Here is a 288358-nt window from a genome sequence, read left to right on the forward strand (position 1 = left end):
GAAAGATGTCTTATCATGACAATGATGAGCCAAAGAGGCACAACACAGTTGTCTGGTGTTCTGTCTTAGAGTAGTCGCGCTGTGACTATGCTGCGTAACGTTACAGCACAGCCATGCACAATTACATAGAAAAAACCGAAACGTCCCTTGAGTGCCACGGATGTTGAATACAATTATATTTGAACTTACTCAGCCAATTGTGCGTGGGGTTGGTCATTCAGTTGATCAAAATTAGTAAACCAACTTCAAAACGCAGGTCTCTGTGTGTGGCAATCAATATTCGTTTGCTCGAGACCAAAGGAATATGCGCAAGACAGAAGTACAAGCACGAGATGAATGAATACTAACCGAAGTCTTGCAGGTGTTTACATGGATTTGCGAATGTGCCAGGTGATAGAAATTGCAACGGCAGGTAAACGTTGGGTAAATAATACTTTCCTGTGGACGTTCTGAAAGACCAACCTCACAACAGGTAGAGTAAGTTCAAAAGTAATTTTATTGAAGATTCTGGCTTGTAAGGAAACTTTGTTTCAGACTGTATACAAATAATTCATATCAGTCTGATTTATTAGGCAAGCCTTAGTGTTGAGTTCTGTCAATGTTATCCTCGTTCTGGATACCAGGGGAGGATGAATCATAAAAGCATTTTGTTGATTATTCATAGAAAACTCATATCTTCCCATCCTGCTCTCCTTTCTTCCTTCTGATGCTTTGAGGAGCTGTCAAGGAGAACAGACACAAGGAATCAAGTAAAGACTTTTGAGATACTATATCACTTCTATCTTCTATCTGGTTTCCAATTCCACATTTCCTCAAATGTTTCTCTATACATTTATTCACTAGCATGAAGAAAATTAGGATGAGGGAGACATTTGAATACATTTCTCCTGCAGAGAATGTCTTCCATTTTGATGAGCCATTTTTTTGTTGTTGCTGCCATTGACGCCCAGAGGTCAATCCCGACAAAGTCAGAGATCACTGAGGTAAATCCGCAACATTTTTTTCATACTAGTGGGTGTCACCATTACCTCATCGAGTCCGACTCATGTCCGCTACATGGGCATTTTAAAAGTATTTGGTTTTAATCTTGTTTGATATTTTTGGTCTTTTCAGGCAATAAAAAAAGCACCACTTCATACGTTCCCTCTGGCATACAACATAATGTATGCCGTGAGACACTCTGAAGGAGCCTCCTCTCAAGACCCCGAGGTGTGCTGTGTCATATGGTCCCTTGCTGAGCACCCCCCAACCTCCGTCTCTACCGCACTACTGTGTTAGCTTACTGTAGAGCATAGAGCTGTACATGTTATTTGAATAAAAGTTAGGTTTGACTAAAGTTTGTCTATCGTGTGTTATATTTTTTAATGCGTTACCCTGGATTATACAGTTTGATGACGAACACCAGCTCTGAAATCTAGATACATAAACTCAGCAAAAAAAGAAACGTCCCTTTTTCAGGACCCTGTCTTTCAAAGATAATTCGTAAAAATCAAAATAACTTCACAGATCTTCATTGTAAAGGTTTTAAACACCGTTTCCCATGCTTGTTCAATAAACCATAAACAATTAATGAACATGCACCTGTGGAACGGTCATTAAGACACTAACAGCTTACAGACGGTAGGCAATTAAGGTCACAGTTATGAAAACTTAGGACATTAAAGAGGCCTTTCTACTGACTCTGAAAAACACCAAAAGAAAGATGCCCAGGGTCCCTGCTCATCTGCGTGAACTTGCCTTAGGCATGCTGCAAGGAGGCATGAGGACTGCAGATGTGGCCAGGGCACTTCTTACGTACCCCTATGGTCAAGCTGCTCCCACAACAGCTCAATAGGGTTGAGATCCGGTGACTGTGCTGGCCACTCCATTATAGACAGAATACCAGCTGACTGCTCTTCCCTAAATAGTTATTGCATAGTTTGGAGCTGTGCTTTGGGTCATTGTCCTGTTCTATGAGGAAATTTGCTCCAATTAAGCACCGTCCACAGGGTATGGCGTTGCAAAATGGAGTGATAGCCTTCCTTCTTCAAGATCTCTTTTACCCTGTACAAATCTCCCACTTTACCACCACCAAAGCACCCCCAGACCATCACATTGCCTTCACCATGCTTGACAGATGATGTCAAGCACTCCTCCAGCATATTTTCATTTTTTCTGCATCTCACAAATTTTCTTTGTGATCCGAACACCTCAAACTTAGATTTGTCTCTTCATAACACTTTTTTCCAATATTTAGAGGCTGAGCCCAGTGAGAGGGAGAGAACTTACTGTGAGCACCTGCACCCGGGTGAGGTAGAGCAGTGCCAGCGGTGGCAAACTCACCCACACTGCGGCTGGATGAGAGGGACGTGAACGCTGGCAGCCAAAACAGGATGGGGGCGGGGGGGTGAGTACCAGAGAGACAGGGTGAAATAAATAAGAGAAAGAAATATAAACCAAAAAGGGGGAAAAGTGTGAAAGTCACCCAAAAGCAAAACCAAAATCATAACAGAGCGAATGGAGTCTGTGTGAAAGCAGAAGCCAGGCAGTGTGGTGGTCAGTGTGGATGAGAGAAGGAGGAGAGAGAAAGGGGTGCATCTCCATAGTCTAAAGTGGTTTCCTCTCCTTGTCTCCTCTGCACAGATCTGAAAACATATAGGATAGGTGAAAGATCAGTGCGGATGATGGAAAGGAGACAAGGAGAGGACGCCACTGTAGAGTGCTGCGATGCACCCAGAGAGCAGTGCTTTCCCATCCACCACTGCGTAGTCAAGAAGCCATCTGCAGACAATGTCCAGCAGAGGGCGGTGTGGTACATTCAAAGCTAATTCCCTTGGGGGAAACTAGCCAGTGAGTGAGTGTGTGTGCCTTGAACAACCAGCTTGCAAATACAGTTCCAATATTTATCTGTCCAGTGTCTGTGTTCTTCTGCCCATCTTATTCTTTTATTTTTATTGCCCAGTCTGAGATATGGCTTTTTCTTTGCAACTCTACCTAGAAGGCCAGCATCCCGGAGTCAACAGGTGTCTGTTTCTCAAACTAGACACTCTAATGTACTTGTCCTCTTCCTCAGTTGTGCACCGGGGCCTCCCACTCCTCTTTCTATTCTGGTTAGAGCCAGTTTGCTCTGTTCTGTGAAGGGAGCAGTACACAGCGTTGTACGAGATCTTCAGTTTCTTGGCAATTTTTCGCATGGAATAGCCTGACGAATTTCAGAAGAAAGTTCTTTGTTTCTGGCCATTTTGAGCCTGTAATCCAATCCACAAATGCTGATGCTCCAGATACTCCACTAGTCTAAAGAAGGACAGTTTTATTGCTTTTTTAATCTGGACAACAGTTGTCAGCTGTGCTAACATAATTGCAAAAGGGTTTTCTAATGATCAATTTGCCTTTTAAAATTATAAACTTTGAATGGCTAATATTGGAACACAGGAATGATGGTTGCTGATAATGTGCCTCTGTACGCCTATGTAGATATTCCATAAAAATCAGCCGTTTCCAGCTACAATAGTCATTTACAACATTAACAGTGTCTACACTGCATTTCTGATCAATTTGATGTGATTTTAATGGACAAAAAAAGTTGCTTTTCTTTCAAAAACAAGGACATTTTTAAGTGACCCCAAACTTTTGAACAGTGTACATTTATAATAATAATAGAAGAAGAAATTAGTAACGCGAGGAGAAAATACACAATGAGCAATGATAGCTTGGCTAAATACATGGGATACCAGTACTGAGTCGATGTGCAGGGATACAAGGAAATGTAGGTACATATGTACATATAGGTAGGGGTAAAATGACTAGGTAACAGGATAGATAATAGACAGTAGCAGCAGTGTATGTGGTGAATGTGTAAGTGTGTGTGATGAATGTGTGCCTGTGTGTTATGTGTGAATGAGTGTGTGTTGGAGTGTCAGTGTAAGTACAGTACCAGTCAAAAGTTTGGACACACCTACTCATTCAAGGGTTTTTCTTTATTTTTACTATTTTCTAAATTGTAGAATATTAGAGAAGAAATCAAAACTATGAAATAACACATGAAATCATCTAGTAACCAAAAAAGTGTTAAACAAATCAAAATATATTTTAGATTCTTCAAAGTAGCCACCCTTGATGACAGCTTTGCACACTCTTGGCATTCTCTCAACCAGCTTCATGAGCTAGTCACCTGGAATGCATTTAAATTAAAAGGTGTGCCTAAAAGTTAATTTGTGGAATTTCTTTCCTTCATAATGAGTTTGCATGTGTGGGTAGAATCCAGTGTGTGTACATAGATTCAAAATGAGTTAGTATAAAAAGGGTAAATGCAGATAGTCCGGTTAACTATTTAGCAGTCTTATGGCTTGGGGGTAGAAGCTGTTCAGGAGCCTTTTGGTCCCAGACTTAGCGCTCCGGTACCTCTTGCCATGCGGTAGCAGAGAGAACCGTCTATGACTTGGGTGGCTGGAGTCTTTGACCATTTTTAGGGCCTTCCCTATGACCCATCATTGTATAGATGTCCTGGATAGCAGGGAGTTCGGCCCCAGTGATGTTCAGGTCCGTAGGCACTACTCTCTGTGTTCAAGCAGTTGTCATGCCAAGCGTGATGCAGCCAGTCAAGATGCTCTCAATGGTGCAGCTGTAGAACTTTTCTGAGGATCTGAGGGCCCATGCCAAATCTTTTCAGCCTCCTGAGGGGGAAGAGGCTTTGTCGTGCCCTCTTTACGACTGTGTTGGGGTGTTTGGACCATGATAGGTCCATATTGATGTGGACACAGAGGAACTTGAAGCTCTCGACCAGCTCCACTACAACCCGTCAATGTTAATGGGAAGTGTTCGGCCTTCCGTTTGATGTTGTTCCCGATAAGCTCCTTTGTCTTTCCCACATTGAGGGAAGAGGTTGTTGTCCTGGCACCACAATGACAGGTCTCTGACCTCCTCCTTTTGAGCATGGTGAAGTTATTAATTACACTTTGGATGGTGTATCAATACACCCAGTCACTACAAATATACAGGTGTTCTTCCTAACTCAGTTGCCAGAGAGGAAGGAAACCACTCAGGGATTTCACCATGAGGCCAATGGGGATTTTAAAACAGTTACAAAGTTACATGGTTGTGATAAGAGAAAACTGAAGATGGATCAACAACATTGTACTTGCTCCACAAAACTAGCATAAATTACAGAGTGAAAAGAAGGAAGCCTGTACAGAATAAAAAATATTCCAAAACATGCATCGTGTTTGCAATAAGGCACTAAAGTAAATTATCTTTTTGTCCAGATTACAAAGCTTTATGTTTGGGGCAAATCCAACACAACACATCACTCAGTACCACTCTTCATATTTCAAGCATGGTGGTGGCTGCATCACGTTATGTACATGCTTTTTAAAAATAAAAATAAACAATAGAGCTAAGCACAAGCTAAATCCTGGGGGAAAACTTGGTTAATTCTGTTTTCCAACAGACACTGGGTGGCAAATTCACCTTTCAGCAAGACAAATATACACTGGAGTTGCTTATCAAGACGACATTGAATTTTCCTGAGTGGCCTAGATACAGTTTTTACTTAAATCGGCATGAAAATGTTTGGCAACACTTGAAAATGGCTGTCTACCAATGATCAACAACTAACTTGGCAGAGCTTGAAGAATGTTTTTAATAATAATGGGCGAATATTGTACAATCCAGGTGTGCAAAGCTCTTAGAGACTTACCCAGCTGTAATTGCTGCTAAAGGTGATTCTAGCATGTATTGACTCAGGGGGTTGAATACTTCTAATAGACACTCATATATCGAATAAAGATATATGAGTGTTTTATTTCTGGTCCCATGTTTCATGAGCTGAAATAAAAGATCACAGAAAGGAATATTTCTGTCTCTAATAAAGGCCTTTTGTGCGGAAAAACTAATTCTGATTGGCTGGGCTCCCCAGTGGCTTCGCCCCTGCCCAGTCATGTGAAATCGGGCCTAATGATTAGGTCCTATTGAAGTTATTTCAATTGACTGATTTCCTTATATGAACTGTAACTCAGCAAAATCTTTGAAATTGTTGCATGTTGCGTTTATATTTGTGTTCAGTATACATACATACATGTTTATATTGAACCAATAAGGCCGAGGTGGTGTGGTATATGGCCAGTATATACCAAGGCTAAGGGCTGTACTTACGCACGACGCAATGCGGAGTGCCTGGACACAGCCCTTAGCCGTGGTATATTGGCCATATATCACAAACCCCGAGGTGCTTTATTGCTATTATAAACTGGTTACCAACGTAATTAGAGCAGTAAAAATGTTTGTCAAACCCATGGTATACGGTCTGATATACCATGGCTGTCAGCCAATCAGCATTCATGGCTCGAACCACCCAATTTATAAACATCAACAACAACATCATCGGAAGTGTAGGCCAATATGGGTAAAGGTCAACCTATTCAGTCCTATATCCCTGGTTCATCAGCTTTGATATTGAGTGCAGAAGTTTTTCACACCCCTATAGCCATAATAACCAAAGAATGATGTTATACAAAAATTCTACATTTCGTAATACCAGTATGCCATATGGGCAGAAATTACATGTCCAAAATAAATTCACAAGTTATAATTTTGTGATCCTAGATACAACTGTTCATAAAAAAAGTTTAAAAAGTTATTTGGCACACTGCGCTTCCCGTAGCCAGACGTTTTGGCCAAATATTTTTTATAATTATACCAAATAAGACCACAGAACAAGAAAGGAAGTGGGCAGAGGCAAGCATTCTAGTATACATCTGCATATTTCCGTTAGGGAACAACTACTCTGTGTGTGCGTGTGCAATAACTCAATTTACCTTTGCACTCCTTCTAAAAAGTATTTGTTTACAACTTTTGCAAAGGATAAAGTTTACAAAACATAGTACATACTGTTCATAGCATATTCTAGTTTTGGGAACAGAAAACTGTATTGAGATCCAATGTTTAATTGATGAGAAAATGTGCAAAATGTGGGCCAAAATCCATCTCTTCACATCTTCTCCCACTGCCCACCAGTAGGCTTCCTCTCACTACCATATTTGGTAGTGAGTAAAAACGCAAACCGGATGCTTCACATTTATACATCCAGTGAAATATCTGTCTCATTCTTTTATCTGTGTTTTGGGGGGGTGGGAAAGAACGCAAAGAGGTCAGGAGGAGGAGAAACCACGTGTGATTGCCATGTTCAGCGTTGACTGTCCTTCCTCTGTAGACTTGTTTTTGTAAGATCGTACCCTCTGCATGTAGCTGGCTAGCCCGTTAGCTAAATAAGGAGCATTTAACAGATTCACATAGCAATTTTGAACAACGGATTTTTGTTGCCACCTTTGACTAACTAGCTGCCAAATAATGGTGAGCAAAACTGATGACATCCCGGCGTCAGTACCCAACTGTAATGTTAACACAGTTGATGTTGTAGGAGAGACGCCAGACCGCAAAGAGAGTTCCAAGTCACCACACAAGGACCCTTGTGGTAAGCAACTAGCTAACGTTACGTATTTATCAAGTTTGATAGACTATCCTGCGAAATGTTAAAGCGGTATCGGAATGCTGGGTAACTAACGTTAACTAGCCTAGCAACGGCATCGGTTGTAAGTTATGAAAGTGTGCACATAGTAATGTTAGCAAGCTAACTGCACAGATGCAGAGTTCATTCAAAGTAACTTAGTCATCTCATCTGTCACTGAGTTGATTAGTCTGCTAACTGGCTGGAAATGCAGCAATGGGCCTCAGCATTCAAAACAGTTTTCTATAACCAAGATGAGTAAATTCTCAATTAAACGATGACAGCTAGCTACACCAGCCATTTTAGGCTTGTTTGAGCTGTTGAACTAGCTACCTTTAGTTGTTGTGTTGGCTAAACTAACGTTAGCATGTCGCAAAGTGGTTAGCTCTGGCTATATCACGAGGGTTTGGCTAACAAATCAAATAACTTAAGTATTTAGATAATGAGAACATTGTTGACAGGTGAGCTGTTCGGCTAGCAAGTTAGCTCATTAGCTGTATGTCAAACAAAGACACAACCCTTGTTGTGTGGCTGACTTGATGTAGCTAGTTAAAGTTAGCTAGCTTAGAAATAGTTAACTAGCCAGGCTTGGCTAGCTAGTAGCAACGCAGCCAGCGGCGATGCTGGCTTGTTGTAGAAAAATGGTTGATATAAATGTGATTCTAGAAATAGTCGTAAGTGTATCCAGTATCTTAACAGTGTCGTGCGAGCACCTGACGCACATGGGACCACAGCTGTTATGTACCTGCCTGAAAGAAAGAATGGACTGAAGGTCACCTTCAGTGGAACTGCACATTAAGAGAACAGAGGGGTTCTAATCGATGTGAAGTAATTTCACACGCCGTTTTCTATTAATAGAAACGTATTTGTTTCACATTGTCCATCAAATGCATGCTATTGTTGTGACCTAGTAATATCGAAGTGACCAGATCACCAATGTCTCCGTTAGTTGGCGTGATACCTCCCCGGCCTCCCTCCCGTTCAGAACCAGAGGTTAGCTGTTCCTCGACCGGGAAGCGGAAGCTGGCCCTTTGAGAATAGTAATGGTGCATGCACCGTGAGAGAAGGTTGTACTTGAGACATTCTGAGTCATATAGCCGGTAAGTGTCGTTTAAACAAACCGATAATCATTGTTCGCCACCGATCGCATCATTTAAAGTATTGATGGTCGAGACTATAGAGGTCGACCGATTATGATTTTTCAACGCCGATACCGATTATTGGAGGACCAAAAAATGCCGATACATGTATTTGTAATAATGACAATTACAACAATACTGAATTAACACTTATTTTAACTTAATATAATACATCAATAAAATCAATTTAGCCTCAAATAAATAATGAAACATGTTCAATTTGGTTTAAATATTGCAAAAACAAAGTGTTGGAGAAGAATATGAAAGTGCAATATTTGCCATGTAAGAAAGCTAACGTTTAAGTAAGAAAGCTAACGTTTAAGTTCCTTGCTCAGAACATGATAACATATGAAAGCTGGTGGTTCCTTTTAACATGAGTCTTCAATATTCCCAGGTAAGAAGTTTTTGTAGTTATTATAGGACTATTTCTCTCTATACCATTTGTATTTCATTAACCTTTGACTATTGGATGTTCTTATAGGCACTTTAGTATTGCCAGTATAGCTTCTGTCCCTCTCCTCGCTCCTCCCTGGGCTCGAACCAGGAACACAACAACAGCCTCCCTCGAAGGAGCGTTACCCATGCAGAGCAAGGGGAACAACTACTCCAAGTCTCAGAGCAAGTGACGTTTGAAACACTATTAGCGCGCGCCCCGCTAACTAGCTAGCCATTTCACATCGGTTACACAAGCCTAATCTTGGGAGTTGATAGGCTTGAAGTCATAAACAGCGCAATGCTTGACGCACAACGAAGAGCTGCTGGCAAAACGCACGAAAGTGCTGTTTGAATGAATGCTTACGAGCCTGCTGCTGCCTACCACCGCTCAGACTGCTCTATCAAATCATAGACTTAGTTATAACATAATAACACAGAAATTTGAACCTTTGGTCATTAATATGGTCGAATCCGGAAACTATCATCTCGAAAACAAGACGTTTATTCTTTCAGTGAAATACGCAACCGTTCCATATTTTATCTAAGGGGTGTAACAGTCTAAATATTCCTGTTACATTGCACAATCTTCAATGTTATGTCATAATTACGTACAATTCTGGCACATTAGGCGGCCCAAACTGTTGCATATACACTGACTCTGCTTGCAATGAACGCAAGAGAAGTGACACAATTTCACCTGGTTAATATTGCCTGCTAACCTGGATTTCTTTTAGCTAAATATTTTTAGCTAAATATAGTTTAAAAAATATATACTTCTGTGTATTGATTTTAAGAAAGGCATTGATGTTTATGGTAAGGTACACATTGCAGCAACTATACGCACCGCATCAATTATATGCAATTATATGCAACGCAGGACACGCGTTAACTAGTGATTATGATTGATTGTTTTTTTTTATAAGATAAGTTTAATGCTAGCTAGCAACTTACCTTGGCTTCTACTGCATTCGTGTAACAGGCAGTCTGTCTCCTCGTGGAGTGCAATGAGAGGCAGGTGGTTAGAGCGTTGGACTAGTTTTTTTTTATTGAACCTTTATTATTTATTATTTAACCAGGCAAGAACAAATTCTTATTTTCAATGACGGCTTAGGAACAGTGTGTTAACTGCCTGTTCAGGGGCAGAACGACAGAATTGTACCTTGTCAGCTTGGGGGTTTGAACTTGCAACTTTCCGGTTACTAGTCCAACGCTCTAACCACTAGGCTACCCTGCCGCCCCCAACTGTAAGGTTGCAAGTTTGAATCCCACGAGCTGACAAGGTGAAAATCTGTTGTTCTGCCCCTGAACGAGGCAGTTAACCCACCGTTAACCCACCTAGGCTGTCATTGAAAATAAGAATGTGTTCTTAACTGACTTGCCTAGTTAAATAAAGGTGTTAAAAATACCTATTTTCGATTGTTATGAAAACTTGAAATCGGCCCTAATTAATCGGCCATTCAGATGAATTGGTCGACCTCTAGTCGAGACAGTCACATGACGTACTACTGGTATAGGTTTGGTGAATGTATGGCCACTGTTGAAATTACACAACCTTAGGCAGCTTTCACGACAATGCCACAGCTTTCAGTGTCACATTTGACAGGACCTTGAGTTGCATGCATGTGTTGGCACGACTATAACTTTACACACACTAGGGTTAGTTCAGTTGTCAAACTTAGATAGGTCTAACTTGGATAGGTCTCATCATTGTCACGATTATTGAGCGACCACTGTACTTGCGTCTGTAGAGATTTTCATTGATAGTAGGGACTCATTTTGTCACAGCCAATGACTGACATGTGTATTAACATATAATTTGTATCAGAATACAACTCTTTATTCCAGCTATTTGTAGGTATGTTATGTTTAATCAATTATTTGCATTTGTTAATGCAGATAATTATTTTGAGACCTAAACAACACTTATGTACCAATCAGTATTTGTTGGACGATGAAGCATCTTTTTAATTGGCTAGCCTACACCTAGACTAGGCTAGCCTACACCTAGACTAGAGCCTTGTATGTGCAGCACATCGGCTATCATGCTTTCTTCAAGTGAATATAAGTTCATGTTGATGGACAAAGTGTTTGTTCATCATAGAGCTTTTGTCTGTTGGCAACGTTTGTCAGCTATTGACAAGATTCATTCACAACTCCATAGGTAAAAAATTATCATTACCAACAAAATCATCATTTACCCCTAAACCACTTCCTATTCTTATCAACACTTCAAGATACTATCACCTCCCTGATCAGCTTTCTAATGCAACTCACCTCTCATTTAATAGAAGCCTGCTGGACTGGATAAATGCATCAGGCCTAATTTAGAGCCTGTTGGCTAACTACCAAGACACTGAGCTGTGTATCCTGCAGTACTTACAGTATTGTGACAGACAGCACATGGCAGACTGATGGGGGTTGAGGGGGTATGTTAGTGATTGTAACCAAAGAGGTGGTCTTTATAGTCTTCTTGTCACTGCCCAGACTCTCCACACCCTCCCTTCTAGCCCCATGTCATCTCTTGTAAAGTTTTACTAACCTCAGGCCTTCGTAATCACAACACAGAGAGGTATACTACAAAGCAGGATCAAATGAGTTAGCCAGCTAACTTTGATAAGCAACCCAAAATGACTGATTGGCTTTTTCATGAAATATTTTTGTTGTTGTTGACCATGCCCGTTTCAAGATGATCTTTCTCAAAAATATAGTTATATCAGAATATTTAGGAAGGTTAGCTGGCTAAATCTTTGATCCTGCTTTGTAGTACACCCCTCAGGTCTGAGGTCATATAAAACAACCCATTCTAAAACACATCAACATGCTTCAGACAGAGGAGCCATTTGACTGGTTATGAGAACTCCCTGCTAAGATGTATGCATGACTCTTCAGGAAAGCTTTCCCTCCCTGATCTCTATCAATGTATCAAAATAAGGTTTGCCATCTTGTGGTGTAATAAATCTATCTATGTTGGGCTTTGTAAAAAATAAATACAAATAAAGCCTTGCTCTGTGTTCCCCCCCAATGTTCTCTGTTCGATTTCTTGTTGCCCTGAGCCCATGGTCTGTAGGCCCGCCATGTCAAGTGGATGGTGAATTAATTCATCTTTAGTCGAAGCAAGAAACACGGTCAGTCTGTGGTAAACCTTGATCAGAGATATAACAGCAGACGGGGCAGTTTGGAGACTAGTGGTTTGCTCTCTGGATTAGTTGGCCTAGTGGTGGTCTTTCGCAATTTTAATTGAACAAGAACGTTAGTAGTGATCAAGACATTCACACCTCGAGGAAATTATTAAATGATTGTTGATCTCTTGTAGCTCCTTTCTATTATATGTTGATATCTTGTAGCTCCTTTCTATTATATGTTGGTCTCTTGTAGCTCCTTTCTATTATGTTGATCTCTTGTAGCTCCTTTCTATTATATGTTGATCTCTTGTAGCTCCTTTCTATTATATGTTGATCTCTTGGAGCTCCTTTCTATTATATGTTGATCTCTTGGAGCTCCTTTCTATTATATGTTGATCTCTTGGAGCTCCTTTCTATTATTTGCCTGATTCATCTCCTTCGTCTTCCTTCCCATGCTATCAGGGACCTAACTCTGTGTTTTTGTCCAACTGGTTTAACTGAATGCTGGTCAGACTGGAGGTCTTCTGCAGAATAATGCCAGTATGGCAGTTTGCAGATTTTGATTTCCCTTCCTTCCATATCTTCATGCCCTAATAGACTGCAGCTCTGAAGGGTTTGGCTCTTTGGCAAAAGGTTGTAGTGATAATGGTAATTTGTTGCTGCCCTCTTCATATGTGAATTGTGACCAACAACATGAATCTCTCCTGTCTACACTACACACAGTGACATGAAGGCTCAACCTCAACAAGTTTAGTTTGGCTAAAAGTTGAGTTATGCAGAAGGTTGTGTAATATTGGACCCTATTCCCTATCACCTCACCCCCTCGTGCTCTGTTCTGCTGCTGTAGGGCCAAGTGGGTCTGTTTTGAAATTATTAGGCTACATGATTGCTTCAGCTTTCATAATGCTGTGTAGCACTTCGTACTCTTGGTACTGGCTCTTTTGTACTCTTGCCTTCTCAGTGCAGATTGGATATCATTGGCAGCCAGCATTCATATACACTATTATTTGCAGGCATTTCCACTACCTTCTCAATTTTAATTGAGAAACTAAAACGGTTTACATTTTCATTAAATTACAAGTTACAAAAACAGTCAAGCTGAGCTAAAAACTGAATCTTGAATAAAGCGGAGGGCCGTGTATGACCGAAAGGATTCCCACTGTGTGTTTGTGACCACTCTAAGAAAATGCAATAGCTGGGCCATTGATGGAAGAATGAATGGAGTGATGAAGAGTGACTTGGATCAGGCCCGAAGTAGGACACCCAAGGGGAGAGACGGAGTAACTGATGTAACCTTATCAAATCTGTCTGCTTCTACAACAAGGCAGGAGGAGCAGTCACTGGAGACACAGGTCACTGAACCTGTTCCTAAAAAACAGTTGATCCCTTCCTTCACCTCCCTTCTGACCTACAGAAACATTATCCCTTGGCTCCTATTGTATGTTCAAGTCTTTTCTCCTTGCTCTTTTTTAGAAGTCTGTCTTCTCTCGTAGCGTTGACCAGTTATTGGCCAAGGCTGTTGTGTTTGGTTTTCAGAGCATGACAAGTCTCTTTCTTTCTCGCTCCCTCATTCCCTCCCCCCTCTATTTCTATCCCCCTCTCTATTTTTTTTTCAAAATTTATCTTGCCTGCTCTCTCTTTTACTGTAGATTTCCCCCTACCGCCATGCCAGCTGTTTACCCTCCCCCCAACTACCCCCTCTACGTGTTATCCCTGACACTGCGTTACCCTTGACGTTGAACAAGGGCGTGCTGGTTGCAGTTGTCTGGGAGAGAGAACAGCCCTTCCACAGGCCCCACTAGCTGATATTTATGTATGTAGCCTTTCCTCTTGGCAACCCAACCCACACCATTCAAATGAGTTTGACAATATTATTTTGGCTACTTTTTTATGATAGAAAAAAATGTTTAACAGCACCTTCTTGCCCTTTGCTGTTGTCTGTGCCCAATAATGTTTGTACCATGTTGTCCTGCTGCCATGTGGTGTTGCTACCATGTTGTGTTGCTGCCTTGCTATGTTGTTGTCTTAGGTCACTCTTTATGTAGTGTTGCGTTCTCTCTTGTCGTGATGTGTTTTTTGTCCTATATTTTAACTTTTTATTTTTAATCCCAGCCCCCGTCCCCGCAGGAGGTCTTTTGGTAGGCCGTCGTTGTAAATAAGAATTTGTTATTAACTGACTTGCCTAGTTAAATATAAAAATAAAGCTGTGGTAAATAGGAAACACCACTGCTACAGCTAGAGGCGTTTTCCACAGTTACAAGGCCTTGTGCCAGTGAGGCCCCTAAGGAGGTTGAGATGGAGAGTAGATGGATACATACACAAGGATGAGGGGAGGAGTTGTGTGGTTGGCTCTATTTTCCTTTCACACTTTATAGTAAAGTTCCTTGTTGTGGACCTTGGTAGTCTGGTGCCCTATGTGGAGAAGGCCAAAGGCACCAGGCAAACCACTAGCTTTTGTGTTCTGTACAATAATCTGAGTGATGGTTGAGAGAAGCAGACCATGGTAACCTGTATACCTCTGCCCCACAAAGCTGGAGATCTTGTTTTCTGTGCTAATTGGATCCTATTGTTCTCCTTGGATCCTATAAGTCGCCAACTTGGCACTGTAGACAATGCCCTTCCGGAGTAATCTAATCTGGCAACATGCACTACTTTGTTTGCTAACTGTAGTCTTATTATCCTTATTAATTTAGATATGTGTCACTCTGCCATGGCAACGCCTTCTCTACCCATCTGTCCAATCAGATAACAAGCTATGTTGAACGTCTCTCCTTCTGTTCAATCACAGGGCACAGTGTAGACACAGTGGTGATGAATGGGGGTGGGGCCCACAATCCTTCGGAGGAGGAGTCCAAGCAGGATGGGGCTGGTGACACAGACGGTGGGGAGGATTCTAATGAACAGGAAGTGATTGTGATTCAGGATACAGGTTTCACTGTGAAGATCCAGGCACCCGGGACGGAGCCTTTTGACCTCCAGGTACAGTACATACTTAGACAGCCCAACTGCCGGTCCCAATTTGCTCACTACCCCTTGACCCGCCTAATCCTTTGACGTCTACAGATCTGTAAGGTGTAAGCAATATAGTGGAAGCTCCACCAGCACACTGTTTATACCTATCCAGAGGCTTCAGATCTGCAAACATTGAAGGGTTAGGGACAAGGTGTACAAGTAGGGACCAAATTGTGACCAGCTGTACAACCATACACTGTCAGTCTCTATTGCTATAAGATGTTAATTCCGCCCGCTCCCGCAGGTTTCACCCCAGGAGATGGTGCAGGAGATTCACCAGGTGTTGATGGACCGTGAGGACACCTGCCATCGTACCTGTTTCTCCCTGCAGCTGGACAGCAACGTGCTGGATAACTTTGCTGAGCTGAAATCCATCGAGGGCCTGCAGGAGGGCTCCCTGCTCAAAGTAGTGGAAGGTAGGACTTGGTGTTTTGGGTATGTTCTAAAGTCAACCCCTAGTCCTAGACTTTATTGATCTTAAAGCCTAAGGATTGTTTAGGTGTAAGATCTACTCCTAGTTCCCTTCCTAGAGTGTTTCCTCGACTGTAGACCAGGCGTGGGCAACTCCAGTCCTCGGGGGCCTGGTTGGTGTCACACTTCCCCCCATCCCTAGCAAACACACCTGATTTAAACTAATTGCATTTTTAACTGAAGATCATGATTAGTTGATAATTGGAGTCAGGTGTGTTAGCTGAGGCATAACTGTGACACCAATCAGGCCCCCGAGGACTGAAGTTGACCAGGCCTGCTGAAGACTGTCCCTAGATTGCCTCAATAATAATGAAATGGCTATCCTCTCGGTCTCTCCAGAGCCCTACACAGTGCGCGAGGCCCGTATCCACGTGCGTCACATCAGAGACCTGCTGAAAGGCCTGGACCCGTCTGATGCCTACAACGGCGTGGACTGCAACTCCCTCTCCTTCCTCAGCGTCTTCACTGACGGGGACCTGGGAGGTGTGTGTGTTTGCGTACCCATTTGTTTATTTGCGTGTGTGTTTGGGTGGGTCTGTCAGTGAGAATTGGGGTGAGTGATATTTCAGTCAGTATTCTGAGGTATCCAGCCACCTTTGTACTACATATTAATGTGTATGTACAGTGGGGCAAAACAAGTATTTAGTCAGCCACCAATTGTGCAAGTTCTCCCACTTAAAAAGAAGAGGCCTGTAATTTTCATCATAGGTACACTTCAACTATGACAGACAAAATGAGAAAAGAAAATCCAGAAAATCACATTGTAGGATTTTTAATGAATTTATTTGCAAATTATGGTGGAAAATAAGTATTTGCTCACCTACAAACAAGCAAGATCTCTGGCTCTCACAGACCTGTAACTTCTTCTTTAAGAGGCTCCTCTGTCCTCCACTCGTTACCTGTATTAATGGCACCTGTTTGAACTTATCAGTATAAAAGACACCTGTCCACAACCTCAAACAGTCACACTCCAAACTCCACTATGGCCAAGACCAAAGAAGTGTCAAAGGACACCAGAAACAAAATTGTAGACCTGCACCAGGCTGGGAAGACTGCATCTGCAATAGGTAAGCAGCTTGGTTTGAAGAAATCAACTGTGGGAGCAATTATTAGGAAATGGAAGACATACAAGACCACTGATAATCTTCCTCGATCTGGGGCTCCACGCAAGACCTCACCCCGTGGGGTCAAAATGATCACAAGAACGGTGAGCAAAAATCCCAGAACCACACGGGGGGACCTAGTGAATGACCTGCAGAGAGCTGGGACCAAAGTAACAAAGCCTACCATCAGTAACACACTACGCCGCCAGGGACTCAAATCCTGCAGTGCCAGACGTGTCCCCCTGCTTAAGCCAGTACATGTCCAGGCTTGTTTGAAGTTTGCTAGAGAGCATTTGGATGATCCAGAAGAAGATTGGGAGAATGCCATATGGTCAGATGAAACCAAAATATAACTTTTTGGTAAAAACTCAACTTGTTGTGTTTGGAGGACAAAGAATGCTGAGTTGCATCCAAAGAACACCATACCTACTGTGAAGCATGGGGGTGGAAACATCATGCTTTGGGGCTGTTTTTCTGCAAAGGGACCAGGACGACTGATCCGTGTAAAGGAAAGAATGAATGGGGCCATGTATCGTGAGATTTTGAGTGAAAACGTCCTTCCATCAGCAAGGGCATTGAAGATGAAACGTGGCTGGGTCTTTCAGCACGACAATGATCCCAAACACACCGCCCGGGCAACGAAGGAGTGGCTTCGTAAGAAACATTTCAAGGTCCTGGAGTGGCCTAGCCAGTCTCCAGATCTCAACCCCATAGAAAATCTTTGGAGGGAGTTGAAAGTCCGTGTTGCCCAGCAACAGCCCCAAAACCTCACTGCTCTAGAGGAGATCTGCATGGAGGAATGGGCCAAAATACCAGCAACAGTGTGTGAACCTTGTGAAGACTTGCAAATAAATTCATTAAAAATCCTACAATGTGATTTTCTTTCTCATTTTGTCTGTCATAGTTGAAGTGTACCTATGGTGAAAATTACAGGCCTCATCTTTTTAAGTGGGAGAACTTGCACAATTGATGACTGACTAAATACTTTTTTCCCCCACTGTATGTGTCCTCGGCAGCAGGCTATAAAACATATTTGGTCAAGATGCGTTAGTCTGACCTGTGACCTTATCGTCTCCTCTGTAGACAGTGGTAAGCGGAAGAAGAAGGGCAGTCAGCTGGAACAGATAGACTGTACCCCTCCAGAACACATCCTGCCTGGCAGTAAAGAACGCCCCCTGCTGCCTCTCCAGCCACAGAACAAGGACTGGAAGGTAATAATGACGGTAATTATGGTGATTTTAGCAAACACTTTTATCCAAAGCGACATACAGTTTGTAGTGACACATATTTCATATTTGTGGCCCATGCAGGAATCAAAACCCACACACCTGGTGTTGTCAGCAAGCTAATCATGATCATTCTAATGCCTTTTCATTTACATAGATTCATGTTTATCTCTGACATTGTCTGACAGTTAAAAAAATGTCACATTCTTCAAGGAGTTTGTCCATTTGTAGTTACTGGTTTGCACTCCAACCTTTGATCTGCTTGTAGGAGCCATTTTTTAAAATGTTTATAGCTGACAGTGATTTGCCAGACTTACTCAAGCCTGGCACTAGTACACTATTTCTAGAATTAGTAAACATGGTTGAAAAATCAAGGGTAAGATTAGTTAAGTGACTGAAACCAGCATACATCAGCTGGCTGGGTCGTATTATATCCTTACCACCATAAAGTGCAGATGAAGTAATCAGTCTATGGCCCTTTTCCAGTATCCACAAGTCATAAGTCACATTCCAATGTCCATATCTGATTCTGCCTCTCTCTGTAGCCCATGCAGTGCCTGAAGGTCCTGACTATGAGTGGCTGGAACCCCCCTCCTGGCAACAGGAAGATGCATGGTGATCTCATGTACCTGTATATGGTGACTGTTGAGGAGAGACACATCAGTATCACCGCCTCTACACGTGGCTTCTACCTCAACCAGTGAGTCTGGCTTTCCCTGTCTCTCATTAGAATTACCGCATACTGTTTTCATGCTACTGAACCAAGCCAAGCTGTATGTATTGTGTTGGGATGATTACGCATCCACCAGCTGCTGGAACTGTACTGGAAAGTTTGAAAGGAAACTATCAGAGCCAGCATGGTTAGGTTTGGCTAGATGGTGTGAAAAAGTTTACTATCTAAGGGCGAAAGTTGACCATAATGAGCGATGACCATGGTGTTGTGTTCCAGGTCGACCACCTACACCTTCAACCCCAAGCCAGCTAACCCCAGCTTCCTCAGCCACTCGTTGGTTGAGCTGCTGAGCCAGATAAGCCCTGCCTTCAAGAAGAACTTCACTGCCCTGCAGAAGAAAAGGTAAGTAGTCTACACTATCTACAATGCACTGTGCTTTTTATTAGTTCTGTGTAATGGGGGGGAAAACATCATTACTAATAATTGTATGCTTATCAGAATTTTACACTACCGTTCAAAGGTTTGGGGTCACTTAGAAATGTCCTTGTTTTTGAAAGAAAAGCAAAAAAATGTAATAACATAAAATTGATCAGAAATACAGTGTAGACATCGTTAATGTTGTAAATTACTATTGTAGCTGGGAATGGCAGATTTTTAATGGAATATCTACATTATCAGCAACCATCTCCTGTGTACCAATGGCACATTGTGTTAGCTAATCCAAGTTTATAATGTTAAAAGGCTAATTGATCATTAGAAAACCCTTTTGCGATTATGTTAACACAGCTGAAAACTGTAGTGCTAATTAAAGAAGCAATAAAACTGACCTTTAGACTAGTTGAGTATCTGGGGCATCAGCATTTGTGGGTTCGATTACAGGCTCAAAAGGGCCAGAAACAAATAACTTTCTTCTGAAACTTGTCAGTCTATTCTTGTTCTGAGAAATGAAGGCTATTCCATCTGAGAAATTTCCAAGAAACTGAAGGTCTCGTATTACTCCCTTCACAGAACAGGGCAAACTGGCGCTAACCAGAATAGAAAGAGGAGTGGGAGGCCCCGGTGCACAACTGCAAGAGGAGAGTACATTAGTGTCTAGTTTGAGAAACAGACGCCTCACAAGTCCTCAACTGGCAGCTTCAATAAATAGTACCTGCAAAACACCAGTCTCAACAGTGAAGAGTGAATAGGTGACTCCAGGATGCTGGCCTTCAAGGCAGAGTTGCAAAGAAAAAGCCATCTGACTGGTCAACAAAAATAAAATAGTAAGATGGGCAAAAGAACAGACACTGGACAGAGGAAGATTGGGGGAAAAAGTGTTATGGACAGACAAATCTAAGTTTGAGGTGCTCAGATCACAAAGAAGAACATTTGTGAGACGCAGAAAAAATGAAAAGATGCTGGAGGAGTGCTTGACTCCATCTGTCATGGTGGAGGCAATGTGATGGCCTGGGGGGGCTTTGGTGGACGGTGCTTTATTGGAGCAAATTTCCTCCTACAACACGACAATGACACAAAGCACAGCTCCAAACTATGCAATAACTATTTAGGGAAGAGGCAGTCAGCTGGTATTCTCTCTCTATAATGGAGTGGCCAGCACAGTCACCAGATCTCAACCCTATTGAGCTGTTGTGGGAGCAGCTTGACCGTAGGGGTACGTAAGAAGTGCCCATCTAGCCAATCCAACTTGTGGGAGGTGCTTCAGGAAGCATGGGGTGAAATCTCTTCAGATTACCTCAACAAATTAACAACTAGAAGGACAAAGGTGTGCAAGGCTGTAATTGCTGCAAATTGAAGAACACAGCTATTATTTCAATTAAAAATCATTATTTATAACCTTGTCAACGTCTTGACTATACTTCCTATTCATTTTGCAACTCATTTCATGTATGTTTTCATGGAAAACAAAGACATTTCTATTTGACCCAAAACTTTTAAACGGTAGTGTATATATATTTTTTCAGAGCTAACAATATTAGACAGCCATGGTTGTTTTTCTTGATAATTCTGGTAATTACTTCTGAGGAATACTCCCACTGGCTAATTTGGTTTCTGATTGGCTGCAGGGTTCAGCGGCATCCGTTTGAGAGGATAGCCACACCCTTCCAGGTGTACAGTTGGACTGCCCCCCAGGTGGACCACACCATGGACTGTGTCAGAGCTGAGGATGCTTACACTTCCCGTCTGGGCTACGAGGAACACATACCTGGACAGGTACACACACCTCCCGTCTGGGCTACAAGGAACACATAAATGGACGGGTACACACACTTCCCGTCTGGGCTACGAGGAACACATACCTGGACAGGTACACACACTTCCCGTCTGGGCTACGAGGAACACATATCTGGACAGGTACACACACACACCTATAATACTCTGTTTTGGTTTCGCGTAACATTGCGTCTCTGTTATTTATTCAGACACGAGACTGGAATGAGGAGCTGCAGACGACCAGAGAGCTGGCCCGGAAGAACCTGCCTGATCGCCTGCTGAGAGAGAGGGCCATCTTCAAGGTGAGCCAGCCTACAGCAGTAGTTGAAGCTAAACTTCTTTCCCGTCTTCTGTCTCCTGCACTCTGGCCCTCTTATTTGCTTTTGCTAGTGAGCTTTGCTCCTCCTTGAAACACCCTCCTTTCAGCTCCGTTTCTCTGTTTCCGTCTATATCTTGTAGTGTGCAAACTATTACGCTGCTTTCCATCCTCTACATCCTTACACGTTCACTCTCTAACCCTCCTCTCTCCAGGTCCACAGTGACTTTGCGGCTGCTGCCACTCGCGGTTCCATGGCGGTGATTGACGGCAACGTGATGGCCATCAATCCTGGCGAGGAGACGCGTATGCAGATGTTCATCTGGAACAACATCTTCTTCTCCCTGGGCTTTGACGTCCGTGACCACTACCGCGAGCTGGGCGGGGACGCTGCCGCGCACGCTGCTCCCACCAACGACCTCAACGGTGTCCGGGCTTACGGGGCCGTAGACGTGGAGGGGCTGTACACCTTGGGGACAGTGGTGGTGGATTATCGTGGTTACCGTGTCACGGCCCAGTCGATCATCCCTGGTATTCTGGAGAGAGAGCAGGAGCAGAGCGTTATCTACGGGTCTATCGACTTTGGGAAGACAGTGGTGTCTCACGGGAAGTACCTGGAGCTTCTGGAGAGGACCAGTCGACCACTCAAGGTGAGGATGATATGAGGATAATGCCAGTTTCATGCTTTATTTTTAAGTCTGCTAATTGTTTGGGATTTACTTTATTTGTCACTACAAAGTATGCAAACTTCAATATCTTTTGTTGAACTGTTTTTCTGTCACTGCACCGGCCTACAGACATTCAACGTTTATCACTGCCATGCCACAAACCTGCCATACTGTGGTTATCACATTCTCTCTGTCATAATGACTGACTCTCCCACCCCCAGGTCCAGAGACACAATGTACTGAATGAGAAGGATGAGTCCATGGAGCTGTGTTCCTCTGTTGAGTGTAAGGGCATAATCGGCAACGATGGACGCCACTACATTTTGGACCTTCTGAGGACCTTCCCCCCCGACCTGAACTTCCTGCCTGTGGAAGGGGAGGAGCTTTCCCCTGAGAGTGTGAGAGAGGGTTTCCCACGCCAGCACCGCCACCGTCTGGCCTGCCTCCGTCAGGAGCTCATCGAGGCCTTTGTTGAGCACAGGTACCGTAGAGCGCTTTAGGGAGGTGTTTTAATTGTGTGTGTGGGCTGTGGGAATAGCATGGAGACTCTACCTTTCACATTTACATACCTGTGTTGTAGTGATTAGCTATGGGCTTCCTTGGTGGTTTGTGTGCTTTAGATAGGGTACTGGTTACATCCCTCAAGATGGTCATCAGATGATATTTTTAGTGTATGATTGGGTCTGTGCAGATTTGAATGCTCACGTAACTGACTATGTCCTACCCCTTCAGGGATAATAAAGATTCTGTACTCTACTCCTCAGATACCTCCTCTTCATGAAGATGGCAGCGCTTCAGCTTATGCAGCAGAAAGCCAACAAGGAAAGCAAGCTAGCCACCCTGACAGAGAATAGCAGCCCCGGGGCAGCCGTTCCAGCCCTGCCCTCCACAGAGACCCCCGATGCCTCGGCCGAGTCCTCAGAAACTTCCACAGAAACCCTCACTGACGCCAACTCAGACGCAGTCCAGACGGAGACCACCTCCACCTCTGATGCCCCTCAGCCAGCAGCAACAGAAGCCACCACCACAGAAGCAGCCCCCAAGACAGAGCCAATGACAGAAACAGACAGTTCAGCTACAACAACCACTAATGCCTCCCAGGCAACCCCTATAGAGGATAATGTGGTTCCCACGGTGACCACCAATGGGTCGTTGGTGCCCTTTGCCACAGCAATTCAGAACGGGGAGTGCGAGAGCCCTCTGGAGGGTAAGGCTGAGGATATTATCCCTGGCTTAGCCCAGGCCAAAGAGCTGGCTGAGTCTTTAGCCGAGGAAGACGGATCCGGCATCGGTACGTCCAAACCGTTGCAGGGTAGAGAGAGGCTGGGGAAACCCAGTCGGTGGGAAAATGCATTTAAAGAAGAGGGCTCTTTTAATTTCACTAAGACATGCATTTAGAAGTGTGTGTGTGTGGTTCATCTGTATGTTGCCATCTTCATGAAGAGGTGTCTAAAAGGGCTTAATGCTGGTGTCTTAGTTGCATCTCTCCACCTGGATATTTGTCCCTGTCTAGTTCTTAGCCTCCTAAGTGACCCCAGTAAAATCACTTGCAGTGTGGGATATAGCAATCCAATAACCACAGATCTTTCCGTTTTGATTTCTCATTGGCTAGTGTGACAATTAATCAAAGGGTTTGTGACTCAGAGTCAATTTGAGGAAAGATGAAAGTGATTTTTGGGGAGCTTACACCATATAATTTTGATTTGTTGCCCAGGTAACTTGTTATATTGATATTCATTCAACTTCTCTCTCTTCCTCCCCTGATCTCTCCAACCCCACCCTGACCTGTTTCCATCAAGACCCTAAAAGCAGAGAGGTGGTCCTCAACGCCTGCAAGGCCGTGGGTTCCATCAGCAACACCTCCTTCGACATCCGCTTCAACCCAGACATCTTCTCTCCAGGTAGGAACTGTCACTTTATGGTGGTGGATGATGGGAAATGTAGCGCTTTTAGGAGAAGTTTGCTGTGGCAGCTGGCTCTGTTGAACAGTACCAATTGTTGATAATTTTTTGGTATCAATTGCTGTTACCTCCAAAGCACTTCACAGGAATGACCTTATTTTCACATTCATGAAACTAGAGCGTAATAAAAGACTATTGCACCCCCTCCCCCCAAAGAATTCTGATGTCTCTCCCACAGGAGTGCGTTTCCCTGAGGACAGTGCGGATGACATTCAGAAACAGAAGCAGCTGTTGAAGGATGCTGGAGCCTTCATGGTGTCCTGTCAGATTCCGTCTCTGGTAAGTTTCAGGGCAGCAACATCATACCAAGCACAAGCAGTCATTACCTTCACTATATTACAACATAGTCAGCCATACAATTGGGTTTAATTATTTATTTACTAAATACCTAACTAATCACACAGAATTACACATTTAAATCATAACTTAATTACGTCATAAAGGAAAACGTCCCTAGCGTGCGGAACAGATATGACAGCTGGTTACACAAAAGAAAAGGGGCTGGGTTTGAGTGAAAGAGCGAGAAGACTGAGGAACAAAGGGCGAAGCTGTGCTATCGTAAATACAGTATCTTATTCATTCTAAATTACCGCCCATTTGAAAAAGGAAAATGCAATAAATATTTACTCTGAGCTGCGCTTCAGTAGGTTGGTGGTAGATGGAAGGCCGTGTTGACCAACCGAGTCCTTTGAAGGTTGTCGATTGGATACGTTGTAGTAACGTCGTTGTGCGATAGACGGGATACTCTGTCTGTTCCTTCCTAACCCTCGTTTGCAGCGGCTGTTGCTAACTCAACGGCTAGGAGGTATCACTTCTGTAGTGAATAAGAGTTCAAAGTTCATACCATTCGCAACCAAAGCTCACACTGATGTTGGCTTCGTTCTGTAGTTATTATCTGAACCATTCTGACATCGGACCGTCGTCCTCACGTCCTCGGAACAGGAGGTTATATTGTCGTCAAGGGCTTATATAGGAAGGGAGAGGAGGGCGTATTTGAAAAGTTTTATAGCCCATGTCCCTTCACAGGGGCAGGCCACTGATAGGGCTTTGCTCAATCTTATGAAAACCCAATTCTCACATTTTAGAAGCTCAAATCACATTTCATCCCATCACGAATAATTTCATATTCAAACATTTTAAATTGAACAACAATTCCATGTGAATCCGATAACTCTGATGTGTAGACTTCCACTGTAGAGTTTGTCATCTTATCATTGATGAGAATGTCTCCGGTGACAACCGAACTGACATCATATTCATTAAGTACCACCACATTATGTTCAATTGGTCGGTTTACCAGAATATAGTTAATTTTCCCCCACCTTCTGATGTTCCCGGAATCTCTATGTTAACCAAGGGGTTTGCAAATGTAACATCATGCATGTTCATTAATTGTTCATGGTTCATTGAACAAGCATGGGAAACGGTGTTTAAACCCTTTACAATGATGATCTGTGAAATTGAAATTATTTGGATTTATCTTTGAAAGACCGAGTCCTGAAAAAGGGACGTTTCTTTTTTTTGCTGAGTTTATTTGCTTACATCACTATCACTAGCCTTTGTTTGTCTAGCTATTTGTGGGTGAGTGGGTTGGTGTGTTTGTTTTGGTTATTTGTATTTTGTTGTGAGGGTGTGGTAATTTTTAATTTCTTACATTGTATGTGGAAATTTATTGTTATTTTACTTTTAACTTTTTTCACTCCAGGTAAAAGACTGTCTGGACCACAGTGCTCTGCCCATGGATGGAGCCACGCTGACTGAGGCGCTGCACCAGAGGGGCATCAACGTGCGTTACCTAGGCAACGTACTGGCGTTCGTGGACCAGACCCCAGCCAAGGCACAGCTGGAGCACTTCTATGTAATCATGACCTCCATTCGATCTTGAAGACTGACTGAGGAGAATTATAATGAAGGGCAATGATATCATTATGCTAATCATGCTAACCTTCTATACTGTTCTGTTGTTTCTACTGCAGACATTGCAGAACAGAGTGCAGGACAATAATCTGCATTCAGCTTGTTTCCTTTTTATTAAATTGTTTTGTATGTGTTCTGTAGAGAATAGGTATCAGCGAGTTAATCACCAGATGTGCGAAACATATCTTCAAGACATACCTCCAGGTGAGCGCTATTTTTCGAGCAATGATTGTTGTAGAATTATGATCACACAGATCTTTGCTATTTTGCACCACGGAATTGTCACCCCTACTTGCTTATCATAGAATGTAATTGTCTCCCTTTGAAATTGATTAAATATGAGAACAATAGACTATGTACTCCGTCTCCCAGGGTGTTGAGTTGTCGGCCCTCTCCGCCGCTGTCAGCCACTTCCTCAACTGCTTCCTGTCCTCTTTCGATGCCGTGGCACACTTGCCTGCCGACGAGCTCGTGTCGCGCCGCAAGAACCGTAAGCGCCGTAACCGCGTCCCGGGGGGAGGGGACAACACTGCGTGGGCCAGCCTGACACCCAGCGAGCTGTGGAAGAACATTGTCTCTGAGGCCCAGAGCTACTACCACTTCACCCTGCACTGGTGGGTGAGAATTAGGATTGATTTTGGCACAATAGTAGGCTTGACGTTAGCACATTATGCTAACAAGCTACCTCTTCAGCCTGCACTGGGTGAGTGTGCTTGGGTTAAAGTTGGTGTATGTTTTCCTAAAAACATGCATCTTTCTACAGCGAGAATGCCGACCAGGTAGTGGAGAAATACGGTCTTCAGAAGATCACCCTGCTCAGAGAAATCTCTATCAAAGCTGGCATCCAGGTAACTGCCATCAAAACTTATTTAGACTAGGTGCAATGTTCAACATATTGTATACATCTGTCCAATACCTTCAGATCTACAGAAATGCCTAGGAAGTAGGGGCCAGGGTTCAAATTGTAATTCAAAATGTATTTTAAGGATGTCACGTTTTTAACCCTCTCCCTTCTAACACTCTTCCTGTGTCTTCTACCTCCCTGCGTTTCTAGATCCTGATAAAGGAGTATAACTTTGACAGTCGCCACAAGCCTGCTTTCACAGAGGAGGACATCCTTAACATCTTTCCTGTGGTGAAGCACGTCAACCCCAAGGCCTCCGATGCCTTCCACTTCTTCCAGAGTGGACAGGCCAAGGTCCAGCAAGGTGAGGCTAGCATGAGGCTACTAGACCTCAATCAGCATACAGCACTACTTACACTTATAATGCAACTCACATGCATGCGCACACACCTGCTACAGGTCCAGCGTGGTGAGGTGGGTGCCAGTCCTGCTAGGCGGGGTCAGCATGGTTCCTCCTAGGGCTAGAGACAGATGTAAATTAAACTCTACTCACACATGCAACACACACACACACACAGGAAAGTTGAGGAGAAATGTTTCCTTCCTCCCCATACAAACCATGCAGATACATTCAGTGTCATGCAACTTACATTCAGTGTCCTCTCTGAACCCATTCACATTACTTTCTGTTGCGCTGTACAACAATTGTGGAAGCCTGACTTGTCAACAAGGTCTCTGTGTGCAGGTTACCTGAAGGAGGGCTGTGAGTTGATCAACGAGGCTCTGAACCTGTTCAACAACGTGTACGGGGCCATGCACGTAGAGATCTGTGCCTGCCTGCGTCTGCTGGCTCGCCTCAACTACATCATGGGAGACCACCATGAGGTGTGCTGCTCTCGACATTATAAACACATTTTGATATTCCTCTCACGCATGACAACAAATGGCCACAGCAATTCCAATGACGCAGTCCTGACTGTGGTCTTCTCTGTCCACAGGCTCTCAGTAACCAACAGAAGGCTGTCTTGATGAGTGAGAGGGTACTGGGCGTCGAGCACCCCAACACTATCCAGGAATATGTACGTATCCAGGAAAATTTCTTTTTTTTTTAAGACAGGTTGTGTTTACTGTTTCTAAATGCCTCTGGTTGCTTTCTCTCCCCAGATGCACTTGGCTCTGTACTGCTTTGCCAACGGTCAGCTGTCCACTGCTCTGAAGCTGCTGTACCGTGCTCGCTACCTCATGCTTATGGTGTGTGGGGAGGACCACCCCGAAATGGCGCTTCTAGATGTGAGTGGGCCACAGTATTTCATTTATTTTCTTTTGATTGAAACCATCCTGTGGGTGTTTGTCACAATGTTAACTCTGAAGTTATCTACCATTTTTGTGTAACCCTTTGAGGTGTGTTTGTGACCTTTATTAAATCAGTTCTCCTTACACCTGTTCTCCCTGTTGTCCCGGGTCTCCTCCTGTAGAGTAACATTGGCCTGGTGCTGCATGGAGTAATGGAGTACGACCTGTCTCTGAGGTTCCTGGAGAACGCCTTGGCCATCAACACCAAATACCATGGACCCCGCTCCCTCAAAGTAGCCCTCAGGTAACTAACTACAAGGAAGAGTCATTTCTTGAGTGACTGAACATCAATTTTGGTATTATAACTGATTTGCTGTTCTATACTCCAATTTGTATTATCTTCAGTTGATTTAATACAAATCCAATGCTCTTCTGCAGTCATCATCTGGTTGCGAGGGTTTACGAGAGCAAGGCAGAGTTCCGCTCTGCGCTCCAGCAGGAAAAGGAGGGCTACACCATCTACAAAAACCAGGTTACAGCTACAGTACACAACTCTACACATCTTCTACACATCCTCTCATCGGAAGTGGCTTAAGAACATTTGCTGAAATAAGAATATGTGCTAGATTACCAACAACTGATAATAGTTTAAGGTCTCTTTCTCACTTTCTTCCCCTCTATCCCCTCTCAGGTGGGAGAGGCCCACGAGAAGACTAAAGAGAGCTCCGAGTATCTGAAGTACCTCACACAGCAGGCTGTGGCTCTGCAGAGAACCATGAACGAGATCTACAAGAACGGCTCCAACGCCAGCATCATGCCACTCAAGGTACGTGGCTTAGGGCCTAGCTATATTTTCATATGGGTTTTTATCTGTAAGACAAAATGAAAGGGCCTTGTATTGTCCCAGATGATAGCATACCTGCGTCTGTAGATTATGCTTTCAAATGTATTGTGGGTGTTAGAATCATAGTACAGTGTGTAATTTTGTTGGGTTCCACCACTTTTTCCAGTTCACAGCTCCCAGTATGGCCAGTGTTCTAGAGCAGCTCAATATCATCAACGGCATCATCTTTATACCCCTCAGGTAAAGTGAAGTAGCACCTTATTTTTTACAGTTTGCTTTGAAAATAGAAACCTGTCAGGACCCAGTACTGACCCCTGTGGAATTCCATCTCTTAAAAATATAAATGTGTCAGCGCTCAACATTAACCCTTGTGCTATCCTAACCCATTCACTCTGCAGCCAAAAGGACTTGGAGAACCTGAAGGCGGAGGTTCAGCGGCGGCAGCAGCTTCAGGAGTCAGGGAAGAGCGTGGAGGATCTCACTGTGGACGGTCCACTAGAGCTGGAGGACAAAATACCCATGGACGTTAACGTTGATTAACGTCAAACCCTCCACACCACATTACTTTCTGCAAGGGAGAGGACGTGATACAACTGCCATCTTCTTGAATGAGCATGTGGACCCGAGAACTGAGCTGTCTAAAAATCGACAATGAAAACAAAAGGGGTGAGGGGCAGACAAAGAGAAATATCTATGTATACAGTAGGTATAGAGTTTATAAGAGGAACTTCAAGGAGTAACAGAGCAGGAGTTAGTATATACAGGCGTAGGAGAATACAGAATCCATGTTAACATGTTCAGTCTGAAAGCCTACAGCCTCAAGAGCTTTGGTAAAGAAGCAGAACGAATGTAAACTTGATATCTGCTGCTGTGTGTGTGTGAGAGAGAAGGCGACCAAGGACGACCATGACATTGTATTACCAGAGCCTTATCCACTGTTCATCCCACTCCACATCAACCAACTGTTCTGCCTACCCAAGGACCACTTTTTACCCAACACCTCCAAAACTCCTGAAAAAGCCACTGAGGCAACTACGGCTTCCAACTACGGCTTTCATCATGGCCCCATGTTGCCTCAAATAACATCTGACACCCTGTCCCAGAACTCAGGGGATTCTTTTTTTAAATTTTTTTTTTACTGTGTGCTAGGTGAGATTAAAGTCACTAAAATTGAGAGATTTCTCTTTTTTGGGCCACAAAATGTAAACTCCCTTCTCTTGCGTTTAGTCTTGTTAAACCTCCCCACCAATCACCCATTTGCTCTTGAGTGTACCCTATGGTCAGTCAAAATTGTATTTGTATTTCATGGTTTTATCATGAGTTGCTGCTGTGTCTGTTGGTTCTATCACAGAAAAACAGACGGTGACGCATGTATGCTCTCCAATCAATCTTTTGATTGTTACACCTTTTTTTTTGTAAAAATGTATCTTTTTGTAAAAGCAAAATGGAAACGAGGGAGACGCCATTTTTAGCTCTGTCAATTATCCATTAATTTAAAGGTAAAGTCAGCGATATGATGTAGGTGCACAAAGTAAACGGCGTAGTGGATCAATTTCCGCAACAACCTAGAGTGAAGCACAAGGCTAAACTCACCCAATGTTTTAGTCCCGTACCTACCACACTCGAACAGTTTGAAGCGAACCCATGCACATGCGCTGATACTGTGGGAGCAAAGTCAAGCGCCTCGCTCATTGAATTATCTGTGGTGTTGCCCGTGGCAACATCATTTCGCTGTTTACCTTTAAGCCATGTCCTGTTTTTATAGAAAATATGAGTGGAAAAGATGTATAAATAAATCTGTCTATGGGGTTTAGACAGGTATTTGATCAATGTTGATGGAAATACAGATATGAAACGTACAACTATGGCTTGAGCAGTAGACCTATATAGATGTGTCCAGTCTTCTATTTTTCCACTTTGAAAGAATATGTGCATGTATGTTTTTGTTTCTTTGTGTTTGTGTAGTCCGAGAGAAGGAATCGGATATGGCCATGAGGAATTTGACACTTGCAGCTTCGTAGTATAATGACTTGGTTGGGTAAGCCACAACTTTCCAAATGTTTTATTTTTTATATGCAATGGCTGTGTTTACACAGGAAGACAAATTTAGACATTTTGTCCAATTATTGGCAAAAGGCCTGATTTTGGTCTAAAGACCAATTAGTGGCAAAAAGATCAGAATTGGGCTGCCCGTGTAAACAAAGCCATAGTAAAACCATGGGATGGCTAATGCGAACTTCCATTCTCATGTAACATTCTTGGCCAGCAATGTTGTAAATCTGCTCATATGAAGTGAGTATATGAGAAACGTATAGTGAGTATATGAGAAACTCCTTGTTTCAAAATAGTAAACTGTTGTTTCCATTGTTTGGTAAACCCATTCAACAAGTTGACAGTAATTCGGCAACAGCAGGCGATGTATGAACAAAGTTTCCTCGTCAGTATTGAGTGCACTTTCCAGTGCTGTCTGTCTGAATGCATACACACATACAGCACCACCAAAAGTGGGTTGAGAAGGGCTTCTTCAATATACCAAAGAAGACTGATCGAGGTGTGTGTTTTGTGGGCGCTTGTGTACGACCCTCCCTTGCAAATGTCTTTCTAAAAATTGTTGCGGTGTCTAAATGTATGTGATTAAAGCAATAGAAACTATGCTGGAACTGATCCTTTGAAGTGCTGCACTTGTGTGGCTGCACAAACTGCTGTCATTGTAAGTAAAAGGCTGTCACCAAGAGAGGGGACAGAGCAGTTACAGTAATGAATCTCTTGATTATTATGCTCCTAAAAAGCTGGAACAATATAATTTTGTAGGATTTGTGCCTATTTATGCTTTTCAAAACGTTTTAAAATGTTTTTCTGGTTTCTTTAAATGTTTGCTCATGTTTTTCAAAGGAATATCATTGGTTTCCTTTTTGAAATATGTGTATCTGCATTTCCTTCTCAGGTTCAACTTCCTCTGTCAGTCCTGTCTTGCATTACACTTAGTAGCCATGGGGTGGTGCTCTAGAGTACTTCAGAAACAAATGAGAAGGTTTTATTCGTGTGAAATAATTTTGTCCCATACGATGTTAACAAGCATATCTCAATGCTAGTGTGTAACTAACTGTTCCATATGCTTCTCATTCACTGGACGTTGAGGAAAGGAAAAAAAGTATTTGATGGAATTGTGACGATATGAACCTGAAAGTTTTCAGACTATTGCTTGATGAACATTTAAATTGTTGACACCTTTACAAAAGACTATAAGATTCTGGCCATTTCTGATAGAAGAAACTTATTTAGAGTGATCAAAAATACTTTTGTCTGCCTCAACATCACTTTTTTTTCATGGATCATAATCATGCTACTTCAATTTAATCACAAAGGCACTAATTATTGTTGGAGTTCAGCTGCAATTCTGTTCTAATTGCGTCATAATATACCTCTTGATACATTCAAGTAATTGCATGAGAAACTGATTTGACTGTTCTTTAGATGTTCAACATTTGGAGACATTCAGAATATAAAGGATATCCATCCATACAAACCAAGGGGTTTACATAACATGAAGAAATATGTAATTTTCAATGCTCTGGAAATGAAAAATTGTAATATTGACAAAATTATACATTGTCTTCAGCTTTGATAAAATAAACTGGAGGTCTGTCACTCCCTACAGAATTAATCTAATTTTAAACCTCTTCAAATGTCTCCCAGCACTTAACTGATGTTGCACATATGATAATGCTATTCTGTACATTTACACATCCATTTCATGTTTTCTCCAATTTGATACAAAAACTTGTATTTTCCAGAGATAGCACATCGAATCACCTAAGTAGCACACAAGAAACCACCAATCGAGCCATCTCTTTACTATGTAGAAAAATAAATAGAAGGCTCTGACCATCAACATTTCATAGATGCACTGACACTGAGCGGGGTTTTCTCTGCCCTCTTCTAGTGGGGAGAAAAATAGGTCCTATGGGGCAAAGACAGTGCAAATATGGTCTCTATCACCTCAGTGTAGCTGGCTGTCTAACTCAACGAGGGTTTGTCAGTTTGATGTTTCATTCTTCTATTTTCTCTCTTACCTTGAACTGATGAAATTTCTTCTGCACATTTCTAGTGTTAAAGTCTACTTCCCTGGCTGTGTGGTACCTGTCTGTTGCTCTTTACAAAATAACAATCTAATTATTTTTGGTCGTGAGTATGCTTTTGTATTAAAATGAATAAAGAAAACTAGCAAATAACAATTGGCTTGGATTTTTAATAACTACTCATGTACATTGAGATCTAATCAAACTTTTCTGAAATGATTCCAAGCTATCTGACTTATATTAACCTTTATTAAACTAGGCAAGTCGGTTAAGAACAAAATCTTATTTACAATGATGACCTACCACAGCCAACCCCTAATCTGGACAACGCTGGGCCAATTGTGCGCTGTCCTATGGGACTCCCAATCACGGCTGGTTGTGATACAGTCTGGAATCGAACTTGGGTCTGTAGTGACGCATCTAACACTGAGATGTAGTGCCATTCTTGGACATGCAATTAGATGCAGTCCTGTCATTATCATGTATTTCAATGGTAAAGACTGGTTGCTTGTCTCTGCTAGCGGACAGGGGACCTGTCACACAAATGTTACAGTACGTAATTCATAGACCTATGGGACGTCATCAAGAGAGATCAAATTCTGATAACATTCTGGAATCTGAATATCCACTATAAACAGACGTAAATGACACCATTGACAGAGGCTGACTAATGATGTGTTGTCAAAAATAGTGAGTGTTTACAGCTAATAAGTAAAATTATAGTAGTTTATCAGTGGGTGTTTGCAAGTGTATATTTAAGTGGGGCTGTGATCGAAGGCGTACGCGCGCGTCGCTGTCAGTTTGCGAACGCAAGCGCGTCACCGACTCCGAAGGCAACTGCGGTAAGTAAAACAAGGATTGGTCGAGAGACAATTCGGCATACTTTAAACTCGAGATCAGAAGTCCCTTATTTTGGATCAAAAAACATCCGCTTGGCTTTCATAACTGGCCGAACTTGTTAAAGTTTTTCAGGAGAAACTATAGGGTAAGTGTAAATTATTTTGCATCAGATATTGAGTATCGAAGAAATGCTAGGTGGGGAAAATGACGATGTGGCTGTAGTTTTTGCGCCTCCTTTTTATGTCTCAAAATGGCGGACAGGCCGCTTGGAGCAGCAGGTAGCTAGCTAGCTGGTCATCAGAGTTGTAAATGACTGTGTTAACCAACTAGTGGCACTGGTCGATTTGCATGTAAGTAACTTATTAACCTGCTTTAAGTTACCATTTGAATCTAACTTGCACCTATTTTTCCAAGTAAATGATCAAAATGATTCGATAATTTTATATCAACTTTACTGCTCACAAGGCAGCTAACTAATGTTGTTCAGACAGTGGAAATAATCATAAATTATGTGTGTAGGTAGCTAACCTAATAAACTAGTTTATTTACTGACATGTTGCAATATCTTTTATCGATGTAGCTAGTTAACTTTAACTAATATTTTGCTGAGTATATTGGTGAAGTTCAATTCATTACTTCACCTCGCATTCGAATTGTTAGGCTAGCTAGCGTGCGCGCTCTAGTCTACCCTGCGTTCGCTTTGCGATCATATGTAGGTCATGATTTGAGACCGTTATTAAACATACACGCTACAAATACTTACCAACTAATGTGTGGTGTTGTCGAGTGTAAAACTATATCTAGCTATCTGCTTGAACACTTTGTGACAAGCTAGATAACTTTAGCTAGGTAACGTTACCTACGATTTTAGAATGTTCAATAATGGGAAAGGGCGTATGCAATCGGTTGTATTTAATTTATTTTGACATCTATTTAGTAAGTAACTAGCTAAGTCTAAATATGTTATTTTTCTAGTTTTGACCGAATGTCATGTGAAACAATAGCTGTGGTCTGACATTTTGATACCTTTTTTAGCTCCGCTAGCTACCAAGCTAGTTGTATTTTTCCTGTGTAGCCACTGGCTACCCTACTCCATCCATAACGTTACATCCAGTCAACTGGACAACTTTGATCAACATTTTGTGAAATGTCATCAGCAAGGCTCTACATTAGCCCGGTACCGTTTTTACAGAAATCTTTCACTGCATGTTGGCTCTGTTTCACGAATCACCTAAGTCTGAATTTATGCATTCAGTTTATAAAAATAAGGGTGGAGCACATTGGTGAAAAAAAAGGAGTTGTAGGAAAACTACCATTTGTATTGACCAATAACTTCAGCTTGAAGCCTATGTTTTCTAAAATACTTTTTTCTTTTATTTGGTGATTGATATCGATTAAGGATCGAGTATAGTCTGATCACATGTGGGTTGAAAGGCAGTGATACCCTCTATTCGGTTAGAAAAGACACCACCCCTCTGCTACTGCAGAATGGATCCTTCAGCCAGCATCGCTTTGAAACTGACAAGTCATTCTCCTCTTCGCCCGCCTTGTGGATGGTACCCCTGTCTTGTTTGTAGCCTGGATCCTTTGCTTTACAGCACCTCCCCTTAATGTACCACTTCATCCTGGACAGACCAGAGCTTGGCTACGCCTGTAAGGATTGCTGCAGCAGCTGATGCAACGGAAATTATGATGGGATTGTTTTAGGAGTGGCGCTTCAATTAATAACTCGGTAGCTATAATTCCTCCTCCAGTTGTCGCTAATGTGGTTCTTGGTTGAATAGGTACAGTCATTTATGTAAGCAATCAGAGATGTTGAAGTTCTAAGATCTGTTAATAGGCTACTTGTTTGTGGTTGCAGGCTTGACAACTTTCCAGACTCATTTAGAAAATAAAGCACATTATTATCGTGAGAATATAAACACGTGTGCCCTCAAAAGTATCTATTGTGCAAAATGGCTAATCAGTAATCATTGTATTTGTGTTTCTCATAATGGCCTCAATACACACATGCTGTGATATTTGGCTGTTATCAGAGGTGGGACTATGTCAACTGGACTGAGTGTTCAGCCTGCCTTTCAGTTTTTTGAGTAGTACCTGACCAATAGCGACATCAAAAATGTGTTTTTTCAGATTGCTCTGGGGAGGGTGTTTGATTACCCTCTCTGTGGAGGAGGCGGCAGGGTAAGGGAGATGGAGAGGATGAGACGGGGTGTGTCATTCTTGTGAATGCCGAGTGCCTCACTGACAGTCAGCACCAGATGCCCACGTTACCCTGATTTGAGCTTCAGCCCAGAGGTCACAGTAGGACAGTGGCTGACCTTCAGCACAGGAGGACTGGTCTAACACACACACACACGCACACTGCTAGTAATGACCTGCCAGGCCAGCAGCTCCCCTCCTTTCTCCGGATCTGGGACAGCCAGGTTGGGTTCACCTTCACATGACTGCTTGGTGCCACTGCTCATTCAATGGGTTTTGATTGGAAATCAGTCTTTCCAGGATTCTGTAATCCCACATTTTTGAATCAATAATTTCCTGCATATTATGCGAGGACTTGGAAATCACTGCACTATTTCCGCATAAGTCAAACCATCACAATATTGTTGCATAAAACTGACCCATCACTGCAGTACAAAAAGGCCTGCTATTTCAACTAATCACTGCACATTTACTGCATAATAGGGGTCAATCAAGCCACCTCTCACCCAAGAACATTCCCCCAATTTGTCAATTGATGCATATGTCAGAATTGCCTTAGCAAAATCTGGCATTTTTGCCTGAAATTCCCCCCGACATCCTGGAAAGACTGGGAAATATGGTGACTGTATGTGTATCTTCTGTTAGCTTATGCCATTGTTCTATATAGCAGCTTGATTCCCAAATCCTGTAATGCATAACTAAAAATGGATAATGTCTTGATCCCTGATTTGCACAGTGCACTGCGTAGCCTATACTGAAAACCCTTAATTTTATATGTTCTCATCAGTTTAATGTTGGCCTATGTGCAGTCAACTTGGATTTGCTAAGTAGCCTTATCCTATGTAATTTTGGTGCATTTTAAAGCACTTTGAGATTAATTATGTAATGGAATAGCATTATAAAAGTTTGTCTTGTGTCAGTGGTTTAGCTCACTGATGTGTTGCCCTGGCCTGTTGCAGCACCTCTTCTCAGACTCTCCCAGAGTCCTGTTTGTAGCACAGACCAGTGTTGCTGCTGAGCACAGCACTCCCTCAGAGGATGTTTACTTTGATCTGCTAATCATGGCTTTTCTATCAGGGGACTCTAAAAGCATTGATGGCTAGACCATGCTTTATTGGACTCACTTAGCTTCTCGGCAGCAGCAGTGCACATTCAGTCACTGCACTCGATCATGATTCCTCCCTCCTGCAATCTGTTTCAATTGGACTGCTTAAATATGCATGGAAGGAAGAGTAGCCAAGATTGACTTCTCCCACAACTCTCACTGGGATGTGGCTAGTCAACAACGCTAAGATATGTTCAGTTTGATATGTGTTAAGTTTAAGAATGAATGCTATGTGAATGAATAGTAGCAGCAGCCTTTCATTTTATCCCTGGATACTTTAGCAGCCAGCCCAGTTGATATCCCCTGGAAGACTGCAGTGTGTGCCAGATGTTCAATCCCATCATTATCAATTAGTGATAAAGCTCTTCAAATAATTTCTGCAGGAGTGCCCTGCTTGCCTAGAAGGGAAATACTGTGCAAAGCTGGTAATTATTTACAGAATAACTAGCTCTGAAAATCCCATCTGAATGTAGCCTAGGCTATGTTGGAGGTTCTGGCTGTTCCAGCTGTTATTTTAGGAGAACCCCCCCCCCCCCCTGATTGGCCATGTAGTCATGGGTGAACAGGGTGAACAGGAGGGGGCTGAGCACGCACCCTTGTGGGGCCCCAGAGTTGTGGTGATGTTTCCTACCTTCACCACCTGGGGGCGGCTCGTCAGGAAGACAAGGACCCAGTTGCACAGGGCGGGGTCGAGACCAATGGTCTCGAGCTTAATGACGAGTTTGGAGGGTACTGTGGTAAATGCTGAGCTGTAATCGATGAACAGCATTCTTACATAGGTATTCCTTTTATCCAGGTGGGTTAGGGCAGTGCAGTGTGATTGCGTAGTCTGTGGACCTATTAGGGTGGTAAGCAAATTGGAGTGGGTCTAGGATGTCAGGTATGGTGGAGGTGATATGATCTCTCAAAGCACTTCATGATGACGGAAGTGAGTGCTACAGAGTGATAGTCATTTTGCTCAATGGTGACCCTCCTTGAAGCATGCGGGAACAGCAGACTGGGATAGGGATTGATTGAATATGTCTGTAAACACACCAGCCAGCTGGTCTGTGCATGCTCTGAGGACGTGGCTAGGGATGCTGTCTGTGCCGGCAACCTTGCGAGGGTTAACACGTTTATGTTTTACTCACGATGGCTGTGGTGAAGGAGAGTCTGCAGGTTTTGGTAGCGGGCAGTGGCACTGTCCTCAAAGCGAGCAAAGAAGTTGTTTAGTTTGTCTGGGAGCAAGACGTCAGTGTCCGCGACGGGGATGGTTTTCTTTTTGTAATCCGTGATTGACTGTAGACCCTGCCAATAACAGTGGGGAGAACTAGTATTTGATAGACTGCCGATTTTGCAGGTTTTCCTACTTACAAAGCATGTAGAGGTCTGTATTTTTTTTTTTTTATCATAGGTACACTTGTGAGAGACGGAATCTAAAAATCCAGAAAATCACTCATTTTTAAGTAATTCATGTGCATTTTATTGCATGACAAAAGTATGATACATCAGAAAAGCAGAAAAAAGCATTTTAATATTTGGTATAGAAACCTTTGTTTGCAATTACAGAGATCATATGTTTCCTGTAGTTCTTGACCAGGTTTGCACACACTGCAGCAGGGGTTTTTGCCCACTCCTCCATTACAGACCTTCTCCAGATCCTTCAGGTTTCGGGGCTGTCGCTGGGCAATACGGACTTTCAGCTCCCTCCAAAGAATTTCTATTGGGTTCAGGTCTGGAGACTGGCTAGGCCACTCCAGGACCTTGATGCTTCTTACGGAGCCACTCCTTAGTTGCCCTGGCTGTGTGTTTTGGGTCGTTGTCATGCTGGAAGACCCAGCCACGATCCATCTTCAATGCTCTTACTGAGGGAAGGAGGTTGTTGGCCAAGATCTCGCGATACATGGCCCCAAAGAATGATGTTTCCACCTCCATGCTTCACGGTTGGGATGGTGTTCTTTGGGTTGTACTCATCCTTCTTCTTCCTCCAAACACAGCAAGTGGAGTTTAGACGAAAAAGCTCTATTTTCGTCTCAAGACCGCATGACCTTCTCCCATTCCTCCTCTGGATCATCCAGATGGTCATTGGCAAACTTGCGTGCGCTGCAGGATTTTAATCCATGGCAGCGTAGTGTGTTACTACTGGTTTTCTTTGAGACTGTGGTCCCAGCTCTCTTCAGGTCATTGACCAGGTCCTGCCATGTAGTTCTGGGCTGATCCCTCACCTTCCTCGTGATCATTGATGCCCCACGAGGTGAGATCTTGCATGGAGCCCCAGACCGAGGGTGATTGGCGGTCATCTTGAACTTCTTCCATTTTTCGAATAATTGAGCCAACAGTTGTTGCCTTCTCACCAAGCTGCTTGCCTATTGACCTGTAGCCCATTCCAGCCTTGTGCAGGTCTACAAATGTATCCCTGATGTCCTTACATATCTCTCTGGTCTTGGCCATTGTGGAGAGGTTGGAGTCTGTTTGATTGAGTGTGTACGACAGGTGTCTTTTATACAGGTAACGAGTTCAAACAGGTGCAGTTAATACAGGTAATGAGTGGAGAACAGAAGGGCGGCTTAAAGAAAAACGAACAGGTCTGTGAGAGCTGGAATTCTTACTGCTTGGTAGGTGATCAAATACATATGTCATGCAATAAAATGCAAATTAATAAAACAATCATACAATGTGATTTTCCGTTTTTTTTTTTATTCTGTCTCTCACAGTTGAAGTGTCTCTATGATACAAATTACAGACCTCTACGTACGTGCTTTGTAAGTTGGAAACCCTGCCGATTTTGCAGGTTATCAAATACTTGTTCTCCCCACTGTACATCTTGAATTGTGACTCTATTTTGTCTCCATACTGACGCTTAGCTTGTTTGATTGCCTTGCAGAGGGAATAGCTACACTGTTGGTATTCGGTCCAAGGGAATAGCTACACTGTTGGTATTCGGTCAGGTTTCCAGTCGCCTTGCCATGATTAAAAGCGGTGGTTCGTGCTTTCTGTTTTGCGCGTATGCTGCCATTGATCCACAGTTTCTGGTTGGGGAAGGTTTTAATAGTCACCGTGAGTACAACATCACCGATGCACTTGCTAATAAACTCGCCCACCGAATCGGCGTATACGTCCAATATTGTTGTCTGAGGCTACCCGGAACATAATCCAGTCCACGTGATCGAAGCAATCATGGAGAGTGGAATCAGATTTGTCGGACCAGCATTGAACAGACCTGAGCACGGGCGTTTCCTGTTTTAGTTTCTGTCTATAGGCTGGGAGCAACAAAATGGAGTCGTGGTCAGATTTGCCAAAAGGAGGGTGAGGGAGGGCTTAGTTTGTGTCTCGGAAGTTAGAGTAGCAATGATCTAGAATGCTGCCAGCCCGGGTCGCGTATTCTATATGCTGATAACATTTAGGGAGCCTTGTTTTCAGATTAGCTTCGTTAAAGTCACCAGCTACAATAAATAAAGCCTCAGGATTAGAGGTCGACCGACTATGAATTTTCAACGCCGATACCGATTATTGGAGGACCAAAAAAAATCTGATACCGATTTAAATCGGCCAATTTTTTTTATTTCCAATAATGACAATGCTGAATGAACACTTATTTTAACTTAATATAATACATCAATAAAAATCAATTTAGCCTCAAATAATGAAACATGTTTAAATGATGCAAAAACAAAGTGTTGGAGAAGAAAGTAAAAGTGCAATATTTGCCATGTGAAAAAAGCAGCGCAGGACAGGCTAGATAACTACACATGGTTGATGATATTACTAGTTTAACTAGTGATTATGGTTGATTGTTTTTTATAAGATAAGTTTAATGCTAGCTAGCAACTTACCTTGGCTTCTACTGCATTTGCGTAACAGGCAGACTCCTCGTGGAGTGCAATGAGAGGCAGGTGGTTAGAGCATTGGACGAGTTAACCATAAGGTTGCAAGATTGAATCCTGGAGCTGACAAGGTAAAAATCTGTCGTTCTGCCCCTGAATAAGGCATTTAACCCACCGTTCCTAGCCTGTCATTGAAAATAAGAATGTGTTAACTGACTTGCCTAGTTAAATAAAGGTGTAAAAAAAAAAAAATGCCAAATCGGTGTTCAAAAATACCGATTTCCGATTATGAAAACTTGAAATCGGCCCTGATTAAATCGGTCGACCTTTAGTAATAATACATCAAGATAACAAAATGCTGCTTAGTTTCTTTAGAACATGAAGCGACCATTTCTGTTGGCGCCATGATGAAGACATTCATTATTTAATGTGACCACATGAGTTGAAAGCATCCAGTCAGACTATGGTGTCCTGAAATGTATCGTGGAAACCAGTCATTTGATTTAAACTCCACGTATAACCAGTTATACTTTTAATCCTTGTTTTGACTTCATTACTTGCTTTTGTCAGGTCCCTTCGGTAGTTATCAGGGACATGTTTCATGTTTTACATTATTGACTGTAGCAGGGCTCTACGCTGACCTTGCTTACAAGGAGAATTTGTGGGCCTAAGTTGAAGAATGTAAGTGCACAGAAGACCTATTCGCACGGGACTAGTATTACTAGAGAAAATTTATTATGTAATTATTAACCCTGAATGGTTGTTAATCCAGAGGCCAATTCAGATGGGATTATTTTTTCTTTGCCAAACTCCCCCCTGTAATTGTTTCTTTGTTTCATTAAATTGACTTTTTTTCCCAATGCGTGAAGATATTTCAATAAGTCCAGGGATACACCGATAACTTGAGCTTTTGTTCCCAAGTTTGTAAACCATACCAAACCATTTTTGGTATAGATTCGCCATAATATTCGAATTGAGGAAGTGTCATCATAATCCTTAGGATAATTTAGCCAACTGCAGTATGTCCTAAATGCTTCCTAGCCTTGAGATGCATTTTAAGACTATGGATGCGAAAGTGAACGTATCATTTCCAAAAGTTTAGGTCAGTTTTATTGTTCTTTGCCATCTATTAACAGCAAGGGTTACATTAAATGATCACAATTTTTTTACTGGTCATTTAGCAATGTTAAATTAATATGCACAAAACATTTACAGTACCAGTCAAAAGTTTGGACACCTTTTTTAAAACTATTTTCTACATTGTACAATAGTAGTGACTGCATCAAAACGATGTAATAGCACATATGGAATCATGTACAGTTGAAGTCAAAGTTTACATACACCTTAGCCAAATATATTTAAATCCAGTTTTTCACAATTCCAGACATTTAATCCTAGTGAAAGTTCCCTGTTTTAGGTCAGTTAGGATCACCACTTTATTTTTAAGATTGTGAAATGTCAGATTAATAGTAGTGATTTATTTAAGCTTTTGTTTCTTTCATCACATTCCCAGTGGGTCAGAAGTTCACATACACTCAATTAGTATTTGGTAGCATTGCCTTTAAATTGTTTAACTTGGGTCAAACATTTCGGGTAGCCTTCCACAATGTTCCCATAATAAATTGGGTGAATTTTGGCCCATTCCTCCTGACAGAGCTGGTGTAACTGAGTCATGTTTGTAGGCCTCCTTGTGCGCACAAGCTTTTTCAGTTCTGCCCACACATTTAAGGGATTGAGGTCAGGGCTTTGTGATGGACACTCCAATACCTTGACTTTGTTGTCCTTAAGCCAGTTTGCCACAACTTTAAGTATGCTTGGGGTCGTTGTCAATTTGGAAGACTTGAATGTCCACATGGACCATGACCCCAAGCATACTTCCAAAGTTGTGGCCTACCAAGCTTAAACTGAGTTCTTGATGTTGCTTCAATATATCCACACAAATTGTCTCCCTCATGATACCATCTATTTTGTGAAGTGCACCAGCCCCTCCTGCAGCAAAACACCCCACAACATGATGCTTCCACCCCTGCGCTTCACGGTTGGGATGGTGTTCTTCGGCTTGCAAGCCTCCCCCTTTTTCCTCCAAACATAACGATGGTCGTTTTGGCCAAACAGTTCTGTTTTTGTTTGATCAGACCAGAGGACATGGCTTCTTCCTTGCTGAGCGGCCTTTCATGTTATGTCGATATTGGTCTCGTTTTTACTGTGGATGTAGATACTTTTGTACCTGTTTCCTCCAGCATCTTCTCAAGGTCCTTTGCTGTTCTCGGATTGATTTGCACTTTTCTCACCACATTACGTTCATCTCTAGGAGACAGAACGCGTCTCCTTCCTGAGCGGTATGACGGCTGCATGGTCCCATGGTGTTTATACTTGCGTTTTATTTTGTACAGATGAACATGGTACCTTCATGCATTTGGAAATTGCTCCCAAGGATGAACCAGACTTGTGGAGGTCTACAATTTTTTTTCTGCGGTATTGGCTGATTTCTTGTGATTTTCCCATAATGTCAAGCAAAGAGGCACTGAGTTTGAAGGTAGGTTGTGAAATACATCCACAGGTACACCTCCAATTGACTCAAATTATGTCAATTAGCCTATCAGAAGCTTCTAAAGCCATGGCACAATTTTCTAAGCTGTTTAAAGGCACAGTCAACTTAGTGTACAGTCGTGGCCAAAAGTTGAGAATGACACATTAATTTTCAGTCTCTCAGTTTGTATGATGGCCATTTGCATATACTCCAGAATGTTATGAAGAGTGATCAGATTAATTGCAAAGTCCCTCTTTGCCATGCAAATGAACTGAATCCCCCCAAAACCTTTCCACTGCATTTCAGCTCTGCCACAAAAGGGCCAGCTTACATCATGTCAGTGACTCTCTCATTAACACAGGTGTGAGTGTTGACGAGGACAAGGCTGGCGATCACTCTGTCATGCTGATTGAGTTCGAATAACCTAAATCAACCATTTATCGGATCATCAAGAACTTCAAGGAGAGGTGTTCAAATGTTGTTTAGAAGGTTTAGGGTGCCCAAGAAAGTCCAGCAAGCTCCAAGACCATCTCCTAAAATTGATTCAGCTGTGGGATCGGGGCACCACCAGTACAGATCTTGCTCAGGAATGGCAGCAGGCAGGTGAGAGTGCATCTGCGTGCACAGTGAGGCAAAGACTTTTGGAGGATGGCCTGGTGTCAAGAAGGGCTGAAAAGAAGTCACTTCTCTCCAGGAAAAACATCAGGGACAGACTGATATTCTGCAAAAGGTTCAGGGATCTGACTACTGAGGACTGGGGTAAAGTCATTTTCTCTGAATCCCATTTTCTGATTGTTTGGGGCTTCAGGAAAAAAAGCTTGTCCGGAGAAGACAAGGTGAGCGCTTCCATCAGTCCTGTGTCATGCCAACAGTAAAGCATCCTGAGACCATTCATGTGTGGGGTTGCTTCTCAGCCAAGGGAGTGGGCTCTCTCACAATATTGCCTAAGAACACAGCCATGAATAAAGAATGGTACCAACACATCCTCCGAGAGCAACTTCTCCCAACCAACCAGGAACAGTTTGGTGACGCACAATGCCTTTTCCAGCATGATGGAGCACCTTGCCATAAGGCAAATGTGATAAATAAGTGGCTCGGGGAACAAAATATTGATATTTTGGGTCCATGGCCAGGAAACTCCCCAGACCTTAATCCCATTGAGAATTTGTGGTCAGAAGTTAATTGACAGCATGCCAGGGCAGATTGCAGAGGGTTTGAAAAAGAAGGGTCAACACTGCAAATATTGACTCTATGCATCAACATGGAATTGTCAATTAAAGCCTTTGACACTTATGAAATGCTTGTAATTATACTTCAGTATTCCATAGTAACATATGACAAAAATATCTATAGACACTGAAGCAACATACTGTGGAAATTTAAAATTTGTGTCATTCTCAAAACGGTTGGCCACGACTGTGAACTTCTGACCCACTGGAATTGTGACAAGGCATTATAAGTGAAATAATCTCTCTAAACAATTGTTGGAAAAATTACTTGTCATGCACGAAGTAGATGTCCTAACCGACTTGCCAAAACTATAGATTGTTAACTTCTTGGTGACGGCAGTATTTTCTCGTCCGGATGAAATGCATTTCTAAATTCAACCCCATGCTACTCATCCCCAGAAGATTAGATATGCATATTATTAGTAGATTTGGATAGAAACCACTCTGAAGTTTCTAAAACTGTTTGAATCATGTCTGTGAGTATAGCAGAACTTATTTAGCAGGCGAAACCCCGAGGACAAACCATTCAGATTTTTTTATTTTGAGGTCACTCTCTTTTCAATGGGTGTATATTGGGAATCCAGATTTCTAAGGGACCTTCTTGCCGTTCCGATCGCTTCCACTGGATGTCAACAGTCTTTGGAAATTTGTTGAGGTTTTTTCCTTTGTGTAATGAAGTACGGCCTTCTTGAACGAGGGTCACCTGAAGTGTACTGTTAGAGACGCTTGACCAGAAAGCGTGCTTCAGTTTGTTTTCTTCCTGTATTGAATACAGATCATCCCGTCTTCAGTTTTATCGATTATTTATTTACGGTTACAAAAGTAGTTTGAAATGTTTTGGCAAAGTTTACAGCTAACTTGAGATATTTTGTAGTCACGTTGCACAAGTTGGAACCAGTGTTTTTCTGGATCAAACGCGCCAAATAAATGGACATTTTGGATATATATCGACGGTATTAATCGACCAAAAGGACCATTTGTGATGTCTATGGGACATATTGGAGTGCCAACAAAAGCAGCTCATCAAAGGTAAGGCATGAATTATATTTTTTATTTCTGCGTTTTGTGTTGCACCTGCAGGGTTGAAATGGTTTCTCTCTTTGTTTACGGCGGTGCTATCCTCAGATAATAGCATCGTTTGCTTTCGCCGAAAAGCCTTTTTGAAATCTGATATGTTGGCTGGATTCACAAGTGTAGCTTTAATTTGCTATCTTGCATTTGTGATTTAATGAAAGTTTGATTTTTATAGTAATTTATTTGAATTTGGCGCTCTGCATTTTCCCTGGCTTTTGCCCACGCTAGCGTCCCACATATCCCAGAGAGGTTAACAAGAAATTGAGTGGTTGAAAAGCGTGTTAATTGCTCCGACCTAAGTGTATGTAAACTTCCGACTTCTACTGGAGTAACCAAGTGTTATACAAATCAAAAAAAAAATTGAGCTTCTTCAGTGTAGCCACCCTTTGCCTTTGACAGCTTTGCGTGCTTTTGTCATTCTCTCAACCAACTTCAACTGGAATGCTTTTCCAACAGTCTTGAAGGAGTTCCCACATATACTGAGCACTTGTTGGCTGCTTTTCCTTTATGCAGTCTAACTCATCCCAAACCATCTCAATTGGGTTGAGGTTGGGTGATTGTGGGGCCAGCACTAAAATAGCCCTGACACTGCCTGGAGGTGTGTTGAATCATTGTCATGTTGAAAAACAAATTATAGTCCCAGTAAGCACAAATCAGATGGGATTGTGTATCGCTGCAGAATGCTATGGTAGCCATGCTGGTTAAGTGTGCCGCCTCCATGCATCACGGTGGGAACCACACATGCGTAGATCTGTTCACCTACTCTGCGTCTCACAAAGACACAGCGGTTTGAACCAAAAATCTCATTTGGACTCATCAGACCAAAGGACAAATTTCCACCAACTAATGTCCAACTAATGTCAGTTTCTTGGCCCAAGCAAGTTTCTTCTTCTCATTGGTGTCCTTTAGTAGTGGTTTCTTTGCAGCAATTCAACCATGAAGGCCTGATTTCATGCAGTCTCCTCTGAACAGTTGATGTGTGTTACTTGAACTCTGTAGCATTTATTTGGGCTGCAATTTGAGGCTGGTAACTAATGAACTTGTCCCCTGCAGCAGAGGTAACTCTGGGTCTTCCTTTCCTGTGGTGGTCCTCGTGAGCCAGTTTCATCATAGCACTTGATGGTTTTTGTGACTGCACTTGAAGAAACTTTCAAAGTTCTTTGTTTCGTTTTTACTGACCTTCATGTCTTAAAATAATGGACTGTTGTTTCTTTGCTTATTTAACTTATGGCTAGAGGTTCCGCTAGCGCTACCCCTTGACAACAACATTCTGCTGAAAAGGCAGTGCGCGAAATTCAAAAATATCTTTTAGAAATATGTAACTTTCACATTAACGTGCAATACACCAAATGAAAGACACTTCTTGTTAATCTACCCATCGTGTCTGATTTCAAAAGGGCTTTACAGCGAAAGAACAACATATGAAGTCAGAGCCAAGTCAAACACACAGCCATTTTTCCAGCCAAAGAGTGAAGTCACAAAAACAGAAACATAGATAAAATGAATCACAAACCTTTGATCTTCATCAGATGACACTCATATGACATGTTACACAATACATGTATGTTTTGTTCGATAAAGTTCATATTTATATCCAAAAATCTGTTTACATTGGCGCGTTACATTCAGTGATGTTTTGCTTCCTGTGATTTTGCAGAGAGCCACATGAATTTACAGAAATACTCATAATTAATAAACATTGATAAAAGATACAAGCGTTATTCACATAATTAAAGATGCACTTCTCCTTAACCTCTCAACCACCCATACCGGATCCGGGATAATTGTCATCAGCAACGCTGAATAGCATAGCGCCACAGTCAATATTACTAGAAAATATTCATATTCATGAAATCACAAGTGCAATATTGCAAAACACAGCTTAGCCTTTTGTTAATCCACCTGTCGTGTCAGATTGTGAAATTATGCTTTACAGCGAAAGCAATGCAAGCGTTTAAGTTTATCGATCACTCGACAAAACAATAAGTACACTTAGCATCAGGTAACTTGGTCACAAATCAGAAAAGCAATCAAATTAATCGTTTACCCTTTGATCTTCGGATGTTTTCACTCACGAGACTTCCATAAAGATACTTTTTATATCCATATACCTCCGTTAGTTTGGTGCGTTATGCCCAGGAATCCACCGAAAAGAGCGGCCACGACATCGCAGACAAATTCCAAATTATGTCCACAGAAACATGTCAGATGTTTTTTATAATCAATCCTCAGGGTGTTTTTCAAATATCTATTAGATAATATCAACCGGGACAGTTGGCTTTTCACTAGGGCCGGGAGTAACAATGGCCACCTTTCTCTTTTGCGCGCACAATTCACTCCAGGAGCCCCCACCTATCCACTTACGCAATGTGGTTGTTCATGCTCATTCTTCAAAATAAAAGCCTGAAACTGTCTGAAGACTGACACCTTGAGGAAGCAATAGGAAAAGGAATCTGGTTGATATCCCTTTTAAATGGAGCTATGGAACATGGACTTTTCAAAATAGAAGCCACTTCCTGGTTTGATTTTTTTCAGGGTTTTGCCTGCAATATCAGTTCTGTTATACTCCGACAATATTTTGACAGTTTTGGAAACTTAAGTGTTTTCTATCCTAATCTGCCGTTTCAGTGAAGCTGTTTATAAAGGCAATAGGGTGGCTACTTTGAATCTCAAATATTCTGTTTTGTTTAACACTTTGTTGGTTACTGCGTGATTCCATGTGTTATTTCATAATTGATATCCTGGAATGAGTAGGTGTCAACTTGACTGGTACTGTAAATAATAGCATTCACTGTGAAAGTTGATACATGTAGGCCCTTCATATATAGGCTATGCATAGCATTTTGTTCAATTTATCCAATATTTTTTTGTTTCTCAAACCGTGAGCAACACCTGTGAAACTCCGAAATTTCTCTAATGTTGATTCACACGGGACTAGCATTATCAGAGGACCTCGGAGTTTGCCCAAAAACTGTTATTCTGGTTCGAATTATTACGCTCCTGCCATGTAAAAATTAATGACATGGCAGATTCGGATGGGACTAAAATGACGTGGTGTTTTGTGCACGTAATTACATTACCCGACCACTCCCAGTAAGACTTATCCCTTATGACTAGGGCTAAAGAATTGTTGAAGCCCATTTGAAAAAAGAGGTGACACATTGTTTTCTTTCTAGTAGTGATGCAAGGATGAGTGTCAATCTGTGGTCACTGTATTTTCCATGGCATAGGGAAGTAATCATTGCAACTATTATGATCTGATTTATTTTCACTTTTCCACGTGCACTGGTGCTCCTAAATAAAAATTCCAGGTCCCACAGCAAAATATTTTGGCGCATATGCAAGTAAAATGGTCGCACTGTAGAGCCCTGGCCTTGACCGATTATTCATCCAATAACCACAGCAGTCAGGTGACAGACGAGAGGTAGTTAGGGCCCTGCATTCATAAAGCTAGTGCTGATCTAGGATCAGTTTAGCTTTTCAAATAGACAGGAGACCTGATCCTAGATCATTTTCCTAAACCGAGAGGCTTTGAGTACAGGCCCAGGGCTTCAACATTTAATGTACTCTATATTCAAAGCCAATTTGGATTGTTGTGGGGGTGGCGACAGCAAAGGAATCATGCTATTGTGATTGGTACTTGGATGTGGGAATCTGGGAAAGGGAATGCAGTGATATTGGACTTGCCCCCGGGCAGGGATTCTTCTAAATCCCTATTGCTGTATTCTTTGTTTGGCACAGTATGGTAGAGCTGCTAAATACTACATGCTGCTAAATAGCACGTGTGCGCCACCCATTGTTTCCATCATTCCATAGAAGTGTACCCCTGAAGCATTTGCCATTCCTTTGTTCATGGCTTTGTTGGACTTCAGAAAGGCATTGACTAAATGCAATATCAGTGTACATGACTATTGTAAGGATTAATATGTTGAAGAAATTCAACGGTTATTTGCTGGGTTCTGTTAGCCTGTTGACTCATGCTTACAGCTCTCTAGATTTTGATCAATATGCTATTGTAGGCCTACAGTTAATCTGCTTGCTGCTTTCATTATTCTTACATTTTTATAATCAGATGTCAACTAGCCTACTAGTCTTAGTTGATTGTAAATCAAGATATTGTAAATTCACCTACACCTCACTGTTTGAAGGCTGTGAGAACTTGCATCACCGTTACGAATCCCTTTTGGCCCGACAGTCTAGGGGAGATGGTAACGAGACCCATAACATAACTCATGCAAATTATAATAGTGAAAAAGTAAAAGTGAGAAGGGGGGGGGGCTGAGCTGGACCCAAGGAAAGGAACAATAAGCATCCAAAACACCCCTAAGCTAACTAACCAAAAATACAGTGGGTGGTCCACCCAGTTTTAACTAGTGTTAACAAAGTTTGCCTACGGGTAGTGTACACAAACACCATAACCAAAAACAATACTCACAGGTGAGGACAAAGTGATATGGAGGTGCTCAAACAGATCCCAATACATATCGAGCGATAGAGAGACATAGTAGGAGAGGGTGAAACAGAGCGATCTACAGACATATGGCATTTACAGAGAGATTGAGCTCTAGAGCAAACCAACTGACAGGGTTTTTAAACCAAGGGAAAGGAACTGTGATTGGGTAGGAAACAGGAGGAGGTGTGTCTTCTGATTGATGATTTGATTGGTGACTGATTGGGGAGTGATGATTTTCACCTGTGAGGGGAGAAGGAGAGAAAAGAACACAGGACACACACACAGGATACCTGTATCCGTAACAATCACAAACACTGCTTTTTTTTATAACAGTTATTGACATTACTTAGATGTTTTCAAACATTGTTTTCCTGTTTTTAGTGTCAGTGGAGTGTTGACCAAGAACGTTTCCCTGTGAATTGAGGCATTCTTAGAATATTGATTCCTTACTGGAGGTTGACCGATTAATCGGAATGGCTGAATAATTAGGGCCGATTTTCAAGTTTTCATAACAATCGGAAATCAGTACTTTTGGACACAAATTTGGTGTATTTATTTATTTTTATTATTATTATTATTATTTTACACCTTTATTCAACTAGGCAAGTCACTTAACCTCTTATGGCTGCATCCCTTGTTCTCAATTTCCGCCTGAAGACATACCCTAATCTAACTGCCTGTAGCTCAGCCCCAGAGGCAAGGATATGCATATTCTTGTTATCATTTGAATGGAAACATTCTGAAGTTTGTGGAAATGTTCATTGAATGTAGGAGAATATAACACAGTAGATCTGATGGAAGAAAAGAGAGAGCATACGTTTTCTGTTTTTTATTGCTGTAGTATCTTTCACATGTACTAGAATAGGATGCTGGAGATAATTTTGATGGATAACACAAGAGGGCAACTGTAGGGGTGCAAAGTATCAGACTGATAACTTCAGGAATGGTTGAGCTACATGACATTTAGCATGAAGTCACCCAGGTGTCCCACACAAGTTGACCAAATGTACCCAAGTGGCTGAATTGGTGAAGTTATACATTTTGAAGCAAATAACTATATACAAAATACCAAAATGGTATTCTAACACACCCCTACAAAAAACACAAAATACATTTAAAAAAATAAAATAAATAGCAAAATAACAAGGGTAACTATTTATACACTTTCAATATTTGGAAGACCCTCAGTCCTCTACACTATTGTGCTTCTGATGCCATGTGCCATAGCAGTCACTTTCTGCTGTAAAGCAGAGGGTCACCAAGCATGTGGTGCAGGTGATTGGCGACTCCATTTTGCAAAGAATACAACGACGCCTCCATGCTGTGTCCTTTTGGCCCTGAGGCACATCCATGCCTGCAGAAATACATTTGGGCATATGAACACCACTTGTGGTAGGAGCTGGAGGAACCAGCTTCAGTGGGGGATGGACACCTTGGCGCTGGGGGCTCCCATTCGGAGTCAGTGTCACTGTGAAAGAAAATGTTCAGTTAGAATAGTTTCACATATGAGCCCTGTATCAACAGGTATAAAAACAGATATATATGAGTACGGGGAACACAAGGTTGAATATATTATTATAGACCTGCTAGATCTGTCTCATTTATATTATGACAGACCAGCTAGATCTACTGTATTTTATATTATGACATTTCAGCTAGATCTACTGTCTCCATGTCACTTTGGCCATTGTTGTGGGCCTGCCCTCCCCTCAACAGCCTCAAATAGGCTATTTCATGTTGGAGTGGGGTTTGGCGGCAGACACGTGCATCTCACATTTCATTACATTACATTTTTATATATTGCTACTAAAATTGTAAAGAATCTCAAATAATATTTTATATTATTAATTTCAAACAACTGCATTAGCATGAGAAGAACTTACCAGTCCAAAACAATGTCCTCTCCGTTCAAAAAATATTCCTCTATTTGGGAATCGCTAAATGAATCATCCTCCAACAATCTGTCTCACTTCTGTCTCCCGATCAATTTCTTCTAAAATTGTGTGTACATCTGTATATCTAGACTTAGATTTAGCTTTCCCTGACTTAGTCGCCATACTGATTTGATATACACTGCTCAAAAAAATAAAGGGAATACTAAAATAACACATCCTAGATCTGAATGAAATATTCTTATTAAATACTTTTTTCTTTACATACTTGAATGTGCTGACAACAAAAGCACACAAATTATCAATGGAAATCAAATTTATCAACCCATGGAGGTCTGGATTTGGAGTCACACTCAAAATTTAAGTGGAAAACCACACTACAGGCTGATCCAACTTTGATGTAATGTCCTTAAAACAAGTCAAAATGAGGCTCAGTAGTGTGTGTGTGGCCTCCACGTGCCTGTATGACCTCCCTACAACGCCTGGGCATGCTCCTGATGAGGTGGCGGATGGTCTCCTGAGGGATCTCCTCCCAGACCTGGACTAAAGCATCCGCCAACTCCTGGACAGTCTGTGGTGCAACGTGGCGTTGGTGGATGGAGCGAGACATGATGTCCCAGATGTGCTCAATTGGATTCAGGTCTGGGGAACGGGCGGGCCAGTCCATAGCATCAATGCCTTCCTCTTGCAGGAACTGCTGACACACTCCAGCCACATGAGGTCTAGCATTGTGTTGCATTAGGAGGAACCCAGGGCCAACCGCACCAGAATATGGTCTCACAAGGGGTCTGAGGATCTCATCTCGGTACCTAATGGCTGTCAGGCTACCTCTGGCGAGCACATGGAGGGCTGTGCGGCCCCCCCAAAGAAATTCCACCCCACACCTTGACTGACCCACCGCCAAACCGGTCATGCTGGAGGATGTTGCAGGCAGCAGAACGTTCTCCACGGTGTCTCCAGACTCTGTCACGTGCTCAGTGTGAACCTGCTTTCATCTGTGAAGAGCACAGGGCGCCAGTGGCGAATTTGCCAATCTTGGTGTTCTCTGGCAAATGCTAAACGTCCTGCACGGTGTTGGGCTGTAAGCACAACCCCCACCTGTGGACGTCGGGCCCTCCTACCACCCTCATGGAGTCTGTTTCTGACCGTTTGAGCAGACACATGCACATTTGTGGCCTGCTGGAGGTCATTTTGCAGGGCTCTGGCAGTGCTCCTCCTGCTCCTCCTTGCACAAAGGCGGAGGTAGCGGTCCCGCTGCTGGGTTGTTGCCCTCCTACGGCCTCCTCCACGTCTCCTGATGCACTGGCCTGTCTCCTGGTAGCGCCTCCATGCTCTGGACACTACGCTGACAGACACATGTCTCCTGGTAGCGCCTCCATGCTCTGGACACTACGCTGACAGACACAGCAAACCTTGCCACAGCTCGCATTGATGTGCCATCCTGGATGAGCTGCACTACCTAAGCCACTTGTGTGGGTTGTAGACTCCGTCTCATGCTACCACTAGAGTGAAAGCACCGCCAGCACTCAAAAGTGACCAAAACATCAGCCAGTCTTGCTAATTGCCTATAATTTCCACCTGTTGTCTATTCCATTTGCACAACAGCATGTGACATTTATTGTCAATCAGTGTTGCTTCCTAGGTGGACAGTTTGATTTCACAGAAGTGTGATTGACTTGGAGTTGCATTGTGTTGTTTAAGTGTTCCCTTTATTTTTTTGAGCAGTGTAGTTTTTTTTTTTTTTATGGGGCTTTGTTCTTGGATAATCGCATCGTATTCTTTCGCAGTAAATCCTTTTTTGAACCTGACAATGCAGTTGGATCAGCAAGATTCTAGGCTTTCGACCCATGTGAGACACTTGTATTTTCATGTTCATGTTTAATGACTATTTATGTAGCGATCACCGTATGTTGTCGAATTGAATCCCGCTAACGGGTTCGGTGCGCAGAGAGGTTAACAAATATTGGCAAATCAGCCATTTTAGGCGGTTTCCTATTATACACTGAACAATATGAAGTGAAATTCAATGTGTTGTATTGCGTGTGAATTTCAGTGACAAGTTTTTGCGTAGCACGTGCGCAGAACGTTTAGAAAACGGTAACAAGCGTCTGGGGGACGTGGCGAACAGAATGCTAGAACAGATTTATTTTTTTTCCTCTGGTATCGCTATACTACTTGGTATTGTGATACTTGGCCTGGTATTGTACTGTTGGAGCTAGTGTTGTCGCAATACCAACAGTGTACTTACTACTGACAACACTGTAATTAGAATGGTAAAGTGCAATGTTGAACACAATACACAAATTACACACAGAAGCTAGCTATTAATAGTAAAAAAACATATAGTTTGGGAAATCAACATGTTAGATTGCACTACAGTCATTTAGCAGGTTCTTATCCAGAGCAAGCCTACTGCTTTCATGTTGCCAGCCATGTAGCCTGGAGTGTATGACACATGGGAGCAACCAATGCAGTGTTCTATCTGTAAAGTTGTGAACGATTCACCTCACTGAATAAACTCCTGAGACGACTTTCCCCCTGCAGTCAGTGTATGACAGGGTGGTTACCGCTGGCATGGTGATGACATCAGTGTTCATAGGTCAGGTGGTGCCCAGGGCACATCACATTCACAGCAGAGTTCAAAGCCAAAGCCCCATGTATCTTTCCTCTAGCTCTCTGCTGCTGACAGCCAGTTCTGACTGCCCTGCTACACCAGTGTCAAGTCCACAAACCGCTGATAAAGAACCACTGTTTCCGTGTTTTATTGATTCCGGTATTCCTCATTGCTGGTTTTGTGTAGAATCTATTGCAGGGCTGACCCCATTTAGTTGACTTGTAAAAAAAAACATTTAAATATTTTTGGGGGGTTGATTGGCTGTTTGTCAACTTTATTTTTAGGTGAGCTGTGGCAAATATCATTATTTTGTTTGGAGCGCTCCTGTTAATCTTGTGTAAGGACATGCACCTGATTACGCCTAGGCTACCTTGCCCGCTCGCAAATGTAGGCTTATACATGTACCCATTTGGGGATCTGATACTATTTCTGATAGAGATGCTTCATACTGATGGTGAGTTAAGACAAAGTAATTTTTCTTTGCCTCAAAAAGAAGGTAAAGGAAGTCAGTTTTTAAATCATTGAAAAAAGGCTACTTTGAGGAACTATTGCCAATTTGAGCAATCTTTCCAGCTTTCTCTTTCTATAACCACTCAGCATGAAACGTGACAAAATGTCAAGCTCAGATCCGGTGGAAATGTCATAAAGGCCTACCTTATTATTTACTTATGCAAATAGCCTACTGCTGTGTCTGTCAGGAGCTCACTGGTGCAGTAAACTGAGGGCCCAGAATATTTTATAAAATTGTTCCAGTTTGCTAGAGCAAGCGTAAGGCCAGACCTAAGTTAATAGTTGATACAATGTTTAAAGTTCCTTGCAGACAGGCCATGCATAGCAAATGTGATTTATAGGATATATATTTTTGTCATATTTTCTAACTGTAGGCTGCAATGTTTGTATTTATTGGAAATGGTAATAGAAGTTACTTTTAGATCGATTTGGTTAACCACATGACACTGATTTTGAGATATGAAGGCATCATTATACATTAAATGAAAATAACAGGCACGCAGATAAGTAGAAATGGTATGATAACTTGGCAACGCTGTTGTAGCATATTACCGTCAACTAGAAGTTGCCTAATGGCAGAATCTGGGAATGCCACCAGCAGGAAGAGGGGGCAGGTGGAAATTGACTGTTGACTAATATAAGGAATGTAATTGAATGATCTTCCAGTAGGTTACAACTAGAGGTCGACCGATTAATCGGAATGGCCGATTTTAATTAGGGCCGATTCATAATCAGTTTTTTTTTATACCATTATTAATGACCTAAGGCTCGTATTTCTGTGTGTTTTATAATTAAATCTTGATATTTGATAGCGCGGTCTGACTGAGCGGTGGAAGGCAGCAGCAGGCTCGTAAGCATTCATTCAAACAGCACTTTCTTCCGTTTGCCAGCAGCTTTTCGTAATGCTTGAACCACAGTGCTGTTTATGACATCAAGCCTATCAACTCCTGAGATTAGGCTGGAAATACCTTTAGTGCCTATAAGAACATCCAATAGTCAAAGGCCTATGAAATACAAATGGTATAGAGAGGAATAGTCCGATAATAACTACAGCCTAAAACTGGGAATATTGAAGACTCAAGTTAAAAGGAACTATTCATATGTAATGCGCAAGGAACTTAGACATTTAATTTTTTACATGGCACATATTGCACTTTTACTTCTAACTTTTTTTTGCATTATTTAAACCAAATTGAACATGTTTCATTATTTATTGTATTATATTAAAATAAGTGTTCGTTGTTCATTCATTGCCTGCGTCCGTAATGGGTCCGCGGTCAAACGACCACCCCTCATCACTGTCAAACGCTCCCTAAAACACTTCAGCGAGCAGGCCTTTTTAGTCGACCTGGCCCGGGTATCCTGGAAGGATATTGACCTCATTCCGTCAGTAGAGGATGCCTGGTTATTCTTTAAAAGTGCTTTCTTCACCATCTTAAATAATCATGTAGAACCAGGAACAGATATAGCCCTTGATTCACTCCAGACCTGACTGCCCTTGACCAGCACAAAAACATCCTGTGGCGTTCTGCATTAGCATCAAATAGCCCCTGTGATATGGAACTTTTCAGGGAAGTCGGGAACAAATATACACAGGCAGTTAGGAAAGCTAAGGCTAGCTTTTTCAAGCAGAAATGTGCATCCTGTAGCACAAACTCAAAAGTTCTGGGACACTAAAGTCCATGGAGAATAAGAGCAGCACCTCCTAGCTGCACACTGCACTGAGGCTAGGAAACACTGTCACCACCGATAAATCCACTATAATTGAGAATTTCAGTAAGTATTTTTCTACGGCTGGCAATGCTTTCCTCCTGGCTACCCCTACCCCGGTCAACAGCCCTGCACTCCCCACAGCAACTCACCCAAGCATTTCTCCTTCACCCAAATCCAGATAGCTGATGTTCTTAAAGAACTGCAAAACCTGGACCCCTACAAATCAGCCGGGCTAAACAATCTGGACCCTCTCTTTTTAAAATTATCTGCCGAAATTGTTCCTACCCCTATTACTGGCCTGTTCAACCTCTCATATCGTCTGAGATTCCCAAAGATTGGAAAGCTGCCACACTCTAGACCCAAGTTGCTACAGACCTAAATCTATTCTACCCTGCCTTTCTAAGGTCTTCGAAAGCAAGGTCAACAGGTTAGGACCATTTTGAATCCCACCGTACCTTCTCCGCTATGCAATCTGCTTTCAGAGCTGGTCATTGTTGCACCTCACCTCAGCCATGCTCAAGGTCCTAAACGATATCATAACCGCCATCGATAAGAGACATTACTCTGCAGCCGTATTCATCGACCTGGCCAAGGCTTTTGACTCTGTCAATCACCGCATTCTCATCTGCAGACTCAACCGCCTTGGTTTCTCAAATGACTGCCTGGTTCACCAACTACTTCTCAGAGTTCAGTGTGTCAAGTCGGAGGGCCTGTTGTCCGGATCGCTGGCAGTCTCTATGGGGGTGCCACAGGGTTCAATTCTCGGGCAGACTCTTCTCTGTATACATCAATGATGTCGCTCTTGCTGCTGGTGGTTCTCTGATCCACCTCTACGCAGACGACACCATTTTGTACACTTCTGGCCCTTCTTTGGATACTGTTAATTAACTAAGCTCCAGATTAATGCCATACAACACTGCTTCCGTGCTAAATTGTAATTATTTCGGCGCTATGGCCTATTTATTGCCTTACCTCCCTAATCTTCATTTTGCACACACTATATTGACTTTTCTATTGTGTTATTGACTGTATGCTTGTTTATTCCATGTGGAACTCTGTTGTTTGTCGCACTGTCGCTTCACCTTGGCCAGGTCATAGTTGTAAATGAGAACTTGTTCTCAGCTGGCCTACCTGGTTAAATAAAGGTTAAATAAAAAATCATAATCGGCCGACCTAGTTACGCCTCTCCCCTATTTGCCAAAATAGTTTGAATGCATTGATATGTAGGCTACGTGTGCCTTTAAAATAAAAAATAAAAATGTACGTAGTTCTGTCCTTGAGCAGTTCTTGTCTATTTGTTCTGTATTATGTCATTCTGTATTATGTTTTGTGTGGGCCCCAGGAAGAGTAGCTGCTGCTTTTGCAACAGCTAATGGGGATCCTAATAAAACACAAATATTAGTCAACGCAGGGCCCTGTGCCTTTGGGTCACCTTGTCCTGGGTGCTATGTTGAAGCAAATGCTGGAATTGATCTTCTCTTCCAATGCTCTCGTTATTTACCTCTGTCGTTGTTGAGAAGGAAATGAGGAGTAGGGACACGAGGAATGCATTGAAGGAGAAGAAGCCCAGGAATCAAGAAAAATACTTTGAGATTCCTCCTTAGCATTTAACAGCTGTGTTTTGTTTACTGGGTGAGACGACGTGATCCTGCTCCCAGTAGACTAAGAGGCTTACCGTGGCGGATGGCCGTGGTTGTAAACTCAGGTTAACCCCAAGTATCAATTGGTTCCTGAGTGTAGTATGTTTTCCTGTATGCTTGGAAGCACTCATGTCCTTGTTACTTTGAGTTTGTATAAAATTAAGTAATAGTTAAGATGTTTAGTAACTAGAGGTCGACCGATTTATTACAAACTAATTTGTAATAATGACAATTAACACAATACTGAATGAACACTTATTTTAATATAATACATCAGTAAAATCAATTTAGCCTAAAATAAATAATGAAACATGTTCAATTTGGTTTAAATAATGCAAAAACAAAGTGTTGAAGAAAGTAAAAGTGCAATATGTGCCATGTAAGAAGCAACATGAGTCTTCAATATTCCCAGGTAAGAAGTTTTAGGTTGTTATTATATGACTATTTCTCTCTATACCACTTGTATTTTATTAACCTTTGACTATTGGATGTTCTTATAGGCACTTTAGTATTGCCAGTGTAACAGTATAGCTTCCGTCCCTCTCCTCGCTCCTCCCTGGACTCGAACCAGGAACACATCGACAACAGCCACCCTTGAAGCAGTGTTACCCATGCAGAGCAAGGGGAACAACCACTCCAAGTCTCAGAGCGAGTGACGTTTGAAACGCTATTAGCGCGCACCCCGCTAACTAGCTAGCCATTTCACATCGGTTACACTAGCCTAATCTCGGGAGTTGATGGGCTTGAAGTCATAAACAGTGCTGTGCTTGCAAAGAGTTGCTGGCAAAACGCACAAAAGTGCTGTTGGAATGAATGCTTACGAGCTTGCTGCTGCCTACCATCGCTCAGTCAGACTGCTCTATCAAATATCAAATCATAGACTTAATTTTAACATAATAACACACAGAAATATGAGCCTTCGGTCATTAACATGGTCAAATCCGGAAACTATCATCTCGAAAACAAGACGTTTATTCTTTCAGTGAAATATGGAACCGTTCCATATTTTATCTAACAGGTGGCATCCCTAAGTCTAAATATTCTTGTTACATTGTACAACCTTCAATGTTATGTCATTATTATTCTAAAATTCTTTGCAATGAGCCAGGCGCCCCAAACTGTTGCATATACCCTGACTCTGCGTGCAATGAACGCAAGAGAAGTGACACAATTTCACCTGGTTAATATTGCCTGCTAACCTGGATTTCTTTTAGCTAAATATACAGGTTTAAAAATATATACTTCTGTGTATTGATTTTAAGAAAGGCATTGATGTTTATAGTTAGGTACACATTGGAGGAACGACAGTCCTTTTTCACAAATACGCACCGCATCCATTATATGCAACGCAGGACACGCTAGATAAACTAGTAATATCATCAACAATGTGTAGTTAACTGGTGATTATGATTGATTTTTTTATAAGATAAGTTTAACCTTTCTAGCTCAGGGGTTCCGCTAGCGGAACACCTCGACAACGTTCTGCTGAAAAGGCAGCGCGCAAAATTCTAAAATATTCTTTAGAAATATGTAACTTTCACACATTAACCTCCTCTAGGGTATGTGGGATGCTAGTGTCCCATCTCGCCAACATCCAGTGAGATTGCAGAGTGCCAAATTCAAATACAGAAATGCTCATTATAAAAATTCAGAAAACAAAACATATTTTACATAGGTTTAAAGATTAACTTCTTGTTAATCCAACCACGGTGTCAGATTTATAAAATGCTTTTCGGCGAAAGCATACCTAGCCCAGAACACAGCCCAGTTGACAAATTATTACAAACAGTAACCAGCCAAGCAGACTCAGTTCTACTCAGACAGTATTTTAACAGTTTTGGAAACTTTAGTGTTTCCTTTCCAAATCTACCAGTTATATGCATATCATATCTTCTGGGCCCGAGTAGCAGGCCGTTTTAATTTGGGCATGCTTTTCATCAAAAATTCCGAATGCTGCCCCCTACCATAGAGAGGTTAACAAGTCCAATACAGCAAATGAAAGCTAAACATCTTGTTAATCTGCCCATCGTGTCCAAAAATGCTTTACAGCTAAAGCACAACATATGATTGTTAGATCACCGCCAAGTCGAAAAACACACACAGCCATTTTTCCAGCCAAAGATAGGAGTCACAAAAAGCAGAAATATAGATAAAATTAATCACTAACCTTTGATCATCAGATGACACTCAGGACATCATGTTACACAATACATGTATGTTTTGTTCGATAATGTGCATATTTATATCCAAAAATCTGTTTACATTGGCGCCTTACGTGCAGTAATGTTTTGATTCCAAAATATCTGGTGATTTTGCAGAAACACTCATAATAAACATTGATAAAAGATCCTAGTGTTATTCGCAGAATTAAAGATATGCTTCTCCTTAATGCAACCGCTGTGCCGGATTTTTTAAAAACTTTACGGAAAAAGCATAATCTGAGAACTGCGCTCAGAACCCAAAACAGCCAGAGGAATAGCCGCCATTTTGGAATCAACAAAGTTAGAAATAACACCATAAATATTCACTTACCTTTGATCTTCATCAGAAGGCACTCCCAGGAATCCCAGTTTGACAATAAATGACTGATTTTGTTCCATTTATGTCCAAATAGCCACTTGTTGTTAGCGTGTTCAGCGCAGTAATCCATCTTCATGAGGTGCAGATACTTCGTCCAGACAAAACTCGAAAAGTTCTGTTACAGTCCTTTAGAAACATGTCAAACGATATATGGAATCAATCGTTAGGATGTTTTTAACATATAACATCAATAATGTTCCAACCGGAGAATTCCTTTGTCTTCAGAAAAGGCACTGGAACCAGAGGTAACTCTGTCGGGAGCGCGCGTCATGAGGCCGAGGCTCTCTGCCAGACCACTGACTCAAACAGGTCTCATGAGCCCCTCCTTAAATGTAGCATCCTCATTCAAGTTTCAAAACACAGTTGACATCTCGTGGAAGCCCTAGGAAGTGCAACCTCATCCATATCTCAATGTGTACTCGGTAGGCCAAGCTTCGGAAAAACTACAAACCTCAGATGTCCCACTTCCTGGTTGGATTTTTCTCAGGTTTGCCTGCCATATGAGTTCTGTTATACTCAGACATCATTCAAACAGTTTTAGAAATGCCAGTGTTTTCTATCCAATAATAATATTATATTATATAATTATATAATAATATATTAGCATCTGTGACAGAGTAGGAGGCGGTTCACTCTGGGCACGTTATTCATCCAAATGTGAAAATGCTGCCCCCTATCCCAAAAAGGTTAATGCTTGCTAGCAACTTACCTTGGCTTACTGCATTCGTGTAACAGGCAGGCTCTTCGTGGAGTGCAATGTAATCAGGTGGTTAGAGCGTTGGACTAGTTAACTGTAAGGTTGCGAGATTGAATCCCCGAGCTGACAAGGTAAAAATCGGTCTTTCTGCCCCTGAACAAGGCAGTTAACCCACCGTTCCTAGGCCGTCATTGAAGATAATGTGTTCTTAACTGACTTGCCTAGTTAAATAAAGGTGTAAAAGGTTTTTTTAAATCTGTGTAAAAAAAAAATACTGATTTCCGATTATGAAAACTTGAAATTGGCCCTAATTAATCGGTCGACCTCTATTAGAAACCATGAGACTAAAAAGGCGATTGATTGAATTATTAAAATAATTATTTGAGCCCTGTTGTTTTGAAGCCCTTGTCAGTTGATTTAATTTGTATTGTTATCAGCTGATTCAGACCCAAAATTAGTTTGGGTCTGCCTGGAGATTTGGCTGTACAGTCAGCCATTAGTCTGTCCTGCTTTCTACTGTTCTATTGGACAGCCATTGGGATGGGAACGGAAGTGGGCTGCCTTCAGCTGGATGAATCTGGGTCATCTCTCTATCCTGCATGTGTCAGGGTCTCCCTACAGGGTGAACCAAGGGCTCCAGACTGAACTGCCACCGTGACATGACCAGGCTACCTCGTAGGGCTGGAGTAGTGTGTTGTTGGTGGGGGAAGTTAGAAGAAGAGGGGTTATTGGGAGAGTTGTACAGGTGATTCACCTGATGAAAATGAGGATGTTTTGAATTCTTGCTGGGTGTCACATTGTGTTGACCAAGCCTTAAGTATATTACAGTCTATTGAGTCAGGAGGTCAGCTGCAATATTGTGACCTCTCCATATCTTTCTGGTTCTCAGTATTGTGACGAGATGGCTTTAGACCAAGGGGGCCCACAAAATTGGGGAGTAAAAAGGGGCACACATTGTAGTTTCTTTTTTTTTGTCTCGTGGGCTGGAGGAAGTACCCCTTTTTTCTCCCCAATTTCGTGGTATCCAATTGTCCCATCGCTGCCTCTCCTGCGTCCGTACGGGAGTTGTGACTGTCGAGAGCCGTGAGTTCTCCAAAACACGACCCAGCCAAGCTGCACTGCTTCTTGACACAATGCTCGTTTAACCCGGAAGCCAGCCGCACCAATGTGTCGGAGGAAACACCGTACACCTGGCGACTGTGTCAGCTTGCATGCGCCCGGCCCACCACAGGAGTCTAGATTGCGATGGGACAAGGAAATCTCAGCCTGCCAAACCCTCTCTTAACTCGGGCAACGCTGGGCCAATTGTGCGCAGCCTCATGGATCTCCCAGTCACGGCCAGCTGTGACACAGCCTGGGATCGAACCCGGGTCTGTAGTGACGCCTCAAGCACAGTGCCTTAGACCGCTGGGCCACTCGGGATGCCCCACAAATTGATTTTAACAAACATTTGGTCCCCCCAAAAATGTGTCCCTCCGTTTAATTTCTTTTTTTTTTGTTTTAAAAATTTTTTTTTACCCCCTTTTCTCCCCAATTTCGTGGTATCCAATTGGCTACTATCTTGTCTCATCGCTACAACTCCCGTACGGGCTCGGGAGAGACGAAGGTTGAAAGTCATGCGTCCTCCGATACACAACCAACCAAGCCGCTGCTTCTTTAACACAGCGCACATCCAACCCGGAAGCCAGCCGCACCAATGCGCCGGAGGAAACACCGTGCACCTGGCCACCTTGGCTAGCGTACACTGCGCCCAGCCCGCCACAGGAGTCGCTGGTGCGCGATGAGACAAGGACACCCCTACCGACCAAGCCCTCCCTAACCCGGGTGACGCTAGGCCAATTGTGCGTCGCCCCGCGACCGGGAGGTCGACAGAGCCTGGGCGCGAACCCAGGACTCTGATGGCACAGCTGGCGCTGCAGTACAGCGCCCTTAACCACTGCGCCACCCGGGAGGCCCCCCTCCGTTTAATTTCTAAATCACGACGCAATCCTTGTGCCCAAAAATGTGCCCACCTCTGCTTTAGACACACGATCTTTACTGTCATATGAATGTTCTCGTCCCCAGTTCTATGTGGTGTCTGTCATGCATAATACTGACCGCTCTCGCTCCTTTTCTCTCTCCCTCGACTTTCTCTCTCATGCTCATATTCTTCCTGCTCTTTCTCTTTCCAGATGCGGTTTAGAACTGACTGGTAACCCTACTGCAGGCGTTATCCTCGTCTCGTTCCTGGAGCCAGAGCTTTTGGGGGGCAGAGTCCTGCGTTAGTGGCAGAGCCTCCATCCCCCAGTTAGCCGGCGTCGTTGTTGTGCATCGGAACGCCATCACTGTCAGTGTGTCTGGTGTTCATTAGATTGAACTGATCTGATCTTCTGACTGGGGAAACTGCAGCAGCTGCAAGCCACGCCTTGTGCTCGACCATCCCTGGCCCCGCCCACATATCCCTGCTGCCACCATGGTGCTGTCACAACGGCAACGAGACGAACTGTGAGTAACACATACACGACCAACCATGTTAAAACACACAACCCACAATTTTGTTGCAATAACTTGCTGAGCTGCCCTGTCTTTGATATCCACCACCATCTGTTCCCTAGAGCCACCCTGAATAACACAGCCATGTGACATCAGCAGTAACTCTATCAGGGACTGTGGCTGGTTAATGTCTTTATTAGGTGGGCTAGAAGCCCCAAGAGCTCAATACATGCATCTGTATTCAGCAAAGTGGGGAAAGCAAGTGAACACTGAAAATTGCATTTCCTTCCTAGCCCCACTGCAAAGTGCAAACCTTCTATGCCTTGTTAACCATTCGATCCATTCCAGAGACACAAAGCAACATATCTCTAGCTAGTAGTTACCATTGTTCTCATCAGACAGACATGGATGTAGTGAAGGAAAATGCCAACTCACTCACAGCACAAGATGTGCATTGATTTTTGAAACTGACCAACTGAGGTGAACAATAACTAAAACTATCAGGCCCACCCAGGAAGAATCAATGATCTGTAGTTAGGTGGGGTGCTTGGGTCCCAGACACCCCTGAGGTCCCCAGCCCAAATATATTGATCTCCTCCTTCCTGTCTCAAATGTTATTGATCACTATTCAGTTTGGCCTCTGTAACCCAAAAGATGGCATGAGGCAGAATATAACAAAGGATGTGGATGATGACACAGCCTAATATTCCTAGTGCAGAGGAGATCTCTTTAGCTTGTGGCCAAGGAAATGGGGTATACAATGGCTTTTGTACTTTGTGGAAGTCCAGACAGTCCCATGTGTGTTGTCCCGCGAATCGTTACCCAGAGGCATTGATTTGCGGAGTTCTACACACACACAGATGTGTTAATCTGTGCAGTAAGTCAGGGTCGATGTTGAAGCCAATAGCAGGGACACTGTTGTAGCCAGAAATAACAGGGTAGGTGTGTAACCATCCCTGCGGTGTCCGTTGCCCTGTGGTGTCTTATGAACCTGGTAATTAACTCCTGAGGTGGGGGATAGGGTTAACACAGCCCTGTGTCAGATCAGATGCATGATGAGAGTTGTGTAAGAGAAGGTGAAGATATGTGGGGAGGGGGTGTGTGTGTATCTGAGCTCGGCCTGGGGTAAGGGGATTTCAGATCTATAGAAGGGGAGAGATGTCAAAGGTTATGCGTTTAATTAACACACTAATTTCTGGGGTCACATTAATGCAGGAATGAAAAATATTTGTTTTTATATCTTGATGCGTTTTTAACGATGTGTTTTGTAAACTGAGATCAAAAATGCTTGTTGTAATAATAAGCTCTCGTTATCAATGAAATATCTACATTCACGAACCGGCATTCTATCAGCAGACAGAGCTCTGACTGTTGTGGAGCCACTTCTCACAGTACTTGTTTTTTTTCATTTTTTTTCTTCAGAATGTTAGATTAACTTGAAGAAAACATTAGGAAATGTAGCTGGCTACATTTTTCTGATAAACATTAGACATATTATGATCATGCATTTGTTTTTGCAAAAAAAATACCTAGCCTTTTCATTATAAGCTAATTTACTTAGCTAGCTATGTGTGGCTGCTGGCCAAATAGCATTGCCTTTCTGTTGTCATCTGAAGCTATTTTCTGCCGAATGTGTTGCACTAAATGTACTTTGTGTGAAGGAAAACGAGTTGCATGCCCCTGATCACTCTATTGAAGCAGAAAAATAACCGGTTGAAATGGTTTAATGATCTGCGTTTTGAAAATTTGTCTGTAATATTGTGTTAGGAAGAGTTAGCCTAACAATGCGTCTTTTATTTGCATTGATGAACTAAGTTGGTGCTGTTACCTTATCTGTAATGAGATCGGTTGACAATGAATGTGTCGGTCATTCACATGACGTAACAGAACACTCGTCATTCTCTTGAAACGGTTTTAGTTTAGCCTTCGAAGACATGGGGCCGAATGAACTCTCAGTATCGCTATTGAGTGTTCCGTTGGGATTCTAATCCTCCATGCTCTAATCAGAACACTGAGCAGGCTCCTCAGCATTCTTCTCCTTCTACTCCGTTATGTAATGCCCGGACACGCACTACAGGAAACCAGTATGGGACCATTGCTCCATGCGAGCCGCCAGGCCGATGAGGACCAGCATCTGTTGCATTCCATCTATTGTGGAGTCTGAAGGCTCTTGACAGTAAAACACCCACTCCGATCTGTGTGACAGACCAACCGCCGGTCCTGCTCTATCTGTGTTCTGTGAACCCTGGTGGGAAACCGGGTAGACATCTTGAGTCATTACATCTAAATCAATGGACTGACTGGAGGGAAATGGTGACTGTTACCAGCTGACTGCCCGCATGCCCCGGCCTCCTCAATACTCTATGACCCCTGTTCCCCTCCCTCACCCTCTTCATGGTTTGTTATCAAGCCGCACACAAATGGATCTTGTTCCCGTTCTATTTAAAACTTCCCTCTGCCATTGCTTTTGTCTCAACTCAACTGTCAGATTGAGCTGGAGAGAGAGATGGTTCTTCAGGGCATGTGTGAAAGCTTCTATAAATTGCTGATGCTTTTTGAAAGAGAAAGTCTAGTAGAAGAGGAATGCATTTTGCTCACTGATATATAAGACATGTCACCATAGAGATTGTTAGTTCAGGGAGAAAGAATGGGGAAGACATTTGTGTGCTGGTTTTGTAAGACTAGACTTTTTTTGAGAAACGTTGTGGTTCTTGGAGGTCTTCCTCACTGATGTAAATGTTATTTATATATGTATACATATTAAGTGAGAAGCCTTATTCTGAAAACAAAAATATTTGTCTTAGGTGTCAGGCCTATTTTATCAGCTGTTAAGATTACGATTTTTTTTTTGTTGCAACCTGTCCTTTTTTATTCTTATTTCCAGAACCAATGAAAAGCACGTATTTTGTTTTTCCATGGTCAGTGGATTCAAGCCCAGAGGCCACGACAGAGCGCCCCCCCCCCTTATTATGAGGAAGACGTTAAAGCGTCTTTATTTTTTCTTGCTTCACAAAGAACTTATTAGTATTTTCTAGGTCTTTAGTCAAATGTTTCATGTGACTGTGTTCTTTCTCAGCAGCCCCCACTGGCTGTGACTGCTCTGGCGTAGCTGCATCATGAATGTTACAGATTATTAATAAACAGTGAAAGTACATGTACAGGCTGAGGCTAAATGAATGTACAGGCTGAGGCTAATGGTACAGAATAGCAGTGAAGGGAACCTGAAGACAGTACAGTACACACTCACACAGACCTTTTGATCTGCATCTATGTGACTGATTGGAAAATGGAGGCCTGTTATTTTTTTATCGATGCCGATTTTCACTCTTGATTGTTACTTAACTTTTCCATGCCGTTTCTTTTTGGGATAGCTAAGCTTCTCGTCTCTCCCTGTGGAATTGTCAGCTGACGTTCCTGAATATGCTAAACATGGAGACGTCATCAAATGAACACCTTTTGTCGGCAGCTATATTGCTGTAGTGGTACAACAAGCTCAATCACTCCCTGTGCTCTGTATTGGGTGTGGCAGCTGGCTCCTATGGGAAATGGCTCACACCTGTCCATCTTGTCTACACACTCACCCCTACATACACTCACCCCTGTGGCGTGCTCTTGGTGGGCTGGGTATCGAGTTTGGCTGGGTGGGCTGGCAAGGGGTCCATCATTAAAATGTTCTAATATCCAGCCTGTCAGATACGCACAGACCTGATTGTGTGGGACACAACTGTTCTAACTACACTGAAAAATGCTGGTGCTCAGACCATGATAACATACATTTCTCAGAGCATATTTCTTGAAACCTGTTCCTGTTAGAGGATGTTTTTGCTTGTTGAACCTAGTGCATTAAACGTTGGACAAATGTGCTTTGTATACATTACACAAGCATGAAGTGTACTTCAGCAGGCTAATCTAACAACCTGACTTGTGGGTCTTGCTGCTAGTCCTCTCTGCTGCTGAAAGCTGAATACATGAGTTGGTAATCTAAAGCCTGTACTCCCCCACACTCCCTCGTTGGTCTCGCGCCTTCTCTTGATTTCTCCCTCTTGCGCTCTCCTCTACCCCGTTTCTCTTTTTTTTTCCTTTTTTTTTTTTAACACTCAAGCTGAACAATGTAACACCTGGAAGGTTTAGTCTGCCCTTGACTGCTGAGAGGCGCAGCCTTTGCAGAGCCCACCAAATCCCATTATGCCTGCTACTAGTGGAAGAGGCCATTAGTTGTATGACGAATCTACGGCAGATTGTGTTAACCATGCATATTTTGTGTGTGGTGTGCATTTGCAGCTGACTCAACAGTTCCAAGCTAGACACACAAACACACACCTCACCTCCATGTGTTGTAGAGCTCACTGACCCTCCAACCAGCAGATCAGTACCATGTCATTGCCTCTGTATGGAGTGGGGAAACTGACTTGGTTGGTACTGGTAAATACTACAGTCAGAATTACCTTCATTTCACTCCCTTTCCCTGTGCAGATTCACAGCTGTTTAGATAGTGTAGGAGAGCAGTATGGAGTGCTAAGTGCTGAACTGTGCTGGGCTCCTCTAATCTAATCCCAAACCAGTCAATTCCATTTTAACTGGTGCCTCCACCAGGATGCATTAGCTGGCTGAGTATTGACTGTGACATACCCACCTATCTCACAGACCGATAATAAGTGAACTAAGCCTACTTTATGGTATTATTATTAACCTTTTTAACGTGTGAGTTCCAAATAGCTCTAACGGTCATCCTAGTGTGAGCTATTTTGTTTACAATATAAAAAAAATGTCATGCATGTGATGTCACTGTTATAAAATATGATTATTACGCAACGGGACAGTTAACCCGTGCGGCCTGCTAATCATGTATAGGCTATGTTTCCACTTGTCAATTTCCAATTATTTTCTAAGAAGTTTCATTTTCTGACAACCGTTTGAATTGAGGTGTGTTCCGCTTCTTTATTAATTCACACAAAGTAGCCCATTTCACTGTTGCGGACCATTTATGTTTGAGGCTTTGACCGGCTCTGTAATCTTCTCTCTTCGTGGAGATCCCAAGCATTTCCGCAGATGAATTATGCAGACATTTGCACAGTCTTGCACAAACCTTTTTCCCCTGGCACATTTTCTGGCTGGTGCTCGCATTCCGTGAATTGTTGTTTTTCCTTACAAATAGTACCTTTGGACGTGTGCGTTCCTATTAAATTAAGTGCCTTATTTTCTATATATCGTGTTGTAATTTCTACTGTATACATACATTCTGTATGCTAATTTATTTCGTTTTATTCACGTTTTCAAGAACTGGTGCAAATCATGCATTCCGATTGAGTAGATTGTGATGGAAACTATATGATGTGGTTGAAATACATTTTTGAAGGTTGAACTGATTTATGATGAGCCTAATGTTAAGCTATGTGTGGCGCCATGTTTGACAATATACAATGCATTTGGAGGTCACGTAAACATCTGTCAGACCAAAAAGGTAATGACAAAATGAGGTGAAGGAATGGTTCATTAATCTTTTGAGTAAACTTCCGGAAGAGAATGATCGTAGACTACATACCCCCTTCAAAATGAGTACTGAAAACTGACCACATTCATATCGTCTCTTGTCTTTGGTTGATGTGAGAAAACTAATGGTGGCGAGTACAAACTACCCATCGGATTACTAACGATTTAGAGTAAAAAAAGGTTTATTTCAATCAATGGTGAGCTCAACTGTGACGTGATAAATTGTCAATAGTAATTGCTATTAGCTAATTCATATTGTGGTTTCTGTAGGCTGTGAGTTAGCTAAATATGACTGCTTGTGTTATGGCAATCTTTCTTCGGTTAGTGCCGGTTTGGATAATTGTGTTATGCTGTCGCAACTTTTGAATGTCTAAACATTGTAAACCACGTCACATTCAGGACAATTTGGTAAGGACTGTTTGTGCAAAATGCGAAAAGAAAAGGGTGGCTAGCTCAAACGTTAACTGTTGCGTCAATTGAAACTGGTCGTTTCTAATCACACCGGGTTGAGAGTACGCTACAGGGACCACTGTAGAATGATCGGACCCGTTTGTTGGTACGTGTCAATAGGGCTGGGCGGTATATCATATTTTATGATATACTGGTATTGATGCAGGGACCAGTTTGTTTTTACTTTACCTTCTATAATGGTATTTGAATGATTGTTAACTTCTCAGGGTTAGGCGCCCCGACGGTCGCAGATTTTAGAGAAACAACAAATGTTCGTACATATAAGTGTCTTATATCGGCTGAAAGCTTAAATTCTCGTTAATATAACTGCACTATCCAATTTACAGTAGCTATTACTGCGAAAAAATAGGTCTGATATATTCCACTCTGATGGTGAAATGTGTACTTACATTCTGAAATCCTGCTCTGATTTATCAACCCAAGGGTCCCAGAGATGAAATGAAGTGTTGTTTTGTTAGAGAAAATCCTTTTTCATATCCTAAAAAGGTCCATACAGCATACACGATCGATTTTGTATTTTCACTCGTTCAATTTGCAAAGAAAGGAATCTGTGAAAATCTAACCCTAAACGTTCTTTCAACCAGTCAAATGTTCGTATGTATTCTTCAGAGATCCTAGAACGTAACCAGACTTCACTATATCATTAGGAGTGTAGTATATCCTATAGGACACCAAATTTGGTCAGTGACACCTTCATTGCAGTGATGGCTGGAAGTGGGGCCTTTGTTGCATTTCAAAAATGGTGGTAGAAAAAAACAACGGTTGTTTTGTCTTTGTATTTTCTTCTATTGATCTATTGTGTTGTTCTCCCGCAATAAATTCACTTTTCCACAAACTTCAGTGATTCCTAACAAATGGTATCAAGAATATGCATATCCTTCCTTGAGGGCCTGAGCTACAGGCAGTTAGATTTGGGTATGTCATTTTAGGTGAAAATTTAAAGGAAACATAGGGATAGCCCCCCCCCATTTTTCTAAGACTTGGATTAGCTAACACAACGTGCCATTGGAACACAGGAGTGATGGTTGCTGATAACGGGCCTCTGTACGTATGTCAATTCCATAAAATAAAAATGAGCCATTTCCACCTACAATAGTAATTTATAACATCTACACTATTAATGATCCATTTTACGTTAATTTAAAAATGGACAAAAGTGCTCTATCAGGACATTTCTAAGTGACCCCAAACGCATGCACGGTAGTGTATATATTGTACACTACACTATTCTATGATATCTATTGCATCTTAGTCACTCTGTCACTGCTCATCCATATATTCTTATCCCATTCCTTTACTAGATTGTGTGTATTAGGTTTTGCTGTGGAGTTGTTAGATATTACCTGTTCGATACTGCTGCACTGTCGGATCTAGAAGCATAAGCATTTCGCTACACTCTAACATCTACTAACCATGTGTATGTGACCAATATGATTTGAGGAGTGGTTAATTCCAGTCCACAAGGGCCTGATTGGAGTCACACAAAAAAATCCCCCCAGCCCCAGCTGAAACACCTGACTCTAATAATCACCTAATCATGATCTTCAGTTTAGAATGCAATTTGATTAAACAGCTGTGTTTGCCAGGGATGGAAAAAAGTGTGACATCAGTAAGGCCCTTGGGGAAAGGAATTACCCACCTCTGCGCTAGAGGGTAAACCTTTTTCTAATGGCTAAAATAGTTTCCCCACCCCCTCAATCTACAAACAATACCCCATAAAATACAAAGCCCCCCCCAAAAAACGATTTACCATTTTTTTTTGGGGTGGGGGGGGTTATATTTACATAAGTGTTCAGACCCTTTACTCAGTACTTTGTTGAAGCACCCTTGGCACACCTGTATTTGTGTAATTTCTCCCATCAAGCGCTGTCAGGTTGGATGGGAGCGTTGCGGCACAGCTATTTTCAGCTCTCCAGAAATATTCGATCAGGTTCAAGTCCAGGCTCTGGCTGGGCCTCAAGGACATTGAGACTTGTCTTGAAGCCACTCCCTCGTTGTCTTGGCTGTGTGCTTAGGGTCGTTGTCCTGTTGGAAGGTGAACCGTCGCTCCAGTCTGATGTCCTGACAAGGCTATCTGTACTTTGCTCAGTTCATCTTTCGCTCCATCCTGACTAGTCGCCCAGTCCTGGCCGCTGAAAAACATTCCCACAGCATGATGCTGCCACCACCATGCTTCACCGTAGGGATGGTGCCAGGTTACTCCAGACATGACATTTGGCATTCAGGGCAAAGATTTCAATCTTGGTTTCATCAGACCAAAGAATCTTGTTTCTCATGGTCTGAGAGTCTTTAGGTGCCTTTTGGCAAACTCCAAGCGGGCTATCATGACTTTTACTGAGTGGCTTCTGTCTGGCCACTCTACCATAAAGGCCTGATAGGTGGAGTGCTGCAGGTATGGTTGTCCTTCTGGAAGATTCTCCCATCTCCACAGAGGAACTCTGGAGTGGCCATCGGGTTCTTGGTCACCTCCCTGACCTAGGCCCTTCACCCCTGACTGCTCAGTTTGGCCAGGCAGCCAGCTCTAGGATGTCTTGGTAGTTGCAAACTTAATCCAAGAATGTTGGAATCCACTGTTCTTGGACCTTCCATGCTGCAGAACTGTTTTGGTACTCCTCCCCAAATGTGACCCTCGACAAAATCCTGTCTCGGAGCTCTACGGAAAATTCATTCGACCTCATGGCTTGGTTTTTGCTCTGACATGCACTGTCAATGGTGGGACCTTTTTTATATAGACAGGTGTGTGCCTTTCCAAATTATATCTCGTCAATTGGATTTACCACAGGTGGACTCCAATCAAGTAGAAGAAACAGCAAGGATGATCAATGAAAACAGGACGCACCAGAGCTCAATTTCGAGTCTCATAGCAAAGGGTAGGAATACTTGTTGTTTTTTATTTTAGCTTTATTTAACTAGGCAAGTCTGTTAAGAACATTCTTAATTACAATGACAGCCTAGGAACAGTGGGTTAACTGCCTTGTACAGGGGCAGAATGACAGATTTTTACCTTGTCAGCTCGGTGATTCGCTCTAGCAATATTTTGTTTACTGGCCCAACGCTCTAACCACTAGGCTACCTGCCCTCCTGAATAAGATATCAGTTTATGTTAAAGACATTTGCAAAAATTACACACACACAAAAATATCACTTATTCATTGAGGTATTGTGTGTAGGTTGCTGAGTTATTTAAAAAAATATATATTTTAGAATAAGACAAAACGCAACAAAATTTGGAAAGTCAAGGGGTCTGAATACTTTGAATGCACTGTATGTACGCATACAGTACCAGTCAAAAGTTGACACCTAGTCCAGGGTTTTTATTTACTTTACATTTGTCGAATTTCTTTCCTTCCATTTGAGCCAATCAGTTGTGCTGTCTCAAGATACAGAAGATTGCCCCATTTGTGTAAAAGACAAAGTCAATTTTATTTTAAATATAACTGGGCAAGTCGGTTAAGAACAAATTCAAATTTACAATGATGGCCTACCTAGGAACAGTGGGTTAACTGCCTTGAGGGCAGAACGACAGATTTACCTTGTCAGCTAGGGGATTCGATCCAGAAACCTTTCAGTTACTAGCCCAACGCTCTAACCATTAGGCTACCTGCCGCCTCATTATGGCTAGAACAGCTCAAATAAGCAAAGGGTGGCTACTTTGAAGCATCAAAACTATGAAATAACACAAATGGAATCATGTAGGAACCACAAGTTGAAAAAGTTAACAAATCAAAGTAGCCACCCTTTGCCTTGATGACAGCTTTGCACACTCTTGGCATTCTCTCAACCAGCTTCACCTGGAATACTTTTCCAACAGTCTTGAAGGAGTTCCCACATATGCTGAGCACATGTTCGCTGCTTTTCCTTCAGTCTGTGGTCCAACTCATCCCAAACCATCTCAAATTGTGTGGCCAGGTCATCTGATGCAGCACTCATCACTCTCCTTCCTGGTAAAATAGCCCCTTACACAGCCTGGAGGTGTGTTGGGTCATTGCCCTGGTGAAAAACAAAATGAGTGGGACTATGTGCAAACCAGATGGGATGGCGTATCACTGCAGAATGCAGTGAAAGCCATGCTGGTTAAGTGTGCTGCGAATTCTAAATAAAATCACTTGTCACCAGCAAAGCACCATCACACCTCCATGCTTCACGGTGGGAACCACACATGCAGAGATTATCCGTTCACCTACTGTGTCTCTCAAAGACACGGCGGTTGGGAACCAAAAATCTCACATTTGGACTCGGACCAAAGGACCGATTTCCACCAGTTTAAATGTCCATTACTCATGTTTCTTGGCCAAAGCAAGTCTCTTCTTATTGGTGTCCTTTTTAGTAGTGGTTTCTTTGCAGCAATTCAACCATGATGGCCTAATTCACGCAGTCTCTTCTGAACAGTTGATGTTGAGATGTCTTAGTTGGACTCCGTGAAGCATTTATTTTGGCTGCAGTTTCTGAAGCTGGTAACTCTAATGAACTTACTCTCCTCAGCATAGGTAACTCTGGATCTTCCATTCCTGTGGCAGTCCTCGTGAGAGCCAGATTCAATATTGCGCTTGAAAAAACTTTCAAAGGACTTGAATTTTTCTGTATTGACTGACCTTCATGTCTTTAACCTGTTATGGCTGTATCCCTGTTCTCAATTTCCGCCTGAAGACATACCCTAATCTAACTGCCTGTAGCTCAGCCCCAGAGGCAAGGATATGCATATTCTTGTTATCATTTGAATGGAAACATTCTGAAGTTTGTGGAAATGTTCATTGAATGTAGGAGAATATAACACAGTAGATCTGATGGAAGAAAAGAGAGAGCATACGTTTTCTGTTTTTTATTGCTGTAGTATCTTTCACATGTACTAGAATAGGATGCTGGAGATAATTTTGATGGATAACACAAGAGGGCAACTGTAGGGGTGCAAAGTATCAGACTGATAACTTCAGGAATGGTTGAGCTACATGACATTTAGTCACCCAGGTGTCCCACACAAGTTGCCCAAATGTACCCAAGTGGCCAAATTAGTGAAATTACCTATAACTATATACAACAGTGCAAATTACTATATACAACATATCAAAAGCTATTCTAACACACACACACCAACAACAAAAAAAGTTAAAAATAAAAAAATAAAAAAAACAGTACACCCTTTGGAAGTCCTCAACACAATATTCTGCTGCTGTGCCATGTCCCATAGCAGTCTCTGATGTAAAGCAGAGGCAAACTGAACAAGTGGTGCAGTTCATGTGACACAGAACACAACGACGCCTCCATGCTGTGCCCTTTTGGAGCTGAGGCACAGTCATGCCTGCAGTAATGAACTGTGGCATATGAACACCACTGGGGGCAGAGGTAGAGCGGGCAGCTTGGCACTGAACAAGTGGTGCAGTTCATGTGACACAGAACATAACGACGCCTCCATGCTGTGCCCTTTTGGAGCTGAGGCACAGTCATGCCTACAGTAATGAACTGTGGCATATGAACACCACTGGGGGCAGAGGTAGAGCGACTCCCAGTCGGAGTCGCTATCACTGTGAAAGAAACAATACAAATATTTGTTTAATGTTATGAGCCTTTCATCATCACATAAAATAAACATATTTATTGTATAGAGCAGGGGAAACCGTCACTAAGGTGAAGTGCTGTTCCATTCAACTCTGGCCATTGTTGAGGGCCTGCCCTCCCCTGAACAGCACCCAATGGCTATTTCATATGGAAATGATGAGTAGCATGCTAATGAGTAGCAGGCGCAGTGGCCATGTGTGTGTTTGCTGTTCTACTCCATGCCATTTGAATAAAAAAATGGAAGAAAAAAAATATATATATACACACACACCCAAACAAACCCACACACACACAAACCACACACTTCATTACAAATTTAAAAATATATATATTTCATAAAACGGCATTAGCACTTACCCGTCCAGAAGTACGTCCTGTCCTTGCAGAAACAGCTCCTCCGTTCCTGTTTGAATCATAACACTCAAAGATTCCTCAAACAAAAAATCTCTCACTTTCACTTTTTCACTTTCACTTTAGACTTTGACTTCGCTTTTCCTGATTTATTCGCCATGATGTCTTCAATGAAATCGTTGAAAATACAACTTTCCGAAATACAGCTGCGTGTAACAAGCCTCACAGCAACTCCTCTGATCGTCAAGGCGAGAATGCGATATCAAACAAGGAATGGTGCTCCAACCCAAAACCATTACATACTGGCGTTTACCTCAGCTCATTGGCTATCTACCCAGCTAGATTTCAAGAAGATCATTGGGCAGAAATACAGTCCATCAATGAAGCTTCGCTAAAATGATTGGTGCGTAAGTTAGTCATTGCTCGTTGTCTTCAAATCAGTTCACTTCGGTCAATTCTCACCGCAAAAAAAACAATGACGTTAGGCTGAGTTGCAAACATCCAGAGGAATATACTGAAACCAACCATGACTAGATAAACAATGGTTTACCGTGTGTAATTACGTCGAATGCTCCGTAAAAAATTGATTGAGATGGAAATCACGGCACAAACAGGTTACAAAATGTTTCGATTTAAGCTATAAAAATTGATTTTATCAAAGAAAACGGCACTTCATTTGATCACTGGGACCCTCAGGAAGAGAAATAAGAGCAAGATATCAGAATGTAAGTCATAATTTTACGTTCAGATGTGAATGTGTAAACTGTCATGGCGGAAAATGTTTCAGTTGTTGATTGCTCTTAAACAAAAGCATGGTATTTGTTCTCTGTAATAGCTATTTTAAATTGGAAAACGTAGTTTGATTACCAAGATTCAAATATTTTGAAGGGTGTAAGAAACTTACATTTTCAAGAATGTTTAATGTTACGACGTATTTTTAGTTGTCACTCTGAAATTTCCCCTGATGTTGATTCCTGTACAGGGATCGCAGCCATAACAGGTTTTAAGGAGAAGTGTATCTAAAGTTCCAGTATAGTTCAAAGTTCAAGTATACCACTTGTATTTTCATCAACTTTTTTGAGTATTTCTGTAAATTGATGTGGCTCTCTGCAAAATCACCAGATGTTTTTGGACTACTTTACATAACGCCCCAATGTATACTGAGATTTTCTTATATAAATATGCACTTTATCGAACAAAACATATGTACTGTGTAACATGAAGTCCTATGAGTGTCATCTGAAGATCATCAAAGGTTAGTGATTAATTCTATTTCAGATTTTTGTGACTCTTTGCCTGGAAAAATGGCTGTTTTTCTGTGACTTGGCTCTGACCTAACATAATCGTTTGTGGTGCTTTTGCCGTAAAGCCTTTTTGAAATCGGACACTGGTGGGATTAACAAGAAGTGTATCTTTAAAATGGTGTGAAATACTTATGTTTGAGGAATTTTAATTATGGGATTTCTGTTGAATTTGGCGCCCTGCACTTTCACTGGCTGTTGTCCTATCGATCCTGTTAGCGGGATCTCAGCCCTAAGAAGTTTTTAAATAGTACCTGCAAAACACCAGTCTCAACGTCAACAGTGAAGAGGCGACTCAGGGATGCTGGCCTTTTTGGCAGAGTTCCTGTGTCAGGTGTCTGTTATTTTGCCCATATTCATCTTTTATTTTTATTGGCCAGTCTGAGATGTCGCTTTTACTTTGCAACTCTGCCTAGAAGGCCTGCATCCCGGAGTTGCCTCTTCACTGTTGACGTTGATACTGGCAAATTGAAGAGGTTCTAGGGTGGGCAGGTAAGGTGGTGATATGATCCTTGACTAGTCTCTGAAAGCGCTTCATGATGACAGAATGAGTGCTACGGGATGATAGTTATTTAGTTCAGATACCTTTTGCTTTCTTGGGAACAAGAATAATGGTGGCCATCTTGAAGCATGTGGGGACAGCAGACTGAGATGGGGATTGACTGAATAAGTCCGTAAACACACCAGCTAGATGGTTTGCGCATGCTCCGAGTACTCGGCTAGGGATGCCGTCTGGGCCGGCATCCTTGCGAGGGTTAACACGTTTTAAATGTTTTAATCACATCGTCCACGGAGAAGGAGAGCCCACAGTCTTTGGTAGCGGTACGTGTCTGTGGCACTGTATTGTCTTCAAAGCGCGCAAAGACATTGTTTAATTTGTCTGGCAGCAAGACTTCGATGTCTGCGACAGGGCTGGTATTCTTTTTGTAGTCCTTGATTGTCTGTAGGCCCTGCCACATACGTCTGGTGTTTGAGCCGTTGAATTGCGACGCCACTTTGTCTCTATACCGCTAGGCAGGTAGCCTAGTGGTTAGTGTTGGGCCACTAACTGAAAGGTTGCTAGATCTAATCCCCAAGCTGCCCCTGAACAAGACAGTTAGCCTACCGGGGAACAGTGGGTTATCATTGTAAGTAAGAATTTGTACTTAACCTTTCTAGCGCAGGGCTTCCGCTAGCGGAACACCTCGACAACATTCCGCTGAAAAGGCAGTGTGTGAAATTCAAAAATATTTTTTACAAATATGTAACTTTCACAAATTAACAAGTCCAATACAGCAAATTAAATAAACATCTTTTTAATCTACCCATCGTGTCCGATTTCAAAAATGCTTTACAGCGAAAGCACAACATGTGATTGTTAGGTCATAGCCAAGTCAAAAGAACAGCCACTTTTCCAGTGAAAGATTGGAGTAAAAGCAGAAATATAGATAAAATTAATCACTAACCTTTGATCTTCATCATATGACACTCATAGGACATCATGTTACACAAAACATGTATGTTTTGTTCGATAATGTGCATATTTATATCCAAAAATCTGTTTACATTGGCACCTTACGTGCAGTAATGTTTTGATTCCAAAACATCCAGTGATTTTGCAGAAATACTAAAAATAAACATTGATAGAAGATACTAGTGTTATTCACAGAATTAAAGATATGCTTCTCCTTAATGCAACCACTGTCAGATTTAAAAAAAATTTACGGAAAAAGCATAATCTGAGAACTGCGCTCAGAACCCAAAACAGCCAGAGGAATAGCCGCCATTTTGGAATCAACAAAGTTAGAAATAACACCATAAATATTCACTTATCTTTGATCTTCATCAGAAGGCACTCCCAGGAATCCCAGTTTGACAATAAATGACTGATTTTGTTCCATTTATGTCCAAATAGCCACTTGTTAGCGTGTTCAGCCCAGTAATCCATCTTCATGAGGCGCAGGCACTTCGTCCAGACAAAACTCAAAGTTCCGTTACAGTCCATTAGTCCTTTAGAAACATGTCAAACCATGTATGGAATCAATCGTTAGGATGTTTTTAACATATAACATCAATAATGTTCCAACCGGAGAATTCCTTTTGTCTTCAGAAAAGGCACTGGAACCAGAGGTAACTCTGTCGGGAGCGCGCGTCATGAGACCGAGGCTCTCTGCCAGACCACTGACTCAAACAGGTCTCATGAGCCCCTCCTTAAATGTAGAATCCTCATTCAAATTTCAAAAGACAGTTGACATCTCGTGGAAGCCCTAGGAAGTGCAACCTCATCCATATCCTACTGTGTATTCGGTAGGCCAAGCTTTGAAAAACTACAAACCTCAGATGTCTCACTTCCTGGTTGGATTTTTCTCAGGTTTGCCTGCCATGAGTTCACAGACATCATTCAAACAGTTTTAGAAATGTCAGTGTTTTCTATCCAATACTAATAATAATATGCATATATTAGCATCTGGGACAGAGTAGAAGGCAGTTCACTATGGCACGCTATTCATCCAAAAGTGAAAATGCTGCCCCCTATCCCAAAAAGGTTAATTGACTTGCCTGGTGCATTTTTTATATATATATATATATATATATATATATATAGATATATATATATATATATATATATATATAGATATATATAGATATATATATATAGATATATATATATATATATATATATATATATATATATATATATAGATATAAACACTAAAATATATAATTTTTCTATACTGACGCTTGTTTGATTGCCATTGCGGAGGGAATAACTACAATGTTTGTATTGGGCCATATTCCCAGTTGCCCTGCCATGATTAAATGCGGTGGTACGTGCTTTCAGTTCTGAGCGAATGTTGCCGTCATTACACGGTTTCTGGTTAGGGAAGGTTTAAATAGTCACATTGTGTACAACATCACATATACACTTCATTATAAACTCGCTCACTGAGTCAGCATATGTCACTGTTATCTGAGGATACTTGGAACTAATCCCAGTCCACGTGATCGACGCAATCTTGAAGCGTGGAATCCGATTGGTCTTACCAGTGTTGGATAGACCGAAGCATGGGTGCTTCCTGTTCTAAACTCAGCAAAAAAAGAAACATCCACTTTTCAGGATCCTGTCTTTCAAAGATAATTAATAAAAATCAAAATAACTACATCTTCATTGTAAAGGGTTAAACACTGTTTCCCAATCTTGTTTAATTAACCATAAGCAATTAATGAACATTCACCTGTGGAATGGTCATTTAAGACACTAACAGCTTACAGATGGTAGGCAATTAAGGTCACAGTTATGAAAACTAGGACACTAAAGAGGCCTTTCTACAGACTCTGTAAAAACACCAAAAGAAAGATGCCCAGGGTCCCTGCTCATCTGCGTGAACATGCCTTAGGCATGCTGCAAGGAGGCATGAGGACTGCAGATGTGACCAGGGCAATACATTGCAATGTCTGTACTGAGACGCCTAGGCAGCGCTACAGGGAGACTGGACGGACAGGTGATCGTCCTCGCAGTGGCAGACCACGTCTCGGACCTGTTGGATCGGAGGGTGAGGGACATTCCCCCCAGAGATGTTTGGGAACTTGCAGGTACCTTGGTGGAAGAGTGGGGTAACATCTCACTGTAAGAACTGGCAAATCTGGTGCAGTCCTTGAGGAGGATATGCACTGCAGTACTTAACCTGTTGGTGTTAGGGGGCAGTATTTTCATTTTTGGAGAAAAAAAAATCCCGTTTTAAACGGGATATTTTGTCAGACCAAGATACTAGAATATGCATATAATTGACAGCTTAGGATAGAAAACACTCTAACGTTTCCAAAACTGTAAAGATATTGTCTGTGAGTATAACAGAACTGATGTTGCAGGCGAAAGCCTGAGAAAAATCCAATCCGGAAGTGCCCCAGGTTTTGAAAGCGCTGCATTCCAATTACTCCCTATATGGCTGTGAATGTACCATCAATGAGCTTACGCTTTCTACGTTTTCCCCAAGGTGTCTACAGCATTGTGACGTAGTGGTCACATGGTGGCTCCGAGAGAGATTCTCGCGTAAAGTGCAGAGGTAGCCATTACTCCAATCGGTCCTAGAGAAAAAAGGAATTGTCCCGACGGATATATTATCGAATAGATATTAGAAAAACACCTTGAGGATGGATTCTAAACAACGTTTGCCATGTTTCTGTCGATTATTATGGAGCTAATTTGGAAAAAAAATTGGCGTTGTGGTGACTGCAATTTCCGGGTGATTTCTCAGCCAAACGTGAAGAACAAACGGAGCTGTTTCGCCTTCAAAAATGAACTTTGGCTATCTACCTGGGAGTCTCGTGATTGATAACATCCGAAGCTCATCAAAGGTAAACGATTTAATTTGATTGCTTTTCTGATTTCCGTGACAAGGTTGTTTGCTGCTAGCAAGGCATAATGCTATGCTAGGCTATTATAAACTTACACAAATGCTTGTCTAGCGTTGGCTGTAAAGCATATTTTGAAAATCTGAGATGACAGGGTGATTAACGAAAGGCTAAGCTGTGTTCCAATATATTTCACTTGTGATTTTCATGAATAGGAATATTTTCTAGGAAGATTTGTCTGTTGCGTTATGCTAATTAGTGTAAGATGATGAAAAACGGTCCTGTTCACTGGATGGGGTGTCACTAGAGGTTAATGCAGCTGGTGGCCACACCAGATACTGACTTACTTTTGATCCCCCCCCTTTTATTCAGGGACACATTATTCCATGTCTGTGGAACTTGTTCAGTTTGTCTCAGTTGTTGACTCTCTTATGTTTATACAAATATTTACACATGTTAAGTTTGCTGAAAATAAGCGCAGTTGACAGTGTCAGGACGTTTCTTTTTTTGCTGAGTTTGGTTTCTGCAACAAGAAGGAGCAACAAGATGGAGTCGTGGTCGGATTTTCCAAAAGGAGGCCGGGTGAGGGCCTTGTATGCGTCGTGAAATTTAGAGGAGCAGTGGTCGAGCATGTTACTCGCTCGTGTACTGCAATTGAAATGCTGATAGATTTTAAGTAGAGTTCTCAAATGAGCTTTTGTTAAAATTACCAGCTACAATAAATGCAGCCTCAGGATATATGGTTCCAGTTTACATACGGCCCAGTGACGTTCCTTGATGGCCGTCTTGGTTTCCGCTTGCGGGGGGATATACACGGCTGTGACCAATAACGAAGGAGAGTTCTCTTGGGAGATAATGCAGTCGTCATTTGACTGAGGATTTCTAGGTCAGGTGAACAAAACAACTTGTTCTTATATGATTTTACAATTACACCATGAGTCGTTAATCATGTAACATACCATACACTGTCCTTCTTTCCGGAGTGATGTTTATTCCTGTCAGCAGCATGCACTGAATATCCCGTTGGCTGTAATGACTCTGACACCATGTGTCAAGCTAGCCGTGTTTCGGTGAAACAGAGTATGTTTACAATCCCAGATATCTCTTTGGAAATCAACTCTTGCCCTTATTTCGTCGACTTTAACTAGGGACTGGACGTTAGCGAGTAATTTACTCTGAAGCGCTACGTGGTGTGCGTGCATCCGAAGCCTCACTAGGAGACCGCTCCGGCCCCTCTCCTCCGGCAGCGTTGTTTTGAGTCGGCCTCTGGAATAATTTCAAACGCTAGACGTTTTCATGAGAAGACCGATTTTCGGGATGTCTCATGGTCTGACAAACACCGCTCAGCATCTGCGGTGAAAGGTGTCAGAGCTAGAAGAGCAATATCGGTGGATTGAGAAACATATCTCTAGCTGAAATAAACAAATTTGTATTTTTTTATGTTAATTAGATTTCCACAGTGACGCTACCGTTGTAGGCCAAGGGTTAATTGCTGGATGTCTGCAGGTAAGAAGACTTAATTGCTGCTGTCTAATGACATAGACATGGGGTCAGTCTCATGGTACGCTATTCCCTACATAGTGCACTGCATTAGGCCAGAGCTCCCTATTCCCCATACCAGAGACACTGGTCAAAAGTAGTACGCTAATAGGGAATAGGGAGCTATTTTGGATGCAAGTCTGCAGTAGCCCAACCCCACCTATCAGATGCATTGAACTGGACAGAATTCATATGACTGACTTGTCTTCTTCATGGACATTTATGGTTGCCCAGGGATACAACTGTAATGACCCTATCCTTTTATATAATTGGTTCAAACTCCTGAATGTTAGAGGCAACAAGGCCTTTCCTACACACTCAGAGGACTGTTGAGTACAGTACATACAAGGATCATGGTTAGAGAGGGGGAGAGAGAATATGGGCACATGCTCCACACAATCCTTTGTTATAGAAATGTCTTAAAAGCTTCCCGCTCCCTTGGTTTTCTCTTTCCCTCCCCCTCTGTGGGCAGAGTAACTCCTGTGCCTTACAATAGTGCTGCTCTTCCATGGCTTCCACATGGTTGATCATGGCTTTGTGATCTTAACCGCTCTACTAAGCCATGTATCCCTCCAACTCAGAGCAGGCAAGCACCGGACACTATGGGCTGTAAAGAGTCCCATTCTTTGCCCAAGAACAGCGATGGGAAAGTAATAAAGAAACCCACCACTTCTTCTTGCGAGCGCTCTCACATTGCTTTTATTCTATTGTCTATTTATTGAATGTTTATCTCTTTCTGTAATGTCTTTCTCTGCCTGCCAGTCAGTGGCCTTGTCTTTTTTATAACTGTACTGAGCCTGGTCCTCCACCCTGTTTGTTTCTACTGAGGTTATCATTTCACAGGCCAGAGAGAGAAGCACTGTAACCCTGAGCCAGAACAAGCCCAAGTTGTGATATCATGCTCTATATACAGCAGCAGGCAGGCAGCGCAGAGCAACTCATAAAACATTGAGCCTATTCAGAGTTAAGGTCTACCACATAGAAGCCTTAATACGCCAATACCACACTTGGGTTCAAATAATACCATGTTATCTTTCAAATACTTTAGCTGCACGTCATTGAGCTTGCCTGGTGCAATGGAATAGTCCTAAAAGTGCAAATTCCACACAATTGGTAATCCAGGCAGTCAAGAAAACGAATACTAGCTACCTTTTTTAAAACCAGGTCTGCAGGGTATACTTACACACACAACCAGCATATATGATCAAAGACTTGACCTACATACAAATGGATATAAAATTCTAAAGGGAATAGAATTCTATATGTGACACAGTTCCTCAGAGTTCAGACATTGCTTAAAACATTTAATGATACAGGCTAGTGTTGAAATATTCAGCAGGTCTATACATCTTGTGATGTCAAGTGTACTTGAGAAACCTTGTTAGAGATGGTGTCCTGGCTGGCGAAGCAGAAAAGCTGGTTTTATAGCCTGGATTGATTGACCAGTTAGAAGATGGCTAAGTAGCCCATGGCTTGGTAATTATTGGCACAATCAAGACTGAGTGAGTGTATACTGAAATGTGTGCATGTCTTTGACTCTATGGGCTGTTGTAGGGTGTAAGACTAGGTAGTATGTAACAAGTTTCTCTGAGTTGGAAGGCTAATTTAGGATCCGGTCCCCCCCTGTCCATGTAATATTATTCATAAATGATCTAAAAGACCAAACTGATTCTATATCAGCAATCCTACTCTGAGATGCTTGAAACATGCAGTACCAGGTCTGTCGTGCTTTGCCTTGCTTCTAAATTAATTTCATAGTGAATTTAGGGGCGGCAGGTAGCCTAGTGGGTAGAGCATTGGGCCATAACTGAAAGGTTGCTAGATCGAATCGCCGAGCTGACAAGGTAAAAATCTGTTGTTCTGCCCTGAACAAGGCAGTTAATCCACTGTACCTAGGCAGTCATTGTAAATAAGAATTTGTTCTTAACTGACTTGTCTAGTTAATTCAAGGTTAAATCAAATAAATAGTGCAGTGTGAAAGCTGTGCAGCAGCGTGCCTGCTCTGGGGCGGGGCTCTTGAAGCAGGTGTGTGTGGTGCGGAGCTAGCTCAACCGGACGTGATGTGATCAACAAGCTGGCTGGCTGGCAACAGGCTTGCGCTGTATGAGCTAATGCAGCATCTCCTTGCTCTGTTTGTTGTATATTCTTCATGGAACCGCTCTCACTGTCCTGTCTCTGCCATTTGAATCGCAGCATTTCACCCTCTGCTGCATTCAGCCTATGTTTAGGGTTGTTATACGTTTTGTATAATTTGTCTACGCTCCCATTGGTGCAATAGCTGGTGAAATCCTTGTTAGAGGAGTTTCTCATGATCATGTCATTTTTTATAATTTTTTTTATAAAAGGGTGGGGTTGGGTATTGGCTGTCTAAGTAAGCAGTAATCTATTTGCCAACCACTGTTTTTAGATGGATAGTTGATATATGTGACATCAGTGTGTGTGTGTGTGTGTGTTGTTGAATTGGTAAACAACAGTTTGTAGATACAGCATGTACTCTGAGCGAGGATGTCTTTTGTTACCTCTGGCCATGGCGGCCCACTCACTGATACCAACCAACCACACACTGTTTCTTCTCACTGTGGGCTGGTAGCCATGGAGACCAGCGTGCTTGCGCTCTGTTAGTCCTCTTCCCATTTCTCTCTCCCACCCTCTCCCTTTTCTTTTTCCCTCTGTTTTCTCTTCTTCCTTTTTCTCTCCCTCTTTTGCCCCTTCTCTCTCTTGTCTGTTCTTGCCGCATAGTGAATTTGGTATATGTTTTTTAATATAATCCCCCCCCAGAGGTCGAGCCAGGGTGAGAAGGGAAAAGCTTGGATCTCAACAGTCCGACACTGCAGTACTTCAGCATCTTGATTTTTGACTGATGCCAATACAAGAATGCTTTTGTCCTTCCAGTCTCTGTTGCTCTTATTGATACATCTTGTTCCTAGCTGAGGTAGAATAATTAATTGGCCCCCATCTTCCCTTGTATGGAGGATGGGGGTCAGATATTTCACAGGATGTAAAAATGTGAAGCATCCGCTTGGCGTTTCCACTCACTACCAAATATGGTAGTGAGAGGAAGCCCATTGGCCAGGAGAAGATGTAACGAGATGCATTTTGGCTGATCATCTGTAAATGTTCTTACGGATGAAACATTTTGATCTCAATACAGTTTTCTGTTCCCAAAACTAGAATCCAGCGTGGACTTAAAAAAATAAATAAAAATAAGGCTTGTTTAAAGGAGTGCCATGACGAATTATTGCACATGGGCACTTCAGAGTAGGCGTTCCATAATGGAAATATGCAAATTAATGTTAGACCGTGCCAATAGCATTTCGCTAGCTCGTGCTTGGCTCTGCTCACCTTGCTTGCTCTGCCCACTATCACTAATTTGTTCCCATTTGAACTGACAGGCTGTGATCAATCGTGGCTTAGTTTTACCAATCCTTGGTGGTACTGTAAGGGTTTAATGAATCTGAAATGAGAAATGGGGTGATGTCTATCTCTCGCTTGGCTCTGGAAACCCTTGTGCAGGGTTTTGTGCTTTTCTGGAGGACAGAACAGGCTGTAGCTGGTTTGGGTTGTTCTTTTAATATATCTGTGTACATGACACCAAGGATCTTTTTGTTTTGCCCGTCTCAGCTGAGAGGCCCACAGTGTACCATTGTCTGCTGCGGCAAGCAGAACCAGAGTAAGACTGACTGTTCTGTTGCAGCCCAGGATAACACTAGTACATACGCACAACCAATATGCTTCAGGGGTTTCTGTCTCTGTCTGCTGGGCCTGGGTGGAGCTAGGGAAACACGGTACACACAGTCACAACACACACCCTTTTAACTCTTTTACACAACACACTAACCTCCTCACCAGACCTGCAGCAGGCTGTCACATGAGCGATAACCTCCTGCTGACCTTCAGTTGTAATCACACTGCTATTGTCATCTGGGAGTAGGCAGGGATACAGGAGGGGTGGAAGGGGAATAGGGGGAGGGCAGGGTGGTACATGGGGCACTGGGTGCAGTCAGGCTGAAAGGCCAGCTACATGCTGTCCTGACAGACTGTCAAACACACACACACACACACACACACAGACACCACTTTAAAGCCAGCCAGCCTCCGTGTGTCTGCCAAGCCCAACATCTTTTAAAAAAATTATTTATTGGTCAATTTTCTCACTCAGGTGAATAGCCTTGCCCAATGCCCCCACACACATCCAGACCATACAAAGCTGTGAGAGTAAGCCCTCCTTGAACTTTGACACCTATTATCGATCTATTGAACTTTACTACTTAAACTCACATTCTGTTCTCACTGTAAATTCATTCCGTTCAGACCAGGGTTTCCGTTAGCCAGTAATAGCTGGCGTTTGTCGGTTAATTGTCAGAGAATAAGAAAAGAAAAAACAACATTGCAAAATAATGCTTTTTTTTAGGCAATTAATTCATTAGGCTATTCACCAGTTGCGGTAAATACATTTGACTGGCCATGCTTATGTCTAAGTTACTTTGTATAATTTAATGGAATTAAATTGCTGTGTGTACTGTATATTTGTTTTAATCACATGCGTAGAGCGTACAGATACAGAGCCTTTGAATGGACAATCTGTCAGACAGACTGCAGTATCTTTCGCTGCTTTCGAGACAGCTGGGGACTCCGGAAAAATGAGGTCAAATCATGATGTCTGTGATCTTCAGGTCGGAAAGTCGGCGCTCTAGAAAGAAGCCGGAGTTCCCGAGTTGGATGACTGTTGAAAACAATTTTTCCCAGTCGGAGCTATGTTTAAACAAATTAATAATAATCATGTCTCGACTGCACAGAAGTCGGAAGTCTGATATTCTTGTGGTCCCAGTTGTTTTGTAAGAGATCAAAAGGCAATGGAAGGCAGGCTTCATCAGTGCATCACAACATTTTGCAATGAACTGGAGGCAGTATGCATTTAAAAAAAATACTTGTGTACAGTGTGTGGACACCCCTTCAAATGAGTAGATTCAGCTATTTCAGCCACACCCGTTGCTGACAGGTGTATAAAATCAAGCACACAGCAATGCACTCTCCGTAGACAAACATTGGCAGTAGAATGTCCTTATTGAAGAGCTCAGTGACTTTCAACGTGGCACCGTTATAGGATTCCGACAAGTCAGTTTGTTCATCTTCTGCCATGCGAAAGCTTCCCTTGTCAACTGAAAAAAAGGTGTTATTGTGAAGTGGAAACATCTAGGAGCAACAACGGCTTAGCCACGAAGTGGTAGGCCACACAAGCTCACAAAACGGGACTGCCGATTGCTGAGGTGAGTAGCACTTAAAAATCGTCTGTCCTCTGCAACACTCACTACTGAGTTCCAAACTGCCTCTGGAAGCAACGTCAGCACAAGAACTGTTCGTCGGTAGCTTCATGAAATGGGTTTCCGTGGCCCAGAAGCCTCACAGAAGCCTTAGATCACCATGTGCAATGCAAAGCGTCAGCAGGTGTGGTGTAAAGCTCGTTGACATTGGAGTAGTGGAAACCCGTTCTCTGGAGTGATTAATGGCACTTGACTATCTGGTAGTCCGACAGACGAATCTGGGTTTGGGGGGTGCCAGGAGAACGCTACCTGCCCTAATGCATAGTGGAGCTGTTTTTAATGGTTCGGGCTACGCCCCTTAGTCCCAGTGAAGGGAATTCTTAACACTACAACCTAGTGACATTCTAGACGATTCTGTGCTTCAAACTTTGTGACATGGGAAAAGCCCATTCCTGTTTCAGCATGACAATGCCCTGTCTACAGTGAGGTCCCTACATAAATGGTTTGTCGAGATCAATGTGGAAGAGCTTGACTGATCTGCACAGACCCCAACCTCATTGAACACCTTTGGGATGAATTAGAATGCTGACTGCAAGATAGGCCTAATCGCCCAACATCAGTGCCTGACCTCACTAGTGCTCTTGTGGCTGAATGGAAGCAAGTCCCCGCAGCAATGTTCCAACATCTAGTGGAAAGCCTGCCCGCAGGGGAGGCTGTTATAGCAGCAAACGGGGGACCAACTCCATATTAATGCCCATGATTTTGAATGAGGTGTTCGACTAGCAGGTGTCCAAATACCTTTGGTAATGTAGTGTATATGTAATTATTTGAAACCTGAATGTTTTAATACATATTGAGGCATGTCTTACCTTGCTTCAAAGCAGCCTATTAGCGCTCCCTTTTTACTTCTTCAATGGATATTTTCATATCGGTCACATGAAACCGCTTGCATGTGCCGTGCACTTTGACAACTGTTTTCCCACTAATTGCATTATGAAACAAACCATTTGTGTGTGGCCTTCAGCCTTGTGCACGTCGCACCCAATGCATGTCAATAAATTGAAAATGTTGCCGGTCTAATGTCCTGCTCCACATTTCCTTAACGGAAACCCTGGTTCAGACAACCGTTTCAGCTGAACGACTTTTAGCACTGAAATAACCTAGCCCTGGGTGGGTAAATTTAGCCTCAGCCGTGGCTTTAGTTCCAGGTTGCACCCACAGGTCAGTTACGTGTGTGTATTGGCCCAACCCTGAACAGAGGGAAATGACTGCCTGACTCCTCTCTGTCTGATTTATCTCCTGGTTTATCTCATACCGCTAGCTCACCTTTCATTTGTCTCGTCTAATATAAATAATTTTTATAGAATAGCTGGGTCTGAACTATGCAGCTGTTTCTGTGGTGTACAGTAGGCTACTTTTAATTTTCTCTCTACTCTGTGGGGAGTGATTCCTCCATTATTTGCCCAGAGCAACAAGATCTCATTATCGACAGCAGACATGTGCTATCTGTGCCAAATTGGTCTGTGCGTGTGATTTTTCTATAATGCATGTCAAACAAAAGACCAATGCAATTTACATGTTACTCAGACATGCTTATTTAATTTATTTTTACCTGTAGTCACATCCCTGACTCTAAATGAAGTCTGTCTCGTCTTCTAATCTCTACTGCTTTTAACAAGTTAACTAATTGCTGTTTTGTCCTATTGCAGAAATCGAGCGATAGCTGATTATCTTCGTTCCAATGGATATGAAGAGGCTTATTCAACTTTCAAGAAGGAGGCAGAATTAGACATGGTGAGTAATGATGGAACACATTACACACACACACACACACACTATCAATCAAGCCTATTTACCCAAACAATACGGCTTTGACTTCCACTTTATTCCCCCTTTTAATTGACGCAGACGTGTGACTGAATCCATATGAGCCCGATTAAGGTGCTTTAGAGCCATGATTATAGGTAGTCTCGCGCGCGCACACACGCGACACTGCAGTCAGGGTTGTGGAACAGAAGCTGAAGATAACCTCTCTCCCTGTCTTCCCAGCTGTGCTCTATCAGAGCTAATGTAACTGCAGGTAGTTAGCAGCTAAAGCCCCGAATGAAAGAGCCCTTTGAATTTATGCAATGAACAATCTCTCCTCAAACAAGACAAAACAAGGAGCAAAGATGACGTGTGGCAGGTTAACATGTAAATGCTCCCTCTGCCTCTTTCTCCCAGTCTTTGTCATTACCTCTCTATTTGTATAGCACAGATGGGAGAGGTGTTCACTCCTTCCTTCTCCCTTGTTAGTGGAAACAGCCTGAATAATATATGATTACTATGGACAGAGAAGCTCTCTGATGCGTCTGACACCACACGCACGCACTTTGGAAGGATTGTGTTAAAAGCCTGCCCTAATGATGCTGGCAATTCCATTAACAGCCTTCCATTGCCTTAATCTAGTCTATTCATTATCTGTTAAATGAGGAGGCTATGCCAATGGAGAATGAAGGCATTTCCCCTAATGCTACATTTACACAGCCTTTGTCTCGAGTTTCTTTTAAGACCTAAAATAATGTAATGCGGTATCTAGGTGAGCAGAGTGGTGTTGAAGATGGCATACTAAACAGCATGCCACACCTTGCGTCTGGCACGGCCCGCACGCACGTGCGCACACATACACCCTGCTGATAGACTGGCAGACCACAGTGATAAGTGTGTGTGTGTGTGTGTGTGTGTGTGTGTGGCACTGACTGACTTTGTGTTAAGCCATCGGCAGATGGCAGATCACATTTCTCTCTCCTCCCTCTCTTCACAGGCACAGTGCCACGACTCCTTTCATCCCTCCATCCCCATCACCTCTCCTCCTCCCCCCTTATCACTCCAAGCGCTGAGCGAGGCAGCAACTGTTCTCTTGTACACCTCTGCTATTTCTTCCAAGGAGCAGCAGCAGCTCAGCTTCAGTACACACACCTGTCCTCTGTGCCTGCAGCACTACTTCACACATTCACATTTTCTCTCTTCTCCTAAGAGGGGAAAGAAATGGGTTAAATCTACCACAAAGCAACAAAATAATTCCCTCACTGAAACTGGCTAGCCTGTCAATCAGATTTTTGTATGGTTTGTTTGATAGCTGAGCTGAAGCTGGTGACCTGGTATAGTACTTTACTGAATCACCAGAGAAGAGGGTTTGTACAACCCCTATCCCAAAGCACCTATCTCCCTCTTGGCTCTTTCATCGTCTCCCATTCGTAACACCACGTGAAGAGACAATGGAAATATGTACCAACTCTACTCAAACACCAGCCCTTACCCCTTTGAGTTTTTAGAGTGTAATAGCCACAGATGTAATTACAGGGTACAGTGAAATATGACCCTGATCACAATAGTCTTGATCACTGTGACTGCATCTATTTAGCATGCTATGGAGGCAGAGGCAAGTGTGGGGCTCAGCTGCAGGTGACTTAACTCGACCTCACCCTGGCCCGTTGGCACCCCCAACTTAAACAAGAGCTGGGGGGCTCTATGTCTCACGTCTCCACACATACCAACCACTTCTTTGTCCTTTTCTGCCATCCCTGAATAAAACATGTAGGCTAGTTTTTAGGCAACATGATAGTCTTGATCTTGGCTAGTACCCATAACAGGTTTCACTTAAGTTCGCCTTACTCCATACCCTAGCCATTCTGTAAACACGTACCAGAAGTCCCTCCTTTGCCCTTTAGAAAAATGGCCTCCACACCCCTGTTGCTAGTTTTTTTTTCTACAGGTGGAAGCTGCTCTCTGCCAGGCTCCCTGAAGTTAATTTTCCTCCCCAGTGTACGGTTTGTGAGGGCATAAACCCTTGTCTGCAGGAGATTAGCTTGTGTGAGGGGGATTAAGAATGTGTTTGTCTCTAAGTATGTCTCCGTGTGTATGTGTTTACAATTAGCCTCAAGGCTGACTATGTTTGGCTGTAGGGATGTAAATCCCATTCCTTATTACTGCGCTCTCGCTCGCGCACACTACTGTTCCCGAAGACTCTGTCTGCAATCTCAGCTGCCCCCCCCCCCCCATGCAGACCCATAGGCCCCACTGATTAGGCCTAAGCTAAGTTCTGTGCTAGATTGTGTGTTTCTGTGTGCGTGCAGTGTCCTTTTCCAAAAAATTATTATTATTTTTTTTCCCAACCAGAATGAAGAATTGGATAAGAAGTACGCTGGCCTTTTGGAAAAGAAATGGACCTCAGTCATCAGATTACAAAAGAAGGTTTGTTTTGTTTCAGGTGATGCTTTTGTAGCTGGGGATTGTGTCTCCTAGTCTTGGCCCATGACTGCGGCGGACTGTCATCTGAGCCGATACTCACTATACACAGCGTATTAAAAAGGTTACACAACAAAGAATTTAATGTGTTAACCTAATGCCCTTAAGATATGAGATTGTTTGATATGGGTGGCTTTGATGTGCTTACTTAGCAGTACACGGAAGAAGCCAGCAGAGATTTCCATGTATCATCAGCATTAGCAAGCTTATATTAGACGTTTTTGCTTGCTTTTACAGATTATACACGTACTGTATTCCAAAATGGAGGTTTTCCAAGCGTCTCAAAGTGCTTTACGTTGTAAGGGCTAAACTCACCTCATCCACCACCAATATGTATTTCCCACCAGATGAAGCGCGGCAGCTATTTTGTGCCAGAAATGTCTAATTTCCTTCTTTGTTACCGCATATCCTATTGTGACGGTATTACAATGTTGTCTACATATGCCCCCTAACCCCCAAGGTGATGGAGCTGGAGTCAAAGCTGAATGAGGCCAAGGAGGAGATAACCTTGGGTGGGCCCATAGCCCAGAAGCGTGACCCCAAAGAGTGGATACCTCGCCCGCCGGAGAAGTACGCGCTGAGCGGCCATCGTTCCCCCGTCACACGTGTCATCTTCCACCCAGTCTTCAGTGTCATGGTGTCTGCCTCCGAGGACGCCACAATAAAGGTCAGTAGAATATAAGAACCATCATAAACAACAAGTATTTACTCTGTCTGTTATTCTCCAGGGAAACAATTAAACAATGTACAAACAACGTGATGCACTTAAATGGGATGCAAGCAAACCGCCCCAAACAACTTCCCCAACACTGTGCTGGCAAGTTATTTTATCCACTTGTATGGGAGTTGACTGTATATGTATAACTGCAACCAATAAGGCCTGGGTTTGAGTACCTTTTCAGTGAAGGTCAACTGCAGAGCTGTGTACCAACCATTGAACTGCATCATCTTTAACCAATTCACGTCCTTGTACAATATAAAAACGTGCCACTGAACCAATTATATTTGGTGTAAAAGCATGAAATTGGGTGTCAACATATGTTGAGCAAAAATATAAACGGAACAGGTAAAGTGCTGGTCCCATGTTTCATGAGCTGAAATAAAAGATCTTGGAATTGTTCCATGCTCACAAAAAGCTTTTTCTCTCATTCTGTGCACAAATTTGTTAACATCTCTGTTAGTGAGCATTTTCCTTTGCCAAGGTAATCCATACACCTGATAGGTGTGGCATATGAAGAAGCTGATTAAACAGCATGATCATTACACAGATGCACCTTGTGCTGGGGACAATAAAAGGCCACTCTAAAATGTGCAATGTCACAGGTCGCAATTGCCAGGTCGCAATTGTAAATGAGAACTTGTTCTCAACTTGCCTACCTGGTTAAATAAAGGTGAAATAAATAAAAAAATAAAGATGTTTTAAGGGAGTGTGCAATTGGCATGCTGACTGCAACCATGTCTACCAGAGTTTGCCAGATAATGTAATGTTCATTTATCTACCATAAGCTGCCTCCAACATCGATTTTGAGAATTTGGCAGTACGTCCAAACGGCCTCGCGACCGCAAACCACGTTTAACTACTCCAGCACTTCCACATCCTTCTTCTTTATCTGTGGAATAGCCTTAAACCAGCCAACCAGACAGCTGATGAAGCTGTGGGTTTGCACAACCCAAGAATTTCTGCACAAACTCCCAGAAACCGTCTCGGGAAGCTCATCTGCATGCTTGTCAGGGTTTTGACCTTGACTGCAATTTGGCGTTGTAACTGACTTCAGTGGGTTAATGCTCACGTTCGATGGCCACTGGCACGCTGGAGAAGTGTGCTTTTTAGGGATGAATCCCAGTATCAACTGTTGCGGGCAGATGGTGGTGTGTGGGCAAGCGATTTGCCAATGTCAACATTGTGAATAGAGTGCCCCATGCATGTGGGGTCATTGGATGGGCAGGCATAAGCTATGGACAACGAACACAATTGCATTTACCGATGGCAATTTGAATGCACAGAGATACCATGACGAAATCCTGAAGCCCATTCTCATGCTGTTAATATGCCGCCATCCCCTCATGTTTCAGCATGATAATGCACAGTCCCATGTCACAAGGATCTGTACACAATTCCTGCAAGCTGAAAATGTCACCAGACGTGTCATGCATTGAGCATGTTTGCGATTCTCTGGATTGACGTGTATGACGGCGTGTTCCAGTTCCCGGCAATATCCAGCAACTTCACACAGCCATTGAGGAGTGGAACAACATTCCACGGGCCACAATCAACAGCCTGATAAACGCTATCCAAAGGGGATGTGTCACGTTGCATTAGGCAAATGGTAGTCCCACCAAATACTGACTGGTTTTCAGATCCACAAAAAAAAAAAAGATATGTGACCAACAGATTCATATCTGTATTACTGGTCATGTGAAACCCATAGATTATAGCCTACTGAATTTATTTAAATTGACAGATTTTCATTCTGAACTGTAACTTAGTAAATTGTTACATTTATATTTTTGTTCAGTGTAGTTGGTGCAAGTTTGGGTTTATTTTATTTTTACAGGGGCAGTGCACATTAATCAACGTTTCAGTAAAAGTGTCGGTTTTAGCCAGCCGGCTAATTTTCAACCGCAGTCCCTGGGCAGGTTATTAAAAACAATTACAATATAGACAATCATTGAGCACATGCAGAGCAACAGGACAAGCAAGACATAGGACAAGCAAGACGTAGCATACAGACAGAGCAACATAGGACAAGCAAGACGTAGAACAAAAAGCAGCAAGACAAAATTCATAAAAGCAACTGTTTCCACACCTCACAAGCTACAGACAACATGGAAAGTGGCAATACACAGCTAGGGATCATGATCAGAAATCTGATTGACCTTTAGCCATGTATTCATACATTTTGTGAAAGTGTGATAGGTGGTGCAGTTGTGTGTCTGATGGCAGTGTATTCCAGATATGGGAAGCTCTCACAGAGAAAGCGGATTTACTAAAGGTGTTTATCCTTAAGGGAACTAACTATACAGTCACCTCTCATGGCAGACCTTGTGGATCTGCTGCCATACGTTTGGGTTTTCTGTTTAACAAAAATACTGAGTGGACGGGGAGCCAGGCCATTTAGGATCTTGAATCTTGAGCATTGCACAAGATTTTCCCAACTCAGGAGTAGAGGTCGACCGATTATGATTTTTCAACAACGATACCGATTATTGGAGGACCATAAAAGCCGATACCGATTAATCAGCCTTTTATTTTAATTTTATATTTTTAATTTATTTTTAAATGTATTTATTTGTAATAATGACAATTACAACAATACTGAATGAACACTTATTTTAACTTAATATAATACATCAATAAAATCAATTTAGCCTCAAGTAAATAATGAAACATGTTCAATTTGGTTTAAATAATGCAAAAACAAAGTGTTGGAGATTAAAGTAAAAGTGCAATATGTTCCATGTAAAATATGTGCCATGTAAGAAAGCTAATGGTTCAGTTCCTTGCTCAGAACATGAGAACATATGAAAGCTTGTGGTTCCTTTTTAACATGAGTCTTCAATATTCCCAGGTAAGAAGTTTTAGGTTGTGGTTATTCTAGGAATTATAGGACTATTTCCCTCTATACCATTTGTATTTCATTAACCTTTGACTATTGGATGTTCTTATAGGCACTTTAGTATTGCCAGTGTAACAGTATAGCTTCCGTCCCTCTCCTCGCTCTTCTCTGGGCTCGAACCAGCAACACAATGACAATTAGCGTGCGCTAACTAGCTAGCCATTTCACTTCGGTTCCACAAGCCTAGTCTCGGGAGTTGATAGACTTGAAGTCATAAACAGCGCAATGCTTGACGCACAACGAAGAGCTGCTGGTTAAAATGCACGAAAGTGCTGTTTGAATGAATGTTTGAGCGGTGGTAGGCAGAAGCAGGCGCATAATCAGATACTTGTATGCTCAATCATCTAGTAATATCATCAACCATGTGTAGTTAACTAGTGATTATGATTGTTTTTTATAAGATAAGTTTAATGCTAGCTAGCAACTTACCATGGCTTACTGCATTCGTAACAGGCAGCCTCCTTGTGGAGTGCAACGAGAGAGGGGCAGGTCGTTATTGTGTTGAACTAGTTAGGGTTGCAAGATTGGATCCCCCGAGCTGACAAATTTGTCGTTCTGCCCCTGAACAAGGCAGTTAACCCACTGTTCCTAGACCATCATTGAAAATAAGAATGTGTTCTTAACTGACTTGCCAAGTTAAATAAAGGTGAATTTTTTTATTTTTTTATTAATCGGCCAATCCGATTAATCGGTCGACCTCTACTCAGGAGCTCATGCTTTCTGAGGATGTAACAGTGATGATGGCTATTGGCTTCCTATCAAGCACTTTGAGAGCCTGTTTGTAGACAGACTGAATAGGTTTTAATGTTGTACAGCCAGCTTGGGGCCCAACTAGTAAAGCCGTATGTTAAGTGGGGGAGTATCATAGATTTGAAGAACAGTTTTGCTACCTCTGTAGTACAACAATTTCGTGTAAATCGGAAATTAGCTAGGTTGAATTAGGTCTTTTTTTTGTTGCCTTTTTCACATGCTTTTTAAAAGAGGTTGGAATCAAGTATGATGCCAAGGTACTTAAAATCAGATACCACCTGGAGCTTCTCACTTGACACACAGACATATGGCTCAGTAGCATCTGTTGCCCTCTTTGTGAAGAACATGCAAACAGTTCTTTTCACATTGAGATGCAAACACGAGTCACTGAGCCACTTTGTAACCTGGACCATTACAGTAGTGAGTTATTGTGCAGCTTGTTGTTTGCTCTTTGCATGCACATATCACTATCATCTGCATACATTTGAACTTCAGACCCAGTACAGACAGAAGGCAGATCATTAATGTACAGGCTGAACAGGAGGGGCCCCAGTATTGACCCTTGGGGTACGCCCACATCCATAGCTAAGAGTGTACTTAGGCCACATAGATAATGACAATATTACAATATCGATCATTGTCAATCTAATTTGGGGTTTTGAGAATGTTGAGACACTAAATTACTATTTTGAGTTACATTTCAGAATTAAATAGTTTAAAAGCATATAGTATTACTTGACCTGTTCTTAACCCAAATATGCCAAATACAGTGCATTCAGGAAAGTATAAGTAACAACCTTAAAAAAAATTAAAATGTAAATTACATTTGTCATAAATCTACACACAATACCCCATAGTGACAAAGCAAAAACAGTTTTTAGAAATGTTTGCGAATTAAACATTTAAAAATAACACATGTATTCAGACCCTTTACTCAACTTTCTTGAAGCACCTTTGGCAGCAATTACAGCCATGAGTCGTCTTGGGGATGACGCTACAAGCTTGGCACACCTGTATTCGGGGAGTTTCTCACATTCTTCTCTGCAGATCCTCTCAAGCTCTGTCAGGTTGGATGGGGAGCGTTGCTGCTCAGATATTTTCAGGTCTCCAGAGATGTTTGATCAAATTCAAGTATGGGCTTTGGCTGGGCCACTCAAGGACATTCAGAGACTTGTACTGAAGCCACTCCTGCATTGCATTGGCTGTGTGCTTAGGGTCTTTGTCTTGTTGCGAGGTGCACCTTTACCCCAGTCTGAGGTCCTGAGCACTCTGGAGCAGGTTTTAATGAAGGATATCTCTGTACCTTGCTCTGTTCATCTTTCACTTGATCCTGGTCTACCAGTCCTTGCCACTGAAAAACATCCCCACAGCATGATGCTTTACCGTTGGGATGGTGCCAGGTTTCCTCCAGATGTGACGCTTGGCATTCATGCCAGAGGTTCAATCTTGCTTTCATCAAACCAGATAATCTTGTTTCTCATGGTCAGTCCTTTAAGTGCCTTTTGGCAAACTCCAAGTTGGCTGTCATGCCTTTTTACTGAGGAGTGGCTTCCATCTTGCCACTCTACCATAAAGGCCTGCTTTTGGTAGAGTGCTGCAGAGACTGTTGTTCTCCCATCTCTGCAGAGGAACTCTGGAGTGACCATTGGGTTCTTGATCACCTCCCTGACCAAGGCCTTCCTCCCCTGATTGCTCAGTTTGGCCGGGCGGCCAGCTCTAGGAAGTCTTGGTGGTTCCAAACTTCTTCCATTAAGAATGATGACCACTGTTCTTGGGGACCTTCAATGCTGCTGAAATATTTTGAAAGATGGAGTACGCTGTAGCAGGCCTCATTCTCTATTGACTTGCATTGGATTTGCTTAGCTGTATAATATGCTCTAGGCATGTGTGGATTTCTTTTAGATATTTTTTTACGAAACGCAGAGGAGAGATGCTCATAAAACAATAGTGTTTTGCTTTTAGCTGCGTTCCCAAAGCGATGAGCTCTGCTTCCTTGTTGTTCATTCAGCCTGTGTGCCAGCCTGGCACCGCATCAGCACTACCTAATACCTACCACACTTGCCCGCGCGCTTTCTCTCGCTTGCGCTCTCCTTTTATCAGGACACGCCCTACAGCAACCCCCCTATCGATTTGACATCCATAAATTGCTATTTTTAAGTGCATTAGTACAGGCAGTATAATAATGACCCTGGTTCGTCTGCCATGCTGTTTTTACAGCGTCTGGTCTGCTGCGCTACCTCTGTGCCCAAATGAGTATAAATATTTGTGCTGTATCTTTTATTCATGTGGAATCAGTCGCCTGTTCTCTATTTTGCCACCCTCCCTCCAGGGGCCTTCACCACCACCTCCCTCCTACCTTTACTCCTGTTATTTCATCTTTCGCTTGCGTGCTGGCCCCCCTGCCACGACCACCATCCAGCCATCCCAGAGCAGGCACAGTCAGGCTCCAAATCTCCCAATCTGCCCTCTTATGCTGCTTCTTCTTTCCTAGCCTGGCTTGCTTCACTCCGTGCCCTACTTTCCCTCCAGACCTTGCTGTTAAATCTTTAACTGGGGAGCTGAACGTAAGAGCTCTGCACACTGACATTCTCTCTTTGACATTCTAGTAAGGCTGTTGGTTTGCCTGCAGTCTGAAACTAGTCTCTCTTTCTCCTCTTTTGCTATGCAGGGAGTAATTGTCAGAGCTTTGATGCTCTGCTTGCCCTCACTCCTTCCCCCTCTGGTCCTCTGCTAACGTAGCAAATCTATGCAATCCATTTTTTATATATATATATATATATATATATTTTTTTTTACATATTACCGTCCTTGAGCGCGCCACCTTGGCAGTATGTAAATCAGCAGGTTTTGTGAGCCTTCTCTACTTCCTTTGCTCTGTGTGTCTCGCATTCCCTTTCTCTGAATTGGTGATAAGAAGCCCTGTCCCTCACACTAAACTAGGCCAAACAGCTTGAGGTTGAGTGTCAGGTTAACTGCTGCGCCTTCAGCGCAGACTGGACCACATTATTTTAAAGTGACTATTTTAGTGTCCTCTCAAGTAGGCCTATATTAATTACTGGTTTGATCTTTAAATTGAATGTAGCTTATTTTTAGTTGTTCAATGGAAAGAGTTAACGTTAGTCTCGCTCTCTTAGAGCCACATCGTTGCGAGTGGCGTACATTAATTTTATAGTTTCTCATGCTGTTGTCAGTACATAAACACAGTTTATTTTCAGGTTAGCCTCCCTTGACCTCTGACCTAATGACATTGTGCAGTTGCATCTATACTGCAGCTTACTGAGCTAACAGGATACGTTGGTCTGCAGAAGAAAATACCATAAAAGCTGTAATAAATTGCACCACTATGTTTCACTAGCCCGCCATTAGCATAGGTAACAAGCTCAGCACTGATGGGTTTGGTGGCAGAAGCACAAGCTCCACAGACTAAGTGATGGTCTTGGTGGTACTGGCAGACTTAACAACACGCCATACTGGGATGGATTTTGTGGTAGACTAGACTCAAAACGGGCGGGGGTGGGTGGAGAAAGCCCAAATGAGGCAGGAGTCCACCCCCCCCCCCCCCCATGCTCAGTGATGGAGGAAAAGCTTATCCCCACAGTGCCTGCCTGTCTGGAAACGCAGGGTAATGTGATACCCATCATGTTTTAGATGCAGCCAAACTAGTGTTTGTTGTTGACCCTGCTATTTAAGACCCAAATCCCACAGTCAATATCAACACAATCACAATAGACATTTATTCAACCACCCTAGGCTTATTCCTTTCTCTCACTATCCCAATATGGGGATATTTGAATTTATACGCTTCACAGACAAATGTATTCTTCTAGAAACAGTAACTTAATCAGACAAAGGTTTTGAACGTTGAATATGTATGGGGTCGGTGTTTGCATGTCGAGACGCCGTCTGGCTTGTAGGCTCGTCATTCTGTGCTATTGGAGCTCTAGAGACGAACCTCAGACAGTGAACTGTGGGTATTTAATGTCTAGAGAAGTATTTCTGGCACCTCACCCAGGATGTATTGGTTCTCCTGTGATATGACATTAATATGATATTCTACTGCATTTTATGGATCTATCCTTATCTCTCTGTGCCAGTCACAGCCTGCCTCCTGTAAGCCTGTTTTGGCTGCTTGGTCGCTCGGGGAAGAGGCAGTGTCACGGTGCAGACTAGGCTAGACGAGACAGTGGTATTTGGGGTCTCTGTTGCAGTGTGAGGACTTCTAGATTTTGGAGAGCAGCTGAGGGGTGTTCTGTGCATGCGTTATGTTCACACAGCAGCTGAAATGGTGTGTTTTCTCTCCTTGCCAGGTGTGGGACTATGAGACAGGAGACTTTGAGCGGACGCTGAAGGGTCACACAGACTCTGTCCAGGACATATCCTTTGACCATACTGGCAAGCTGTTGGCCTCCTGCTCTGCAGACATGACCATCAAGCTGTGGGACTTCCAGGGCTTTGAGTGCATCAGAACCATGCATGGTGAGGGGACTGGAGGGACAGGAGTGGATGGGTGGGACTGTCTAGAGAGCTAATCGGTTGAAGGATATTATGTCTTAGACCATGAGGAGGACCAGGGATGGCGAGGTATGTGTGATTGTTTGGTTCAGGCAAAGCTTGGATGAGCAATTCCAGACGTGTATGTGTGAGCATGTGTTTGGATGGTGCGTTGGGACACAGGTGCTACCGATGCTGTTCATTATCACATATGATATGGCTCATCCTCACTTACGTTCATGGCAATCTGCTTCAATTAACAGATAACCCAGGGAAACACAGGAGCTTCACATCACAAACAAATTCTGTCACACAGGCTTTAATGTTAATGCCAAACTTAACATCCTCCCCAATCCAACTCCTACAGGCGGTGGGGACTTTCTCTCTCACTCTTGCACTCACTCACACTCACTCACACACCCTCAAGACGAGGTGCTATTTCTCATATCATCAGCACTCTTAATGTACCAGTCCTTAGGCAGTGTCACTGCCCCTCCCCTCTTTTAATCCTAATTGCTGGATAATTCCAAGCGGCACATTTTGCGTGTGCCTTCAGGCCCCCCTGAAACAGATAACAGCCCTTTTGAGCCTTCGACCACCCATTACTATAACAGCCATTGCGCACTGTGGGTCACCCACCCCACCCACACACTACCCCTCCCCACCACATATATTTAAGCTTGCCTTTTTAGAGCCTCCTTAGTTTCCTCATCTTTTTAGCAGATTAAAGATGGTTTCCGCCTTGGTCTCTAGGTAATTAACTGCCTCTTCTCCAGGAACAAAGACACCCTGGACATAATTGGCCATCTCACTATTCATGTTAATTGGCTAATTTGAACAAAACCGATTTTTATGGCACGTTTTAGTTCCGGTGACATGATGGGGAGGACTTCTTGTCAAAATGGGTGGCATTCAGAAATGGCAAGGCTTGAGCAGGAAAAGCTGGCTAACAATGCATTTAGCCCAACTGGCCTCTGTCTAAAGTACAGTACTTGGACATTTAACCAATAGTTATTTGTCAGTGGTTGTTTTGGAAAGGGAATACCTCGTCAGTTACACAACTGAATGCATTTAATTGAAATGTGTCTTCCACATTTAACTCAACCCCTCTGAATCAGAGATGCAGGGGGGCTGCCTTAAATCGATGTCCACATCGGCCCCCGGAGGGTAAAAGTTGTTGTTGGTAGAATGACAGATTTTGTCCAACTTGCAAGCCCGGGGATTTGAGCCAGCAACCTTTCGGTTACTGCCTCAGTACTCTCAACCGCTAGGCTACCTATGGCCCAGTGAAGGTCTCATTGCGTTGTCTTTTGTTTTCCAGGACACGATCACAATGTTTCATCTGTTGCCATCATGCCCAATGGAGATCACATAGTATCTGCCTCGAGGGACAAAACCATTAAAATGTGGGAGGTGGCCACTGGGTAAGTATGTTGCCAAATAGCAGTGCTTACCGTGAGCAAAAACGTTCACAAGTGTGCAGGAGCTTCTCTTCTTTTAAGTAGTATTCTACATTTCCTATGCCTCTGCAAAGTAAGCAACCATCTTTAACCCATCTCCCCTCTTCCTATCCATCAGCTACTGTGTGAAGACGTTCACAGGCCACAGGGAGTGGGTGAGGATGGTCCGGCCCAACCAGGATGGCACCCTGATCGCCAGCTGCTCCAACGACCAGACGGTGCGTGTGTGGGTGGTGGCATCCAAAGAGTGCAAGGCTGAGCTGCGGGAGCACGAACACGTGGTGGAGTGCATCTCCTGGGCTCCTGAGAGTGCCCATCCCACCATCTTGGAGGCCACCGGCTCAGAGGTGAGGAGCTTGACACTGAAATACTGATATTCACACTGAACTAAAGGCTTTGCTCCCTCCTTCATTCCTCGAAACGCCACCTGCTGACTCTTCAAAAGCACCTTACCCTTATGCACTGTCCCTGGATCTGTGCCAAAACCTTTATGTGCATTCAGAAAGTATTCAGACCCCGTCCCCTTTTCCACATTTTATTATGTTACAGCCTTAATCTAAAATGTATTAAATAAAACATTTTCCTCATCAATCTGCACACAATTCCCCATAATGACAATGTGAAAACAGGTTTTTAGAATTTTTTCCAAATGTTTTAAAAACCTTATTTACTTAAGTATTTAGACCCATCGCAATAAGACTCGAAATTAAGGTGAGGTGCATCACGTTCATTGATAATCCTTGATGTTTCTACTTGATTGGAGTCTATCTGTAGTAAATTAAATTGATTGAATATGATTTGGAAAGGCACACACCTGCCTATATAAGGTCCCACCGTTGACAGTGCATGTCAGTAAAAACCAAGCCATGGTTTGGTCAAAAGAATTGTCCGTGGAGCTCCGAGACACGATTGTGCCGTGGCACAGATCTGGGGAAGGGTACCAAACATTTTCTGCAGCATTGAAAGTCCCCAAGAATACAGTGGCCTGCATCATTCTTAAATGGAAGAAGTTTGGAACCACCAAGACTCTTTCTAGAGCTGGCCGCCAGGCCAAACTGAGCAATCGGGGGTGAAGGGCCTTGGTCAGGGCGGTGACTAAGAATCCGATGGTCACTCTGACAGAGCTCTAGAGTTCCTCTGTGGAGATGGTTGTCCTTCTGGAAGGTTCTCCCATCTCTGCAGCACTCCGCCAATCAAGCGTTTATGGTAGGGGCTAGACGGAAGCCACTCCTCAGTAAAAGGCACATGGCAAACTCCAAGTGGGCTGTCAAAGGGTACCTAAAGACTCAGACCATGAAAAACAAGATTATTTGTTCTGAATGCCAAGCATCACGCCTGGAGAGAACTTGGCATCATCCCTAAGGTGAAGTGTGTTGGCAACATCATGCTGTGGGGATGTTTTTCAGCGGCAGGGACTTGGAGACTAGTCAGGATCGAGGGAAAGGTGAACAGAGCGAAGTACAGAGATTCTTAATGAAAACAACCTGTTTCAGAGCACTCAAGACCTCAGAATGTGGCGAAGGTTCACCTTCCAACAGGACAATGACCCCAAGCACACAGCCAAGACAACACTGGAGTGGATTTGGGACAAGTCCTCAATGTCCTTGAGTGGACCAGCCAGAGCCCGGACTTGAACCGGATCAAACATCTCTGGAGAGACCTGAAAATAGCTGTTTAGCGATGCTCCCCATCCAACCTGACAGTTTTTTTTCTGCAGAGAAAAGTGGGAGCAACTCTCCAAATACAGGTGTGCCAAGCTTGTAGCATCATACCCAAAAAGACTTGAGGCTGTAATCGTTGCCAAAAGCGCTAAAACAAAGAACTGAGTAACGGGTCTGAATACTTCTGTAAATGTGATTAGTTTTTTTTTTTTTAAATACATTTTTAAGAAACTCTAATCTGTTTTTGTGCTTTGTCATTATGTGGTAATGTGTGTAGATTGAGGAGGGGAAAAGTATTTAATACATCTTTGGAAAGTAATGTAACAAAATGTGGAAAGTCTAGTGGTCTGAATGCCTTCCGAGAGCATTGTATGTACATGGCTTAAGTAAAATGGTAATGTGACATCAAGATAATATTGTGCGCACACTCATTTAAACGTTACGGCTAGGTACATACAAGTGTCTGATTGCCCAAGGGAAAGTCGACCTAGATATTCCCGGGTGAACACCCAAGTTAATAATATGCCCACGTCCTACAGTGCATGTATTTCTTATGTCAGAAAATGTACTTTGCTCTCCACCCTCTGACTTCATAAATATCTGGCTTATTTGGTCCGTCTCCTAACCTAAGATTGGCACCTCACAGAGCCAGACATGTTTGAATCAGACCATGAAATTAAAAGTACAGGCGCCTGTCATGAACCCAGGGTCAGACCATCACCCTGCCCCGGTGAGTCCCCCCCCCCCCCCCCCGATGCCCTGTGATTGTCCTGCTCTCCCAAGTCTTGTGATCATGAATGTCCAATTTCAGTTTCATTCGATTAAAACATTTATCCTCACCGGCAGCTAGTTGCCCTGTCAAGAACCCGGTCTGCCTCGATGCCTGCGCACAATGATATTCCCCGCCTGTTTTTCTCTTTAGCGCTCTTTCTGTATTTACCCATTTGAATGGTTGATGTGCTAAGTCTGCAGTGATGGTATTGTTGATCTTGGCTAAGGTATTGTTGTATGCACACAGACACACACAGACACAGACAAACCCCATTACCCTTGCCTTTGATCAAATGCTCCTTTTGAAGACTTGAAGAACGTGGTGCTTAGGAGCAGAGCTGGTTCAGGTAGAATGGTTCTCCTGACATCAATTATACTGGCACACTTTATGTTCTGTGAACAAAAGCAGCCAAATGTGAGTCTGACATTTAAGACTGCTCTGCTCTGTGCTGAGATGAGCCTGCACAGGGGAACCCAAACTGTTAGAGTTCTGAAACAGGGAAGGGCATGTTCTGAGGCATGTAATTATTTTTATATCTGTGTGCACACTACATGTCCAAAAGTATGTGGACACCTGCTTGTCGAAAATCTCATTACAAAATCATGGGCATTAATATAGATTTGGTCCCCCCTTTGCTGCTATAACAGCCTCCACACTTCTGGGAAGGCTTTCCACTAGGTGTTGGAACATTGCTGCGGGGACTTGCTTCCATTCAGCCACGAGCATTAGTGAGGTCGGGCACTGATGTTGGGTTATTAGGCCTAGCTTGCAGTCAGCATTCTAATTAATCCCAAAGGTGTTCGATAGGGTTGCGGTCAGGGTTCTGTGCAGGCCAGTCAAGCTCTTCCACACTGATTTTCACAAACCATTTCTGCATGGACTTCGCTTTGTGCACAGGGGCATTGTCATGCTGAAACAGGAAAGGGCCTTCCCCGAACTTATGCCACAAAGTTGGAATCACAGAATCGTCTAGAATGTCATTGTATGCTGTAGCATTATGATTTCCCTTCACTGGGACTAAGGGGCCTAGCCCAAACCATGGAAAACAGCCCCAGACCATTATTCCTCATCCACCAAACTTTACAGTTGGTGCACTGCATTCGGACTGGTAGCGCCAAACTCAGATTTCTGTCCGACTGCCAGCGTGATTCATCACTCCAGAGAACAGGTTTCCACTGGTCCAGAGTCCATTGGTGGCGCGCTTTACGCCACTCCAGCCCAGCCGACGCTTGGCATTGCGCATGGTGCTCTTAGGCTTGTGTGCGACTGCTCGGCCATATCATGGTTCTCCTAATGAACAGTTAATGTGCTGACTTTGCTTACAGAGGCAGTTTGGAGCTCTGTAGTGTGTCGCAACAGAGGACAGACCATTTCTACACCCTATGCACTTTGTGGCTGAGCCGTGGTTGCTCCCAGACCTTTACACTTCACAATAACAGCATTTGCAGTTGACTTGGCCAGCTTTAGCAGGGAAGAAATTTGATGAACTGACTTGTTGGAAAGGTGGCATCCTATGACTGTGCCAGTTATTTATCAAAGGTTGTGGTATAAAAATACATTTCATTCAGAAGGCTGCTGGCTGCATATAGCCCTCACAAAGAAATTATTAAGGGTTGACGTCCCGCAAGTGAAGACTGCTAAAGGTTCTGTATTGGTATTTTACTGCGGCAATTGGAGCTCATCGTGTTCTTGTTCTCCCTGTGTTCTTCCAGTCTAAGAAGAGTGGTAAGCCGGGCCCTTTCCTGCTGTCTGGCTCCAGAGACAAGACCATAAAGATGTGGGATGTCAGCATTGGAATGTGCCTTATGACACTGGTGAGTGAACCATCAATTTTAGACGCAATAGATGGTCATTTTGATTCATGCAGTTTTTATTTGTAAAATGTCCACATTTTATGTTGTTGAATCCAGTACTCACATGACATGAATTGCAATAGGATTGACCTTCTTGAACCCTAGTCTTAACTGAACGCTCTGTCCCAGGTTGACTGGTTTTCTGAACTAAGCATAGTCCTGGACTAAAAAGCTAGTTTTAGTCTGGGAAACTGACCATAGATTTTGTATTAACAATTCTAACCAAATGCTTTTGTCCCAGGTTGGCCATGATAACTGGGTGCGCGGGATGCTTGTCCACCCCGGAGGCAAGTTCATATTGAGCTGTGCTGACGACAAGACCTTAAGGATCTGGGACTACAAGAACAAGCGCTGCATGAAGACCCTGAGTGCCCATGAACATTTTGTTACCTCTCTGGGTAAGCCGCTCTCAATCTTTTCTTCTACAGTCAACGTCAGTTACAACTAGGTCTTGTTCAGTACGGCAAAATGTTAGTGCTGGGCGATTAACTGAAATTTCAGGTATTTTTTTCAGTTTTAACACAACTAATTCCATTTAGTTTTCTTTCAATGCGCTCAATGCGCACATTGCACAGTTTCTCTAGAGATCAATCAGATCCAGCCTGAACTGTGTTTTGTAGTAGGGAGTTAGTTTCCAACTGGCCAATATTCTACTTAGTTTAACGCATAAAACATGGTCATTGACTACAATGACCATAATCCATTGCGCATTTACTTGTCCTTTCTGTTTCTACACTGCTCAAAAAAATAAAGGGAACACTTAAACACAATGTAACTCCAAGTCAATCACACTTCTGTGAAATCAAACTGTCCACTTAGGAAGCAATACTGATTGACAATACATTTCACATGCTGTTGTGCAAATGGAATAGACAACAGGTGGAAATTATAGGCAATTAGCAAGACACCCCCAATAAAGGAGTGGTTCTGCAGGTGGGGACCACAGACCACTTCTCAGTTCCTATGCTTCCTGGCTGATGCTTTGGTCACTTGAGTCTACAACCCACACAAGTGGCTCAGGTAGTGCAGCTCATCCAGGATGGCACATCAATGCGAGCTGTGGCAAGAAGGTTTGCTGTGTCTGTCAGCGTAGTGTCCAGAGCATGGAGGCCGCTACCAGGAGACAGGCCAGTACATCAGGAGACGTGGAGGAGGCCGTAGGAGGGCAACAACCCAGCAGTAGGACCGCTACCTCCGCCTTTGTGCAAGGAGGAGCATTGCCAGAGCCCTACAAAATGACCTCCAGCAGGCCACAAATGTGCATGTGTCTGCTCAAATGATCAGAAACAGACTCCATGAGGGTGGTATGAGGGCCCGACGTCCACAGGTGGGGGTTGTGCTTACAGCCCAACACCGTGGAGGACGTTTGGCATTTGCCAGAGAACACCAAGATTGGCAAATTCGCCACTGGCGCCCTGTGCCCTTCACAGATGAAAGCAGGTTCACACTGAGCACGTGACAGAGTCTGGAGACGCCGTGGAGAACGTTCTGCTGCCTGCAACATCCTCCAGCATGACCGGTTTGGCGGTGGGTCAGTCATGGTGTGGGGTGGCATTTCTTGGGGGGCCGCACAGCCCTCCATGTGCTCGCCAGAGGTAGCCTGACTGCCATTAGGTACCGAGATGAGATCCTCAGACCCCTTGTGAGACCATATGCTGGTGCGGTTCCTCCTAATGCAAGACAATGCTAGACCTCATGCGGCTGGAGTGTGTCAGCAGTTCCTGCAAGAGGAAGGCATTGATGCTATGGACTGGCCCGCCCATTCCCCAGACCTGAATCCAATTGAGCACATCTGGGACATCATGTCTCGCTCCATCCACCAACGCCACGTTGCACCACACTGTCCAGGAGTTGGCGGATGCTTTAGTCCAGGTCTGGGAGGAGATCCCTCAGGAGACCATCTGCCACCTCATCAGGAGCATGCCCAGGCGTTGTAGGGAGGTCATACAGGCACGTGGAGGCCCCACACACTACTGAGCCTCATTTTGACTTGTTTTAAGGACATTACATCAAAGTTGGATCAGCCTGTAGTGTGGTTTTCCACTTTAATTTTGAGTGTGACTCCAAATCCAGACCTCCATGGGTTGATAAATTTGGTAATTTTTGTGTGATTTGGTTGTCAGCACATTCAACTATGTAAAGAAAAAAGTATTTAATAAGAATATTTCATTCATTCAGATCTAGGATGTGTTATTTTAGTGTTCCCTTTATTTTTTTGAGCAGTGTATATATATCTATATCTAAATCTGTTCATCTATCCATACAGTGGGGCAAAAAAGTATTTAGTCAGCCACCAATTGTGCAAGTTCTCCCACTTTAAAAAGAAGAGGCCTGTAATTTTCATCATAGGTACACTTCAACTATGACAGACAAAATTAGGGGGAAAAATCCAGAAAATCACATTGTAGGATTTTTAATTACTTTATTTGCAAATTATGGTGGAAAACAAGTATTTGGTCACCTACAAACAAGTAAGATTTCTGGCTCTCACAGACCTGTAACTTCTTTAAGGGGCTCCTCTGTCCTCCACTCGTTACCTGTATTAATGGCACCTGTTTGAACTTGTTATCAGTATAAAAGACACCTGTCCACAACGTCAAACAGTCACACTCCAAACTCCACTATGGCCAAGACCAAAGAGCTGTCAAAGGACACCAGAAACAAAATTGTAGACCTGCACCAGGCTGGGAAGACTGAATCTGCAATAGGTAAGCAGCTTGGTTTGAAGAAATCAACTGTGGTAGCAATTATTAGGAAATGGAAGACATACAAGACCACTGATAATCTCCCTCGATCTGGGGCTCCATGCAAGATCTCACCCCGTGGGGTCAAAATGATCACAAGAACGGTGAGCAAAAATCCCAGAACCACACAGGGGGACCTAGTGAATGATCTGCAGAGAGCTGGGACCAAAGTAACAAAGCCTACCATCAGTAACACACTACGCCGCCAGGGACTCAAATCCTGCAGTGCCAGACGAGTCCCCCTGCTTAAGCCAGTACATGTCCAGGCCCGTCTGAAGTTTGCTAGAGAGCATTTGGATGATCCAGAAGAAGATTGGGAGAATGTCATATGGTCAGATGAAACCAAAATATAACTTTTTGGTAAAAACTCAACTTGTCGTGTTTGGAGGACAAAGAATGCGGAGTTGCATCCAAAGAACACCATACCTACTGTGAAGCATGGGGTTGTAAACATCATGCTTTAGGGCTGTTTTTCTGCAAATGGACCAGGACGACTGATCCGTGCAAAGGAAAGAATGAATGGGGCCATGTATCGTGAGATTGAGTGAAAACCTTCCATCAGCAAGGGCATTGAAGATGAAGCGTGCCTGGGTCTTTCAGCATGACAATGATCCCAAACACACCGCCCGGGCAACGAAGGAGTGGCTTCTTAAGAAGCATTTCAAGGTCCTGGAGTGGCCTAGCCAGTCTCCAGATCTCAACCCCATAGTAAATCTTTGGAGGGAGTTGAAAGTCCGTGTTGCCCAGCAACAGCCCCAAAACATCACTGCTCTAGAGGAGATCTGCATGGAGGAATGGGCCAAAATACCAGCAACAGTGTGTGAACCTTGTGAAGACTTACAGAAAACATTTGACCTCTGTCATTGCTAACAAAGGGTGTATAACAAAGTATTGAGAAACTTTTGTTATTGACCAAATACTTATTTTCCACCATAATTTGCAAATAAACTCATTAAAAATCCTACAGTGTGATTTTCTGGATTTTTTTCCATTTTCATTTTGTCTGTCATAGTTGAAGTGTACCTAATGATGAAAATTACAGGCCTCATCTTTTTAAGTGGGAGAACTTGCACAATTGGTGGCTGACTAAATACTTTTTTGTCCCACTGTGTATCTATATATTCAGGTCATAATGTTAAATTGAATATAGGTTATTCATCACAAACCTATCTACTCTTCCTTTGTACTAATGCCCTTTCTCCTCTCCTCTCAGATTTCCACAAGAATGCTCCGTACGTCGTCACCGGAAGCGTAGATCAAACAGTTAAAGTGTGGGAGTGTCGCTGATCCGATCAGACCTGAGCAGATCAGACCACCACCACCCCCTCTCCTCCCACTCCACCCCCTCTAGGCCTCTTTCCACCCCCCCCCTGCACCCCACCTCACCTCCCAGTCTCCTTCATCTCCTCTGGCTACACACACACACACCATGGTTAATAACTTATCCTGTCATAACGCTCTCTGGTCCAATAACTATGGTCCTTTTATGTACATTATTCTGGATGTAGATTGAGCTATTAAATGTTGCACAGCAAAAAAAGTATTGCATGGTGATGATGAATACAAAATTGTATACTGTAAATTTACATGATAACGTTGTCTAGAAGTACCATAGGTTTAACATGGGCGGGGCTGTCTGTCACATGCAGCCTTACCTACCTACTTACTGAAGGCAGATGTTTCTTTGTGTGCGTCACAAATGGCTCCCTATGTGGTGCTATTACTGATGACCAGGGCCCTTGTGTCCTGGTAAAAAGTAGTGCTCTATACAGGGAATAGGGTGCCATTTGGGATACACTCTTTGACTGGGTGTAAAATGTAGGGCACTAAAACCGATAATTTAAAACGCGTTTCTTTACATGTCAGATTTCTTTTTGTCTGCCTACTTTATTTTATTTTTATAATTTTTTTCTCTCCTTTTCACTGTTGTAGTCTCTGTTGGTGAATTTTTTTGAGGGGGTGGGGAGACGACAAAAGGAAAAGTATAATCCCTTGATGTCGGAGGATATGAGATTGTCGGTTTGGGGGGGGGGGGGTTATTGGAATAATCTGTAGCTTTGTAACTTCACTTCTGAAGTGTGCATACCATTTCTCTTCATGTGGAACTAGTGAATATATTAATTGCTGCATATACAAATGTTTCAAACTGTATCTTTGGACAGCTGGGGGTTGAAAACAAAACAGCTCTTGTCATGACGCGTACTAAACTTAGTAGAAAACTTTGAATTATCCTATACAATAAATGTTCTGCTTCACGTTTATTGAATCGGATAACATTTCTGTTTTGGCATCTCAATTAATTAACCTGGCTATTCTGTGCAGATGGTGCCCTTATTTCCGTTGGTTAGCATTTAGGCTAAACTCAGTGGACCGTAAGCCTAAATGCCAACCTGAAAGCTATGTGAGCCGGTAGCGTGAGGTTACTCTTTCCTGATAAGCTGCCCCCTGTCTGTTCGCCCCGGTACTGGGCCTTACGGTTGGCCGCAACTGATAAGGCGAGCTTCTCAGCTTTTCTCTAGCACTTGGCCCTTTAGCAGCAGACATCAGGGATCACCTCTTTTAATTTCAAGTCACTTGAAAAGAATCTTTAGGTGTCTCCCTCCCCCTGTAAGATGGCTCATTGACATCCCAAGTCTAACCTGAGTGATTTTCCATTGGACTCAACTGAACTCTCCCTTTTTCTAACCATTTGACGAATCTGGTGTCTGCTGGGTTTTGTCTGTTATACTATAGGAATCATGTAAGTGATTTGATGCTCAGTTGGCCATTGTCTTGTGCTGCTTGTGTCTATGGGCTGTGTAAATTAGGGAGGGTAAGCTTCAGCCTTAGTTTTGGATGAAATATGCAAGTTTCGAATGAGTCGGAATGTCATAGCATGACAAGGAGTCAGTTGCCCCTCAGGTATGTTTTGGGATGTGCAAAAGATCTCTCCGGGGGGGGGGGGGAGAAATGATTGAGAGGTAATAAAGCTGTTTCTGTGGGGGGCAAAATACATGTAATTTTACTGAGCTGTAGGGAAGTGTCCAAATCGGTTTCCACCAAACTGACTGGTGAACTGTTGGGGTGATTCATTCAATTGATGATGAAATAAAATGCTAGTAGTAGACATGCTAATGAATGCTTGTGTTCGTTGTACAGTAGAGCGGTCTGATGGTAGTTCTTGTAAAGGGATCGTAACCCCTAAGCCTACTTAAAGCAGCTCCCTTCCCACATACCGGCCTTGGCTTTGGTCTTGAGCTAGGCTTCCTAGGCTGCGTTTGTGCCCAGAAGAGTGCTTAGACTCCTAGTGAGGAGCTCTCGAGGTGAAATTCCACAGGCCGACTAACACATTGCAGTCGTCTCCTGGGTGGCAGGCAGATCTTTATCATATTCTGTTCATTTTATGAGCTTGGAGGCTGAACAAAATGAAAACCAAATCCCTCCATTTCCCTTAAAAATATAAACATCTTGCTGCTGCTTACGCTGCAGCAGGTGAGGGAAAATCCTATTGTCTGGCACATCCCTGCTTTTCTTTAGATCTTTGGTCCTTTGTCGAACTGATGATCGAAGATGTAAGAAATGAAAAAATACTTAATAAAATGCATAAACAATTTTTTTTTAAATCAGCCTTTTTCCATTGATGCATTTATATAATAAAGAATTCCACTTGCTTAACTGATCTTATCTTAAGCTTCTTTGCTGAATATCTTCCTGTTCCTCTTCCTGTGTGTGTTTGTTTGGATGTAGCTAGCTGCTGACCTTTAAACCCTCATAGTGGCTAGTTTGACCTGTCGACAATAGAACTGCTGCATGTACCCCTGTTGTACCAGGGGCTGAGCTGTCTGGTTTGGTGGGCATTTCTGGTTCAAGTGATGTGATGTAAGCCACTGAACACTCAGGCCGAATCTGAAATGGCACCCTGATTCCCTAAAAAGTAGTGTATTTCAGACGCAGACTCAATCAGCCACAGGCCACCCCGCTAAACTGCCAAATGCTAATTGGTCCACTTGACAAACGATATACTGTTAAAAGAGCGAGAAGTAGGATAAGAGAACTCCATCTCTTATGAGAAAGGACTGTATCCCTCCTGTCTCTTACCAGTAAGCAGGTGTGTGGTTTCTATGTATACTGTGTATTTTGCATATTGACTTTTCAAAGACACCAGACACAGACTCTACCAGACAGGTCGGCTCAAGCTGGCATGATGTCTGCAGACAGACTGCTCTGTACTTAATGTGGTTGTTTGTTGCTGTTAGGAGGACAGGTCTGTAAATTAATGAACTGGCTTCTTCCTCTATATGTGATGGGATTGCGGCAGACTAAAGATATTCTAAGAGAAAATAATCTTCTCATTGAGAGAATACCACTTTTGCCTCCTCTGGACTAGAGGCTTCCATGCATTTAGTCAGACCCAGACTGGTCTTTCTCCAAGCTGCTTTCTGTCAGTCAGTGGGAGACTTTGATTGGAGAGTTGGCGTGCGTTACTCCATACACCAGCAATCGATAGGAAAATTGGACATGGTGGTGCTGATGCACCATAAAACGTGTTTTAGCTGAAGCCCAAAAAAATGTATCTAGTAGGACATTCTGGTGTAGCTTCAGCATTCAGATGTCCTGATCTGTTCTGTTCTCGATGCTAGACTGTTAGCTTCCTGATTTAAGCCGATTTTCTCTTTGATTGGCTAAATTCAGAATTATAATATCGGGATCCTTGGGTATTAATTCTAAACCAGGCCTGAAGTGAACCTAAATGGATATTAGATTTTACTCTTGTTGTTGAAAAACTTTCTTTCAAACTTTCTTGGGTTGGATAAGAAAGGTCTATAAACAAATTGTCGGGAGGGAGAATGTGTCTCTTGTAATATAGTTATCATCGAATGAATGCTTTATATAACTGCTGTTGTACCTACCCTGTGAAAATAAATAACTTTTTGCCATTTGCAGGTCCCAAGCCATCCCTATGCTGCACTGGCTAGGTGGATCAGAGGGACTGGCAGACAAGCTTTTCACTGTCTGTTGGTCCTTTCCCCCCCAGTCTCAAGTCCATCTGTCTGCTATGATCTGCCTTGTGAATAGATTGAGGGCTTCAGACTTCTTTACACCTTTAACAGGATTTATTGTTTTGCTTTCATGGTCTTTCTCACGTTCAGCAAAATTAACATCTGGATGTCATTATTGTTTGCAACATTAAACAAATATGTGTGACTGTTGTCCTTTTATTGGGTTGGAGGGGGTTTCTCAAAGAACATGCACAGCTTGCCATATTACATGTCTATAACAAGTTCACACAGTAATTTACTGATTTTGAGCTAAAGGTTTCATTGATGGCGTGTCTAAACATTTCATGATTTTCTTCAGTGAATGCATGGTGTTTTTTTCTTAGGTCAATAATGAGACAGACTAGGGCTATTGACATTAATCATGAAATGTTCATAATTACATTGTATACTGTGTATATGAAGTATTAATATAATGGGAGGGATTCATTAACGTTCACAGCTGTGAGGTATGCCTGGCGATGATGGAAACCATACTTGGAACAGAATATTATTGACATTTTACATATTGAAAATAATAGGTGAAACTTAAAATTCAGCTCTGGGAACAGCTGAATCATGAGTAGTTTAGGCTATGACTCAAAAGTATATTTGCTCAAGCAATAGTTAATTTACTTGGATACATTTGAGCAAGTGTCAACATCTGTACTGTAGCCCCTTTGAAATGTTTGACTGGGTGGGTGAGGTGTACAATTGCCATGTTGCCATCTGCTTCGAAATTAATTCAAGTTTAAGGAAGCACAATTTGTATGTGAATAATAGATCAATCAACCACACACTTGAGATCATTTATAAAATTGCTGCCAGAATACTACTGATGACACACATGGCCAAGAGTATGTGAACACCTGCTTGTCGAACATCTCATTCCAAAATCATGGGAATTAATATGGAGTTGGTTCCCCCTGTACTGTTATAACAGCCTCCATTCGTCCGGGAAGGCTTTCCACTAGGTTTTGGGACATTGCTGCGGGGACTTGCTTCCGTTCAGCCACAAACATTAGTGAGGTTGGGCCTGGCTCTCAGTTGGAGTTCCAGTTCATCCCAAAGGTGTTCGATGGAGATGAGGTCAGGGCTCTGTGCAGGCCAGTCAAGATCTTCCACATCAATCTCGACCAACCATTTCTGTATTGACCTTGCTTTGTGCATGTGGGCATTGACATGATGAAACAGAAAAGTGCCTTCCCAAACTGTTGTGCTTGTGTGCGGCTGCTCGTCCATGGAAACCCATTTCATGAAGCTCCTGGCTAACAGTTCTTGTGCTGACATTGCTTCCAGAGACAATTTGGAATTCTGTAGTGAGTGTTGTAACCGAGGACATAAGATTTTTACACTCTACACTTCAGCACTCAGCGATGCTGTTCTATGAACTTGTGTGGGCTACCACTTCATGTCTGAGACATTGTTGCTCCTAGATGTTTCCAATTCACAAGAACAGTACTTACAGTTTATTTGGGCAGCTCTAGCTGAAATTTGCCCGGGGCAGAAATTTGATGTGCTGACATGTTGGAAAGGTGGCATCCTATGACGGTGCCACGTTGAAAGTCACAGAGCTTTCAGTATAGGCCATTCTACTGCCAATGTTTGTCTATGGGGATTGCATGGCTGTGTGCTCGATTTTATACACCTGTCGCCAACGGGTGTGGCTGAAATAGCCAAATCCACTAATTTGGAGGGATGTCCATATACTTTCGTATGTAGCCTCAGCCTGTCAGACTTCAAAAGGTCTGTGCTATCTGGGATCCTACCCATTGAAGTTGAAATTTAACATGGTTAGGTAAGAAGTTAGATTATTAATTTAGGGTAGGGACGTCCCAAGGATCCTTGAAAGCACTGACACTTCAAAATGTGTCTTTGGTACTGTTTCAAAAAATGCGCGGAATATTGACGTCACCAATGTCTCGGCGCAGAGTTGTGACTTCATCCACCATTCCGGAAGAAACGCGGTCTAAACGTTTACGCAAGAAGTCTAACGTGAGTTCTCTGCTCGTGTGTGCAAGACAACTGTTGAAATTTTCAAACTTTTAGAATATATTCCGAGCGAATATTTCAGGTACTCAAGTCACCAAAACAAGAGGTTAGCTAGCGTATCTCGTTTAGAGAGGTCTAGCTAGCCATTTTGTTGACAGGCAACATGGATTTGAAATGTGCTTTAGCTAACTTGCAGTTTACTGATGAATGCCTGTTGTTTGCTAACAAGCTAGCTAATACCCATATAGCGTTATCTTTGTATGCTTTTACACGCATCTACGTCAGTTAACTAACTTGTTAGCATTCCAACCCTTTGACGAGTTACAGGTGTAAATACAGCTGTGTCCTTCCTCCACAGTGAAGTGAGAATGTCACTGAACAAATCAATGCACCCGCGGAACCGCTACAAAGACAAGCCTCCGGATTTTGCCTACTTGGCCTCCAAGTATCCAGACTTCGAGCAGCATGTCCACACCAACCTGGCAGGCAGAGCTATGTGAGTACAGGGGCGTATTCATTAGCTACTGACATCGTTGACCGTTTAAGAACCAAACGGAAGCAAACAGCAACACGATAATTCTATTTGACAAATGCAGATAGGTCCGTTGCGGTTGTATCCATTTAAAAAACGTTTTTCAACAAAAACGGCGTAATGAATACGCCCCAGTACATATGCTGTAGGCCAGTGGTTCCCAACTCCGGTCCTCGAATATATATTTATTTATTTATTTAACCTTTTATTTAATACCCCATCAACAGCCCCAGACAAACACACCTTGATAAGTCAACTTTTCAACTAATCATCAGGCCATCAATGAGTTGAATCTGGTATGTTTGTCAGGGGCAACAACAAAAATGTGCTGTTGGAGGTACTCGAGGACTAGAGTTGGGAACCACTGCTGTAGGCTGTTGACAAGTTATCTACGACTGAGTGCCATTTTGTGCCACTATTGATTTTGTCACACCAGTAAAACCAATTTGTGTGGCAGGATGATTATTTTTTTTGTCCTTGAGTGCAAAGTGCTGCCAACTTCCCAGCATCTTCTCTCATTACTGTAGCTTTCTCACCTGTGTCTATGTGTGTGTGTCCTCACTATGTTAGCTGAACTCCCAGTAGGAGGTTCAGAGACTTAGCAGGAGAGAGGCATCAAAGACTCTTTGATTTTCCTCTCATCCTTTTTTATGGTGTTGTGGTGTTTTTCTCCCTTCCTCTTTTGGAGGGAATGGGGTCTCTGGATTTGGGCAGGGATCAATCAATGCCTCTGCAGGGACACATCGCCCAGTGTATGATTGGATGTCTGAGTGCTAGTGTTGGGAGCTGATGGGGTATGGAGAGGAGGGGAGGTGACTTTAGGTGTCCACTGTTCAGTTTTTAGACAGGATAACCTTAACGGGCGTCATTGCTGACAACCATGATGATTAGTAACCTGGCCATGTTGGTGCTATCGGTAAGTTAGACATTACCCATAGACACTAGCTTCTCTGATCTCTATTGGAGCAGGGTTTAGGAAAATGCCTGTGGTTGCTTGTGAGGTTCATCAGATACAGAGGAAGAAAAAGGATGACTCATGATTCATGTATGCACTACAGACAGAATCTCAGCTCTGATGGGGAGGAGTGGGAAGTTGTGAACCAGGGCTGGAGAGGGACTGGGAGCTGCAGAGTGGGGGGGTTATGGGACAGCCTGGGGAGGGAGGAAGGCAGTCTCAATTCTCCCTGAGCCACTAACTGGAAGACAGGGTCTGCCAGCCAGTAATTGGGACACACAGGGATATGAAATATGCAGAGAGAGTAGGAGAAAGAGAGGTGGGGATGGAAGTAGTGGGAGGGAAGGGACAGAGAGCGAATGAGCGAGAGGGAGCCTAGATGGATGTGGAGATGCAGAGAGTTTTGGTGCTGCTTTCTAGCTCCCTGAGTTGCTTTTCAGATCACATTTCTACTGTCAAGATTGTCATAACTGTTCTTCACAGCACAAAGGCTTGAGAGAGATTTCTCTCACAGAACTGACAAGGGGGAAGTTTGTGTGATTGTGAGTCCTGAGTCCTGTCACATATAATCACATCGTGGTGTGCTTTTGTGTGATTTACCCCCCTCCTGGTTGTGGGAGGGGCAGGTTGCCTATGTGTGCACACTGGCAAAAGCTTTTCAGCTGGCAGGCACACGCTGGAATACGTTTCTGAGTGACAGAGTGAGAGCTTTTCATAGGTACTTTGTTGCACCTGGAACATAAAATAACATTATTAACCGGTTCCCATGCTTTTAAAATGACAGTTCTGTTCTGGGACAGTATAGATCACCTTTGTTCTGATTCTGTTGCAAAAAAAACAGAATTTGATTTGGAATAGAGTTGTGAGGGTATATAAGAAACCAATTTCAATAATTTATTTTAATTTACAAGACTAAATAAAGTATTGCATCAAGAAGCTTAGAGGCGCGATTGAAAGACGTCCTGGTCGACCAGTATTGCCTTCACTTGTGTCTGCAGGAGAGGTTATTATGGCTGGATAGGCAGCCAGGTGCAGTAGTGCAAAAGACCTGACAGCTGAGCAGGAGAACAAAGAAAGAGAGGGAGGCTGTTGGGATAATTTTGTTTTTGACATCAACTCAACTGCGAGGTCATCGTTACACCTGGAGCTGACGGAGCCAAATAAAGCACATCTCTCTTGCTCTTCTATTCTTTCTATACCTCTCTCTTGTCTCTCCTTTCCTTCATCTCTGCTTCTTTTTTCTCTGCCTTATTTCTGTCTTGCTCACACTCTTCTTCCTTCATCCCCCTCTCCTCTATTTTTCTCTATCTATCTACTGACTGTGCGGTCTCTGTTTGATGGTAGAGGATGAAAAGTGTCCTGTGTAGCTGGCCTCGCTTTTGATTCCTTCTAATGACAGACTGAAGGCCCAAACTGCCCCTGGACTAGCCTGTCCAACACCACTCCAATTAGTTGGTGGATCCCCCCCATGCTTGTGTGTATACCCCTCTCGTTGTACGCTGGAACTGATCCAGCCTCGTCTTTGTGTTGAAATTGACAACCGTCTGTTCAGTGTGAAAATTACATTGTGTAAATGCAAATGAATGAATGCAGACAGACATGCCAATGTCACCACCAGGTGCAAGCATCTACTGTATGAGTGAAAACATATTGGCGTGGGCTGTGGGTATTTTCATTGTGCAGTGTGTGTGTGAGCTAGTTACTTTATCAGTTGTCTGGTGTGGCTGTTACGTGACTGTGTGGGTGAGCAGTGAGGCAGAGGAGAGCTGTTTAAATGTGCTTGATGTCCATCTGCAGCAGCCAGGTGGTAATTACAGAAGAGAGAATCATTACTATACAGTACATGACTCGCTGACAGAAGGATAGACAGAAAGAGCTCCATTACCATACGTGACTCACTGATGGACAGAATGACCAACTGAGAGGGAGACAACACAACCTCTTTCTCTAGAGTTTGCTCACTACCAGAATTGCGTGGGTTAAAATATTATTTGTTTTCTTTCAAATATTTCAGCAGCGCTTGATTGAGCTTGCCTGGTGCAATGGAACAAATGCAGTAGTCCCAAAAGTGCAAGATCCGTAAACTGAACACAGACCTACCAGTGAGACAAGTCTTCATCCTGAATATCCCTACAATCCAGCACTGATGTCTCCCTGCAGCTCTTACACGAGTGTGAACACAATTTAAAGCTTCAAGGGAACTTCAAGATTAGTCCACTGCTTGACAAATCTTGTCTATGGATATTTTCCTCTTTGCCAGTGATTTAGGATCCCCTTCTGCCACCAAGCAAGTGGTTGGATTAGCATACTTCTGTATTTGTGGTGTATTAATCTGGTAAGTAAGTAGCCTTAGTTGAGTACTTGAGCAGCCATTGATTCAGTGGATCAGAGTTATCTTGGGGAGACGACGAGGAGATGACCAATCACTCTAGGAGATGAATAAACCAGTCTCCTCTCACTCACTGAGCCCCACTGGAGCTGGCGGAGACTGAAAGATAGAGGAGAGGTATGTGATTGAGAGAAGTTTGACGAGAGGGATGAGAGAGAATTAGCCTTTAGAATTGAAAGTAAGATATATTTGCGGGGGTTCTCGTCAAGGAGGGAGAGCGATGTAAGAGATGGAGAGAGCGAGGACTCAATGGCAGAGAGGTGGGATTAGGAGGTATGAACCAGAGAGATGACCCAGCCCAGGCGTTCCATCGCGGCTGTCTCTGGCTGGCTGACGACCCATGATGCCACGGCAGGGCATAAAAAATTCAACACTCTGGGTGACATTTAATTTGGCTGTCATCGTTTTGGGGGGTGCAGATATTACCAGCAGAGAAACCATCCCTGGTGGGTGGAGTTTTTTTTCCAGTCTTCCTTTAATAAATGGAACTTTCCATCTGTGGTTTCCTTCCTGGTGCTCTGCTTGCATTGTTACCATCGTAGAAGGCAGGAGGAGGTGGTGAAGGGAGAGATATGGATCAGTCTGAAAACGAGTCCCCTGGCTAGACCATATACAGTGCCTTTAGAAAGTATTCACACCCCTTTACTTTCTACACATTTTGTTACAGCCTGAATTTAAAATGTATTCAATTGAGATGTGTGTAGATTAGTGACACAAATACCCCATAATGTCGAAGTGGAATTTTAAAATCTATGGCAAGACTGGAAATGTATGTCTAGCAATGATTGACAATCAACTTGTTTTATGAATAATAAGCTTTTTTTCAATTCAGATGTGCAAAGCTTTTAGACTTACCCCAAAAGACTCAGTTGGAATTTCCGCTCGGGTGTGAATACTTATGCAAATTCAATATTTCTGTATTCAATTTTCAATAAATTAAGCAAACATTTCTTAACGTGTTTTCACTTTGTCGTTAAGGGGTAGTGTGTGTAGATGTGTGAGAAATTATAATTTGAATCCATTTTGAATTCAGGCTGTAACAACACTGTGGTATGTCAAGGGGTATGAATACTTTCTGAAGGCACTGTACATCTTTTGTGTATGCTAAGCTTGCAGATCTGAAGGCACTAGATAGGTAGCTTATATTGTGGAAGTGGGCTAAATCACCTCAATCTCCCTGATTGGTTGACTGAGTTTCTGATTACGGCCAACTGATTACCAGGACCATTCTGATTTGCTTCGCTTGTTAACCAATGAGAGCCCCTGATCAGCATGGACTTTGATTCGGGCTGAGCTCTTTACTGAGGATAACTGTGGCTTCTTTGAATGGCTTCAGCTTCTCCTTTGCATTGAACTTAGTGGCACTAAAAAAAAATGTTGTTTTATACCTGATGAGCTCTTCTACATAAGTTCCTTCTTCATTTAAAGTGGAGCTCTCCTAGTCTTGGCTTCAGCTCTGCGTCAGGAACAATCAATACATGTTGTGTTCAGTGCAGTGAACAATAACCTGATGTGGGAAATGGAGCTGCTAATCTGCCAAAAAATTATCCCGTGCATTCAGAATTAAAATGAGTTTGACCTGAAGGTCACCTCTCCATCTCTATCTGTGCTGAAGGACTACGCCAGTGGAGGGGGGGACGGGGACGTGGGGGCTTACTGTGCTTCTGGCTTCTTCAGCTGCAGCAGTTCCCTCGATAGAAATAGATTTGTTCATCTCACTGCACTAGGACTGTTCTCGTGCTCATCACAGTTTCACTTCCCTCATCTCTCATGAGGTCACATTCTTTTGTTCCATCTGCTGATATTTTGCTCTCACCCCCCCCCTTTCTAATTGCTGTACTCGCTCTGTCTTTCTCTTTGTCCTCTCACTATTGTATTTCCTAATGCAGAGGGAAACTGCTGAGTATGCCTCCGCCCAGGTAGTTTGGAGACCAGAACTCCCTGTGTACTCACCCACCACAACCCACCACAGCCCACAACCCTCCTAAAAACAGATCTCAACCTTCGCCCCCCCTCACAACCTTACTCTGCTTTCATTAAGTCAGGTTCCCATAGGCTTCTACATCACCACCCCCCTCACTCACCTTATTCCTGTAGCACTTTAACACAGACAACATGAATTCTCTCAAAAGTGGTTTATATTGCCACTGGTTTGTCCCATGTCCCACACCGTCCATCGTCTGGCACACAAACGTCCACCCTACAATGTGCGTCTCGTGCACGTTCACGCTTCTTCCGGTATCAGCCATATTGCTCCAGCGTGGCTGGATTTACGTGTGCTTTACTGCCTGTGTGTGCCGGTGGTCCGGGGTGGTTGCCATAGAGATCTGGCGTTGCAGTGCTCTGCAGTACATTCGCACACACACCCATTACGGTCTAAAAATAGAAGGCTGGGCAGGCAGACTCTGAACGGCCTCGTTCTCTGCATATTGATCATCTGACTGCTTCTAAGAAGAGAGAAACTGTGAAACCTGACGACTACCGTAGCCAATGCCTAGGATTTAGCTCAGTGGGCTAACACAGTCTTCAGGGACACGGGTTTGAACCCCAGTCTGTCACATTGTACTATATAAATTACACTTTCCCCCATAGGCACGTAGTCTAACTCATCCTCTCCCTATAGTCACGCTCTTCATCAGTGAAAGTCTCTCCATTTTGCTGTAACTGGTGAAAAGGCTCTCCGTCTCGCCCCCCGAACCCAGCTAGGAGGTGCCAGACGCTCCTATCACCAGGAGGTGTCTAATTGCTGTCTAGGGGTGTGAATGCAGCACACAGACTGGTTAATTACACACATCTTGCTCTATCTGTCCTACTCTCTTTGTCTCTCGAACCCCAAAATTATTTTGTGTTGTATTTCTCAAACACAAAACGTGCTTTCAAGACAGTGGATATCATTAAAAATGTAGAGCGAGGGGTGTGTGGGTCTGTTTTAATGCTGGAAAATATGATTTCTATATCATTAGCGAAGAAGTGTAAATTAATAAGCTCATTTCATTTGTTGACGGGTCACATCATGGTGGTTGACGTGTGATGAGCAGTAATGAGGGGGAATGGGAGATATGGAGCACTGGGCTGGGGCGGCAGTGTAGCCTAGTGGTTAGAGCGTTGGACTAGTAACCGAAAGGTTGCAAGTTCGAATCCCCGAGCTGACAAGGTACAAATCTGTCGTTCTGCCCCTGCCCCACTGTTCCTAGGCCGTCATTGAAAATAAGAATTTGTTCTTAACTGACTTGCCTAGTTAAATAAAGGTAAAATAAAAAATAAAATAAAAAAGGGAAGGGGGGAATGTAGTCGAGGGCTGCCTGGAAGAGGGGCGGTTTATGTGACATGGTGTCAGCCTGGAAGGGTGGTCTTTAGGAGAAGCAGCAGTGACAGGGTGGTCTTTAGGAGAAGCAGAAGGGTGGGGTAGAATTGATTTGCCATTTAATTTAGGGTTTCTTAGTTAGTGGCTCTCTTTGTGAGTTTACAATAAATGTGTTAAGGTCTGGGTTTATGGTGTAGTTACTTGTTTTTGTTTTACCTGTGTAGTTATGGTTTAGTTACTTTAGCATTGTAACTACATCTGTTGCCCCTCCCCCTCGTGCAGGCTGAACTTCAAGGAGCCAGAGGCGGTGCGAGCCCTGACCTGTACCCTGCTGAAGGAAGACTTTGGGCTGACCATAGACATCCCTCTGGAGCGTCTCATCCCCACTGTGCCTCTCAGACTCAACTACATCCACTGGGTGGAGGACCTGATCGGAGGCCAAGGGGAACCACGCAGGGGCATCGATATCGGTACAGTTCTGACCTCTGATAACCCCTACTAAATATACAGTGCCTTGCGAAAGTATTCGGCCCCCTTGAACTTTCCGACCTTTTGCCACATTTCAGGCTTCAAACATAAAGATATAAAACTGTATTTTTTTGTGAAGAATCAACAACAAGTGGGACACAATCATGAAGTGGAACGACATTTATTGGATATTTCAAACCTTTTTAACAAATCAAAAACTGAAAAATTGGGCGTGCAAAATTATTTAGCCCCCTTAAGTTAATACTTTGTAGCGCCACCTTTTGCTGCGATTACAGCTGTAAGTCGCTTGGGGTATGTCTCTATCAGTTTTGCACATCGAGAGACTGACATTTTTTCCCATTCCTCCTTGCAAAACAGCTCGAGCTCAGTGAGGTTGGATGGAGAGCATTTGTGAACAGCAGTTTTCAGTTCTTTCCACAGATTCTCGATTGGATTCAGGTCTGGACTTTGACTTGGCCATTCTAACACCTGGATATGTTTATTTTTGAACCATTCCATTGTAGATTTTGCTTTATGTTTTGGATCATTGTCTTGTTGGAAGACAAATCTCCGTCCCAGTCTCAGGTCTTTTGCAGACTCCATCAGGTTTTCTTCCAGAATGGTCCTGTATTTGGCTCCATCCATCTTCCCATCAATTTTAACCATCTTCCCTGTCCCCGCTGAAGAAAAGCAGGCCCAAACCATGATGCTGCCACCACCATGTTTGACAGTGGGGATGGTGTGTTCAGGGTGATGAGCTGTGTTGCTTTTACGCCAAACATAACGTTTTGCATTGTTGCCAAAAAGTTCAATTTTGGTTTCATCTGACCAGAGCACCTTCTTCCACATGTTTGGTGTGTCTCCCAGGTGGCTTGTGGCAAACTTTAAACAACACTTTTTATGGATATCTTTAAGAAATGTCTTTCTTCTTGCCACTCTTCCATAAAGGCCAGATTTGTGCAATATATGACTGATTGTTGTCCTATGGACAGAGTCTCCCACCTCAGCTGTAGATCTCTGCAGTTCATCCAGAGTGATCATGGGCCTCTTGGCTGCATCTCTGATCAGTCTTCTCCTTGTATGAGCTGAAAGTTTAGAGGGACAGCCAGGTCTTGGTAGATTTGCGGTGGTCTGATACTCCTTCCATTTCAATATTATCGCTTGCACAGTGCTCCTTGGGATGTTTAAAGCTTGGGAAATATTTTTGTATCCAAATCCGGCTTTAAACTTCTTCACAACAGTATCTCGGACCTGCCTGGTGTGTTCCTTGTTCTTCATGATGCTCTCTGCGCTTTTAACGGACCTCTGAGACTATCACAGTGCAGGTGCATTTATACGGAGACTTGATTACACACAGGTGGATTGTATTTATCATCATTAGTCATTTAGGTCAACATTGGATCATTCAGAGATCCTCACTGAACTTCTGGAGAGGGTTGGCTGCACTGAAAGTAAAGGGGCTGAATAATTTTGCACGCCCATATAAACATCACATCAGTAGTGGAGAGTGGTCAAGTTATTTAATGTGTGATCATGTTTGTTTGCTCAAGGTATATTCCTCCAGCAGTAGCCAAACCGCGCTTCTTAACACCCGCCCGCTTAACCCGGAAGCCAGCCACACCAATGTGTCGGAGGAAACACTGTTCAACTGACAACCGAGGTCAGTCTGCAGGCACCCGTCCCATCCACAAGGAGTCGCCAGAGCGCGATGAGCCAAGTAAAGCCCTCCCCTAACTCGGATGATGCTGGGCCAGTTGTGTGCTGCACTTTGGGACTCTCGATCGCAGCCGGTTGTGATACAGCCCGGGATTGAACCCTGGTCTGCAGCAACTCCCCTAACTCGGATGATGCTGGGCCAGTTGTGTGCTGCACTTTGGGACTCTCGATCGCAGCCGGTTGTGATACAGCCCGGGATTGAACCCTGGTCTGCAGCAACTCCCCTAACTCGGATGATGCTGGGCCAGTTGTGTGCTGCACTTTGGGACTCTCGATCGCAGCCGGTTGTGATACAGCCCGAGATTGAACCTGGGTCTGCAGCAACGCCTTAGACCGCTGCGCCACTCAGGAGTCCCAGTGCATTACATTTGACCAAAGCCTATGGCTAGTAGTGTGCTATGTAAGGTTCTATTTGGGGGATAACCTATAAGAACGTCTGCCTGACATTGAACATTACAGGCTGACAGAGAGGCTGGCAGAGAGGGGCTGCCTGGCACAGGTCTAGCCCAGGACACATCTTCACAAAGTCTAAGAGGAGTGCTGATATAGGATCAGTTTTTCCTTATGAGATAATGAATATGAATTTAATTACAGGGGGGACCTGATCCTAGATCTGCACTCCTACTCTGAGACATGTTTGTAATACAGGCTGGCTCTTACTAGTCCAAGGGCAGCTGACTGCCCATGTGCATCACAGACTAGCAGAGAGGGGCTGCATGATGGTTAGCACATCCACCTTCGGATCCCACATGTACTGTAGGCCTATCTATTTTCTGGGGACCACTGGATATCACTGGCCAAATCCCCATCCACATGCCATGGCTGGTTTCCTGCTCTATCCATCAGAGAGTGTGATGTGTGTTTGTCAGTTTAGCTCCTCAGAGAGACGGACAGGTCAGTGATTGGTGACCCTGGTGCCTGGTCCATTCTGTAAGCTGATTGGAGCTGTCACTCTCCTGATGGATAGCCACAGGGCATTACTATCTCCCAAAGCTTGACCTGCGAGGTGCCATCTCCACTGCCCCAGGGGACCTCACTGTGGTTGGGTAGATTGGAGGCCCTGGTCTCTGTTAGACCTGGATGATCTGATCATGGCAACTTCCCAAGATGGCATAGCAGTCAGACGTCCTTTGTCCTCATCTTGTCCCATATGTATTTACAACTTTCTTCGCAAGTCTTTTATATATTTTCTTTTCCAAAAACAACTTCAAAACACTCTCCTGCAACCCGCCTCACCAATTAATTATTATTATAATTTTTTTTGTTGTGTTATTTACCTCAAATCTGAAATCCACAATAGAAGCTAGCCAGAAGCTATCCAGTTTACTGCCTAACATTAGTATTCAGCTAACCACGGTTTGTGGTCATCAGCTATCCTTTAGCGCCAGTTTTGTTCAACGCGACTCAGACCAGAACATACCGGACCTATTTTTCTCGCCATATCCCCGGATTTCGACCGCAGGCTCTGGACATTTACATCTGGATCTCACAGCTAGCGAGCTGCTTTCCGTGTGACTATTGGATCCCAGAGCAAACATCAATTATTCCGGAGCTAGCCAGTTGAAGAGTTCCATCAGCCACTACTGGGCTACAATCACCTATACGGACCCGTTTTACTGCCGAAGCGGAGCCCCACCGGGCCTTCACGACTGGACTACCGACGTTATCTGCCAGAGGGAGTTACCAACTGGCCCCTCCGTCGCAACGTTACCTGAACGCCCATCTGCGGCCTGCTAATCGTTAGCGGTCTTATCTGCTGCTATCTGAATAGGTCTATCAGACAATTTCTCTTGGGTCACTATAACTATTTTGCCAATTGGATTGACCCCCTCTAGTGGGGTTCCGTGTGGTAATCTACCGATGGAGACGCACAAGGTGGCTAAAAACAGACCTCCATCCTATGCTAGCTTGCTACCGATGGCCCGGCTAGCTGTCTGAATCGCCGTGACCCCAACCAACCTCACCACTCACTGGACCCTTATGATCACTCGACGAAGCATGCCTCTCCTTAATGTCAATATGCCTTGTCCATTGCTGTTCTGGTTAGTGTTTATTGGCTTATTTCACTGTAGAGCCTCTAGACCTGCTCACTATACCTTATCCAACCTTTCAGTTCCACCACCCACACATGCGGTGACATCACCTGGTTTCAATGATGTTTCTAGAGACAATATCTCTCTCATCATCACTCAATACCTAGGTTTACCTCCACTGTATTTACATCCTACCATACCTTTGTCTGTACATTATACCTTAACTATTTTATCGCCCCCAGAAACCTCCTTTTACTCTGTTCCAGACGTTCTAGACGACCAATTCTCATAGCTTTTAGCCGTACCCTTATCCTACTCCTCCTCTGTTCCTCTGGCGATGTAGAGGTTAATCCAGGCCCTGCAGTGCCTAGCTCCACTCCTATTCCCCAGGCGCTCTCTTTTGATGACTTCTGTAACCGTAATAGCCTTGGTTTCATGCATGTTAACATTAGAAGCCTCCTCCCTAAGTTTGTTTTATTCACTGCTTTAATACTCTGCCAACCCGGATGTTCTAGCCGTGTCTGAATCCTGGCTTAGGAAGACCACCAAAAATTCTGAAATTTTCATCCCTAACTACAACATTTTCAGACAAGATAGGCCAAAGGGGGCGGTGTTGCAATCTACTGTAAAGATAACCTGCAGAGTTCTGTCCTACTATCCAGGTCTGTACCCAAACAATTTGAACTTCTACTTTTCTTTTCTTTTTCACCTCTCAAAAACAAGTCTCTCACTGTTGCTGCCTGCTATAGACCACCCTCTGCCCCCAGCTATGCTCTGGACACAATATGTGAACTGATTGCCCCCCATCTATCTTCAGAGCTCGTGCTGCTAGGCGCCCTAAACTGGGATATGCTTAACACCCCAGCCATCCTACAATCTAAGCTTGATGCCCTCAATCTCACACAAATTATCAATGAACCTACCAGGTACCACCCCAAAGCAGTAAACACGGGCACCCTCATAGATATCATCCTAACCAACTTGCCCTCTAAATACACCTCTGCTGTTTTCAACCAAGATCTCAGCGATCACTGCCTCATTGCCTGCATCCGTAATGGGTCAGCGGTCAAACAACCTCCACTCATCACTGTCAAACGCTCCCTGAAACACTTCAGCGAGCAGGCCTTTCTCATGGACCTGGCCGGGGTATCCTGGAATGATATTGATCTCATCCCGTCAGTAGAGGATGCCTGGTTATTATTATTATTTTTTTTAAATGCCATCCTCGCCATCTTAAAGAAACATGCCCCATTCAATAAATTTAGAACCAGGGACAGATATAGTCCTTGGTTCTCTCCAGACCTGACTGCCCTTAACCAACACAAAAACATCCTATGGCGTTCTGCATTAGCATCGAACAGCCCCCATGATATGCAACTTTTCATGGAAGCTAGAAACCAATATACACAGGCAGTTAGAAAAGCCAAGGCTAGCTTTTTCAAGCAGAAACTTGCTTCTTGCAACACACACTCAAAAAAGTTCTGGGACACTGTAAAGTCCTTGGAGAATAAGAACACCTCCTCCCAGCTGCCCACTGCACTGAGGATAGGAAACACTGTCACTACCGATAAATCCACTATAATTGAGTATTTCAATAAGCATTTTTCTACGGCTGGCCATGCTTTCCACCTGGCTACCCCTACCCCGGTCAACAGCACTGCACACTCCACAGCAACTCGCCCAAGCCTTCCCCATTTCTCCTTCTCCCAAATCCAGTCAGCTGATGTTCTGAAAGAGCTGCAAAATATGGACCCCTACAAATCAGCCGGGCTAGACAATCTGGACCCTTTCTAAAATTATCTGCCGAAATTGTTGCCACCCCTATTACTAGCCTGTTCAACCTCTCTTTCGTGTCGTCTGAGATTCCCAAAGATTGGAAAGCAGCTGCGGTCATCCTCTTCAAGGGGGGGACACTCTTGACCCAAACTGCTACAGACCTATCTATATCTGTCCTACCCTGCCTTTCTAAGGTCTTCGAAAGCCAAGTCAACAAACAGATTACCGACCATTTCGAATCCCACCATACCTTCTCCGCTATGCAATCTGGTTTCAGAGCTGGTCCTAAATGATATCTTAACCGCCATCGATAAGAAACAATACTGTGCAGCCGTATTCATTGACCTGGCCAAGGCTTTCGTCTCTGTCAATCACCACATCCTCATCGATAGACTCGACAGCCTTGGTTTCTCAAATGATTGCCTCGCCTGGTTCATCAACAACTTCTCAGAGTTCAGTGTGTCAAATCGGAGGGTCTGTTGTCCGGGCCTCTGGGAGTCTCTATAGGGGTGCCACAGGGTTTAATTCTTGGACCGACTCTCTTCTCTGTATACATCAATGATGTCGCTCTTGCTGCTGGTGAGTCTCTGATCCACCTCTACGCAGACGACACCATTCTGTGTACTTCTGGCCCTTTGGACACTGTTAACCTTCCAGGCGAGCTTCAGTGCCATACAACTCTCCTCCAGTGGCCTCCAATTGCTCTTAAATACAAGTAAAACTAAATGCATGCTCTTCAACCGATCGCTGCCTGCACCTGCCCGCCTGTCCAACATCACTACTCTGGACCGCTCTGACTTAGAATATGCGGACAACTACAAATACCTAGGTGTCTGGTTAGACTGTAAACTCTCCTTCCAGACGCACATCAAACATCTCCAATCCAAAGTTAAATCTAGAATTGGCTTCCTATTTCGCAACAAAGCATCCTTTACTCATGCTGCCAAACATACCCTTGTAAAACTGACCATCCTACCAATCCTCGACTTCGGCGATGTCATTTACAAAATAGCCTCCAATACCCTACTCAATAAATTGGATGTGCCTTTACCTCCCTTATCTCACCTCACTTGCTCACATTGTATATAGACTTATTTTTATACTGTAATTATTGACTGTATGTTTGTTTTACTCCATGTGTAACTCTGTTGTTGTATGTGTCAAACTGCTTTGCTTTATCTTGGCCAGGTCGCAATTGTAATTGAGAACTTGTTCTCAACTTGCCTACCTAGTTAAATAAAGGTGAAATAAATCAAATAAAATGGCTGTCTGGATCACCTCTTGTTAATCCATTATGGACAATAAGAGTGGCATTGAATACACACATATCCCCAGGTACTGGAGCGTCCTGTATCTACCCCCTGCTGGGAGCCTCTATGAACGGCTGGCATTACCTGGCTACTGAGGTAGATGACATCTGCTTTGACTATGCCACCAGGAACGTAGAGCAGAACAACCTCTCGGATCTCATCAAAGGTTAGTGGCAAGCTGTCCATTGGTAGCCGCATTGTAGTGTTCCACTACTGAAAGGAAGATGGCTTGAAACCTTGTTGATAACATGTCATTGTTGATAACATGTCCTTGCCCTGTCTCATGTCCCAGTGGTGAAAGTTCCCCAGAAGACCCTGTTAATGGACGCTCTAAAGGAGGAGTCAGCCATCGTCTATGACTTCTGCATGTGTAACCCTCCCTTCTTCGCCAACCAACTAGAGGCTAAGGTAGGCCCCTTTTTAAATGGAAAGTGTTCTGAGAATCTGGAAAAACGGCTTTATAAATCGAATTTATTCACTGTTCACCTCCCCCTCTATTTTTCTCTTTTCATTTCTTTACCTTTTCTGTCACGCCCTTTTTCTCCTACCCTTTACTTTCTCGCCCCATGCCTCTGTTTTCCTCTCCTTCTCCCCCACCCTGTTCCTCCCCTCTCCCCCTTTCTCTCCGTCCTCCTCCCCAGGGGGTAAATTCCAGGAACTCTCGTCGTCCTCCCCCCAGCTCAGTGAACACAGGTGGGGTGACGGAGATCATGGCTGAGGGAGGAGAGCTGGAGTTTGTCAAGAGGATCATCCACGACAGCCTGCAGCTCAAGACACGCCTGCGGTGAGAGAGAGAGTAGGACACGTAGGACGTGCACGCGTAGTACACACAAACACACCACACATTGGTCCCCATCAGTACACTGGGTGTGGTGGAGTAGCGTTCAAGACCGCATCACGCTGGTTTCCGATTGGTCATGCTTTATAAACTCAGCAAAAAAAGAAACGTCACCTATTTGAATGAACATAACAAGATTCAACAACTGAGACATAAACTGAACAAGTTCCACAGACATGTGACTAACAGAAATTGAATAATGTGTCCCTGAACAAAGGGGGGGGGTCAAAATCAAAAGTAACAGTCAGTATCTGGTGTGGCCACAAGCTGCATTAAGTACTGCAGTGCATCTCCTCTTCAAGGACTGCACCAGATTTGCCAGTTATTGCTGTGAGATGTTACCCCACTCTTCCACCAAGGCACCTGCAAGTTCCTGGACATTTCTGGGGGGGAATGGCCCTAGCCCTCACCCTCTGATCCAACAGATCCCAGATGTGCTCAATGGGATTGAGATCCGGGCTCTTCGCTGGCCATGACAGAACACTGACATTCCTGTCTTGCAGGAAATCACACACAGAACGAGCAGTATGGCTGGTGTCATTGTCATGCTGGAGGGTCATGTAAGGATGAGCCTGTAGGAAGGGCACAGCGTTGAGATTGCCTGCAATGACAACAAGCTCAGTCCGATGATGCTGTGACACACCGCCCCAGACCATGTGATATGAGAATTTTGTTATGAATGTTCATAAATATTAAATTAATCTACTAGGTCTGCAACCCAGTGTTTGTTAAGGTTCTAGTTAAGATGAAATGGACAGAATTCCCAGCTTACAATAGTCAAAATGTTTATTCACGAGAGCACTCTCCAGTTCATTATACAAAGACATCCATTTTATACCATACACCTTACGTACGCACACGAACATTAGGTGAGTTATATTCTTCTCCATAGTTCTCACCACTGTATATCACTACCCAGCCGACAGTTCCATTCCCCAGAGATTAGGGAAACCTTGAGGGGTACTCCCTGTCCCATCATAAATTTCCAAGAGTTCTAGCTGGGTCGGGTCAAACACAGTTTAATTGTGCTCAGTATCTTCTTAGGCACACATTTCTCCCCCTTCTGGGCCTCCTTTGATCCTTGTTGGATTTACGTTTAATACTTGAATTATTCCTCATACCTGCTACATAAACTGTAATCTCTAATAGTTAGGTTTCAGGGTAGAATTATTTAACCATTATCTTTAAACATATAAATTATTTTATCACCATGACGGACCCTCCACCTCCAAATTGATCCCTTGCTCCAGAGTACAGGCCTCGGTGTAACGCTCATTCCTTTGACGATAAACGCAAATCCGACCATCACCCCTGGTGTGAGGACTTGCCTTACAACAGGCCTACAAGCCCTCAGTCCAGCCTCTCTCAGCCTATTGCGGACTGTCTGAACACTGATGGAGGGATGGTGCGTTCCTGGTGTAACCCAGGAAGTTGTTGTAGCCATCCTGTACCTGTCCTGTAGGTGTGATGTTTGGATGTACCGATTCCTGTGTAGGTGGTGTTACACGTGGTCTGCCACTGCTAGGACGATCAACTGTCCGTCCTGTCTCCCTGTAGCGCTATCTAGGCGTCTCACAGTACGGTCATTGCAATTTATTGCCCTGGCCACATCTGCCTTCCTCATGCCTCCTTGCAGCATGCCTAAGGCACGTTCACGCAGATGAGCAGGGACCCTGGGCATCTTTCTTTTGGTGTTTTTCAGATTCGGTAGAAAGGCCTCTCTAGTGTCCGAAGTTTTCATAACTGTGACCATCTGTAAGCTGTTAGTGTCTTAAGGACCGTTCCACAGGTGCATGTTCATTAATTGTTTATGGTTAATTGAACAAGCATGGGAAACAGTGTTTAACTATTTGGGATAGGGGTCAGCATTTTCACTTTTGGATGAATAGCGTGCCCAGAGCAAACTGCCTCCTACTCTGTCCCAGATGCTAATATATGCATATTATTATTGGATAGAAAACACTGACATTTCTAAAACTGTTTGAAGGATGTCTGTGAGTATAACATAACTCATATGGCAGGTGAAAACCTGAGAAAAATCCAACCAGGAAGTGAGACATCTGAGGTTTGTAGTTTTTCAAAGCTCTGCCTATTGAATATAATATAGAAAAGCCTATTTATCAGTTGGTGGGTGTTTGTTCATTACCTTCTGTTACAAATGCACCCTTTCATTTAGGATGTAAGGCAAGGAAGGATGATAGAGGGCCACTGATGGAGGAGAGCAGAACGATGGGATGGAGATGTCACCCAGAGTTTGTTTAATGAATTGGCACCAGGAGTAAACAGTCACCCACCCCCACGGCAGTATCTGCATGGCCATAGGGAACAGGTGTGTGTGTGTGTGTGTGTGTGAGAGTGAATTAGATTTGATCACACTGCGCGCGTGGTGACCGAGACAAGTGGCTGACTTGGAAGGTGTGTGATTGTATGTGTACGAGTGTGTTGCACTGTGTCACTACCATATTTTTTGTGTGTAAAGGTGATTGTCACCCACAGGAGAGTGTGTCGGTGTGAAAGTTGAGTGGCCCTCACAGGGGGAAAAGTGTCCATCTCGCTCTGTGTCTGTTTGCCTGCATGTGTCTGTGTGTTCACACCGGTGTGCTTGGCTGGTGTTGAATGTCTGCCACAGGGGAAGGTGTGCCTGCTCTAGTCTCCCGCTTCTGTTCGTTCCTCTCCTCCCCTGCAGTGTGTGTAGTTTGTTTGAGACCGGGGCCAAGGCAGCAGTAGCAGGCTGTCACTCCACACACTGCATGCTGGGACAGCAGAGCTACCACCAGGTGTCCACGGAAACCAAGCCAGCCCATCTGATTGGTCCTCTGAGACTCACGACCCCCCCCCCCCCCCCCTCAAAAACACTAAACCGGAATGACTCTCACCAGACAGTCATACACACACCCCAACCACCAGCCAGGAAAGTCCCCCTTTTCAACGAGATGCCCTTTGCTCGTCATTGATCTGATAATCACTAGCTATGTGGAGAGGGTAATAACGTTGTAATCACCGGTCTTTGTACTCTTGGAAGGAATAGCTTGAAAATAAATGTAGAACTTTGCTAAGAATCTGACTGCTTCTGTCTGTGTGTGTTAACATGGATGTTCAGCCTCCTCTCTGCATGACAAAGTGGGGAACATCTGGGGATATTACAGGTCCTCAATATTTCATGGTGCCACTTGAGGCGAGGCCTTTGCACCCCTACCCAAAACTCACTCCCACCCTTACCCCTAACCAAAACCCTCTCACCCTTACCCCTTATGCCAATATGACTAGCCAAGTTTGAAAATATGATCTTGCAGTGTTAAGCTTTCACAAGGCAATTCAGAGAAACCAATTTGTAATTTTGGTAAGCATAGAAAGGAGTCATGAGTGCCCTGGCGAATTCTCTTCACAATAATCACACAAGCCATGTAATCTTGTAACTTGTACATCAAACATAATGATCCTAAATGTTGACATTGTACACACCATAAACACAGAGCAGAGCACATGTGGCAGTACACAATTTTCGGGGACCGAAAACACTACTTTCAGAACTACACAAGAGTACCGGAGAATCTCTTAAAAATATTGTGACATTACTACAACAATAAACACGCCATCCTCACCATACACAGCATTGCTCATAGATATATAGTATCTAGGCCTAATTAATCTAGACAGGACGGGCAATCCAACCAGACAAGGTTTGTCATGCATTGTTTAGTTTTTCTATCCAGATTGACTCACTGTTGGTTTCTCTTTCTCCCCGCTAGGTTTGTCTCTGTGTCTCTCATGCTAAGTTACTCTGTATTTCTCCTTGCTGGTTAGTACTGAGACTCTATATGCTGTTGTATTGATTACAGTAGACTTCTCATCATTGCAGAGGAAAGAGAGTGATCTGCCCTGGTCTGGACTTCAAAGCTCTGTTCCACCATAGAGAATCATACTGGCCCTGTTGTCTCTCTCTCATATATATGTAGTAATTACAACTAACCTCTTTGCCTCAGAACTACAGAAAGTCTGTTGGGATGTTTTTCCATGGAGGGAAGCAAGAGGTAGATCCTATATCTGCTGCTTGTTTGATTGCAGGCAGGGGTTCATGCCCAGCGCGCTGGACTCACACACACTCCTAATAGATTATTATTTTTCCAGGTGGTACAGTTGCATGTTGGGAAAGAAGTGCAGCCTGGCACCTTTGAAGGAAGAGCTGAGAAAACACGGGGTGAGTTGCACAAACACACACACCTGCGTATATTTGAGACAGTCTTCAGAATGGGAGCTCCGACGAGGAGACATTTGATGCTCATACATGATCTTATACACACAGCACTCGCAAACAGGTACAACACACAGATGTACTGTACCAAGCCCGGGTACAACACACAGATGCTATGTACTGTACCAAGCGTGGTTACCACACACAGATGCTCTGTGCTGTACCAAGCCCTGGCATGTGTTAAAAATATCCTGATTCCCCATATATACCCAGTGATAAGGTGAGGTAATGGAGGGTTGAATGAACTCCCTCCCACAATCTCTAATACCACCTCTGAGACGGAAGAGGGGGATCAGATACCTTCTGAACCGTAACGGATCAAGCCTGGCTAATACGCTGGCTAAGCAATGTCACAGCCCAGACCTGATTGAGCTGAATTATATTAGCCTTGCGTGACTGAAACGCATGGCAGGGCCTACACACAAACATTCATATTACACACACGTACGCATACACACACGGTAGGTCAGTGCACCTAACGTTCATTAGCTCCATTATCCTAGCTATTAGCCCCTAGCACATGACTGCTAACTGACTGGCTATAGAGGTTAGTCTCCAGCCCTGTGCCACTGTCAGTCGCTTACCTCCGAGATTACGAGACTCATTCACTGGGGATGACTGGCACAGCAGCTCCCATGGTGTTAACCACACACACGTCAATCACTGGGGAGGACCATCCCACGCACCTCCAGAGGTGTCAGAGGGCTGTCGCTGGTCATTAGTGTTAGTGCAGCCTTAGCCAACGTCCAGCGCAGGGGTGTAATAGGAGACCTAATTAATATGCTAATGCTATTTGCACCCTGTATCTCTTTCTCTCCATCTTCCTTGTTCTCTCGCTGCTTGGTTCAGGGGGTGTTTAGGGGTCAACATGGCGCTCTCATATAGGGATGCGTTTTCTTGCCTCTGAGATCCATGTCCCTGACCTGCATCCCTGGAGCACATTCCCCACTGAAACCCACTGCTTAATGATTATGTGTAGGGAGGGGGTACCAAGTTGATACTATTCAAGAGTCTTTTACACTGATCTTTCCCCCAGGTCCTTCATGCTTATTGGAGACTCTTTTCACAAGTGCTCTGCTCTGGCACTAAGCGCTGTATGTGTAAATGTGTCCTGTTCACACCTTTAAGGATGTAGTGCTGCGCTCCTTCACCTGGGCATGCTGGGAATGTGCCTCTAGAGCTACATGTGTATTGCTAATGCTTGTTGTCGTCTGCTCCATTAGCGTTGTCTAATGTTCTCTGTATCGGTCTGTTTCCGTTCCCAGGTACCCAAAGTGACCCACACAGAGTTCTGCCAGGGACGGACCATGCGCTGGGCTCTGGCCTGGAGTTTCTATGATGACGTTACTGTTCCGGTAAGCTGGCTCTGGTGGGTGGTTCCCCTCGGGTCCTCTCCCAACCAGTTCATCTATAGTGGGAGAGTAGAAGAGAAGGAAGGCATCCAGAGCCATGTCCCAACTTACACCCCTGCTACTTTTCCAGACATTCCCAGACGTTCCCAACATCCCCACACTTCCTTAATAATGCATTCCTGGCCCATCCCACTCCATTCTCCAGCCAATTGCATAAGAGAACACAGGCAGCACTCAACCCACTCTCTGGGGAGACCTTTGCGTCCCTCCCCTAATTTGCTGTATCCAGGCAACAGTTGCCGGGGCAGGACAGTGCGCACACGCACGCCATGCCATTAGGCTCTTGGGCCACTGAGGGAATGATAGAATGAGTGAGAAGAGCGATCAAAGGGCATCAGAGCTCAATATGAGTGTGAGAGCTGGAAGTATTGCGAATAAGAACTAGAGTAAAAAGGGAGCTAGAGAGGCCTGGGGATGTTTTTAAATTACGTGTTTTAAATTTAACCTTTATAACTAGGCAAGTCAGTTAAGAACAAATTCTTATTTACAATGACGGCCAAACCGGGACGACGCTGGCCCAATTGTACTCCCAATCATGTGATGCAGCCTGGATTCGAACCCAGTGACGCCTCTTGCACTGAGATGCAGTGCCTTAGACCGCTGCGCCACCCGGGAGCCCAATGGAAAGTGGAGTGTTGCAGTATATGAAGATTCCTTTGGTGTCAGTCAAATTCTTGTCTCGTTTGCCTTGCACCACAAAGGCAGTTGAGCAGAAAGATTGGCCTACATTTTACTGCCCTCTCCTTACACAGTGGAGCACTCCATTACCAGGCAGACTGGGGAGGAGTGTGTGTGGGGGGGGTTCTATGCATGAATTGTGCATATGACTGTGTGCAAGTGAGCGTACAAATGTCTGGCCTACTTAACCCATGGATTACTAGAGCAGGCACCTGTGTACTAGTAACTAGCTCCTCCGTGGCACCACAGCCTGTGTTTTCAGCACAACCTGGTGATTCAATCAATCGCTCTGACATCTGATGTGTAAGGCAGGAAGTGAGTCTCACCAGCCACATTGACAGAATCTGATCCCTTCATTACACAGAGAGGGGGAGATGGAGCGAAAGGAAAAGGTACAGTGACCATAAAATGCGACTTGGAGAGGGAACTTGAAAATCAAAGCGCTCTAGCTCGTGTTGGTAACTGTGTTCTGAGTGTCATGTGACAATGTGGGCCCAGAGCAGGGTGCATGTCTGGCATGCAGGAGAAGATTTACAGCAAGGGGCATGGTTAGGGAGGGGTCAGAGGTCAACAGGAGCAAGACCCTGGTATTGAGGTTCTGGGAGGGGGCTAGCCCTAGCTAGGTTCAATGGCCATCTCTCTTCTGCTGAGATGTCTGTCTGTGTGGTCAGGAATTGAATATCAGGGGAGCCATGCTGGGGCTCTGTTTGTTCAGCTGAGCACCCAGGCTTGAGTCCTGGTTAGAAAATTGGGGCAGACTGGCTGCTAGAGAGAGAGACAGACAGACTGGCTACACTAGACGACTAGAGCGAGGTGTGGTCAATACAGAAAGCTATTTTTCTTGTGTGTGGACTGACCACACAAGTGTATGAGGAGGTGGGAGTGGGTGAGTCAGGTTTATAATGGAAAGGGAGGGAAAGAGCAAAGATGAATCACTGGAGACCGAAGAGTGAACTTAGTCTTACAAACACAGACTAGATGAGGAGAGGTGTTCTTTCCTGTCAGTGGTTTTTGGTATGTGCTTGTAAGTGTTTTTCAGTGTGTATGCTTTTGTTTGTGTGAATCTGTGTGTGTACGTGCATATGAGTGTGTGTGTACTGCGTTACTGTGTGTTGTGTCAAGGATATGCTGTATAGACAGGCTACAGAAACGCATGAAGCAGCTATAACCAGGCCTGGCTGGTATAGACTCCCAAGACAGACCTGGGTTCAAAAACTATTTGTAATCTTTCATTTGCTTTAGCTTTCCTAGAGTGCCAGATGGGCAGGGCTAGTAGTTTTGTGATTGCCTGGCACAAAATAACCAATAGAACAATCTTAATCTAGCCCAGCTAAATTATAAAAATAGTATTTGGGTCCAGGTATGAGTCTAGACTAGACACTGTCTATTCTTTCTCCTATTGACTAGTCTGATAACACCTTTTTTCTATGGAAGGATAATACATTAATTAAACATCTCACAGATAACTGATCTAAGACCAGTTTGAAGGTCGTGGTCCAGTCCTCCATTCTGTGCTTACTAGGTCAGTTGGCCATATTGTCTGAGTGACTGACTGACTGCAATGTCATTATTGCATTGTTTCACTGCAGACCCAATCTGACAATCTGGTGAATTTAAATAGGTTTTTATGGTCCAATGAATAAATGTTAACCTATAGCACAGTTTAAGGTAGAGAGCCCTGTGGTATTATTATGTGGGGACTTGCTTAGGGAAGGAATGCCTCCACGATAGCAGCGTGGCAGCTCTGAGGCAAGGCACAGCAGGGCCAAGGTCATTGCTGAGGTGTAAGACATGGAAGGAGCACCCCCTTGTGGTGTTTTGATATTACCAACTCAATTTTCTTAATGGTATGGTTCTTTGCCTTCACAATTCAATGTGTTGACACAAAGATAAGCTAAGGAGGAATGTGGAAGGTAAAGAATAGCAGTCACAGGAAGGGAGAGACGGTTATGCAGGTCATGACTCATCCCTGGCCTAAATCTACAAGAGTCCAAGACTCACTCTCCATCAATCCCTCTTTCACTCACTCACTGACATTCTCTTTCATTCACTCATTGTCACACGGAATGAGTGAGCAAAATGATTTTGTTTCCTCTTCTCCTCCTCCCTTTCTTCCCTCATCTGTTTCTCTCCTCCTCAATACATCTTCATCCATCATTCCCCAGCCGCCCAGAGGGATTTCCATGGATACTAGTAAAGTAGTGGAGCAAGTTGAGAGCTTCAAGTTCCTTGGCGTCCACATCACCAGCAAACTAACATGGTCCAAGCACACCATGACAGTTGTGAAGAGGGCACGGCAAAACCTATTCCCCCTCAGGAGACTGAAAAGATTTGGCATGGGGTCTCAGTTCCTCAAAAGGTTCTACAGCTGCACCATCGAAAGCATCCTGACGGTTTGCGTCACTGCCTGCTTTGGCAACTGCTCGGCCTCCGACCGCAAGGCACTACAGAGGGTAGTGAGAACGGCCCAGTACATCGCCGGGGCCAAGCTTCCTGCCATCCAATACCTCTATACCAGGCTGTGTCAGAGGAAGGCCCATAAATTGTCAGACTCCAGCCACCCTAGTCATAGACTGTTCTCTCTGCTACCGCACGGCAAGCGGTACCAGAGCGCCAAGTCTGGGTGCAAGAGGCTTCTAAACAGCTTCTACCCCCAAGCCATAAGACTCCTGACCATCTAATCAAATGGCTACCCAGACTATTTGCATTGCCCCCCCCCCCCCTTTACGCCGCTGCTACTCTATCTATGCATAGTCACTTTAATAACGCTACCTACATGTACGTACCTCGACACCAGTACCCCCTGTTTATAGCCCCGCTATTGTTATTTACTGCTGCTCTTTAATTATTTTGGGGTTATTTTCTTAACTGCATTGTTGGTTAAGGGCTTGTAAGGAAGCATTTCACTGTAAGGTCTACCTACACCTGTTGTATTTAGTGCATGTGACTAATACCATTTGAAGTGAGACTTCACTTTAGAAATTGTTCACTCAACGTCGTCAATGTTTAAGCTTAATTGTGTCAGTTTGAGGGTGTGTAGTGTACTACTACTTTTAAAAAATATATAATTTTTTAAAAGTAATCATCTAGTTTTTCAAAAGTATCTAATCTTATTACAATATGTTTGCTGGTAACGGAGGACAGTTACCGGTTTTTAAATCCGTTACACATACACAGGCAGGGTTGGGGAGTAAGTATTTACAGTGCATTCGGAAAGTACTTTTTCCACATTTTGTTACATTACAGCCTTATTTTAAAATTGATTAAATATTTTTCCCCATCAATCTCCATACAATACCCCATAATGATGAAGCTAAAAACTTTTCTGAGTTTTGGGAAATATCAAAATAAAACTGAAATCACATTTACGAGTATTCAGACCCTTTACTCAGTACTTTGTTGAAGCACCTTTGGCAGCAATTACAGCCTCGAGTGTTCTTGGGTGTGACGCTACACACTTGTGTTTGGGGAGTTTCTCTCGCTCTTTGCAGATCCTCTCAAGCTCTGTCAGGTTGGAGGGGGAGCGTTGCTGCACAGCTATTTTCAGGTCTCTCCAGAGATGTTCGATCGGGTTCAAGTCTGGGCTCTGGCTGGGCCAGTGAACCTTCGCCCCAGTCTGCAGTCCTGAGTACTCTGGACCAGGTTTTTATCAAGGATCTCTCTGTATTTTGATCTTTTCATCTTTCCCTTGATCCCTCACCCAGTTCCTGCCACTGAAAAACATCCACACAGCATGTTGTTGCCAGCACCATGCTTCACCATAGGGATGTTGCCAGGTTTCCTCGAGATGTGACGCTTGGCATTCAGCCAAGGAGTTCAATCTTGGTTTCCTCAGGCCAGAGAGTCTTGTTTTTCATGGTCTGAGAGTCCTTTAAGTCCCTTTTGGCAAACTCCAAGCGGGCTGTCGTGCCATTTACTGAGGAGTGGCTTCTGTCTGGCCACTCTACCATAAAGGCCTGGTTGGTGGAGTGCTGCATAGATGGTTGTTGTTCTTGAAGGTTCTCCCATCTCCACAGAGGAACTCTGGAGCTCTGTCAGCGTGACCATCGGGTTCTTGGTCACCTCTCTGACCAAGGCCCTTCTCCCCCGATTGCTCAGTTTGGCGGGTGACCAGCTCTAGGAAGATTCCAGGGGGTTCCAAATCTTTTCCATTTAAGAATGATGGAGGCCACTGTGTTCTTGGGGACCTTCAATACTCTGTAAATAAGGTATATGTTTTTTGTTTTAAATAAATATGCAAAAATGTCCACAAACCTGTTGTCGCTTTGTCATTATGGGGTATTGTGTGTAGATTGATGAGGAAATTGTTATAGTAAATCCATTTTAGAATAAGGTAACAAAATATAGAAAAAGTCAATGGGTTTGACTACTTCCCGAATGCACTGTATATTGTGCATTTACCAGCAGTCTTCCACACTGTCATCATGAATCACCATTTTTATCTGGGCAGGTTTAATATGGATTCACTATCACCTACATTGAAGTATGACTACATCTTCACCAGAAGTTTTTAATTACTTATTTTTGTAAACCCCACAATCTGTAAATTTATATTTTATTTCTCTCTCCTCAGTCTCCACCCAGTAAGAAGAGGAAGCTGGAGAAGTCTCGTAAGCCACTGACCTTCATGCTGCTTCAGCCCACAGTGAAGGAGCTGCAGTCCCAGGCCTCCTCTATAGGCTGTCCCTCCAACCCCAGGCCTGTAGAGACCATCACTGCCTGGCTGGAGAAGACACTCAGTGACCTGAAGGTAAACACATACAGGGTTTTTTTCTGGATCAAAAGGGGGCTTAGGTGATGGGTGTGGCCGGCCTGTCGGCGTAGCTGAATTTGTTGCAGGCAAGGACATTTGAAAGGCACACACCTTGGCAGGGGAGAACAAAGTTTGCTGTTTTTAAAGCTAATTTCCTCAGATCGACACTTTTCCATGGAGCTGAGAGAACATTTTGCTGTTTTAAAACGAATGTCCTGCAATTCTACACACACTGCCATGGAGCTGAGAGGATTTTTTGGTTTTAAAACGAATTTCCTGTAATTCTACGCATTTTGCCATGGCTTATGCTGAGTTTAGTGCTGAGCGATTCAGGCTTTTTGAGGTTCGTACGGTTTCCGTCCGATTATACTCATTGATGTTGAATTTAGGCCTAAAAGTGTATTGCTTTGCTGTGGTTTTTTTGCAGTATTACTTTTGTCTTTTGTTCATGCTGTCATTTAGCTCATTATTGTGGAGTCACTATAATGTTGATCCATCCTCCGTTTTCTCCCATCACAACCATTGAACTCTGTAGCCGTTTTAAAATTACCAATGGCCTCCTGGTGACATCCCTAAGCAGTTTCATTCCTGTCCTGCAGCTCAGTTCAGAAGGACAACTATCTTTGTATATGGGTGGTTTAATACATCATCCACAGCCTAATTATTAACATGACCATGCTTAAAGTGATATTCAATCACTGTCCTATGAGGCTTTCGAAAAGCTCCCTGGTCTTTGTAGTTTAGTTGGTGCTTGAAATTCAGTACTTGACAGAGACCTTACAGATGTATAGTGGGGAGAACAAGTATTTGATACACTGACGATTTTGCAGGTTTTCCTACTTAGAAAGCATGTAGAGGTCTGTAAATTTTATCATAGGTACACTTCAACTGTGAGAGACAGAATCTAAAACAAAAATCCAGAAAATCACGTATGATTTTTAAGTAATTAATTTGCATTTTATTGCATGACATAAGTATTTGATCACCTACCAACCAGTAAGAATTCCGGCTCTCACAGACCTGTTAGTTTTTCTTTAAGAAGCCCTCCTGTTCTCCACTCATTACCTGTTAACTGCACCTGTTTGAACTCGTTACCTGTATAAAAGACTGTCCACACACTCAATCAAACAGATTCCAACCTCTCCACAATGGCCAAGACCAGAAAGCTGTGTAAGGACATCAGGGATAAAATGGTAGACCTGCACAAGGCTGGGATGGGCTACAGGACAATAGGCAATCAGCTTGGTGAGAAGGCAACAATTGTTGGGTTTGCGCCCAGGCTCCCTGGGTTCGTGCCCAGGCTCTGTCGTAACCGGCCGCGACTGGGAGGTCCGTGGGGCGACGCACAATTGGCCTAGCGTCGTCCGGGTTAGGGAGGGCTTGGTCGGTAGGGATGTCCTTGTCTCATCGCGCACCAGCGATTCCTGTGCCGGGCGCAGTGCGCGCTAACCAAGGTTGCCAGGTGCACAGTGTTTCCTCCGACACATTGGTGCGGCTGGCTTCCGGGTTGGATGCGCGCTGTGTTAAGAAGCAGTGCGGCTTGGTTGGGTTGTGTATCGGAGGACGCATGACTTTCAACCTTCGTCTCTCCCGAGCGGGAGTTGTAGCGATGTCAGGATGACTTCTTGCTGTCCCCAGTCCACCTTAGCGTGCTGCTACTCCAGTTTTAACTGTTCTGCCTTATTATTATTCAACCATGCTGGTCATTTATGAACATTTGAACATCTTGGCCATGTTCTGTTATAATCTCCACCCGGCACAGCCAGAAGAGGACTGGCCACCCCACATAGCCTGGTTCCTCTCTAGGTTTCTTCCTAGGTTTTGGCCTTTCTAGGGAGTTTTTCCTAGCCACCGTGCTTCTACACCTGCATTGCTTGCTGTTTGGGGGTTTAGGCTGGGTTTCTGTACAGCACTTTGAGATATCAGCTGATGTACGAAGGGCTATATAAATACATTTTATTTGATTTTAGCGATGAGACAAGATAGTAGCTACTACAACAATTGGATGCCACGGAATTGGGGAGAAAAAGGGGTAAAACATTTTTTACAAATGGAAGAAGTTCAAGATGACAGTCAATCACCCTCGGTTTGGGGCTCCATGCAAGATCTCACCTCGTGGGGCATCAATGATCATGAGGAAGGTGAGGGATCAGCCCAGAACTACACGGCAGGACCTGGTCAATGACCTGAAGAGAGCTGGGACCACAGTCTCAAAGAAAACCATTAGTAACACACTACACCGTCATGGATTAAAATCCTGCAGCGCACGCAAGGTCCCCCTGCTCAAGCCAGCGCATGTCCAGGCCCGTCTGAAGTTTGCCAATGACCATCTGGATGATCCAGAGGAGGAATGGGAGAATGTCATGTTGTCTGATGAGACAAAAATAGAGCTTTTTGGTCTAAACTCCACTCGCGTGTTTGGAGGAAGAAGGATGAGTACAACCCCAAGAACACCATCTCAACCGTGAAGCATGGAGGTGGAAACAGCATTCTTTGGGGAGGCTTTTCTGCAAAGGGGACAGGACGACTGCACCGTATTGAGGGGAGGATGGATGGGGCCATGTATCGTGAGATCTTGGCCAACAACCTCCTTCCCTCAGTAAGAGCATTGAAGATGGGTTGTGGCTGGGTCTTCCAGCATGACAACGACCCAAAACACACAGCCAGGGCAACTAAGGAGTGGCTCCGTAAGAAGCATCTCAAGGTCCTGGAGTGGCCTAGCCAGTTTCCAGACCTGAACCCAATAGAAAATCTTTGGAGGGAGCTGGAAGTCCGTATTGCCCAGCGACAGCCCCGAGACCTTAAGGATCTGGAGAAGGTCTGTATGGAGGAGTGGGCCAAAATCCCTGCTGCAGTGTGTGCAAACCTGGTCAAGAACTACAGGAAACGTATGATCTCTGTAATTGCAAACAAAGGTTTCTGTACCAAATATTAAGTTCTGCTTTTCTGATGTATCAAATACTTATGTCATGCAATAAAATGCAAATTAATTACTTAAAAATCATACAATGTGATTTTCTGGATTTTTGTTTTAGATTCCGTCTCACAGTTGAAGTGTACCGATGATAAAAATTACAGACCTCTACATGCTTTGTAAGTAGGAAAACCTGCAAAATCGGCAGTATATCAAATACTTGTTCTCCCCACTGTTTGTATGGGGGACAGGAAGGGGTAGTCATTAAAAACAGTGAACTATTATTTCAGAGTGCGAGTCCTTAACTTATTTGTTAAGCCAAAGTTTTACTTCTGACCTAATTTAGGCTTGGCTAAACAAAGGGGGTGAATACTTATGCAACAACTTTTTTTCCCACTTTGATCTACACAAAATACTCTGACAAATTGCTATTAAATCTAACTAACATTTTTTCACATTTGGTTAGTTAGTTGGAGTAGAGCTTGTTTTAATTTGATTACTTTATTCAATATTTCAAAATTACTATTTTAGTAGTACTTCAAATGTAAATCAGGCATACTTTTATGACCCCTGAACACCAACTATCAGTCACTTAGATCTATTTTCCGGTAGAGATACCTTGTGAAGCAACTGCTCTCTACTCCTCATGATCGGCGTTCTCTCGCTGTGTCTGCCCCACACTAACCTAATGTAGCAGCCGTAAAAGAAACACAGACCGCACAAGTAGACATGCAATGGATTATGGTCATTGTAGTTAATTATAGTTATAGTTTTCTGAGCTAAACTATATAGACTATTGGCCTGCTGGAAACTACAGCTCCCTACATCGCACAGTTCGGCCTGGATCTGATTTTATCTCAGGGGAAAGTGTGCAATGTGCTCATTGAGCTCAGGGAAAAATGTGATTCAAATAATTGAACAGACATTGGTCAATGTGTTGTTTTGAAAACCAAATGTATGAAATTGAGCACTAGTTGTTATGCTCTAACATAAGGAAATCAATGTGTGCCCAAAATACTCCTGAATGCATCATTATTTGAATTATAGATCCTCCCAGACAGTCTACCTCTTCTTTTGTTGATTGAAAACTAACAATGTTGATATTATACAAAAAATATAGGTCCATTTATCTTTTCTACATACTTTCAATGTTTCAGGTGTTTATATATTTAAACAATTTTCCATCCCAAAATAAATCTACACACCGGAAAGTATTTAGACCCCTTGACTTTTTCCCCATTTTGTTACTTTAACAGCCTTATTCTAAAATGGATTAAATGTTTTCCTCAATCTACACACAACACTCAATGACAAAGCAATAACAGGTTCTGAAATGTATAAAAAATAACTTCTCCTTATTTACATAAGTATTCTATGAGACTTTAAATTGAGCTCTGGTACACCCCGTTTCCATTGATAATCCTTGATGTTTCAACAACTTGATTGGAGTCCACCTGTGGTAAATACAATTGATTGGACATGATTTGGAAAGGCACACCTGTCTAAAGGTCTCACAGTTGACAGTGCATATCAGAGCAAAAACCGAGGTTGAAGGAATAGTCCGTAGATCTCCGAGACAGGATTGTATCGAGGCAAAGATCTGGGGAAGGGTACCAAAAAATGTCTGCAGCACTGAAGGTCATCATTCTAAAATGGATAAAGTTTGGAACCGAGACTCTTCCTAGAGCTGGCCGCCTGGCCAAACTGAACAATCGGGGGAGAAGGGGCCTTGGTCAGGGAGGTGACCAAGAACCCGATGGTCACTTTGACAGAGTTCCCCTGTGGAGATGGGAGAATCTTCCAGAAGGACACTCCTCTTTGCAGCACTCCACCAATCAGGCCTTTATGGTAGAGTGGCCAGATGGAAGCCACTCAGTAAAAAGGCACATGAATACCCTCTTGGAGTTTGCCAAAAGTCACCTAAAAAAAACTGAGAAACAAAATTCTGGTCTGAGGAAACCAAGATTGAACTCTCTGGCCTGAATGCCTAGTCTGGAGGAAACTTGGCACCATCCCTACGGTGGTGGCAGCATCATCATGCTGTGGGATTGTTTTTCAGCGGCAGGGACTGGGAGAATAGTCAGGATCCAGGCAAAGATGAATGGAGCAAAGTAGAGATCCTTGCTGAAAACCTGCTCCAGAGCACTCAGGACCTCAGACTGGGGTGAAGGTTCACCTTCCAACAGGACAACGACCGTAAGCACACTGCCAAGACAATGCAGGAGTGGCTTTAGGACAAGTCTCTGAGTGTCCTTGAGTGGCCCAGCCAGAGCCCGGACTGAAACTGATCGAACATCTCTGGAGAGACCTGAAAATAGCTGTGCAGCGACGCTCCCCATCGAACCTGACAGAGCTTAAGAGGATCTGCAGAGAAGAATGGGAGAAACTCTCCAAATACAGGTGTGCCAAGCTTGTAGCGTCATACCCAAGAAGACTCGAGGCTGTAATCGTTGCCAAAGGTGCTTCAACAAAGCACTGAGTAAAGGGTCTGAATACTTATTAAAAATAAACTGAAATCACATTTACATAACATTTGCAGAAAATTCTTAGCCTGTTCTTGCTGTGTCATTATGGGGTATTGTGAATTTTTTTAATAATCCATTTTAGAATAAGGCTTATGTAACAAAGTGGAAAAAGTCGGTCTGAATGCACATATAATATGCCCAATACTTTTCTATGCAAAAAAAGACACATACAGCAATCACAAGAACACACACACACTCGTACTGTAAGGAACTCATACCGCACCACACACACACACACACACACACACAACTCCTTAAGCATTTACATGTACACACCTCATTCATTGACATACCTTACTGCAAACATACACCCTAACCCAGTTTTTCCAATAGGGGAATACAAATCCGAGATCCTAGACAAAATACACAGCAACTGTCATCTATGTTCTACAGGTGCTGTACAAGCGTGTCCCATGTGGGAGGAAAGAGCAGAGTCTGTTCCTGACTGTTGTGGAGAACACCTGGATCCACGGGAGACAGAGACGCAGAGACCAGGGCCGACACCTCCGAGAGCTGCCCAGAGCGCCCCCCAGTGGTATTTCCACCACCCCTTCCTCAGTCACAGCCCAGCACCACTCCTCTACACACATTCCGGATAGCTCACACTCAGAGTCACACACTCCCACGGCAGCACAAGGGCCAGGCAGTGTTCCACAGTCAGGGACCAACCAGGCCAACTCTCAGCGGGCCAGCGGACAGGAAGTCCAAAGCCAGGAGGAGGAAACCAGCTGTGTCCCAGTCAAGAACAGTGGGACAGAGGAGGATGTCATCATGGAGTCTTCTCCCTCTATAACACCCAATAACATACTGGCACAGACAGCACTACTCACCACAACACAGAAACAGGAAGCCATAATCACAGAGGAAGTACCTACCGAAACACAGGAACAGGAAGTCAATGCCACTGGACAGGAAGTGATGCAGCCACAGAGCCCTGGCGCTGTGCAACACTTCCTGTTTAAGTGCTTGGTGAACGTGAAGGCTGAGGAGCAGGATGTTGCTGTGGAGATCCACTGGGTGGAAGGCCAAAACAAGGACCTGATGAACCAACTGTGTACCTACCTGAAGAACACTCTGTTTAGAGTGGTGGCCAAGCCACTGGGGACATAATGGAACATGGTTAACCTGTAGTACTGGGTCATGTTCATTAAGCAGAAAATGGTAGACGGGAACTTAACTTACCAGTTGTCTTATATTCTATTTGTGACCCGTTTGTAGCAGGTAGTGTAAAATGTACTTTGCTGGTTCATTAGTTTCACCTTAGTCTCCTTGTCAAGGTTATAATGAGCAGTGACTATTTTAGTTAATTCAAGTTTGATAAATTACAGTTAGAAATGTGTTTTAGTAACATGTAATTTGTCTATTTCCATGTTCAGTTAGTGTTTTACAAACAGCTGGTTTATTTCCAGAGACATTAAATTTGAGGTTGCCGTTTCCATAAACTACAGCTAATCCACTTGTTTCCTCCTGTTGATGAAATACAGCTTTTTAACACATTCTGGGGAGACACTTGCTTCACCTTTTTATAAGTGGCCTGTCGTTGTATCACAATTAGGAAGTGATGCCAGCCAAATTAGACGGCTATTGAGTTGTTCAGCTAGTAATGAATGGTCTTTGTACACACACACTGTCTAAAACAATACCTCATAGTAACGCAGGATGTCCAATCTTTCCTCAGTCTTTCCTGTGCCTAGAGTGCATGTACATTGGAATTGTCCGTAGACAATTATCACATGAACAGACGCACTTCCTGAGCAGAGATTTAGATGTGAATACCAGAAAACGTGGCCCAGCAGTGGACCCAAAGTGTATTTGTCACGTGCACAGGATACAACTGGTGTAAAACAATACTGTGAAATTCTTACCTTGGGAGCTCTTTCCCAACAATGCAGTGCTGGTAATAATATATAATCAATGAACAGCAGTGTTATGGTAGTAATAAATCTAATCATTATAGATGCAGAGGTGGTGTGTGAATGTGGCTGTAAGTGTATGGTGTCAATGAGTAGAGACTTGTGGATAGCTTGAGGGAGAGCAGTAGTTAGCAAGTTAAGTCTTATAGCCAGGGTAGAGGAGTCTGAGCCTGCCGGACATGAGCATGGAGAACAGTCCATATCTCGGGTGGCTGGAGTCTGGCCATTTTTCTGGCCTTTCTCGGGCATCGTCTGGCATGCATGTCCTGGATGGCTGGGTGCTCACCCCCAGTGATGCGCTGTGCTGTCCGCACCACCCTTTGTAGGGACTTCCGGTGCAGTTGCCATACCAGAGGGATACAACCAGTCAGGATGCGCTCAATGGTACAGCTGTAAAGACAGTGTGAGTGTATAAACAATATCACATTTTATTGGTCACATACATGTTTAGCAGCCGTTGTTGCGAGTGTAGAGAAATACTTGTTTCTAGTTCTGACAGTGCAACAATATATCTAACCATTTCAAAACAAATACCTAATACACACAAATCCAAGTAAAGGAATGGAATAATTAAGCAATAAAGCCCGAGGAGGTGTGGTATATGGCCAATATACGACGGCTAAGGACTGTTCTTAGGCGTAACTGCCTGGACACAGCCCTTAGCCGTGGTATATTGGCTTTTTATCACAAACACCTGAGGTGCCTTATTGCTATTATAAACTAGTTACCAACTTAATTAGAGCAGTAAAAATAAATTGTCAAACCTGTGGTAAATGGTCTGATTTACCATGGCTGTCAGCCAATCGGCATTCAGGGCTCGAACCACCAGTTTATAAGAATATATATGGATGAGCAATTTCTGTATAGAATACAGTATATACATATGAGATTAGTAACACAAGATATGTAAACATTAAAGTGACTAGTGTTCCATTTATTAAAGTGGCCAATGATTTCAAGTCTGTATATAGGTAGCAGCCTCCATGCTAGTGATGGCTATTTAACAGTCTGATGGCCTTGAGAGATTGAAAAACAGCTTCTCTCGGTCCCAGCTTTGATGCACCTGTACTGACCTCGCCTTCTGGATGATAGCGGGGTGAACAGGCAGTGGCTCGGGTGGTCATTGATTATCTTTTTGGCCTTCCTGTGACATCGGGTGCTGTAGGCATCTTGGAGGGCAGGTAGTTTAACCTGGTGATGCGTCGTGCAATCCGCGACACCCTTTGGAGAGCCCTGCGGTTGTGGGCGGTGCAGTTGCTGTACCAGGCACTACGATATATGTACCAGGCAAAGGTGAGTTCACAGCTCTGTTTGAGTGCAACTGTGTCACTATCACAGTGGCCTTTTTTTAAAGCCGCAATATTGACTTCCTGCTCGTATTACTGTGTCAGTGTGATAAATAGAACAGACACACAATGGTTGCTTGAGGTGGTGTCACTTTTTGGTTGAATTTATAACTTTGGTCTTAAATAGCTATCACGCCAGTAAAAAACAAGCAAGCATAATACTTGTTAATTATCTAAATTAAAGGGGTATGCTGACAAAGCAAAAGAACATTACTGTCCATTGTTAAACTGAGAAAATGGACTACTCCCCGAACATCCAGACAGTCAGCCCAAGGTCGTCGACGGTCGGTCATGTGGAGAGAAAGGCTTACTACTGTCTATATATAACAAACGTTCGAATTGCTCTCATTTAAAGCCGCCCCGCCCTGTACCACGTTGTTTGTGAATTGACTATTCCACCACGCCCTTTGTATGTATGACTAATGGTACATTTGACGGTTGACACGGCAAATGGTTGCAACACAAATAAATTACATGTTTCCTTTAAGATTACGTTAAACAGACAACTGTGATGACACATGTATGGCGGAAATTGGTTTCTGAGGCCACAGACCTGGAGACCGAATCATAATATTCGAATGATGGCTACTGCACTTTGTCCATGTGTTCAAGCACCATACCTTGTTGTTCTCCCTGGTGATTGGCTATTGGGGAAATGATTTGCCGTGAACGGATACAGATAAATCGTGGATTAGGAATTAAAGATAGAACATGTAGTTTGTGTTAATCATAACACTATGAAATTCAATGTTGAAACAACTTTTGGAATCAACATGCTGAGTTGTTTAAATTCAACTGAGGAACGACTTTCACAATTTGTTTAATTTTCATGCTTCGTTTCTTTCATTCTAAGAAATAGCAGCAGGTCAGTCCATTCCAAGACTCCATTTCTTGTTTTCTTTGTCATTGCAGTGTATGGGAGGGAATAACATGTGTGGGCGGTCATAAATGGTATGCTTTTGGCCCTGATTTGTTACCCACTACTCGCAGCGCCATCTTGTTGCAACTCCTCTACGTATGTATGTGGAAGAGTTTCTACGAGGGGTCTCCGATTACCCTTTTCTTCAGTTTTGCTGATTGAAAGACTGGATCATTACACTGAAAAATAAAGTGCATACTCTGTAACATTTGCTCAACATTTTTACTTGTAACGTTTTGTTTCCAATACGGAGAAGAAATGAGCATCGAAACGCTTTTAGAAGCAGCAAAGTTTTTGGAATTGCAAGCCCAGCAACAACAGAAAGCACGTGGTATGTAAAGGTTGCAATCAATTATAGGTTTTCTAGAGGCTTTCAAAGTTTAAAGGATCAAACGAATTCGTTATTTAGATGTGTCAAATTTCTAAGTTATTTCTACTGTGAAAATAATCTCTGCATGCATTTTACCTCTCTCGATGTAAATCGACTTCTACCGTAATACATTATTTGTGTTTAAATTTAACGTGCACAGTTGATTGTATTGCCTTTGTTTGGGTTGTGATTAGACTTCCTTGTCTCGACTATATAGTTGGCTCTACTGAGTTAAATGTCTTGAGCAATTTGAGGTGTGATTTGAAATGGTAGCCTATTTCAGTGGCTCCTTGTTCTAAGAAGTTGATTACAAATATATAATTTGGATGTGTGACAGGAGACAATGTAGCCATGTGAATTTTACTGCATTACAGACGTAGGATGATCGAAACGCCTCCTATCAAGTCTTGAAACGATCTTGTTTATTTGCAACACTGTTTCCAACTATGATATCTCGGCAAAACCCTGTAACCTTAACATTTGGCGACCTCTTTTAAAGTTGAATAGTAACCTTCATTCATTATTTTACATTCGAGAAAACAACTCGCAGGAAAGGGCGGTGGCGACGGGAGCGTTAAATCCGTTTTGCATAATTTGACCTGACATAGCAGGGGATCATATGACAGATTTCAGGTTTCCCTCTCGGTTTCTGTGGCGATCAGTCTTTTGAACTCCTAAAATGATTGTATGAATACAACTTTACATTTTGTGATTTCGTACATGGCACTTTTTAAACTGAAATGTAGACTAAATAGTGCATTCATAGTAAAGGAACCTTCGGCTCACGCGCTAAACACGTAATTGTTTTGCGTGTTGCTGGTGACGTGTCCAAATTGATGACGCCCCATATCTGCAACCGGGGCCGGCCGTTTCACCACGTGCATGCTCGGCACTCCTACACTCGGAGGCCCCCTCCCGCCCTGTTCTCTTCTCTCTAGTGCTGCTGCTGCTGGTCAGTGTGGGAGAAAGTAGGGCAGTGTTTCTCCCGCTCGACTGTACTCACTCCTCTGCTATGTGCAGTGGTTATATAAGTGGAACTACACATGTTTTTAACTCCATTCTATCAAGGCTACAGAGCTGAAAACAACGATGCAAAATTTCACTAGATATTTAGTAAGTCAAGCAAACATTAACCAAGTAACTCCTCTCACTGAATCTTGTTTTTCGTGTACTTTGAAAGTGTGTATGTTATTATATATGAGCTCATTGTAGTCTCGAGTCAACCAATTTACTGAAGAAAATAAGGTTATTGGAAAGTGTTTTAATTGACAAACTAATGCCGTTGACAAACAAACTTATACCAGACTTGACTCTCACGTTGATTTACAAAATTATGTTTATAAATTGCATGAAAACTAGGCTATACTCAACTGTTTCTCCGATTTTACCGGAAACCAAGGAGTGGCATCATTCTCTCACATCTTAGGTCAATGCTTTCCCTTCTGATTACTCATGGGTTGAGAACCAAGATGGTAAAAGTAACAACAACCCCTTCCTCTACCTTATCCACAGCTTCCTACTCACCAGTCAGTTTCTTGATTTGTCATTAATTTGCAGAGAGGACAGAGGGGTAATGACCTGTGTACATAGTCATTGAATGCTGGTCACTTTAATGTTTACATAGTTTTACCCACTTTATGTTTGTACTGTATTCTAGTCATGGCTCATCATATAACTACTGCTGTATACATATTTTAAATTAATATACTGTCAATAATAGCAATACACACCATCATATATATTTATATTCCGGACTCTGACATCGCCTGTTCTTATATTAATGTGTATTATTAGGTATTACTGCACTGTTGGAGCTAGGAACATAAGTGTTTCACTACACCCGTGAGAGCATCTGCAAAATATGTGTAAGCGACCAATACTATTTGATTTAGGAGTTTCAATACTCTGTACTCTGCACTTAAAGGGAGGTTTTAAGTATGTAATGGGTTTTTAAAGGACCATCCTCAGATGCATGTAGAGAAAGACTTATTCCTAGCTCTGGGCAGGGGTTGATCTCTGGAATGGGTTTGTAAAGGACCATTCTTCTCATGTACTTGTAGAGTGGAATTAGACAGTGCTGGCTTTGTATTTGATGTACTCAGTTTGACCTTTTGAATCCTACTCTGGGTGTGTGACTGGGCAAGGTTGAACCAATCCTTCTGGGGTTTGTCCCGAACCAATCCTTCTGGGGTTTGTCCGAACCAATCTAGTCCTCCTGGGGTTTTATGGGTTGTTCTTGTATTTGGGAGGAGAGCACTTAATGGACTGCAACTTCTCAGGGCTCCTGAACTTTGAACTCTGACTGCAATTTGTCACTAATGAGTGTAGTGGAAAGGCCTGAGGTGGTGGTTAAAAACTAATGATGGTGTTGTTTACACTGATGACAGTGCTAGGGTGTGCACTAATACAACCCTGGTCTTGAACATTTTATTTTTAATAACTTAAATCGGCCTAGTTCAGGTCGATTTACAAAACATTTCACAAAAGTAGTGCAGTGGGCCTTTAATAGTCCTGTATTAGCGACCCGATAGCAGTCTGGAGCATGTGGGCAACCCCCACCCACACTCGAAGAACGATATCGCAGCACCCCTAAACTACTTCCCGCGGCTATGATCTGCTATTTATTTGAGACTCTTAAGACTGGGGTGGCTTTCAGTGTCTCTGATGATCTGGCCTCTGCTGTGCTGGGGAGAGCAGAGCTGTTGCTTGTTCCTGGCTATGAAGAAAATATGTCCAATGCCTGTGTTCACTGTGAAATCATGTTCCATGTATGTTATGGCATTAGCCTCTTTTGGATGATGCGCAGGCAGAGAGCGTTATTGTGACTGACAGACACACTGTTATGCTATACTTTGAGACTTTCGCTTTTGTCAATATTTTTGACTACAGTCAGCTATACCCTCCTGATAATCAGGTAAACTACCACAGCTTGGGCCCAATCCATTGTATGACCTCTATCTCCCACACTTCTGAAATGTTCTCAGAACAACCCAATTGGATATGGTGGTCGAAGGGAAGAAGGCAACATTGTGTAGCTAACGTGCTGTAATGGCTAGACTTGGCATGGCCCTGCTCCACCCCTTATCAACGTAAAGGATGGCTGTAAAAGCTCTCTTGTGTCTGACGGGTTCTAACACTGCTGTTAGCATGGCAACTGGACAACCCCCCCCCCCCCTAGTATCTACACATTGAAACACGTGCTGGTGGGGGGGGGGGGGGGATTCTCCAATCTGATTGGATGAAGATAGGTGAGGTCGTTGCTAGAACTCAGGGATTCAACCCCCTCTTTTCCTTTGTCTCTCTGGCTTGTCCAGGTTGTCGTCTTTTCTCCCCCACTCTGAGACGACATTGCGCATTCCTTGTTCTTTCAACACAATGTGAGCTCATTCTCAAAGGACAGCACGTGGACTTTTATGTAAATAGTATCAGTACTGAACTGTTCTAACAGACAAGTCTCTCACTTTCTCTCCGTGCTCTCAGTAGATGTGGAGATATCACAGAAGGAAGTTTCCCAGAAAAACAATTCTGCTTCTGCTCTAAGTTTCACATACTCTTCTTTACAGTATGTAGCCCTACACATACTACAGCATATGGGTCTCCAGTAAGGAGATTTAGTTTGGGGAATTACAGAAGCTTGTAATATCCCAACAGAATATATCCCTTTTTACATTGGAACTATGCCCGTATGAATGGGATGGGGCTAGTGGCATAAAACCTGCTTTTACTTGGACACACTGACCTTGGAATATACCCCACTCCCTATTCAAAAAATATATATAATAATCTCACAAACTGAGTGCAGCACAGATTTTACCACACACACTGTCAGTCAGTTCTCCTGTCATACTACAGACTAGAGGTCGACCGATTAATCGGAATGGACGATTTTCAAGTTTTCATAACAATCCGTAATCGGCATTTTTAGACACCGATTATGGCCGATTACATTGCATACACTACATACACTCCACGGAGACTTCGTGGCAGGCTTGACTACCTGTTATGCGAGTGCAGCAAGGAGCCACGGTAAGGTGCTAGCTAGCATTAAACCTATCTTATAAAAAACAATCAATCTTAACATAATCACTAGTTAACTACACATGGTTGATATTACTAGTTTATCTAGCTTGTTAATTTATCATTGAATCATAGCCTACTTCGCCAAACGGGTGATTTAACAAGCGCATTCGCGAAAAAGCACTGTCGTTGCTCCAACATGTACCTAACCATAAACATCAACGCCTTTCTTAAAATCAATACACAAGTATATATTTTTTAAACCTGCATATTTAGTTAATATTGCCTGCTAACATGAATTTCTTTTAACTAGGGAAGTTGTGTCACTTCTCTTGCATTCATTGCATGCAGCGTCAGGGTATATGCGACAGTTTGTGCCGCCTGGCTCGTTGCGATCTAATTTGCCAGAATTTTACGTAATTATGATATACATTGCACAACCTTCAATGTTAACAGGAATATTTAGACTTATGGATGCCACCCGTTAGATAAAATACGGAACGGTTTCGTCGTTCACTGAAAGAATAAACGTTTTATTTTCGAAATGCTAGTTTCCGGACCATGTTAATGACCTAAGGCTCGTATTTCCGTGTGTTATTATGTTATAATTAAGTCTATTATTTTATAGAACAGTCTGACTGAGTGGTGGTAGGCAGCAGCAGGCTCGTAAGCATTCATTCAAACTGCACTTTCGTGCGATTGCCAGCAGCTCTTCGTAATGCTTCAAGCATTGAGCTGTTTATGACTTCAAGCCTATCAACTCCCGAGATTAGGCTGGTGTAACCAATGTGAAATGGCTGGCTAGTTAGTGGGGTGCACGCTAATAGTGTTTCAAACTCGTCACTCGCTCTGAGACTTGGAGTAATTGTTCCCCTTGCTCTGCAAGGGCCACGACTTTTGTGGAGCGATGGGTAACGATGCTTCGAGGGTGGCTGTTGTCAATGTGTTCCTGGTTGGAGCCCAGGTAGGGGCGAGGAGAGGGACAGAAGCTAAACTGTTACACTGGCAATACTAAAGTGCCAATAAGAACATCCAATAGTCAAAGGTATATGAAATACAAATGGTATAGAGAGAAATAGTCCTATAATTCCTATAATGACCTCAACCTAAAACTTCTTACCTGGGAATATTGAAGACTCATGTTAAAAGGAACCACCAGCTTTCATATGTTCTGAGCAAGGAACTTAAACGTTAGCTTTCTTACATGGCAAATATTGCACTTTTACTTTCTTCTCCGACACTTTGTTTTTGCATTATTTAAGCTAAATTGAGGCTAAATTGATTTTTATTGATGTGTTATATTAAGTTAAAATAAGTGTTCATTCAGTATTGTTGTAATTGTCATTATTACAAATAAATACATTTTAAAAAATCGTCCGATTTAATCTGTATCTTTTTTTGATCCTCGAATAATCGGTATCTGTTTTTGGTCGACCTCTACTCCAGACCTGTGTGAATAAACTCGTTTAAAGAATAAACAGCATTGAGTTTGTCATGTAGCCAGGCAACCAGCCAGCACCAAGAAGCGCAACGTAATGAGGACTTGGAAATGGCACCTATTCTCTATATAGTGCACTACAGGATTCCCTCAAAGACAAGCTCTGTTTAGTATAATGTCAATTCTTGTAACTAGTTTCACTGTTCTGGCAGGCAAGGCATTGCGGCTGCATTATAGGCAAGGCATTGCGGGCAAGGCATTGCGGCTGTCAAACTCACTAGAGGGAGATTAGTCAGAGAACGCTAGAAATGTTGTGAAGTGTTTCTGCTGGTACTTAACCTTGCTGCTCTAACTGTTAGCATGCTCTGTCCTCTAACCATGCCGTCTTTCTCTCCCCACAGAGGAGAATGAGCTGCGGGAGAAGCTTCGCCTCGAACCGCTATCTGACCACAAACGCAATGATGTCACTACCTACTCCTCCCCCATCCAGATGAACTATGTGACCCGAGCAGAAGACTCCTGCCCCTACTCAGAGCGCTGCCCCGCCTTTGTCCCGCCCCCGCTGCCGCCCCCCTCCATGACTGTCATCCCTATCCCCACGATGACCTCCAACCACACAGGTCTGCCCCCCACCGTCCCAACCCCCTCTTCCCCCCAGGCTGGGGCAGCACCCCACCTGGCCTCCCCCAGGAGGGACCCTCACTCTCCAGGGCAGGGCCACCAGGGACAGGGTGTGCTTTTGGCTCTCTCTCCTCAGGTGACGACAGACCACTCCCACCACTTGTCTTTGGCTCAATCTGGCAACCACAAGCAGAATCATCACCACCATCACCTTCCACAGATTGTTTCCCCTCAATCTGGAACCCATAAACTGCTGCAGAAGCAACAACAGCAGTCTCCCCAGCTGGTGCAACCTGGCTCCATCGTCTCAGCCTCCCAGCTGCATTCCTTACTCCCCCAGCCAGGGCCCCCCCAGACTCCGTGCGGAGGCCAGACCAGCCCTGTTGGGGGCCGAGGCAGCCCCCCTGACCTGGACGGGAAGAAGAGGCCTGGAGGGTAAGTGGCCATTTAGTTATTTATAGGAGAGGATGGTTTGAACTTTGTTTGGATTTTTTCCTCCATTTGCCTTTTAGTTTTCCTTTGTCTGTAACTGTGCCTGTGATTGTCAGTCACTTGTTGAGTGGTAAGGCACAAACGGTATCGGAAGAATCACGAACCATAAAAAGTCACTGCACTGAAGGATTCTTGGACTAAATTATTCTTGGCTTATGTACTTCATAATGGGTATGTCCTGATTGGACAATTGTGTAATAATCAGATCCAATTAGCTCCCTGTGCATATTATACAGTATATTGTTGAAGTAAAGTAGAAGATGATGGAGTACTTTATATTTGTTGGTTGATTTTGATTCTTGTTCTGTGAGTCTCGTCGTCTTGCCCATTCTGGACACCCAATCTTACAATGTGCTCCGATCTGTGCTTTTACAGGGCAGGGACAAGAGAAGTACATAACAAGCTTGAGAAAAACAGGTGGGTGCATCTCTCTCCCATGGTCGCCTTTATTAAACAAAGAGGGTTGAGCTCTTTGCACAGGTCAGTTTAAGGTTGAGATTAGGTGTGCACTTTTATTTTTATATATTTTTTAAATGTATAATTGAACCTTTTTATTTACAATGACGGCCTACCCTGGCCAAACCCGCACAACGCTAGGCCAATTGTGTGCCGCCCTATGGGACTCCCAATCACGGCTGGATGTGATACAGCCTGGATTCGAACCGGGGACTGTAGCGATGCCTCTTGCACTGAGATACAGTGCCTTAGACCACTGCGCAACTCGGGAGCCCACTTATTGCCCATGTCTTTTTTTCAACCGAGTTGCTTGCTTGCTTCTCTGTCCTGTTCTAAGAACAACTTATTCTCCCATTTATTCACTTATGGCTAATCTATAGCTATTGCATTTGTCAGACGATAATTGACATCTTGGACTTGTTAATGGCTTTGAATGTTCTGCTTATTCTGCTAGTACTTCCATGTACTGTAATAGTAGGGTTATAATGCCCAGAACGGGACTAAGCAGGGGAGTTGTTGCCGTACCCCTGCCTGTATCCTTTATTAGAGATGTTTCACCAGGAAACAGAAACCTGTTCAATGTGTCTTATGTTACTAGGAATTATTTATAAGTCCCAAATGGTAAATTGGTTTGCAGCATTTTTTTTCTTTTTGAATCTGAATGTGAAATGACGTCTCGTCCTGCCTCTTCCTCGAACTAAAAGGCTCTTCTCTCTACCTTCATCCCTCCATCCCTTACACTTAGACGTGCTCACCTGAAAGAGTGCTTTGACACCCTGAAGAAAAACATCCCCAACGCAGACGAGAAGAAGACCTCTAACCTCAGTGTCCTGAGGAGCGCCCTCCGATATATACAGGTAAGCAACCTAGAAGAACTGCATGGCTGAGCAAAGGAGAAACTACTACTGAGTTGTTGAATTCAGTGTCGATTTTCACAATTGAATTTACTGTGGCTTTTCTAGTTTTCCAATGTTGATTGTTTCCCTGTCAAGGGGAGCAGGGTCAGTTTTCTGTGAAGCTTTGTTTGAAGAAGCTTTTTTCCAGTAACGAAGTTGGAGTTTTATACTTGTGGATAATTTAATATAAGTGTTGTTGGCAGACCGTGTACTGCAGGGGTAGGCAACTAGATTTGGGGCAGAAGGTAGCCTAGTGGTTAGAGCATTATACTAGTAACCGGAAGGCTGCTAGATTGAATCCCAGAGCTGACATGGTAAAAATCTGTTGTTCTGCCCCTGAACAAAGCAGTTTAACCCACTGTTCCTATGCCGTCATTGTAAATAAGAATTTGTTCCTTACTGACTTGCCTAGTTAAATAAAGTTTAAAAAATGTTTAAAGTCAGCCGCTGACCGATCAGGGGCCAGAACATGATTATAATAATTTGTACACTGCGAATTGACTAAGACCAAGTGAGATTTGTATTTGAAAATAACAATTTCAAACCTTGATTATATTGAGTTTCCTTTTTTTATTTGTGAGAATACTTGGTGAACAGTGACATTTTTTTTTTAAATTGCAGAATTTCTAGTGATTTTACATTTTTGGTTTGTTTTTGTGACCAACTTTTTATTTAGTTTTGTCATTTTCTTTTAACATTATTTTTTATTTTTTTACAGGCACAACATTTTTTTGGGGACAAAAAACTAAAATACTTTGGGAGGGGACAAAATAAATCACTTGCGGGTTGGTTTTGGACTGCGGGCTGCCTGTTGCCGACCCCTGGTGTATTGTCTGGTGGTGTTGCTAGGAACTGTCTAAGCACTGAACCTTTCTGTTGCTTCTTCAGTGTGAACTGATGGTGTATATTCCACCACATCTACAGGTGGTTTCTTGTGTGGGCAAACTGTCTGTTACAAAATGGCAATTAATTTAAAATGAACTAAAGATGATAACAATCCTTATTTTGTGTTAGTGCCAGTAGGCTGATATTGGAGCTGCTTTGTATATCCTAGGGTCCTTGGTGTTCTTGGCAACGTCATTAGGTCTGGTCTGGTTAGTCCAGGGGAGGGAAGGAAGTTTCTAGTCTCAAGCAGAAAGCTAAACTGTCTGGATATGCTCTGTTGCCTTTTGGGTATAGGCGGAACAGAGTCTCCAATGAAAATGTACAAAAAGTTCATTAAAACCCATTTGAAAGATTGATTAAAGATAATCTTAATAAAAAGCTTTATAAAACCTAATCTCATGTGATTAAAACCTTTTTTAATGGACTTTTGTGGTTGAAACAGGAATGACTAATTGTGGTTCAATGAGTCATGATGTGTGATACTGGCAGGGAGTATATCGAAAGCTGTGTGCAAGCAGATGACCGGTGTACAAAGGTCTTCGACTGAGCTACTTTAACTCAGGAGTGATGTGATCGAGTTCCTGTTGCTATGTTTGCTGTGTGTGTGCTTGTTTAATATGCACACACACTACTTTCCTGTGCACCTCCACCTCTGGTGCTGGTGAGGATCTGATCTTGTATGTTGGTGGCAGCGGTGGGGTGCATGGGGGGGGGGGGGGGCTAGGGAGGGCTATGAGAGACTAGGAGAGAGGGAAACTAGGGCAGTGTGGGTGTACAGAGAACTCATGTCACCCAATCTCCCTCCTCCCCCTGCCTCCCTCTCTGTGTGATGAGGGAACGCTGCCGTGTTAGTGTGGCGTGTTCGACTAGCAGACTGACCCAGCACCCCCAGCCCCCCTCGACAGCCAAGCTGGATTTAGGATGTATTTAAAGCACGTACTGGCCAGGAAACAAACAAACAACTACAGATATATTCCACTCTTGATGTATTTACACTAGCATGGTTCTCCACTTTTAGGAATTTAACATAAGCTTATTTAGTGAAGAGGGAAATCAGGATTTTTATTTTGTTTAAGATTTTCAGTACATTGTAATATATTTCCATCTTAATAATGCACTTTTGCAGGACTGAATACTGGTATAAAAAAAATATCTGGAATAGTGTATGTTGTAAACTCCCACCAGTCTTAGAAGTTATAATAAGTATGCGACACAGGCCTACGTGTGCATAGTTGCTTCATGTTGCTATAAAACCATCGCATCCTCCGGTCTTCCCTTTTACTGATCAGTTTACTGTAAGAGGCTCCTTCTCAGTACTACTGTCTATGGAGCTCAGACTGAGCAGCGTTTCCTGATAGACAAGCTCAGTACACACACACTAGCCTATAGCAGGCCTCTCTCCTTGGTAACAGTTGACTAGTAGAAGTCGTGCTGAGTCACGCAGTTCTCGTCCCTAATTGTTATTGGTTGCACTCCAATAGTGGTGGGTTAGGGGAGAGCAAGGGAGGGGTGGAAAGAAGAGTAGAGAGAGGGAAGAGATGGGAGGGGTGTATTAAAAGTCCGGTGCAGGGCAGGCACGTGTTTCCCGACTGCACGCGCCTCTCTCTCCCTACATGCCCCCTCTTGATCCCCTCTTCCATTTTTTTGTTACTTTAGGTTGGGGGCAAAGGGTGGGGCAGTCTACTAATGTGACCAATGAGCACCACACCAGAGTTTGAATAAGAGGATTTGGGCAGAGGATTACTTTTCGTTTGATTCATCTTTGGACAGTGATGCTGGCAGCCCTTCAGTCGCTGCAGCTAGCAGCATTACACTCAAAGTTCCAAAATAATAGACATTTCAAATCTCATATGTGTGTGATATACACTGCTCAAAAAATAAAGGGAACACTAAAATAACACATCCTAGATCTGAATGAAATATTCTTATTAAATACGTTTCTTTACATAGTTGAATGTGCTGACAACAAAATCACACAACAATTATCAATGGAAATCAAATTTATCAACCCATGGAGGTCTGGATTTGGAGTCACACTCAAAATTAAAGTGGAAAACCACACTACGGGCGGATCCAACTTTGATGTAATGTCCTTAAAACAAGTCAAAATGAGGCTCAGTAGTGTGTGGGGCCTCCACGTGCCTGTATGACCTCCCTACAACGCCTGGGCATGCTCCTGATGAGGTGGCGGATGGTCTCCTGAGGGATCTCCTCCCAGACCTGGACTAAAGCATCTGCCAACTCCTGGACAGTCTGTGGTGCATGGAGCGAGACATGATGTCTCAGATGTGCTCAATTGGCTTCAGGTCTGGGGAACGGGCGGGCCAGTCCATAGCATCAATGCCTTCCTCTTGCAGGAACTGCTGACACTCCAGCCACATTAGGTCTAGCATTGTCTTGCATTAGGAGGAACCCAGGGCCAACCGCACCAGCATATGGTCTCACAAGGGGTCTGAGGATCTCATCTCGGTACCTAATGGCAGTCAGGCTACCTCTGGCGAGCACATGGAGGGCTGTGCGGCCCCCCCAAAGAAATGCCGCCCCACACCACGACTGACCCACCGCCAAACCGGTCATGCTGGAGGATGTTGCAGGCAGCAGAACGTTCTCCACGGCGTCTCCAGACTCTGTCACATGTGCTCAGTGTGAACCTGCTTTCATCTGTGAAGAGCACAGGGCGCCAGTGGCGAATTTGCCAATCTTGGTGTTCTCTGGCAAATGCTAAACGTCCTGCATGGTGTTGGGCTGTAAGCACAACCCCCACCTGTGGACGTCGGGCCCTCCTACCACCCTCATGGAGTCTGTTTCTGACCGTTTGAGACACATGCACATTTGTGGACTGCTGGGGGTCATTTTGCAGGGCTCTGGCAGTTCTCCTCCTGCTCCTCCTTGCACAAAGGCGGAGGTAGTGGTCCTGCTGCTGGGTTGTTGCCCTCCTACGGCCTCCTCCACGTCTCCTGATGTACTGGCCTGTGTCTTGGTAGTGCCTCCATGCTCTGGACACTACGCTGACAGACACAGCAAACCTTCTTGCCACAGCTCGCATTGATGTGCCATCCTGAATGAGCTGCACTACCTGAGCCACTTGTGTGGGTTGTAGACTCCGTCTCATGCTACCACTAGAGTGAAAGCACCGCCAACATTCAAAAGTGACCAAAACATCAGCCAGGAAGCATAGGAACTGAGAAGTTGTCTGTGGTCACCACCTGTAGAACCACTCCTTTATTGGGGGTGTCTTGCTAATTGCCTATAATTTCCACCTGTTGTCTATTCCATTTGCACAACAGCATGTGAAATTTGTCAATCAGTGTTGCTTCCTAAGTGGACAGTTTGATTTCACAGAAATGTGATTGACTTGGAGTTACATTGTGTTGTTTAAGTGTTCCCTTTTATTTTTTTGAGCAGTGTATATACACACACACACACACACACACACAGTGTTGTTGCGATGTGCAAATAGTTAAAGTACAAAAGGGAAAATTAATAAACGTAAATATGGGTTGTGTTTACAATGGTGTTTGTTCTTCATTGGTTGCCCTTTTCTTGTGGCAACAGGTGTTGTTAGGTGGTTGTAGAAATATCTTTTTTTTTTTTGGATTTTGATAATTAGCTGGTATCCGCCTAATTCTGCTCTGCATGCAATATTTTGTGTTTTACATTGTACACAGGATATTTTAGCAGAATTCTGCATGCAGTCTTAATTTGGCGTTTGTCCCATTTTGTGAAATCTTTGTTGGTGAGCGGACCCCAGACTTCACAACGGTGAAGGGCAATGGGTTCTATAACTTTAAGCACCAGCTGTCAGAGCAGCTCACAGATTACTGCGAGCGCCCAAACAACTACCACCCCTACTGTATTTATTTTGCTCCTTTGCACCCCATTATTTATATCTCTACCTTGCACATTCTTCCACTGCAAATCTACCATTCCAGTGTTTATTTATTATTTTATTTTTTTACTTGCTATATTGTATTTACTTCGCCACCATGGCCTTTTTTTTGACCTTATCTCACCTCATTTGCTCACATCGTACACATTTTTCTATTGTATTATTGACTGTATGTTTGTTTTACTCCATGTGTAAATCTGTTGTTCGTGTCGAACTGATTTGCTTTATCTTGGCCAGGTCGAAATTGTAAATGAGAACTTGTTCTCAACTTGCCTACCTGGTTAAATAAAGGTGAAATAAATAAAATGAAAATAACAGATTCAGGTATTTTTAGCCGGCTCCTAATTGGTATGCCAAATGTTGTTATTTTTGATGGTTTAGAATGCCCTTGCCTTGTCTCTCAGCTCGTTCACAGCTTTGTGCAAGTTACCTGTGGCGCTGAGGTATGTATCATTTTTTTGTGCTCTAGGGCAACGTTGTCTAGATGGAATTTGTATTGGTGGTCCTGGCGACTGGACTTTTTTTTGGAACACCATTATTTTTGTCTTACTGAGATTTACTGTCAGGGCCCAGGTCTGGCTGAATCTATGCAGAACATCTCTAGGTGCTTCCTTGGTTTGTGACAGAGGCACCAGATCATCAGAAAACAGTAGACATTTGACTTTGGATTCTAGTAGGGTGAGGCCGGGTGCTGCAGACTTCTTGTGCCCTCACCAATTCGTTGATATTTTTTGTTGAAGAGGGTTTGGCTTAAGCTGCATGGCCCTGTGGAAAGAAATGTGTGTTTCTTGCCAATTTAACTGCACACTTGTTGTTTGTGTACATGGATTTTATAATGTCGTATGTTCCCCCCCCCCCCCCCCTCCCAACACCACTTTCCATCAATTTGTATAGCAGACCCTCATGCCAAATTGAGTCAAAGGTTTCTTTTTTTTAAATCAACAAAGCATGAGAAGACTTTGCCTTTGTTTTAGTTTGTTTATTTGTCAATTAGGGTGTGCAGGGTGAATACGTGGTCTGTCATACGGTACTTTGGTAAAAAGCCAATTTGACATTTGCGTTGTTTTCACTGAGGAAATGTATGAGTCTGCTGTTAATGATAATGCATAGGATTTTCCCAAGGTTGCTGTTGACGCATATCCCTACCTTGCCCTTTGTGCTGTTGCCTGTGCCCAATAATGTTTGTACCATGTTTTGTGCTGCTACCATGTTGTGTTGCTACCATGTTATTGTCATGTTGTGTTGCTGCCATGCTATGTTGTCTTAGCTCTCTCTCTATGCAGTGTTTTGGTGTCTCTTGTGATGTGTGTTTGGTCCTATATTTTTTTTATTTTTTATCCCAACCTCCGTCCCCGCAGGAGGACCTTTTGGTAGGCCATCATTGTAAATAAGAATTTTTTCTTAGCTGACATGCCTAGTTAAACTTTTTATTTATTTTGTCTGTCATCTTTGTTTGAGCAACATGGCCTCCTGGGTAGGAGTGCTGATCTAGGATCAGTTTAGCCTTTTAGATCATAATTAATTCAATTATTTTGGTTAGGAGCGACCTGATACTAGATCAGCACTCCTACTCTGAGACTCTTTATGAATGAAAACTCTGATCATGTTATCTCCAGGCCCGGTCTCTTATCAGAGCATGCCTCTTCTCTTGTTTTCCACCGAGGTTACTGTCACTGCGAGGTTACTTCTCGCCATCAGCCACTCTGCTGAGAAGTCAAGTCACACTTCCTTGTTTCATTTTTTCCTCCTTTCATAGAAGTGACTGAGTAAGCTAGAGACCAAACCGACAAGGAACTTTCATTTAAGGCTGAACTTGCATTTAAGGCTGCCTGCTTGCAAGCAGATTTTTACTTTCCTTGCTTGTCGGTTTGAGCTGTTTTTCTCAAGACATTTTCTCCTACAGTAGTTAGTTGTCCTTTGTTAGGCTGTATTAGTTACTTTACTACTTTAAGACTTCTTAAGATGTGGTCTGTAACATGGAATGTTTTTCTGATCTAATTGCTGCTGTTTGATATAATACGTGTTAAAATGGCTGTGTGTGAGAGATTGGCTGTGTGTGAGAGATGGCTAGGGAGAATGGCTGTGTGTGAGAGATGGCTAGGGAGAAAGGGAGAATGGCTGTGTGAGAGATGGCTACGGAGAAAGGGAGAATGGCTATGTGTGAGAGATGGCTAGGGAGAAAGGGAGACTGGCTATGTACACCATGCTGGAACTCTTAAACCCTGGATTGCTCAACACTGGGACTCCTCCCGCTCTTCTTTCAGCCCTCCCTCCAGCCTGCCTCACACTGCTCATAGGGCCACATGAGCAAGAGAGCACATGGCTAGCCTGAGCTTTGTAACATCAGCCACAGCTCAGTGCTAAAGCTAGCTATCTATCTCCTCTCCTGGGACTGCCGGGGAGGGAGACTTAGCTAGCTGCTAACTGGAGGGGAGGGTGGAAGGTGGGGAGGGAAAGAGAGGGAGGGGACATGCACAGACATCCGTAAACACCAGGCTCATTTTACCCAGCCTATTAGATTTCATTGGCGACAGAAGGACTCTGACGGAACCTGTTTGGGAAGAAGAGCTGTGCTGTTGGAGGGGAAATGTGCAGTTCCATGTGGTGGGGAAAGCTGCTCATGTCAGATCATATCAATATAATACAAAGTACTTGATGTTGCAAATATGAGCATTTCTCTGTTTTAAGAGTAGATCATGATTTTAGAGTTTATTTTTCACGGGCAGAGATTAACTTAGTTCCTTTTCCAAGTCCAATTCTTTGAATGAATAAATTTGACATTTTCGAATTCATTCATTCTAGATTGAGAAAAAAAAAAATTATATTCAGAGGAAATCACAGGTTTTGAATTGTTAGTGTTTTATTTTCTTCTTTGATTCCAGGCCTTGTTTAAGGATTTATGTCATCAAAAGAGGCCTATAAAATACTGTGGGTCACCTAATTGTTCAGTTCTGATTCTCAATGACACGTCCTTTCAAAGCAGCTCCAGATCCTATCTCGTTGGGAGGGTCTGACGTTGTGTTTTTGGGTCAGGGCCCCCTGTGAGGGTGTGAGCTTTGTCCCAAGCTGCAATAAGGAAGGGAATGTTACTTGTTTTGAACTATTGTCATTGCAGTGTTGAAACAGCATCTTGGTCAGGTTTGAACCATCACTTTTTCAAGAGCAACAAAATGTTTCTGCTCTTTTCAATTTTAAGAAAACATACTGTTCCTTTATCCAGACTGTCGCAGCAAGATTACATGTTGTTGTGCCATTTCCTTCAGCCCTGTTTGTATTAAGTAACCTTGACTCACACTGTCACAGCTTGCATATAACAGATGTTAGAAAAGTGAGTTTGCTGTTCAGTTCCACACAGCCGGTAATGGCCACTCCATCCTCTGCCAACCGCTGAGAATTGAGGAGTCGAGATGACAGGGTTGCTGTTTTGTATTGTTCACAGTGCTCTCGTTCTAGCAAAGCACAGTGCCAGTCAGAAAGATTGGAAAGGATTTTGATAGTGGCCTTTCGTCCTTAGCAACTCTTCCTCATAGTGACTGGCAACAATGCATCAATATTATATAATTCATTACATGACAAGGACTATCAAATTAGGCCATTTTACCACCCAGCTTTAACACAGAAACACGCACACAGCGCTTGCGTACACACACCCAAAAGTAGTTATTTGGGGCTATTTCCAATAAAATGCTACTTTTTTGTTTTCAATTCCAATTTGGGACCCAGTGAGAAGATAACAACAAAGGTTTACAGTTACTGACAATCACAGCAAACGCTAGTCAAAAGACCAGTGTCCCCAAGCCTAATTAGCTAGTGCCGTGCACTGAAGGAGTGGCTTTTCCGTAACGTGGTTGGCTGCTTGCCTGTCACGCTAGCTAGTTTAGGCTAGCGTAGCGCAATCTGTCTCGGCAGTGCTGCAAAAGTGAGTCAGTGAGTACAGCCTGGCTGTGGGGCCATGTGCTCAGCACCTGCATTGTATGTCACGCCGCCTGAGTGGTGTTTACACACACACACACACACACATGGCCCGGTCCTGCTCTGCGTCCTGCTCTACTTTATTTCACGCAGACAGAGGCCCCACTGCTCCTCTGAGGAAAGAAGGGGGAAGGGAGGGAGTCATGTCTGTCACGTGCGAATGAAACAAAAGCTAATTGTAACCCTGTCTCCCCCTCTTCCCTTGGCGTAGTATGGACGGCGTTGTCGTAGCTGCAGGGCTCTTTCTTTCTGTGTTTAAGGATGGTAAGGACTTAGTAGTGGGTGGATCAATACAGGCTGATACTGAAGAGGTGCTGCCATGCTTTCTCTGGGTTCTTGTCATGTGTTCTGTAGTGTCCATCTGTGGTTCTTGGCCTGGTTATCAGGTACACCGTTTTTATCTAGTCTCACCCTAGCTGTTGCTGTGTGTTCTATGTTCTTGAATGGGGGAGAGGGGCAGCTATCCTTGCTGTCTAGACTGTGATAGTAGTACAGATAGGCAAACACTCTGCGAGGCAATCTTCAAGGACAGTATAGAACAGCCGTACCGATGGAAACTACAGCTAGTATAGCAAGCAGATAGAGGTGTGTTAATGTCTAGACGCAGATAGCTACTAGATGGCATAGTGACTGAGGTGGGGCCATAGTCGTTGTATCAGAGTGAGTTCAGTGGGTCTGGGTGTTTTTGTAGGGCAGTGAGTAGTACATACAGCATCTCTCTCCCTCTCTGTCTGAGTCATAGTACTAGGCATGTACAGCTGTGGCCCACAGAATTCCACCGTATGTTCTCATGAGCATGCTTGCAAAGACTTGCCCCCACACTCGCATTCACATACGACTGTCTCTGTGTTAGTGTTGGCTTTATGCCTGCGTTCTGCAACCGTTGTTATAGCATTGTTTATTTGGTCGCTGATGTATGTTTTTGATGCCTTTTTTAATATTCTACCATGGTACAGCTGGCGCACTGGGACAATGTGCTGCTTATCACCTGACTGGTTTCCAAGGAAACAATGGCGGTTTTCAGCTGTTGCCGTGACAACAAAATGGGGGGATTCCAGTATTTAATTTGTTGACATGAGGAATGCAGACAGGTCTGCGAGTAGAAGGTGGGGCAGGAGGGGTTGGGGGGATCTGATTGGAGCAGAGTGCTGTCGATGAGACAGACACACCTCCCTCTGAGGTCTGTCTAGGATAGGATAAATAGGTGACTCACCACCAGCCAGGCAGGGGAGTCTGCAGCAGTACGCCTTCTACTGGACTGATAGAGCCTTAAACACCAGACTGGCTGTCATAGTTGTTTTAACTGTACTCTGCCCTAACATTTCAATCAAGACAGAATGACACATCTGGTCTTTAGCTCTAGACTGCACATCAGTCTCATCACACACCTTACCTGTCATAGTGTCATCACACACACACACTTCACCTGTCCTATAGGCTGCATAGTGTCATCACACACTTCACCTGTCCTATAGGCTGCATAGTGTCATCACACACTTCACCTGTCCTATAGGCTGCATAGTGTCATCACACACTTCACCTGTCCTATAGGCTGCATAGTGTCATCACACACTTCACCTGTCCTATAGGCTGCATAGTGTCATCACACACTTCACCTGTCCTATAGGCTGCATAGTGTCATCTCACACTTCACATGTCCTATAGGCTGCATAGTGTCATCTCACACTTCACCTGTCCTATAGGCTGCATAGTGTCATCACACACACACCTCCTTTCTGTCCTCAGGGGTGAGGGAGCAGTTCGACTAGACAGGTCATGTATAGTAAGGAATAGGGTTTGTGTGCGTGACAGCAGGGCATCCTATCTAATCCTGACTGAAGACCTGCAATTGGCCTGACATCTATTTATACTTCCATACTGTACAGTAATTGTACAAATGTAGAATTTGTACCTAGCCACACCTACCAGCTACATTATACACAGTTACAGGAAGTCCAGGTCTGTGAGCAAACAGCTTTATGGCTCTGTCATAGATGAGTCCAGCCTTTTGTAGCCTTGTCCTGATTGGCTAGCCGTGATTCTAGTCTTCTTAGCCTCGTTCTGATTGATTGGCTAGTTGTTATTCTAGTCTTCTTAGCCTCCTGACTGGCTAGTCATGATTCCATCGTCTTCTGAACCTAGTCGTAATTGGGCAATACCCTTTGAGGGGGGAGAGTGAAACTTAATGTCTCTGTCTCTCAAAGTCAATATAAAGATTTTGTGTCCATCATGGTGTTCTTCCTAGTTGTTTTTGGTCTCCCAGGCAGACTGACAGATGGTATAATCTCTCTATCCTTGCTGCCCTCCCTCGTACAGACCTGCCCCGCCCACTACAGCCTGTTTTGTCAGGCCTGTGACAGCTGACCAGAAAAGATAAACTAGGTCAGAGAGCCACTGCCCAGCACCTCTCTCTTTCCATGCTCCCTCCCTATATCCAGGTCTCTCTCTGTTCTTCCTTTCACACAGTTGTGCTCCCTTCCCGGTCATGATGCTGTCTGTAATGTTAATGTCTGTGTTGCTTCTGCTCATCCAGTCAAAGGAAGCAACAGACATGGAACTTTTCAGACATGGAAATGGCTTGCACAAGACTTTCTTTTAGACTGCTGCCAGTCCTATGAAATAGTTGTGAGTAATGCTTTCAGAGTAGTACATTAGTGACCATGTGGTTTAAAACGATGGGAGGGGCCCGCATAAGGAGACATGCACACAGTTGATTCTTGTCTAACAACTGTAGTGTCACACTCAGTACTAGTTCGTTTTTCCACCGTGGAATTTCCTGTGATTCTCTGGAATCCCAACGTTTCTGGTCCTGGTACAAGTCTCGGTCATGAATGGCTCCTGTCTGGCCAGGCTTTGTTTTCCTCTGCTAATCTCCCCCTGTTTAGACTCACACACTGCTCGTCCCTCCCTCTGTTTAAATGGCTATATGACACTCCCATAAACATGAATGCAGCAGGAAGCCAGTTGCTCAACTCAACTCAGTCTACCGTGGAAGTGAAGTCGACGCAGTAGTGACTCATAATGACCTTCTGAAGAAACATTATCTAGACAGTACATTATCTATCGACTGTTGTAAACACTCAGGATGTGGCTGTGGTGTCGTTTTGATGGTAATATATGATTGACATAGTTTCTGTGCAGGGAGAGAGAAGGAACTCTTGGTCAGAGCATATAGCCCTGTCTCAATATGGATAGATGAAGTGGAGACCATGGGGTCAGGAAATGGTATTTGTGTTATCATTGGTTGTGTGATGTACTGTAACAAGCAGTATAAAGAATAAACTGATGAGGGGCGGCTTGTTTGTCATGTTGATGAGAAGAGAAAAATGGTTTATGCAAGTGGTCCCCGCAGCTGTTGCTTAAACAGAGGCCTCTATAGCAGATGTTTTTTATTAGAGCTTACTTTAGATGAACGCAAATGGGGAGTTTTATGACAAATGGCATATCATATTTATTATGAAGGGGTAAACTCTGTGTGCACATTGATGACATTTGGAGTAGTCTCCAGCCAAGAGTGAAAATGTGGATGTTGCTGACTATTGAAGAAGTTGTGTGGAACGTGAAACTTCAGTTTAAAGTGATTATTATAATGAAAGCAAGCTTTCTGAAAAATTTGATGTGTGTGAGTTTTAAACTGTACTGAGCCCTCTCCTCTTCCTCTGTGTCTTACAGACATTAAAGCGCAAGGAAAAGGAGTATGAGCATGAGATGGAGAGACTGGCGCGGGAGAAGATTGCTACTCAGCAGCGATTGGCTGAGCTGAAGAACGAGCTGAGCCAATGGATGAATGTCATGGAGATCGACCGTGTTCTCAGACAGACGTTTCAGCCAGAAGACGACCAGGCTTCTACCTCTACTGCCTCAGGTACGCTCAATCAATCCATTAATCAGTCAAATTCATTTAGAAGCAGTTTATAAATAATGACACTAAACAGTTGTCACCAAGTACTTTACAGTAATCATACTTGTAGCGTGTACCTGGGTCTTTCTGTGAACTAGGGTACCAGTGGGGATTTCTTACACAGAACAACAAGTTGCAATTCATTGATGATAATCTGCCTTTTTTTCCCTTCATGTCATTACATTAAACCTCTTGGATGTAAAGTCCCCTGTTTTGGAAACCTGTGTGGTTCTGGTACCGGGTCCTACTGACATTTTCGCTTGTAAATCGATCTATGGACACCATCGTAATAGGATGCATTGAGCGGTAGCCTTGATTCTCGGACACAGGAGTATCTATTTTTTGCCTGTGTGAAGCAGGATGTGATATCTGACACCACTTGAAGCTGGGATGTCCCTCCTACCGTTTCATTCGCTCTTCCAACTGTCCATCAACTCCTGGTGGAACCCGGTCCCACAGCCACTAACAATGTATATTTCTGGAATCCATACATTATAGCGCAGCAGGAGAGTGGTTTGTCGCTGTAGCACATTCCAAGATCGATTTTATAGCCAGTAATCTAAAATAATGAATAGATTTTAAACACAATTCTTTCTGTTTGTCGTAGACGGACAAGATTAATATGAGCTGAAAGGCGTGTTCCTAACGAGTACCCGGAAGCCAAGCTAGAGCTCTGTGCGACTTTCACAGAGATGGGGGCGAACCTTTTGATCGAGAGACCTTTAGAAAATATGCCATTTTTTTCTAAGACTTATGTATTTTACAGTTACAAGGTGAAGTCCAATAGTTTGTAATTTGATTATACTATATTTAGAAAGCATACAGTGGGGCAAAAAAGTATTTAGTCAGCCACCAATTGTGCAAGTTCTCCCACTTAAAAAGATGAGAGAGGCCTGTAACTTTCATCATATCATATCACTTAAACTATGACAGACAAAATGAGGAAAAAAAATCCAGAAAATCACATTGACACCTGTCCACAACCTCAAATAGTCACACTCCAAACTCCACTATGGCCAAGACCAAAGAGCTGTCAAAGGACACCAGAAACAAAATTGTAGACCTGCACCAGGCTGGGAAGACTGAATCTGCAATGGGTAAGCAGCTTGGTTTGAAAAAATCAACTGTGGGAGCAATTATTAGGAAATGGAAGACATACAAGACCACTGATAATCTCCCTCGATCTGGGGCTCCACGCAAGATCTCACCCCATGGGGTCAAAATGATCACAAGAACAGTGAGCAAAAATCCCAGAACCACACGGGGGGCCCTAGTGAATGACCTGCAGAGAGATGGGACCAAAGTAACAAAGCCTACCATCAGTAACATACCAGGGACTCAAATCCTGCAGTGCCAGATGTGTCCCCCTGCTTAAGCCAGTACATGTCCAGGCCCGTCTGAAGTTTTCTAGAGAGCATTTGGATGATCCAGAAGAAGATTGGGAGAATGTCATATGGTCAGATGAAACCAAAATATAACTTTTTGGTAAAAACTAAACTCGTCGTGTTTGGAGGACAAAGAATGCGGAGTTGCATCCAAAGAACACCATACCTACTGTGAAGCATGGGGGTGGAAACATCATGCTTTGGGGATGTTTTTCTGCAAAGGGACCAGGACGACTGATCCGTGAAAAGGAAAGAATGAATGGGGCCATGTATCATGAGATTTTGAGTGAAAACCTCCTTCCATCAGCAAGGGCATTGAAGATGAAACGTGGCTGGGTCTTTCAGCATGACAATGATCTCAAACACACCGCCCGGGCAATGAAGTAGTGGCTTCATAAGAAACATTTCAAGGTCCTGGAGTGGCCTAGCCAGTCTCCAGATCTCAACCCCATAGAAAATCTTTGGAGGGAGTTGAAAGTCCGTGTTGCCCAGCAACAGCCCCAAAACATCACTGCTCTAGAGGAGATCTGTATGGAGGAATGGGCCAAAATACCAGCATGTGAAAACCTTATGAAGACTTACAGAAAACGTTTGACCTCTGTCATTGCCAACAAAGGGTATATAACAAAGTATTGAGATCAACTTTTGTTATTGACCAAATACTTATTTTCCAGCATAATTTGAAACTACAATGCCATTTTATACACCACTCCAATGAAACTACAATGCCATTTTATACACCACTCCAATGAAACTACAATGCCATTATTTCAGCAATTTATGGCAGTGCAAGTTGTCATTATCATATATTAATCAGTTAAATTAGACATTGAACTTGAGTCCTGGATCTAACTGACAGTTTTTTTTTTTTTCTATTGAGATCTCAGAAATCCAGTAACTACATGACATTTTCTGTCTCCTTATGTTACGGGGTGAAAACAGTTTTCATGGGTGCACAAATCCAAAAGAACGTAAGCATTGCAAAATGTAATGCTTCTAACTGAAAGGGTCACCTTGATACTGTCATTAACGTGGTTCTTCAATAATTATGCATAATACTTGTTGGATACGAATTTGGTGTCCAGCTGATTTCTTACGCTGATATTTTCACACATCTGATCCGGGAAGGACATTTCCAAAAGACAGTCAAGTGATTAACAGCTTTTGCACACACCAAGTGCTACAGTAAAGGTGTTTGTGATGAATGTCCAGAATATTTTTGTCTCAGGCGATATGCCATTGAAGACCGTTGTGCCTGGATCCACATTGGATCTGATATCCGTAGCGAATTGATGTTGATCGTTTGTTGTCTGCTTGATTTACAGCAGGGTCTCGTTAGATTTAAAAGAGGAAGCATCAAGGTAATGAGTTTGTCCAATCCCAGGCACAAAAACTGTCTACTGTGCGCAATTGTGTAGGATGGCCTATTGTGCAACACCCAACACTATTCCTATGAATTATTCTGGATATAATGATGACAAATTACATAGCTTAGTGGGCTTATTCATAATTTAGTCTGGTAATGAAATGACGTGTTTCATTTTCCATGTTAAACAATACAAGGGGCTTGAAGTAGACTACATGAACTTGGCTTTCCATACAAATCCTTCCATTAAAAACAACACATGTCTGGGATTGAAATGGTGAGATTTAGTTCTATTGCTATTCATGGTTTGTGTCGGCCACATTGGTTACATATATAAAAACATCGCTATGCATCCAATCTATTTAGACAGGTAATAATAATATCAAGGCCTAAAAATGCATTATTGGTAATGGCTTACTTTATGAATGGGGAGGGGTTCTATATTAGGCACTATGTACAATTTATATAAATTGTATAACATTGATGTCCTTCACAATTCCAGTGCTTGGAAAAAGTCCCTGAAAGTCTTGACTTTAAGCAGGGTTCATTAGCAAGTTAAAGGATGTATAGTCCTGTTGTTGTATAGCTGGAGTTATGTGCCAATTTGCATATTCACTTTCATTCCTCTAAGTACACGTGGAACTAAGTACACGTGGAACTTCATGAAAATCATTTTTGTTTCCCCCCCATTATTTATAGTAAGACCCATCTACACTTGTTTCTACACAGTGTTATAAGAATGTACAAAGCGATGAAATCTGAGATGTAATTTGCTTTTACAATCAAAGGTAAAGTTATTAACGTGTTCTTTCTGTGTCCCAGAGGGTGAAGACGACATGGATGAAGAGAATGTTCCGGCAGCACCGAAAGCCTTACCCACCATGCCTCAACAAGCCATACAGCCTGAGTTGTGCAAGACTGTGACCCCCACTCCCATAACCCCCACTACCTCCAACCTCACCCAACACATCTCCAGCCAACACAAGGCCCAAACACACCCCCAGCTTCACCCCCACCTGCTGTCAGCCCTGCCTGTCTCAGCTACGTTCTCCACCCCAACATCCAGCATCACCACCACCCCTATCCAGGCCCTCCTATCGGCCCACACACACATCGTAACCTCCCCTAGCACCCTCTTCCCTGCCCACACACACATCGTAACCTCTCCTAGCACCCTCTTCCCGGCCCACACACACATCGTAACCTCCCCTAGCACCCTCTTCCCGGCTCACACACACATGGTAAAGGCCCCCAGCCTGCAGCCCACGGTCATCGCCCACGGCTCGGCTTCCCACGCCTCCGTCATCCAGGCCGTCAACCACGTCATCCAGGCCCAGACTTCATCTGGAGGAGCCAAGCACCTCACCCACCTAGCCCCCTCCTCCACAGCCTCCATGCAGCTGGCCCCAGGGCACCACCAGCCCATCGGACACATCACCGTCCACCCTGTTACCCACCTGGGCCAGCACCATCTACCCACCATCTACCCCCAACCTGTGGCTGTCACCCAGCCAGCCATGGTGGGCCACATCACCCATACCATCACCCATGCTCAGGTCAATGGTACTGTCCCCAACCAGGGCACAACCACCATCATGGGAAAGCAGATGGGAGTTGGTGCCCAGGTGGTGGCACATCACCCACAGCTGCTGAACCCTGTAACTATGGTGACCATGCCCTCATTCCCCGTTAGCACTTTGAAGCTAGCCTGATTTCTGAACCAGGCCAGAGCCATCCTGAAGCTAGCCTGAGAACCAAGGACATGAACAGGCCACACCCACCCTGAGGTGGCCAGAGTCAGACCTGGAGACCATCTGCCTCAGAGCAGACCAGCCGGACAGGAGCCAGCCCAGACTCCGAGCCCAAGGCAGGCCCAGAGCGAGGCAGGCACCAGGACTACTGTACTGACAAACAAATGGAAAAGTCTTCATACTGAACGCAGTTCCTATATTCACTGATGAATCACAAGCTGCATTATTAACTGAGGCAGTACAGCTGTCTATAAGGAGTAACTCAGAACATTCCAAAAAGAAACCTCTTTATAATGGTTGAGGTAAAAGAGCCAATGTTGTTGTTGTTGGGCTGAGTACGATGTCCAGGAGGATCATCTTGATGTTATTGTACAGGATGCAGTGGAGAGGATCACATTTTATCTGGCCCTCAGTGTTCATATCTGCAGAAGCAAAACAGCAGCTAAGAGTGAGAGAAGGGAGTCCTCGAATGTTGAATGCAGTCAGACCTGCATATATTCACTCCAGATCGGTTTTATATTTCTGCTACATGTATTCCGCAGCCAAGAGTATTTAAAAACCACACTACAAATGACTGATGGTGCCACTATCAAGCACCAAGGTATTAGATTTAACTGAAGTCTACCACTAATGCCAGGGCATACATCTACCAATCATCTGAGTGCTGATCTACGATCTGTCCATATAATCTTATTCATTATGATTTAAAAGGCTAAACTGATTCTAGACAAGCACTCTGAGGCGCTTTGTGGATACGGACCCTGATGTGACCATTCAGAAGGCAAAGCGTCCAATTTCAGAAGGGCTGAATTGGGGTCAGAGAGACAGGCAGTGTGTGATTGGTGGCGTGTCAGCATGGGATCAGTTTGTGTGTGTGCTCTAACAACTAAGCACCATAAAGGACCACATTGAGAATATGATTGCAGGCACCTCCCCCTCTACCCAGGCACATGGCTGTGGAGTCTAACCTAAAACATGGCCTGGCCTAGCCATGCCATGTGCTCCCCTTCCGACTGCAGCACTGTCATATGGCTCCACAGGCTCCCCCTGCTGGTAAAACAGACTATTTTGTAATGACATGTGTGGATGTGGCCCAAGCAGGAATCCAACCCAAAATGTCAGCATTCCCACCATGCACATGTGAACGTGATGACTTTTCATGAAACTGAACAACCACTCAATTTAGCACAGGATGAAAATGACAATACTCAAGTGACTACATATTGCCTCATTTGTTTTACTAATAGCAGGAACCAGCAGAGCAGGCACAAGCACTGCAAATCGTTCCTGGAGTGTATATATATATATATATGTGTAATATAGTGAGGAATGTCTTGTTTATTGATTGTGTTGCAGCAGTGAACTTGTTAAAACAAAGGCCTTTGGCAGTGTCATGGTAGAGAACTTAAATGAGGCAGTTTGGGGTTAAACGACATTGTAGGGCAGTCACCTACGAAGCTCTGACATCTTTCTCCACCAACCATATTTTCTGGTATGCCTGGTCATAACGTATCTAGATTCTCAATGTTTGCCTTCCACTACACTATTATGACAACCTGTGTAGCCAACATTCAACTTTTAACTTCTAGCACTTTGATCTGCTACTTAACCACAATTAAACTGGTTTACAAATGGTGTCCCTCTTCACTTAATCTGAATGTTTGTGGGAACAGTGGACATGGTAGGAGTCTTCATATTTATGAAAAATTGAATGAATTGTGTGTAAGATTTCTGTTGCATGGAGATTGATTTGGGTTCATAGATTTTTATGCTAGCCGTTTTCTGGGATAACATTGTTTTCCCTTTGGGTAGTTCTATATTGCCTGTACATTTTGGGTTGCGTTTAGATCGTATTGTCCATTATGTGAAAAACATGATTAAGATTCTTACATTTTTAAAAAACTTCTTTCTTTTCCCTCGTTAGCAGAGCCCATATTCACAGTAAATGCTGCATATGTCGGATTAATTGGCGCATTGTCCAAATCTGAGATTGAAATGAATCCCGGCCAAAGTTATTTATCTAATAAATATTCCAAAAAGGACATTCTTGTAAAACAAAAATGGGGGAAAATGTCCTGTCCTTGCGATTTTGGACTGGGTCTCTAGGTGAATCTAAGCATTGATGGCGGGGAGGAGGGTAAATAAAAAATATAATCAATGTTGCTTACAGAGAGAAATACACATCTGAAATATTTTATTCTCATTGAAACAATTTTTCTGGCATATTTTCATACAATCCAAAACATGTATCTCATGACTTGTTCCTTGTGAATGACCTCATATTTGCACCCGAGGAAAATAAATAAACTATTCATCTTATAACAACTTGTTTAAAGCCAAAATTATTGTGGGGACACGTGGAAGTTGAAAACGCCTAAATAATAATTACATGATTTCTTGTTTTGACTGCATAATAAAACCATCCACTCAAACATATGTACTTCACAAGAGTAGGTGTATACTTACTGTCCACAATCAACATCAAGTCTACGGAGTACATCAACCCATGAATGAAGGCTTGCTATGTCAGACACTTCTAGAAGATACGAGGCGATCCGGTCATTCTCTAACCCCTGACATCCGGCAGAATTAAGGGGCTTGTCCTGTCTGCTTGGTCCCCAGGCCAGCGTCTCTTGACTGGCACTTAAGTAGCTCAAGCCTGCTCTTTTCTCCTTTTGGGTCGTGTTCAGTAAAAAAAATGTAATAATTCTACGGGGAGTTACTGCCTGAACTTGTCCATTCGGGCGGGGATTCAGTCCGATCTCGGGTTTTAAAAAGGCAATGTCCCCCACGTTTGCTGAGATCCTATCACGTAAATGTGCATGTCAGCTCAATCTGAAATTGCCTTTAAAAGTCACAATGTCTATAATCGTATTGAATCCCATTCTAAGAACACACATTTTGGTTTTTGCTGCAAAAAGTTTTAACAAGATCCTGAACACGACCCTGGAGAGCTGCAAGTCAACAATATTCCAGGAAACTCAATCTATCATTACAGATATCAGAACTGTAAGTAGTGGGTTTCCTTTGTCAGTTAAATACAAGAACAAACAACCCAGATTTGAGCATGCTAGAACTGGAAACATGAAGGAAACGAATTAGCCCTATTAACATACATTTGTCCAAAAACACACAACACTACTTCAGTAACATTTGTCATTCATTCCACAACAAGGAATTTCTTGCTATTCTGTGTAGCAATGCAAATAAAATAATTACAAGTGATAGATGCAATCCTGTAATAGTAAAAAAAAAGATGCCCATCTACAGTATTGACCTTTTAAAAATGCTCTTGGGAAAAAATTGTGCATGACAAAAAAATACAAATCTGGCAGGCCAACCTCCCTCAAACCATACCTTGTCTAGGTTGGTTAAGACCACACATCTAAACTCGTTACAATATAAACTTTCAAACACCTAGCAGAGGGACAGGACAACACATGCTCTACAGTCTATCCCTTAACCAATGTCAGGGGTTAGAGTTCACTAAGGAGAAACATCAAGGAACATTAGTGACAAAACTGGAAGGCAAAAAGTTATCTTTTGACAAGACCACATATAAACTATGGGTGGAAGGCAGGCAGGCAGGACCCGGCCATAACCCTGTAAGGACAAGCAGGTGGTTAGGTCTGTGCTGTCCAGACCGGTGTTGTGCTCTAGCAATGGCACCTGACAGGGGTGCCCGTTATTACCGTTAGAGTTTCCACAACAGGTGTGGAGATGCAAAGCTTCCATGTTGTTGGAAGAAGAAACTTCTCACCATGCCAACTCCTGTCTGTAAAATGCCTCATGCCTGGTCTTGGATCAGTCTCTGATAGTGAGGGTTATTGACTAAATGAGGAGTGGTGGCAGTTGGGGTTGGATGAGCTGGAGCAGACAATGTTTGTGGACTAGAGTAGAGTGGTACTAGGGGTGCCCACCCTAGTAGTGGAAAGAAGGGGCCTATATTTACACAGGGGAAAGGGGTTCTAGTAGTAGCCTTGGTTAATAGGCCTCCTTCTGCGTGTGCATCTGTTCCTGGATCTTTGTGAGCATCTCTTGCATTCGCCGCAACTGTAGAGAGAAGAGGCCATTGTCAGTCAAACACACTCGACATGCAGCAATACAAAACACCACAGAAGGAAGTGGGGACTGAGGAGATGCTCACAGGGTTTAGAACCTCATACCAACGTATTACTTCCATGTGAGTGCACCAATAACCAAGAGCTACCAATCACAACAAAGCCAGCTATGTGACAACAGATCAATAGGATTCCCCATACCAGACTATCAGATTGTTAAGTCATATTGATGGATTCCTATAATGCTAAACATTACTTTCACATTTGCACAGATCTGACCGTCTCAGAACACTACAAATGCTGAAGTAGTGATTGCCAACATTTCATGGCTGCAATGTAGGTGGCCTGGAACACAACCATTACTTCCACATGACTGCACCAATAACCAAGCGGTATCCAATCACAACCAAGCCAAAAGTGCTGACAGATAACTGATCGATACGATTTGCCACCCCAGTCTATTCTGTCTTCAAACCATGTGACCCGATGATGGATGCGTGTGTTAATTCATGTATACAGTCCAGGTGGCCTGGAACACACCCATTACTTCTACGTCACTGCACCAATGACCAAGCCCTATCCTATGACCACCAAGCCAGTGGAGAACAACTGATTGATACGATTTGGCACCCCATTCGCTCTGTCTGGAGACCACGTAAACGAGCCTGGTGACTGTGTATGTTCAGTCAAGTACACACATTCATTTCCGTAATTACTACATGTAAAGCCTGTTAATTCAATACTGTGATATGCAGTATGAGTGAGAAAGATATGGTGCTTGCAGACACACATTTGCCCTGCATAGCATCCCCCCCAATCCCACACACATATCAAAATAGGATGAAATTATGGCGACAGTTTTGTGTTCACAACGTTTAAACAATGGAAAGGGTTACATACCAAAAATGAGGAAAAAAACTGAAAATAATGTATAATTATTTTAATGGCTCATGTCATTCAGGGGGGAATCTACCTTGATTTTTGCGTAAATGATGCACTGATATCAATGGAAGAGCTGCGCCAAAACTCAAGTTGCGCACGTGGGTCACAGGGTATTGTATTCGAAATCTCAGGTTAGGGCATTTTTGTTGAGGTAGTGTTAACCTTAAAGAACTTCATCAGCTTTTAATCATAAAACAAATAACATAAATCAATAATTATATGAAATTGGCACCATGGTGCATTCGGACAGGGACAAACTCAAACAGGGAGAAGAGAACCAGGGCTTCTTTCCATCTACAACACTACTCTACCCAGGCAATGTGACCTGGCATATTATATTCTACAGCCAGACCTGGGTTCAAATAGTATTTGAATATAAAACATTATTTGTACTCAGATCTAGTCTAGTCTTCTCCTACAGTTCATGTGCATTACAGGGCTGGGTGCTGTTGTAGGGGCCGACTGTCACCCCTAACCCCTGACCCTTCCTCAAACCAGACCACAATCCCACCACCTGACTGGGGTCTTCAGGGGCACCTGCATGTATGGATGGAATGTATATACTGTATGACTGACAGCCTGGAGGACTCAGGAGGCCTCAGGTTCAGCCCCTGGATCTAGGCCTGGGTCAGAGTGGGGTTCTAGAGTTGGGTCTGAGTGTCGTCGTGGTACCTCTTCGTCTTTCTCTCGGATCAGCTTCTCCGTCTCGGTGTCTGTGGTACTTGGTATCACAGGGATGGGGAAGTCTGTGCCGCTCTCCCTGGTCAGTTTACTACGGGAGTAGAGTAGAGTGGAGAAGACAATATGGTTAACAGTATGTGGGTGTATATGTTGTTAGAGTTTGTGACTATATGTTAGTGTGAATTGTACTTGAGCTACATTATGTATGTATAGGAGTAACAATATGTGCAGCCTTAAGATACCTGATCGAAGCTATAAACAACATATGACTGGCAGTGTGTGTGTGTCCGTACTTGCGGTTGCGTTCCTTCACCACCATGCGGGTCATGCTCTGAATGCAGTGAGCCCTGTAGTTCTCATAGTGGGTCTCCCGTGTCACATCCTTCAGGTCCTGCATGTGTGTCCTCACCAACATGTTCCTCAGCTTCACAAAGTCACAGTGCGCCGAGTTCTCCACTGTCAAGAGTAACAGAGTGTTAGGTTAGGGCAGTGTTTCCCTAAACCTCTCATGTCCACATCCCGGTTCAACCCTAAACCTGTTCTTCAACTACCCTAACCGTAGTCTACAACCACTACCCTAGTCTACAACCACTACCCTAGTCTACAACCACTACCCTAGTCTACAACCACTATCATAACCCCAGTCTACAACCACTGCCCCAGTCTCCAACCACTACCATAACCCCAGTCTCCAACCACTACCATAACCCCAGTCTCCAACCACTACCATAACCCCAGTCTCCAACCACTACCATAACCCCAGTCTCCAACCACTACCATAACCCCAGTCTCCAACCACTACCCCAGTCTCCAACCACTACCCCAGTCTCCAACCACTACCCCAGTCTCCAACCACTACCCCAGTCTCCAACCACTACCCCAGTCTCCAACCACTACCCCAGTCTCCAACCACTACCCCAGTCTCCAACCACTACCCCAGTCTCCAACCACTACCCCAGTCTCCAACCACTACCCCAGTCTCCAACCACTACCCCAGTCTCCAACCACTACCCCAGTCTCCAACCACTACCCCAGTCTCCAACCACTACCCCAGTCTCCAACCACTACCCCAGTCTCCAACCACTACCCCAGTCTCCAACCACTACCCCAGTCTCCAACCACTACCCCAGTCTCCAACCACTACCCCAGTCTCCAACCACTACCCCAGTCTCCAACCACTACCCCAGTCTCCAACCACTACCCCAGTCTCCAACCACTACCCCAGTCTCCAACCACTACCCCAGTCTCCAACCACTACCCCAGTCTCCAACCACTACCCTAGTCTACAACCACTACCCTAGTCTACAACCACTACCCCAGTCTACAACCACTACCCCAGTCTACAACCACTACCCCAGTCTACAACCACTACCCCAGTCTACAACCACTACCCTAGTCTACAACTACTACCCTAACCCTAGTCTACAACCACTACCCTAACCTACAACCACTACCCTAACCATAGTCTACAACCACTACCCTAACCATAGTCTACAACCACTACCCCAGTCTACAACCACTACCCCAGTCTACAACCACTACCCCAGTCTACAACCACTACCCCAGTCTACAACCACTACCCTAACCCTAGCTTCATGTCCACATCCCAGTTCAACCCTAACATAATAAGACCCCGACACACAATAACTAAATAATGATGGTGTTACCTTCCACGATGCCCCAGGGATAAAGACGACCCCGGACCCTCTTCCCTTTGGCCTCCACCACCGTGTTGCTGCCGATCACCGCAAACGGTATACTGTCCTGGAGGAGGGAGACAGGGGTAGGGAGAGAGAGCAGGAGAGGTGAATATGAATGAAGTGAATAAAGTACAAAGAGGGAGGAATATATCTGTGGTTATGATGAGGTAATGCAGTCAGTGGAAAATGCTGCATTGCAGATCTACCCATTTCTCCATCTCTCTCTCCCCCCTACTTTGAATGGACAGAGCAGACCGTCAGGGCACTTGAGGTCACAGACAAGGTTCTATGAGGGGGAGAGACTGAGACACCATTTATCTACCAAAACAACATTCTGGCCTGTCCTGGCTACACAGACACAGCCTGCCCTCTAATGCACAGGTGCACACAGAGATGAATAGAATTCACAAACAGATGACTTTAAGGCTGTGTGCTCAATAATAACATGGTTACGGACATCTGTAATCTGGGTTTCCTAACCCTGCATTCCTGTACTGCAGACAGGTTGTTTATGATGACTAGGTTGCCATACTTCCTCAACTAGTGATGTGAGGTTTGGATAAATGTGGTTCACCTTGAGCTCCTGATCCTGCTGTTTGAAGTCCTCATCCTCATCAGAGTCACAGTCTGGGAACTGGTAGATCTTAATCCCATACTGCTGGATCTCCTCTCGGATCTACAGGAAGATGGAGGGACAGAGAGAAGAGGATTCAACTACTGTTTCAAATCCTGTGATTGAGGATGGACAAAAGAACAAGGAGCAAAAACAAATCCATCAAAACAGCCACCTGGAAATAAAAATATATGTTTCAGAAATTTGCTGAAACCAATGTCCACCGTCCATTTCTTATTTGTACAGAGCCATGGTATTCAGACAAGCAGACACAGATAGAAAAGCCAGTTAGAGAGTGGCTTACCTTGAATTTCTTTTTCTTGACCTCAGTGGGTGTGAGTGTATCTGCCTTGGCCAGGATTGGCACAATGTTGACCTTCTCATGAAGGGCCTTCATAAACTCCACATCCAGAGGCCTCAGGCTGAGACAGATACAAGACATGACATACATTTTTAGTGATTTCGCAGAGTAAGTTACCAGAGCAACTTAGAATTAGGGACAACAAGTCAGCACTGAGAAAACCAAAAAACACACTGTACATGTGGAAACATGGGCATAGACAACACTGACAAAATGTGGATATGGTTAAGAGATAATTGCGGTAATCCTCATAAACCATATTTTCAAGGATTGTAGTAGTATCTAATATTGGTCAGCAGAGGGAGTTGTTTCCTTATAACAGGTTTGCAGCAGTGCTTAAGCGCTAATGATGGTGCTCAAGATTTTTCCTTTCAATGAACACAGTGGTGTAAAACAGACGGTAAGCTCAGACAAAAGTACTGCATCAGCATTTACACCGACAATTGGAGAGAAAGTTCAGTACTGCAGCATCTGCCCCTCAAAATGGATAGAACGTTTAGCACTGCACCAGATGCACATTTCCCTGGAGGCAGCAGAGCAGGGTGGTTCTAGATTCCACGAAAACCACAATGCATTTAGAATGCATGGAACATGGTGCAAACCAACATGGTGCATAGTGGAAACCCTCTCGGTGGTAGTGAAGGAAGGAAGGTAGAAGGGGAAAATAAACAATTCTAAGAGTATTGAGACACAGCCAATATGTCGGTCTCAATAGAAGGACTCCATTTAAAGAGTATTGAGACAGAGACAACATGTCATAGCTGACGTACCCGTGTCCGAAGGGAGAGATGAAGTAGAGGCAGCAGTGAACTCTGTTATCTTGGATGTTCTTCCTGTTCAGTCCACTCTCGTCCCTGAAGTACTGCTCAAACTGCTGGTCAATGTAGTCCGCCACTGACTTCCAGCTAGGGCGGTGGGGGAGACACAGAGACACACCAGCACTGAGGCAATGCAGACAGTCATTCCCCTACTGTACACTGAGCTATACTGCAACTGAACCTCAAACTGCTTCATGTAACAATACAAAGCCTAATAGCAATAAAAGTTTGACGACTGTATTGAAGACTACCGCGTATATCCAAAGGTTAAGATCAACTCAATACCTCAAACTTACTCAGCTCTGCCTTAGGATCATAATAGGAGTTGAGTTGTTTCATGTTTTCCTGACACCAAAGAAGAGTCCTATGAAGGAAGGATGTTTGACATATACCATTCAGTGTTATTGACAGCGTCTCCAAAGCCAGGGGTGTCTACGATGGTGAGCTTCAGCTTGACGCCCTTCTCCTCAATGTCCACTGTGTGTTTAGTGATCTCCACTGTCTGAGTGATCCGCTCTGGGGTTAAAACACACATTTCCTTAGCAGCTGGCCATTTATATCATTCATTCAGAAGATGAGACACCAAAATGGCCACCTTACCCTCAGCGTTGAGTAGTTTCCTGTCCTTGTAGAGGTCTGTGAGGAAGAGGCTGTTGACCAGGGTGGACTTGCCCAGACCAGACTCCCCTGCTACCATCAGGGTGAAGTCAAAGCCCTTCTTGACAGACTTACGGTGCACCTGGTTTGGCAGTGTGGCAAAGCCCACATAGTCCTTGTCTTGGTCCTGTGAAAGCAAAAGAAACAGACGCCTATTTAAACACGGCGCTCACCTCTGGTGGCGGCACATTTGCGAGTTCTAATCATTCTAAATAAAAAGGCAACACCTACCACACATAAATACATGTCTTCAAACCTAAAGCCATTTCAACAGATGTAGGGTATTGAATGAAGCCATTGTCAACACACCAGAACACACTGCCATCTTTGACCAACATCAGTTTCAAAGCGAAATCCACAAACTGAGTAATCTGCCAGACACACAACCAAAGTTTCCAAGTAAACATCACTGGAAATGGCCTGAACCTGCTGCTAGTGCTCCTCTGAGGCTAAAGCACAGCCTCTTTGGACTGGAGAGCTGATAACCCAACCCACATTGCCCATAGTGTTGCCTCTGGTCTCTACACCCTAAACGGTCCCCCTGGCCTGAAGTTTACCTCTGGAAAGTCGTAGGGATCAAAGCGGCCCCAGGGGCTCTTGGGCCTGGTGGGACTGAGGGGAGACTGCATGTCATAGTGATCCACCATCCCACATCCACCCAACTGCAGCCTCCCTACGCCCTGGTTGTCTGACTGGGCCCTGCCACCCGCCGTGGGGGGCCGCAAAAAGGTGGGCGTCCCGGGGGTGTCGCCACCCTCTGCCTCCCTGTCCACCGGGTGGAAGTGCTCATGGTCGGGGCTGTGCTCATAGCCGCCCAGAGGCGGGTGAGGGTGGTCCACGCTGTGGTGGGGGTCTTGTTGCATGATGTTCTCCAACTCAGAGTCTTCAGAATCATCCTTGTAATGGCTTGAGTGCTAAGGGGGAGGGGCCAGGGAGCAGTGCAGGTGGGTGGGAGAGGTGATGCAGAGAAGAATGGATGGAGAGAAGTAAAGGTTGGAGCAGGAGGGAGGGTTAATATAGATCGGAAGGAAAACAAGGAGCAAAGGTAACAGGGGCAACATAAGGATCAACAGGAAAAAAAGAAGAACATGCAGAGTGGTTATAGACACTGAATGTTTTGATGGAGAGAAACAACCTAAGAAATCATTAAGTGCAAGATAGGCCTAGTTCTCTAGGTTTTAGAGAAGATTTACACTAAGAGACAGCGAGGAAAGAAGATATCGACTGACTGATTCACTAGAGAGCACCAGAGAAGCTATGGGAGGAATGCCGAGGAAGAAGAGATCTCGGATGGCCATCAAACTGATAACAAGCACACCCTCTGATTCTGACGCGAGAGAACACTCACTCTGTCCAATACAATATAGAGCGCCAAAAATATAACCTTTTGTGTCCTCTATAGATAACTCATCATTTGAGTATTAGTATTTTATTAGGATCCCCATTAGTTGTTGCTGAAGCAGAAGCTACTTTTCCTGGGGTCCAAACAAAAACATTAATAGACCAGAACAGCTCAAGGACAGAACGACATCATTGACCTTCCTGAACTTGTAGGAAATGGGAGGATACATCTTGTTTAAAGTGTAGTGCTGTGGCAGCTGGCTGTAAAGATTCTCCCTGCTCAGCAGCTTCAGCCTTGGTATGGTGGACTCTGGAGTCTGGGTGGCACCCTATTGTCTGTGGGCCCTGGTCAAAAGTAGTGCACTACATAGGGAATAAGCTGCAATTTGGGACGCAGGCTGGGACATCACAATTCAATAGAAGGTACAGTACTGTAGCCACGTGGATGATAAATAGTGGAGGCAACCATTTAACAGGTTACACAACAAAATATGATGTGATTGAGTAGAGCTAAAGGAAATGAACCTCTAAATGATTAATGAACCCTCTTGATTACTAGAAGACTGCTCAAATGAACTGCTGTGGTATATAGTGTCATACAGCTTCAAACGCAAACAGTCATGAACACACACACCTTCTTATGACATCAACAAGGACTCAAACATGACATCATCTATTCATATGGGTGTGTCACTCAACACATACTGGTAGACAGAGGAAACCTGATAAAAATCTATTGGTGTTAAACTTCAAAATGTCATTTACACAATGACTGATCAATTTGTGGTGATTAGTAACAGCACTCATTTTCAAATCTACCTAAACCTGTCAATCATAACTACATGTTATTTTATTCCCATACCATCTACCTTACCCGATGACAATACCTACTATTCATGACACCAACCAAGGCAGAGCCTCTGTGTGTAGTTGAAACTGTAAAGGGATATCCCTCCCTGGAGTTCTCAGACTAGAGACTAGTGTTCCATCCCAAATGGCACCCTATTCCCTATGGGTCCTGGTCAAAAGAAGTACACTGTATAAAGAATAGGATGCCATTTGGGATGCAGATTGGTGCTCATGTCCTTAGATGCTCAAGTTACCACAGCCACGCATGCCCTTTCTGCCCCAGTTTGTGTAAAGAATCCCCAGCCTGCACCACTATGAATATTACAGTGTATTGAGAAGGCCAAGAGGCTATTTTACATTTACAGTGCAGACGGGAAGTATTCAGACCCCTTGACTTTTGTTACGTTATAGCCTTTTTCAGTCTACACAGAATACCACAATGACAAAGCTAAAACTTTTTTTATTTTTTATTTAAAATAAAAACTTCCATTTGACATTTACATAAGTATTCAGACCCTTTACTCAGTACTTTGTTGAAGCACCTTCGGCAGTGAGTACAAGCCTCAAGTCTTCTTGGGTATGATGCTACAAGCTTGGCACACCTGGATTTGGGGGAGTTTCTCCCATTCTTCTCTGCAGATCCTCTCAAGCTCAGTAGGGTTGGATGGAGAGCGCCGCTGCACAGCTATTTTCAGGTCTCTCCAGAGATGTTCGATCAGGTTCATGTCTGGGATCTGGCTGGGCCACTCAAGGACATTCAGAAATTTGTCCCGAAGCCACTTCTGTGTTGTATTGGCTGTGTGCTTAGGGTCTTTGTCCTGTTGGAAGGTGAAACTTCACCCCAGTCTGAGGTCCTGAGAGCTCTGGAGCAGGTTTTCATCAAGGATCTCTGTACTTTTCTCTGTTTGTCTGTCCCTTGATCCTGACTAGTCTCCCAGTCCCTGCTGCTGAAAAACATCCCCACAGCATGATGCTGCCACCTACATTCTTCACCGTAGGGATGGTGCAAGGTTTCCTCCAGACGTGACGTTTGGCATTCAGGCCAAAGAGTTCAATCTTGGTTTCATCAGACCAGAGAATCTTGTTTCTCATGGAGTCAGAGTCTCAGAGTCGTTTAGGTTCCTTTTGGCAAACTCCAAGCTGGCTGTCTTGTGCCTTTTAGTGAGGAGTGGCGTCGGTCTGGCCAACCTACCATGAAGGAGCGCTGCGGAGATGGATGTCCTTCTGGAAGTTTCTCCCATCTCCACAGAGGAACTCTGGAGCTCTGTCAGAGTGACCATTGGGTTCTTGGTCACCTCCGTGACTAAGGCCCTTCTCCCTCGATTGCCCAGTTTGGCCGGACGGCCAGCTGTAGGAAGAGTCTTGCTGGTTCCAAACTTCTTCCATTTAAGAATGATTGAGGCCACTGTGTACTTGGAACCTACAATACTGCAGATATGTTTTGGTACCATTCCCCAGATCTGTGCCTCAACACAGTCTTGTCTCAGAGCTCTAAGGACAATTCCTTCGACCTCATGGCTTGGTTTTTACTCTGACGTGCACAGTCAACGATGGGACCTTATATAGACAGATGTGTGCCTTTACAAATCATGTCAAATCAATTTAATTTACCACAGGGGGACTCCAATCAAATTGTAGAAACATCTCAAGGATGATCAATGGAAACAGGATGCACCTGAGCTCAATTTTGAGTCTCATAGCAAAGCGTGTGAATACTTATGTAAATAAGGTATGTTTTTTATTTTTAATACATTTGCAAAAATATCTAACAATGTGTTTTCGTTTTGTCATTATGGGGTATTGTGTGTAAATTGATGACGGGGGGAAATGATTTAATACATTTTAGAATAAGGCTGTAACGTAACAAAATGTGGAAAAAGGGAAGGGGTCTGAATACTTTCCGACTGTACATTTTAGTAATTTAGCAGACACTCTTATTCAGAGTGATTTACAGTGCCTTGCGAAAGTATTCGGCCCCCTTGAACTTTGCGACCTTTTGCCACATTTCAGGCTTCAAACATAAAGATATAAAACTGTATTTTTTTGTGAAGAATCAACAACAAGTGGGACACAATCATGAAGTGGAACAACATTTATTGGATATTTCAAACTTTTTTAACAAATCAAAAACTGAAAAATTGGGCGTGCAAAATTATTCAGCCCCCTTAAGTTAATACTTTGTAGCGCCACCTTTTGCTGCGATTACAGCTGTAAGTCGCTTGGGGTATGTCTATCAGTTTTGCACATCGAGAGACTGAAATTTTTTCCCATTCCTCCTTGCAAAACAGCTCGAGCTCAGTGAGGTTGGATGGAGAGCATTTGTGAACAGCAGTTTTCAGTTCTTTCGACAGATTCTCGATTGGATTCAGGTCTGGACTTTGACTTGGCCATTCTAACACCTGGATATGTTTATTTTTGAACCGTTCCATTGTAGATTTTGCTTTATGTTTTGGATCATTGTCTTGTTGGAAGACAAATCTCCGTCCCAGTCTCAGGTCTTTTGCAGACTCCATCAGGTTTTCTTCCAGAATGGTCCTGTATTTGGCTCCATCCATCTTCCCATCAATTTTAACCATCTTCCCTGTCCCTGCTGAAGAAAAGCAGGCCCAAACCATGATGCTGCCACCACCATGTTTGACAGTGGGGATGGTGTGTTCAGCTGTGTTGCTTTTACGCCAAACATAACGTTTTGCATTGTTGCCAAAAAGTTCAATTTTGGTTTCATCTGACCAGAGCACCTTCTTCCACATGTTTGGTGTGTCTCCCAGGTGGCTTGTGGCAAACTTTAAACGACACTTTTTATGGATATCTTTAAGAAATGGCTTTCTTCTTACCACTCTTCCATAAAGGCCAGATTTGTGCAATATACGACTGATTGTTGTCCTATGGACAGAGTCTCCCACCTCAGCTGTAGATCTCTGCAGTTCATCCAGAGTGATCTGGATCTTGGCTGCATCTCTGATCAGTCTTCTCCTTGTATGAGCTGAAAGTTTAGAGGGACGGCCAGGTCTTGGTAGATTTGCAGTGGTCTGATACTCCTTCCATTTCAATATTATCGCTTGCACAGTGCTCCTTGGGATGTTTAAAGCTTGGGAAATCTTTTTGTATCCAAATCCGGCTTTAAACTTCTTCACAACAGTATCTCGGACCTGCCTGGTGTGTTCCTTGTTCTTCATGATGCTCTCTGCACTTTTAACGGACCTCTGAGACTATCACAGTGCAGGTGCATTTATACGGAGACTTGATTACACACAGGTGGATTGTATTTATCATCATTAGTCATTTAGGTCAACATTGGATCATTCTGAGATCCTCACTGAACTTCTGGAGAGAGTTTGCTGCACTGAAAGTAAAGGGGCTGAATAATTTTGCACGCCCAATGTTTCAGTTTTTGATTTGTTAAAAAAGTTTGAAATATCCAATAAATGTCGTTCCACTTCATGACTGTGTCCCACTTGTTGTTGATTCTTCACAAAAAAATACATCTTTATGTTTTATATCTTTATGTTTGAAGCCTGAAATGTGGCAAAAGGTCGCAAAGTTCAAGGGGGCCGAATACTTTCGCAAGGCACTGTAGCTCTAGGGGAACCATAGCAATCAGAGTAAACTGGAGTTATCGGCCCATATCTCTGCTCAATAGTGATACGTTTTGAGAGCAAATCTGGAGAGGACACAGTCATGATGATACATTGGTGTTCTTCCAAGTTTAAGCTCCTGTGAACAGACACACAGCCTATTGGGCCTCCTTTCTTTGGATCAATAGTAACCAGCTCAACTTTTTTGCGCAAATAACTGGTTCAAACAGGAAGTAAACTAGTGAACTATAAAGTAAACTACAAAGTAAACTAGTGAACTACAAAAGAGGTCTAAAGCATGTGGACAATTAAACTACAATTTTCAAGTACATTGTTGCCAGTCCTTGGTATGTATGAATCTTAGATTGTCCTTCCACATGGCTCTCAGGATAACAGGAGATTATCCCTGCATGCCGACAGAGGGCTGATTGTGGTTCCACTGTACATATGGAGCGCAGCAGTATGAAACCTCCTGCCACAACAACATCCCTGTGTTGTGTGTGACAACAGGGGATTGGGTTTAAAGGGGGGTGGGGGGGTCACTGAGAGACCAATGGAAATATGGAAAATACTTAAAAGTATTTGAGGTGCACTTGATTTAGCTTGAATTTAGCTGGAATTTTGACCTTTTTGGACTATTCCATTTGTTCCATTCACTGTGTCAGTCCAACCAAATCAAGCACAGCAGCTCAAATATCTGGAAAGTATTTGACATTCTTTGACCCAGACCTTGTCTGGTCACTGGTACCTGTTCGGGCTCATGCTGGTGGTCCCTGGTGTGGTCAGGGGATGGCGGGGCGGAGTCCAGGTCATCTGATGATGAGTGAGCCTCATGGTCACTGTCCTCCATTGCTACTGGGGCTACAGTGCACTCTGCAATCTCCAACCAGGAAGGAACATGCATTTGAAGTGGAAAAGGGCGAGGCAAGGAGCAGGGCCAACAGGGAAGTAAGAATTGGAAGGACCAATCAGAACAAGGAATGGGGAATGGTGAAGGAGGGCGTGGAAGGGTAGGTTGGCGTGACAACAGGATAGCGTTGCGTGATGGCGTTTTGTGTAGAACGGACCAGTACAAAAGGGTTGAAAGAAAAACAAAACACAAATAAAACAAATCACGAAATGATTAAATAACTCAAATTAAAATAACAATGAATGTGTAGTCTGGATCCAGCCATAGGAAATGACATGGCTGTCCACTGGAGTAGCCCACCGGGTGATTGAGTTGCATTCAGAGTGGTGCGTGGAATGAATTGTTTCAGCAATGTCCAGAAATAATGTTGGTGTGTGCAGGGATCTATTCTGTCTGGCCATTCCACTCATAGCCTAATGTTGTTTATTTGTCTAGCTGCACTTAGTTTAACTGATTCTGACATCTTCCCATTCAGAGGAGGTCTAACAATGCACTGTTACTGAAGCAGATGAAATTAACTGATCTGGCTACCGTTGCATCGTGTAGAGAGTTGAAATGTCTTTACTGAAAATTAAAACAAAAGCACACACCTACTAACACTCAGAGTTCAGAGCAAGGCCTTGCAAGGTTCTTCTACGAGTTGTTCTCCCAAAAAGGATTTCCAAGTCATCCCAACCAGGTTTTTGATGTCATCCTCACAGTTTTAATTAAACAGGGATTGGGATTAGGAGATAAGTGGCAGAGGGGACAGAGAGGAGAGGAAATTAATAGTTTCTCAGATTAGAGGACCACTGACATGTTTTCCTCCGGTCTGCTTTGCTCTGACCAAACCACACGATGGATCAATGTCCAATCTACTGCCTAACATGGACCACCCACCGTGTGATCCAATTAACAGCGTCCCTGGTCAACAATAACCAACACTGTCAACTCTGGAGCAGAGATGTGTGTGGAATGGTTCTCAGATCAACATTTAAAAACATTTTTTTACTTGGCACACAGTGAGAATATTTGTCAGATTGTGAAAACTTCTCTGCTCCACCATTTAAAAACTTGAAGAACATGTCTGCCCCTCACTTGAACTGCAGAGAATCCACCACTTGGAAGCAAGTAGAAAATGCAGTCTTTGTAATCAATCATTAAACAACAATCCAAACTTGTACACCAACTAGACTCAATTTAAAAAAAGACCTCACCAGACTCAATTTAAAAGCAATCCTCTTCCGGACAATAACTCACCAGTTCTCCTGAAGTACCTCATCTGTGGTACCTCACCTGTGGTACCTCACCTGTGGTACCCTGTATGAGATGTAACAGCCTGACTCTCTTGCCTCCTCTCAAGCAGCTCTTCATGCCCTCACCGGGAGCCAGTCTGGAGAATGGCAAGCATCCCCTGCCTATATATCCTTTTGAACCAGGACACTGTCCTTCAGCCCCATCGAGCTGCCTGGCTGCCCCACTGCCCTGGGGCTCCTAGTCCGATCCGCCACAGACATGAAATCCATCCACGGCCCACGCACCCATCACGGTTCACAAGGTTGGGCTGTCCAACCCATACCATGCCAATAACACCAACTCACTTCAACTTTTAAGGCCACTCATCTCTGTACTACATAGATTTTCCACTAAGAACCCACTTTAGCTCTTCTCGAGCAAATTATTTACCCTGCAAGTTAAGACAAGAGAGGAATACAGATTTATCCTCTCACACTGTATCAGTTTGGCTGTCAGGCACTGGAGTGTATGATTATATTAAGCATTAAAGTCTTAGGAGACCGTAGCCACAGCTGAAACGGATTTAAAGGGATGACGATCAAGGAATTTCACTGTAGATGTATGGAACTCTCCTTACTTTTACCAGCCTGCATGGCTGGCTGCCTGCCTTGCTGCCTAAAAACACTGATGTCTCATGAGGTCTTCATTCAACAGTTTGACATAAAATGAGAAGAAAAGAGACGCCATCTCAAGGGAGAGAGAAAACAAGAGTGAGAGGAGAGATTACTAGAAAGAGAGAGCAAGAGGAGGAATCTCAGATCATACTGAATATAAATGGAGCCTTAACACAGACAGCAGAACAATAGTGGTAGTGACGATCAGGCAGCAGAGTTGGACTGATGACATCACCCAGTCAGCCTCGGCAGCACGTCCATCAGGGCTACTTGGCATGCCTGGCACAGAGCACTCTGGAGTGGGTTAACCTTGGGATTACAGCCCCCCCTCCACCCTCTTGCATTGCTGCAGGATATGAGGATGGAGGGCAAATATGATATTTTTTTCCCCCATCTCCTCTCTGTGAATGTACAGCTCCATCTAGAGAGGTTGGGTAGCATCAGTCACACATGCATGCTTTCCCTCTGAGCCTTCATCTCCCTTCTCCCGATCCTCTACCCTGTGTGTACTTGTTCACTTGCCTTCATGGGAGACGCGCATACACTAATGACTTTAGAGTTACGCATTGAACTGCTGCAACCCCCCCAAAGCCAAATATAATACTAGGCCTGTTACGCAACTGTGTTTAGAATAAATCCATCCATTAATCTCATGTACAGTGCTTTGTAGGGAAAATACATTGGACATTTCTCATGCGACTTTCCCAGACCTGCCAACCCTGTCCAACTTTTTAGAGTACCAGACACTCGTGGCAAATTGGAGATTCATGTTCTTAGACAAACATTATGCATCACACCTGGTTCAGTTCAGTCCTCTGAAAAACATAAAAGATACAGAACATAAAATAATGATATGTTGTGGAATTAGCAGATTGTCTGTATGTTTATTCCATTACATGAAGAGCGTAGAATGGAGATAATTATCTATAAACGTTTGTGTTAGCACATGCCCCCAAGTTTAGTCTCTGAAGTAGTGGAACGCTTGGCACCTCTCAAACAGGGCCAATCACTAGGGCCAGCTCACAAGTATTGGCTTTTTAGGCACAGTTTCTAAAAGCAAAATCATTTTGAAAACATAAAAACAAAAAGACTGCATCGACACTGACCGCAAACTGGCTATCACAAAGGGAATCTGAACGCTGTAAACGTGCCTAATTGTATTTCTTTGCGGCGCATACATGATTTGAGATTTTCTAAATTGATAAAACCTCAAATCTAGTGCAAAGGCATTTTAGAAGCATTGCCTCTATAGCTAATACCGGACACTCATTCACTCTTCATCGCGCAGTCTTCTAAACTCCTGACTCCATGTAATGCCAAGATGTTTACATTTACTTGTTTATATTTTTGTAATGCTTTTTAATGACGTGGATCATAATTACAGTCTGTCTATCAGGTTGCGTGATCCTCGTATTGCTACGTGGTAAATACAACGCAGAATTAAATGTACATCACACTCGTACAAATGCGACCAGTATTTTTTGGGATTTGCATTTAATTTCTTTCACTAGCAAATGCGAGTGAACTGCTGGTACTTTGGAGCCCACTGAATGTCTATTTTATGTTCGCTAACCTTAGCTTGAAACAATTAGTGTTTACCTTTCCACAACACACGGAGTTGAAAAGGGATTTATCAATGTGTTTACGTACAGCTGACAGTCGGAAAACTCAGCATCATAAACAGGAGGTGCAGACACGGGGTAGCTACGTCGAATAATGATGTATTAATCCTTTGACACAAACTGTGTGTTGCAGCTCGAGAATAGAGATGTTAGATTTACTCAGTGAATTTATTTTTCATTCAAATGTAAACAATAAAAACAAATTACAAATAATAATAAAATCAGGCACTATTCATTTGTACTTTTTAAAACTTAAAACTATTTAAAACTCATTTGAAATGCAACAGAAAAGGTCCCACATCTAGCCATCACTGGTTGTAATACAGACGGTGTCCACAAGATGGCAGCAGTGTATGTGCAAAGTTTCAGACGGATAATTATGTATGAGAAAACTACATGACATTTAGTGTGAAGTCACCCAGGTACATTTGAGCAAATCGTGAAGGAGACATTTACATGACATTTTTAAGCAAGAATATAGTCAAATCTATATACTTGGACTTTGATTTAGCATTTCCAGTATTAGTAGCCATATTATATGTTCAATATTTGCAAAAACACCCAGTTTTCATTACTCTTCATATTCTTATCATTTTTGTCCAAAAGGAAAAGGCTTGCTGTCGCACAAGGTTAGCAGCTACATTTTGCGACAGATACAGGGTTTCCATATGGGGTACTGTATGGGATACTCCCGTAAAGCCCAGCTCATTGGCTATCTAGCTAGCTTTGTGTGATCCTGATTGGTGCTTATTTGACAAAGTTACAGTCGATCAAGTGAAGACCACACGTGTCATCGGCATGCCATGAAGGCTTCGCTCTCTGACCAAATGTGGTGTCCTATAGGATATACTACACCCCTAATGATATAGGGAAGTCAGGTTACCTTCTAGGATCTCCGAGGAATAAATATGAATGTGATTTGACTGGTTGAACAACGTTTAGGGTTAGATTTTCACAGATTCCTTTTCAAATTGAATGAGTGGAAATACAAAAATCGATCGTGCATGCTATACAAAACAACACTTCACGTTATCTCTGGGACCCATTGGATGACAAATCAGAGCAAGATTTCAGAAGGTAAGTACACATTTCACCTTCAGAGGTGAATTTATCAAACCTATCATGGTGAAAAAAAGTGTTTTGTTGTTAGGAGCTCTCCTCAAACAATAGCATGCCATTTTTCACAGTAATAGCTACTGTAAATTGGACAGAGAAGTTATATTAACAAGAATTTAAGCTTTCAGCCAATATAAGACACTTATATGTACGAACATTTGTTGTTTCTCAAAAAATCTGTGATCGTGACACACGGCGCTGCATGATTTACAACTGCCCCGTTGACGGGACGCCTATCCCTAAGAAGTTTTTAACTCGGATCTCGTACCTGCATACATGGACAAAGAATTGCGTAGTTGGTACGCAAAATGCGTGAATGTTGGCAGCTCTGCTTTCCTTTAGATTCCTTTGATGTGCTTATCATTGGTTCAACATAATAAGATAACCTCAATGCCTTACAAAAAGAAAGGAAGAGTTGACTACATACAGTAAGAGAGAATCAGTCAAACTGAATTAATCACAACTAATAAGAATAGACAAACAGGCTGTGATAATGTAAATGATAGTCACATTGACAACATTTGTCTTGGCAAAATAAGTCAAAACTCTACGTTTACATCTTAATTTAACTTCTTGTTCCATTTGATTTAGTTACACTATTCCTTTGAGAAAATTCTGAAGGAGAAATCTAAAGCACACAGTCAAACAAATTAGGCTATATATCTGAATGGTCTCTTGGACGTATAACTGACACCCCAGTCACCCAACAGGGCTGCAGCGGAGCATCTCTAAGCTGCTGAGCTCAACATAGTTCCAGAGGCTGATACACAAATAAGCTTACAAAAACACATTATCGGCTAGCTATAAAACACCGGCCTATGGTTGAGGAAACCACACGACACCAGAAACCACGCGACACCAGAAACCATGCGACACCAGAAACCACGCGACACCAGAAACCACGCAACACCACAGTCCTACTGCACGTCCCACCTAGATCACATCTGATGAACAAATCAGTAGCATTCATGGAAATGTCTCTATCATATTGTAGAACTTGGAGCTGTATGTTCATAACATAATATACAGCGCATTCAGAAAGTATCCTTGAATTTTCCACATTGTTACATTACAGCCTTATTCTAAAATGGACTAAATACTCCCCCCCCCCCCCCCCTCCCCAATCTACACACAATACACCTTAATGACAAAGCAAAAACAGGTTTTTAGAAATGTTTGCAAATATATAAAAAATATCACATTTACATAAGTACTGTATCAATAACCTACTGGTAAGACACGTTTCCCCTTTATTCAGCTGAATACGTCATCTAATTAACTTACGTGCTCAAAGGCTCACATCAGTGGGACCCACCTGGGTCCTGATCCAGTTCATATCCGTAACAGGTATAGGCCACACTACTGCCTCTCACCACAATTACTAGTAGAAATAATTATTCATTTTCACCCAATTAGTGTAAACTTTAAAAAAAATCCACAGTAAAACCAATACAGTGACACCTCCAGTAAGATAAACCTGGTGGTCTCATATGCAGTTAGTGCATACCAACCACATGAAACCAGAAAGTTGCTGGTTCAAGTCCAAGGTGGCATACTGCTGCGGTGGCCAGCCCCTTGAGCAATAACCAAGGCACTTAACTGGAAAATACTTCTGCAGATCTTGTGGAACATTCATAAGCTGCAGTCAGAAATTGAATACATGCACTGTCAGCTGTTGATGATTATTTATGAACGTTTTTGATCTCATCTTAAAAGTTTAATTCCACAGATTTTAGAGCAGTCAGTCCAACACAACAAAAAGCTTTCTCTGCTCTGAAGAAAAATGTCATGGGTAAAAATCTCTACAGGACCAATCATTCACTAAACCTCAACTAAATGCTGTAATAAATAATGTGGAGGTGACTAAACTGCTTGGAGTAACCCTGGATTGTAAACTGTCATGATCAAAACATGTTGATACAACAGTAACTAAGATGGGGTGGGAAGTATGTCCATAATAAAGCACTGTTCTGCCTTTTTAACACCATCAACAAGACAGATCAAATCAAAGTTTGTCATGTGCGCTGAATACAACCGGTGTAGACCTTACAGTGAAATGCTTACTTACAGGCTCTAACCAACAGTGCAAAACAAGGTATTAGGTGAACAATAGGTAAGTAAAGAAATTAAAACAACAGTAAAAAGACAGGCTATATACAGTAGCAAGGCTATAAAAGTAGCGAGGCTACATACAGACACCGGTTAGTCAGGCTGATTGAGGTAGTATGTACATGTAGATATGGTTAAAGAGACTATGCATATATGATGAACAGAGAGTAGCAGTAACGTAAAAGAGGGGTTGGTGGGTGGCGGGACACAATGCAGATAGCCCGGTTAGCCACTGTGCGGGGGCACTGGTTGGTCAGGCCAATTGAGGTAGTATGTACAGTTAAAATGACTATGGGGGGAGGCACACAATGCAAATAGTCCGGGTAGCCATTTGATTACCTGTTCAGGAGTCTTATGGCTTGGGGGTAAAAACTGTTGAGAAGCCTTTTTGTCCTAGACTTGGCATTCCGGTCCCGCTTGCCATGTGGTATTCGAGAGAACAGTCTATCACTGGTGTGGCTGGGGTCTTTGACAATTTTTAGGTCCTTCCTCTGACACCGCCTGGTGTAGAGGTCCTAGATGGTAGGCAGCTTAGCCCCAGTGATGTACTGTGCCGTACGCACTACCCTCTGTAGTGCCTTGAGGTCAGAGTCCAAGCAGTTGCCGTACCAGGCAGTGATGCAACCAGTACTCTAGGTCCTACAGGCCCTAGTTTTGTTGAACCTGGACTACTGTTCAGTTGTGTGGTCAGGTGCCACAAAGAGGGACCTCTGAAAATGTAAATTGGCTCAGAACAAGGCAGCACGGGCTGGCCCTTAAATGTACATTTAGAGATAACAATAATATGCATGTAAATCTCTCATGGCTCAAAGTGGAAGATCGATTGACTTCATCACTACTTGTTTTTGTAAAAAGTGTTGACAAGGTGAATGCACTGAGCTGTTTGTCTGAACTACTAGCACACAGCTCGGACACCCATGCATACCCCACAAGACATGCCACCAAAGTCAAACACAGACTATTGGACGAGCACAGTACTACGTAGTGCCATGGCTACATGAAACTCTATTCCACATCGGGTAACTGATGCAAGCAGTAGTATCAGATAAACCCCCCCCCCGATAAATACACCTTATGGAACAGCTGGGACTGTGAAGAGACACATACAGAGGAACAGACACATGCTTACACATATAGATGATAAGACACGCACACGGACTTTTGTATTGTAGATATGTGGTAGCAGAGTAGTGGCCTGCGGGAACGCACTTAATGTGTTGTGAAAAGTGTTAAGTAATGTCATGTAATATTTTAAATTGTATATAAAACTGCCTTAATGTTACTGGACCCCAGGTAAAACAGCTGCTGCCTTTAGTTCAGGTCATTAGGAGTAACAACATGCCATAGTGAAGCCACAATTGAACTATTTCACTCTGGTCCGTGGCGGTGCACACAATGCATTCAGTCGGCACCCACTTTTGTGGAAGGTATTCAATCATCTTTAATTAGTTCTTATAAGGACTTCAGAAATGGCATGTTGTGGGTTACTTCACATGCTTATTGAAGAAGCTAATGTTAACCTTTAGGAGGGGACTTCAACTTACTGTCTGCCCTCAAAAGGGACCATTGTCAACATGCCATCAACTAAGTCCAAAAAAAGGGGAAGAAATGATGGGATGTGGGAACGAAAGGGGAAAAGTTTTTTCCAGATTGACGGAGTGAAAGGTTGATGGTTAGACTATATAATACAGTCTCAGAGAAACAATGAAAGGATATGAAACCAAATTCAACATAACAGTAGTTGTGGTTGGCAACAATACCCTGTTTTGTTACTGTTGGAGCGAGGTAGAGGCTTTAACTGCCACTACTGTTGCACTCAGAGGACCAGGCAGCTTAGTGCTTTCCATAGGACATGGAGTGTGTGTATGGCAGGTTGACGATTATTGCCATGAGTCTTTTCCTGGAGGCAGAACAGCAATTTCCACTTAGCTGCAAAGTTAAAATGTGCTATATTGTACAAATGAAAAGGTTAGGGTTAGCAGTGTGTTTAATCCGATTTGATGACTTTGTGGCTGTGTCAGCTAGTGACCACTCTGCAGAGCTGCCTCCAGAACAAGATTAATGACAAAAAACGCCAACCTGCATGTGTGTGTGTAGACATGGGAAATGCAGTCACAAGCCACAGCGAGCCATAAAGAAACTGTACAGCATGTTGTTATTGACCTCAAGCGATGAAAGCACATTTCTACTGCAGGCAATTCAAAAGTCAGCACACGTATTTCTATCTACTAAAACTACAGTAGAGTAATTATGGCGCTATCGTTCAATGTCCGGATGTGAAAATGACTTTATTAAGCGTGAGTATAGTCAGACTATGCATTTACTTCAGAATATGTTCATTTCCCCGTCCTGGAGGAAATGCTTTATTTTACAGCATCTTAAGTGAAATGATAGGTTTCAACGCCCCTGTGAAATACAAACTCTATTTTACGGGACGTTCTGCAGACTAGATGGGAGATGCCCCATTGGCCACCAAAGTCCTGCCAGTCTGGTGTGACACATTCATACATACAGTAGACTCAGAACGTCCAAATATAATTAATTATAGTTCTGTGGAAATCTCCTATAAAAACACTCATTTTGGAACTTAGGCTATTACCTCAATCTCATTTATGAGCGAAATCCCTTGAAAATGTCTGCACATTGTGGAGTGTTTGGTTTAATGATTGAGTAGAACACACATAACTGCACCACATATCACACTTTCACAAAATGCTTGAAGACATGGCTAAAGGTCAATCAGATTTGTGATCATGATCCCTAGCTGTGTATTGCCGCTTTCCATGTTGTCTGTAGCTTGTGAGGTGTGGAAACACTTTGTTGCTTTTATTAATTTTGTCTTGTTGCTTTTTGTTCTATGTTGCTCTGTCTGTATGCTACGTCTTGCTTGTCCTATGTTGCTGTTGTCTATATTGTAATTGTTTTTAATAACCTGCCCAGGGACTGCGGTTGAAAATGAGCCGGCTGGCTAAAACCGACACATTTACTGAAACGTTGATTAATGTGCACTGTCCCTGTAAAAATAAAATAAACTCAACTCAACTCAACTCCAACTCCACAACAACTCCAGTGAGGTTCACCCTTGTGGCTTACCCAGGTGCAGGTGGTGATGTAGTGAACATGTGTGCTCTGCTCTGTGTGAATGCTGTGGTTGTTTAGATCAGTACAGAGGGCTCTGTGTGTTTGTGTGAGACTGGGCTATTAAAGAGAAAGAATGGAGAGTGAGATGGGTGGGCAATACAGACACACACAGCTCTGCCAGAACAGCCCAAGGGAAGTCAGGTGCTCATCCTACATACTTTCTAAATGTAATCCATTACAGTTGTTAGTTACCTGTCCAAAATGACAATCAGTAATGTAACGTTTGGCTTAACCAAACTCAGTAATGTCATCTGATTTCTTTTGGATCACTTTTCCCTTAAGGAGGCATTAGAAGACAAAACGATCCATCAAATGCATTTGGTGTGTCATCATAGTGGTATCTGACTTGTGGAACAAACTTAAACTTGCGCCTTTTTTGAAAATTATGAATTGAAAGTGTTGTGTCAATGTATATTCTCACAAACATCCTTCTGAATTATTATTTTTTTAAGAGCCAAGGCGGCATCTGTAGTATCTGTAATGTGATTACAATATTTTTGCTGGTAACGTAACCATTTATTTTTTTGTAATCAGATTACATATAATCAGTTACAGGGTTGGGGAGTAAGTACCCATATATATTACAGCACATCTACAGTAGACTGGTGCTCTAAGACTTGAGCAAAAGGCCATTAAACTGACACCATCAGACAGGAAGAGAGTCCCAGTCAATAACATCTGCACTGCCACAGCAGCAGGTAGGCTAACTCTCCAAAACCAATACACACGCACAGTGCAATCAGCTGTTGTTACATTAATCAATATAGACATCTTAACATCCCTATGAAAGACTGGTGCCTCCCCTCTCACAACGGGCAACCAGCACCCAGCTGCAGTGGTGCCAGAACACAAGGCAACAACAACCAACATGTGTTTAGAGTCATGGGAAGTTATGCACATCATACTAAGCACTTCACAGTATAAATCTTTGTTGAGAGGAAGAATGTCAAGTCTAATGCAGAATTATGCTCACACAGAACACACACACCGACTGATATTTATACCAAACTGACTGAAGGCAACTTGTAGTGTTGTGTTGCAGACTGTGTGATATAGTGGTAAACCTCAAGCATATGCTCAGGGGAGAAGCTGGCAATGCTGACAAAGACAAATAGTTTCATTACCACTATAGTGGAGGAGTAAACACTACAGACCAAACAAACACACACACACACACATACCTCAGAGTCGCTGTTTGTTTCAGAGTTTGCTGCCATTTTCTCCTTTGGGACCCCAATGACATAAAAATAAAAGCCCCCAATAGAAGACAGAACCCAAATCAAAAGAGACAGATCAGAGGAGACGGTAAACAGGCCTTGAAAAGCTCCTCAGTCTTACTGTCACTTCACCTCTCACAGAATACACCTCAGTACATAAACACACCCATTTCTCCTACCCTCATCCAATCAATTGATATCAAATCTACATAACCAGACCCCTTGCTACAGACTTCAGGGCTCTGTTTTTTTCATGCCCCTTGGCTCATTGTCAACCACTCTGTGTGGTGTATATTTGAATAATCCCACCCCTTTCTCAGTTCTGACCAATGTGTGCAGCCCATGTATATTAGATGCAGCAGTAGCGCTGTCCTGTCACTCCTTCCTTCAGGAGAGATGCTGCACTGTTGGAAGCTTTACAACATCTGCCCTGTCTCCTTTTAAACAAGCCCCTACTGTCCTCATTCTGCACAGCCACAGCTTTGCTCCACAATGCACACACAGATGTTGTGCTTGTTCAAGATACATGCATGTGCAGACACACACACACACGTTTGTGTCACTAATGGTCAAACAGTCTGGAAGGAAGAGTTTTTAAGCACAGCACAGCTCATAAGCACAGCTCATCACTTAGTACTCATACAGGCTGCAGGCGCCCCAGACTCTAGCACCGCTCACTGCCCCCATCCAACCCTCCTAGCATCTCAGCTGGCAGTACCAGGGCAAGAGTGGTACTGCAGTGGGGAAGAAAAGTATTTCCAGTGTGTGTGTGTACGTACATGTCACATGCATCTGTGGGGACAGGGCACTAAAGGGATGCACAGCCTCAAATACTTTTCAATGTACGCAATGTGGATACAACGCGCGCGCACAGACACACACTTTAGTCAGTCACCGTACTAGGCCATAATATAAAAGATTTACCATAATCTGTCTGGTATTATGCATTACTCATTCTTAGGGAATTCGGTTTTTGAGATTACGCTATTCCCTCCCATTTTACAGCAAGGTTTAAAACTCAAATGAATGGGCACAGCAGAAAGACTGAGCCGCATACATTATCTCAGTCTTTTGTAATGCCTTAATAAAGGCAGTCCAGAACTGAAGCAGGAACATGATTCTCTCAGTTCAGCAGCATTCAGACAGACTCATAGGCTTAACCAGAGTCATTGTCCTCAATATGTAGATTAAGAAGCACAACTAGACAGACAGACAGACAGACAGACAGACAGACAGACAGACTCAGATAATCTAGGACTACAAGAGAGAAAGAGAGCGCTGGGCTTCAGACCACACACATTAATCTTCCTTTCACAGATTTGCTGTGAGAGGAATTCACAGTCAGCCTCTGGAAGGAGAGGCTGTCTGGAATACTGTGGACCACTACCAGATCCAGATCCCAACCTACAGGATCATCACTGTCAGCGACCAACATATAGACAGTGCAATGAATACTGTAAGCAGTAGACAGTATCCTCTTATACAGACCATACAGGATGGTAAAAACCCACTAAGATCCTGTAAAGCTGTGAGAAATGTGTAGGGCCGGCTGGAGGGTGAGAGGGGGGCATTCCCATTTCCACGCAGACTGGAGTGCCATGCCCACTTTCCTGTGGTGTCAATACTACTTCCTGTAGTATTGAAAGTCTTTTGAAAGGAGTCCAGGTCCTGTACTCACAAAGCGTCTTAAGAGTGCTGATCCAGGTCTGCCCTCTTATTCATTATGATTTAACAGGCTGAACTGATCCTAGAACAGCACTCATACTCTAAGACACTTTGTAAATATGGGCCCTGGTCCTCCCTAAAACTCTCTCATCAGGGACTGATAATCAAGATTGTCTGAAGGAGCTGACAGCATGCCCCAAGAGTTGGGATGACACACACACACACACACACACACACACACACACACACACACACACACACACACACACACACACACACACACACACACACACACACACACACACACACACACACACACACACACACACACACACACACACACACACACACACACACACGATAACACTATAATAAACAGCTGTCTTTGGAGACTCCAAGAACAGTCTTGTTTCCTAATTGGAACAGTAGGGAAAAAGTCAGATGTAAATCAGATGCACTTAGATCAGATACAAATTTGAGTCATTTACTGTGTAAACCTTTGGTCAACAGACCTTCATCAAATGGAAAACAAGTGAGACAGGAAAACACATGGTTGCTCAAACTGTGCTCCTGTGTCTGAGGCACGTAGCACTGTAAACACTTGGTCCTCAGACTCCCCTGGGTACAACACTGACACCAGAGTGAGCTGGCAGAGAGAAGGTGGCGCCATCTAGTGCCCTCCACATGAAACCGCTTGTCAAACACACGTACACACACCCGAAAATGACAACAACCCCACGTCACAAAATAACACCTGATGCCAATGACATAAATGCCAATGGCTATTATAAATAGCAGAGCATTGCATCACACTAGTGGGACAGTAATTGTAATGCACACAGCGATCTAACTGAACACACACAGAAATGCTACTGCCCTGTAGACAAGGACAACTTGCACCCCAAGTATAGTTCAGTCATGTGATGTGTGAGAGACAGGGTCTCTCTCTAGGGGTAGGGCAGCAGACAATGCAACCTGGCTCTTATGAAGCCAGGGTAGGCTATGCCGAATAGGCTCAAAGGCACTGCTATTCTCCACTGAGGTTAATTCAGGACATGTAAAACAGTCAGAGAACACAGAGTTTTCACAATAGAGACCAAAATGCCTTATCAGCATTCTCAGATCAACTAAAATAATTTAAAACACATTGATCACAAGAAGAATTCAAGAATCTAACAGCTCTCACCGAACTTCCACATCACCAGTTATCGACCGCCTCTGCATGAACAAGAACATCAGTTCACAGCAGCCCACAGCAGCCCACAGCAGCCCACAGCAGCCCACAGCAGCCCTGGCCCCCACATGAGGAGAAGTCCTTAGTGCTGAACCTGCACTTCCTCCTCCATTCAATTATGGTCTTTTATCTGACCCAGCTAAACATTCCTGTTGGAACCAGGCTGCACAAGCAGCATTCCTCAACCCTCTGTTCTGTTTTATCCTCGACAAGCCGGTGTGGAGAAACAATTGGCTCGTGAGGTCGTGGCGAGGAGGTGTTCCGTCAGAGGGCTGAGGAAATGAAAGAGGCCATCAGAGATGAATAGAGGGAGGGAAGGGAAGAGAGAGGGAGAGAGAGATGGAAGGAGAACTCCTATTATCAATTACTTAGGTATGACCCTCAGTATATATTCCAGAGGAAACACTGAGTACCAATGGCACATGATCCCATGTCTTTAGATGTGTTTTCCCCCTCTAATGCTCTGTTGGATAGTTCTCTATGAAAGCAATGGCCTTTAGATGGATACAGGCTTCTGGATAGCTCCCACTAGGTAACAAACCACTGCACTACAACCAGTGTGCCTACCCAGTCTCTGCAGTGAATGTAGAATTCGATGGCACTCCTGTGCAGGGTTGGCCAGTGTGGCCCCAGTCATCCATCCATACCTCCTCTGTCCAAAATGGGCTCTCTCTCGCACTCTGTCCCTCTCCGACCAGAACTCATGGTGGACAAGCACAGATCCACGTGATACCTCTACACGTGATACCTCTACACGTGATACCTCTACACGTGATACCTCTACACGGTAGAACTGTTTTCCAGCAACTCAAAAGGATGTAGGAGCTGTTTTTAGCTGCTTTATTTTGCTGACGTCTCAAGAGAGAGGGCTACTACGGAAGCACCAGAGAACGACACACACACACCTTTATAACAGGTTGATTATAGTTGGCCATTTGAGCTGTATTTGTTATCAGTCTTTTTGTTTATACTGTTCTGTGTTCCAGTTACAGAAGCCAAGCTGAACAAAGGTCTGCGTTTCCATTTAGCTAGAAATAAATAGCCCTGAATTATCCCCGTCCCTACACCTTTGACAGAGACCTGGGGCCTTCTGTCAGTCTAGTGCTTTACCATTCACTCTACTCTCACCCATTTACCCAAAGATGAGGAAACCAGAGATTATTATTGCTTTTCAATGACCCCCAGATCACCGTAAAGCTCAAATTGCAGCTGAATAATTACTTTCAATTCCAGACAGAGAACAGAGCACTTTGTTGTAAACCTGCATGGGAAGGTATTGTTAATGTTTATCTAGACTAGCTAGGGTCTGTTAGTACCCAAACAGTGATGTTGATGTTTATCTAGACTAGCTAGAGTCTGTTAGTACCCAAACAGTGATGTTGATGTTTATCTAGACTAGCTAGGGTCTGTTAGTACCAAACAGTGATGTTGATGTTTATCTAGACTAGCTAGGGTCTGTTAGTACCAAACAGTGATGTTGATGTTTATCTAGACTAGCTAGGGTCTGTTAGTACCAAACAGTGATGTTGATCTAGACTAGCTAGAGTCTGTTAGTACCAAACAGTGATGTTGATGTTTATCTAGACTAGCTAGGGTCTGTTAGTACCAAACAGTGATGTTGATGTTTATCTAGACTAGCTAGGGTCTGTTAGTACCAAACAGTGATGTTGATGTTTATCTAGACTAGCTAGAGTCTGTTTGTACCAAACAGTGATGTTGATGTTTATCTAGACTAGCTAGGGTCTGTTAGTACCAAACAGTGATGTTGATCTAGACTAGCTAGAGTCTGTTAGTACCAAACAGTGATGTTGATGTTTATCTAGACTAGCTAGAGTCTGTTAGTACCAAACAGTGATGTTGATGTTTATCTAGACTAGCTAGGGTCCGTTAGTACCCAAACAGTGATGTTAATGTTTATCTAGACTAGCTAGAGTCTGTTAGTACCAAACAGTGATGTTGATGTTTATCTAGACTAGCTAGAGTCTGTTAGTACCAAACAGTGATGTTGATGTTTATCTAGACTAGCTAGGGTCCGTTAGTACCCAAACAGTGATGTTAATGTTTATCTAGACTAGCTAGAGTCTGTTTGTACCAAACAGTGATGTTGATGTTTATCTAGACTAGCTAGAGTCTGTTTGTACCAAACAGTGATGTTGATGTTTATCTAGACTAGCTAGATTCTGTTAGTACCAAACAGTGATGTTGATGTTTATCTAGACTAGCTAGAGTCTGTTTGTACCAAACAGTGATGTTGATGTTTATCTAGACTAGCTAGAGTCTGTTTGTACCAAACAGTGATGTTGATGTTTATCTAGACTAGCTAGGGTCTGTTAGTACCAAACAGTGATGTTGATCTAGACTAGCTAGGGTCTGTTAGTACCAAACAGTGATGTTGATGTTTATCTAGACTAGCTAGGGTCTGTTAGTACCAAACAGTGATGTTTATCTAGACTAGCTAGGGTCTGTTAGTACCAAACAGTGATGTTGATGTTTATCTAGACTAGCTAGAGTCTGTTTGTACCAAACAGTGATGTTGATGTTTATCTAGACTAGCTAGGGTCTGTTAGTACCAAACAGTGATGTTGATCTAGACTAGCTAGGGTCTGTTAGTACCAAACAGTGATGTTGATGTTTATCTAGACTAGCTAGGGTCTGTTTGTACCAAACAGTGATGTTGATGTTTATCTAGACTAGCTAGAGTCTGTTTGTACCAAACAGTGATGTTGATGTTTATCTAGACTAGCTAGGGTCTGTTAGTACCAAACAGTGATGTTGATGTTTATCTAGACTAGCTAGAGTCTGTTAGTACCCAAGTACTGCAGGTCTGTTGTACCCAAACAGTGGAGGAAGAGAAAATATGCAGCCAGACAACAGACACCTGAATCTGCAAATAACCAAGATAGACAAAACAATGTCTGGTTAGTAGCCGGGCTGTGAACGGAGTTTTGCCCTTTGAGAGTGAGGTCAGTGTGTGAAACTGTGGACTATTACTAAACGGTTACAGTGCATTCCAGCCAGCCTGTCGTCCTCATTACATGAATATAATACCACCTTGTGTGATCTCAAGTGCCAAAAACAGGCCTTATCAAAATGTTGACTTTAAAGAGGGGCCAGGAGTAAATTAGGACTGATGGTTGCCGTTGGACACAGTGTTGACATTGTGTGGTGAGCAGATTTAATAAGGGAGGGAGTGATATCAGCGTTTGGACTGAACTTCCTGTCTTGCTCAGTAGAGGAGGGTCTTGTCTAAAGGAAGTGAAGAACAACAGGTATCTAGACATCTCTAACTTTAACAAAACTATAGTAACACTAGATGGCAACTTTTCTTTTGGCTAAATTGAAAACCAAACCTGTGGTTTCCCACATGGAGTGAAGGTGATGTATATTAGTTCCTAAAAAGGTTAGATCATTCCTCAATGGATGACATTAAATACTTAATCTCATAACTGTCATAAGCGAAGGTTGCACCTGGTGACCCTGCATGCTGGTTTTTCTGTCTGACCACATCTCTCTCTGAATACGTCGTCATATTTGTGGGTCCCCCAACCACTACAGCTACTAAAGCACTCTTATTAAAAATGATTTACAGGACCAGTTTCCATTTCTGCAGCAATGCAACGCTGCAAAGTACCAGTCATCCTGGCCTATTACACAGCTGCATGGGAAGACAGACACTCAGCTGTAGCTAGACCTACAGTAGCCTAGTTATGATAGAATACGTCTGGATAGGGAATCTGCACTCGTGTTTCTCTTTTCTGAATGTAGTTCTCTTCCTGGTTATCCCATTATGTCACAAGAGAGACCTGAGAGATGAGCCCAGATCAGTCTGCTGAAGGCCCGGGGAGGGGGGGGGGCCTTATTACAACATTGCGAAGTGCTTATTACCACCAGTTTATTGGCTTTCTCACCTATTAGAAATAGTAAAACAGTGTTGTTATTGGTCAAATTCAGGTACTGTAGTACCTCCCGTTCCACTTTGGTTCAAAAAGTTATTAAAACGTGATACGAGTTCTGGTTATCCAAAAGGAACAGGGGCACCGATAAGAATTGTTGTGTCTTACCGCTGCACATACAAAGTGTTTAGGATTCAGAGCCACACCTTGTCTCTTGACATAGTCGGTCTGTATGGGCCAGTGTGCTGTCTCTGCTGTCTCTTCACATCTTCCAGTGAATCACCACACTGACTATATAGTCTACTACCCTCTCTCATTTCCATTTTTACATGGCAGTCAGGACTAGAAAGGAGGGAAGCCTTTTAAGAAGGACAGGAAGAAAACTCTTATATTAGAATGGAATCTGTGGGATAGTTTTACTCAAGGGTCTAAATCCTTTATTCTTAATGGATACGATGTAGAACAGGTCCCATAATTGTAGACTAGGGCTATTCAATGTCGGTTCTAGAGGGCCAAAACACTTCCCGTTCTCATCTTCTCCTTCTAATAAGGGTCTAATTCAGACCTGGGATACCAGGTGAGTGCAATTAACTACCAGGTAGAAACAAAAATCAGAAGTGTTTTGGCCCTTCAGGACCGAAATTGAAAAGCCCTCCTATAGACAATGATGGTAACAGCCTGTGTTATGAAAGGAAATGTAATAGTATTAGGGTTGGGCCGATATGATTAAATCCAATATTCTGATATTTAACATTGATGATGACATGATGACATATTGTGAAGTGCAAGACGATTTATCTTGATGTGCAAGACTATAAGCTATTTGAGCTTCACAAATCAAAACAGTTTTAAGTCTAAATGAATTAACTAAGACATTTCTTCATCATAAGAAGATTTAGTTAAAATGTGACTAATATCATAAATAATCACAAAAATAGCAGTCTAATGATTTAGTCATTAAAGGCGCAAAACGATTGCCTCAGATATTGCAATATTTTTAGTAGCATATCGTAGAAGAGGTCACCCTAAATAATGCAGCAATATTTGAACATATGGGCAAGTTCCAATGTGAGGAAATACTTGGTTTGGAGATTAAATCGATTTGGCGTTAGTGATTCTTGCCATTGCTCAGTTCATAAGACAACACCTGAACACTACAGCCTAGTAGTAGAGATGTGCACAGTCTTGAACGCACACACACACACACACACACACACACACACACACACACACACACACACACACACACACACACACACACACACACACACACACACACACACACACACACACACACACACACACACACACACACACACACACACACACACACACACACACACACACACACACACACACACACACACACACACACACACACACACACACACACACTTCCTCCGGATAAGAACGGGGCTGAACAAAATGCTGAGATAAGAGAACATGAAAAGCTCAGTCTCTGCCTCTCCAAACACCGCCATAACAGCTTCTCCCTGAATAGCTCTTCTGACTCACACCAACTGCCATTAGCTCAGAGCATTTCATAGAAATACTAAACAAGTGGTAATAATGATATGCTCATCCATAACAGCTAAATGAATGTTCTCAATGGGCTGAATAGCTCGATGACTAGGCTAACACCAGCTTATAATGTAGCGGATTTCTAATTATTCAATATTCAGTTGCTCCATTTAGTGCAGTAGTTTAACACGCAGTCATGGACTCATTAACACATTGGACTCATCCATATCTGGATCCAATAACAGTCATGGACTGATTAACACATTGGACTCATCCATATCTGGATCCAATAACAGTCATGGACTCATTAACACATTGGACTCATCCATATCTGGATCCAATAACAGTCATGGACTGATTAACACATTGGACTCATCCATATCTGGATCCAATAACAGTCATGGACTCATTAACACATTGGACTCATCCATATCTGGATCCAATAACAGTCATGGACTGATTAACACATTGGACTCATCCATATCTGGATCCAATAACAGTCATGGACTCATTAACACATTGGACTCATCCATATCTGGATCCAATAACAGTCATGGACTCATTAACACATTGGACTCATCCATATCTGGATCCAATAACAGTCATGGACTCATTAACACATTAGACTCATCCATATCTGGATCCAATAACAGTCATGGACTCATTAACACATTGGACTCATCCATATCTGGATCCAATAACAGTCATGGACTCATTAACACATTGGACTCATCCATATCTGGATCCAATAACAGTCATGGACTGATTAACACATTGGACTCATCCATATCTGGATCCAATAACAGTCATGGACTCATTAACACATTGGACTCATCCATATCTGGATCCAATAACAGTCATGGACTCATTAACACATTGGACTCATCCATATCTGGATCCAATAACAGTCATGGACTGATTAACACATTGGACTCATCCATATCTGGATCCAATAACAGTCATGGACTCATTAACACATTAGACTCATCCATATCTGGATCCAATAACTGATACGTTAAGTATAAAATACATCTTGTTTTGAACAGGTCACTCATCCCCTCTGCCCTGCAGCCAGCTCCCTCCTGTAGTAGTACAGGCTCCAGACCCATAGTACAGACTCCAGACCCATAGTACAGACTCCAGACTCAGACCCGTAGTACAGACTCCAGACTCAGACCCGTAGTACAGACTCCAGACTCAGACCCGTAGTACAGACTCAAGACCCGTAGTACAGACTCCAGACCCGTAGTACAGGCTCCATTCTCAGACCCAGAGTACAGACTCAGACCCATAGTACAGACTCCAGACCCATAGTACAGACTCCAGACCCATAGTACAGACTCCAGACCCATAGTACAGACTCCAGACTCAGACCCGTAGTACAGGCTCCAGACCCAGACCCGTAGTACAGACTCCAGACCCATAGAACAGACTCCAGACCCATAGTACAGACTCCAGACTCAGACCCATAGTACAGACTCCAGACTCAGACCCGTAGTACAGACTCCAGACTCCAGACCCGTAGTACAGACTCCAGACCCATAGTACAGACTCCAGACCCATAGTACAGACTCCAGACCCATAGTACAGACTCCAGACCCATAGTACAGACTCCAGACCCATAGTACAGACTCCAGACCCATAGTACAGACTCCAGACTCAGACCCGTAGTACAGGCTCAGAACCGTAGTACAGGCTCAGACCCGTTGTACAGACTCCAGGCTCAGACCCGTAGTACAGACTCCAGGCTCAGACCCGTAGTACAGACTCCAGGCTCAGACCCGTAGTACAGACTCCAGGCTCAGACCCGTAGTACAGACTCCAGGCTCAGACCCGTAGTACAGACTCCAGGCTCAGACCCGTAGTACAGACTCCAGGCTCAGACCCGTAGTACAGACTCCAGGCTCAGACCCGTAGTACAGACTCCAGGCTCAGACCCGTAGTACAGACTCCAGGCTCAGACCCGTAGTACAGACTCCAGGCTCAGACCCGTAGTACAGACTCCAGGCTCAGACCCGTAGTACAGACTCCAGGCTCAGACCCGTAGTACAGACTCCAGGCTCAGACCCGTAGTACAGACTCCAGGCTCAGACCCGTAGTACAGACTCCAGGCTCAGACCCGTAGTACAGACTCCAGGCTCAGACCCGTAGTACAGACTCAGACCTGTAGTACAGACTCCAGGCTCTTTGACTTAAGACAAAGCAGTGACATTTCAGCTGTAAGTCAGATGCTGAAGACCTCAGGGTATTGGCCTGCTAAGCCTTTACTCATAACATCTGGAGTCTGGCTTCACCTGAGACTAACCAACTGGAACATTATCCCAAGCTTATGGCCCTAGCCAGCAGTCAATAGGTTGTTAAAGTCAAGCTCATATATGTTGTGACTGGATAAGCAATATCCTGACCTGTACCCAGAGGAGTTTGCATGCCTGGTTCGTTTTCTATGTGCATTCTTCAGACATTCCTGAATTTGCAGGTTCATATAATGCTAATTGTAATTTGGCATACTACTTTTGTGCTACTTCTGGGCAACTGTTACCCACGGTAGGCGGGTGGGGTATCTTTGGCCTGGCTGGGTCTTTAATATGGACCAAGGCTAATTGTCCACTTCCTCTCCTAATCTCTCCTTCCGTCCAGTTCTCCTCATCAGCACATAAGAGCAGCAGTAAACAATAAACACAGATCTATAGTAGACCACTCCTCTAACATCAGAGACCAAATACACAAAAAGCCATTTGAAAAAAAATATGCAAATAATGCATGTCAACCAACACACTCTAGCAGAGAAACACCTTACACTTGAAACGATCTACAACTGATACAGGCTTTATAGGGCATTTATAGATGACACTTGAAGGCTTGGTATCACCAATGTAGTGGTCATGAATTTACGTAAAATTCCCCCACGCACACATCCTCAAGAGTACCAATTTACCAACTCCTGCACTAAAAGGTTCATAATCTATTCTCCTCACCCAACCCTTAACCTCCAAGCACCTTACCAACAGCCATCAGACCCCCATAAAACAATCAGGCGCAAACTAACAACGTCCCTTTGACCTTAGTCAGCAAGGGGGTAACCTACTTCTTAAAACAAGTACCCACGACACAGACTGACCCGTCAGAACCATACATGGCTGCCCGTGTCATGTTATATCTCCACACTTCAGCATGGTCCTGTTCCCTGCTGATAGTCAGGCTGAAGGAATCACAGACAGCAGTTAAACAGATGTCTAGCCAGACACAGACATCTTCCCAGCTGATAGGTCAGAGCTAGCGTTGTCTCATGCCCTCTAAAATAAAAAGCAGGTTAAATAGCAGCAGCACCCAGCCCCTCCTCCTATGTAGCCTAGCATCCCTCTCCCTTGCCAACAGAACACAGACAACAGGGCTAGTACTTACCATGCTGCAGACTGCCAAAGCTCACATACACAGTGCTTCAGTCTTTGATAGGGACAGTTAGCCGCTCCAGGAATCTTCTGCACCGCTTACCTAGTCTATCATGAGCGAGAACTTGCACACACACTCCCCCCCCAAACTCACAGGTACAGACTTGCAGAGAGACATCCTGTAGGAAATCAAGCTGCATACACAGTGCTTATCGGAGAGAGAGAGAGAGAGAAGGAAAGAGAGAGAAAGCTCTGGGATGAGGGATCAAGCTTGCCCCAGTACAATAGACTTCAGGAAATGCCATCAGGAGCTGGGAATAAACTCCAGGTAGAGTGCAGAGCAGACTGAGGATGTGGCTACGGATACAGGGAAGGAGAGAGAGGGGATACCGGAGGGCCTGTCTGAGGAAACTACATACATAAAATCCCCCAATAACTTCAGGGTCAAATTCTAGACTCTGTGCTCCTACATCTGCATTACTTGCTGTTTGGGGTTGTAGGCTGGGTTTCTGTACAGCACTTTGTGACATCTGCTGATGTAAAAAGGGCTTTATAAATACATTTGATTGATTAATGGATTGATCTCACTGAATAATCCTGACATATCCACATTTACATCAATGCTTGATATGTGGGAAAGTTCAAGGTATGCTGAGTTGAAAGATCTGGTTAAACTTTGGACCTGCATTCCTTGAAATGGATGTGGATTGAAGACCAATGTTTTTGGTCTTCAAAGTGGTGTTTTGAGGACCGGAGTCACCAGACACTGCTAATACATCACACTCAGCACGGACTACTGTGGTCGTCACCTCGCCTCCAGTTTGTTTGTTGAGCTAACTGGTCTGATACACCAGAGGCCCTGTTTGGGTACATACAGTGGGGCATGATGGTATATACTCAGCCCTGCCTGGTCATAGCCTCAGTCAGACACACTCCCAAAACCAGTCACTCTCGCTTACACACACACACACACACGTCTCTCTTGCTTACACACACACACACACACACACACACACACACACGTCTCTCTCGCTTACACACACACACACGCTTCTCTCTCGCTTCCACACACACACGCTTCTCTCTCGCTTACACACACACACACACACACACGCGTCTCTCTCGCTTACACACACACGCGCGTCTCTCTCGCTTACACACACACACACGTCTCTCTCGCTTACACACACACACACGTCTCTCTCGCTTACACACACACACACGTCTCTCTCGCTTACACACACACACACGTCTCTCTCGCTTACACACACACACACACGTCTCTCTCGCTTACACACACACACACGTCTCTCTCGCTTACACACACACACACACACACACACACGTCTCGCTTACACACACGTTTCTCTCTCGCTTACACACACACACACGTCTCTCTCGCTTACACACACACACACGTCTCTCTCGCTTACACACACACACACACACGTCTCTCTCGCTTACACACACACACACACCTCTCTTGCTTACACACACACAGTCTCTCTCGTGCACACACACACACACACGTCTCTCTCGCACACACGTCTCACGCACACGTCTATCTCGCACGCACACACACGCTTCTCTCTCGCTTCCACACACACACACACGCGCGCGCGCGCGCGTCTCTCTCTCTTACACACACACACACACGTGTCTCTCGCACGCACACGTCTCTCTCGCACGCACACACACACACACACGTCTCTCTCGCACGCACACGTCTCTCTCGCACGCGCACACACACACACGTCTCTCTCGCACGCACACACACACACGTCTCTCTCGCACACACACACACACGTCTCTCACGCACACACACACACCTCTCACGCACACACGTCTCTCACGCACGCACACACACAGTTAGTGCGACCGTTCTTGATAGTCATAGCCTAGTCAAATAATTAACATCCAATCACATTAATCGTTACTCTATCACGGGAAACCATCACTCTTGCGCAGACATTTAGAAACTTGACAATTTGAAAACTATGCCACAGGAGTTTTTGGAGCGAGAATACAGATGACTTTCGAGTAGTAAGACATGTATTAAAGCAACAGATACCATTAATAAGAAGGGGCTAGAAGTGTTTTATATGGTGAGCTACCGAGTGGCTAGGACAGGCAAGCTCTATACTATTGTGGAGGACGTAGTTCTTCCTGCTGCTGTGGATATGGCTAGGACAGGCAAGCTCTATACTATTGTGGAGGACGTAATTATTCTTGCTGCTGTGGATATGGCTGGGACAATGCTGGGGGAAAAGGCCCAAAAAACTATACAGACAATGCCTTCATCAAACAACACTGTTTCACGATGCAATCAGGGACATGGCAGGAGATGTTTTGAAACAATTACTGCTTCGCATACAAGCCAGTGAATTCTCTGCGTTACAGCTGGATGAGTCAACAGACAGTGGCGGGCCTCGCACAGCTCCTGGTATATGTCTGTTACGGTTATGGGGGGAGGGGGGGTCAATTAAAGAAGACATTCGCTTCTGGAAACCAGGACAACAGTATCCCCCAAAAACTCTACTCAACAAATTGGATGCAGTCTATCACAGTGCCATCTGTTTTGTCACCAAAGCCCCATATACCACCCACCACTGCAACCTGTATGCTCACGTTGGCTGGTCCTCGCTTCATACTTGTCGCCAAACCCACTGGCTTCAGGTCATCTACAAGTCTCTGATAGGTAAGGCCCCGCCTTATCTCAGCTCACTGGTCACCAGTCACCCCCAAAGCCAATTTCTCCTTTGACCGCCTTTCCTTACAGTTCTCTGCTGCTACGGAATCACTACTGCACATCAATCACTCTAGTGTCTAATTGGTATATTGTAATTACTTCGCCACCATGGCCTATTCATTGCCTTACCCCTTACCTCATTTGCACACACTGTATATAGATTCTATTCAACTGTATGTTTGTTTATTCCATGTGTAACTCTGTTGTTGTATGTGTCGAACTGCTATGCTTTATTCTTGGCCAGGTCGCAGTTGTAAATGAGAACTTGTTCTCAGCTTGCCTACCTGGCTAAATAAAGGTGAAATAAAAAATAAAAAAGTTGGAATCTGTACTGATGGTGCAAAAGCCATGACAGGGAGACATAGTGGAGTGGTAACGTGCGTGCAAGCAGTTGCTCCCGACGCCACTTGGGTACACTGCAGCATCCACCGAGAGGCTCTTGCAGCCAAGGGAATGCCTGACAGCTTGAAAGACATTTTGGACACTACAGTGAAAATGTTTAACTTTGTTAAAGCAAGGCCTCTGAACTCTCATGTATTTTCTGCATTATGCAATGATATGGGCATCGACCATGTAACGCTTTTACAACATACAGAAGTGCGCTAGTTATCAAGGGGCAAAGTATTGACACGTTTTTTTTAATTGAGAGACGTGCGCAAAGTTTTCATTACTGACCATCATTTTCACGTGTCTGACCGCTTGCATGATGACGAGTTTCTCACACGACTGGCCTTTTTTTCTCACCAGAATGATCTGAATCTAGGTTTACAGGGACTCTCCGCAACTATATCCAATGTGCTGAACAAAATTGAGGCTATGATTTAGTTGGAGATCTTCTCTGTCTGCATTAACAAGGACAACACACAGGTCTTTCCATCATTGTATGATTTGTGTGCAAATGAACTAAAGTTTACGGACAACATCAAATGTGATATAGCGAAGCACCTGAGTGAGTTAGGTGCGGAATTACACAGGTACTTTCCCGAAACGGACGACACAAACAACTGGATTCGTTATCCCTTTCATGCCCTGCCTCCAGTCCACTTACCGATATCTGAACAAGAGAGCCTCATCAAAATTGCAACAAGCAGTTCTGTGAAAATTCAATTTAAATCAGAAGCCACTGCCAGATTTCTGGATAGAGCTATGCTCAGAGTATCCTGCCTTGGTAAATCATGCTGTTAAGACACTGATTACAACCACATACCTATGTGAGAGTGGATTCTCAGCCATCACTAGCACAAAAACTAAATGCAGGCACAGACTGTGTGGAAAATTATTTAAGACTGAGACTCTCCAATACAACCCAACATTGCAGAGTTATGTGCATCCTTTCAAGCACAACCTTCTCATTAACCTGTGGTGAGTTATTCACATTTTTTGATGAACAAATAAGGTTTTATATGTAAGAGGGTTAAATAAAGAGCAACATTATTGATTATTATTATATTATTATTTGTGCCCTGGTCCTATAAGAGCTCTTTGTCACTTCCCACGAGCCGGGTTGTGACAAAATCACACATGTTTAATAAATGTTTTGCATAGTGTGTGTGGCAGGCTTACAATGATGGCAAATAACAGCATTTGAGAGTGCGCTGACCCTGGTGCTAGAGGGGGTACGCAGCTGGAGGTTGAATGTTTAAAGGGGTACGGGACTATAACAAGTTTGGGAACCACTGCTCTAGACTATACTTGCCTGTTTGGTCACAAAAACTTTAACTACAAAGTTCTTGCTTGAGAAATTGCTCTTTGCTAAGAAGCTATTTGTTTATTTTTGACCATTTTAATTGAAAACAATTAACCACAGTAAGGTACTTAGACACCCAGAAATGATTTGATATGGAGATAAAAAGTCCAATGCGGATGCTAAGACGAAGCAGACAATGTGAGAGAAAGGAAGAAAGCAGCGAATGTGAAAGACACACACACTAATGAGAGGTATTACAGTGCGCCAGGAGAAGGAGGGCAGCCAGCAAGAAACCTAACATTCAGCAGGACCACATACAGGGTGACATTTACACAGCTCCAGGGGCCAGAGCCATACATGCACCATAATTATGAGGGGGGGGGGGGGGGGGGGGGGGGGCACAGAGTCCAGCTTCATACATTTGTTTTGCCTATGATTAGATCTCTGGCAGCAACGACTTTTAATACATCAACCTCAGTGTATAAGAACTCAACTTCAGTAACTCACTGCTTATCAGATAGAGTTTCTCTGTGCTTGATACACACGATTATCTAACTGGCTGTGTGATATTATATCAGTCTGACTCTCATTCAGCTTTCAAGCCAACAAATTTGTCATTTGAAAATACATCCTTTCTTTAAAAAGGTCTGGAACAGTTGATTTTCCAAGTGAGCATCAAAGCACAGAATTTAGTTCCATGCAATACCTATGGGGACATCCGAAGCAGAGCCACAAAACCATGCTCTGACTAGTGGTCAGTAACTTGCCTGCCAAGGGGACAGCAGCTGTCATGGCAACCTTTATATTGAGATAGAGGCTCGACTGAGTGGAAAAGATCCACAGTGACCCGGAGAGGGTCATGGTGCCATTGGTTTTTGTGTGTGTGCTCTGAGTGGGCTGGTGCTGCAGGGGACCACCCCAAACGTGAGAGCAGAATAGGGCATTAAGGGCACACATGCACAGTCTGAGGGGGAGAGCGGAGTCTGTCGCAGTCAGTTTCATACACACATTCATGAATATCTCTGTTAAACTTTGTTCTTATATCTTTCTCCATGTCCCTCTCTCTTCTCACGCAACTTTGTTTCTACACCTGCATCCTCTCTTCATTGAAAAGCAAAGAATATCTCCCTATTCAAACCTGGCACGGCTGCTGAGAAAATGAGATAAATCAAATTCAGCCTGTCCCCTAAGCAACCTCTCCATTAAACAAGTTACACAGACTGCAGTAGATAGGAAATTCTTCTTATCTGGGTCCAAGTAACAGCAGAGGACACAGACAGACACTCAGAAAGAAATAAAGCTTGTAGCAGATACAGCCTCCGGAAGATCCATTACCCCTGGCAAAAGAAAGGAGTGTAGGATGGAGAGAGAGAGAAAGAGATGGCGCAAGAGAGAACGAAGGCTTGCGAGCGTGAGCTGGAGAGTGTCAAAGAGAGAGAGGGATTGGAGAGAGAGCGAGAGGGGGATGAGAGAGAGTGTGTAATAGATTGAAAGAGGGATGGAGAGAAGTAGAGTGTGTGGGAGTACTGAGACCCTGGGCCTGTACATATCATCTATACTAGGCCTACTCTAACCACAACCTCTTCAATTTCCATCTTTAAACATACAGCAGCAGTCCCATAAATATACTGAGTATATAAATATAGTGAACTGGAGGCTACAGTTGAAGTCGGAGGTTTACATACACCTTAGCCAAATACATTGTCAGTTTTTCACAATTCCTAGTAAAGATTCCCTGTCTTAAGTCATTTAGGATCACCACTTTATTTTAAGTATGTGAAATGTCAGAATAGTAGAGAATTACTTCAGCTTTTATTTCTTTCATCACATTCCCAGTGGGTCAGAAGTTTACAAACACTCAATTAGTATTTGGTAGCATTGCCATTAAATTGTTTAACTTGGGTCAAATGTTTCAGGTAGCCTTCCACAAGCTTCCCACAATAAGTTGGGTGAATTTTGACCCATTCCTCCTGACAGAGATGGTGTTACTGAGTCAGGTTTGTAGGCCACCTTGCTTGCACACGCCTTTTCTGTTCTGCCCACACATTTTCTATAGGATTGAGGTCAGGGCTTTGTGATGGCCACTCCAATACCTTGACTTTGTTGTCCTTACAACTTTGGAAGTATGCTTGGGTTCATTGTCTATGTGCAACCAAGCTTTAACTTCCTGACTAATGTCTTGAGATGTTGCTTCAATATATTCACAATTTCCCTTCCTCATGATGCCACCTATTTTGTGAAGTGCACCAGTGCCTCCTGCAGCAAAGCACACCCACAACATGATGCTGCCACCCCTGTGCTTCACAGTTGGGATGGTGTTCGTCGGGTTGCAAGCCTCCCCCTTTTTTCTCCAAACATAATGATGGTTATTATGGCCAAACAGTTCTATTTTTGTTTCATCAGACCAGAGGACATTTCTCCAAAAAGTACGATTTTGTCCCCATGTGCAGTTGCAAGCCATAGTTTTGGGGAAGGCAGTTTTGGAGCAGTGGCTTCTTCCTTGCTGAGCGGCCTTTCAGGTTATCGATATAGGACTCGTTTTACTATGATATAGATACTTTGTACCCGTTTCCTCCAGCATCTTCACAAGGTCCTTTGCTGCTGTTCTGGGACAACAGTGCGCGTTTCGCACCAAAATAACATTAATCTCTAGGAGACAGAACACGTCTCCTTCCTGAGCAGTATGACTGCTGCGTGGTCCCATGGCGTTTATACTTGCGTACTATTGTTTGTACAGATGAACTTTGTACCTTCAGGCATTTGGAAATTGCTCCCAAGGATGAACCAGACTTGTGGAGGTCCACAATTTTTTTTCTGAGGTCTTGGCTGATTTCTTTTGATTTTCCCATGATGTCAAGCAAAGAGGCACTGAGTTTGAAAGTAGGCCTTGAAATACATCCACAGGTACACCTCCAATTGACTCAAATTATGTCAATTGGCCTATCAGATGCTTCTAAAGCCAATACATCGTTTTCTGGAATTTTTCAAGCTGTTTAAAAAGGCACAGTCAACTTAGTGTATGTAAACTTCTAACCCAGTGGAATTATGATACAGTGAATAAGTTAAATAATCTGTCTGTAAACAATTGTTTGAAAAATTACTTGTCATGCACAAAGTCGATGTCCTAACCGACTTGGCAAAACTATAGTTTGTTAACAAGAAATTTGTGGAGTGGGTGGAACACGAGTTTCAATGACTCCAACCTAAGTGTATGTAAACTTCCGACTTCAACAGTATATTGTTCAAATGGCTTAAACATACAGAGTACACACAAGTCAAAAGTTTGGACACATCTACTCATTCAAGGGTATTTCTTTATTTGTAATATTTTCCCCATTGCAGAATCATAGTGAAGACGTCAAAACTATGAAATAATACATATGGAATCATGTAGCAACCCCAAAAAAGTGTTACATCAAAATATATTTTAGATTCCTCAAAGTAGCCACCCTTTGCCTTGATGACAGCTTTGCACACTCTTGGTATTCTCTCAACCAGTTTCACCTGGAATGCTTTTCCAACAGTCTTGAAGGAGTTCTCACATATGCTGAGCACTTGTTGGCTGCTTTTCCTTCAGTCTGCTGTCCAACTCATCCCAAACCATCTCAATTGGGTTGAGGTCAAGTGATTGTGGAGGCCAGGTCATTTGATGCAGCCCTCCATCATATCAAATGTTATTAGTCACTCCCTCTCCGGCTGTTCTTAATGGCGCACACCTGTCAACCTCATTACGCGCATAATGATACTTACCTGGACTTCATCATCTCCTTGGTTTACCTGCCCTTTATGTCACTTCCTTTGGTTCCTTCCCCAGGCGTCATTGTTTCTGTTCGATCGTTGTGTTGGTTTCATTTATTTATTAAAACACTCACTCCCTGAACTTGCTTCTGAATCTCATCGCACATCGTTACAGGGAGTGGAAACAGGATGATCACTGAATGTCTGCATCCCCCAGATGCACTGGATCCTGCTTTAAGTGGATTGTGGTTGGTGTAACTGGAAGGTTGTTGAGCCACATGGTGAATGAACTGTGAAGGATACAGACCTCTCTAATTTGGTAAGTAAAGTTCAGGACAGGCAATCTGACCAGAGAACACAGAGCTCTCAGACACAGATAAAACCATGAGGAACCACTGAAAATCAAAAAGGTCTTGCTGTGCCTCCTTTCTTTCTTGTACATTTTCCGTTTCATCTTAATTATGCATCGTCTGTCTGTGTACAGAGTGCCTGCATGTCTGATTCAACCAACTAAGTCAAAAGGTCAAGCTCTCATCCTAAATGAGCATGTATAGTCAGGACGGTGTCTGTCTGGCTGTGAGTGTCTATTAGTCTGTATTCTGGCAGTATCACAGTTTTACATTTCCAGTAGAAAAATCCTGACAAAGCAGCCCTTGTCTTATTAGCACAACACTGTTCATAGCCAAAGACACAAAGCAATATTCTCCAACAGCAGGGCAACATATCAGGAGAACCACAACTATTTTAGAAAGCAAAATAAATTAAATACCATCCTACCTCGTAAGACTAAACGACTACAATAACATCTGTGGTAATGAGGGCAGTTACAGCAGTAAGATCTGAGGGCGTCTACGAGTGTTCTTTCCATTATTAATATGAAATGTGTTTTAACAAGCTGTTTTGGCAGGGTTAAAACTATTAAGTTGGAACAGTTTGCCAACATTCAGGATTTTTTTCAGTTACAGATGTCATATTTTCTTACCAAAAGACGTTGGAAAAATACACAGGGTCTTACAGTAGTGCTAAGCTCTACCGTCAGATACAATAATAATTCACTTGACAAAGTGCTGGGGTTATTTCACAAAGGGTAACTAACTGGGGTTAGCTGGTCTTCAAAGGGATGAAGGATAGCACTGTATTGTACAGAAAAATCCAGTTCAGGGAAACAGTATGATCAACCTGGGGCTGTCCCCGACTAAAAATAATCTTGGGTCGACAGAGTTGTCTGTTCTTTCAACCAATCGATTGGTCTAAATAAAAAAAAATCCATAGACGCATCCTGAGTGTTTTAATCAAATCAACTATATGCACTGAGCTTGTCTGATGCTTTAAGGGAACTGTTTGATGAAATATTTATGACTAGAGGGAGTCCAACCACAATTGATTTGATTGTGCCACCTGGCTCAGACTTGCTGTGTTAAAAAAAAAGACAGCGAGTGACTGAATGGCACCTGATGGCCCCCTCTCCTCCCTGCTGCAGCGACCACCACACTTCAATGTGTATAGTGCTGTCTGTGTTGAAGCAGCAACAGAATTACAGCCATTTCTGTCAAAAGCTTTTACCAAAATCCCTAATTTGTTTAGGAACACTCCCAATTCCCTCAACCTTTGCTCTCTTTAGGTGACACATGTATGCTTTGCATGCAAGTGACCAATAGGGCCTGACCTATAGCATATCCATTTTTTAAATATTTTTTTTACTTTCACCCCTTTTTTAGGATATCCAAATTGGTAGTTAGTCTTGTCCAATCGCTGCAACTCCCCTACGGACTCGGGAGAGGCGAAGGTCGAGAGCCATGCGTCCTCCGAAACACAACCCTGCCAAGCCAAACTGCTTCTTGACACACTGCTCACTTAACCCTGAAGCCAGCCGCACCAACGTGTTGGAGGAGACGCCGTCCAGCTGGCGACCGAAGTCAGCTTGCAGGCACCCGGCCCACCACGAGGAGTTGCTAGAGTGCAATAGGACACCTGTATGGGACACCTGTCATGTGCCTTTTACTGGAGAGTGGCTTCCGCCTGGCCACTCTACCATAAAGGCCTGATTAGTAGAGTGCAGCAGAGATGGTTGTCCTTTTGGAAGGTTCTCCCATCTCCACAGAGGAACTCTGGAGCTCTGTCAGAGTGACCATCAGGTTCTTGGTCACCTCCATGACCAAGGCCCTTCTCCCGCGATTGTCAACTGTGGAACCTTATATAGACAGGTGTGCCTTTCCCAAACATGTCTGATAGAGAAGTCCATCACTGGCTGCGGGCAGCATTTGGTACACTAACACACACATTCATCGTGCCTCCCTGCTCCGTTATCAGCTGCGTTAACAATGTGGGTCGACACACAAGTTAACATCCCTATCTTGGACTTTGTAGTGCCTGGCCTAAATGGCATTTTGAATGACACCATGTCAGTAGTGATGTGATTTTGTAAATATTATATTGGTATATTGTGTCATGAAAAACATGTTGCAATGTATATACTTCAGTATGTTTAGCTGAATGGAAAATGTAGGCTTCGAATAGGTAATTGCTTAATTAGTGATGATATGTTCTGATGGGAGGGGCTTCCCCTACAAAATGAGCCTCTCTTTCGTTCAAGGGGGAGCCATTTTGGGATTGAGCTGTCGATGGGGCAGCATTGTTTTTAAGCTGTCCCCATAATGGATACTTTGGATGGCAGTACTGTTGTTTTTCTTCGGGATTCACTATGTAAATAAAGTACTTTTGCGGCTCCACCATCTTTTTATTTGATAGAGGTTAGGTTTTTCAGTTTAGCCTTCTGGCCCAGTATACGTGACAATGTCCAATCAATTGAATTTACCACAGGTGGATTCCATTGTAGAAACATCAAGAATGATGAATGGAAACAGGATGCACTGTAGCTCAATTTCGAGTCTCATAGCAAAGGTTCTGATGTAAAGGTATGTCTTTTATAAATTTGCAAAAATGTCTAAAACTTTTTGTCATTATGGGTTAGTGTGTAGATTGAATACTTTCCAAATGTACTGTAGCTCCTTTACTGAGGGATGGATAACTTGTGAAACCGGTGTGGTTACCGTCGTCTTTCATCTATGAAGCTATTGTTGTAGGGGCCATTTCTGCCTACTAGCAAAAAATGGGTCCTACAACATTATCAGTAAAAGTTAATGTATAAATAACTCAACAATTTAAAACAATGCATCATATCATATAAAAGTGGATGGATCTCCTTCTCTGTTGGAGCAAGAATCTCAATGCTACTGACCTCAGTATGAATTCTCAGGCTTTAACTCTATTAATAGTTTAAAGTCCAGACGTTAGAGTTTGAGCAAGCCTCTCATCCAGTCCCAAGCAGACCTGGCACGATGGGCCAAGCCAGTCCCAACGCAAGCAGGGAGAAGAGAGCAGGCAAACGGAAGGAGAAAATCCATCCTGTTACTTCACTCCAAATCTGCTCCAAATGCTGCCTCGCGGTCACACTTATACAGTTGCCGCTTAAAGCTAAAGTGTCATGGGAGGGCAGGAGAGAGAGGGCTCACAGAGGGCTTTGTGTCTCACATCAAAGGCAGAAGAACTTAACAACACTGCCAAAAGGTATTCTGGAAACAGCCATAGAATAATAGCTAGAGGGTAGACCTATGTAAAACAGAAGCAACTGTTAAATGAGTTGTCCAACTTGTCCAAAGATGTTGTCCAACTTGTCCAAAGATGTTTCACTTGTCATAGCAAAATGTACCAAAACAACCCTGGGGCCATATTCACAGGGATGTTTTTGGACCAGACTTCCAAAAAACTGTTAACACAAAAATATACCTAATTTTATTGTGACAGAATAAACCTATTTAACTGCTTCTTGGAACCACACAGGAATCTTGGTAATTATGAGGTTTGCTTTGTTTGTGTAATATGTGTTTGACATGCACCGTCTTATGATGTGATGTTATGCCAGTGTTTCTCTCTCCAGGCCCACTCATGGTGCAACTCTTCCGAGAGAACAATGTCCCAACAAGACAAAGTAATAGTTTCAAAATGTCCACAGGGGTCATTTTAGAAGAGCTGCGCCTTACTATCCTTTAAAGAACGATCAATTGACCAAACCCAACTGTCATTCCTAACCCGCAATCAGTAATCCACTCTCCCCTGTGGTCATGGGATGAAAACACACACAGTAAAGACCCTCCTCCTCAGTCATGTGTCAAACTTATGGCTTGCCAGTTGGGTTTCATCCTGTACTCAACACTGACTGGTCACATTCAATGGTTACATAGATATCGTAGATGGGCTGGGCGGCCCAAGAGGGCAGGTGCCAGTCTTCCGTCATCGTGACAGCAGTGGAACAGGTGGACTGGCGTCTGACTGCATTCCTCTCTGGCAGAGGAGAGTTGTGCAGCAGTAAGATACTTAGGGCATTCCATTTACATCTCTGCTCATAGAAAACTTAATCCTGTTTCCATGGTGGAGGAACAATAGAGGACATTCCAGAACACTTAAAATTCCAGAGTTTCTTGAAATACAGTAATTGAGATGTGTGTGTATAGTACACTTTCACACCGAAGGCATTCACAAACAAAAGGCAGGTGTGTGTGCGCGTGCGCGCATGTGTATATCCAGAAATAATTATAACTGAGCCATTCAGTAGAAGTATGACAGAGTGAGCTGAGAGCGTTATGAGCCTAACACCATCATACCAAATGGTCAGGGCATAAATCAAATGCAGACGGGACATTATTTGCTTGACTTCTGCCAACCAACCTTACCTTCTTTTCCTGCCATCTCAAGAAATTGACAGTTCCATGTCAACTTATCCACACACACACACGATGGATCAACAGCAGGGCTATACCTCAGGGTAATTTCTAGTTCTGTGATGTTGTGACGATGACACCAAACCAGACTAAAGCGCCTCATCCGAACCCTCTCCAGTCCATCTCAACAAGAGAGACTGGAGCTGGAGTCAGATCCCCTCTTACTCTACTGATGACACCACTAAGGGATGTGTGTGTTTGGGTGCGTGGGTGTAGATGTGTGTTTCAAGTTTCACAAATCTCAGAATGTGTGTGAGCGAGGGTTCCAATTTCCCTGGATCTCTACCTGTAGTATGAATTCATGGTGCTGCTGAGCCCCCCTACTAAGGGGAACAGAGGGGAGAAGGAGGGGTATGGTTTACCCAAAGTCCTCTTGGAATTAGTGACTTACAAGGGGCGTACAACAAGCAAAGCTGGGTAGATTGGGAAAGCTCTCTCTGATTACCATTCACTCTGGGCGTCCCAACACTGTTTGTGCGTGCACACACACATTTTTTGGGGTTGGTTTTAAAACAGACACCCTGCTGTGCAATCTACAGAACAATACCCAGGCAGGATGCAATGATAACGAATAATTGATCACAGCAGTAGCAATAAGATCATCCTGTGTGCACCCCCGTAACAGGCATTACTAATAGTGGGTTCCAGCTGGGTTCTCATCGCGCAGACAGGAATAAAGAACTCTCCAGGAAGAAGAAAGGTGGGGGTGTATGGTTCATGATTAACTACTCATGGTGTGATAACATACAGGAACTCAAGTCCTTTGGTTCACCCGACCTAGAATACTTCACAATCAAATGCAGACCATATTGCCTCCCAACAGAATTCTCTTCTGTTATAGGCACAGCCGTGTATATTCCCCCTCAAGCCGATACCATGACGGCCCTCAAAGAACTACCCTGGACTTTATGCAAACTGGAAACCACATTGCCTGAGGCAGCATTTATTGTAGCTGAAGAACTTAAAGCAAATTAGAGAAAAAAAGCTACTGAAGTTCAACCAACACATTGACAGTAGTACTCGCTTAGGAAAAACACTAGATCACTGCTACTCACCTTTGAACAGCCTACAAGGCCCAGATCAGATAACGACTCCATTTTGCGCCTCCCTTCATATAGGCAGAAACTCACAGGAAGTACCCGTGCTAAGGTCTATTCAACACTGGTCTGACCAATTGAAATCCATGCTTTTCACCCCTTTTCTCTCCAATTTCATGGTATCCAATTGGTAATTGGTAGTCTTGTCCCATCGCTGCAACTTCCATACGGACTCAGGAGAGGCGAAGGTTGAGAGCCATGCGTCCTTCGAAACACGACCCAGCCAAGCAGCACTGCTTCTTGACAGAATGTCCACTTAACCCGGAAGCCAGCCGCACCAATGTGTCAGAGGAAACACCGTACACCTGGTGACTGTGTCAGCATGCATTGTGCCCGGCCCACCACACCACAGGAGTCGCTAGAGCGCGATGGGACAAGAAAATCTCAGCCTGCCAAACCCGAACGACGCTGGGCCAATTGTGCGGCCGCCTCATGGGTCTCCCAGTCACGGCCAGCTGTGACACAGCCTGGGATCGAACCCAGATCTGTAATCACGCCTCAGATTGCTGCGCCACTCGGGAGGCCCCTGCAAAATGATTTTAACAAAACAAAATTGGTCCCCCCAATTATGAGTCTCCATTGAATTTCAAATCCCGATGTGGCCCTCGAGCCAAAACTTAGCCCACCACTGCCCTAGACCCACTTCAATTTGCTTACCGCCCCAATAGATCCACAGACAATGCAATCGCCATCGCACTGCCCTATCCCATCTGGACAAGAGGAATACCCATGTAAGAATGCTGTTCATTGACTATAGCTCAGCACACCATAGTACCCTCAAAGCTCATCACTAAGCTCGGGGCCCTGGATCTGAACCCCGCCCTTTGCATCTGGGTCCTGGACCGCCCTAACGGGCCACCCCCAGATAGTGAAGGTAGGAAACACCTCCACATCGCTGATCCTCAACACAGGGGCCCAAAAAGCGTGGGTGCTCAGCCCCATCCTGGACTCCCCGTTCACGCACACCTCAAATTCAATCAAGTTTGCAGACGACACAACGGTAGTAGATCGGATTACCAACAATGACAAGACAGCCTACAGGAAGGAGGTGAGGGCCCTGGCAGAGTGGTGCCAGGAAAATATCCTCTCCCTCAAAGTAAACTAAATGAAGGAGATGATCATGGACTTCAGGAAACAGCACAGGGTGCACCCCCCTATCCACATCGATGGGACAGCAGTTGAGAAGGTGGAAAGCTTCAAGTTCCTTGGCGTACACATCACTGACAATCTGAAATGGTCCACCCACACAGACAGTGTGGTGAAGAAGGCGCACCAGTGCCTCTTTAACCTCATGAGGCTGAAGAAATTTGGCTTGACCCCTAAGAACCTCAAACTTTTACAGACGCACAATTGTTAGCATCCTGTCAGACTGTATCACCGCCTGGTATGCCAACTGCACCTTCCGAAACCGCAGGGCTCTCCAGAGGGAGGTACCTTCTGCCCAACGCGTCACACTGCCTGCACTCCAGGACACCTACAGCATCCGCTGTCGTCACAGGAAGGCCAAAAAGGCGAGGTCAGTACAGATGCATCAAAGCTTGGACCAAGAGACTGAAAAACAGCTTCTCTCTCTCTCTCAAGTCCATCAGACTGTTACATGGCCATCCCTAGCCGGCTACCACCCGGTTACTCAACCCTGCACCTTAGAGGCTGCTGCCCTATATACATAGACATGGAATCACTGGCCACTTTAATAACGGAACACTAGTCACTGATGTTTACATACTGATTTACTCATCTCATATGTATGTATATACTGTATTTTAGTCAATACTACTTCGTCGTTGCTTGTCCTAATATTTATATATTTATTTTACTTTTATATTTGTGTATTGTTAGATATTACTGCACTGTTGGAGCTAGGAACACAAGCATTTCGCTACATTCGCAATAGCATCTGGTAAATGTATATGTGACCAATAAAATTTGATTTGAGATTCATGGATGGTGGAAATCATGCCACTGTAAGAGGGTACTGCAGCTAATGTTGTCACACACGGTACATTCTGAGGAACGAGGGTGACTTACAGAGCTGACAATGTCATGAAAACTATGCGCCCGCTTCAAAAAGGGGCTGAAATCAGTGTGCTGTTATGGATGGCCAGATCGCTAGCAACAAAGACAAGAAATTGTCAAGTGGCTCGTTTGATCTTGTTCTTGATATCATGTTTTTGTTGCGTTTGACTGACTTAACGTCTTTGCTAATATGGCAAAAATGTGTTAGGTAGTTAACTAACCAACAACTAACAATGTATTTGAGAGACAAGTGCTCATTGTGCAACTTTATTTATGTTTTTAATAAACATTGGAAACTATTGTTTACATGTCAACAATCTAAGCCAACCCAGTCTGTTTTGCCCCATAGTTCAGCATGCGTCGGTTTTGTTGCTTAACCACCAACCTCTCTATAAGCAAGCACATTCTTCAGTCTTCTTCAGACCAGGTTTAAGTTTGACAAACAGCTTGATAGAAAATGATTGATCAAACACTTATCATTTGTCTATCCTAAGACATTCCCTTTGAAACTGACTGGAGAGGACATTGAATTGGAGAGACCAGAGAGAACATCATAGTTAGGTGAACTCCAGGACCTGTTCTTTGATATAGAGGTCACCGCTACTCTGACCCTAGACCTAGCAGTCGGTCTCCTCCCCGGATGTTTTCCCAGCTCCCCTTAAATGACTCTAAAAAGAGAGATGGAAGAGGTTTAAGAAGTTTTACTGGTTGAAATGAGGATACAATTAGTTGAAAAATGTCTTTAGTAGGTGTTTAAAAATGTAAACCCAGGACTGGGCATCCATGGTCCGTGTCCTCTCTGTACCCTTCGACGAACCTTTGAAGAATCAACATTAACTCACGTGAATTCACACAGAATTGTGTAATAAATAACCTACAGTATGCCACACACAGCATAAGTAAACGGAGCAACCAAAGACATGAGCTGTTACGTGTGTGTGTGTGTGTCTACGCGCGTGTCTTTCTCAGATCCCTGACAGCGAGGGCACAGCGCTATGAAAGAGGGCTGGAATCTGGGAGTGATATAGAATGTGGTCAGGGTTGTGATACAGGATAACAGGGAGGTCAAGATGCCACAGACTTGTCAGGGTGTGTGTGCATATATATATATATATATCCTCCTCTTTGATCTCTTTGAACATTGAGTGTTGATGTTCTGCACCCCAGTCACTCACTACCAAAACACACGCAAATCACAATATGCCGCTGGCTCCATCACACAAACTGAGAAAAGTGACTGGACACTTCTTTGGATTCATATTTTCAAAATCAGACATTGGGACAGACACAGGACAGGTAACACAACTGCAATGTGGTCCTCCTTACTCACATAAGGCTAACATGTCATTCTTGTCAGCACAGACAGTCAGACAGGGATGGTGCTACGAAAGATACTGTATGTATTGTTATTACAGATGAATAGAACAGTAGCCAGAAGGAGCAGATCAAATTCCTGTTGATACTCTTTATTTCAACAAAACTCTAATCTTATACAAACACAGCCCAACTGTCTGTGGCAGGGAATCTAAGTAAGTAATATTGATAATTACAGAAATGTCAACTTTTATGAAAAACCACCTGTCGAAGGAAATAGCTGGGATTAGACTGGCCACTACCGATTTTATTACATAAAGTAACCCAGCCGTAGCCAGCCCTGCATGGAACACTACATATGTTGTAAATATTTACAAATGGCTAGACCGTTGTGGGTGTGGTTTGGTTTCTGATGTCAGAACTTGCGCATATACAGTTGAAGTCGGCAGTTTACATACACCTTAGCCAAATACATTTAAAACTACATTTTTCACAATTTCTGACATTTAATCATAGTAAAAAGTACCTATCTTAGGTCAGTTAGGATCACCACTTTATTTTAAGAATGTGAAATGTCAGAATAATAGTAGAGAGAATTATTTATTTCAGCTTTACAGTGGGGCAAAAAAGTATTTAGTCAGCCACCAATTGTGCAAGTTCTCCCACTTAAGATGAGAGGCCTGTAATTTATCATAGGTACACTTCAACTATGACAGACAAAATGAGAGGATTTTTTATGAATTTATTTGCAAATTATGGTAGAAAATAAGTATTTTGGCTTATTTCACTGTAGAGCCTTTAGCCCTGCTCACTATACCTTATCCAACCTTTCAGTTCCACCACCCACACATGCGATGATATCACTTGGTTTCAATTATGTTTCTAGAGACAATAGCTCTCTCATCATCACTCAATACCTAGGTTTACCTCCACTGTATTCACATCCTACCATACCTTTGGCTGTACATTATACCTTGAAGCTATTTTAATCGCCCCCAGAAACCTGCTTTTACTCTCTGTTCCAGACGTTCTAGACGACCAATTCTCATAGCTTTTAGCCGTACCCTTATCCTACTCCTCCTCTGTTCCTCTGGTGATGTAGAGGTGAATCCAGGCCCTGCAGTGCCTAGCTCCACTCCTATTCCTCAGGCGCTCTCTTTTGATGACTTCTGTAACCGGAATAGCCTTGGTTTCATGCATGTTAACATTAGAAGCCTCCTCCCTAAGTTTGTTTTATTCACTGCTTTAGCACACTGCCAACCCGGATGTTCTAGCCGTGTCTGAATCCTGGCTTAGGTAGACCACCAAAATTTTTTAAATTTTCATCCCTAACGACAACATTTTCAGACAAAATAGAACGGCCAAAGGGGGCGGTGTTGCAATCTACTGCAAAGATAGCCTGCAGAGTTCTGTCCTACGATCAATGTCTGTACCCAAACAGTTTGAACTTCTACTTTGACTCAAATGATGTCAATTAGCCTATCAGAAGCTTCTAAAGCCATGACATCATTTTCAGGAATTTTCCAAGCTGTTTAAAAGGCACAGTAAACTGTGTATGTAAACTTCTGACCCACTGGAATTGTGATAGTGAATTATATGTGAAATAAATCTGTCTGTAAACAATTGTTGGAAAAATTACTTGTCATGCACAAAGTCGATGTCCTAACTGACTTGCCAAAACTATAGTTTGTTAAAAAGAAATGTGTGGAGTGGTTGAAAAACGAGTTTTAATGATTCCAACCAAAGTGTATGTAAACTTCAACTGTATATAGATTTGTTGTTGTTGGGGACAGCCATACTATAGGTTGTATCCCTGTCTGTACTACTGTAAGTTTGTCTGTACTACTGTAGGTTTGTCTGTACTACTGTAGGTTTGTAATACTGAACCTTAAAAAACAGTCCCCCCCCCCCAAAAAAAACCAAACATGTTCTTTCAACCAATCGATCATATTTTTTCCATATATAGACACACCTTGTGTTCGAATAAAATCAACTATATGCATTGAGCTTGTCTGATGCTTAAAGCTTATGGTTTGATGAAATAAGACAAAAGCGGCCTCCCGGGTGGCGCAGTGGTTAAGGGCGCTGTACTGCAGCGCCAGCTGTGCCATCAGAGTCCTGGGTTCGCGCCCAGGCTCTGTCGTAACCGGCCGCGACCGGGAGGCCCGTGGGGCGACGCACAATTGGCCTAGCGTTGCCCGGGTTAGGGAGGGCTTGGTCGGTAGGGGTGTCCTTGTCTCATCGCGCACCAGCGACTCCTGTGGCGGGCTGGGCGCAGTGTACGCTAACCAAGGTGGCCAGGTGCACGGTGTTTCCTCCGGCGCATTGGTGCGGCTGGCTTCCGGGTTGGATGTGCGCTGTGTTAAAGAAGCAGCGGCTTGGTTGGTTGTGTATCGGAGGACGCATGACTTTCAACCTTCGTCTCTCCCGAGCCCGTACGGGAGTTGTAGCGATGAGACAAGATAGTAGCTACTACAACAATTGGATACTACGAAATTGGGGAGAAAAAGGGGTAAAAATTAAAAAAAAGAAAAAAGAAATAAGACAAAAGCCTCAAGAGGGTGCCAGAGATCTAGATAAGCAGGGAAAGGGAGGGAAAACATATTTTTTTTAAACCTTAACCTCAAGTGTTCAAGTGTTCTCCTCCCGCTCCTGCTGGCTTTCGCAGATTCTGCCATTACTCTCCTGAAGTTGCCAGTAATAGGCAAGGATTTGGCAACCTTTCATGTCAAATGCCAATTTATTGTACCATATCTACCAATCTGTGTGCCAGTTATGGTTTTCAAAAGCAAATGTGAAAAGGTTTAATTTATAATATACGTCTCCATAGCTCAAAATCATTGTCATGTGGTTAATCAAAATTCTATATGAAAATTATGCAAACCTAAAAAGTAACTTCTATTGCATTGCCAACCATGTAAAAATAGCCTACATAGAGCCAACAAATAAAAACATTGCAGCCTCCAAGAATTAAACATCCTGATAAAAATAAATATCCTATAAATCACATTGCAGACAGGCCATGTGCAGCCAATGAACTTGAAACATTGTATAAAATATTCTGGGCCCTCAGAGTTTCGGGACAGACACAGCTGTAGGCTATTTATGCAAGGGATAAGAATCAGTGCTGGACTTGGGCAGGAGCTCACTGGAGCTGAGTACCGGCACCTCAAAATGTTCTACTGATTGAGCTCCTGTTCCTCTTATAGAATATTAGCTCAAAAGTACTGTGGAGCTCCTGCACCCAAATATAAACAGTTCCAGCACCCAAAATGAGTACCGGAACCCATTTCAGTCCAAGTCAAGCAAAATAAGAAGAAATCAGGTAGGCCTATTTTATGACGTTTCCACTAGATCAAAGCATGACATTTTCCCTTTTTTGAAACAATGAATGTGCACAAATTGGCAGGAGAGAGCGCATTCTGGAGAGAGTGCATTGTGCATCTGAGCGCATTGTGCATCTGAGCGCATAGTCAATCCGAAGTCTGCATTGGCCATACAACATTTATGGTGATATGGCCTCAGCAGAAGTTAGGGAATTCATACTTCTTGCACTTCGCGGAGCAGTGCAGAGCGCTTGTCAAAAAAGTGAGTGTTTTCTACATTTTCTGTCCCCACCTACCATCAACCAATCATGTCAATGCAGAGCTGTACAGAGCCCTCTGCATTGTTAAAACATTTGGGAGGCGCGTGGCGGTGTGGTACAGAGCTCCATTTGGCCTCTGGAGGCTCTGCAATTGCATTACACCCTCCATATGGAGCTTCCAATCACCAATCACATTTTCGGATCAAAAGCATAAAAACATTTGTTACGGAGCGACTAAAACAATCTCGGTTGAACAACAGCAAAACAAATCGGCCAGTCAACTAATTGGGGTTAACCCTAACAGACAGGGATACAGTATTGAGACACACCTACAGCAGTACATGCAGGGATGCAGTATTGAGACACCTACAGCAGTACATGCAGGGATACAGTATTGAGACACACCTACAGTAGTACAGGCAGGGATACAGTATTGGACTAGATGTAAACAGTGTGGGCGATCTATCCCATGTGTAATGGAGCCAGGCTAGGACCAGGTGCAGTTTTATGAGCCGTGTGTTTGAGTGAGTGGGATGGAGTGGTGTGTGTGTGTGGTACAGAGGGTGTGTGTGTGTGTGTGTGTATAGAGAGAGATGATGGGGTCTCCTGTTTATTTTGGCTGTGTCTAAATGACAGGGAGGTGGCAACTTGAAGTTTCAAAGGGCAGCCGTTCAAAATCAAGGAAAAACCACGGATCACACACACACACACACACACACCTCAATGACTGACTTCTACCGCTGCTGTCTCCCTACACACCTCAATGACTGACTTCTACCGCTGCTGTCTCCCTACACACCTCAATGACTGACTTCTACCGCTGCTGTCTCCCTACACACCTCAATGACTGACTTCTACCGCTGCTGTCTCCCTACACACACACCTCACTGACTGACTTCTACTATTGCTAGCGCTACTGCCCCCCTACACACCTCAATGACTGACTTCTACCGCTGCTGTCTCCCTACACACCGCACTGACTGACTTCTACTATTGCTACCGCTACTGCCCCCCTACACACCTCAGACTGACTTCTACCGCTGCTGTCCCCCTACACACTTCACTGGGCTGAGACTCCATGGGAGATCTGTGGCTGGCCTGTGAATCAGTCTAGCCTCCAATACCCGTGTCATCGCACTGAAGACAACATGTTATCTGACTATTAAATGTAGTAGCGCCACCAAAACATCACATCCTAATGTTCCCATACACAAATGGTGCCGTCTACACTCTTTTCCCGTCACCCCTACCTCCCTCCTGTCATCATGTCACAGCACGCTACCGCATTCAATGCTACAGCTACTACACCAAGCCTCTAAATCGTCACCATGCAGGAGCTGCCCTCCTGTCTCTGTCGGTCTCTGATGGGTGGGATGGAATGACTATTGAGTAACTAGTGGTTTGGTTCAGTCTAGGCACACTGGATGCCAGTGGCTTAGTTGGTGTGGTCCCTGGTCTCTCTCCTCTCCTCCATGCTCTTCATCTGCTTGCCACTCTTCTCTTTGTCTATCTATCATTCTCTTGATTATCCTCCATCTTTCTCACCTGGCATTTCCATATGCTGACCTGGTGCATCTGGAAGTGGTTAGGGGTGTGGCTGCAGCTGGGTAGCATTAAGCCTTGCCGCCGTGCTGATTCCGGAAGCGCCACCTGTCACCGCATCTCGTGCACACACGCACGCACACACGCCAGACTTGGGTTTGTTGTTGAGGTTTATTCCCGAGAGGCTGAGACGAAATAAAAATTCTCAGAGGTCATTGTCACACTCCATTGAGGGATCTTGGTGCAGCAATTACATTTTAGAAACATTGTTTGGCTCATGAACAACCACAGAGAGATGTCAGTAACGGTTCTACACCAACTGCTTCACAAATCTGTCTCAGCCAGTCTTAATAGCTTAAACAGGATCTCAGACATGTCATGTGTAGTTAACATACTGCAGATCAGATATACCACTGTCTCAGTCTGACAGGGAGTGACTCAGTCTGTCTGGATGTTAGACTGCAGAGAGCAGCGTTGTAGTTAGTGTTCTGTCACTTACTACATCCCCATAAGGCAGACTGACAGGATTGGGTGTCTGTTTCGGAGCCTCAAATCTCAGCACTCACAACAGTCAATCAATCCTCCCGTCTAACTCGCTCTGTAATACACAGCTTACATGGGAATTCTGCCTATATAGAAGTCAGCAGAACTCAGCAATGGCATATATACTGGGAGTTTGTCAGAAAGAATGAGAGCCCAGAGCATGCATGCAAATAATGTGTTTGTTGTTGGTTTGCAGTAAACATTAGTTGCTGGGATTGAAAAGGATTCCCCCAAAACCCAAATCTAGAAGTTACTGGAATGTTTGTGTTGTGTGTGAAAATGCAGCTACATAACAAATCCAACTCTAGAGAAGAGAATTCAGCTCAACACAGAATAGATGAGGGTAACGCAGACCAGACATCCGCTTTCTCTGCAGCTCCAAATACTGTCAGAAAACTACCCAACATACTGTATGTCAACAAGGATAAATGGACAGCAGACATGTTAAGGCTCGTCCTTCAAAAAAAGAAAGAAATTGACCTAGACATTTACACCGCAGAGGACTTACGGACCTCATAGCTTGAGCAGGATGGTGGCTTCTCTGGTTCAAGCCTGGTGGTACCCCCCCCACCCCCTAGCCTGCTTGGTGACTGCTTGGACCTCAGTACGGGCCATGGGAATCGAGCTGGGGTATATTTATAGCCAGGCCCCTCTCTGGTGTGGGGACGGAGGGGAGAGAGGCTTGGCAAGGGCTGCTGGGGCCACTTCTTTGGGGGTTCCAAGGAATGTCCGGGTCGACTGAAAGCCTGGGGAATGGAGGCTCAAATAGGGCCAGAGGTGGCCTCAAACTGACATGAGACATCTGTGGAGCCCCGAGTCTGCTGAACTAACAGGCCCTAGTCGGGACAGGAAGTAGTGACTGATCACAGGAAGTGAGGTTGTAAAGTGTTGAGCCTTCGTCTGACTTCACATCCATCTTGACTTGTATTTCAAATCTATATCATACCACTTCCATATGGAAACAAATTAGGAACATTGATAATGATAATGTTTATTGTCCATCAAGAGGATATTCTTTCAGGTGCTAGACACAGCTACATATCCATGACAACAAAACATCCTTCAAGGCATTGAAAGGGTTATGTGCTCTAGCATCAAAACAACCTGGAGGTGGTCATTAGTGTCGTCTCATTACCCAGCATCCCCTGGGGTGGATTTATGAGTCCAGTTAATTCTCTACCCCGGTCTCCCATAGAGAGGGGTGGGGGGTGTAGGGCAGAAAGAGGGAGGGAGATAGGGCGAGAGAGAGGAGGAAAGGGGTGAGGGGCAGACAGATGTAGATCTGCACTTAAAAAGGTGTAGTGCTTTCTCGTAATGGAGGAGAAGGAACAGCCTATCCTCAGCAGCCTTCAGCAGGGACAGGGAGATGACAGAGGCACTGAGAGGCAGAAAATAAAGGTGGTGGTTTTAGAGAAGTTCAGTAACAATGGACCACACCACTCTGCTACATGGAGGCTAGAGGTGGGGACAGGAGACAAGGAATAGTGATGCCCCGTGTACTGTAGTGTAGTAGATCATTGTAAGTTCCACATTGACACATTCTTAACTCCTGACATGAGAGAGACTGACACTTTAGTGGTGGTTAGATAACTTCAACTGAGGATCCATTCAGACTCACAGAGAGCTGATTCTAAGTTTTTCATAGACACTTAACTTAGTTTCACTCTGCTCTTGACTTCCCACAACCTTGGGTGTCGCAGTGGGGTGTTGCGTGTCTTGCAGCTCCCTAACTCGATTGTGTCCCTACCCTGGTGTCAAACTGTGAGCCTGAGGGTGGTCTGTCACAAAATGCCACCGCCACAGCTAGAGACTTGGTGTCCGAATCGCAATGTCACAATCACACGCCACATTTCCCCTGACAGAGCTGAGAGAAGAATTAAGCCCAAGCACTTCCCCACTGAGATGAACACACAATGACAACTCTGGTAGCAGTGACAGTACGCCACCCACTTAACTAGTGACCCAAAGCCTGGTGATATGAAGTAGAATGGCTCCATTGTTTGGCATGGGTCCTCTGCATGGCGCAGTAGCCCCGACAGTCGCTCAGAGCGCAGAATAAATACAAGCCCACGGAGAGAAGCACAAGACTGAACTATACTCAACCTTCTAGAGTTTCCCTGTTTAGTTAACACTATCAACGTTTCCCTTTACTGTGGCAATTGTGTTCTGTTGCGCACGACTCAGCCCGTACTCTACACAGACTGGTGCGGCATAGCCAATCAGAGCTACAGTAGGCCTATATGGATCTGTGGAGGTTACTTTTAACTGGACTGTATTTACAGCTGTGGTCTTGAGTAGATGCGCTTGTTTTGAGATCAAAGCAAAGCTGTACGTAGCCACGTGTGCACATTTTGTTCATACCCTTTGCTAGTTAGTGAGTTATTAGCCCAGTTATACATCATTTGTAGTCATCAATAGGGGAGTGATTACTTCCTACAAGAGATAGAACAGCTGTTTCCATGTTAAAATGTTATGGGATACATATTCTCCATTGTTTTTGATGGTAGCCCACTGTGGTAGGTCTACATTATGATCAAATAGCCACAGTAGCCTACTTGGCCACTGTTAACTAACTTAAAGCGGGTAGAGCCTCCGGTGTTAACAGTAAACCTGCACTTGAAGTTGCACAGAATTTTCCCAACATTCAAGTTTATTCTCAGCAGAACTAAAATTCGCCTGAAAAAAATAAGGGAACAATGGTTGCACTATAGTTGATGTGGCCTGATCTAGATCAAAGTACTTTTGAGTAGTTACAGCACATCAATAGCAAATGATGATATCAAAACCAACCTGTACCACCCATTCCTAGCTAGGCATGCTTGGTGGCAACACCTCACACATCTATTTTTACATTGTCACTGTTAACTGGCGCCACTGGTTTACAGCTGTCAATCATGCAAGGGATGGACAGGGTGTGGCTACAGACACATTTGACATCTGCAGGATACCCAGTGGCAGGCACACACAGGGATGGAAAACACCCAGCATCCCTCCACTGCAGTAGCTAATAGGCTAATAAAGTCTAACTATAGCCTCTTCATTCCACCATGGCCACTGTGACAGGCTGTAATTGAAGGCGAGGGATATAGGCCTAATGCTGGGTTGACTATAAGCCACAGACAGACCAACACACACACACAGAGAAAGAGGAGAGAGAGGAGAGAGAGAGAAACCCTGGTTCTCGTTGACAGTGAAGAGATCTGTGGTTAGTCGCTGTGCTTCCCTGCCCAGAACTGCCACCGTCCAGGGACAGTGATGACATCATCACTCAGAGTCTGTTTGTATGCGTGGGTTTTTTCACAACTAGAGAGAGAGGAAACCACAGTCACCCTCTCTCCCCACCACACCCCAGAGTCCAGCATGGGCTGGGCTGAAGCCAGGGATGGTCACAGTGGAAGAGTATAGGCTACACTGCAGAGCTGAAGTTTGTGCTTTGTGGTCAAACCGTCGGTGAAGTTTAATGCATTCATGGATCTGAAGACCTCAACATTGAACTTCTCTCATACCCAGAAGGGTCTTTTGCTTAAACCTAAACCCCAGTAGATCCAGTGGCTCTCTAGCTCATGACTCATTCACGTGGCTCTCTACTCTCTTTGTAGCTCAGGACTGAATTTGAGAATTAGAGAATTGAGAATTCCTCTCTGGGCGTTCCCTCTCGATGCTGCAGCAGTTACAGTAGCTTTGCATCCCAGGGGTAAGGAATGCTGCTTAGAGGAAGGAACAGCTCCTTCACATACACTCATACAGACCCACTCCCCTCCTCAGCTACCCTCTCCTCTTCTTCTCCTGTCCTCAGAGGTCTGTCTGCTGTGTTTGGAAATAAACCTCTCCCTCCAAACAGCTGTAGGGCCGTGGGATGTTGACAACACTGGGATGTGTGTCTGTATGAGTGTGACCGGGCTCCATCCCTCACGGGAAGCTACGGACAGTGGAATTGTTGGTGCCGTTACACTCGTCTGTCACCTTGCTTGGGACAAGACTAGAAAACTGGGTTCAACACCAGACCACACCCATTTCCACACAGCAGAACACCTTTTACCCGGTCAGGTATGTGGAGGCAAACACAAATCCTCTCAGCAAACATTCATTACCCAAATCAACACCTTCCACTGTCAAAAATAAAATTGTCCCTTTCCCTACTACAGATAACAACTTGGAATTTTGGTGAAAGGGAAGCTATCTGTCACTTGTAGGCCTATTCAGTAGTTCAAATCTTCAAATGCTTATTTTTATTGACCTCTTGGTCCAGACCAATATCAGGCCAGTCAATCGACGTCACCAATGGTGACGCAATGTGTACAGTAGGAGGCTGAGTAAAAAGAAAAAATAATAGTAAATGTCTTCTTACCTCATCATCTGTCCAGAGGAAGATTGGATGGGATGGCAGAGAAGCAAATGGTTCCAGATCCACACACGTACGCAGGTTGATGAACACAAGAAGAAGAAAAAAATATATTAAAAAATATATATTTAAAATCAGGGAAAACATGATTTAAAACATCTGAAATTCCATTCCATAACTGTCCATAACATATGTTAATCTCAACCTGTGTTTGATCTGGATTATACGATACTGTTAGGTTCAGGTTGTGGTGTTGGCTTGGCTAGGATGTACTGGAGATAACATCTCAGTGTCATAACCTCGGAATAATAATACTGATGTAGCTCCCAGTGTGGTTCGTTCTTGGATAGTCTGGTTGTTAGCCAGACGCAGGGAGACGAGAAAAAAAACATCTTTATCAACGTTGCTGACACAATGTCTGACTAACCAGCTGTTGATGGCTATTAAAAGCCACTAGCTGTTAAACAAATTGCAATGTGTGAGAATGTGTGTGAGAGCGAGAAAAACACAAGGGGAGTGTGAGGAAGCAAGTATGTGTGCGTGCGCGCGCGTGAATAGATGAAATGTGTACGAGGGAGAGAAAAGTATACACATACTTGAGTGTGTACTAGAGACTGTGCATGCTTACAGCTTATACTATACACAGTATACTACGTCAAAAGGGGCAGCGGCTCGACATATTTCTAGGTTTAGGCTGGGTGCCAGCCAGGGACGTCAAACCCACAATTCCTACCCAGGCCTTCTGAGGAAATGTAGCCTGCCTGAAAGCAAGGCAGAGACAGAAACTCAAAATCACCAGTGTGCTGGAGATGTTCTATTCAGTACAGTTTTCCTTCCATGCACCTCTTAATATGATATACTTTTTCTAACAACTCGCACCCCTATGTAAAGCAAGGCAGAGAAAGGGCTGCTGGGTTTACATGGAGGCTACAGAGCACGCACTCCAGCGCAGAGGGGACATGTGGAGCTGGTATAAGGAGATTAGACTCACACCACCACCATGTATGTATGCTATGATCACTTCAGACACAGCCGTTGCTAATCCACGCTCACTCAATTATCCCCACAGCTGACCAAAGGGATGCACGTTTTCATTCTCTTTAAAACAAGATTTACGGTAAAATACTATTTTAGGTCAAAGTCCCTCTGCAATGCCCTGCAAGTGAATTCCATCAAATTGTGTCCATCTCCCGTTTCACTGATTAAAATGCGTTACCTCAAAGTCTGATGCAATTGGCATCACAAAATGTCTTCCAAGACAGTAAGACAGATAACATCTCATTATAAGATGGGGATAGCCTACATACAGTACCAGAATGAGTACTACTCATTCTAGGGTTGTCTTTATTTTTTTACATTGCAGAATAATAGTGAAGACATCAAAATTATGAAATACTACGTGATTCCATGTGTTTTACAAAAAAAATAATTGTTAAACCAATCAAAATATATTTTATATTCTTCAAAGTAGCCACCCTTTGGCTTGACAGCTTTGCACACTTTTTGCATTCTCTCAACCCCGATCACAAGGTACTCACCTGGAATGCATTTCAACTAACAGGTGTTCCTTGTTAAAAGTTAATATCTTTCCTTAATGCATTTGAGCCAATCAGTTATGTTGTGACAAGTTAGGGCTATCTTCTGTATACCACCCCTATTTAGTGAAAGACCAAGTCCATTTTATGGAAAGAACAGCTCAAATAAGCAAAGAGGAATGACAGTCCATCATTACTTTAAAGACATGAAGGTCAGTCAATACAGAACATTTCAAGGACTTTGAACATTTCTTCAAGTTCAGTCGCAAAAACCATCAAGCACTATGATGAAATTGGCTCTCATGAGGAACGCCACAGGAAAGGAAGTTACCTCTGCTGAGGAGGATAAGTTCATTAGAGTTACCAGCTTCAGAAACTGCAGCCCAAATAAATGATTCAGAGTTCAAGTAACAGACACATCTTAACATCAACTGTTCAGAGGAGACTGCGTGAAATCAGGCCTTCATGTTCAAATTGCTGCAAAAGAAACCACTACTAAAAAGGACACCAATAAGAAGAGACTTGCTTGGGCAAAGAAACACGAGCAGTGGACAATAGACCAGTGGAAATCTATGCTTTGGTCTGATGAGTCCAAATTAGAGATTTTTGGTTACAACCGCTAGGTCTTTGTGAGACGCAGAGTAGGTGAACGGATGACCTCTGCATGTGTGGTTCCCACTGTGAAGCATGGAGGTGATGGTGCTTTGCTGGTGACACTGTCAGTCATTTGTTTAGAATTAAAGGCACACTTAACCAGCATGGCTACCACATAATTCTGCAGTGATACGCCATCCCATCTGGTTTGCACTTAGTGGGACTATCATTTGTTTTTCCACAGGACCAAGAACCAAAACACCTCCAGGCTGTGTAAGGGCTATTTGACCAAGAAGGAGAGTGATTGAGTGCTGCATCAAATAACCTGGCCTCCACAATCACCTGACCTTAACCCAATTTGAGATGGTTTGGGATGAGTTGGACAGCAGATTGAAGGAAATGCAGCCAAAAAGTGCTCAGTATATGTGGAAACTCCTTAAAGACAGTTAGAAAAGCATTCCTCATGAAGCTGGTTGAGAGAATACCAAGAGTGTGCAAAGCTGTCAAGGCAAAGGGTGGCTACTTTGAAGAATCTAAAATATATTTTGGATTTGTTTAACTTTTTTGGTTACTACTTGATTCCATGTGTTATTTCATAGTTTTGATGTCTTCACTATTATTCTACAATGTAGAAAATAGTAAATATAAAGAAAACCAAGGAATGAGTAGGTATGTCCAAAGTATTGACTGGTACTGTACATACAGTATATAGACTTGGTATTTTGTTGTAACAATGGCTGTACTGATAATATAACGGCTGGCCTTCTTGATTTCAGTGTGGATTGTGTGATGACCTACATTGGAGTGCCTCTCTAACCATGATGCTGTTAGTGAGGCCACAGTGGTCTGGGATGGCTGCGTCTCTCCAACGAGAGCTCACTGAAGAATGTCCACCGCTAGCCACTATGACTGGACCGGCCATCAGCAGGCATGGGTTCAAATGGTATTTGTTTGATTACAAATAATTTTAGCCACGCTTGATTGAGCTTGCCTGGTGCAGTGGAGTCAATGGGATAGTCACAAGATTGCTAACCCCCCCCCCCCCCCATACGGCACTTCAGAGAGGCTCTATTAAACTCTCAAAGTATTTGTAAGATTTCAAATACTATTTGAACTCGGGCCTCTGGTCATCAGTCTACCACTACTGGATGTTTTCCCAGCTGGACTACAGAGGAGAGCAGTACTAACAATTTAGTGAGGATTGTTGAGTTCACAAAAACCTACAACTTCTTACTGTGAAGTAGTAGGGTTCCTTCCCAATGTTTTGGGTTGGGTATCAAAAGGTTGGGTCTTATATTTGTGCTCGTTTAAGAAAGAGACTATTTCTAAATGTGTTAAATCAGTTAAAATGGGTTAATTACACAGTCGTAGATTCCAATTTGAGCTACTATAAAACAGGGTCTGTTGACAACTAAAAATGGAAGGAAGAAGGCGGCCAAATTAAAACCTTGCTCGGTCTCAGAAAGTAATACAATTTAGTGAGGATCCTTGAGTTCACAAAAACCTACAACCTGTATTTGGAAAAGGGACAATGGACTGAGAAAAAGCCACTGTTTCAGTCTACTTATACCATATAAAGGAGTACATGACCGTCAGCTGACTCTGCTGGCTGCAGTAAAGTACAACCATGATCAACTCCAGTGTAGATTTGGCCTTATGTTTAAGGTTATTGTCCTGCTGAAAGGTGAATTCATCTCCCAGTGTCTGGTGGACAGCTGACTGAAACAGGTTTTCCTCTAGGATTTTGCCTCTGCTTAGCCCCATTCCGTGTTTTATTTTTTAATCTTGAACAACTCCCCAGTCCTTAAAGATTACAAGCACGCCATAACCTGATGCAGCAACCACTATGCTTGAAAATGGTACTCCGTAATGTTGTATCTGACCCGAACATAACACCTTGTATTCAGGACAAAAAGTTAATTGCTTTGCCACTATTTTTGCTGTACTACTTTAGTGCCAAGATGCATGTTTTGGAATATTTTTATTCTGTACAGGCTTCCTCCACCCCCCCACACTCTCATTTAGGTTAGTACTGTGGAGTAACCACAATGTTGTTGATCCATCCTCAGTTCTCCTATCACAGCCATTAAATTCTAACTATTTAAAGTCACCATTGGCCTAATCCCTGAGGGGTTTCCTTCCTCTCTGGCAAATGATTAAGGAAGAATGCCTGCATCTTTGTAGTGACGGGGTGTATTCATACACCATCCAAAGTGTAATTAATAACTTCATTATGCTCAGAGGGATATTCAATGTCTGCTTTTTTATTTTTATCCATCTTTACGAGACTTTGAAAACCCTCCCTGGTCTTTGTGGTTGAATCTGTATTTGAAATGCACTGCTCGACTGGGGGACCGTTAATTGTATGTGTGGGGTACAGAGATGAGGTAGTCATTCAAAAATTTTTAAACACTATTATTGCACACAGAGTGCATCCATAGAACCTGTGAAGGACATTTTTACTTCTGAACTTATTTAGGCTTGCCATAACAAAGGGATTGAATACCTATTGACGCAAGACATTTCAGCTTTATATTTTTTATTCATTTGTAAACATTTTGAAATACATCCTTCCACTTTGACATTATGGGGTATTGTGTTAAGGCCAGTGACACACATCTCAATTTAATTAATTCTAAATTCAGACTAACAAAACAAAATGTGGAAAAAGTCAAGGTGTGTGAATACTTTCAGAAGGCACTGTATATCCCCCTGTCTCTCTGTTCCCTCTTTCTCTTAAGGCAACAGTCTGAGCTAACCTAAACGTCCATTCACTCCGTGACTTGTGTTGTATGCTAAATAAATGTATGCAAAATAAACTCTATGCTCTCTACAGAAACAGTCAGGTCATCATTGGATAAAACCTAGTCAGGAGTAAAAACAATGCTCACCCTGATACAGAGAGTACCAGGGTAGACAGATGAGCCAGTTTCCCCAAAGGCTGACTGGTGAATAAAGGGCTTTATTCATCTGGAAGAAAGATATTCTCCAAAACCGTCAACAAGTGCAATGGTCAGGGGCGCAACTTTCACTGGGAACATGTCCCCACCACATTCTGAAATTTCATTTTTGCCCTTGGAATTTGATACAAAACGATGCAGGGTGTGCTTTAGGACCATGCGGACGCAATATGCAGATTAGACAAGGAAATTATATATCCACCACCTCTTGTAAACTGCATAGTCGATCACTTGAAGGTATTGATTGCTTTTTCACTTTTCTGCCTAAAAGGGTAAAACTCAGCCCAACATGACAGCATAAGCCATAAATCTGATTTATGACCTCTGTTTAAAGTAAATATGTAACGACTCAGGGAGCGGGTTTTCGTGGGTATTTCTGGTGTACCAGGAACTTCTCTCTCCGCAAGTGAAGGCATACATTTTTCGCATAAACTAGTCATTTACCTCCCCTCTCCTACTGGTCCATAAATAGTAGTGTGATGTGTTGTGAGTGTCACATAACTGTTGCATAACTATACATTCCTCTGGGCACCACTTTAACAAACAATACGTGTGCGACCAGCAATCTGTATGCCAGCCTAGATAAATACGATTCCAACGAAGGAGCGCACGAAACGCAGCAGGACGCAAAACCACCTGCGACGCAAACAAACCGACCAATTAGGAATTGTTTTCCGACATTCTCCTCCGAGTACACCTGCATAGGCCAGTTATTGGCACACTCACCTTCCAATATAGACTGGATTGACTACTCACCGTGGTTGAACATTGTTGTCCTAAACCGGTTGTTGGAAGACGAATTTTCCATTTCGCAATTGCAGTAAGAAGGAATGCTATTCCAAACTCTTGAGTCCTCCGTTTGGGGTATTCCGTGTTTTTATTGCGCAGGACAAAGGGGCTTGCGACCCACCTACCCTATAATAAATTGTGCAGGAGGCTGCTCTGCTTCTTCTTCCACTGCTATTCCTTGCAGTGCTGCCTTTTCTAAAGTGCAACAACACTGAATGGCAGCTTCTGTGTGAAGCGATTTTAACAGCGCACGTTCAGTAGCAGCGCCAGATCGTGACGTCACACGGCACAGTTCTCACCACGGTCAGAATGAAAACAATCGCACATGGATGCGCAGGGTGCATAAAATAATGGTAACCTGTGCCTGAGAAATGTACCCTTCCCTCCGCAGGGAGGGAGATTGCATTGTCCAGTTAAAATGAATTACATAATGGAGTGTAAATGTAGGTTAGGCTATACTAGCCTGAAGATTCGATTCACAGTAACTTCTTCCCGCTGCTCTGTCTTTTGCTACATAAGAAACGAACGTCTGTGAGTGTGTCATAGCGTTTGGCCGGAGCAAGGGTAGCCAGGCAAAGGCTATTAGGCCTACATGAATGTCTTATTTTGGATAGTCTAGTTCAAACATTCAACCTCCATCTGCGTACCCCCTCTACCACCAGGGTCAGCGCACTCACAAATGTTGTTTTTTGCCATCATTGTAAGCCTGCCACACATACACTATATGATAGATTTATTAAACATAATAATGAGTGTGAGTTTTTGTCACAACCCGACTCATGGGAAGTGACGAAGAGTTCTTATAGGACCAGGGCAAAAATAATAATATAATAGTAATAATCAATCATTTTGCTCTTTATTTAACCCTCTTACATATAAAACCTTATTTGTTCATCAAAAAATGTGAATAACTCACCACAGGTTAATGAGAAGGGTGTGCTTGAAAGGACACACAACTCTGCAATGTTGGGTTGTATCGGAGAGTCTCAGTCTTAAACAATTTTCCACACACAGTCTGTGCCTGTATTTAGTTTTGGTGCTAGTGAGGGCCGAGAATCCACTCACATAGGTACATGGTTGCAAAGGGCATCAGTGTCTTAGCTCAATTTGCCAAGGCAGGATACTCTGAGCGCAGCCCAATCCAAGAAATCTGGCAGTGGCTTTTGATTAAATTAAATTTTCACAGAACTGCTTGTTGCAATTTTGAATAGGCTCTCTTGTTCAGATATCGATAAGTGGACTGGAGGCAGGGCATGAAAGGGATAAATTAATCCAGTTGTTTGTGTCGTCCGTTTCGGGAAAGTACCTGCGTATATCACATTTGACATTGTCCGTAAACTTTAGTTAATTTGCACACAAAAAATCATACAATGATGGAAAGACCTGTGTGTTGTCCTTGTTAATGCAGACAGAGATCTCCAACTAAATCATAGCCTCAATTTTGTTCAGCACATTGGATATAGTTGCGGAGAGTCCCTGTAATCCTAGATTCAGATCATTCTGGTGAGAAAAAACATCACCCAGATAGATCAGTCTTGTGAGAAACTCGTCATCATGCAAACGGCCAGACAAGTGAAAATTATGGTCAGTAAGGAAAACTTTAAGCTCGTCTCCCAATTAAAAAACATGTGTCAGTTCTTTGCCCCTTGATAACCAGCGCACTTCTGTATGTTGTAAAAGCGTTACATGGTCGATGCCCATATCATTGCATAATAATGCAGAAAATACATGAGAGTTCAGAGGCCTTGCTTTAACAAAGTTAACCATTTTCAGTGTAGTGTCCAAAATGTCTTTCAAGCTGTCAGGCATTCCCTTAGCTGCAAGAGGTTCTCGGTGGATGCCACCCAAGTGGCATCGGGAGCAACTGCTTGCATGCACGTTACCACTCCACTATGTCTCCCTGTCATGGCTTTTGCGCCATCTGTACAGATACCAACATATCTTGACCACCAAAGTCCATTTGATGTCACAAAGCTGTCCAGTACTTTAAAAATATCCTCTCCTGTTGTCCAGTGGTTTGCAGAAGAGGATGTCTTCCTTAATTGAGCCCCATAAACGTAATAGACATATACCACCAGGAGCTGTGCCAGGCCCGCCATGTCTGTTGTCTCATTCCGTTGTAACGCATAGAATTCACTGGCTTGTTTCAAAACATCTCCTGCCATGTCACTGATTGCATCGTGAAACAGTGTTGTTTGATGGAGACATTGTCTGTATAGTTTTTGGGCCTTTCCCCCCAGCATTGTCCCAGCCATATCCACAGCAGCAGGAAGAATTAAGTCCTCCACAATAGTATGGAGCTTGCCTGTCCTAGCCACTCAGTAGCTCACCATATAAGACGCTTCTAGTCCCTTCTTATTAATGGTATCTGTTGCTTTAATACATGTCTAACTCCTCAAGTAGTTTTAAATCTCGCTCAAAAAACTCATGTGGCTTATTTTTTGTTTCTAAATGTGCGCAAGAGTGAAGGTTTCATTGAGTTGTGAGATAGTACTTTTGCACATATAACACACTGTGGCTGAGGAGAGGCACTACTACCAATATAAGGGAACCCCAAATCAATGTAGTTCTCATAATATTTGCGCCTCTTTGATGGTCCAACGTCCCTGTCTGTTGTTCAGTGCTTTCCCGGCTGCATCAGATTCACAACTGTCAGTGTCCATGCTAGCTGGGCTAACAACAAATGTAGAATTACTGATGCTAGCATTGGATGTGCTTGTGGAAGCAGAACAACTTGTGTCGTCGACAGGTGCAGGTGTAGTACTGCTGGTAGTAAGAGTACTACCAGTAGAGCTGGTATATGTCTCTATGGGCCTTACTTTTTTTTTAACCATTTATCCATTTTGGAGCAAATGGAATGAGCAGCAGCTATGTTTGGCTACATACGGACCGTGCAATTCCCGCGAGAGAGTAACGGTTAATGTGATTGGATGTTAATTATTTGACTAGGCTACCTGTATTTAACATTGTGTTGTTATTTTGCTGAACACCAGATGGTTTCATTTTATTTTTGGCATTGAAACAAAGCTACTCAGGCGAGAGAAAAAAACTCACCCAAATGTATAGCCCCGTTTGAAAATGTGAAGAAAGAAAATAATAATACATATATATATATATATATATATACACACAGTTGAAGTCGGAAGTTTACATATACCTTAGACAAATACATTTAAACTCAGTTTTTCACAATTCCTGATATTTAATCCTAGTAAAAATTCATTGTCTTAGGTCAGTTAGGATCACTACTTTATTTTAAGAATGTGAAATGTCAGAATAATAGTAGAGAGAATGATTTATTTCAGCTTTATATCTTTCATCACATTCCCAGTGGGTCAGAAGTTTATTTAATTAGTATTTGGTAGCATTGCCATTACATTTTTTAATTTGGGTCAAATGTTTCGGGTGGTCTTCCACAAGCTTCCCACAATAAGTTGGGTAAATATTGGGCCATTCCTCCTGATTGAGATGGTGTAACTGAGTCAGGTTTGTAGGCCTTCTTGCTTGCGCACACATCTTTTCAGTTCTGCCCACACATTTGCTATAGGAAAGGAGGTCAGGGCTTTGGTGAAGGCCACTCCAACACCTTGACTTTGTTGTCCTTAAGCCATTTTGCCACAACTTTGGAAGTATGCTTGGGGCCATTGTCCATTTGGAATACCCATTTGCAACCAAGCTTTAACTTTCTGACTGATGTCTTGAGATGTTGCTTCAATATATCCACATAATTGTCCTACGTCATGTGCCATCTATTTTGTGAAGTGCACCAGTCCCTCCTGCAGCAAAGCACCCCCACAACATGATGCTGCCACCCCCGTGCTTCACGGTTGGGATGGTGTTCTTCAGCTTGCAAGCCTCCCCCTTTTTCCTCCAAACATAACAATGGTCATTATGGCCAAACAGTTCTATTTTTGTTTCATCAGACCAGAGGCCATTTATCCAAAAGCACAATCTTTTTTATGGCGGTTTAGGACTAGTGGCTTCTTCCTTGCTGAGGGGCCTTTCAGGTTACGTCGATATAGGACTTGTTTTACTGTGGATATAGATACTTTTGTACCTGTTTCCTCCAGCATCCTCACAAGGTCTTTTGCTGTTGTTCTGGGATTGATTAGCACTTTTCGCACCAAGTATGTTCATCTCTAGGAGACAGAACGCATCTCCTTCCTGAGCGGTGTGACTGCTGCGTGGTCCCATGGTGTTTATACTTGCGTACTGTTGTTTGTACAGATGAACGTGGCACTTTCAGGTGTTTGGAAATTGCTACCAAGGATGAACCCGACTTGTGGAGGTCTACAATTACATTTTTGAGGTCTTGGCTGATTTCTTTTTATTTTCTCCATAAAGTCAAGCAAAGAGACACTGAGTTTGAAGGTTGGCCTTGAAATACATCCACAGGTACACCTCCAATTGACTCAAATGATGTCAATTAGCCTATCAGAAGCTTCTAAAGCCATGACATAATTTTATGGAATTGTCCGAGCTGTTTAAAGGCACAGTAAACTGTGTATGTAAACTTGACTCACTGGAATTGTCTGTAAACAAATGTCTGTAAACAATTGTTGGAAAAATTACTTGTGTCATGCACAAAGTCGATGTCCTAACCGACTTGCCAAAACTAGTTTGTTAAAAATAAATTTATGGAGTGGTTGAAAAACGAGTTTTAATGACTCCAGCCTAAGTGTATGTAAACTTCCGACTTCAACTCAGCAAAAAAAGAAACGTCCCTTTTTCAGCACACTGTCTTTCAAAGATAATTCGTTAAAATCCAAATAACTTCACAGATCTTCATCGTAAAGTTTAAACAGTTTCCCATGCTTGTTCAATGAACCTTAAACAATTAATGAACATGCACCTGTGGAACGGTCGTTAAGACACTAACAGCTTACAGACGGTAGGCAATTAAGGTCACAGTTATGAAAACTTAAGACACTAAAGAGGCCTTTCTACTGACTCTGAAGAACACCAAAAGAAAGATGCCCAGGGTCCCTGCTCATCTGTGTGAACGTGCCTTAGGCATGCTGCAAGGAGGCATGAGGACTGCAGATGTGGCCAGGGCGATAAATTGCCATGTCCGTACTGTGAGACGCCTAAGACAGCACTACAGGGAGACGGGACGGACAGCTGATTGTCGTTGCAGTGGCAGACCACGTGTAACAACACCTGCACAGGATCGGTACATCCAAACATCACACCTGCGGGACAGGTACAGGATGGCAACAACTGCCCGATTTACACCAGGAACGCACAATCCCTCCATCAGTGCTCAAACTGTCCGCAATAGGCTGAGAGAGGCTGGACTGAGGGCTTGTAGGCCTGTTGTAAGGCAGGTCCTCACCAGACATCACCGGCAACAACGTCGCCTATGGGCACAAACCCACCATCGCTGGACCAGACGGGACTGGCAAAAGTGCTCTTCACTGACAAGTCCTGGGTTTGTCTCACCAGGGGTGATGGTCGGATTCAAGTTTATCGTCGAAGGAATGAGCATTACACTGAGGCCTGTACTCTGGAGCAGGATCGATTTGGAGGTGGAGGGTCCATCATGAGCTGGGGCAGTGTGTCACAGCATCATCGGACTGAGCTTGTTGTCATTGCAGGCAATCTCAACGCTGTGTGTTACAGGGAACACATCCTCCTCCCCCATGTGGTACCCTTCCTGCAGGCTCATCCTGACATGACCCTCCAGCATGACAATAACACCAGCCATACTGCTCTTTCTGTGCCTGATTTCCTGCAAGACAGGAATGTCAGTGTTCTGCCATGGCCAGCGAAGAGCCCGGATCTCAATCCCATCGAGCACGTCTGGGTCATGTTAGATCAGAGGGTGAGGGCTAGGGCCATTCCCCCCAGAAATGTCCAGGAACTTGCAGGTACCTTGGTGGAAGAGTGGGGTAACATCTCACAGCAAGAACTGGCAAATTTGGTGCAGTCATGAGGAGATGAGATGTGCTGCAGTACTTAATGCAGCTGGTGGCCACACCAGATACTGACTGTTGCTTTTGATTTTGACCCCCCCTTTGTTCAGGGACAAATTATTCAATTTCTGCTAGTCACATGTCTGTGATACTTATTCAGTTTGTCTCAGTTGTTGAATCTTATGTTCATACAAATATTGTATTTATTTGCTGAAAATAAACACAGTTGACAGTAAGGATGTTTCTTTTTTTGCTGAGTTTACATTATGTTAATCACATTTTTATTTGCCATACCCCTGACGGCATTGCACGTATGTACCCCCAGGTGGGGAATACCTGGTCTAGTTGTGTTGACATATTATAATGACTGCTTCTTTATAATTTTGTACTTATTTAACCTTTATTTAACTAGGCAAGTCAGTTAAGAACAAATTCTTATTTACAACGATGGCCTACCCCAGCCAAACCCTAACCCGGACAACACTGGACTCCCAATCACGGCCGGTTGTGATACAGCCTGGAATCGAACCAGGGTCTGTAGTGACACCTCTAGCACTGCGATGTAGTGCCTTAGACCAGTGTGCCATTCGAGAGCCCCATTTCCTATAATGAATATTAAATCACTTAATTTATCCGTACTTGATTAGTTATCCCATTAATAAATCAATCTTACTCAGCTACAGTAATCAGGTCTTGAATCTAATCAAGACCTGATTACTGTAGCTGAATAAGATCTGTTAGAGCAGGACTGGAACAAAAGCCAGCACAAACAGTGGCTTTCCAGGAAGAGGCTTGGCCACCTCTACTGTGTAGGAAAATATAACTTGTTGGTTGAAGAGAAAACAATGTTTTTTCAGATATTCAGTTAATTTGAAATGAGTTCATTCTTGAGAGCAAAAGCTAAATTAATTCATCACAATGCTGAAGTCAGTAGCCTACTTAACTTCAGTGAGAAAGTTAAAGGATTTCACTGAGGAGGTGACGACTGCTTTAGTTGTAGCATCGTCACAGGCCGGCTCATAGCCTGTGGCAAAAATGAGGGGACACGAACAACAGATATAGGCCAATCAAAAATGTTCTTTATTATAAACCAAACTATTAACTTTAAACAAAGAAAAAGGAATGAGGTGTGAAAGTATCATAATGTAAGGTGCATGTAAAGTGCAGGGATGCGTGAATCTGTGTGTGTGAATGACTGAGTGAAAACTATGCAAAACTACAAAGGAACAAACAAAACCGGATCATACCTGAAGGAGCAGAGAGAGATTAGTGAAGCAGCAGTTTAAATACCCTGAGCCCAGGTGACTCCAATCACTAACGACCCTCCTCTGCCTGCAGGAGGAACCGCCCCCTGCACTGCAGAGGAGGAGCCGTGACGTCATAATCATCTGGGGTTGGTCAAATCAAATCAAATTTGTTATTGCGGGTGTAGCGAAATGCTTGTATTTCTAGCTCCAACAGTGCAGTAATATGACAAATATTATCTAACAACAGATACAATCTAAAGTAAAGGAATTAAGAATATAACAAATATTTGGACGAGCAATGTCATAGCGGTATAGACTAAGATACAGTAGAATAAGACAGAATACAGAAGGGTTGAAAGGTGGGTCCTCCAGAGCTGCCTGTCCTCCATTGCAGACACAATCTCCTCCTACTCCAGTAGTACTCTTTTATATAGTAGTCATATCAAATGTAAAGGATATAAATAACCATACAATAAATGACACACAGGCCTCGAATTTCATTAAAAGAGCAACACATTTATTCCAGCTGTGATGAAATAGTGGTCTCCTAGGGTTCTCAATGTTCACGTTCAGGATTAAAGTGCAGAATAGTTCACAGCTTGTGTACATTTAAAAAATATATATAAAGTAAATCAAATAAACCACAATCCCTAAGATATCAAAAATGATGGAGAAGTATGGAAAATATAAATATGATACAGAACAAGCGGAACGTCTCATCAAAATAAAACAAAATGTCAGCAACGATGTTAAATCCATTCATTATCATCAGGCTTGCACTTGAATTTTATACAAAAAAATCTGTTCAAACAAACGTGTTGAGTCTAGTTGTTGGCAAGGCTAGCTTTAAACAAAGGCACAGCATATTGTTCAGCAGTAAGGATTCTTTGCAAAGAAGTGGTGCGGAAAACATTCTCATCCATGTGGCTTTGACAGACATGGTGATACATACGCACAAACATGGCAAAGTCCTATACATACTTAAATTAAATTCCCATTATGCCCATTGATTAACACATTAGCGGAAGATGTACATAAGAAAGATATATTTTTCGGTACTTATTTTATACTTTGACAGGTAGGTAGAGGACTTCATGCTAATTGGAGGCTTATTGTACTACTGCGATTGTGGAGATTGAAAAGGCCAGTAAGTATAACCTTTTCACATTACTGAGCCATGACAAGCCAAATGGATTTGGTCTTGTTTCGCTTCCACCCTAGTTTCTGGAATCGTTCTGGAAAGGAAAATATCTAGCCAGCGCTATACGGTTCAGCACAATAGTGTAAAAAGGGCTTTCTTTTGATGACAGACTAACAATGCTTTAAACCTCTCTGGACATCACAGTAAGGTGGAGCAGTCAAGAAGACACAGAACTTCATTCACAAAGGATCGGTCTATAGGCAGCAGGCAGACCATGGTTATTTCATCCTCTCTGTAGCAAACTAGAATAATTTTTAATAACAAGGCTGAATAGTTCGGACATTTAAAAGGTAGGCCTGCGAGGCATCTCTTTCGTACCCCTCAAAGTTGCATGTTCCATGTTTTTAAAGTTGAGCATATGTCTGAAATGTGAACCAGTTTAGACACAGACATGCTATGACATTAGAGTTATCTAATAATCAATACCTGCAGTCATCAGAATGGCCACCTAACTCTGGTTTGCTACGAAGAAGGAAGAATTTCCCAGGACACATGTTTACAACTGAATTGAAAGGCGCCATCAGTGACTTGCATTCATATTATCAGCCAACGTCATTTTATTTCTTTATCACAAGTAATCCAACATTGAAAGTGCAAATCAAAAGTACTCAAATCTATACAAAAAGATTTCAGTCGTTATATATCAAAAGAGATGCTGTGTTTTTTCTTTATTTCATATTTTCCTTCTCCTTTGTACACTCTTTCCTTACTCTTTCTTTCTTTCCTTTCAATAACAATTTCTGTTTTAAAGTGAAAATAATAGCTTGGTTTTACAGCAGAAGTGACCGCAGTAGCAAGTACACCATGCAGCTCATCTTCTAGTGCAAAGAGGAATAGAAAAAATGTTTGATGGAAAAAGAACACGAGTGAGAGAATGAGTGACAATGTGTTCAAGAGAAGAATTGACATACAGTAAAAGAGATTATTTTCAAGAGTGTAGTATGCGATGCACAACGACAGACAGACATATAATATAGATCATATTTACAGCCAGCAGTTTGTGTGTAAACAGAGGGCCTCCCATAGGGAGCTCCATGTAGAGGAGACTAGGGTTGTGACTAGGTTTTTCTCCAGGACAGAGAGGATTGTGGTCAGACAGGCACTATGACATGTCTGTCTGTCTGTCTCCAACACTTCCCACAACATCTGTCCTGCTATGGATGACTAAAGAGCTCTATAATAACAACTAACAAATCATCCTCAATTTCTTTTGAGAGGAATAAAGCGTAAATGTGGTTTGGTATATAATGCCAAACTACATAACCTTATTTTTATGTGACTGAGTTGATTCTCTTGTTATGATTACATTCAATTGAGGCGATACCTACGGAGTAGTTATAGCCGAGGTCATTGTCAGGGCACTCTCTGGAGTCTAGACCAGATCAAAGGCTTCTGTACACAAAATCGTTTGATATGCAGAGAGACGACGATGGGAGTAAATGGGACACATCATGTGAGAGAGCTTACACTTACAGTGAGGGTAGTTAGGGGTGAGCTAGGACCCTAAGATGCTCTATTACGTCGTATTAACTTCCTAAAATACCCTTATCTCTGTCTGTCACCATGGCATCCCGAGACAGGAAGTCATCATCACTGTTGAAAGGAATCTGCTCCATATCAGCTACTACTGACTAACTTTTTATGTTTTTCTTCTTCTCCTTAATTTCAACAGGTAGCCCAATAAAAATATAACAATGTAGCATACATTATAAGTATACAAAATATGTCTGTACATTTACAATATTTAAAACATTTACAATATTATATCACTGGCTACATACAGTACCAATCAAAAGTTTGGACACACCTACTCATTCAAGGGTTTTTCTTTATTATTTTTTACTATTTTCTACATTGTAGAATAATAGTGACGACATCAAAACTATGAAATAACACATATGGAATCATGTAATAACCAAAAAAGTGTTAAATAAATCAAAATATATTTTATATTCCTCAAAGTAGCCTTTGCCTTGATTACAGCTTTGCACACTCTTGGTATTTTCTTAACCAGCTTCATCTGGAATGCTTTTCCAACAGTCTAGAAGGAGTTCCCACATGCTGAGCACTTGTTGGCTACTTCTCCTTCACTCTGCAGTCCAACTTATCCCAAACCATCTCAATTGGGTTGAGGTCGGGTAATTGTGGAGGCCAGGTCATTTGATGCAGCACTCAATCACTCTCCTTCTTGGTCAAATAGCCCTTACACAGCCTGGAGGTGTGTTGGGTCATTGTCATAATGAAAAACAAATGATAGTCCCACTAAGCGCAAACCAGATGGGATCGCTGCAGAATGCTGTGGTAGCCATGCTGGTTAAGTGTGCCTGGAATTCTAAATAAATCACTGACAGTGTCACCAGCAAAGTACCCCCACACCATCACACCTCCTCCTCCATGCTTCACGGTGGGAACCACACATGCGGAGATCATCCGTTCATCTACTCTGCGTCTCACAAAGACATGGCGGTTGGAACCAAAAATCTCAAATTTGGACTTATCAGACCAAAGGACAGATTTCCACTGTTCTAATGTCCATTGCTCGTGTTTCTTGGCCCAAGTAAGTCCCTTCTTCTTATTGGTGTCCTTTAGTAGTTGTTTCTGTGCAGCAATTTGACCATGAAGGCCTGATTCACAGTCTCTTCTTAAAAATGTTCGGTATTGACTGACCTTCATGTCTTAAAGTAATGATGGAATGTTGTTTCTCTTTGCTTATTTGAGCTGTTCTTGCCATAATATGGACTTGGTCTTTTACCAAATAGGGATATCTTCTGTATACCACCCCTACTTGTCACAAAACAACTGATTGGCTCAAACGCATTAAGAAGGAAATAAAGACACACCTGTTAATTGAAATGCATTCCTGGTGACTACCTCATGAAGCTGGTTGAGAGAATGCCAAGAGTGTGCAAAGCTGTCGTCAAGGCAAAGGGTGGCTACTTTGAAGAACCTCAAATATAAAATATATTTTGATTTGTTTAACACTTTTTTGGTTACTACATGATTCCATATGTGTCATTTCATAGTTTTGATGTCTTCACTAGTATTCTACAATTTAGAATAGTAAAAATAAATTAAGAAAAACCCTGGAATGAGTAGGTGTGTCCAAACGTTTGTTTGAATACACAAGATTTCACCTCGACGTGAATGAAATAAGGAGAAAGAGAGTAATAAACTCAAATGAAATAGAAGAATGTACAAAAGGTATGAAAGAAGTCTACCTCAAAGTGAAGTCAGTGCTGCACAGTGAGAGAAGGAACACAGTCATTCATGGACCATGTATTCTACACTACCAGGGATATCACTTTAAGAATACGTCCCAAATGGCACCCTATAATGCACTACTTTGGTAATACCCTTTGGGACCTGGTCTTAAGCAGTGCACTATAAAGGGAATAGGATGCCATTTGGGACACACATGTCATCAGTAGAGGGGGAGAGGAGGAGACAACAGACAAGGCTTACTGGACACAGACTGGGCTATTTACAGTCATGCAATGTTTAAAAAGCTTTTTGTTTATGCTCAAAAGCTTTTGCTCGATTATATTCTACATCCGGACTGTGTGTGTGCGTCTCAACTTATGTGTTTTATCCACATAAAAGGCCCCTTTCTTTAGCATTTCAAAAAGCGGCTTTGATATCGTAAAATCAAACCAAAGTCACACAGAGGAACACTTTTCAAACACGTTGTTGCACAAATACTCTGGAGGAAGGAGCCTTACCAATGAGGCTGAAGCATCCTTTCTTCTTTTCTGTTTTAGAGACGTCTGAATATGATTTAACACCATAAGATAAAGATTACATGAGTGTTAAGATGGATGATTTCACAGCTGGGATTGACTGATACTGCTAGCTAGCAGTTACCAGCCTGACATTCAGCTAAGGTACAGCAATCATCAGACTGAAGCTATGATAGTGGTAATGTTAGTCTGAGTGAGTCTCTCTTGGTTGGAGTTGAATGGGTGAGTGCCTTTAGGCAAGGCTGGCTTTTCCCATTCTCGTTTCCCCTGAGTCTATACAGCCCATCGACAGCCCACTGTCAGCCTACATGACCACTGTGACTGCTGTGGCATGAGGAGGTACGTACAGAGCTCCTGCCCCAGCCCTCCCTGGACAGTGCAATGCAACTACTCCATTGCCACCACCATAACCCCCTCTCTCTGCCCACTCTCATGGGCTGAGACAAGCAGCATTCCGCTCTGTTCCGGATCCCTTCTACTCCGGAGTCTCGGGGTGCGGGGGTAGGCCGTTTTCAGACCGCAAGGCTGTGCAAGCCATGGTGGGGGCAGTGTGGTTTCCCCAGAATGCTTTGTGTAGCGCGTCGAGCTCGGACACCATCGGCAGGCGGATCTCGAGATGCATCTTCAGGTTCTCCAGCCACTCCTCCAGCTTGGTGAAGGCGGGGCTACAGACAGAAGAGCCAATCAGTCTTAGGTTAGTGATGTCAACCTAGATCACATTTTATTTTTATTTAACTAGGCAAGTCAGTTAAGAACAAATTCTTATTTACAATGACGGCCTAGCCCGGCCAAACCCCAAACCGGACAACGCTGGGCCAATTGTGAGCCGCCCTATGGGACTCCCAATCACGGCCAGCTGTGATACAGCCTTGAATTGAACCAGGGTCTGTAGTGATGCCTTAAACTGCTGCGCCACTCGGGAGCCCATAAATCAGTTACCATGGAAGTTATGGGACACAAGACTTATAATAAACCAAGACTCAACATATATAGTATTATCAAACAATAGTTTCCACTCATAAGTAACTTTATAGACAAATACCTGGAAAAGTGTTCCTGTATGCATCATCCATGTACAGAAGGTAAAAATCTATACCCAAAATCTCACACAGCATGGTGATACATGACTTAGGTCAGTGTCAGACACTACACACTCACCGTTTCTCAGCATCCAGGTCACAGCAGAGGACAGCCATAGGGAAGAAGGCAGGGGGGCAGTCTGGAGGACAGAAGTGCTCTAAGAAGCCTGTCACATTTAGCCCAAAGTCATGGGCCCTGGGCAAGTAGTCTGGGTCTGCATTCACCCTACCGATGATCTGGAGGGGGAGAGAGAGAGGTTCACAGTAAGGAAAGGGCAAAAGACGCTGCTGTTATAAGTTATAATGCCAGTTATGAAGCTGGAACATTAGTCATAAACTGATATCAGATATCACGACTGCTTGCCAGATTCTTATTTAAACCTACAGATGTAGGATCTTAATTTGATCACTATTTTCTTTCATGCACCGTAGGAAATGCAATTGAGCTTTGTGATTTACATAAGTTCACTGAAAACCAACGATAACAGAAGGTTATATTAACAGTATTGCACTTTCCATATAGTCTGCTTTTGGCCAGCTAATGGCCTAACCACCAATCAAGCGACATTATGGACTAAACGTTCAAATCCTGTTCCTGCAGGATTATTTTGCTGTGACAATATAGGTCAAATTAAGATCCTACATATGTACATCTGACTTATTGTTCTGAGACTCCAGGCCCAGGGGAAAGGCAGTCCCCAATAACAGGGTATACCAAGCATAGAGGGACTGAGGTTATGCCCAATGGGACCCAAGGGACCACCAAACGAAGCCAGATCAGCTATCTAGACCACAGGCAGCCCCTGTCCCTGTCAGTCACCCACCACATAAAGAGATCTTCCCCTCTGTAATCCTGCCTCTGTAGAGTCCCTGGCTAATGGCGTCCATGTGGAGATAGACCCACTGCATCTCTCACTGCAGATTTATTTTAATGTTTTAACAGAGCAGTTCAGCCCATTGCTGCTGTAACCAACCCTAATGGTTACCATGCTGCTTGGTTGGTCTCTCGCTCTCCTTCTCTAGTTTAAGATAACTCAAAAGGATTTAAATGAGGAACACAAATACGTTTGACTATTGTTTCCATTTTGTTTCCATATTCTGCTGTCATGGGCACTCACTTCACAAAGCATGATCCCGAAGGAAAAGATGTCCACCTTTTCATCATAGCTTTTCCCTGTGAGAGAAGACATTCCAAGTAAAACATGAGGTTATTCGTTTCAGAGTACTGACATAATGTATTACAGTATGTAGTGTTGAAACAACTGAAGAATTCACATTTTTCTGTTTAAAACCCATTTGGTTGAGTCATTCGATTTAAGTGCAATTCAAGCAATGGTGGTTAAAAGAGGTCAACCCCACATACCATGGATCATCTCCGGGGCCATCCAGTAGGGGTTGCCCACTACAGTGTATCTCTTCCTGCGGTCAGGCTTCTTCTGCAGGAGACTCTTGTCCTGGATCTTGTCTTCCACCATCAGCCGAGCCAGCCCAAAGTCTGCCACCACCACACTGTTATTCTACAGGGAGACAGAGAGGGGACAAACAGAGCAGACAGAGTCATTCATACGTGATCAGAGTGAGCAACTGAACACTGAAAAACACACAAAACCGCTATTCATTAAATACGAATACCGAACTTTTAACAGCTAGGACCTCTATTTCTTGTCTCGGAATCCTGCTTAACAGACAGGATGAAGCCTGCTTGACTGAGACGCTAAACTGCTAGCCATCAAGCTAACAAAGTTGGTACCAGATGAGTTTTGCTATAGAGCCTCTTTGTCTGGAGAAATAAATGAATGGTTCCAGCGCTGTAGGAGCTGTATCTACTACCCTTGGTTTTGAGACAAACCGGATAACTTGGAGTTCCAATGCGGCAATTGTTTACTTGCCGAGGATTATAGGCTGAGGTGGCTTCCTTGATCACCCAGGTCACTAGACTACGTAAGATACTGGGGAAAACGCAGAGTGGAATGGTTAAATTATCTACGCCGGTGGCTGGACGGCGTTTTCTCCGCCTTGTCGTTTGTTGTTATCAGACTGGCCAGTGTTGCCCAGAGCTCCCCATCTGATAGCGGAGTCGAAGGAGCACAGCATTAGGAGCAAGGCAATCAATGATGGTCGCATGTCATGAGCCGTGTAAGCCCCAACGAGAGGCCCGGAGTGGATACAAACAACTAATAGTTTCGCCGTCCTGGAGCCTGATCTTCCTGCACCTTCGTCGCTCGGGGTGCCTGTGTTTGGGCCGCAGTGCCTACTACTACAATTTCGAAGTTGACATCGGCGGGGCTTCTCCATCTGTCGGAGGCCTGCAGCAGGCGCCAGGAGCAACGGGCTTAAGTTATCCTGCCTCTCGCTTGTCCATAAAGGGTTCTCCGAATCCTGTGAAGCGTGGGACTTGGGCAGATTTCCTCGTCCTTCTCGCCAGCAGTGATTTTGGGCAGCTCCATGGTAAGAAATATGACCGTTCCTGGTGCAAAAACAATGTCCTATCCCGGAGTTCGAGTAAATGACTTTACTAAGCTTCTCCCGGATGTACTACGTCAGGACATGGAAATCGATTCTATCGTAGGTAATGGGGGTGTTAATGACATTATGAAGAGCTGATTGACTCTGCTAGACACTCACAAAAGACCCATCATATCTGGCCCTGTGCCCTCTCAGAATCATGGCATGGAACGCTTTAGCAGGGTTCTGTTCACAACTGGCTATGTGATTATTGCAGCTAAATGGGTGTAACTTTTGTTGACAATTTCGATATCTTTTGGAAACAAAACAGGTTTTATAAGGAGGATGGGATCCACCCAAATCATTTGTGTTCCTGGATCCTTTCACAGCATTATAAGGCTGTATTGAGACAATGACTTATCAATGACCCAAGCCCAGCTCAGCTAATCCCTACCATTGTGTTGCTCAGCAAATGTACATTACACCAGGGGCGTTTGGTAGACACAATGTAAGTAACCTAATTTGTCCCTTTAACTGCCTCTGCTGATCCTACAGCTATTGTATGCAGTAAGCATGTGCCTATGAACCAGATTTATACTGTTAGCACTGAGCCAGTATGCCCTAGAAGGAAGTCCACTGTGTGCAGCTCACCCTGCACTAACATAAATAACATGAGCAAATGTACTTATGCTACGCTTCCCAGTAAAGCAATAAAAACAAGTAAGCATCCCAGAAGAAAGTGCTCAAAATAGACCCACGTCAACATGTGTAGCTTAAGAAACATGAAATCAATCATTTGCTAGTAACAGATGACATTCATATTTTGACAATCTCTGAAACTCACTTAGGTACATTTTTTGATGATACAGTGGTGGCAATACAAGGTTATAACATTTAAAAATATAGAAATGCCAAAGGTGGAGGTGTTGCTGTTTATATTCAGAACCACATTCCTGTAAATATTAGAGAGGATCTCATGGTAAATACTGTTGAAGTAATATGGCTACAGGTTCATCTGCCTCACCTAAAGCCCATTCTGGTGGGAAGCTGCTATAGACCAAGTGCTAACAGTCAGTATCTGGATATCTGTGTGAAATGCTTGATAATGTATGTGATATCAACAGAGAGGTATATTTTCTGGGTGATTTAAATATTGACTGGCTTTCATCAAGCTGCACACTCAAGAAAAAGCTTCAAACTGTAACCAGTGCCTGCAACCTGGTTCAGGTTATCAGTCAACCTACCAGGGTAGTTACAAACACAGGAATGAAATCATCAACATGTATTGATCACATATTTACTTATGCTGCAGAAATGAGCTTGAAAGCAGTATCCAGATCCATCGGATTTGTAAGGATCGACGTTGGAAACGAGAAGCAGATACAGGGAGTGAACATTTTAATGAAACACGGACATGAAACAGAACAGGAACTAGGAGAAAATAATGACATCCATGCTGACACGGGGAACAAAACTGAGGAACAGACAGATATAGAGGGGGCAATCAACAACGTGAAGGAGTCCAGGTGAGTCCAATGAGCACAGATGCACGTAATGATGGTGACAGGAGTGCGTAATGAAGGGTAGCCTGGCGCCCTCGAGGGGAAGCGGGAGCAGGCGTGACAGGATGTAGTGATCACAATATAGTAGCCCTATCTAGGAAAACCAAAGTTCCAAAGGCTGGGCCTAATATAGTGTATAAGAGGTCATACAATAAGTTTTGTAGTGATTCCTATGTTGTTGATGTAAAGAATATTTGTTGGTCCGTGGTGTGTAATGAGGAGCAAACAGACATTGCATTTGACACATTTATGAAATTGCTTATTCAATTTACTAACAAGCATGCACCTATTAAGAAAATGACTGTCAAAATAGTTAAATCCCTGTGAATTGATGAGGAATTGAAAAATTGTATGGTTGAGAGGAATGAGGCAAAAGGAATGGCAAATAAGTCTGGCTGCACAACTGATTAGCAAACATATTGCAAATTGGGAAATCATGTGACAAACTGAATAAAAATAAGAAACTACACTATGAAACAAATATAAATAACAAAGAATAATAGTAAAAAGCTTTGGAGCACCTTAAATAACATTTTGGGAAAAAAGGAAAACCAAATGATATTGCCAAATACTTCAATGATTTTTTAATTGGCAAGATTAGCAAATTTAGGCATGAAAAGCTGACACTACACATCCAAGTATATCTGACCAAATTATGAAAGAAAATAATTCTAATTTTGAATTCTGTAAATTGAGTGTGGAAGAGGTGAAAAAATTATTGTTGTCTAACAACAATGACAAGCCACCGGTGTCTGATAATTATTGAGGATAATAGCGGATGATATTGCCACTCCTATTTGCCATATTTTCAATTTAAGCCTACTAGAAAGTGTGTGCCCCCAGGCTTGGAGGGAAGCAAATGTCATTTAGCTACCTGAGACTAGTAAAGCCCCCTTTACTGGCTCAAAATGGCCAACCAATCAAACTCCTGGAAAAAAATGGTGTTTGACTCGATACAATGCTATTTTACAGTAAACAAATTGACAACACATTTTCAGCACGCATAGCACTTACAGAAATGACTGATGATTGGCTGAGAGAAATTGATGATAAAAATATTGTGGGGGCTGCTTTTGACATTATCGATGATAGTCTGTTGCTGGAAAAATGTGTATGTTATGGCTTTACATCCCCTGCTATGTGGATAAAGAGTTACCTGTCTAACAGAACACAGAGGGTGTTCTTTAATGGAAGCCTCTCCAACATAATCCAGGTAGAATCAGGAATTCCCCAGGGCAGCTGTCTAGGCCCATTACTTTTTTCAATATTTACTAATGACATGCTACTGGCTTTGAGTAAAGCCAGTGTGTCTATGTATGCGGATGACTCAACACTATACATATCAGCTACTACAGCGACTGAAATGACTGGAACGCTTAACAAAGAGTTGCAGTTAGTTTCAGAGTGGGTGGCAAGGAATAAGTTAGTCCTAAATATTTCTAAAACTAAAAGCATTGTATTTGGGACAAATCAATCACTAAACCCTAAATCTCAACTAAATCTTAAAATTAATAATGTGGAAATTGAGCAAGTTGAGGTGACTAAACTGATTGGAGTAACCTTGGACTGTAAACTGTCATGGTCAAAACATATTGATACAACAGTAGCTAGGATAGGGAGAAGTACGTTCATAATAATGCGCTGCTCTACCTTAACAGCACTATCAACAAGGCAGGTCCTACAGGGCGTAGTTTTGTCACACCTGGACTACTGTTCAGTCGTGTGGTCAGGTGCCACAAAAACAGACTTTTTGAAATTGTCTCAGAACTGTCGGCACAGCTGGCCCTTGGATGAACACAGAAAGCTAATATGAATAATATGCATGTCAAATTTCTTCTGGCTCAAAGTGGAGGAGAGATTGACTTCATCACTACTTGTATTTATGAGAGGTACTGGCGCACAGCTCAGACACCCATGCATACCCCACAAGACATTCCATAAGAAGTCTCTTCACAGTCCCCAAGTCCAGAACAGACTATGGGAGGCACACAGTACTACATAGAACCATGACAACATGGAACTCTATTGCACTTCAAGTAACACATGCAAGCAGTAAAATTTGATTTTAAAAACAGATAAAAATACACCTTATCGAACTGTGGGGACTGTGAAGGAACACAAACATAGGCACAGACACATGCATACACGATAACATACGCACTATAAACACACGTACACATGGATTTTGTACTGCAGATATGTGGTGGTGGTGGAGTAGGGACCTGAGGGCACAGAGTGTGTTGTGAAATCTGTGAATGTATTGTAATGTTTTTGAAATTGTATAATACAATACTATCAACACCAGCCCAAAGTCTGCCACCACCACACTGTTATTCTTATGGGAGACAGAGGACACACACACACAGAGTCACATCTGCTGCATCACAATACTTAGAATACCATACACACTGCAAACCTACCTACAAGACTATTCATCTTACCACAGACATAAAGACACATGCCAGATAGAGAGAGGTGGAGAGAGAGAGCACACTCAACAACAGAGAAATAAAGAGAAGAGTGTGAATACTATGACTGTTGACTTTGAGAGGTACAAACACTCTACTGTACAGTACTTTACCCTAACAAAGGTTTCTCTGTGTCTAATGTCAGTACATCGCCATTGTCACATCTCTTTCAATGAGAGACAAACCTGTATGTGATCTAGACATACAGGTGCAAACTCTTAATCCTCAAAGAAAACACGCACCCCTGAGAGAGAACACACCTTACATCCATCCCTGTACTCACCTCTCTGACAAGACAGTTGTATGAGTTCAGGTCGCGGTGGATTATGTTCATGGAATGCAGATATGACTGGAAGACAGAGCGAAAGAGAGGGGGATGGAAAGAGAGTGAAAGAAAGAAAACAAGAGTTAGGTATTAAGTCTAAACCTCAAACCAGTGCCTAGTGGAACAAATGTGCATTGTTCTTCTTTCAGAGTATAGCCTTTGTACATTCACTAATCTACAGTCATGTGCTATATTCATCACTGTAAACCCAAATCAAAGGCAACACACCATGACTACCCATGATGCCCTAATCCAGAAGGAATTCAAGCTATAATTTTCATATAGGGAAAATCTGCTACACATGTGAACAACACTGCTGCAACACTTCCTCTAGATCTCCACTGGAGGGCAGTGTGAGCATGGTTAGTTTGACTGCACTGTCTGTCATTCTATTCACCACCACTGCACTGCCGTTTCTCTGATTGCAGCAGTGAACCCTGGTGCCCTGGTCCCGACAAGACCCACAGTGCATACTGGCTTCTGATCTGTTTTTGGTTTTATTCTAGAGGCATTCTATACATTCTATTTGGCATGGATCATTCACTCACCATCCCTGCAGCGATGTCTTTAGCAAAGCTCACTCTCTGATTCCAAGGGTAGTTGATATCCTGTTAGTAAGACAAACCAAGGATAGAATCAGACTCTGGATGTTTCACAGAACATAAACACCAGTGATTAAAACTAAAGGGAGGCTCTCTAATCCTAATCCTGTATCCTCTGATGACTCTGAGACACAATGTACAACACGCAACTATGCACTCATGGGGACACACAGCCACCCAACCGCACACACACAATCTGGTGCAGTGGCACACCCATACAGAAGTGCACACAACAAAGTACTAAAATCCCACACAGACACACACAGACACACCACCGTTACCATTTTCTTAATGATCTCCCTCAGGGTTCCTCCTTTGATGTACTCTGCGATGAAATTGAGTCTCTTGTCTTTGTAGAGGACACCTATAAACTTCAGCACGTTGGGGTGCTCCAGACAACGCATCACCTTCACCTGGAGAGGGAGGAGGGTACACCTTTTAAGTCTTGGAAGATACTTTAGGTTTAAATGTGGGACCTTTGTTAGTTATTGAACCCATATTTAGAGCTACAGTCCAGGAGCTGTCCTAGTCCTGACTCCTCATAAAGACCAAACATCTAGGAGCTGGTGGGAGTGGTTGTGTTGTGTGGGTTTAGTGAAAGCAGTAGTTAGATGAACTGGGTGGGTAGCTACATAATTAGTGAAAGACCTCCTTGTCTCCCGCCCTGAGGGTCTCTGTGAGATGGACATTCCTCCTTCTAGACTTTGATTTTAGTCTATAACCATTTCCTCCTGGTCTAAACACATAAGATGTCTCCTCTCCTGTCATTAACTTGACATAATTGTAACAAGAAACCGGAATAATACGTGGTTATTACAGCTTCCCAAAGAGAGAAAAACTGATTAGGTCCTAAAGGAGGTAAACATTACATAAGCTACTCTGAAGTCAAGGGAAGGGAGGGAGAAAACTATTTTGAAGGCTTTGATTTAAAATGGGCACCAAGGCTCAAAAGGCCAACGGTTTTAAAAAGGACTACCATGTCTCTAACATAAAGGCAAGACTCCAATCCATCAAACAACTTAAAAAAACATCTTGAACTTAGGAACTCAGGAAACCATTCCCAAGGCGGTGTTTGTGATGTGTGATTAGTTTGCGAGAGAGCTGAGCCCTTCCTTTGTAATTGGAGTGTTATGCAGGCAGGGCACTAATAAAAACAGTTATAAAACAAACCTCAGTCTGCATTCCTCTGTTTGTTGGTGGGCGGTCATGGCCTGTTGTTTTAACTGCTTACAGAGTTATTAAAGGACTAAGGGTGTTAACCTGCACACCTCAGTGTTCACACATTGTTTCCTGACGAGGAGAGTAGAATGCAGGGTAGAATAGTGTATTTGTATGTGTGCACATGTGTGGCGAGTGTGCATTTGATTGCCGATGTGAGTGTCTGTGTAATTGGGTGGGATGTGGCAAAGGGTATTTACCTGTGTATTCCGCTAATGAATGTCTGTCCACCCCTCACAGCCTAATTAGGGTGGGGTACTTTTTACGAGGTGTAGTGTGTATTACTGTCATCTAAACATGACATTCCAAGCTTGATAAACTACACTCTGTGGTAAACCTAGACTAGCAGTGTTAACAATAGTGGCCAGGGTTGGAAACATGGTCTGTGATCTCTGTCACTGAACTAAGCCCAAGCATTGTTCTTGACGATACATGTTCTGTAGTACGTAGCACAGGATTGTACTGTCCTTAGAAGAAGTGGGAGCTCTTTGGGACAAGGACAGAGATTGTCATTGCGTGTGGTGTTTCAAATCATTGGAATAAAGGAAAGAGATGGATGGTGTACCTTCATAAACCTTTAATATATAAGGCTTATCTAAAATCATTTATAAGCAAATTGAATTTAGAATTTCAATGTATCTCCTGATTTGACCCTGTTGAACCATGATGGTGACACATCAACAAAGGCAAAATAAGTCAAGGTTGAAAGAGTGGTCACCCACTTCTTTTAGGAATGACCTCTGCGTCTCGTCATCGAAACGAATCAGCTCCTTCATCACCATCACCTCCCCTGTCTCTCTGTGGGTCACCTGCAGAAACACACACACCGTGATTTCATCAGTCTGCGCCACGGGGAATGGGGGTAATTTCCGTTCAAAGCTAATTTCACCCCAACAAGTAAACTCTGGGAATCTGGGAATAAAATCCGTGGATATATGTGGTCTCCCTCTCAAAGCAGATATTTACTCCCTGCTTGAGTGCATCTTCCAAGCAGCAAATGCACATATAGGCTACTGTACTTTCTGGTTTCATCAGAGGCCATTCTGTAAAGCATCTCAATGCTGCCATCTTCTGGAACTTTTGAACACAGAATATACTGCTCCTACGCAGTAACATTTGACACATTCACGCGTGTGAAGTGGGATTTTTAAAACCTTTTTGGGATAGGGGGCAGCATTTTCACTTTTGGATGAATAGCGTGCCCAGACTGAACTGCCTCCTACTCTGTCCCAGATGCTAATATATGCATATTATTATTAGTATTGGATAGAAAACACTCTGAAGTTTCTAAAACTGTTTGAATGATGTCTGTGAGTATAACAGAACTCCTATGGCAGGCAAAAACCTGAGAAGAAATCCAAACAGGAAGTGAGAAATCAATTTTCAAAACAGTGCCTATTGAAATCCCAGTGAGATATGAATGAGGATGCACTTCCTAGGGCTTCCACTAGATGTCACCGTCTTTAGAAACTGGTTTGAGGATTCTACTATAAAGGAGGGGCTCATAATAGCTCTGAGTGAGTGGTCTGGCAGAGAGACTCGGTCTTGCTTCTGTTGACGCCAAAATGGCGGATATTCCTCTGGCTGTTTTGGGTTCTGAGCGCCGTTCTCAGATTATGCTTTTTCCGTAAAGTTTTTTTGAAATCTGACACAGTGGTTGCATAGAGGATACGTCCATATTTAATTCTGTGAAAAACACTCACCGGATGTTTGGGAATTAAAACATTACTGCACGTAACGTGCCAATGTAAACTGAGATTTTTGGATATAAATATGCACATTATCGAACAAAACATACATGTATTGTGTAACATGATGTCCTATGAGTGTCATCTGATGAAGATCATCTAAGGTTAGTGATTAATTTGAACTATATTTCTGCTTTTTGTGACTCCTATCTTTGGCTGGAAAATGGCTGTGTATGTTTTTGTGACTTGACTCTGACCTAACATAATCATATGTTGTGCTTTTGCTGTAAAGCATTTTTGAAATCGGACACGATGGGTAGATTAACAAGATGTTTATCTTTCATTTGCTGTATTGGACTTGTTAATGTGTGAAAGTTACATATTTCAAAAAAATTGCGCGCTGCCTTTTCAGTGGAATGTTGTCGAGCCTGCCCTAGAAAGGTTAAGGTGTTGGAATTGTCCCCCAAAATTAAATGGTTTTCCATGGTCATCTTTAACAGAGAGGACAGTTGAACAGACAATGTCCACATCATACCCAAGTCATCATGTTGGTGTGTTTACCTTGATGGCCTGTCCAAAGCAGCCTTTTCCCAGCACCTCTCCATGGATGAGGTCTGAGGGCCGGAAGATCCGGTGCATTCGACTGTTGGAGACGACCCGCAGTGACTCAGAGCGGTTAATGTCCTTCCTCTGAGAGAGAGGGGACGCTGCGTTACTGGAGCACGGAGACTTATCAATACTGTAGCTCCGTCTGGAGAGAGAGGGGGAGAGAGGGAGAGAGAGATAAAAGAAGGGAGTGAGAGGTGGAGAGAAGGAAAAAGAGAAAGATGGAACAGACGAAGAAAAATAAATCATCAGTCTCACAGGATCACTGATGTGCATCCATACTGCCTGTCATAAGGCATCAGTCTAGCATCTACTACCGTTATATACTAATTATGAAATTGGAGCGACAGCGTAACTGCAGTCAGACATTGCTCATCCATTTCACTGAAGAGCTGAAATAATGTAATGTGTGTCAGCCCACACATTTGCACCAATAAAATGTAATTCATGTAAGCTAATTATGTCTAAAATGTGTTTAGTACACATTGAATGCTTTTATTTATGCATACATTCATTTGGCTGAAGATTTGATATAAATCTGTATTTTGTCGCGTATTTCTTTCATTTTCTATCCTATTCATACTGTACTTGAAATAAACCAAAACACCATGTCTAAAACAGCATGTATTTGTGCGTCTGTAAATAGCACTGAGATTAGTCCTTACGTGATCATGCGTGAGCGTAGGTTATTGATGTCTGGGTGTGGAGGTTGGGTGATGGGGAGGATGGGGCTGGGACCGCCAGACAGAGGAGTGATCAGGGGTCCGTCCACCGTCTCCCCCTCTGAACCCCCCTGGTCGTGGGGGTCGTGCTCTATGGTCAGCTGGAGCAGACGACTGGTCTCCTGGATGAGCAGGTCAATCTGGTGGAGCGGAGGAAAAAGATGATCAGTTTAGCATTAGAATGTAACATAACATGTAGAATCTAGCATAGCATATAGCATAGCATGTAGCATGGCTAAGAGTGTTCATGTTTTGGTGGAGTGAATGAGATTGCCTTCTAGTGTCTGTCAACTCCATTTCTGTAGATTAAACATGAGTGAGGACTTAAACTTAGATCTTCTAACATCAAGCCTTAAATTTCATTTAACATCTCACTAATATCAATGTCATTGATGTCTAACAGCAACACAGGTAGAAGAGATGTCAGTTGGTTACCTCATCGAGAGGAACGTTCCTGATGGGTGTTCCGTTGATCTCCAGGATCCGGTCTCCGACATGTATGGAGTTCTTCACATCTGGACTGATCAACTCAGAGTCCACCCTGGAGAAGGAATGAGAGAACAGCGATAAGCAGTTGGACACAGATTTAACCTCGATATCCATCTTTCTGCCATTACATTAGCCGAGTGGTTACATCATAAGTCTAGGAAGTATGACAGAGTGAGACTTTAGAAAATCTAACATGTACAGAATGATATACTGGTCAACTGGAAAGATAAAAGACCGGACTGCTTATATACTGCTAGATCCTTTCCATCCCTTTTGTTGTACAAGGACATGGGTATAGTATTTAATCTACACTGGATTTAAATAACAATGTCCTCACCTTCCCTAACTTCCAGTCTGTGCTTTTCTCTGACTTCCATGTCTTCTGTTCATTCATCTCCAATCCTTCTGTTAGCCTCCCCATCCATTCCCTTCTCCCCATCCATCCCACCTCCCCATCCATCCCACCTCCCTTCTCCCCTCCCTCCCCCAATCCATCCCTCCCTTGGTGTATTTATTACAATTATATTCCATTTTTAATTCAACTAGGAAATCCCACTAACATAAGGAATCATCTTTCCATCCCTCCTACCCCCCTCATCCTTCCTCTATACTCACTGTGACACCCTGACAGTGTGTTCAGGGCCGTAGCCGTTGGGACTGAGAGGGCTTAGAGGCTGGTCGATGGCGACTGAGATCCCTCTCCGCCCGTCTGTGGAGGCTGGGATGGACACCAGGGTCACCGTGTGGGGGATCCTGGAGCATGGTGAGTCTGACAGGGACACAGGCGTCACAATGGTCTGGTAGTAACAGTGGCCACTGTGGAGGGAGAAGGGGCAGAGACGCAGGGGGAGGTCAGCATAGATAGAATAGACAAGTGTATGAATATCCGTAATGCTATATTAATACAGAAAAATAAGAATGCAAATGTAATTTGTTCTTATACACAATGGCATTTACACATATTATTTTGGACATACGCTAGCTACCATTCAAAAGTTTGGGGTCACTTAAAAATGTTATTGTTTTTGAAAGAAAAGCTCATTTTTACTCCATTAAAATAACATAAATTGGTCAGAAATACAGGGTAGACATTGTTAATGTTGTAAATTACTATTGTAGCTGGAAACGGCAGATTTTTAACGAGGACAAGTACATTAATGTCTAGTTTGAGAAACAGACGCCTCAACTGGCAGCTTCATTAAATCGTACCCTCAAAACACCAGTCTCAACGTCAACAGTGTAGAGGCAACTCCGGGATGCTGGCCTTCTAGGCAGAGTTGCAAAAAAAAGCCATATCTCAGACTGGCCAATACAAATTAATACAAATTAATACAAATTATTAAGATGGGCAAAAGAACACAGACACTGGACAGAGGAACTCTGCCTGGAAGGCCAGCATCCCGAAGTTGCCTCTTCACTGTAGACATTGAGACAGGGGTTTTGCGGGTACTATTTAATGAAGCTGCCAGTTGAGGACTTGTGAGGCGTCTGTTTCTCAAACTAGACACTAATGTACTTGTCCTCTTGCTCAGTTGTGCACCGGGGCCTCCCACTCCTCTTTCTATTCTGGTTAGGGCCAGTTTGCGCTGTTCTGTGAAGGGAGTAGTACACAGCGTTGTACGAGATCTTCAGTTTCTTGGCAATTTCTCACATGGAATAGCCTTAATTTCTCAGAACAAGAATAAACTGACGAGTTTCAGAAGAAAGGTCTTTGTTTCTGGCCATTTTGAGCCTGTAATCATACCCACAAATGCTGATGCTCCAGATACTCAACTAGTCTAAAAAATGCCAATTTTATTGCTTCTTTAATCAGAATAGTTTTCAGCTGTGCTAACATAATTGCAAAAGGGTTTTCTAATAATCAATTAGCCTTTTAAAATAATAAACTTTCATTTGCTAACACAGCGTGCCATTGGAACACAGGAGTGATGGTTGCTGATAATGGGCCCCTCATCCCTGTATCCCTGTATGCCCATGTAGATATTACATTAAAAATCAGCCGTTTCAGGGGCCTCACGGGTGGCGCAGTGGTCTAAGGCACTGCATCGCACCAGAGACTCTGGGTTCGAGCCCAGGCTGTCGCAGCCGGCCGCGACCGGGAGGTCTATGGGGCGACGCACAAGGGAGGGTTTGGCCAGTGGGGATATCCTTGTCTCATCGCGCACTAGCGACTCCTGTGGTGGGCCGGGCGCAGTGCACACTGACTAGGTCGCTAGGTGTACGGTGTTTCCTCCGACACCTTGGTGTGGCTGGCTTCCGGGTTGGATGCGCACTGTGTTAAGAAGCACCTTGCTCGACCTTGGTCTCTCCCGAGCCCGTACGGGAGTTGTAGCGATGAGACAAGACAGTAACTACTAATAATTGGATACCACGAAATTGGGGAGAAAAAGAGGGTAAAAAAATAAAATAATAAATCAGCTGTTTCCAGCTACAATAGTAATTTACAACATTAACACTGTATTTCTGACCAATTTGATGTTATTTTAAAATGGACAAAGAAATGTGCTTTTCTTTCAAAAACAAGGACATTTCTAAGTCTTCTTACTTTTGAACGGTAAGTGATCATTTACATTTCTGTGAGCATCACCTGATAGAATTAAATAATATTCTAACATTGTGCCAGAATGTCAGACGGCAGAATAATGATCTAGTCAACCTCCCATCACACACACACTGACACTTCCATTCAGAGCTCACAGGACAATGACTGCTTGCATTTCAACATCCCTTCCTCCCTCCTCGTGTCAGGGTGTGTGTGTGTGTGCGTGTGTGTGTCATGCAGTACCCCCTTCCTTGCTTCATGTCCGTTGCTTCTCTATCCACCACTACCGTTATTTCCACATTTCTATTTCTGTTTGGGCTACAGTGGCCAGGCTGCACAGCACTGGTATTACTGTAATAACGTTATGAACAAATTATAACCTCTCGTCTCCAAGACAAATAATGACCTTCCCTTGAGTCTGCTGAATCTCTACACCCTACTCCCTATTAGCACTGACTGAAATATATGAGGATCATTTTATAAATAAAGTTGTATGATCACTACAATGTACCAGTATAGTTTGGACCTCTCCACCAGTGCGTAGGTGTCTCCATCTCCGATGAAGGCTCTGCAGTTCAGACAGGTGAAGCATTCTGGGTGGTACTTCTGTTCCCCTGCGACCTGGAAGACACACGCAGAGGGAGGGTCAGGGAGGGAGGGTCAGGGTAGGATTACTAGGTAGGGTTAAGAGTCAGCTAAACAACTTATTTTCATCTTTTTATTCAACCTTTATTTCAGCAGGCCGGTCAATTGCAAACCAAATTATTCTCTTGCAATGACCACCTGTTTGACCAAGACGGAAAAGCAAGGCAAAGAGAAATCTACAAAACAACACAATGACAGGTCAAACATTAAACAAAGCAAAGAGAATGTACTACAAGTCTACTATATGTTCACTATTTGTTCAGGTCAGTAGATGCATCACATTGCAATAACAGCAACAAATGGAGAAACAAACTAGGGCAGATGCAGGTTAACCAGTGCAAGGAGGGCTAGATTGCTGTTGCTGATATCAGCGTTGTTAGCTTCAGGCTGGTTTCTATCTAGCTCAATCCAATCACTGGCAGAAGCAGGTAGCTGAGAATTGAATTGCGGCTCAAAACAGCAGAACCAGTTAAATTACCGACCACGACTAGATTTGTAAACAAACAGATACTACAATCACACAGGCTCAACATAGTAACCAGGCAAATTGGTCTAAATGGTGCCACTTAAGAAAGCTTTTGGCAAAAGGTTTCCTTATAGCTCACAATATGTATGGTCATTTACTGAAGGATGTAAAACCACTAGGGCCTGACTTACACATGGAATGCTAATCTATACATAGAACCCACCCAGGTAGAATTACCTTAAATGCAAATGGAAAACATTCCTGGTTGGATAGGGCTAATCAGGGCTTTACTTAAACAAGACCCTGGTGACCTTGTAGCTCCTCAAAGACAGGTTGAAGATCTGATTAGACCTCTCCCCCCCCCTCTCTCTCTAGATCCCTCCCTCTTTTCTCTCTCTTACCCATTTCCTTCTCTCTCCCGCTCTCTTTCTCTCTCATTTTCTGCACTGATCAGCAGAGGGTTGGGCTTGAGGTGGGTGTGGTAAGCACTCTAGAGCTGCAATGATCTGCAATTCAAATTTCACTGAGGGGGAGTTTTCAAGGATGTGAGAGATGGGGGGGAATACTGAACAAAGAAGAGTAATCTATGAAATATGAGAATAAAGAGAAAAAAATGACTGTTCTTATGACCCCCCCCCCCCCATCTCGAGGCTTCCACTGCTGCAAGCCTCATAAAAAAAGTGTGGCACTAGCAACTTCCTTTAAGAGTGGCACAGTGCTTTTAAATGGTCGATAATATAGATACCAACAACAAAAAAACAGCCCCCCCCCCCCCCCCCCCCCCCCAGGGAGCATTCCCATGGAAACCAGAGAACCCACACTGAGAGAGTACCCTCGGGCTGCTTGGAGGAAGTCAATGGAACACATTAAGGAATGAATCAATAATAAGTCATTAACATGAGCGGCTCATCCCAGCCACAGGAAAAGCTATGTCTGACTCTGAGCATCTACTGATCCAGAAAGGAATGGAGAGAGAGTGAGAATAAAAAAGAAAGGGAGAAATGGGTTGACTCCATGATCTATGTTTGTACCTTTTTAACCTTGATTGTTCATGTTAACAACAGAGCAGAGGGACTCAGAGAGCGAATGAGAAGAGAGAGAGGAGAAAAGGTAATGACTGTGTAATTGGCTTCCATTTGAGCTCTGGAGCAGAACATGAAATGAGTTGGTCAAGAAAAGCAGCCTCAATGGCTTGGTGAGTCACAGTCATTGTGTTTTGGAGTGGAGTAGGGAGGGTAAAACAATGATAAGTGGCTGACATCTTTATGTCAGTTATGATCACAGTACGTGTAAACACCACATCACAGAGACTCAGAGGGAGGGAGATGAGATTATAATTATAGATACATTAGAGCGTGTGCCGCATTGAGTATGAAGTACAAAAAATTAGGAAAGATAGGGGTCAAAATGTCTTCTATAGAATAAAGTCAGATAGTAGAATATGCATGTGAGCGTGAGTGAGTGAGTGTGTGTGCGCCTGTACAGCAAATTGGCCAGTGTTACCTAGTGTTGATTATTGGGGCGGCAGGGTAGCCTAGTGGTTAGAGCGTTGGACTAGTAACCGAAAGGTTGCAAGTTCAAAATCCCCGAGCTGACAAGGTACAAATCTGTCGTTCTGCCCCTGAACAGGCAGTTAACCCACTGTTCCTAGGCCGTCATTGAAAATAAGAATTTGTTCTTAACTGACTTGCCTAGTTAAATAATTTTTAAAAAATCAATAAATAAAAATTCTGTGTAATATTTCTAGTGGGGATTCAGGTGTTAAATGAACTCTGTAAGTGAACCCCAGTGTTGGTCTTAATAACCCATGTTAAACCAAATCCACACCCATCATTATAATATTTCCCAGCATGCTCTATTGCAGGTTGATTTTTAGAATTGCTTGTTTCAATATCTATGTTTTTGCATGTTCACTGATTGATTAATTAATCTTATGCTACTCAAATATAAATAACATACATTTTTCTAAACTAATCCAATCTGTTACTTTGTTGCACCAGTTATTGAAATGGTTGATCCAGTTTAGATGGTTTAGGTAGTCCATATCTTAGTCTTCCCAACCCGGCAGTCAGTCTGAATACAGGTTGCGACTGGTTAGATTCCAATAGGAATTACACATCACTTTGCTAGCCAAAACAATGTGACTTGCAGGCCTGAAAACCAAGAGTTTCAGGCCACTCACTGTATAGGGTAAAACTAGGCCTTCAAAATAAGGCCTTATTAAATACTTGTTGTATTGTGTTAAATAATACATTTTTAATGATAAAATATTTGCTTAAGATCTCACTTGATGAAGGTTTCAGGACTGAAAATGGATGATATCAACAACCATGTCTTTGTCATTAACAAATACAGTCATGGGTGTTAACGCTACAATTCACTTGAAATGCATTCTGGGTAATACGCAAATAAGGCTTTACACTAAGCAGTGTGTTAATTTAACACTGAAAAGTGTGGACCTGTATAGACACTTGACCAGTGTTAAATTTAACACTGTCAGTGTTGATTTAACACTGTAGCTTTCGCTGTGTGTGTGTGTGTGTGTGTGTGTGTGTGCGTAGGTGTGTGTGCGTGGGTGTGTGTGCGTGGGTGTGTGTGCGTGTGTGTGCGTAGGTGTGTGTGCGTGGGTGTGTGTGCGTGGGTGTGGCAGGCAGTGGCCAGTCTCAGGTGTGAGCCCCCGTGGGGAGGAGAAGAAGGACAGCTGGATGGAGAGGAAGAGACAGTGTGATGCCTGTCACACTGACACTGTGGCTGCTGCCATTTGTCGACCTCCACCCCCTCCTTTCCTACACACTCCACCCCACACACTCTTCTCTCCAACCACATCTGACAACTGACAGCTGCTGCTGCACACGCACAAAGAAAAGACTCCTACATCAAAAGCCTGAGGGACAGAGCAGAGCAAGTGAGAGAGAGAGAGGAAAAGGGAGAGGAAGAAAGAAAAGATAGAGAAGCTAACAATAACCCTGTACATCTCTCATAGGTGGAACGTACCTTTGTACCTTTGTCTCACTGATAATTGTGTTAGTTCACAATAACTCAGAATGAAACTATGTAGCATGAGAAACCTGCCAAAAAGTTGGTTAAAAAGCTTCAATTTACAATGAGTGGGGATAACTTTCAGAATATACTGTAACTACCCACAGCTGGTCTCTCTCTCCCCCTACCTCTCGCTCTCTTTCCCTCTCTCTCTGTATGTAAGAGAGCAGTGTGGCTTGGTCATGTGGCGCACACAGGACCACTGTCCACAACAATCCAAATCATCAGCACGTTTCCTTTGGGAAGAGTGAGGTCGCCATGGAGAAGCATCTGGAAACAGTGTGTTACCATGGTGAGCTGGAGGGAGGCGGTCACATATTAAGCATGATCCTATAATGAACAATGACTGCACCAGCTGGGGACTTGTGATGAAGATAAAAAGGTGAGAAATGCAATTCATCTGGAAATAGAAAGCAGGAAGTTGCCTGGAACTACTCATGTATGCAACCAGACAAATCTTTAAAATTGGCTTTGTCCAATAACTCATCTCCTCTTTCTAAACTCTAAACCAAATCATTGCAAATATATTGAATTTCTTTGAGGGCTTTCCCAAAGCACAAGTGATAATGCAAATGAGTTCACAAGAATGAGGAAATATTATGATGACACAGCCATTCAAAGTCTGTCATTTCAGTACTTAAATGTGTCAAAGTTTCAACTTTAAGTGTTTGACGACCCAAACATTATGATGATAAGTTGGGAGGCTAATCCATTTAGTGGTGTGTGTGTGTGTCTGTTTTTAGAAGGCTGTGGAATGTGTATGGCCCCTGTTGGACCAATCAGAGGTATTTATGACCCTCTGGTTTCACAATGACACTCAGGTTCTCTAGTGTAAACAACAGATGAGGGGGAGGGAGGGGTGGGGGGTAGGGAAGTTAGGGAGTCTCCATATTGAGTTTAGGACATTTTCTGTTCACAAAACTATTGCATCACTTTCATTTTTGTTTTAGGATTAATTATAAAACGTTTAGTCCAACCATGTAAACTAGGTGAATTGGAGCCAATGCTACAGTATATTCTAATATCCATACTAGCATTCCACTTAGAATGCTTGCCCATTGCCCACTACATTGCTTATTAGTGTGGTGGATATTGGAACTTTAACAGGTTGTTCACTTATGTTTCCTGTATGGACTTCCAGTTATACTGATGCATTGTGGGCCTGTGGAGGGTCTTGCCGATATAGTGATATGGATAATGTGTGGAGAGTAATGGGGACTATAAAACATTAGCAACATAAGGTATGACCCCTTACGTCAGTTAGCCTGATGTAAACACTACACCATGCATGCACACAGTCACACGCATGCACACGTTGTCATTTAAACTGATATTAGCACACACTGCCATGACTTCACTAATCCATCCCAGGCAGGATAAATCTATTACAATGACCTAATCCTAACACACCATGATGTGATGCAGAGCTGGTACAGAGGGGATCCAGTTGGTGTAACTAACCACATTATGACCTGGAGATGATTAGTTATTCCAGTGACCTATTGAGGTTCAATGGAACTGCTGCAGTAGTAAAGCTCAGGGCTTCTCAACCTTCTCTGTTTTTGAGGCCTTCTGAGACTGACAAGTACACATAAAACCAATAAACCACCAGCAAGAATTCACACAAGAACTATGACAGAAACCAAGTACTTTCATGCTACACAAGCTGATGTTGACATCAGGAATTGGTTACATCAGCAGCACATTCAGCAGGTAACAGATACTCCCGATACCCCCATGAGAGTGAATTCTAGGTCAAATTCCAAAAAAGCTTAATGGGGGATTCCAAATTCCAAAGCCATTTGGACCATGCATGTTGAGGTGCTGGAGGATCAGGATCAGTCAAATCTCCATATAACAGATGGATAGAATGTCTATAATATAGAATCCTGCATTTAAATCAATTCATCAAGCAATGAAATTTGGCTTTTCAATTTCCAAACCAAAACCCAAACTGTGGAAAGAAGAGAAGTGGAGCATGGCCTGGTTCTTGAGTAGAAAAAGGACATCACCTCTATCTTATCCACACTCAGAAAAAAGGGTTCTAAAAGTGTTCTTTGGCTGTCCCCATAGGAGAACCCTTTTAGGTTCCAGGTGAAACCCTTTTTTATTTCAGGTAGAACCCTTTTTGGTTTCATGTAGAACCATGTGTAGAAAGGGTTCTACCTGGAACCAAAAAAGGTTCTTCAAATGGTTCGCCTATGGGGACTTAAAAGGTTCTAGATGGCACATTTTTTCCCCTAAGAGTTCGGCAGCTCCAATCACCAGTTGGCTTCCCTCTTGTTCACTGCCTTCCTTCCTACTTAGATCTCATTTGGCAACACAGGCTTTCATTTTGTTTCTGACTCCGACTCATTTAGAAAGAATAAACGGGGCAAATATGATTAGACCAGACCAAGTGGCAGAAACAACACCCAGCAACCCCAAACACGGCTTGGATTCATGCCTGTTCACTGGAAAACCTCTTTTTACCACTTAGCCAACAGCATGTTACGGCCATCCTGTAGCATCAACAGCATGTTACGGCCATCCTGTAGCATCAACAGCATGTTACGGCCATCCTGTAGCATCAACAGCATGTTACGGCCATCCTGTAGCATCTACAGCATGTTACGGCCATCCTGTAGCATCTACAGCATGTTACGGCCATCCTGTTGCATCTACAGCATGTTACGGCCATCCTGTAGCACCAACAGCATGTTACGGCCATCCTGTAGCATGTTACGGCCATCCTGTAGCATCAACAGCATGTTACGGCCACCCTGTAGGATCAACAGCATGTTACGGCCATCCTGTAGCATCAACAGCATGTTACGGCCATCCTGTAGCAGCAACAGCATGTTACGGCCATCCTGTAGCACCTACAGCATGTTACGGCCATCCTGTAGCATCAACAGCATGTTACGGCCATCCTGTAGCATCAACAGCATGTTACGGCCACCCTGTAGGATCAACAGCATGTTACGGCCATCCTGTAGCATCAACAGCATGTTACGGCCATCCTGTAGCATCTACAGCATGTTAAGGCCATCCTGTAGCATCAACAGCATCATGATGAGCCACAACTGCTTTAGGGCTGCTGTTAATGAAATCAACATGATACTTCATGGTCAGTCAATGAAGCTTTGAGTTCCATCTGATAGATAGGTGGACATCCGGTAGACGCTCAGAGAAACCACTGTACATGTGTGTGACTGCGTATACATGGGCCTGTGTGTTTATATTGTGCATATGTACAGTGCAGGCTGCAGTCATCTCAGCACTACAATCAATCTTTAACAAGCCTAGCCTACTGTAGCTGGGGCTCAAAGTATGCTTTATCTAGGGCAGGACCTACTCTAAATATAGACCATGTGACCGCCTAGGCTCATGTCTATTTCATGAAACAAAAATTATTAAATAAAAAAATGTATATGTCATGGACCCAGTTTCTTAGAGACCATTGCAACCATTTCAACATGAACATAAACATCTCTTAACAAGATCATTTTAGGGACAATACAATATCAATATTGATGTTCTATTTCTACTTAAAACATGCAATAGAGAGAGAGATGGAGACCTAAAACACAAACACAGCAGAATCAGGCCTGCTTACTCAACACAAGCCACTTGAGACAGCCCGACTGCCACCCCGCCAATCAACCGGCTGAAGCTAGCCAAGCCCTTTCACTCCATCACAGTCTACATAGGGAAAGCCATCTTACCTTTCTGTCCCTTTTCCACAGCTTGAGACAGCAAAATCCCCAGAAAAATAAATCTGACACCATGACAGCCTCCCTGCTGCTGCTTTCCTATACAGTCCACTCTACTCCCGGCAAGACTAGTTCATTCTGGTGAGCCCACACTGCTGTCACAACAACACAGAGGCAGAGGCCAAATGAGAGAGAGAGAAAAGGATGAGGCAGAGAGCGAGAGAGAAAGAGAGGAGCTGTCCACGCCTTTGCCACTGAGCTCATCTCTGAAACGATGTCACAGGCTGCTCATTCCCCTCCTTCCCTCGTTGCCCCTCTCTCTCTCTCTCTCTCTCTCTAACAAGCGGCAGCCGCTCTCGCTCTCTGTTTCTATGACCTCATCGTTTCCTGCCTGGTCCAGCCCACCCATGCGCCTGCTGGCTGTGTCTCCTCTCTGATGTCTTCAGAAAATACCCCCCTCTTATATTTCTCCCTCTTTCTTCCCCCATCCCCCTTTCCCTAGTCCCCCCTATTCCAAACCTCCTGTAGCTCAGTCACAGCTGACAGGCGATCATATTTAATACTCTGTCGGAAATGTCAAATAAAAAAAGTGGGCCAGCCAAAGCCCTCACGCAACACCACCATGTCATCTAACATCACTTGCATTAAAGGGCTTACTGTACTAGTGGGGAGGATGACAGACTGATTATACAAATGTAGGATCTTAATTTGAGCCAGTTTGCTACAGCGGGAAAATAATCCTGCAGCAACAGGAAATGTGAATTATTATGTGGATTATAATTCATGGACATTTTAGTAGGGGTTGATACATTTTACATAAGGGAAAATTAAGTCTGAAATTTCAGTGGAAATTACAAAATTCCGAAGCCTTTTTAAACCTCAAATAAACTACACGTTTAACATTTCCTGGGTGATCAAATTAAGATCCTACATCTGTAAAAGCACATATTGGAAGATTAGAGTACAAACATACTTTTAAAAACCTAAACACAATCTACTATACAAACCACCTGGAACATCAAACACCTAAGAGGAAGATGACCAAAACTCAACACCATGAGGTAATAAAACCTTATATTTGGGGTAATGATAGGGTAAGACAGTTGTACTAAGCTCATGAGGCTGTTATACATTTTTTTGCTCTTCAAGAATCAAATGGGTAACTTACAGGTAACTGCCAACATAAAGGAACTCTGTTGGCAGTTACATGTATATCATTAATTGAAATGGCCATTGGAAATATCCCAGATTGTGCCTTTAAGAACACAGTAATGGTTAATATTCTCTGCTCTTTAAATGTAAAACATGAAGCAGAGGAACACCAACGCATCACCACATCACACCATAACATGATAACGTGATAACTTGCTGAACACAGTGACCATTGTGGAGTGCCAGAAAAGGCCAGGGCGTGGCGGTGGTGTGTTTACATGTTATTTAGGGAACTGTAGCATCAGTGATCCTGTCCAGGTGCTACAGTCACAGACAGACATCGATCTTGGTTTCAGGCTGGATGACGGTCCCTGCTATCCC

General features: G+C 43.4%; 6 protein-coding genes across 22 annotated transcripts in view; 4 read left to right on the forward strand and 2 right to left on the reverse strand.

Annotated features, from left to right (window-relative positions):
* Positions 1-7135: 7135 nt before the first annotated feature.
* LOC139382294 (clustered mitochondria protein homolog) lies at positions 7136-32947 on the forward strand. Of its 6 annotated transcripts, none has more exons than XM_071126176.1 (27): positions 7136-7447; positions 14965-15155; positions 15433-15604; positions 15999-16142; positions 17846-17973; positions 18534-18688; positions 18938-19063; positions 20725-20872; positions 21082-21174; positions 21404-21838; positions 22078-22337; positions 22621-23147; positions 23656-23757; positions 23996-24096; positions 25523-25675; positions 25876-25938; positions 26107-26348; positions 26498-26582; positions 26789-26942; positions 27324-27463; positions 27577-27657; positions 27743-27868; positions 28054-28175; positions 28310-28403; positions 28563-28697; positions 28882-28955; positions 29114-32947. In XM_071126176.1, exons 1-27 carry the CDS (start codon positions 7324-7326, stop codon positions 29253-29255), a joined length of 4317 nt encoding a protein of 1438 aa, XP_070982277.1. In that variant the 5' UTR covers positions 7136-7323; the 3' UTR covers positions 29256-32947. The 6 variants fall into 6 exon arrangements, with proteins under 6 accessions (XP_070982277.1, XP_070982276.1, XP_070982279.1 ...); XM_071126175.1 differs by having other exon boundaries at positions 7137-7447; positions 17846-17985; XM_071126178.1 differs by having other exon boundaries at positions 7138-7447; positions 22621-23063.
* A 628-nt stretch (positions 32948-33575) lies between these two features.
* LOC139383115 (lissencephaly-1 homolog A) lies at positions 33576-115265 on the forward strand. Of its 3 annotated transcripts, none has more exons than XM_071127433.1 (11): positions 33576-33636; positions 63848-64160; positions 90156-90240; positions 92605-92679; positions 93194-93400; positions 101408-101576; positions 102913-103015; positions 103170-103398; positions 107197-107298; positions 107579-107735; positions 111295-115265. In XM_071127433.1, exons 2-11 carry the CDS (start codon positions 64129-64131, stop codon positions 111366-111368), a joined length of 1233 nt encoding a protein of 410 aa, XP_070983534.1. In that variant the 5' UTR covers positions 33576-33636; positions 63848-64128; the 3' UTR covers positions 111369-115265. The 3 variants fall into 3 exon arrangements, with proteins under 3 accessions (XP_070983534.1, XP_070983533.1, XP_070983536.1); XM_071127432.1 differs by having other exon boundaries at positions 33595-33779; XM_071127435.1 differs by lacking the exon at positions 33576-33636 and adding an exon at positions 33875-33984.
* A 1788-nt stretch (positions 115266-117053) lies between these two features.
* LOC139383176 (RNA N(6)-adenosine-methyltransferase mettl16-like) lies at positions 117054-150439 on the forward strand. 3 transcript variants are annotated; one of them, XM_071127566.1, is made up of 10 exons: positions 117054-117170; positions 117447-117584; positions 124551-124738; positions 131597-131737; positions 131864-131979; positions 132213-132355; positions 136538-136607; positions 137927-138016; positions 143325-143501; positions 149337-150439. In XM_071127566.1, the coding sequence occupies exons 2-10, from the start codon at positions 117457-117459 to the stop codon at positions 150051-150053; spliced, it is 1770 nt and encodes a 589-aa protein (XP_070983667.1). In that variant the 5' UTR covers positions 117054-117170; positions 117447-117456; the 3' UTR covers positions 150054-150439. The 3 variants fall into 3 exon arrangements, with proteins under 3 accessions (XP_070983667.1, XP_070983666.1, XP_070983668.1); XM_071127565.1 differs by having other exon boundaries at positions 117056-117091; XM_071127567.1 differs by having other exon boundaries at positions 117080-117194.
* A 2724-nt stretch (positions 150440-153163) lies between these two features.
* On the forward strand, positions 153164-180195 carry LOC139383175 (max-binding protein MNT-like). 2 transcript variants are annotated; one of them, XM_071127563.1, is made up of 6 exons: positions 153164-153452; positions 159348-160002; positions 160435-160476; positions 161261-161372; positions 173830-174022; positions 177632-180195. In XM_071127563.1, the coding sequence occupies exons 1-6, from the start codon at positions 153380-153382 to the stop codon at positions 178519-178521; spliced, it is 1965 nt and encodes a 654-aa protein (XP_070983664.1). In that variant the 5' UTR covers positions 153164-153379; the 3' UTR covers positions 178522-180195. The 2 variants fall into 2 exon arrangements, with proteins under 2 accessions (XP_070983664.1, XP_070983665.1); XM_071127564.1 differs by lacking the exon at positions 160435-160476.
* Positions 180196-180737: 542 nt separating this feature from the next.
* On the reverse strand, positions 180738-195070 carry LOC139383177 (septin-5-like). 2 transcript variants are annotated; one of them, XM_071127569.1, is made up of 11 exons: positions 194907-195070; positions 188951-189307; positions 188337-188520; positions 188129-188252; positions 187689-187823; positions 186862-186979; positions 186519-186620; positions 185912-186008; positions 184538-184700; positions 184236-184335; positions 180738-182613 (listed from the first exon to the last, which is right to left on the reverse strand). In XM_071127569.1, the coding sequence occupies exons 1-11, from the start codon at positions 195060-195062 to the stop codon at positions 182545-182547; spliced, it is 1605 nt and encodes a 534-aa protein (XP_070983670.1). In that variant the 5' UTR covers positions 195063-195070; the 3' UTR covers positions 180738-182544. The 2 variants fall into 2 exon arrangements, with proteins under 2 accessions (XP_070983670.1, XP_070983669.1); XM_071127568.1 differs by lacking the exon at positions 194907-195070 and having other exon boundaries at positions 188951-189303.
* A 63721-nt stretch (positions 195071-258791) lies between these two features.
* The window catches only part of LOC139382704 (LIM domain kinase 1-like), a 72312-nt gene continuing 42745 nt past the window's right edge, over positions 258792-288358 (reverse strand). For 2 of the 6 annotated variants that reach the window (XR_011628653.1, XR_011628654.1), the window contains 14 exons: positions 279492-279601; positions 277054-277254; positions 276385-276490; positions 275893-276089; positions 275183-275372; positions 273656-273742; positions 271997-272128; positions 271662-271721; positions 271072-271137; positions 265677-265830; positions 265432-265487; positions 264393-264550; positions 262622-263899; positions 258792-261304 (listed from right to left, as the gene is read on the reverse strand). Coding sequence is in view for 3 of the 6 variants with exons in the window: in XM_071126808.1 (XP_070982909.1) it covers positions 263710-263899; positions 264393-264550; positions 265432-265487; positions 265677-265830; positions 271072-271137; positions 271662-271721; positions 271997-272128; positions 273656-273742; positions 275183-275372; positions 275893-276089; positions 276385-276490; positions 277054-277254; positions 279492-279601; positions 286838-286900 (1770 nt within the window). In the remaining 3 variants the exon portion in view is untranslated. Of the gene's footprint in view, positions 263900-264392; positions 264551-265431; positions 265488-265676; positions 265831-271071; positions 271138-271661; positions 271722-271996; positions 272129-273655; positions 273743-275182; positions 275373-275892; positions 276090-276384; positions 276491-277053; positions 277255-279491; positions 279602-286837; positions 287105-288358 lie in introns of those variants that run through there. The other 4 variants (XM_071126806.1, XM_071126807.1, XR_011628655.1 and 1 more) reach the window with 3 other exon arrangements.

The sequence above is a fragment of the Oncorhynchus clarkii genome, chromosome 24 (genome assembly GCF_045791955.1).
Source record: "Oncorhynchus clarkii lewisi isolate Uvic-CL-2024 chromosome 24, UVic_Ocla_1.0, whole genome shotgun sequence".
Lineage (NCBI taxonomy): Eukaryota > Metazoa > Chordata > Actinopteri > Salmoniformes > Salmonidae > Oncorhynchus > Oncorhynchus clarkii.

Excerpts from the sequence above, each read along its gene's own strand:
- LOC139382294 (XM_071126175.1), top strand. The coding sequence starts at position 7,324 with ATGGTGAGCAAAACTGATGACATCCCGGCGTCAGTACCCAACTGTAAT. Across the intron at positions 17,986-18,533 it reads ACTGGAAGGTAATAATGACG|CCCATGCAGTGCCTGAAGGT; the intron begins GTAATTATGGTG and ends CTCTCTCTGTAG. Across the intron at positions 25,939-26,106 it reads TCTTCAAGACATACCTCCAG|GGTGTTGAGTTGTCGGCCCT; the intron begins GTGAGCGCTATT and ends TCCGTCTCCCAG.
- LOC139383115 (XM_071127433.1), top strand. The coding sequence starts at position 64,129 with ATGGTGCTGTCACAACGGCAACGAGACGAACT. Across the intron at positions 93,401-101,407 it reads CCGAGGACGCCACAATAAAG|GTGTGGGACTATGAGACAGG; the intron begins GTCAGTAGAATA and ends TCTCCTTGCCAG. Across the intron at positions 101,577-102,912 it reads GTGCATCAGAACCATGCATG|GACACGATCACAATGTTTCA; the intron begins GTGAGGGGACTG and ends TTTGTTTTCCAG.
- LOC139383176 (XM_071127566.1), top strand. The coding sequence starts at position 117,457 with ATGTCACTGAACAAATCAATGCACCCGCGGAACCGCTACAAAGACAAG. Across the intron at positions 117,585-124,550 it reads AACCTGGCAGGCAGAGCTAT|GCTGAACTTCAAGGAGCCAG; the intron begins GTGAGTACAGGG and ends CCCCTCGTGCAG. Across the intron at positions 143,502-149,336 it reads AGACACTCAGTGACCTGAAG|GTGCTGTACAAGCGTGTCCC; the intron begins GTAAACACATAC and ends TATGTTCTACAG.
- LOC139383175 (XM_071127563.1), top strand. The coding sequence starts at position 153,380 with ATGAGCATCGAAACGCTTTTAGAAGCAGCAAAGTTTTTGGAATTGCAA. Across the intron at positions 160,003-160,434 it reads GGGAAGAAGAGGCCTGGAGG|GGCAGGGACAAGAGAAGTAC; the intron begins GTAAGTGGCCAT and ends GTGCTTTTACAG. Across the intron at positions 161,373-173,829 it reads GCGCCCTCCGATATATACAG|ACATTAAAGCGCAAGGAAAA; the intron begins GTAAGCAACCTA and ends TGTGTCTTACAG.
- LOC139383177 (XM_071127569.1), bottom strand. The coding sequence starts at position 195,062 with ATGCATGTTCCTTCCTGGTTGGAGATTGCAGAGTGCACTGTAGCCCCA. Across the intron at positions 186,009-186,518 it reads AGCAGGATCAGGAGCTCAAG|GACAGTATACCGTTTGCGGT; the intron begins GTGAACCACATT and ends TCCCTCCTCCAG. Across the intron at positions 184,701-185,911 it reads TCCCTGGGGCATCGTGGAAG|TGGAGAACTCGGCGCACTGT; the intron begins GTAACACCATCA and ends TACTCTTGACAG.